Genomic DNA, 238,211 nt, shown 5'->3' on the forward strand with positions numbered 1-238,211 from the left:
TTTTTATTTAGGTCACTAACTTTATGGATGTGTAAACTCGGTTTATGTGTGGTTTGCTGCACCATTAGCGACAAGGCTTTAGGCAGTTTATTAGTTTGAGCAGCTTGTTTTTTCCACTTTGATGTGAGAACAGAATGTCCTCCTTAGGTCGGAAAGTTGCCTTTGAGAGTGAGAATAATACGTAACATTTAGACGTAGCATAGATGCAACTCTTGACAGCAGGTTAGTTAAGCTAACACAATATAGCTTAGCTTTGCTTTAATTTACTTTACAGTGTGTTTCTAAAATGTATTCGTTGGCAAAACACTGTCTTTTTCTTGTGAAAATAGAAAAAACGTTAAAAAAAAAGTGGTGAGGTCAGGACTGCAGACTCTGAATTTCTCCTCAGTTATGTTAAGGTAAGGTAAGGTAAGGTAAAACTTTATTGATCCCTCAGGATATTGCGTGGATGTGAATTTAAAGACGTCGTAGCCAAACGTGGCTAGCGTGGTAGTCAATAGAGTTGCCTTAAAGGATGGTTGCTGGTTCAAACCTAGCTTAAGTCATTTTCAATGTGTAGTTTCCAACTTCCCCCTTTACTAATTTGTTTCCTCTAAATTACATGAGTATACAAAGGTGTCCTCTGATGGATTAATGACCTATTCAGGGTGTCAGACCCCCCAAAAAGTGGTTAAAAGAATGAATGATTTAGCTAAATTCTAAGCGATATACCCTAAATGCTATTAGCTTAGTAGCATTCTCTTGTTTACGAAGTGCTAGCATTCTCACCAAGCTACTTTAAAACTTGTTTTGTCACGTGAAACTTGATTTTATTGTATTGTGTGTTCTTTTATAAAAAATCAGCTCTATCCGCGAAACCTTCAAAAGCTCCGTAGATCCAGGTGGCATCATTAAATTGCAGTTATTATGCAAACAAATACAACAATCACTTTACTTTATTGGCTAGCAAAATTGCTACATAAAGGGAAACTTAGTGTATACCTTAGGTGTGTCTTTAATCCTCTATTGTACTCAAAAGTGTGTGTATGTTTGTAAAAAAAACTCTGTTTTTTATTGAAATATTGAAAATTATCTTAAGCCCCGCCCACTGAAAACACTTTGCTGTGATTAGTCAAGCATTGATTGTCATCAATACTGACGGAAACCATCTCCAAGGGACTCGTTATATAAACAAAGCAGGACGTGATTACAGCACATTATTATGTTATGATGGACTCCGCCCGCGTAACCTCTTGTTCGCCCAGAACTTTATGAAGTAATAAGTTCAAATCATGGTCATGATGAGGGACTTACTGCGTCTAACGAGGAAGACTTTTGAAAAATGCTAGTCTGTCAGGAAATAAAATGGTTGCATGCTAATGTATGCTAGCTATCAAATCGTACGACATTCCATCGGGATTAAACTGAACTTTCCACTTTTCGGAGACAAATCTTTTGTGCACCAACTGATATGAGTAAATAATCCTGTTAACTCTCTTACAAGTAGAGCCTCCGATGCTGATGTTTTCCCTGAATGATAGCTTCCAGATATCTCCAGGACTTGAAGGAGTGATGCAAACATGTGCAAGACTCTCAGTTCTACGGCCTTATATAAACCCTTCTTGGCTCCTTCGCCGCGCGACGATGTTGTTATAATCCAGACGCAGGTACAGACGCTCGCTTTAACCCTGACTCTCTGTCCACCGTGGAAAACGAGCGCCGGACATAATCTTATCTCAGCAAACAATGGAGATGATAAAGGGGGTTGACGCGGGATAGACCCTTGCTCCCTTCCGTCAGCTCTCCAGCACTCGCACTATTCATTGTCAAATTAAGCGGGTGTGGGTCTGATGTCATGTTTTCCTCCCGTTGATTGAAAACACATCGTCCGATAAATCGCTCCTGAAAGCACCTTTTTAAAGTTTAAAGCAGGAGGCAAACATTTGCTCGACAAACATTTGCTGTCACATGTGGTATCAGCAACGCCGATCTGCTCGGAATGAGGTCATGAGAAGTGTATTTTGATCGAACGCCACCATTCCCACACCCAGAGTGATGTCATGTGGTCAGCCAAGAGGAGTTTTTTTTTTTTGTTATGATCTCAGCATGTGCAATAATGCCCGTAGGACGCCGCCGCTCTCCGGGGTCCGGCGAAGTCTGCGTGGTATTAATCATCGGATAAATGAAGGCCGGTTATTCCCACCAGTGCGATCACAACACAGGAGGTCAGGTTTAATCAAAACAAGATGTTTGATAAAAAAAAAAAAACACTGTGGGAGAAGTTTTTTTGTTCTTGGAATGATCAAGTAATATGTCAGATTTAAATGCTTGTGTTAGTGTTTAATGTGAATAATCAGGCTTGTCAATAGTGTCTGGAACACAAACTGAGTAAACTCATGTGAGCCATAAAAAATGTGCTTTGTATTTATCTATCTTGAATATGTTTGAATATTGAATAACAAACATGTAATTTTAAAACATTATCTAGATCTTTAAGCATTTCTATTACAACTTTTTATGATCATAGCAAAAAAGGTTTTTAATTTTAATGTATCTTGTATTATATTTTGAAGCTTTCATTTCACTTGAATAAAATACATAAAACATTATCATAATTATTATCTTGTCATTGAATATTTTACAAATGAACAAAGACAGCAACAACTGAAAAATGTTGTTTAAAAAATAAATGCTCTTTTCTCTTCATCCTTTAATTATATATTATCTCATATTATTACAGATAAACTGATGCTAATTTTACAATTATTTGTTTATTTATTCAGGAAGTGGAGTTACCATTTTTTATTTAGTGATATGTTTAAAAAATATAGATTTCTACTTACTTATTTCTATGTTATTGAAAAAATGAATCATTGAATAAATCTGATTGAATTGTTTTGCTAAAGTAAATAAAAATGAATTCATTCATTCATTTACTTGTTGATTATAATGCTTTATTTATTTAATTATCTCATTTGTTGTTGTTGTTGTCGCTTAGTGTCCTCTTCTACACATATAGTTGCCATTATAATTATTATTATGAACATTATAGAGTTAAAATATACAAATCATCTCATTATTTTTCCTTTTCCCTTGCATAGTATGAACTTTGAACCACATAAAACACATTTGTTGCATTGTTTTTCTCCTTGTTTCAATGAAAAGCGTCATAAACAAGTCGTCTTACCTTTTCATGCTACTTCGGTTTAATAGAAGGTTCAGACTGTGTTTGCAGCTGACTTGTCAGAAATCATTTCATCACGTGTCGGATCATAAATCCTGAGATTATTACAGTGTTCACGAGGAAGTAGTTTGTTTGAAAACGACCAATCACGCACTGTGACATCAACACCTTCTATGGACTTTCTAGATCAGCAAATCTTATTCAGACCTTCTTTGCGACCAAATCTAGTTTTAAATCCATGAAGACTTCATCTATTTAAGCTTCCTATTATATCATTCTTATCTTGTTTACTAAGTAAATCTTCGGGGGGGGGGGGAGGTTTCTCACTAAACAATTCCTTGTCCATTTTAGAATTCTAAGTTAAGCAAGTCACTTAAAAATCTACTAGTCTACTAAGTCTATTTTGTCTTCCCACTTCACCAAATCTTGACAAGGTCACCGAACCTTAGTCTATTTTAGAATTCTTAGGTAAGCAAGACCTTCAAGTCTACCAAGTCCATTTCGCCTTCCTATTTAACCAAGTCTTTGGAAGACATCGTAGATTACAAGGTCACCAAACCATTCCTAGTTTATTTTAGAATTTTAAGTTAAGGACGTCTCATACAGACCTCCTTATCTACCAGGTCTATTGACTTCTGTAGACCTAGCTCCTATATTAGCATTCATACTAATTCATACCTTTTTGCTCTGGAATTTGTGGCTTACCAAAGATTTTTCTGAATTGATGTTGAATTAGTTTGTTTTCGGGATAGTTTAAGGAGCCTATTTGTGACTTCCTTTTTTCTATTTGGACATAATTTTGTGCACCTTAAGCGTTTCAAGGCTGATTTTTACTTTAGCATCAGAATCAGAATCAGAAATCCTTTATTTGTCCCACGAGGGGAAATTCAGTTTAAACAACAGCAAGCGCAATACCTCAAATAAAAAATAAAAAAACACCCAGAAATAGAATAATAAAATGAAAAGAAAGATCTAAATAGAATAGAATAAAAATCTGCCCTATATTATATACACTATCATATTTACAAAAATAACAAGAAGAAAATAACAAGAAGAAAAGGTGCTGTTAAATATTTATCTTGCTGAGTTCTTATTGTGGAGTCTGATGGCAGCAGGGAGGAAGGACCTGCGATACCTCTCCCTCACACACCTGGGATGAAGCATCCTATCACTGATGGAGCTCCTCAATGCCCTCAGTGTGTGCTGAAAAGGGTGAGATAAGTTCTTCCTCATGGAGGCCAGCTTTCTCTGTATCCTCCTCCCAGACACTTCCTCCACAGGATCCAGGGGGCGCCCTAGGACGTAACCGGCCTCCTGGCCATGTGGTTGACTAGGGCGCTCTAACCTACAGTACTTGTTCGCAGTATTTTTTTACATACCTGTGTTTGATCTAGATATACAGCCGTGCGTCGGAAAACTCTTCTCGGATGAGCATTTCTGCTTCTGGTAGATGTTAATCGAAAAAACAAGCCCACGTTCATCACTGTTGCTGGGGCCACTCTTGAGACATATCATGTCGACGGGTATGTAAATCTGCTTTTGAGGTGTGTCCCAATTCTAAGATGCCAAATGACCCTCATTTCTTAGTTTTGAGGGCCAGAACGAGGAAGTATGTTAAGGAGATAAATGGGATCGGCCCTTTCGAAGTTCCCAAATAGATGTTCGACTTCCTCGGTTACTACATAAGTAAAAAAAAATCTTGTTGTGTCGAACTTTGATTCAAATCTAGTTTCCTAGAGCTCAAGACAACACAGTTCATTTTAAAGGCAAACAGAGTTCATTTAGAGGCAACGCAACGATTGTGCGGAAGAACCACAACACATGATTCACAGGAACGTCGTCTTGCACCGCAGGAATCTCGCCGCCACTTCTCCCGTGTGCTGCTGGACCGGATGTTTTGCTCAAGGTCCGGGCTAATTACGGCCTCCGCGTCCAAACACGGCCGTCGTTGAAAACCATAAATATACACCATCATCGCTGAGGAGAAATGTGTACGACATCATGTCATATTTTTCACTCCGAAAACTCGCGATTTCCTCGATCATTTACACATCAGACGACCACAGGCGTAAACTTTCAAGTTAATATGTCACTTAATTCGCGTCCAGTTGGACGTAAAGTGATTATTATCGATGTTTTGCGAAGCAATTTATTTAATTATACATCTGTTTTCACTTTTGGGCCGTTCGACTTCCTCACGAAGCCTTGATGCATCCCACGAAATACCACAAGATCCCGGAGACACTATTTATCAGAGCCTTATTGTCTAATATTCCTGGGACTATTTAGAGATCTCGAGCCAACTTCATACTCGGAGCATGAATCAACGATGAGAGATTGAAGCGTGATAATAAATTGCCAACACATTAGTGTCTGGAAGGACACCGCAAATGCTTTCAATTTTGTTTTTTTAAACCGCAGACGTATTGTAATTTATTTTTTATATATATTTTTGGCATTTCCGAAAATCTATTTTTTATAAAAAATAGTTTAAAAATATTGGAAAAAATATAATTTATAGAAAAAAACATTAATACATTTTGTACTCTTTTTTTAACAATCTTTTTCCAGGTTTTTTTATTTTAAAAAAAATAAGATTTTCAACATTTCTGGACACTTATGTTTGTAAACATGGTCTGTCTGAGCCTAAAATTTGGCTTTGTGGTATTTTTTTTTTGTAATTTCTTTATAAGATTCTAATATTTTAGAGAATAACATATTTCTGGACATTTCTTTTTCTTTTACATGGTCTGAACATGCCTGAATTTAGTTATGTTATGTTTTTGATGCATTTCTTTATTTGTTTTTCGTTATTAAATACATGTTTTATTTTTTTGAGTTTCATTTTTTTCAGAATTTGACATTTCAGAGAATCATATTTCAAACATTTGTTGGACATTTCTTCGTGTTTACATGGTCAGTCTGTCCCTGAACTTTGGCCGTGTGGCATTTTACAAATGTATTTATAGAATTTTCCTTTTAAAGACATTTAATTTAACAATTTTACAATTTAAAAGTAACATTTTATGTGTTGACTTCTAGGGGCTACATCAACCCTGATCGATTTTTTTTTTTTAAAAATAATGGAATTGTAAAATGCTGTTAGATTTAAATGAAATTGAATTACAACGACCTAGCATTATCATGGAAGTTAGCTCCATGATTTTACCGAGCTGCTTGGCAGAGGTATGCCTTGCCCCAGTGCTTTTCTAGTTCAAGTATAAAATCAACTACAGCTAGTTGAGATGTAAACATAACCTGTTAAGCAGGTTTCTTTAAAATAAGTCAATAGAGAAAAGTAAATGATTGAGTGTGACCTCAACTTTCTGGGAAAAGCTCAAATTTAATCAGCGATTTCTACAACCCTTTCAACCAAGAAACCTGCTCGCGAGTTCATCGCAGTTCACTGTGGACGAGCTCGCACTCATTCACTCTGTGGTCGAACCCACGACCTTCTCGCTCCGAGACGGCGACATTAATCACTCCGGTGTTGTTTTAAAGCATCGCTGAGCGAGCCAAACACTTTGTATCATCCAGCATCAGGCTGACTTAAACCGATGACATGATCGTAAAGTAACTTCCCAGTAGCACACCCTGAACACCACAAGATTTTTTTTTGTTTTTTTTTTCTACCAAGGTTGGCCACAGCAGGAGAGAAAATGCCACTGGTCTGTGCTAATCTTGTTTCCTTCCCGAGCTGCAACACCCTGTGACACATTGAGGGGGTCGAGGCTGGGGGAGACCACGAACACTAAACTCCTTTGTGTGTCAACAACACAATAAAACACAAAAGAAATCGTGAATAATAGTGTATGGGCTTTTAATCTATCAAAATGAAAAAATGAAAATCTTTTTTTAAATGGCTCATTCTAAATGTCGCCATCTCCTGGCCAGATGATGTAAAGCAGCTACAGTGGGAGCGTTTTTCTCAAGGGCACCACAAGTCCCGCCTACTTTCATCTTATTGGTTGAGCTGGACAATCTTGGAAGCTGATTGGGCTGGTGATGAGTGACGAACCCGGATACGAGAAGGAAGCAACAACACCGGGGAGAAACGTGTGAGCTACTATTGCACGCTTTTGCCCTTCAGTGGCTTAAAAAACATTCAATTTTTGGTGTGCACTCTTCTTTATCGCCATTTTCAAATGCCCATAAATAGTAAGTATTTTTCTGTTTAGTGTTTTCTTGTGTTAGTGTGGCATGCTAACCGAGTTAGCCTTAAAAGCTAATAATAGATCACAAATAACACCTCTGTCAACTGTTAATATATAAGTCATTTAAGGATCTTGCAGGAATACTATCTTTATTTTATCTCTGTATCTGTATTGTGGGTTTTGTTTTGTGGTTTTGATAGTGTAATAACGATTGTCAAGTTGTATGAGCTTAAAAGAACGTTGCATGTCTAAAACATGTTAAGTTAATTTAATTTTTTTTCACAACCATTTTCTTAACAATATTTTTTAAAAATAACATAAACAAAAAACATTTTTTTAGACGATAATTCACATATACTGTATACAAACATGTTTTGCAGTTGTTCAAAATATATATACATAGACGATAATTCACATGTATCCAAACATGTTTTGCAGTTGTTCAAAATATATATACATAGACGATAATTCACATGTATCCAAACATGTTTTGCAGTTGTTCAAAATATATATACATAGACGATAATTCACATATATACAAACATGTTTTGCAGTTGTTCAAAATATATATACTGTACATAGACGATAATTCACATGTATACAAACATGTTTTGCAGTTGTTCAAAATATACAGTATATACATAGATGATAATTCACATATATAAAAACATGTTTTGCAGTTGTTCAAAATATATATACATAGACGATAATTCACATGTATACAAACATGTTTTGCAGTTGTTCAAAATATATATACATAGACGATAATTCACATATATAAAAACATGTCTTGCAGTTGTTCAAAATATATATACATAGACGATAATTCACATGTATACAAACATGTTTTGCAGTTGTTCAAAATATATATACATAGACGATAATTCACATATATACAAACATGTTTTGCAGTTGTTCAAAATATACAGTATATACATAGACGATAATTCACATATATAAAAACATGATTTGCAGTTGTTCAAAATATATATACATAGACGATAATTCACATGTATACAAACATGATTTGCAGTTGTTCAAAATATATATACATAGACGATAATTCACATGTATACAAACATGTTTTGCAGTTGTTCAAAATATATATACATAGACGATAATTCACATGTATACAAACATGTTTTGCAGTTGTTCAAAATATATATACATAGACGATAATTCACATGTATACAAACATGTTTTGCAGTTGTTCAAAATATATATACATAGACGATAATTCACATGTATACAAACATGTTTTGCAGTTCAAAATATATTTACATAGACGATAATTCACATATATACAAACATGTTTTGCAGTTCAAAATAGATATACATAGACGATAATTCACATATATACAAACATGTTTTGCAGTTCAAAATAGATATACATAGACGATAATTCACATATATAAAAACATGATTTGCAGTTGTTCAAAATATATATACATAGACGATAATTCACATGTATACAAACATGATTTGCAGTTGTTCAAAATATATATACATAGACGATAATTCACATGTATACAAACATGTTTTGCAGTTGTTCAAAATATACAGTATATACATAGACGATAATTCACATATATACAAACATGTTTTGCAGTTGTTCAAAATATATATACATAGACGATAATTCACATGTATACAAACATGTTTTGCAGTTGTTCAAAATATATATACATAGACGATAATTCACATGTATACAAACATGTTTTGCAGTTGTTCAAAATATATATACATAGACAATAAGTCGAATATATACAAACATGTTTTGCAGTTGTTCAAAATATATATACATAGACGATAATTCACATATATACAAACATGTTTTGCAGTTCAAAATATATATACATAGACGATAATTCACATATTTAAAAACATGTTTTGCAGTTGTTCAAAATATATATACATAGACGATAATTTGCATGTATACAAACATGTTTTGCAGTTGTTCAAAATATATATACATAGACGATAATTCACATATATAAAAACATGTTTTGCAGTTGTTCAAAATATATATACTGTACATAGACGATAATTCGCATGTATACAAACATGTTTTGCAGTTGTTCCAAATATATATACATAGACAATAATTCACATATATACAAACATGTTTTGCAGTTGTTAATATACACATAGAAGATCATCCACATATATACAAACGTTTTATGCAGTTGTTAAAAAATATATACACGTAGAAGATAATCCTCATGTGTACAAAGATGTTTTAGAGTTGTTAAAATAAACAATTAAATAGTCAAACTATAATTTTTCCTAATAAAATAATGGTAAAACAAAGAATCAGAAGTAACCTGAGAAAATGCCTGGATTTAATTCAATCGTATTCAAAGAGTAATACGAAGTTATCTCAAGACATTTTATTTAAGACTATATTAGTGTATTATTTATGTACATACTTTTTTAAATGTGTGTTCTTTGGCTCACAGCAGTAGAGGGCACTGTCACCAATGCTGTATTATATATCAAGATCATGCTTTAAATTAGGATTTACATATTTTTAACTGAATCCCTTGTTAGAACTGTTACAAGCCTCGCTTTTGAGTTCTGGGAAAGTAAAAAAGAAACTGGTGTACTTTGTGTAAACCCACATGAGCACAAATAAGTCCACAAAGGGGGGCAAAAACGGCATTAAGCTTGGTGATCTTCTAACTAACCTTGACCTGTCCTTGATTTAGTATTATAATATTTATGTTTTAGTTACTGTTCATAATGTACATTACAACTGTCCAGGATTTGTTTTACACAGTGCAGCTGTGAATCTGTCAAAATAAAAGGCTTATTTCGTCTTGTTGTTTGGAGACATTATGATTATCTCTGGGAATTCTCTTAACATCAGACAGGTGGTCTTAATGTTATTGCCGATCTGTGACTGTTTGTTTGTGATCGTTAAAAAAAACAACTGCCATCTGAACGCTTTGCTAGACAGTTTTCTCAAAACACCACTAGGTGGCGACAGAGTTAATGATATCCAACCCCCGTGAAGTCGTTGAACTGTCTTTCACTCCATTAAAGTCTATTTAATTTGAAGCTGCTTCACCTACTGTATCAAAACAGGCGCAATAAAAACAGAAGCAACCTCACTGACAAAATGAAAAATAACATCGGCTGCCATTCACTTCGTTTCCAAAAGGTCAACGCTCACCTCTTGGGAATTTCTCCCAACGAACAACAACAAGCTTTTCCATTATGTTGCCCTTCTCATGACTTTCTCATGTTTGCCTTCATATTTCAGTTGGAAATCTGTAAGAAATTTAACACCTGGTGGTAAACGACTGAATTTCAAATGTCGAAACTTTATTCAGATTATTTATAAATTCAAAAAAGACTAATTACTATGTTTCCCATTGATCCCTTTTCCTTTCAATCTCATGCATGCCATCACATGTACACCATTATTGTTTACTAACGTATTTTTTATGCAATTTTAACTCCTACACAGAGTGAAGAGAGACTCGGCGTGACTGGAGTGCCGCTCTGACAGATTCTATTTACATTTTCTGACGGTGTACCATGGCGGCCCAAGGGAAAGTGGCAGCTTTCCGCCTACCTCCTTTGCCCACGATAAGCGAGCTGATAAAACTCTACAAACTAAGAGCCAAGAAGCAACTCTCGCAGAACTTCCTCCTGGACATGAGACTCACAGGTCAGTCCTTTTTTTTTCTTTTTTTCCCCCCCCCCACCATTTCCTCCTACATACATCTGCATTGCACCAACCTGCGATCTTACTTTGTCTCCACGAGGACACCATGGCGCGTTATTCCCTGTGCAGCCCATTGCACAGCTCCAAATAGTCGTGTCTCCAAGTATCGGAGCTGACAGGCTTTTTCTTCCGTGTGTGAGGTTGAGTGGATCTGCTAATGTGGATGGATCCCATTGATTGTTTGGAGTTCCATACCTTCATTTGATTATCAGCAAATCCAAGAGCCGGGGTTTATTTCGTCCTTGGACAAGGTGACTGTTTGTTTAATGCGCCTCGTCTCGATCACACAGGCCTGCCAGACAGACAGGTATTGCCGCATCACACGCCATTAATCTCCATTCGGATGCACAAGACTCCCGAATAGTCGTTCGGTTGGATAGTTACCGTCGAGTTCCATTATTCATGAGCGCCGCTAACCAAGTCTGTCTGATGACATAAAACCGGCGGATTCATTTTCCATCTAAATTCATGTAGAGCCAGCGGTCCATGACTGGGTTGTGTTGAGATACGAACTGTAAAGTCCATATGAAGTCATGGGCCAATATATTGCTTTATATCAATTGAAGAAGTTCTACCATATCTTCCGTCTTTGCTCGGTATGTCTTTTTTGAATAGAGTCTAAAAGAGCACATCAGGAACAGGTGAGCGTTATATCAGGTTTATTTGTTAGCCAACACCTTAAGATGGCGGTAATGCATGAATGCTCTTCACCAGATGCGACACTAATGGACTCAGGGACTCATTCATTCCTCGTGCTCTCAGGCTTTATTGGAGTGAGAGTATGATGCTATTCTACTCTGTGTTAATCTTTTTATCCTTTTTCTTTGAGTTATTACATTTTGATCTATATTCTTTATTTTGATCGATGTTCTTTATACTTGCACTTGGTTCTTTTGTTTGCACTCTTTTTTTCATGACAGGGATGTGTAGACTTTTTATATCCACTGTACTTCAGTCATTTAAAAATCCCAATTTATTTTTTTAAGTGTTTAATTTAGGAGTAATGGGTGAAAATAAATGTATATATTTATTTTGTAACCTGAATATGAACTACATCGTTTACCGATTTAAATTGGCTGTTTTCATAGATTAGGCTGGAACTTAATTAAAACATATCCCACTATTATCAGCAAACAAGATGATAATGGTTTTTTTACCGGATTGGCCTTTAACAGCGTCATTCTTGACCATATTTATGCCAACACTTGTGCGGTCATCAACTGAATGTCGTTTTTTCTGGTCTCTTGTGTTTTCGCCCAACAGTCTTGAGGCCTGCTCTGATGAAGGAGTTGTCAAGGGTACACACTTCATTGATCGCTGGAATTTTTTTTTATTTATAAGACACAAAAAGTCAATAGACGATTGAATACACAAATAAATTACAAGCAAGTAATAAAGAAAAAAAAAAACACAACAGGAAAATGGACTCATCATCCGTACAGATGTCGAAAAGCAGCTTAGTGGAAGACATGTGGTTTCCTGATTCACGCTTTTATTTGGTGGATTTCTAGACGACTGTAAGTGTAATGCCATCTGCTGGATGACACACCAAGAACAGATGCAGCTTAACTTTTTGATGACAGTTCAAGAGAGGAATTAATTCACTGGTAGTTTCATGTCCCACTTGGGTTGACTTGTGTGGAAGAAAGCACTAAAAGCACATCCCTTGTCTGTCCAGTTTTGGCACCAATACAGCGCAAATAAAGTTATTAAACTGCTTGGATCGGATGGAACGCAGCTTTTTCACCAATACCCGATCCGACTTAAAAGAGCCTTCTTTTTTTTCTTCTGCAATCTTGAAAATCGACACAATACAGATGGGTATTTCGAACACTGTGTTTTTGTGTAAAATAAAATAAATTACATTTTCAACAATTAAATTAATGCAAATATTCACACTGTTTGTTCATTTTTTTGTTGCATTTAAAGTTTCGACAACTAGACGGCAGTCACTTCATCAGGAAAATGAACACTGAAATCCTGCAGGACTGGATGACTGAGGACGAGAGGATACAGTCGACTCTAGCAGCTTTTAAAGCTGATGTTTAGACATGTTTTGGATTCAAAACAAATGAAAGCAGTTATGACTTCCCAAGAGTCATGCGGTCTGTAAATTCTGCAACACCAGAGTCAAGTACTCGACAATACTACACATATATTGTTGTTATTACAGTATCACGATATATCGTATTGTTACTCTGTAACGAAACACGTATCCTATCGCCAGATTCTTGCCAATACACACCCCTAGTATCAACTGGTTTAACTATTACACCGGCTGTGGGTCAGAAGTATTCTTGGAACAGATTAGACTACAAGAAATGCATCCAATAAAATGGATTCACTGGAACAGCTTCCATAACCCTACTGCACTCAAAGTAACTCTTTCAACAGTTCCTTGAATAACAGTGTATTTTTCTCTCACCCACACAGCACCAAGTTCACTTAATTTGAGTGCAGGTAAAGTGGTCTGACTCACCTTCAACTTCTTTCAGACAAAATAGTGCGACAAGCAGGAAATTTGACGGACGCCCACGTGTGCGAGGTGGGTCCAGGACCTGGAGGACTGACGCGCTCCATCCTCAACTCCGGGGTCAAAGATCTGCTGGTGGTCGAGAAAGATGCTCGCTTCATTCCGGGACTAAAGGTATCCAAAGAGTCGAATTAAACAATCAGTTTAACCAAACATCTGGTTTCACTTTTAAAGTTAATTAACCACCCAGAGAGTGACTGATGAGACTTTTCCTTTTAAATAAATCATTTTGTTTTCCATCAGCTGCTGTCTGAGGCAGCACCCGGGAAGATGAGGATCGTCCAAGGAGACATTCTCAGATATAGATTAGAAAGAAGATTCCCCGAAATGATCTCCAAGGTGTGGGAAGAAGGTGAGGTTTACTTGGAAAAACAATGATTTCAACCAGGACTATTCATCTATGTTTTTAAATAAAGTTAGAGGCTGATCTTTGTAGATTTCTCCTGCTGAATATTGCATTTTGGTTCTATGACATAGAATACATTCCATTGTTTTGGTCCAGGGAATAACTGTTGATGTTTTAAGAAGCCATCACATATTAAGTTAAGATTTCTTTCTGATAAAACATTTAGATGGCTGTTCCCATTTTGCTTTAGATGGCGGCATATTTAAAGTCTGCTCAATTATACAAAAGCGTTTTTTTTTTTCCCGCAAAGTACTGAAAATGTGTCCTCCCAGATCCACCCAATCTCCACATCATCGGGAACCTTCCCTTCAGCGTGTCGACCCCGCTCATCATCCAGTGGCTGGAGTGCATGGCCAACAGAACCGGGCCGTTCAGTTTTGGGCGCACTCAACTCACGCTCACTTTTCAGAGAGAGATCGCAGAGGTGCGTGAATTCTTGTCAGGATTCATTTTTGTTAACGCGGGTAGGATTTGGGAAGCTGCCCGTTTGCCTGTGACAATTGAAATTGATGGATCACCCAAAGTTCAAACTTCACTTATTTTCTACTCGCCCTCATGTCGACTGAAGTTTGGGATTATTTTCAGAGTGATCTGTTTTTTTTAGAGTTCTAAGCAAAAATGTATGTCAATTTTAATGTAGTGACCGGAGCTCAGTTGTCTTCATCTTGGTCCAAAAACATACTTAAAAACGTCCAAATTCCTCTATACTGCTCATCTATAACGTCCAGTTTGTATTGAAGCCTCATTATGTATTGTTCCGAAAAAAATTAAACAAGGCTTAATTTTAAGCTTGTTTTATCAGGAGATACTACGTTAAAATGATAGATTTTGCTTTAAAAAGTAGCATATTACTCTGAAAATAATCCCTAGCATTAGTCGGCATTAGTGTGAGTAGACTATCCTTTTATGGTGGATTTTTAAGGAATTTCTTCTCCCCAAAACTTTTAGGAAGTGGGAATTTTGTGATGTAGATCTTTGGACACAGACGTGAAAAAGATTTACCTCATGTGCAAAGGTGGGGTAGATGTTCTCCAGAACGTTGTGAGGATGCTCCTTTAATCTTTCAAGATCCAATGGAATTTCAATCAATATAATTCATCAAACCAAATCTACTACCTTACCTTTTAAGTGCATGTAGAGCTAGGTTACTAGGAACCAACTTGTCTGAACGAACTATATCCTGTAGCACAGATACAAGAAGAAACATGTCATGACCTTGATCTCCGTGGTATGCGCCGATAAATACTCATCTGTGTTTTGTTGTCGTTCCCATTTAAGCGGTTGACGGCGAGCACTGGAAGCAAACAAAGGAGCCGTCTGTCCATCATGTCGCAGTATCTCTGCACCGTCCGCAATCGTTTCATCATCCCAGGCCAGGCCTTCGTGCCCCAACCAAAGGTAGGACGAGTCCAGATGCAGGGAAGGCTGGCAATTATAAGTGGAAGGATAGAGAAGTGGGATCATGTTGGGATTGTCGCTCACCGTCTCTTCCTATTTGCTTTTCCTCTTGAAACGTTTGATGAAGTCATGAATAAGTAAGAGTTCAGGCCTTGGTTTTTTAGCTTTCAAAGTGCATCTGTTAGCTCAGCGCCAGCAGAGGGACACATGATTATTTCACCGTTTCCCTCCGATCCACCGGGGGTGGGGACCTCTTCACATCTTCTAATCCGGGTGTTCCTCATCTGCTCCCGTCCCGAGCCGCCCCTCGTCACGTCGCCATCACTCATGGCACCCTCGCGCTCGCTCTCTCGCTGCGAGGCTTCATTAGGGCCGAGTTGAATCAGTGTCGTCTTCGCTCCGTCTCTGGTCTGTAATGATGCCTGCGGGGTATTTGTGATGTGGCGCCGTCGCACTCGGCCTTGTAATGAGGGTCTGCTCTCTTTTTTCCTTTTTTTTTCAGGGGGCATAATGGACCGTGATCAAACTGAGTTTATCGACATGAGAAGACGAAAGATAATTATTCATTTTAAAATGGTGTTTTATTAACAAACGTTTGAATTGTGCATCAATATACCCCAGCAGCATCCACCGCTATGTCTGTGAAGGGTTTTGTTTCTGTTTAGAAACGGGGACATTTTGCAAGGAAGAACAAGTGTAGCTACATCTTTCTTAATTATGTTTAAGTTAAGTTTGCTGGTCATTTCATAATGGACTTCCTTTGTCTATTTCTTTGACTTTTGAAGTTGCATTTTTGGCTGTGGCTGTAGATGTTTGAGATAAACAGCTTGGTACACTTTGAAAATTTGGCTTTTGGCAAGTATCACGTTACAGGTGAAATGCTTCAAACTAGAACTGTGAACTTATCTTTTATTGGTGAATGTAATGGCACACATTTAGGTTATATGGTGAAATATCTTAAGGCAGAACAAGTTTAGCTTTTTTTTTTTAGTTTTAATTTTCCACCCTTGGCAGAATTTTGGACTTGATATCCTTAAAAAATCTGTTACATAAAGAGTATTGGTCTGACCGAAAGGACCAAAATAGAATTTATTGTTATGATAAAGAATTGAATTAAAACAATACATTTGTTTTGTAATCCCAAAAACGGGTGATTTTTAATGTATACTTCTGGCCGAAAAATGGTTCATGTGCATTTTCCAATAAGAAAGTTGTGCTTTTAAGAAAAGATAAGATGAGCTAGATTTTATTTACTATTTGGAAGCCCTGGAGTCTGTCCTAATGCAAGAAAGATGGTAGTAGCTAATACTTTTTATGACATGGATCACAAACCATTTTTAAATCTAATGGTCACACAATGGTGGTAGATTCTTCCATGAAGAGTCCAAGAGTGAACCAGGATCTTTTCTGGAGTCCTTCCTGTTTGAACTCTGGTTTCCTCCCACACACCAAAAAACATTCATAGTAATTTCTGATTCTAAATGGTCCTTATATTTGGTTGTATACATGAATGTTTCTTCATCTATACATGTCCTGAAGGGGGTTAGCAACTAGTTCAAGCTGTCCTGCGCCTCTCACCCTAAGTAACTGGGTTATTTTCGTTGTGTATTTGCAGGAATATGGCAATGATACAATATATTGTTATACTGTAGTTACAAGGATATATTTGTAGTATTGTTGAGTACTTGACTCTGGTGTTGCATAATTTACAGACCACATGACTCTCGATGAAGTCGTAACTGCTTTCATATGTTTTGGAACCAAAATATGTCCTAACATCAGCTTTAAAAGCTTCTGGAGCTGTCTGTATCCTCTTGTCCTCAGTCATTGGATTTTAATGTCGCTATAGCTGTGGAGGAGAAAGTGACTGCTGCCATCTAGTGGCCGGACATGTAATAGCAACCCAAAAATGAACAGTGTGAATATTTGCATGATATTTTATTCAAAAAATCAGAATTATTTTACTTTGCACATTTTATTGAGTTATAAACTAAGGTTATGGATAAAATATAATTTTCCAATCGTAATATATCGCCAAACAATACATCCACATTCTCTTTCTATTGTGAGCTAGTCTCAAGTTCCTTAGAGGGTATCGAGAATGTATCTCTATTTTGAGTGTTTTTGTTGTTAAATCAGACAAAAATAGTCATGTATAGACCATCAACATCTCTCAAAATGGCTGCGTTCTCAGGACGTTATCAATGCTGTCAGCTGAGCATAATATCGTGAGTCATTCCCATCCCTGGTTCGGTTTTATAACTTTCTTCGGGTGCATTAAAGTTTTAAAAGCGCTGTTAAAATTTTGAAAATGTCTGCGCGGACTAATGGACAGCCGAGCCGAGTGGTTTTTTTTTTTTTCTTCCCGACGTAACTCTGGAGCTCGCTTACATCCCAGGACAAATGAAACCATGTTCCTTTCGTTCCCAAATTAATGGATAGGTGCTACGACGACGTCAGATGGACTGTCGCCGCGTCGGAAGTGCCTCTTTAAGAGAGCCACGCTAGGTAAATATTTAATTGGCTGTGTGGTGTAAAACGCGGCAGAGTGAATGGGACCAGAGATGATTGTTCATTCTCTCAGAAGAGAGCTTCTCCCAATGATTATTTCATCACACTCAGCTGCCACTCGCCGCTTCTCCTTGTTGTATTTCTTCACGTCAAAACTGTTTCTTAATGGACCCGAGCGTGCCGAACGGCGCCGTAAATCGCAGACACATGCTTTCATGTGGATTTTGTATGTAGCTTGTGTACAAACACAGGGGCAGATGCGTCGATGTTCGTCCGCCTCTGGGTTGATATCGAAGTGATGACGGTTTGATGAGCAGACCTCCTGCAGCTGCTGTCCTACATAAATCAGACTTTATTAAGTCGCCACGTTCCGCTTTTATTGAGGTAACTTATTAAGCGCCCGCTCGCTCAGCATTGTTTGCTCGCGCGCGTCAATGTTATTAGGCAAAACGGCCGAGACAATAAAAACGTCCGCCCTGATTTACACGCCGACTTCAACGGTGAAATGGGATTGAGGTTGTGACATGCGAGGATGTGGACCTCGGACTCGAAGGAAAGGCCTTAAGAAAATAACTTAAAATTCAGTTAACAGTAGTACTACAGGTTGTATCCAATACTTTTGATGCTTACGGTTCCAAAAAACAATGCTTTAGGATTGAAATGTGATCGTAAAACTGAAGTAAAAGTCATTTTCTAGTACATTTGGTCAATTATAAGAGACTCAAAGTTGCCTTCCGTCAGTATAATGTCGGTGTTAAATTGCATCAGAGTTGCCAGTTGTCCATGGGCCTGCTCAAAAAAAACATTTAATAAAATAACCATCTTATTATGTTTGACTTTTTGTTTCCTTTCTTGTTGCATCATGTGTAATTATTGTAATAGTGTGATATCATTCATCTTTTATAATAATATAAACTGTATGTATAAGGGATAGTTCACTCAAAATTCACCCTCATGTCGACAACATTTTTCAATCAACAAAACTCTCTCGCAAAACATCTTACAATAAATCAAAATTGGAACCCCCATTATATTGTAAATTATATATTCATCTGTGAGACTGCCAAATATCTTTAAAATTGATCAATTTGCACATCGTATGTACATGTATACAGGTATATCAAGTACAAGTTGATTAAATATACAGTATAAATATTTAAACAACTTATGGTGTGTTTGTTCAAAAACTCTTGCTCTTTCTATGCATTATTTTTGAGCCATTTTTACTTGAATGTTAATTCATTGATTGAAAATGATTTGGAAAGCGTGCATGCTTTCCAATGATACCAATCTTTTTAAATTTGAGTAAATATTGAGCAAGTTATGACATTTTGAAAGTCAGGGTTACACAAAAAGGTCACACCTACAATATTGACCCCTCATTGACCTAGTATTGAGGTTGACCATAAATTAGTGCATTTTCACAGGTTATAATGGTTCATAACATAGTTAATATTTATCACAGTAAAATGATACTTGTATCACTGGAATCGTCTTTACGAAACCTAAAACCTAAAACTGAACAATTTTATATATTTAAGCTTGTTTGTAGTAGAAGCTAAAAGGCTAACATGCCACGCAAACCCTCGGGGTAAATCTTACAAGAACTTTTAAAAGAACGGCAAGTATTTTATATGAACAACACAAAAGAATGTCATTTCTTAATTAATATTTTATCGTACTTTTAACATACTTGCATGGATTTAAAAGGGTGCAACATTTTTCTACCGAATGCGATAGATTCCGAAAAATGAAGCGGAAGCTGCTAAGGCCTAAAAGTAGGTAAAAAACGCTAAGAGTTGTGACACTTGAAGGTCTTTAACTTACTTAATATTTGAGCTACAGACTTATCATTTGGTTTCAAACCGAGCCGACAATATTGAGCCTTTTTATTAAGACTATAGTAACTAAAATGAGACATTAGATCGGTTCGTGGCGTTCATTTTGAGCCCTTAGATTTAGATCCGGGTCTGTTTGTATGTTATTTAAAAGTTTCACTTAATATATTTAAACTGTAAGATTTCACAGTTGCATCATATGCAAATGTATAAGTGAAACAAAGAAAGCGGTTAATTAATATTATGAGTTTCCCAAATATATTTACTCACATTATTAGTTACTCGGCCACCCTGGCTGCAATCTGTTCTTCGCCTATCCTTGGAGCTCATTCAAGGTCAATCGTTGATCTAATGAATCAAAAACCATAATTGGCAATTACCATGCACGACTAAGTGTAAGCGCCACGATCCCAATAACCAATAAATCACTGCTTCGCTGTAATTGCTGGTATTGTCTCGCTCCCAGTGGCGCTCCCGGGATCACGCGTTAATTAAGAAGAATCGACAACTGTGACTCGGCGCTTTTTTGTGTCTTGTCACGTTTGGTCCCGAGGGGGTTGGGGGTCGGCTCCCCTCTTCTTCTTTTTTTCGACTCATCCACGGTCGAGGTCGGCTCGGGACCCATCGCATATTTCCCCCGATTCCCAACCATTCGTGAAGTTTATCTAAGAAGGATGAATAATGTGGTCGTCGACCGTTTCCTCGAGCACCTCCTAAAACCTTCTCACGTGTGAAGGCCTGAGAAGGTGGGGTTGACGCGAAGAACCCGCAGGTGATGGTCGGCGCCGGCTAATAACGAGAGGAAGTGTTGGATCCATTTTGCGTTAGCAGCCGTCGGGGGGGTGATATCGACGCGAAGGGTGGGCTTGATGGGCTGTTATCGGGCCCCGTTTTATCTGCCCGTCTTGTTCTCTCCTCGCCCCCCCCTGGATCGCACCGTCTCCGGTGTCACATTGAGTGACTGTGGATGTCCTTGAAGGAGCGAGGCTTTCATGATGCGTGTCCCCCCCCCCCCCATCCTTCCGGACCCCCAGGCTCCGCAAGCCCTCGCCATGTCCTGCTGCAGCTCACACCTGCTGCCTCCTTTTGGCTTATTGGTTCTGATGTTCACTACGACTCCGTCACTCATCTTTAGAAAAAAAAAGCAGCACGAGTAATTGTATGCATGGCTGATTTATATTCCGGTCATGGGCCGAGGAGGGACCACCTTCTTCTTCTTCAATGCATCCACTCATCGCACCCTTCTTCCTCTTTAACATAGCAACAAGCCAGTTCTCTCTTGAAGCATTATCTCTCTTTTCTTCAGCAAAAAATGTAATTACATCTAACATCTGTCCATCACCGGCAGCTCTTTAAGTCGTGCCGTCGATGCTCCATCACGGGCGACCTGCTCTTCTCGCACTCCTTCAGCTGGAGAGAGTGATTGGACGAGGACGAGGAGATAAGTACCAGGTGATGAAGTGGACGAGGAAAAAATCTCAATCAAAGTTAAGGATCTCATAACGTAGTCAGATTTGAGAGGCAAATATTTCATTTTTTTTGTATCTTGAAGTCCCCGTTTGCCCCCTTAATGTTCCCCTCAATTCAGTTATAATCTTATAATTCTCTCTACCTTGGATGTCAGAGGGTCAATCGGATTATTTCTAGATTTAAAAACCCTTTTAATTAATGAAACATAACTTAATTATGGAACTAATTGTTTAATTGAATGCTTATTATACATATTTAGTTAATATCATTTTTATTTTACAACACTGGGAATAAACGGAGTCTGAATCTGAATATTTCACTTTGAGTTTCTCACATTAAAACAAATCAATTAAAAAACTGTATAGTGTGTTTATTGGTCAAAATACTTGAACTGAAATATATCGCAAAAAAAAAAAGCGGAATAATTATGCTAGATGACTCATGATGGTTAAAAGTGAAACCAATCATTACAGGTAATTTAATAAAGGAAAACAATAATAATAATAAAAAAAAAGTTACATATTGTTGCTTTAACATGGTCAATTAACGTTTTTGGGGTTTTATTGATTTCTAATTTATCAATATGAGGATTTATTGTGTCCAAGAGGAGAGTCAACAGGTTGGACAGGTTGATCAGAAGGGCTGGCTCTGTGGTTGGAATGAAGCTGGACTCACTGGTGACAGTTGCTGAGAGAAGATCACTGAACAAACTACTGTCCATCATGGATGATGACAGTCATCCTCTGAACACTGTCATCAGTGAGCAGAGAAGCAGAATGAGTGCACGAATGCTCCTTCACAGGTGCAACACTAATAGACTCAGGGACTCATTCATTCCTCGGGCTATTAAATTGTACAATTCTGAGTTCGGGGGCAGGAGTGGAGTAAAAGTATCTGGATGTTCTGTTCTATGTTAGTCTTTGTATCCTTTGTCTTTGGTGTTTTTCTTTTATCTATGTTCTTTATCTTTTGACTTAGATTCTGTAATTGTGTTCTTTCTCTTTATTTCTCTTGTTCTTATTTTATTTTGATTTTTTTTTTTTTTTATATATATAAAAAAATTGCTGTATGTATTGGCTACTGGAAAAAAAAAATCCTGAGGGATCAATAAAGTTTTACCTTACCTTAGTTTTACTTTTTTACCTTATTACCTCTGCCAAGGAGGCAACGTGCTGATTAGTGTCTGTTATATAAATAAAATAAATCGGGTGAACAGATTAAAAGAAATTGAGATAATGTCACAATGTTGTTTCCTCCATGTCCATCACAATCTTTCTATGGAACTAACTATCTTTTCGTTTTACTGTGTTTTTTCTGTCCAATTGAGCTCATTTTAATTAGCCTTTTAATGATACCAATGGGTTTTCAAATGCTAAAAAAGGTGTTTATTTATCGTGACATATTGCTAGGGTTTTTTCTTGTTTAACATCTCACATCCGATTTAGAATCCCTTTTCCATCCACCTTGGCCCTGGAGCAACTCGCATCTCCTTTAAGCTCGACACGGCGCCCCCTGTAGATTTATCTTTTATTATGACCACGTGCAATTTGACAGATTGTAGGAGTAACATAACTATAGCCAAATAAAAAACAAGCCTGCCTGACATCAATACTTTTCTATTGGTTCTATAATTATACACCATATATATACATCACCAAATAAATGTTCTTTAATATTTCTTGATATTTATATATAACAAATATTGATGGGGTTAAGTAAAAGAAAAATACTTTATTTTGATTGGATAAAACCGATTCATATGTGGTGTAAGTCCGCGGCGTATTTATTTTTTTGCACCACTCCAACCACAGGCTGTGTGGGCACAATAAGACTGAGTCATGCCGCATTGTCTACCCAGACAAAAAAATGCTAATGAGGCAAATATGATTTCTCCGCCGGCATCTTGTGTTGCCGAGTGTATACAAATAAGTAGATTTGCTTTGGCAGCCCGCGAGAAGGGAAGGACAGAAATTAAGTGGTTCTTCAAAAAATGTTTATCAAACATTTATGCGCGCTTCGTTCCCTGCCCGCGATTGTTTGCATTACGACCACTCAGCTACCAATTTAAACACATTAAGGAATTAGAAAAGAAATCCTGACTGACTTCAAGACGCTTGTGTTTGGGGGTTTTTTTTGGACCACAATGAAGATCGCTCTACTAACATGTGAAGGAAAATGGGCTTTAATTACGACCCCCGAACACGCCAAAGCCACGCGAAACATGGAAAGTGTGCCACGATCTCCTGACAGAGACGGATCCGCGAGGAGACTGCGGCGAATTTCCAGCAGATGGTTGTCTGGCCCCGTTGGTCGGCGCTCTCTGAGTAATGGCAGCATCAGTCGAAAGCCGCCGCCGAACTGCCTCACAGGAGGAGAGCCCTACAGATGTTCCTCTTGTTGACAGCCAAGACCGCAGGCCAGCGGAGCAGCGTCTAAATTAAATTCCATTCTGCTGCATAGAACACCCATTAACGTCCAACAGAGTTTGGCACACGTTTAATAACCAATGTTTCACTTTTTAATTGCCTCAAAAAGGCTGTTTTCTGTAAATAATTTGACTCCCGTTTTTGGATTCATGGTGGTGTTTTCGGTGGCGAACGTGACCCCGGCCTCAGTCCAGTGACGAATAGCTCGGCTGTGACCCGAAGTGCTCTCGCATGAGCGGTAAGATTGAAAGCACCGACTGCAACTCTTTCTTCACCTCCGAGTCTGGGCGCACAATTCATCAGCGCCCCGCTACTCTCTTGTAAAACGGGGTCAAGCGTGGCATCAGGAGTATCGGGGAAAAGTTATTTCAACGACTCTCTCGCTGGCACAGCAAACGCCGGAGGGCTCGATCTCGATATATCACAGACCGGAGACAATGAAAATCCTTAAAATATTCTCCTCCCCAAACAAAATGCAGTGTTGGCTGGCGTACATCTCCAGAGACGTATGGCCCCGCCTCCGACACGCAACTCTGCCAGGGTTTGCTCGGAGTCAGCGCTCGTTGTTTCGCATATTCAGCTTTGTTTCGGGCTGGTGAGCAAGTGGTGCGAGCAGGTGAGAATAACAGCCTTCAGGTCATAAGAATATTTCAGTAAGCAATTTCTACGACTTGTTTACTCTCGCCGTGCGATAACACGGCGAGGATCAATACTGAAATGTTAGGTGCTGTTGGTATTTTCAAAAGAAAATGTTTGTCCTTTCCTTTCCAAGGTTGTCTGCAAGCAACTGACTCTTGTGCTGGAATGAAAGATAAAAAACATGTGAATATACTGTAGTTTTCTCTCGGGAGGTTGTTTGAATGAGGGGAAAAAAACAGCTTTTTCTTGGTCATTTTAGGTCGTGGGAAGTTTATCTGAAACACAATCTTTTCTTTTTGGTAAATCGTATTGCTTTTTATATCTGACTGGCAGATCATGGAGAGAAATGAAAGTCGCCAACAGTGGCACTAATGGCTACGGTGTAATCAGATTATAGTTTTCAATCATTTCATTAAAATTTCCTGGGGAAAAAAAAACAGTTGCCAAAAAAAAGGCAGATGGATTGACAACAGACCGGATCATAGACCGTTCTAATATGGATATAGTATCTGTGACTTCATCAGTCTTTTACTGAACCCTGGTTTTGAAGCCAATCTTGGAAATGCAATCTTCATAGTTAGTCTAACTCCAGTTAAGAGGCTAATAAACGTTTACTTGTCCAAGTTATCCACGCACCTTATTGTGCAAATTCAATAAAACTGATAAACTGATGCATGTATAAAAAGGAAAGCCAAAGGCTTTTTTTTTTTAACTAGCCTGTACAGTATATATGTAAAGTTTTTTGGATGGGTGTGTACGTGAATTCTAGTATTTCTGCAATGAACGGCGAGGGCCTTGATGTACTTCAACATTGGACATAACGGATGTCGCCCCTTGGTCCATGTCCTAATTTATTTAAGTTGATATCGGTTAGTTTTTACCAAGACAAATTATACATTACCATGAAACCACACTACACTGAACAAAAATGTACCAATATCATATCTCGTCATTAAGATAGTTTCATCTGTCGGATAAATGGACAATTTGGGGAGTCCTAGGTCAATGTCAAAGGATTCTTATAGACAAATAAGGACCACGTGTTTATCCGTTTATTGACAGTCCACTTTTTGAGCTTGTTTTTAGAGCAAATTCTAAGAAAAACTTTTCAACCTCCTCTAGCATTACTTCTGATAAATCTCCAATCCATCACTGGCTTGTGGCAATATTATTCCCAGCTTTGTAGTTTTCTAAGCTAAAGTACTTGTGATGTTCGCCGTCTTGACATGTGAAGCTGCTTTTTCAAAGGATGTTCTGTTTCAAGCCGTTATTAGAGCGAAAAGATACTAATTAATTAGAAGATTAGATCGAGTTTAATTATTGGACAACTCCATGTTGACCCCAAGAAATACATAAGCCTTAAGTCAATCCTGTACATTGTAATTAAAAAAAGTTTGATTGAATGCATACGATGAAGTAATCCAAGGAATCTTTACAGGGGTCTTTAAGATGCGGTCTGATTCCTATGAAGGGTTTACTGATGCAATCTGGATTAAGTGTTGATAGCTCGATCGTAATCCAAGCGGCGATTGAATTGGTCAATTTAATCCTCGTGGCTTACTCAACGCACACATCTCGCTCAAAGTCTGTGATGGCATAGAGAGTCGTAATGAGAGGGATTCAAGGGAAACCTGTTGATGTACGCTGGATAGTGCAGTGCTAGTTTGGTCTGTTGCTGTTCCTTCTAGGGCAGGGGTGGGCAATTAAATTTCCTCTGGGGCCACATCATATACTGTGACTGTTGTGAGGGGCCGTCAATCCAAAGGAGAGGAGCGAAGAGCTTAAATATGACAGAATAACTTTGAAGCAAGTAAGAATAGGAAAGAAAGAAGTATCAGCATAGAATAAACCTGGCTATATCAAAACACTTTTTTAATCCTTTCATGTAAAGGAAACTGATGGGAAAATAACTTTTTCCTCTAAATATGATGTCAATAGTTTCGATGGGCAAGAAATGTTAATAAAAGTAAAAAATAAATAATCAGAAACGAAAAATATATTTAGAGTTAATACAATAATAATCTCAAATATTCTGTCGGAAAGAATGTCTATGTTCTAATCTTGAGGGCCGCATGAATACAGTCAAAGGGCCAAATGTGGCCCCTGGGCCTCACTTCGCCTAGGTGTGTTCTAGGGGGTTTGTGACGATGTTGCCTCCTCAAGACCTTGCACTGGTTTACATGTGGATTAAAATGGGCCAAAGTTGTCGCAAAGATCGTCTTTGGTGAACCGTTCGTTTCAGAAGGCTTTCCATCTTTAAGCAGTGGGTCTGACTTTTAACTCCTGAATGGATACTGTCTTGTTTTATGTATTTAATCCATTCATTGCTGCTCATTCTGTCTTTACACCTTCATAAATCCAATTGACAAATTATTATTTTATTTATTCTTCTATTGCCCACTAAGCTTCCATTGAGTTGTGCCGTGTTTCTGTAATAATACATCCTCCACTGGTATTTAAATGATAATAACTATCCGTTTCAAAACGATGTATCTTCAACCACTTAGCCTCTCCTCACCTTTTCATTCTACCGAACTCCTCAGCGGCGACCGTCTTTCCTCCGTGCACAAATCTGAAATATTAAACGGCCTCCCTTTGAACTGTCAGCCTGTATTGTTTTCCCACAAGCTCCTCTCGCGCCATCACCATAGATTTTACTGCCGTTCTCAGCAGTTTACCGCCCCACCAAGGTTGTTGGCCATTATTCCCCGGCCCGAAGCCGAGCGGCTACAACAAAGGAAGGTCATTCTCGGCGTGGATTTTGACGAGCACATTACTGCTCCGGCATGATTCTTCATGAGCATAACTGCTGTCCAAAACAAAGAGCGGCACATTAGGCACCGTGACACATGAGGGCAATTTGGGCACCCGCTGTATTTGGAGCAAAGTGGGGCGAGAGTTAATGGAGATTCGGTGACCTGTTTCGTAATCCGTCTCACTCTTTTTTTTTCGCCTGCCAGGATGACAGGTGGGGAGAATTAATCCTTGTAGGCACGCGTCGCCTCATTGTCTCTTTCTTTTGGGCTTTGGGAAAAGGTTGTTTTCTGATCAGGAAGGTCATGCTGTGGTGGATGCTTGGTTAAACCTTACCTGGAATTGACCCATCCCTCGTACGTCCTGGCCAACAATCCCGATATGTCATCGTAGCAACTTGGGGTGAGAGTCTTTGATGGGGGGAAAATGTAGGTTAAACACACTGAAGAACAGATCTTATTAGCTTCCCCCCGAAGAGAAGGGTAGCTATTTGATCTGCTGTCCTGTTGCATAAGAGAGGGGAGCGGGGGAGAAATCCTTGAATAATCCATGTTTGTTTCAGGGAAGTACACCCTGAATCTTGGCTCCAATCAGCCGTAATGAGAAGCCATATTCTCTTAGAAAGTAGAAAGAAGCGGATTAATAAGATAAGGGGAAAAACCAACACGGGGGAGTACACGTACAGTACCAAAACTTTAGAGAAACGGTCCATGTTCAGGAGAGTCTGGGAACTTACTTGAACTAGTTTCTTCTTTTCCTCACATATATGACTTCAGTTGAGTTTTGTTGTATGGATAGCAGGTGGACTTTACTTCATTGGCTATGATGAAACACCCAAACATTTACATTGCTTATACTATTCGCAAATGATCGCTTGCTGTAGGCCTCGAAGTCTAAGAACATGGACCTGGGTAGGAAACCAAAGTAGCTTAGTTTTTGCGTCATAGATGATCCAAAGAAGAAGCAGTGATGAACAGTACCAGCATGGAATTAAGGGTATCTAAGTTGGCTGTGTACTATATACGTAATTACTTGATTTCTGGTGTACATTTGTGACTACTTTGAAAGACTAATGTTTCATACTTGCAGTTCCCCATGTGAACTTTAACTTGCTATAGCCTAGAAAATCTTCAGGGTCTACCTGTGAATGTTTAAAGGAGCATTTAGAAAAGCCTCGTTATCAATAAAAAGGGAACATTTTGACCACAAACTTGAGATCATTTTATTGTATTCATGTATTTTTACCGAGTCGACTTGAGGTTTCGTATCTTACCTACTCCTATCACTTGATATACCGTCTGTTTCCCTCTTAAGTTAAATTAAGGTTAATGTTTTGTTTCATAAAACTTCAAATGCCGACTTAGTAGTTTAGGCGAAGCAGTAGACAACAGTCTCGGCATCCTTTTAGGATCTGTTGACATTAGGATTAGGTATTTTATTGACTCTCCAACAAGTTTATGGTTAGAAATGAGGGGTTTGAGGACAAAGGTTGTCGATTTAAAAAAAAAAAAAAGAAAAAAAAAGTGAGTCATTCAAGAAAGACACAGCTGCAGTCAAAGAAGCTGTGAAATAGTTTTTGACAAGTATTTCTGCTGCTGTCTTTTTAAGGTGATACAGGGTGCAGTCAGAAAAGGTCACCCAAAAATCACAAACATTAGCTGTCCTATTCTTAAAAAGTGTGTAAGTGTTATTTACCTTCCAATATTTTAGAGCCACCATTAAAGCAATACTTTTGTACCCTCGTATTGCTTTTTACATTATCATCATTAATGTTTTAATAACGTCTCCATTACCCACTAAAAGAGTCATTAAATGAATACGCTTAACAGAAATAGTTAAGCGTATTATACCGGAACTAGGCTCCAATGAGATTAATTTCGGAGATGGCCTTTTACTCTTAAATCTTTCTACTTTATTTTCCATTTGGTTCAAGTTCTTTCCAACTTTCTGCGTATTTGCAAATTATTTCCCGATACATCCGTCAACAGAAGTACATCCTAGCGTGAACACAGTAGCCCATAAGCTATAAATCTAACTTGAGTCTCTCTTTGGCAATCCCATCCTCGCATCTGCAAGATTCCTGCATCTTCCAGATTTAGCTCAGTGTAATGAGTTCAGCACGCACACTGGTGTTTATGCTGCCGTGATTCTATGCACATGGACTTGAAAGCAGTGGCGCTATGTTGTTTTTCATTCCGATATGTCTTGGAAAACCTCCTGGGATTATGTGACTCAACTGGCGATTCGATTGAAATGACTTCTTATAAAGTTGTTTGGGTTTGTTTTTTTTTGAGAAGGAAGTCCAGACTCCTTGATTGACTGCCCTGGTCTATTGATGGGTTAAAGTGATAGTATACCTAAAAAAATCACTCATTTTCTACTCTCCCTTGTGTCGACTAAGGGTTAGGATTATTTTCAAAATAATTGTTTCCTTTTTAAGAGTTGTAGGTAAAAAATATGTTTATTTTAATGTAGTGAATGGAGCTCAGTTTTCTTCATCACCGTACAAAATTACTCACTTAAAAAAAATCTAAGTACCTTTGTGTTGCCAACATCCTGCACAGACAGGAAGTAGTCTGGGTAAATATCTTGAGCACTTTCAGTTCAATTCAATATTATTTAAAGTGTCCTATCATAATAAAGTTATCTCAGGACACTTAACAATTTAAGTAAGACTATATTGGAGAAAAGATAAACGGATCCCAGTGAATCGACAAATTGTGAATCTCAGTGTAGACAGTAGAATGAAAGCGCACAAGGTACTTCCTGTCTTTGTAGAATGTTGGCCTTAGCAGCGTTGAGGCTTTAATACAAGAACTTTACAGACGAACAGTATGGCGGTATTTGGATGTTTTTATGTGTCTTTTTGGACGAAGACGAAGACAACTGAGCATCAGTCGCTACATTAAAATGGACATACATTTTTGTCTAGGAACGGATTACTCTGAAAATAATCCCAACCCTTAGTCGACATTAGGTTAAGTGGAAAATGTGTGATGATCTAACCCATTAAGCGTCCGTAGATGTGATTGTAAGGGCATTTCTGGTCTACTGTATATGTCCTCTTGAGGACTTATCTTCTCTCACGGTTCTCCTCTGCCTCCCACCCAAAGTAGCTGGGACATTAATGTTTTCTTAGGCACCAGAAACATGTATTAAAAAAAGAGCATGACAGCAATCTTTGGACAGAGAAAGCAAAGTCTCATTCATCAGCTTGTACTGCAGTGTCAGCGACGGGACTTAGGGATCTTGTACTACAACAAAAAAATCCTCTTTTTAAAACCCATTTGCTCTCCTGTATGTTTTATTGATGCTTATTTTACTTGGATTGGTGGTGCTTTTGTCTCTGAGTGCTGCCTACTCGCATCAGAGCCCCCGCCATCCTGCAATCTGTAGCTTTGGCAAGAGGACCAATGCTATCTTGTTACTTAACACACACACACAAACACACACACAAGCATGGAGAGTCCAACCAGCAGGCATTTCACAAAATAGTTTTATTGGTAAAAAATAGAACTACTTGCACAAGCACATTGAGACAAATGTATCAGAACTTGTGAACATCATCAACATTATGCTCTCGCAACGTAAGAAGTGCTAAAGCATCCACAAAAATAAGCTGCTGTTATCAAAATTATAAATAAATCCATTTCTCAGTGCACTATAGTTACCCCCTCAGCAGCCGTTCGGCAATCCTTGACCCGTTCATTAGCTAATAAAATTGCATGTTAAGGCTGCACAACCACGAGAAAAAAAAAGGAGGAAGCTCTAGTCCCGTCTCCCTGCGGAGTCAAAAAAAAAAAAGCATTCCCTCTTTTCGAGTTTGTTTGTGTACCAGTCCTGGGAGCCTTAAAAAAAAGCTCAGCCACTTGAAAGGAACTGTTGTCAGCAAAGGTGCATTTGAGTCGTCTTCTTATAAAGAAGATATGATATGAACATGGTTTTGCGAGGTGTATCCAAACAACGCGGGGGATCCCCCCCCCCCCCCAACCCCCCTGTCCCACCCCAGTAGTACAAAACGTCTTTAAACACCCCCAGACGCTTGTGTGCAGCTCCGCGGCGAACCACCTCCGCTCATCCACATTCATGTTCTCAGTTAGACCGACGACTCCGCTCGTGGCCAGAGATGTCTTGCTGTGCTTTGGGAGATGAGGAATAAAGAGGATTTTAAGATAACCCTCGAAAGCTGAGCTGGACTGAACACAAGCGTCTAGTTGACTCGAGACTTAGTCTGGCAGAACAAATCACAAATCCATAAAACATTTTCGATGTATAATACATGTTTAAACAACACAAAATAAACACAGGGAGAGTATTAAAAAAATGTGTGAAGAGATATGGCACATTCTCTAAACATACACGTTTGATGACATGGCACATTCTTCGCTTGGTTTATTGCATTGCTTACGTCGAACCGGGGTTGAATGTCAAAGAGGGCCAGCGTGGAGACAGAAAGCTGCTCCCCGAGTGCTGCCAGGGTTTGCGGCGTCCACAGAGAACCCCGTGGTGTCCCAGCAGCAGCCTGCAGGTGGCGAGCTCAGCTTAGCCATCTGCTCTTCCCCAGGAAGCAGTGTTTACGAGAAAGAAGGGGGACATCATTGAAACAAACCCTCTTTTTTTTTTACACTGCACTCCCTCCTCCAAAAAAAACTTGGTTGAAAGCCATGCTCCAATATTGAGTACTATTGCTGGCTGTTTTTTTGGATTAGCCTCCAATTACTGCATTTAAACGACAACAAAACACGTTTAATTTCTAGTCGAATGCCTTTGAAACGGCTTTTTAAAAACCCCTTCCCAGAGAAGTGTAGAAACTAGTTGCACGACGGGTTCACACCAGCAACTAGCTTGTCTTCTTGACCGTTACACTTAGTCCTGAATATTTTTTGGTTTACATTTAGCTTCCATAACTACCTCGTTACACATGTTTATAAAACTACCAACACAATACTTCGGCTCCCACTATCCTTCTTGGACACACAGTCAGCACATAAAGCCTGTCAGTTTAAGTTGCTATTTTCTACTTTTTAAAAGATTAAATAGGCTTTTGACAACTTGGATAATATATTATATTACCATATTCTCTTAATCATAGGATTGTGTTTCTTATTTGATTGTGAGTTTTGTTTTTTTTGTGTTGAATTTGACCCATGGCTGAGGCTATCTTACTGCTTTTCTAGTTGTGTTTGAGTTTAGTTTCGACAACGTTTTTTTTTCCACCTACAGCTGTTGTTGTATTTCTTTGCACTGTAGCCAAAATTGTTATTAAGTCTTGAAGTTAAAAAGAATATTTTAGGGTTTGCTTACACTAGAAAGACAACAGAAAGAGTAACTACAAAATTATTGACTATCATTTCCTTTCAGAAATGCAAATCCCAATTATTTTGGGTTCTGACATCATTTTTGAACATTCTTCTAACCACCTTTAAGTAATATCTCGTACCCCACAACCCACTTCTGCCCTAGTTCCTCCTAAATGATCTTCAGACTTTTGAAAAATGTGTTTTTAATCCAAAGAAATCTTTGAATTATTCTTCAATTGCCATGAATTTCAAGGTTAATCTAAACAATAAACATCCTAATCATAATAAAAATTTGATCAATGCAGAAAAAACCCAGCTTGAAAGCTGACAATTTGAACCTTGTTTTGTTTGTTGTTGACTTAATTTGAACTAGCATTAAAAGGGATTTACCAATTGGGTTTCAGATTCCCTGTCTTGAAATATGTTGTCTCAATTTCAACAGTCCACGAAATCACTATTGTCTGATGGAGATGTTCCTTATCAAGATCCTACCCAACTAAGTCAGAGACCGATCTGCTATGAGCCACAAACTCGGGAAGCCATGGGGTGGCTTTTGAGGAAATCAAAAGTAATTGTCTGTGCTCTAGTGCCGCTGACGCATTCGCAAAAAAAAACAAGCAGCATATGGAGAATGACTCAATCGTCCTCAGAACTCAATCCCACCAAGCTTAACCAGTGAGCCGTGACTCAAAAAGCTTTCCGCTGTGTTTCCTGCTTTGTTTTCTGCCACAGCAACATCAACGCAGAAGTAGCATTCGGACACCAATCATTTCCTTAACCACGCAACACGGACGCCGCCCCCCACCTCCCGGCCGATAACGGAGGATTAGTCCATGTAATAAGCCGAGATTCTGATTAAAGCTTATAGAATCAGGAGATTGTGAGGGAAAAAGATGCAACTTCAAATCACCGACTGACACGGACCAATCAGAGACATTTGGATGCCGAATTCGGTTTCCATGGCAGTGTGGAGAAGGGTGGCGGGGAGTGAAGAGCTCGCACAAACAAAGCACGTCTGAGGGGTTGTTTTTGTGTGTGTGTGTGTGTGTGTGTGTACACAAACACATGTGTAAGCGTAGGGGTTTAATAGCATGCTGGTGTTCATTCAACAAACGCATCGATGGTCCCGGGCGGCCCCGGCTGCTGCTGCTTACAGACATGTAGCTTGTGTTTTGTTTTGGCGAGACAAACAAGACGGAGAAAAGTCCACTCTCTCTTATCCATTCCTCTTCATGCCCTCGCCGAGGAAGGAGCAGGCTTTTTCCGCCTCCTCTCCTCGACCACCTTCCTGACAGTCTACAGTTACAGCGGGATAATAATTCTACAGCTTTTTTTCAGGCACAGGCATATTGTGTGGCTATGTCTCGGATCGTCTACCGGCATTCCGCTGCAATAATAACACAGACAGGCTCCACACGGCATGCTTCAGAGGCAAATTAGAAACGTCATTCTTCTAGCTAACAAAAAGTATGGCCATCGGGAAAGAAGAGCCTCCCACCACGAGGTGAAAACCGCACCTGTTTTGGCCAATTTGAGATGATTGCTAGTAGCAGCTAGATGATTGCTTTCTTCTCCGATCAAACCTTTTTTGAAAAAAAAGAAAAAACTGCCGCGCAGCGTCCTTATTTGCGTAATCCGTTCCTCAGGGAATGATTTTCATGATTTACTGATGACAGTTTTTGGTAAGCGGGGGCAATCCACGGCTCCTCATCCAGGCTCAGGAAATACCTCCAGAGCTTGTGCTTGCAGAACACAAAAAAAATCCAAAGTTCAGTCTCCATCACCTCCTTCTGGATTCAAGCCTAATCCGTAGCATAAGCTCTGATGCCTCCACCACCCCCCCATCTTGACGCCCTCCTCAGGCTTTAAGGGTTTAGCAGTTCTGCTTTATTACACATAGTCCTGCAGGCTGTAGCCCGTTTTATTGTCCAGAGGGGAGAGGGAGCAGTACTGGTGCTGGAGCTCCTGCTGCTGGAGCAGCTGTTGCTGTTGCTGCTGCAGCAGCAGTTTGTCGGGGTGAGGCAGCAGGATCAGGTCCTGGGGTCCGTGCCTCTTCCCGGAGCACGACATGCAGAATATACACCCCCCCATCAGGAGGAATCCCGACGACACGAAGGCGACGTACACGGCGCCCCCCGGCTCAAACTTGTTGCTCTCGGGCACGTTGGAGTCCAGGAAGTTGGTGATGACCTCGTTGGTGAACCAGGACGCCGGCACCAGGCAGAGGAAGCCCGCCGCCACCAAACATCCACCGCTGGCGATGGAGGCGTGCTGCTTGGAGCGCCGGCCCCCTCCCCAGTGCGTGCACTTGAGCCCCAGGGACGCCAGGCAGAGGCCCATGGCGGCGAGCACGCAGCACAGCACCATGGTGGTGCGAGCCGTCTGCAGGTACGCCGGCAGGGACAGCACCGAGTACTTGAGGGTGCAGCTGAACATGCCGGTGCTGTACCACGTACAGTCCATCCACAGTCCCTGCATCTGCGAGATGGCGGTGATGATGTTGGAGCCCACGTCGGCGCTGACCTTCCAGTTGGGCAACAGGGTGGCCACCATGGCGCCCATGATGCCCAGAAGAGCCAACACGAATCCAAATATTTGCATGCCCGTGGAAGCCATGCTTTCCTTTCTTTTTAGACGAGCTCCTCCCTAGGGATCATTCACCCGGCTTCGGTCCCCCCCCCCGGCTGTCACTCAAATCCTCGCCGCCTCAGCCGCCGGACTAGAGAGGAGAGAGATGGAAGTGAACCACCGCACGACCGGGAAAACAGAGGGGAACAAAAAAGGGGGCAACGGCAACTCTAGATGACTCGAGGCAGTCAAACGTACAAGCATGTTTACTGGCTCCCGTGTCCACACGGTGCCCCACGGACTGTTACTGGAGATGCTGAGATGAGTTTGTGCTATTTGCAAATCCTTAGTATCAATGCACGCTTAAAGCCACAGCTCAGTTAGTTCTCAACGGCTTGTTTTTGTTAATCGAAAATACAACTTTGTGTGGGTTCAAACGAGAAATATCTTTACGAAATGTTTGGAGTTGGAATGTGGAGAATCTCACCGTGCTGGTGCAGAGCTGGCGCGTCACGTCGATTCCCGCTGAATCCAGAGAACACAGGCTCACAGGCGGACTCGAGGCTGGCGAGGAGGATCCGTCCCGCATCCCTGCATCGCTCCAGCGGTCCATGGTGTCGGGGACGGTGTGCGAGAGGACATCCCAGCTCCTCAAACACACACACACACACGGACGCACACTCACACACACTGACCCACGCACACCAGAGACGGAAGAACGGCAGCGCTCTCGCTCTCTTAGTCCGGAGTGTCTCTCGCTTTCTCCCTCGCTCTTAACACCCCCCCACCCACACACCTCTCCCTCTCTTTTTCGCTCTCTCTCTCTCTCTCTCTCGCTCTCTCTCTCTCTCTCTCTGAGTGTGTTTGTTACGACCAGCTCTGTCGTCACCCCCACTTCACATCAACAATACACGCTGATAAATTTCTGTTTTTCTTCGTCAGGTTTTCAGTTTTTACTGGTTGTTTATTCATTTATATAATGATTAGCCATTGTTTTCATAGCTTTTTATTGTTTTGGGTCTTCCATTATTTTTATTTACCTCACATTTGACTTCCTTTTATACTCATTCAATTCTAAAATTTAATTTATAACTTAATGGAAGGTTACGTTTGAGGTCATTCTGTTCATCTGCGTTTTATTAAAATGAATAAAAAATAGATTCATGTATTTCAATTACATTTTTCAGAAATATAAATAATGGGAAAAATGACTGATAATTACATTTTTGTTGCAATTCTGTTTTTAATGTTTTTCTGTGTTCCAAGATCTTTGATATCAAAATTCGTCATCCTTATTTCAAGCTTTATTTTTTGTGTTATTTTTTCTATAACGTTTTTTGGTAATGAATACATGCGTTAACATTATTTTTTTAACATTTATATTTTAAAATTATTACAATAAATAATTATTTATTTATTTTCATTTTTTATTAGATTTTTCCTGATATTTGTTATTGTTGGTTACATTTCCTTTTTCTCATTTTTTTGTTATGAAATGCTACAATAGATGAGAAAATATTGTTGTTAAGATGTATTTATTCATTTTGAAAGCCATCACTTTGGACTCTTGACATTTTGTCGCTTCACTGACCATTGATGAACTCAATGGTCCAGGTGACATCACAATTTTTCTTTCTCAATATTTGATTTAGTCTTTTTTTGGAAGAATGTCTGAGACGGCATTTCTACATCACCTTATCCGACCCGAGATGTTGTTGCTTAAGTAGTGCTAATCCTGCTTCTTAACTAAATGCATGTTTTTTCAAAGTGAAAGTAAAAATGTAATTATGAAAATGTGTAAATACCTATTCTTGCCTTTTGGTGCAAATGGGAAATTAATTTGGATAATCCAGGATTATCCAGTAAGACACATTGATGCCGTTTTTTGTATTAGCTGCAAATATTTCTCTTCTTTGTGGGGAAATATTAATATTCTTGTGATCATCCCGTCGATATGACAAGTTAATGATGATGTAAGCCAGCTTCTGGAGAGCAAACGCTAATAATAACGACGCTGCCTTTTAAAGATAAGACTCTGGAAAATACTGATAAGATTCCCAAACATAGCTGCAGGGAGGATATCCCAATCAGGGGTGAATAAGAATCAGCCTTGAGAAGGTGAAGCTAGCTTTGTTTTCAATCCACTCGAGCATCCTTATGTCCAGGATGAACCAAACCAAACGTTCCCCTCACCCCCCTCTGGTCGCCCTCTTCCTCTAGTCAGCAGGAAGCGACACCTCACAGCTGCCTCTGTGTATTTGTTTCATCCAACAGTACAATAAACGGTAGAATAATCATGAAGGACAAAGAGGAGACGATCAGTTGTACCTTTTGTGAACAGATGTTTTCGCTGTATGCATAAATAAACAAGGGTGGAAAATGTACCAGCCGTCCCCCGACTACAGTAAAGCTGCAGCAATATCGTAGATAGCCGGCGATTGATTCGTTCGTCCATCGATCCTCTTTGTTTATCAGGCCCGGAGGTCCTTCAAATCTCCTTCGCGACTCCCGTAAACATCCCCTCTGAGCCTTAAAAAAGAAGGAAAGTCTCCCCCCCGTTCGTTCTACCCGATGGCGTGTGTCACCTTGTTACAGTCGGGTTCCTAAGTGCTGGTGTAGAAGATGAATAAGTAAAAAGTCCAGAGACAGAAGGGGGTGAAAAAAAGGCAAATGTTCAAGGAGAGAAGAGCAAATCGTGGTTAACATTGGACGGGCGAGTGTGGCGCTGTGATGTGTGAAGATATTGCAGGCTATTATAAGCGTGATGCCCCTTCACTTTATCACCTCACAGCAGCAGCTCCACTCTTTTTTTTTTTTCCAGCAGTGCTCCGAGGCACCGCCGGACCTGCCACGCGTCCCTCCCTGCCCACACCAGACCCCACGCTTTTATCGTTCAATTTGCATTTTCCCCCCCTTCCTTTTATGTCCTAGCTTGTGTAATTTTGTTTTCATGCTCAACCTGGAGACGCGCGTTTGTTCATCGCAGCATTAAAGATGCGAAGGTGTCATGCGATAGCTGCCATGTCGCTGTCATCGCCCCTCTCGTTGTGTCACGCTGCCTGGTCCTGTTTTGCCCAAACATAATGTGCGAACCGTCGCCTTCATAAATGATTGAGCGATTTACGCTGATGTGCCGTCAATATTTAAGTCTTGCCATTTATTACCTCTCTCAGTTATTGAAAGAATACTTGCAACACTTATTTTTTTCTAGTCATTATTTTAGGGATTGTCTGCTGGGTTTTATGGGGTTTTTTTAAACTGCAAAAAACTGAAATACAACCAAGAGTTTACATCTTAACAAGAGATTTACCAGATCAGTCGGGAAACGTTCTTTTTCTAAGATATTAAAAAAGATTAAGACACGAGATTACTTTAATTTAATGAAAACTTCTTTCAAAGAAATAGGAAATATTTGGCAATAATAATGTCTTAATGTAAATAAACTAAACAAATATGTGTTTCAAAATATTTCAAACTGTGTTTTCTCTTTGAAATGCAAAAATGTCAGGAAATATTTTCATTCATTCATTCATTAATTTTCTACCGCTTTATCCCTTACTGGAGTTGCGGGGAGACTGAAGCCTATCCCAGTATCATAGGGCGAAAGGCAGGGGACACCCTGGACAGGACGCTAGTCTGTCACAGGGCACACAGACAGACAACCTATGGACAATTTCTCAAGGTTCTCAATCCACCTCTGTATGTTTTTTTTTCCCTAGAAAATGATTTTCTTGATCGTTTTTAAAGGTTTATTAAGAGGAGGAACCTTGATACTTTCCAGAGAGACTTAACTACAAGAAGGTCACTCACAACGTGGTACTTTTCTCCCATACACAAAGGAAATTGAAGCCCTATTCTTGCATAGATAAATATAACAATATCTATTGTCAATTTCTAATGTTTGAATTGAAAAAGGGGCCATGTTTTTGAATTCTTTTCTCCGATACAGGAACAGATCGTGGGAAAATGGAACGATCATAAATTAGATATTCTGGCATCGCTAGAAGTTTCCCCAATGTTTAGTTTCACTTGACGTTTGGGTCAAAAAATGCGGCCATGGTCACTCATTTATTTTTTAAGTCGGCAAAGAAAATCCATACAAGGGTTTGTCTGAGTCTCAAATTTTTTTGCGAGTGGTTGTTTGTCCTTGGGAAATGAACGAATGTCAAAGCTTACAAAAACCGTGTTCTCATTATGATTCAAATGAGGTCGATGGCCTAGAACGCCGGTGAACCATTTATCTCTCAGCCCTCTATCGTAGCATTTAACGTCTTTAAAGAAAAAAGTCCTGAAGACACTTTCCCATGCCATCTTAAATCTTAGCTCTGCCCTTCTGCAAAGTTCACATTTTGGTTAAGTCCCCTGTGACGAAAGCATCTCTCAGAGGGGCTGATCCTGTCAGAGACTTGAGTCACACTCCCGGTTCTTGTTTTTGAAACGCTTTTGGCAATTCCTCAGGAAGAACCGTGGACTTCCTAGGCAGGATGCTTTTTTTTTCTACCTAACCCTTGGAGCGGTATCAGCCCGGTGGATTCAGCAGTGAATTCCCCGTCTACTCAGAGATGCTGTGTCCCCACACTGATGTAATAGGGGTTGTCTTCTCAAGGTATTTTCATGATTAATGCAACTCCTCTCCCTTAGTTTCTGCAGCTTCCCGTGTTCGTCTTCCTTCCATACTCGATGCTTTTCTTAGAACCTGCCGTTATGTAAGTGCTGCTGGTTCAGGTAGTGGAGCGGCTGCTGCCCCGGGGCCACTGCCATCCCGTCTCTCTTACGGTTACAGGGACATGACAAATTACCACTCAAAAGGCTTCGGTGAAAAGAGACATCGACTGGAGCTACTGGGAGCACTGGGCTGTCTGTGTTTCCACTGGAAGGTCATGGTACGCTATCATGCAGTAGGACGTTAAAGGGGCTCGAGCATTGAGCTCATGTGGGTCAGGAAAGTTCTTCATAGTGGACGATATCAGGAGAGTGCCTTGTTGCTTCCAGCTATTTTACTCCCGACCCTTTCAAATCTTCTGCCAGTCAGGGAGAATACGTATTCTCACAATAATCCCCCCAAATCCATTTATCGATTCGGTTGGTGGAAACGAACCGATATCTTTGCCTTCAGGTACTTTGGTTTAATTACTCTTTTCCTTATGTCATTGATCACACCTTAGTTACTTGTGAATCCTGCATCATGATAGTCGCATGTATAAAACTTCACAAAAAACCCAATTGCCTCTATGAGTTTGTACTTTGTTACTCCAGGCACTCCAGTTTCCTCCCACATTCCAAAAGCATACAGATGTTGATTGGGAACTTTGGGAAAATTGAGTGTGTGTGTGTGCGAATGGTTGTATGTCTCTGTGTGCCCTGTGACAGACTGGCGTCCTTTCCAGGGTTTCCCAACTGCCAAAAGACACTGGGATTGACTTCAGCCCCCTATAGAAAATAGACAGATGGATGGATATTCCATTTCAAAGTATGTACTAGCTTGCTCTAAAATAGTCTTACAACATGGTCAGGTTATAAAGGGTGTTGCTGATGCCCGAGCTATTGACAAGTACCTCAGGCTGCTGCACCGATGTGGGTCATAAAAGGTGCGAAGAGGTAGCTCTTAGCGCCACATCCTTCTTGGTGGTGACCTTTCCAGATTTTTGGCCAGAAGTATTGCAGTGGCCAGAAAATTCAAGTTCAGATCTTGTCCTTACTTGGTGTCATTATATAGAAATGAAGTCAGTGGTCGTAACCATGAATAAAAATAGATTTACTCAAGCTGATTATATCCAAGGTCACATCAAGTCTTGTATGTTCGACCCCCCTGAAGAATTGAAGGAGGGGCTTGAGGGCGTCTGGCTCAGGCAAGGGAAAAATATGAAGGCTGTCAGAGTGGGTCAATATGTCGGTCTGCAGCGCAAACCGGACTCTCGCCCATCAAACACAAAAGCATTTTCCCCGGCGAGGGGGTGGGGGGGCCGAAGCATGCCGGGGAGCCTCTCAGCGGAGGGCCCAGGTGTCAGCACATGATTTAAAATGGAGTTTCCTTGCATGTTGAGGTTATCGGGGAAAGGATTAATGGCAGGAAGAGGGATATATTACAGCGCCGCCACCAAGTGAAGCTGTGTAGCAAGGCCATACATAAATCATGACAAAAACGTGATGTGGACAAGATGATGGCTGAAATGCCGCCGCCTGTATAGTCCCAATATCGACCCCCTTCCCCACGCCTCGCCAGCCCTCCCGGGCCTCTCTCCTAAATCATGAACTGCAGAATATAAATGGCCTAATTATTCCAGCAGAGAGTGAAATTAAAGTCTTCCCATTTTTTTTTTTACAGCATCTTCCTCACAGATTTCGCTATGATCTTGCGTCACCAAAGCGGCGCTCCAAGCACTCGGGAAATTCCAAACGTCGACGTGAGAGGTGGAGGTTTTTGATGCCTTTGTTTTCAGGCAAAACGGCAAGAGGAACCCGTTTGTGGTTCCGACTGCGTCGTCTGATCCAAGGCGGGTGATGATGATGATGATGATGATGATGATGACGATGAGCGCGTAACGCCGAGACGGACGCGACTCATGTTTAATGAGACGCAGTTAAAGATGACAAATGGTCGCATTAGAAAAAACACCCTTGACGGTTCTGATCATCGCCGCCGACCTTAGACGCCGTTGTTGTTCTTCAAGCACCGACGAGTCTTTTATTCTGGGTCACGCCTGGAAGTAAAGGAAATACTTTGAGCGTTCAAAAGAAAACGTTGTTCGTTATCAGGGACATTTTAAATTGACTAATGCATGGATCAACCTTCTTCTGAAAATAATGTACAGGTTTTTATCTTATGGTCCTGTGTCGTCTCACAAGTTGAAACTCTTTTTTTTTTTCTTCCAAATGTTCTTCCAAAGTAGCCCATTTCCAGCTTTACATGGCTTAAAAGGAAATCATCGTAAGAGGTTTGAACTACCTCTACTTTCTTACTTCACTTAGCACACAGCTGCCCCGGGGGCAAAATCTGGCCGAGCATTTCATTTTGTACGGCCGGAAATGTTTTTGGGACTAAAAAGAGGTTGTTTTTTTTCATCTTATGTATAACTTTTCTCTATAGTTTGTGTTCATACATCTATATTATTTCCATTTTAAATTTCTACAATTCGACCTCTAACTTCTTCCCTTTTGAAAATCTTCTGAATTATTTACTTCCTGAGATTTACTTATTAATTCAGACAACACTGATTGTCAAAGTTGTCTCTCTTTTCTGTCAGACTAACAAAATACTTTATAGATTATTTTCTTTTAAATTCGTAATTCTAACATTCAAACAAAACAAAGTTACTGACAAAGCTGCTATTATTGGCCATCTCTGCACTTATACTATACTATACTATAACTTGGCGAACAAAATTGTGTTTCTGTACACACCCTGTGAATACTTGAATGACTATAAAAGTATGACCAAGTCTTAGTATTAAGTATGACAACTAATTACCAGTATGAGTATTGTTTGCGTTACTGACAAAAGTGTACTTTTGAAAATGGTATCGGTAATTATAAGGTGCCCATAAAAGGTATTAAACTAATGGACATGTAGTACATCCAATTGGTTTTAGGGAAAATAAAAGCAATATTCTTTAGTGAAAAGTAGCAATATTTACTTCTTAATTTTTAAAGATCTTGCTTTTCCCAATGTTTCTATTGTTTTACATATTGTCTGACATTTTTAAAGGCTTCACTTTTCATTGAAACTTTGTCCATTTTACCAAGTATTGGTAGCAATTTGATGGCGTTCCTATGGTCTTGACTCAGAAGAAGAATCTGTGCAGTGGTATCTGTACTTTCCGAAAAGTCCTGAAAAACATCACTGTAACAGACTTATGACTCCAACGAGGAATGGAAGGGAGAAGTTTCTAGAAGTCGTTTAAGGAAGTTTAGAAGGAGCTTCGATTAGCCAGACCTCTGACGCCGCACGGCTACTCAGGTTTATCTACTGATCTGATAAGAGGGCGGAACTGCAGAGCAAGGAGTTCCTACACTCCTGCGAAAGTGGTCTAAACATCCAATTAGATGACCTCCCCCAGTCCTTGGACCACTTCTATTTTATCTGGCCTCATTATCAAGCGCAGCCCTCCAGGACGGGAATGCAAAAGGCAGCGTCGGTGAATGAGTCACACAATCCAGACTTCAAGGGTGCAGAGAAAACCTCCTCGGGGCTCGTGATTTTAACTGAAGCTGTCCTTTTATTTTACCTCCTGTGTGTGTTTGCGCAGCTGAAGGTGTGCTGCGTGAGTGTTTACCTTTTATCTTTTATTCTGCGAGGTGTAGCAGGTTCATCAAAGGATGTAGATTTAGGGTTTCGTCGTCGCTCTGAGGATTTAAGGAAGCAGCAACTTTCACTTCAGCGTTCATTCATCCATTATCTTCCGCTCGTTTACATTGTGGTGGCTGGGGTCTGTCCCAGCTGCCCGGGGTGGGAGACAGAGGACACACTGGACCCATCAGGTGTCTTACATTATTATTAAGAAAAGCCTGGATGAGCAGCTGCTCTCTCTGATTGTTTTTCAGCTTCTAATCTCCCACATTTATCGGCACATTCATATCTGAGAAACTATTTTCTTGCGCACAGATGGTGATGATTTTTTTCCCGTTTGTGTCGGCGGTTCAGACGACGAAGGAAGTTGAAAGAGCGAAAAATAAAACTAGACTGTGATTGAATGTAATCGTAGACTTTCTTTTTTATAGAAGGAAAAAAGGAACAAATAACTATTTCTACCGTCGATTCAGTGTTTCCACAACCAAAAAGATGATGTGGCTCGGGGGCTAAGTGTGGCCCTCTTACTATTATTACGCGGCCCTCACTCTGTCAGGGGAAACTATTAAACCGATTATGTGGAGATTTCAGATTTTATTGTTTTTTAATAGTCTTTCCTTGTTTAATCTATACAGTATGTACATGAACTCCAATTATTTTGTCTTTTTCTTGTTCTTTAAGACTAATTATTAATGACTTAAAACAAATAAAACTGTATATATAATTGAAAAATACACAGCAAAATAACAATTAAATGTTATTTTCATAATGAATAATTAAACATAATGTTACAATTTTCAAAATGTACTAAAGAAAAACCTTTTGTTTAAGGTCACATATTTGTTTTTCTGATCACAGGTCATTTTTGACCCACTCCTGGTACCAGAGTGCTTATGAAATTGAAGGTTGTCTTGATTCTTCATGATCTGTGACGTCCTTCCACCGCGAGATTGCAGTGTTTCAGCAATTCCTGAAACCTAACAATTGCTGTAAACAAACTTGATGAGAAGCGAACACTTGCTTAAGAAAAGATGGGAAAACAAATGTATGTTTGTTCTTGGAAAAAAGAAGTGGTTGTCTTTTGTCCCCTGAAGCAGTGTTGGCGATAAAAGTCGGAAAACTTTGCTCCAGACATGAAAATAAGCAGGAACGTTAAACTCTGGAACAACAGATTATTCTGTTTACTTTTAAATTTTATTACAGGCTGTTTCCCAGCACTTAAAATATGTGCCGTGTTGCAGCAGAAACATTCCTTATATCGAGCGACAAAGATCTCTTACTTCTGTCAAAAATACACAAGTTGTCAAGTTGTACAGAGCGATGACAAGTTCCATTACAACGTCACAAGAGCGTCCTCACAAACCAAGACGAGGACTTTCTTTTTCTTTTTTTTTTCAGGAGTGATGTGAAAACATTTTTCAGGTTTTTCGAAACTCGTGTCCTTCGTAAAATATTCATTAGGGTGGAAAAACACGTCCTTGGTTTTTTTGGTTTAAAAAGCATCTTCCAAACGTGGCACAGAGCATCAATAATGAGGACGGGCTTTGACCAGCATCTGGCCCTGGCCAGATGGGACAAGTGGCACAATGTGACAAGAGCTTTGAGCGACGACGAGCTGCGAAACTAGAGCGGAAGAAGGAAGTGGAAGCAACATTTGTTGGACTGACTGAAACGAGACTTTACTGCAGACAGAATGGCATGAAGGAAGAAAAAGAGTTTAAGTCAAATCTGGCTTTTTTATTACTCTTAAGCTCAATTCTTTTAATCCATATCCATCCATATGTCAACCCTTTAACTATGTGTAGATATGAAAGTCTTCTTAAAGTTCAACTAATGTGTTGATTTAAGTGTGTCTTAATCAGATGTTGGACTCTATTGTATCATCAGTGTCTGTTTGCACAAAATTCTCTTTTTCATTTAAATATTTACATTAGAAAATGATCTTAAGCCCCGCCCACTGAAAACCCTTTTTTGATTTTCTGGAGATGAAATCTTGTTTACCATAACCACACCCACCCTGCTGTGATAGTCAAGCATGCAGGTTGGTCACTGAGTGTCATGAATCCCATAAGTCTCCACCTCCAAGGGACTCATTGCATTAACAAAGCGGGGCGTGATTACGCTCCATTATTACGTTATAATGGCTCTTGTAACCTCTCGTTCGCCGAGATTTCAGACTGGGGAGAACTTTATAAAGTAATAAGTTCAAAACATGGTCATGATGAGGCACTTGCTTCATCTTGGAGACATTTGAAATATGTGATGAGTCCACCGAGTTTCACATTAGTTGACCTTTAACTTTACAAGGACTTCAGTTGGCTTTCAAAGAGATCCTACTTCTGATGCCCTACGAAGCAAAGACCTAGAGAACACCTGGCTCGCATCAACATGTGTGTCCACGTTTTCCAGCAAGTAAGCGTAGCGTCGCCTAATTTGGACAAGGGTCGTGAAGATGATGAATCGCTCTACAGAGGAAATATTCTATCTTTGGTCTCAATCTCTTCTTCGCGGGGATCTAAGTCGCCTCCCTTTCGGCCGTCACACCACCCCCCCCCCCCTGAGGCGAGGAGGGGGCCGATTTAAGATAATGAGGGGCCGTGTTGATGTCCAGCGATGCCGAATGGACACGACCTGGCTCTTAATGCGTTGCCGCTCCACTGGTTTGTAGGTGGTCATGATGTGCTGGTGCGTCCCAGGAAACTGCTGCGGAGAGAAAAGGGGAAAAAAAAAAAAAAAGACTCTCTGGTCCAGCGCACAGGTGTTACTGTGGCAACTGGAACCGTCTCGCCAGCCCAGCCGTTGCTGCGTCATCTCCTTCACCAGCCTCTCTTTTCTCGTCTATTATCCCACTGCGTCAGCCCTCCACCTCTTTCCCTCCCTCTCTCTTTTTTTTTTTTTTTTTTTATCCACCCTTGCATCTGTGTTGCCATTTGGCAGGCGGCGTCTCCCCCGCCAGCACCTGCCCGGGCTCTCGTCGTTGTGCAACGTCTAATCCCTGGCCTTGTGTGTGTGTGTTTGTGTGTGTGTGTGTGTGTGTGTGTGTGTGTGTGTTCTGCAGGTGGAGGTGGGCGTCGTTCACTTCACGCCGCTGGTTCAGCCCCAGATCGAGCAGCCCTTCAAGATGGTGGAGAAAGTGGTCAGGAACACTTTCCAGTTCCGCAGGAAGGCCTGCTACAGAGGACTCGAGTGAGTGTAACGCGCCCGTCCAGAACCGTCTAGTTTCCCAGAAAAACATGGCGTTTGAGGGGTTTTTTTTTTGAAGCGATAGAAGTCTGGAACATCCTCACAGCGGCGCCCACATGCATGTGCACGCCTCCACGCCTGTTAGGGGGACTGGATGTGGGCCGGGTTGACAAAAGAACGCAGGCAGCGAGAAAGAGAGCAGCAATTATGAGTCACGGAGGTGGCAGCCGAAAAGAGAAGAAGAAGAAGGGGAAGCAGATTTTTATGTAACAGTGGTGGGCTGGTGGAAGTGCGACCAAAACAGAGCGAAGTGCCAAAGATTCATAAGTCGGTGTGTGTTGTGCGGTAGAGAGAAGAGAATTGTGTTTGTTGGTCATGTGTTGATAATGTACGTCTGGAGGTACGTTTCGTTGATTGAGGTCAAGGAAAAGCTGCTTTTTTATTTATTTTTTTTACGTACGACTAATTCTGTTTCAAGTCCGACTTCAGTCGCGACACGGTGGCGAGCTGGACTAGTAACGTCACCGTTCCTGACTTTTTTATTTAGAAGAAAATAACATCACGGTCACAGACCCAGATTATTATCATATAAAGCTGTTTTTAAAAAAGAAAATCGATACTTTCCTTTAAGATATTTCAGGATAATATTTATGACGGTCTTGACGGCGATTTTAAGGCGCACCTTCAATGAATGGCCTATTTTAAAACTGTTTTCATAAATGGGGCGCACCCGATTATAAGGCGCATAGAATAAGAGACAGTCAAACATTTGACTGTGGTTATGCATCCACTAGATAAAGCTGAGCTAAAGGGAATGTCAACAAAAAAGTAAGATAAAGTCAAACTTTATTAAGCGTTCTGACAACTCTGTTCACTCCCATGGTAACGATGTTCAAATGATGTTTAAAAGGCTTCAAGCAGCAGCGTGTGAGACTGGTGTTGTGAGCAGACAAATGTTGAGCTAGCAGCAGTGAAGTTGAGCGCATGTATGACAGCTAGAGCACACATGTATGACATGTTGAACGCACGTGTATGACGTGTTGAACGCCAAGTATGACTGGTCGAGCGCAGTAGAGTGATTTTGAGTGTACAACAACCAAGACACACTCGCTCAAAATGATGGCAGTAATCTTACTCCATAGATGTCCGCCATGATGTGATGTGCGTCGTAAATCCCACCCTGTGATTTTTGAGAAATTTAAAGGCTTTTAAGTGTGCCTTATAGTTCGGAAAATACGGTTTATCTTTTTTACCGTATCGCAATGGCAGACAAAGATAAAAACAATAAAAATAATAGTATTTTAACGTAACCATTGAAAAGAATTGACACTCAATCTGTTGTTTCTGAAATTACTTCCTGTACAGGGGGAGAGTCCAAAGAAAGGGGGTTGGACTTGTGTATTCAAACCATCTAACCTACCTTTTAACACGTGCAAAGTAAAGAAAGGTGTTCCTCGCCGAACCTCGTCGTCTTCCTGAGGAACGTGCAACTGAAACCATTTAACGCCTCGTCAGCGCTTTTGTGTGCGATTTCAATTATCTTCCCTAGATTTGGAATTAATTGCCGACGGATGGTTTTCTCTAGCGTTTGAACCACGATGTTCTTTAAACTTTCATGATCATTAAGATATCAAAGCGCGCCGTAACGCCGCCGCCTCTCTTTCCCCCGCTAACCCAGAAAGCTGTTCCCGGAAGAGTGTCGCCCGGAGCTGACGGGGGAGTTGCTGGAAAGGGCCGACGTGGACCCCACCATGCGACCCGGAAACCTCACCATCGCGGACTTCAAGGCGCTGGTGGACGCGTACGCCGAACTGTGCCGACGCGACCCCGGGTTGAGGCGCTACGAGTTCAGAGAGGAGCTCCGACTGAAGGGTTTACACCAGCGAGGGGAGTCAGTGGAGCGAAGTCAGTCCGAGGAGGGAGAAGGAAGCCCGGAGACGACTCTTGACATTTCCACCTGATGCACACATGCATTTTTAACATCGCTCCCCCCCGAGCGAAGGAGAAGCTCCGCATAGACGACCCTTTCGGAGAGAACTTTCGATTTCGTCCTTTTGGACCCAAAAAAAACCAGTTGCTGATTCCAACCGAAGGATAAGCTTCCGTCACGGGTCGCAGTCTTTCGGGGAAACAAGGTGAGAATTAGCTTCTTATTTTTTTGTCTCTGGAGAGATTTAAGAAGACGACGCGTGCGAGTTGTTTTTGTGTGAATAAAGAAAAAACGCTTCAAATCCCGAATGTCATCTTTGGTGAAGAGAACAATAATAAAGTGTTTTCTGAAATGAAGTGTTTGTTGATCAGTTCATCTGGAGCGAGGGAATTGAGGTGGAAGACGAGCGAAGAGACTCACGTCTTAATTTGCCTTATTTAATGTTTAAATGTAACCATTAGCACCGTTATTAAGCTAATTATGGTGAGGGATGTCGATGTACTGCAGTTTTCTCACAAAAAAGATGACTTTTTGCGTTTTTGCTCTTGTATTGTAAGTTGTAGCTTTCCTTTATTACTACTAATCTTTTAATATTAAATAAGCAAGATGCCAAAAAAAGGTTCTTATCTTTTTGGTTTTGCATTAATTTATCATTTGTGTTTAAAAGATTAGAGCACATTGTTGACTAAAATAGACTAAAATAAAATATGATTTGCAGTTTCTGTATTTCAGCTACAACCAGATGCTAAAATGCTAATGAAGCATACTGTAGTTGCTAATCATTTGTCATGCAAAAACATGATATTTTATGTCATGCTATAGCATGATATTTTATGTCATGCTATGAAAAGGTATTTTATGTCATACTATAGCGTGATATTTTGTCATGCTATAACATATTATTTTATTTCATGCTATAAAAAGTTATTTTACGTCATACTATAGCATGATATTTTATGTCATGCTATAAAAAGGTATTTTATGTCATAGTATAGCGTGATATTTTATGTCATGCTATAAAAAGTTATTTTATGTCATACTATAGCATGATATTTTGTCATGCTATAAAAAGGTACTTTTGTCATGCTATAGCATATTATTTAATTTCATGCTATAAAAAGATATTTTATGTCATGCTATAGCATATTTTAATTTGATACTATAGCATGATATTTTATGTCATGCTATAGCATATTTTATGTCATACTATAGCATGATATTTTATGTCATGTTATAGCATGATATTTTATGTCATGTTATAGCATGATATTTTATCTCATGCCAAAGCAGGATATTTTATCTCATGCTATAGCATGATATTTTATGTCATGCTATAGCATATTTTATGTCATACTATAGCATGATATTTTATGTCATGTTATAGCATGATATTTTATGTCATGTTATAGCATGATATTTTATGTCATGCTATAGCATGATATTTTATGTCATGCTATAGCATGATATTTTATGTCATGCTATAGCATGATATTTTAGGTCATACTATAGCATGATATTTTATGTCATGCTAGAGCATATCTTATGTCATGCTATAGCATGATATGCTATGTCATACTATAGCATGATATTTTATGTCATGCTATAGCATATCTTATGTCATACTATAGCATGATATTTTATATCATACTATAGCATGATATTTTATGTCATGCTATAGCATGATATTTTATGTCATGCTATAGCATGATATTTTATGTCATGCTATAGCATGATATTTTATGTCATGCTATAGCATGATATTTTAGGTCATACTATAGCATGATATTTTAGGTCATACTATAGCATGATATTTTATGTCATGCTATAGCATGATATTTTATGTCATGCAAAACATAATATTTTTGTCATGCAAAAATTTTTTATTTTCTGTCATGTTATAGCATTATATTTTAGGTCATACTACAGCATGACATTTTATGTCGTGCTATAGCATGATATGTTATGTCATACTATAGCATAATATTTTTTGTCATGCTATAGCATGGTATTTTATGTCATGTTATAGCATGATAATTTATGTCATGCTATAGCATGATATTTTATGTCATGTTATAGCAAGATATTTTATGTCATGTTATAGCATATTTTAGGTCATACTATAGCATGATATTTTATGTCATGCTATAGCATGATATCTTATGTCATGCTAAAGCATGAGATTGTATATCATGCTATAAAAAGGTATTTTATTTCATACTATAGCGTGATATTTTTGTCATGCAAAAACATGATATTTTATGTCATGCTATAGCATTATATTTAATTTCATAATAAAGCGTGATATTTTATGTCATGCTATATAACATAATATTTTATGTCATGCTAAAGCATGATATTTGATGTCATGCTATAAAAGGGTATTTTATGTCATGCTATAAAAAGGTATTTTATTTCATACTATAGCGTGATATTTTATGTCATGCTATAGCATTATATTTTATGTCATGCAAAAACATGATATTTTATGTCATTTTATAGCATGATATTTTATGTCATGCTATTTAAAGTAGTTTATGTCATACTATAACATGATATTTTATGTCATGCTATAGCATGATATTTCTTGTCATACTATAGCGTGATATTTTTGTCATGCAAAAACATGATATTTTATGTCATGCTATAGCATTATATTTTATTGTCATGCTATAGCATGATATTTTATGTCATGCTATAGCATGATATTTTATGTCATGCTATAGCATGATATTTTATGTCATGCTATAGCATGATATTTTATGTCGTTTTATAGCAAGATATTTTATGTAATGTTATAGCATGATATCTTATGTCATGCTATAGCATGATATTTTATGTCATGTTGTAGCATGATATTTTATGTCATGTTATAGCATGATATTTTATGTCATGTTATAGCATGAGATCTTATGTCATGCTATAAAAGGGTATTTTAGGTCATACTATAGCATGATATTTTATGTCATGCTATAGCATGATATTTCTTGTCATACTATAGCGTGATATTTTTGTCATGCAAAAACATGATATTTTATGTCATGCTATAGCATTATATTTTATGTCATGTTATAGCATGATATCTTATGTCTTGCTATAGCATGATATTGTATGTCATGTTATAGCATGATATTTTATGTCATGTTATAGCATGATATTTTATGTCATGTTATAGCAAGATATTTTATGTCATGTTATAGCATATTTTATGTCATGTTATAGCATGATATTTTATGTCATGTTATAGCATGATATCTTATGTCATGTTATAGCATGATATCTTATGTCATGCTATAAAAGGGTATTTTAGGTCATACTATAGCATGATATGTTATGTCATGCTATAGCATGATATTTTTGTCATGCAAAAACATGATATTTTATGTCATGCTATAGCATTATATTTTATTTCATACTAAAGCGTGATATTTTATGTCATGCTATAACATGATATTTTATGTCATGCTATAGCATTATATTTTATTTCATACTAAAGCGTGATATTTTATGTCATGTTATAGCATGATATTTTATGTCATGCAAAAACATGATATTTTATGTCATATTATAGCATGATATTTTATATCATGCAAAAACATGATATTTATGTCATTTTATAGCATGATATTGTATGTCATGCTATTAAAAGTAGTTTATGTCATACTATTACATGATATTTTATGTCATACTATAGCGTGATATTTTTGTCATGCAAAAACATGATATTTTATGTCATGCTATAGCATGATATTGTATGTCATGCTATTAAAAGTAGTTTATGTCATACTATTACATGATATTTCTTGTCATACTATAGCGTGATATTTTTGTCATGCAAAAACATGATATTTTATGTCATGCTATAGCATTATATTTTATTTCATACTAAAGCGTGATATTTTATATCATGCTATTAAAAGTAGTTTATGTCATACTATAACATGATATTTTATGTCATGCTATAGCATGATATTTCTTGTCATACTATAGCCTGATATTTTTGTCATGCAAAAACATGATATTTTATGTCATGCTATAGCATTATATTTTATGTCATGTTATAGCATGATATTTTATGTCATGCTATAGCATTATATTTTATTTCATACTAAAGCGTGATATTTTATGTCATGTTATAGCATGATATTTTATGTCATGCAAAAACATGATATTTTATGTCATATTATAGCATGATATTTTATGTCATGCAAAAACATGATATTTATGTCATTTTATACCATGATATTTTATGTCATGCTATTAAAAGTAGTTTGTCATACTATATATATATATATGATATGACCTCATGATTTCATGTTATGATTTCATGTTATGATCTCATGAATTCATTTTATGATCTCATGAGATCATAACATGAAATCATGATATTTATTTTGAAATCATAACATGAATTCATGAGATCATAACATGAAATCATGAGATCATAACATGAAATCATAAGATCATAACATGAAATCATAACATGAATTCATGAAATCATAAGATCATAACATGAAATCATAACATGAATTCATGAAATCATGAGATCATAACATGAAATCATGAGATCATAACATGAAATCATGAGATCATAACATGAATTCATGAGATCATAACATGAAATCATAAGATCATAACATGAAATCATGATATTTATTTCGAAATCATAACATGAATTCATGAGATCATAACATGAATTCACGAGATCATAACATGAAATCATGAGATCATAACATGAAATCATGAGATCATAACATGAATTCATGAGATCATAACATGAAATCATAAGATCATAACATGAATTCATGAGATCATAACATGAAATCATAAGATCATAACATGAAATCATGATATTTATTTCGAAATCATAACATGAATTCATGAGATCATAACATGAATTCATGAGATCATAACATGAAATCATAAGATCATAACATGAAATCATGATATTTATTTCGAAATCATAACATGAATTCATGAGATCATAACATGAATTCATGAGATCATAACATGAAATCATAAGATCATAACATGAAATCATGATATTTATTTCGAAATCATAACATGAATTCACGAGATCATAACATGAAATCATAAGATCATAACATGAAATCATGAGGTCATAACATGTCATGCTATAGCATGATATTTCTTGTCATACTATAGCATGATATTTTCTGTCATGTTATAGCATGATATTTTATGTCATGTTATAGCATGATATTTTTGTCATGCAAAAACATGATATTTTATGTCATGCTATAGCATGATATTTCTTGTCATACTATAGCATGATATTTTTGTCATGCAAAAACATGATATTTTATGTCATGCTATAGCATGATATTGTATGTCATGCTATTAAAAGTAGTTTATGTCATACTATTACATGATATTTCTTGTCATACTATAGCGTGATATTTTTGTCATGCAAAAACATGATATTTTATGTCATGCTATAGCATTATATTTTATTTCATACTAAAGCGTGATATTTTATATCATGCTATTAAAAGTAGTTTATGTCATACTATAACATGATATTTTATGTCATGCTATAGCATGATATTTCTTGTCATACTATAGCCTGATATTTTTGTCATGCAAAAACATGATATTTTATGTCATGCTATAGCATTATATTTTATGTCATGTTATAGCATGATATTTTATGTCATGCTATAGCATTATATTTTATTTCATACTAAAGCGTGATATTTTATGTCATGTTATAGCATGATATTTTATGTCATGCAAAAACATGATATTTTATGTCATATTATAGCATGATATTTTATGTCATGCAAAAACATGATATTTATGTCATTTTATAGCATGATATTTTATGTCATGCTATTAAAAGTAGTTTATGTCATACTATATATATATATATGATATGACCTCATGATTTCATGTTATGATCTTATGATTTCATGAATTCATGTTATGATCTCATGAATTCATGTTATGAATTCATGTTATGATCTCATGAATTCATTTTATGATCTCATGAGATCATAACATGAAATCATGATATTTATTTTGAAATCATAACATGAATTCATGAGATCATAACATGAAATCATGAGATCATAACATGAAATCATGATATTTATTTTGAAATCATAACATGAATTCATGAGATCATAACATGAAATCATGAGATCATAACATGAAATCATAAGATCATAACATGAAATCATAACATGAAATCATGATATTTATTTTGAAATCATAACATGAATTCATGAGATCATAACATGAAATCATGAGATCATAACATGAAATCATAAGATCATAACATGAAATCATAACATGAATTCATGAAATCATAAGATCATAACATGAAATCATAACATGAATTCATGAAATCATAAGATCATAACATGAAATCATGAGATCATAACATGAAATCATGAGATCATAACATGAATTCATGAGATCATAACATGAATTCATGAGATCATAACATGAAATCATAAGATCATAACATGAAATCATGATATTTATTTCGAAATCATAACATGAATTCATGAGATCATAACATGAATTCACGAGATCATAACATGAAATCATGAGATCATAACATGAAATCATGAGATCATAACATGAATTCATGAGATCATAACATGAAATCATAAGATCATAACATGAATTCATGAGATCATAACATGAAATCATAAGATCATAACATGAAATCATGATATTTATTTCGAAATCATAACATGAATTCATGAGATCATAACATGAATTCATGAGATCATAACATGAAATCATAAGATCATAACATGAAATCATGATATTTATTTCGAAATCATAACATGAATTCACGAGATCATAACATGAAATCATAAGATCATAACATGAAATCATGAGGTCATAACATGTCATGCTATAGCATGATATTTCTTGTCATACTATAGCATGATATTTTCTGTCATGTTATAGCATGATATTTTATGTCATGTTATAGCATGATATTTTTGTCATGCAAAAACATGATATTTTATGTCATGCTATAGCATGATATTTCTTGTCATACTATAGCATGATATTTTTGTCATGCAAAAACATGATATTTTATGTCATGCTATAGCATGATATTGTATGTCATGCTATTAAAAGTAGTTTATGTTATACTATTACATGATATTTCTTGTCATACTATAGCGTGATATTTTTGTCATGCAAAAACATGATATTTTATGTCATGCTATAGCATTATATTTTATTTCATACTAAAGCGTGATATTTTATATCATGCTATTAAAAGTAGTTTATGTCATACTATAACATGATATTTTATGTCATGCTATAGCATGATATTTCTTGTCATACTATAGCCTGATATTTTTGTCATGCAAAAACATGATATTTTATGTCATGCTATAGCATTATATTTTATGTCATGTTATAGCATGATATTTTATGTTAAGCTATAGCATTATATTTTATTTCATACTAAAGCGTGATATTTTATGTCATGTTATAGCATGATATTTTATGTCATGCAAAAACATGATATTTTATGTCATATTATAGCATGATATTTTATGTCATGCAAAAACATGATATTTATGTCATTTTATAGCATGATATTTTATGTCATGCTATTAAAAGTAGTTTATGTCATACTATATATATATATATGATATGACCTCATGATTTCATGTTATGATCTTATGATTTCATGAATTCATGTTATGATCTCATGAATTCATGTTATGAATTCATGTTATGATCTCATGAATTCATTTTATGATCTCATGAGATCATAACATGAAATCATGATATTTATTTTGAAATCATAACATGAATTCATGAGATCATAACATGAAATCATGAGATCATAACATGAAATCATAAGATCATAACATGAAATCATAACATGAATTCATGAAATCATAAGATCATAACATGAAATCATAACATGAATTCATGAAATCATAAGATCATAACATGAATTCATGAGATCATAACATGAATTCATGAGATCATAACATGAAATCATAAGATCATAACATGAAATCATGATATTTATTTCGAAATCATAACATGAATTCATGAGATCATAACATGAATTCACGAGATCATAACATGAAATCATAAGATCATAACATGAAATCATGAGGTCATAACATGTCATGCTATAGCATGGTTTTTTTATGTCATGCTATAAAAAGGTATTTTATGTCATACTATAGCGTGATATTTTATGTCACGCAAAAACATGATATTTAATTCTCATGCTATAGCATTAATATTTTGTCATGCTATAGCTGCTTTAGATTATACCTGTATATTAAAACTCAAAGTATTTTTAATGCACTTAAACTTTAGTTAATAAATTCAATTAATACTGAAAATATACTTCCAAGTTCATCAAATGCATCACTTTAAACAAAAACACACTGAAATTGTTTCACTAAATATGTAAAGAATATTTGAAGTCTATTAAGATTGACATGAATTCATGTTGTGATTTCAAAATAAATCTCATGATTTCATGTTGCGATCATAACATAAAATCATGATATTTATTTTGAAATCACAACATGAATTCATGAGATCATAACATGAAATCATGATATTTATTTTGAAATCATAACATGAATTCATGAGATCATAACATGAAATCACGAGATCATAACATGACATGAAATCATGAGATCATAACATGAATTCATGAGATCATAACATGAAATCATAAGATCATAACATGAATTCATGAGAAAATAACGTGAAATCATAAGATCATAACATGAAATCATAAAATCATAACATGAATTCATGAGATCATAACATGAAATCATAAGATCATAACATGAAATCATGAGATTTATTTTGAAATCACAACATGAATTCATGAGATCATAACATGAAATCACGAGATCATAACATGAAATCATAAGATCATAACATGAAATCATGAGGTCATAACATGTCATGCTATAGCATGGTATTTTATGTCATGCTATAAAAAGGTATTTTATGTCATACTATAGCGTGATATTTTATGTCACGCAAAAACATGATATTTAATGTCATGCTATAGCATTAATATTTTGTCATGCTATAGCTGCTTTACATTATACCTGTATATTAAAACTCAAAGTATTTTTAATGCACTTAAACTTTAGTTAATAAATTCAATTAATGAAAATATACTTCAAGTTCACTAAATGACGCACTTTAAACGAAAACTCACTGAAATTGTTTCTCTAAATATGTAAAGAATATTTGAAGTGTATTAAGATTGTACATTAAATATACTGAAATATATTTACGATATACTCAAGGTAGGCAAACTTGATGCTAACCTAATTAAATGCTAATGAAACAGCTTGTACTGCTAATGCTAACGCTAATACAGTCTATTTCACTCAAAATGTAAATTTAGCAACGATGCTAATGGTCATAATGTTAATTTAAAACATACAGATGGAAAGTCCTCAAAATAGCTAATGCTAGCTACAACTGAAATGAACATTATTAGGCGTTTCCATGGCGATATTCATAATTTACCTTGAGAACAACTTGTTCTAAAATAACACCTACAACACCCGTGCCTTGCTCATGAGCCTCGTGATTGGAGATAAAAAGGATCCGATTCCCTGGTCGATATCAGAAAACATTATCGCCATCAGAAGCAGCCGGCGCCGCTTCCTGCCAGCGCGGCAGATGGCGAGCCAGGGTCGCCTCGCCAGCAGGAGAAGTCGCTCACTTTCCATGATTGGTGGGCGTTAATCTGCGACTACAACCAGATTTCGGCGCGAGTACACGGCAGATTAAGAAAAACTGGACTTCAAATTTGGCAGCGAGAAACAATCCAGTGTTTGTCAGCGAACGTGGAAAAAGAAGAAAAACATTTTTTTAATTTAAACTTAATCCTTTTTTTAGAGCCCGACAAGTTCCATTACTCAGTTAGCATCTTTAGCATGTTTTTACACGACGACAAGAGTAATATTCTCCCTTTTTGTATATTTGTCTCAGATTTATATTCATATTTAATATCCTAGATAAGTAATGGCGACTTAATTTTGCAGTAAAACTCTTCCATTTTTCATTTAAAAACTTTACTTGACTGAAGAAAAATGCTAATAAGCAAAGATGATAAAATGCTAACGGTGGTGGTGACAGTATAATTAAGAAATATATATATATATATGTGACCTTCAGGGAATTATGTTAAAATGTTTTGATTGTTACTAGCTAGCCGGCTAACTTTGTTATCACTGGTCACCCAGGTTACGACACCGCGTACACAATCAACGCCAACGGCTAACTCTAAATTCCTGCTATTACTTAATGAAAATAACTAAAGCAATGTTTTTGTTGGTACGTGACCATTTTTACTACAAAAAATTCAAGTCCGCAATACTTTTTCGGTCCAGGGCACTTCCTGCGGGATGATGTCACATCCTGCAAACGTAAATGTCTTTTTTAAAAGCTTTTTGAGAGAACGAAACTTTAGACGATTGAAGAGCAGTTTTTACATTAAAAGTTTATATCCACAAATAGATGCTTTTATATATTATTTTTAAGTTTTTAAAAGTTGCATGTGACAAGGTTTAGCCAATGAGCAGCGTCGTCACAATAGTCGGGCGAACAGAAATGTTACTTGCACCGTAATTGTTTTAAAAAATACAAACATAAAAATTAGCAACTTGAGTTATCAGTCTAAAATATAGATTTCGGCAAAGTTATCATGATTTGGGGGACAAAATAAGAGTTAAGCTAACTTGATAGCTAAAAATTTAGAAGCATGCTAACAATATTAGCATTTTGAATCTGAGCTACTTTTTCGAAGGTGCTTTAAGCTAGCTTAGATATTAGCATTTTTAGATAAAATAAAGTTTATCCATCTAAAAACGCTAATATCATAGCTAGCTAAAAGCACCTTAGATTCAAAATGCTAACGTTTTTAGCATACTTCTTAAGTAAAGTGCAGTAAAACACATTTATATATTAGTGCTAAGCTAGCTTTAAAGCTAGCAACACTAAAAACACTCATGTAGCTTTACAGCTAGTTTGGCTAACACGCATTAGCAGCACGTGTTCGGCTCGAGCCTCTCGTCACGACCACGACCCACTTCTGTCAAACCGGCGAATCCTCGGGAGACGTTTGCTCCCGGTAGCGTGACAGCTAATCAGGAAGTGGCGGGAATTCTTCGCCCGGGGAACGGCGGCGAAGATAAGACGCTTAGCTGCGCGACATGTCATCGTCGCACCTGCAGCTCAACCAAGACTTTGAAGCGTCACTTTCTTTCAGATTCACAGATACAAACTTTTTATTCATAAAAACGATTCCAGAAGAAAAGAAGCGTTTTCACATTCATTGGTTTTTCTAGCGTCCAGCGGGAAAAAAAAAATCTTTAAGAACCAACATTTACAAAAATATCAGTTTCTCCTGTCGTCAAGTATAAAGTTGTAAAAATGTACAAACAAGAGATAAAAAAAAAGAAAAGATTTTCATGATCGCGGCAGAAACGAATGAAGACTTGAACTGTTAAGACTTTTTAATACAATTTTTAGGGTTTTTTAAAGCTTTTATTTAATTCATTTGCTATTTAAGGCAATTTTATGTAATGTTTTAAAAAAAAAAGTACTATTTTTGAATAAAATAATATTATCTTATAATAAGAATTAAAAAGTCGGTAAAACATAGATTTATTCAGAAAAGTGCGTCATTTACCGTAATGGCTTGAATAGACCAGCAGCAATTTATCTTTTAATTTTAATAATAATGTCACTTGTAAAAGTTTAACCACTTGTCCCGTCTATTAAATGCAATACGGTAAATAAATGAAGTCAAGAAACTGCAAATCAACAATCCAGCTTTGTTTACCGTAATGCTCTGAATAGAGGAGAAACGAGTGTTGTTCAAATTTGGCAGCGAAATTAAACTCATTTTTAAAAATTAGTTTAAAACATTATTTTTAGCAGATCTTCGCTGATATATATTTATCCTTATAGTTTTGCAACATAAAAACTTTAACGACTTATAATTGAACAATTAATTTAGTTGTCCATATAAACCGAGGGTTACGGTAAATTTGACTTAATAAACTCAAGAGTTAAATTAATAAAAGAGTTAAATTTAATGTCTTTAAATCAACTTTAGTTCAAAAACAGTTGAAATCTTCGTCTCTGCAACAGTCACACCTGAAGGATCAGTCGCCGACAAAAGCGACTAAACTGATAAAAAAAAAAACGTAATTTTTTGTTGTTTTTTTTGCATCCGTCTTTTAAATGTGAAGCTTTTAATGTTTCAAGCATTAACCCGAAGAATATACACTATGAATAAATTAAAAACTGTACAAAAGGTTCAGGCAGACAGTGTTAGTGCAGGAGACCTCGCGTCAGGAAGGCACAGGAGTCACTTCATCACTGTCCGGTACTTGGCTGCGCTAAAAAGTTTTCATTGTAGCCGTCGCTACAGTGATGGGTTGCCAAATAGCTAGCTGGCTAGCTGGCTAGCTAAGACGCCGACCCGCCGGCCGCCGAGCTAGCTGGATGGCTAGCTAAGACGCCGGCCGCCGAGCTAGCTGGATGGCTAGCTAAGACGCCGGCCACCGAGCTAGCTGGCTGGCTGGCTAGCTAAGACGCCGACCCGCCGGCCGCCGAGCTAGCTGGCTGGCTAGCTAAGACTTCGACCCGCCAGCGGCGGCCGCCTGCTCGTAGAAACAGTCTTCGTTGACCACGGAGGTCAAACTCTGGACGCTGAACTCTCGCTCCAGCAGGTCGTTCAGGTCCACGGCGGCCTCCCCGGCCCGGCCGTCCAGGGACTTGCTGTGCTCCTTCATGTCCGACAGCGCCCCCTGGCTGCGCCTCTGGTTGCCGCCCTTCTTCCTGACGGTGCTGAAGTGACCTCGCCTCAGCCTGGGGGTGTCGTCGTCGTCGTCGTCGCCCTCGGGCTCCACTCGGGGCGCCACCGGGTCGTCCGAGAGCTTCAGCTGCAGCAGCTGCGCGTCAATGCTGCTGGTGGGGGAACCTTTGGTTCCGCCGCCGCCCGTCGCCGTCGTGGTCTCGCTGAAGCCGTCGTCGTCCTCGTCGCTCAGGATGTCCGACTCCTTCATGGACGGGGGGTGGGCGGCGCCGGCGTGGGACGGCGGAGGCGCCGCCCCGGACAGACTGAAGGTGCCGCTGCTGAGGCTGCTCTCGTCGGAATCCACCCCGGGTTTGGAACCAGAGACGGTAGGAGCGGGAAGATCCGCCAGAGGAGGCTTACTGAGCCAGGAGACCCTGGAGGAACCTGGAGAGGACGGAGAGTCAGTGAGACCGCAGTACCTTCACCCGAGGCCAGAGGGCAGTGTCGAGCACGGACAAAGAAGAAGTCCAGGTCCTTCATCTAAATAGTGTTTTTATGTTTTTGTGTGAAGGCCCCTAGTAGTGTGTGTGCGTCTAGTGTTGTGTAGTCGCGTAGACTCACCCAGTCTAGTCTTGTGTAGCGGGGCGAGTCTCTCTTTACACCCCAGAGTGCCGTCGCTCCTCGTGTTCCTCCGGGCGTTCTCGCGCAGGATGGAGCGAATGACCTTGATGACGGTGACCTTGCTCTCGGGGACGCTGGGGAAGGACACGCGGGGCTAACGTTAGCATACGAACCCGCAGCTACATGTAGACCCAACACACACACACACACACATACACACACACAACTGTGTGACTGTTCCGCTCTTTGTGTGCGTTTTTTGTCTCCTATACTTAACAAAATGTGCGTCTTTTGTTCCACGAAATGTGTGTTTTCATGAATGTGTTGAACTTGGAAATGTGTGCGCTTCTGTTCCATTTGTGTGCGTGTGAAAATATGAGTGCTATACTTTATGTGTGTTTCTGTGTACGACACTTGAAATAGTGTGCGTCTTGTGTATTGAGAATGTGTGCGTTTCTGTGTTTGTTTCTGTGTACTATACTTGAAATAGTGTGTGTCTTTTGTGCTTGAGAATGTGTGCGTTTGTGTTTGTTTCTGTGTACTATACTTGAAATAGTGTGCATCTTTTGCACTTGAGAATGTGTGCGTTTCTGTGTTTGTTTCTGTGTAGTATACTTGAAATAGTGTGCAACTTTTGTACTTGAGAATGTGTTCCTTTTTGTGTTTGTTTCTGTGTAATATACTTGAAATAGTGTGCACCTTTTGTACATGAGAATGTGTTCCTTTTTGTGTTTGTTTCTGTGTACTATACTTGAAATAGTGTGCATCTTTTGTACTTGAGAATGTGTGCGTTTCTGTGTACTATACTTGAAATAGTGTGCGTTTCTGTGTTTGTTTCTGTGTACTATACTTGAAATAGTGTGAGTTTCTGTGTTTGTTTCCGTGTACTATACTTGAAATAGTGTGCGTCTTTTGTACTTGAAAATGTGTGAGTTTCTGTGTTTGTTTCTGTGTACTATACTTGAAATAGTGTGCGTCTTGTGTATTGAGAATGTGTGCGTTTCTGTGTTTGTTTCTGTGTACTATACTTGAAATAGTGTGCATCTTTTGTACTTGAAAATATGTGCGTTTCCATGCATGTGTCGTTCCTGACAGTGAAAATGTGTGTGTTTTCTGTGCCATTCGTGTTAATGTGTCAAACATGAAAATGTTAGCGAACCCGTGTACTATACTTTAAATTGTGTGTGTCTTTTGTACTTGAAAATGTGTGTCTATTTGCATCCATTTGTCATACCTGAAAATGTTTGTTATTTTTTGTTCGTTTTTGTGCACTTACATTTAAAAAGTGTGATTTTTTTTCTTTGTACCTGAAAATGTGTGCATTTCTGTACTGTTTGTGTCCATGTGTCGTACCAGAAGAGGAGTTTGTGTTACATTGTGTGCGTTTCTTGGTACTTAACTTGAAATATTTGTGTATCTCCATTTATGCGTTGCACCGGAAAACGTTTGTGTGAATGTGTTGCAAATGAAAATGTGTTGTACTTTCTTCTATGTACTAAACTTAAAAATAGAGTGCGTCTTCTTTCTTGGAAATCCATTTTTTATTCTTGAAACTGCTTTTGTGTTAATGTGTCGTACCTGAAAATACGAGTGTCGTTTTATGTGTGTGTTTGTGTGTACTAACCTTTTGTAGCGTGCGTCTTTTTTTCTTTAGAATGTGTTTGTGTGCATGTGTCACACTTGTGTGTGTGTGTGTGTGTCATGTTTGAAAATATGAGCTTCATCCTACATATGTTTCCATGTACTTAACTTACTTTAGTGTGTGTCTTTTGTTCTTGAAAATGTGTTTGTGTCGTGCCTGAAGACGTGCGTGTACTTTGTGTGCTTTTATGTGTAATTATAAGAAACATTGTGAGTGTTTTGTACCTGGTAATGTGTGTTTGTTTTTTGTACAATAATAAAAGTAAAGTGTGTCTTTTGTTTTTAAAGATCAGTGTTTTTTTTTGTATGAGTTTGTGCCCGACAAATATCTGTGTGTATAGTGTGTGTGTGGGTGTGTTTGTATGTGTGCTGTACTTGAAAATATGTGTGTCGTTTCACACACAACAGTGAACACAGTAGTGGAACAGACGCAAAAATATTCAAGTAAAGCACTCACTGTGTGTGGGAGGATCAGCTCAAAACAAACAAACAAACATTTTATCTACACAACGTTGTGAGTCTGACCTGCTGCACAGCTGGAACACGGTCTCGGGTCGACCTTCGACCTCGGAGCGAGAGTGAACCAGTTCCCAGACGCAGCTGCTCTCCGTCCCTGAGAACAAACGCCCGTCAAATCGCTGCACTCTGACCAACATCCAGGGGGCGCTGGAGTCCAACTCACCTGTGGTGTTCCCCAGGCGCACCTGGAGGGCGGAGAGCGGGACGAGCCAGCGGAACTTGACGGGGTCCGAGGGGTCTCCGTGCGAGAGGGTCGCCCGAGGGTTGGTCTGCACACGGGAGCGAGCGTTAGAAACGAGCCCGGAGGCTGACCTCTGACCTCTGAACTCTGAACTCACCATCTTCTTCTTCAGCTTGTTGGCGTCCCGGTAAACCAGGATCACGGCGCGCTTGAAAACTGACAAAAACAACAGTCGTCACTTTATTGCTGCAGGTTTCCATGACGACGACATTCAGAGGAAACACAACAGGATTTTTGATTCAATCAAAACCTTCAGAGTAAGACGTGAGAAAATATAAAATAAGTAAATTATTACTGTGATGAAGAAGAAACGAATGATAAAAAATAAATTATTATGTACAAATATGACAAATACGAGACAAAAAGTAAAATAATATGATAAAATATTTAAATTTTTTCACTAAAACAAAAAAATTATGATGATTTCATTTAAAGGTAAATACAAGAAAAAGATTTAAACTATGATTTAAATATATATATATATATATTTCGTCAACAGATTAGAAACAAAGCATGAAAAAAATCGAACTATGAAACAAAAACTATATTTTAAATTTTAATTCTAAAGTCTAAAAATTAGGGGGAAAATTGGAGAAAAAAAAAAGGTTAAATATTTCAAAAACTATGACACCTGAAATTAAAAAACATTTATTCACTGAAACGTTGAATTAAATTACGAAAAAGAAAAGAACAGAACATTAAAAAAAGATAAAATTAAAAAACAGAAAGAAATTTTACGAAATACTAGAAAAATAATTGGTCCAACTCAAGCCTAATGATTACATTCAAAAATAAATAACGCCGAAAATATCTCAGGCAAAAAAACTTTGGGTTGTAAAACCAAAAAAAAACATGTTGGAAAAGTTTGACTTTTTCAAAAGAATAATCAAATTCTAGAATAAAAAAAATAATGTATTTTATGAAAAACCCTTTAGATATTAATTAAACTTTCTTTCCTTTTTATTCATTTAATTAAAAAAATAATGTAAACCAAATTTTTTAACAAAATAAAATCTGCCACTAAACGGTGAAAAAGATTAAAAAAATAAACTTCAAAGTATCAAAATCTGTTAAGTTTTCTTTCACAGCACGAACATTTGTGTGTACTGAGAATAAATTTAGTGTATTTTTTCTGTATTATATTGAGTTCACGTCCATCACCGGCGTCAAAAAACGCGGAGACAGATTTACTGAGACTCGCCACAGTTTGAAAAAATCTCCAGCAGAGAAAATCGCAGCAAAAAATCTCTTGCAAGAGAAACTGGATTGGTGACCTCTCGACACAAAGACGGTCGACTCACCAAAAACGGTGACTTCGGGGTCTTTTCTCATGCGGCCCAGCGAGGGGTGAGGGTTGATCCAGATCACGGACGAGTGCAGCAGGAACTCCCCCATGGAGAGTTCCGTGACCTGAGTGACAGGAAGGGAGAGGTTGAGGAGGATTGACACGAGGAGCGATGCTGGAGCTGCATTATTCAGACGTCGCTGGGAATAAATGGATGTCGTTTTACGAGCTACATATTCTTTTAGTGTATTATAGTAAGTATTCTTCCCTTAAGCGGACCATGAGCTTAAATTGCACTTTCATTTCCGAACATTCTTGTTGGTTTGTTTGTCGCGCGATCGAACAACACGAACAAATCCGTAGTAATCAAACAAATACTTCCGTGTCGTCATTATGAAAACATCGCGTTAAAGCGCTACTTCGTAAGGCTGGCATCAGTTTCTTTTCAAATAGTCTACGATCATTTTATATTTTCTAAATTCCTTCATGTAAATTCATCGTCAAATTTGGTTTTACTCTGTAGTCGATATCGTGATTTAAGTAGCAAAATATTTTCTAAGTTTACTATTCGTGATTTAATACACATGTTGGAAATGCTAACTTTGTGACAACAGCGTAAAATATCGTTCGTGGACAAGTTGGTAAATTATCCTTCATTTGTTCAAGGACGTTATGAACTTTTCATTCTTAAAATGTAAAAGAAAACCTAATGGCTACGACTTAAACCATAATGTTGGTTACAGCCATTTCTCGCATGCTAGCTACTAAGAATTTTCGGAATATTTTGAATTTTAACTTTTTTAAAAACAAAAATCGCAAATGTATTCACTTTTATATTTAAATAGAAAAAGGTTGAAATTTGCCAACTCTGATTTACTATAAAGATGAAATAAACTACGGTTTTAGGACATTATTATTATACATACATTATTTCCCGATTTGGGAGACGTTGATTTTTGACCATTTTATCAACTTTCGAACGAAAATATGTAGAATTTTCCCACTTTTTTGGAGGCTTCAGAAAACAACATTTTCAACATATGGTCAACATTCATTCGTGTTTACACAATCCTCCAAAAATAAACCATGGTTTTAAGACATTATTACCAGTTTTTTTTTATGATCGACATCATTTTGCTTTTGTTCTTCTTAAACCCAAAATCGTGAACCAAATTTTCAATTTTCAAACAATTTAACATTTTTAGGGCAATCGCTGATTTGAGCTGAAGCCATAAAACGTTCTGGTCATGTGACCTTAACTTCCTGTCCATCATCCTGATTTGAGGTAACGAAATGTCACAATTTTTAATTTTTTTTTAATTGACAAATTCAAGACTAAAAGGCTCATCATAGTATGGTCGTCTGCTGCATCTACAACAAGCTGAAGGCTACTTCACAGGTGTCCAATCACGTGACCATTTTTGACGTTGCACAAAAAGCTTACCTCTCTATTATGACCGGTCTGCTCGGCCACCAGCTGATCGAAGACGGCGCCGTAATCCTCGTAGATCTTCTGCATCTCGTTGATGTGACTCGCCACCTTCTCCATGGCCTTCAGCGCCTCTGCGGGAGCGACGAGTGCGGATTAGGTCTTTGTTACGTTATGCGTGACACGCACGACACCGTGACAAGGAGGCAAAAAAGAAGCCGTTCATGTTGTTTAAGCTCTCACCGGTGAGGTGGTAGTGCTCCTCGCTGTCGGCGTCCGTCAAGGAGACCAGCTCCCTGAGCAGCAGGGGGTACTTGAGCACTCGCTGCACCGGCTTGATCAGGTACGACTCCAGGGTGGACGAGTGCTGCTTGGTGGGGTTACGAGCGTCCAGGAACTCCTTAAAGGCCCGATCGGTCTTCGCTGCAGAGACAACGAAAGAAGTGGTTGTTGATTTTGTTTTCCGTTCCAGTTGGTTCGTCAGGTGAAGTGAAGCCTAAAAATGTGGTACTGTTTTGCGTTGGAAACCGTTTTTCAGAAAACCCAAACGCAATTTTTTTAGGGTAAATTTGTGTGACATTACCGATGATTTGGTTCATGCCGGAACCGGGTGCCCTTAAGGTACCTGTCCCATCTTGTGGTGTCAAACTCTGGTAGATAGTCATTAACTGGTAATACCAATCCTCCTATTATCCTAAGATCTATGACCCCCTAACACAACCCTATTGACCGCCAGGTTAAAACTAACCAGCAGTTGGGAAGGACTTCCTGACCTACTTCCGGGGTACACCTTGTCGTATTGGATTCCACCTAGCAGATTTCGGAAAAAACGTATCATGATCTCGGTCGGCAAACAAACACAAACACCCTCTTACTTGACAATTTCCCCGGGTGTAAAAACATGATAAGGTCATTTTTTTTCGATAATGCCAAAATTCCCACAGCGAGGCGTGAAATAAGAGGCAGAAAAAAGAAGCCAGTCTTCTGGAAAGGTGGTGACATTTTCCCACAGCAGTATGCATCCACGCTGGGTACCGAGGGGAGGAAATTAAAGTATTAATTATAGCGCTCGCATCTGCAGACAAGACTGCCGCATCGACGCCTCGCGCGCAGTAATTGGCAGGCAATTAACAAGTCGACAAATAAACAGAGCGTCTACGGCGGCCCCGGTGGCGGGAGAGGGTGAGGAGGGCGATTTTGGAGATGGCGGAGAATAATGACTTGAAGGCTTGACAGGTTTTTCCTCTGCCTGTCCTTGGATCAGCTGGTTCGTGACCTCGGCTGTGATGGGTGTTCTGCATCACAGCGAGACAGCTGTTTACTCAGACAGCCCTCCGGTGCGACCATTATGTCTATTTAGACCCGTACAATGCAATTACGGGGTTACCTCGGGCTCTAATTTTGATCAGGAGAAAACAGCACATCAGTGGACTGCTCACAGCCACAGGGGTTTCAGTTAGGACTCGCTTGTCTGATCTGGATCCTAAAGTGCCAGGTCTCATTGACACTTTTTGACTAAAAACACAACCCTTGTGACATTGCCAGACCTTGCCAAAGAACAAATACTACAGTGGGTTTTGTCTAACCAAGTTTTTGACTTTTTACAGCTACCGATATCTTGACAGGGGTTGCCCATGTGCCGTCTGGACGTCTCCCAAAGAATGGCCTTAGGTAGGTTGGCATTAAGGTTAGGCTAGTTGGCTTTACTGAGGATTCATCCCGGGGCGTCAGGTTGCCTAAATACCAGATACCTTTAACTCAACACCCAATGCTTTTAGTCCTACCTAACTATCTTTTGCCCAAAAGTTCTTTCTTAAGTGGCAGTTTTTGTAACCCAAGTAGTGGCTTGTCCGAGTGGCTTTGTGTCTGTCGCTACAAAATTGTCAGTTGCCCTCACTAAAGGCCACTTGTGTCGTCGCCAGGTTATCACCGGACCTTACTAACGTACCAAGCTGTCTTTAAAGCACAGGGATTTTGACGCCAGAGGTGCCCAACAGGTGAACTGCTAAATCAGGTAAGTTGCTCTTTGTGAGATAAGCAACAGGCCCAAGGTCAGGGAGTAGGTAGTTTTGCATTTAAAATAAGTCAGTGAGTCCATCCATCCCTACTATAACATTTGTCACTGGGGCAAAAATAAGCTTCAAGTCAAAGGCGCCTCAAAGGAACCGTCACACGTACACAACACCTTACAACTCAGAAGGACATCATGTAAACTGCACTTATGTGGGGTTATCAGTTATTTTTATGAACCCTAAAAACCCAGGGACCTCAGAGTATTTAAGATTGGACAATTGTTTACAGAGGTAACTACCTTCCACATCAACCAGCGCCACCTTGGAGAAGCTCAAAGCACCTCGCCGTATCCTCCGCCATATCTGCACACCTGTACATGCCCAGCGATTTAAGGAATGATGGTTCTAAGAAGGGGGAGCTCGATCTGTTGCTGCACTGCAGATGCTGCCGCCACAGTACATACAGCGTGTTAAGCTCCTCTCGCTCTGTCGAGGGTTCGTCTAAGTGTCTTCCTCCTGTCAAATCCCATTAAATATCCATCCTGCTGCGTACGTCCGTGAATATCCCACGCAATCCTGGTAATGGGGCAGATTTACTACGGAGCACAGCCACCTTCGCCTTACATTCTGGGCGGCAATCCAGAGACGTGCCAAGAAAAAGTCTTGAGAGGCACAAATCAAGTTAAAAATTTCTACTCCATCACACGCGGGAGGGAGATTTAATGCCTCTGTTGGTGGACATTAGCGTTTGGTAATCGCCTCTTTGTGCCTTTTGTGTGATTCAACATGAATGCGGAGAAATCCCTTTTTAAGTGTGTAGACGATCTTAGCAATTACTAGCTCGTTTGCTGGAATTCATGTTAGCCTAAATGTTGCTCTGGGACTAAATAGTTAGCGAGCAATATTTAGAGAGCACTTTTGTAGACCAGGGTCACAAAGCGCTTAAACAATCAAAACAATATTCAATAAAATATATACTTAAAAGGTCAAGATAATACTGAGACAAGCACAGGAGTCTCAGAGAATCAAGGGAAAGCCTGAACAAATACAAGTGTCTTAAGATGTTTCTTGAAGGAGTCAGTAGATCATCAAACACAGAGGGAGAGGAAGATCGTTCCAAATCTTAGGAGCAAAAGCCTGGAAGGATTTCTCTCCTCTGGTCCTGAACCGTGTTCAGGAACCATCAGTAGATTCTGATCCACAGACCTCAGAGCCCCAGCTGGGGTGTAAGGCTGGATCAGATCACTGATGGAAGGAGGAGCCTGACCATGAATAGATCTGAAAGTAAAAACCCGAATTTAAAAATGATCCTGAAAGAAACTGGCAGCCAGTAAAGAGATTTAAGGATCGGAGAAATGTGAGTTCTTCTACTAGAGCGGGTCAATAAAGGTTGTTCATTTAGCCTGTTATTTTTTTCCCTGAGGAATTCATTAATACTTGCAAATACTTCCACACACACCACGAAGCGTGTGCGGACATTTCGGATCAGCATTCGTCTCGATCGTACCTCTTTCCAGAACCTTCTGGACCTTGATGTGATTGGCACAGAAGCCGCTGTAGAGCTTGAAGTGGTCGGCGTAGTAGAGGAAGGAGCCTCCGAGGGAGAACAGCAGCTTCTGCCAACAGATCAGTGACGAGTCAGAGAACCAGCAACCGCACACAATACCGACAAAGTGTGTGAACATGCGAAGGCTTCGTGCGACCCCTCAGGAGAGTAGACCACCCCCCCCAACACCCCCCACACACACTTCAACCCCCTCCTCTTCTTCTACGCCTCACCTCAGGAGTACTCTCGCTTTTAGCAGCTAACGCTCCCACCAGTGACCTGACAGGTGGATCGATGCATCTCGCGCCTTGTTATGTCGGACAGAGATGTCGACGGCTGATGCCGCCGCCACGACATCTCACTTATTTACCCTTCAAGTCTAACTGGTTTCTCAAAGCTGGTGAAAAACTCAAGTCAAACTAGACGTGAACGAGCTTAGAAATGATCAAAGGATTTATTTTTTAATACTTTAACTTTTGTTTTCTTTTTTACAAATATATTATGATCAATACATTCAATTAAATGTAATATAATATTATTATTTCAGTTTATATTATCCTTACCAACCTTACAAAGCACTGAAAATAATAACTTTAAAGTATGTTTTTTTGTATTTATAAAAAACCGACGGAAATAAAACAACGTAGTAAAGTAAAAGTAAAAATACACAAATATATGAACATATTAAGCTACTTTTATGAATTCATGACATGAATAAATATGTTATTTATAACATTCAAAATATAAGTATGTTCTTTTAAGGTTAAAAATAAAACACGACGAAGTAAAAAAATAAATAAAATCATGTTTAGGAAAACAAAAATCAAATAAAAGTAAAGATATAAACATGTTTAAATTTGTCGTGAATTAATAAAAATAAAAGAAAATTGTTTTTTATAACTTACTTACGTTTTTTCTAAGTTAAAAATGAAACACGGGGAAATAAAATAAAAAGAGAAAATAAAATATAAATATATATAGGAAAACAAAAATCGAATAAAAGTAAAGATATAAACCTGTTTAATTATGTTGTGAATTAAATTAATATAAATTACTCACTTTCTTAGTTATAAGTATGTTTTTTTTTCAAGTTAAAAATGAAACACGAGGAAATTAAATTAAAATAGAAAATTAAAGAATATATAAATATATATAGTGGAAAACATGATTAAGAAAAAACTAGCTTAACTTGTTGTTTAATTGTAAATGTCGTCCACAATAACCTAGTCTATTATTTTCTCTATTGTCTCTAGTCAGATTCCCATAATGCATTGCAACAGTTCTAAAGCCCTCATCACGTGTCGCTAACCTTGAACTGTGACGGCGTCTCCAGGGTGCTGAGATCGGGCGAGGAGGCGATCCTCTCCTCCAGGGTCTGCAGGAAGACCCTCTGGAAGTCCAGCATCTCGGGCAGGCTGCCAAACAGACTCTCCATCTGAAAGAGAAAAAAAACACAAACGAGTGAAAACCTGCAGGAATGCGACACACGTCCACGTCAACACTGGGCTTCATTAAAAGCCGCTCGAGAGCCAAACACGCCTCATCGTCCTGATGTCCCGTAATGGCCTTTTAATTCGCCCAGAGCTCAGCAGACTATCGACTGGTGCGTCTTCAGAGAGACGTCCGTGTTCAGGGTCACGTCTGGCCACGGAGCTGCAGCAGACGATTAGCATGCTAGCTGTGTGTGTGTGTGTGTGTGTGTGTGTGTGTGTGTGTGTGTGTGTGTGTGTGTGTGTGTGTGTGTGTGTGTGTGATGGGAAAATTCTGCTAGATTTTAAGATTCACTGGAGCAAATAAAAGAACATCTTTATCAAAACATAACGACATCTTTACACCTTTTTGTATTTAAAATTTTAAAAAATATTCATAAACTTTATTATATATGGTACCATTTTAATGCAAATATTTATTTCTGTGCACCATTGTTTTTTTCCATGTGTATATTGTTGTTTATTAGTTATTAGTATTTATAGTGATATTAATATTTGCCAAAGAAAATGAATAGCATGAAATATTAATAGAACAAAAATACTATTATTTATTATTAAACAATTCACAGGAAAAAGTTAATGTTTGAAGAAAGAATTTGTACAAATATTATTAAAATTAAACATAAAGATGTTAAAGGTTTGGCAAAAAACTATAATGCATAAAAAAAAGAAGTTATATTTTAGATAAGGTCGTATTTTTAAGTCAAAACATTGTTTAAAAAAAGGAATACTTGTTAAATCAATAAACTAATATAAAACTTTTTCTTATCTTTTTAATTTGATGCAACAAAACTGGAGGGAGGAATAAAATAATGAAATAATAATATTATATTACATTTAACTGCATTAATTCTGGGGAAAAAGGTGTTTATTTGGTCATAAATTAACACAGATATAAATAACTTACTTACTAACTTACAGATACAAATTTCTTGTGTAAGCAAACATATGAAATAAACTTTTATTAAATATTTTACCATTTTATCAAAAGTCAAAAGGGTCGTATTTTTGCTTTTAAATTCTTATTTTAAACATCCTGTTATCTTTTACGAACATTAAGGGGAGTGCGGGGAGAGTCACTCAGAGAGTTGACCGGGTTTGACAGGAAGCAGTTGATTTTAAAGTACGGTAGCTTGAAGCTAACTTGAAGCTAACACTTGAAGCTAACACTTGAAGCTAATTCAAGCTAGCAAACACACGTCATTATCAAGCGTGGAACTGTGCAGCAGGTTTCATCTCTGAGCTTTTATTAGCGCCTCCCAGTGGGGCTGGAAGGTCACTGAAGGGGAACTCTAATGTGTCCTCGGTGATGAGCGGGTCAGCGCCGGATAATAACGACGCCACACACACACCAACACACACTCACCTCGTCCAGAGTCAGGAAGGTCTCGGTCTGCAGCGGCTGCAGGTAGATGTCGAACAGACCCGTCAGGTCCTGAAGATGGAACAGAACCGTCAGTCAGACTCTACTTTCATCAACTCTCATTTCCTTTTTTTCTCCCCCCCTCCCCCTCTCCCGTCACGTGGGTCCACCAGGTCTCAGGTCCGTTCTCATTACGTTGATTTACGAGCGACACTTGGCTTCATCGCAGATCTGCGCTTCAGCGATGATCTGCTGTGTCAATTAAAAACTGGCTCCCGGAGGCGATGGAGGGAAATTATGACGATGGACACCAGCGTCGTGACGGCGGCGGCGAGAAGGTCAACGACGGACGACGAATGAAAATGAATCTGCCGTGATTTATATTAACTATCAATTAACTTTTGTAATCGGTTTGTTAATTCAGATAATTTATTGCACATTTATTTCTATCTATTCGGACGTCGATACCTTTTTGTACACATTTTTAGTATCAACATAAAATGTTTTTTTAAATTAATTAAAGAAGAATTAACTTCTCTGACAATTATATTTCCACCCAAAGTGATAAATTCTACTACTGAGAAAAAAAAATGCTTAAACATACGTTTATATTTCAATAGCAACATGTCTGTTAATATAAAAATATATACATTAAAAATAAATAAAATGGATTTAATGTTCAACTTTCAAACTTTTCTTTGTTTATTTTGGGTTAGAATTAATAAAAGAAAATTAATAAATAATTGTCCACAGTATTTACTTATTATTATTTATGTTTTTCTTTTCTTTTCTTTATTTTCTTTTTAAGTTAATAATTTTGTATTATTTTAAAGTTATATAGTCTTGAATTTATAAATTCTGCGTTATCCAATTAAAATATGAAAAACAACAAATATATAGTTCAATTTCTACATGTCTTTTAATATAAAAAAAATAATAATTTAAAACGAATTAATGAGTTAATTTAACATATTTTTAATAAAAAATGTATCTATCAATCTTTTCTGTAACTTTTTGTCATGGATGTCTTTTTACGTTACATTTTAAGTGTAAAAAAGAATGAGTCACCGTGCACCATATCCATTTACTTCAGGTAAGTTGTATTAATATTTATTAACTACATAAGTTGAAGGACTAATGTATATATATTTAAATTTCACATTATCCAATGAAGAAATTATATTCATATATATATATATACATTTATTTTATATTATTTTATTTTTACATTAAAAAGAAAAATCAAAATGTATTTATTCTTGAATAGTAGCTGTGTCGGTTTACATCTATATATATCTATATATATAGATATATATATCTATATATATATATCTATATATATATAGATATATATATCTATATATATATCTATATATATATCTATATCTATATATAGATATAGATATATATAGATATATATATCTATATATATAGATTAATTAAAATTATATATATAGATTAATTAAAATTAATTAAAACTCTGTTTTTAATTTTTAACTTTCAGGACTTTTTTTTTTTAATGTTTGTCTTGGACGTGTTAACTTTTAATTACTCATCCTTTTATTTTCTTAATCATAACATTTTTAACTCAAATTAACAAGAGAAAAAAAAAACTTTTTCTTGAATAAAAAAAAAAAATCAAATACTCATCTTTCTTGTTGATTCTTTACTTTAACAGTAAAGTCTCTTGAGACAACTGTGTTATTATTTGACCCTTGTGTTATCTCAGGGTCAATGTGACCCTTGTGTCGTCTCTGGGTCAAACCGAACGACCTCCACCCCTGTATACGTGCTACTGGAAGCCAGGGGAGGTCATTCACCCAGAGGCCACACAAGGGATACCACAAACCCATTTGTTTTTGACCTTGAGATAACACAATTATTCAGTCAATTTTACTCCTTCAAACACTTCATTTATATTTAAATGAATTCACGCGGGTGTAAGAACCGCGCCGGTCTTCAGCGGCTTATTAAATATTAACACATGTAATCCGTCCTCACCTTCACGTAGGACTTCTCCGTGTCCACCAGCTCCTGGATCACCTTACATAATCGCTCCGTCCCGCTCATGTGCCGGTGACACCCTCGGGCCCCCGACGCCCTCAGCGCCGGCTCCTTGCCCTCGTCCATCGGGCCCCCCGAGGACGGCGGCGCCCCCTCCTGGTAGGACTGGTAGAGGGTGCAGACGGTGTCGACGCTCTGGGGAGAAGATGGAGGAGAAGAATGAAGTATAAGAGGAGCTCACGAGGTATCGGGTTCCTCTGCGCCACCGTCGCTTAATTAGCCCGGATCGACATAGTTCTATTTTTCCAGGATGGAAATAAACCGTGAAGGGAAATCTCTCGCTTCCTCGCCCGCATTTACGCTGCATCAGGCTCGGGGAATATATGCTAAAACCATAAACGTGGTAGATTTACGACCACAACACGCCGCTCAAGAGCGACACTTTGTCAACGACGCCGGGATTTACTGCCGTCGGTCATGCGGGGGATTTCTGCTCCGATGTCGACCCTGATACGAGCCCTCGTCGTTTGACGAGTCGGTAGAGAGACTAGAGGCGTCTTTATCCGAACTGCTGCCATCTAGTGGCTCAAACAAGCTGCTAGAAGTTTGGCAGAAACCTCAAGAGAACCTGAAAGATTACATGGAGTGAACTATGTCAACATTTCATTTATTTTGCTTATTTTATTTTTGTTTTTCACTCATTTTACTCATTGTATTGAAGGCAGAATGTCAAATAGAACCAGACAGATTCTTTGAAATATCCTTAATTTAAAATATTTCATACAAGAAAAATATGTTTATTCTTTTATTTGTATTTCACTCCTGTTATTTTTGGAAGAAACCTCAGTAGAACCAGACTTATAACTCATTCAACCCTTTAAATTCAAGAAGAAAAAAACCCAAATTTAACTAAACATGTCATTATTATTTTTTTCTTTCTATTTTACTCCTGTTTATAAAAAAGTATACATATATGTGTTGATTTATGGAAGAAGCCTTAATAGAACCAGACCTATTCAGTCGACTGAAAACGACATCATTATAATCACAATTTATATAAGCAATTTTTACATTAATATTAAGTTATTCTTTTATGTCTATTTTAGGTATGAATTCATCATTATTTATAGCAGAAACCTCATAGGAACCAGACTCATTCAACCGATTAAATACAAGAGAAGAAAAAAAACACATCTTTAACTTGACATGTCGTTCATTTTTCCTCTTTTTCTATTTTACATATGAACTCCTTTGTCTTTATGGCAGAAACCTCAGTAGAACCAGACAGATTTAGTCGACTCAAAACAAAATCCTTCAAATCTTATTTTATATTAGCAAATTTTATGATAATTTGTATTTAGTTTTCTTTCCATTTAACGCATGAACTCATCTTTATTTATAGCAGAAACCTCATAGGAACCAGACTCATTCAACCGATTAAATACAAGAGAAAAAAAAAACAAATCTTTAACTTGACATGTTGTTCATTTTTCCTCTTTTTCCATTTTACGTATGAACTCCTGTGTCTTTATGGCAGAAACCTCAGTAGAACCAGACAGATTTAGTCGACTAAAAACAAAATCCTTCAAATCTTATTTTATATTAGCAAATTTAATGATTATTTGTATTTAGTTTTCTTTCCATTTAACGCATGAACTCATCTTTATTTATGGAAACCTCTCTAGAACCAGACTTAGGACTCATTCAACCCACAAAATACAAGAGAAAAAAGATCTTTAACTTTACTTTCAACTCATTCTTTTTTTGCCATTTTACATAATAACGCATTCTTATTCATATTTTGGGATTTTCACCGATACTAATTCTGACATAAACGGTCGTTTTCAAACCGAAACGTGTCCAAAGTACAATTTTAGTTGACATTCAATCACTATTAACGTCTCAAAACTACTAGTTTGTCACCGTTATCTAGTGAAGCCAAACTAAACCAGACCACTGTCTGATCAAAACATTCAACCATTCTCCCTGCACGAGTATCCACCAGTGACCTCCACCAAGGTCATTCCTGCCGTCCATCCATCATCTCTTCCCCCCCCTCCGTTCCTCCCTTCTTCCGCCCACAAACTATATTAAGATGGACTTTCCACGCCGACATCGCTGGTTAAAACGATTCTCCCTGATATCACTTCAACGCTCTGCAGCGAAACCGTCCAGCCTGGGGATCGATAAACGCCTTTGCACTCCAGCGACACACACTTGTCTCGGATCAGATCCCGATGTCAGCACTCGGCGTCCGTCAATAAACCGGCGACACGGTTGAACAGCAGCGATGTCACGTTTTAGCGAGTATTCCCACGAATGGCGACACAAGTGGTGATGGGATCTACCGATATGATAACATGGGTGCTAGAGGAACACGCTGATGCTAGCTCCTCAGAATGCTAACGTGCTAAGCTACTTTTTTTAACTGATGCTGATGCCATACTTCTTAGTGCACTCGCGGTTAGTATGCATCAGGATAGCGTACGTACTAACTAGTAGGCAAATTCTCGACAGATAGTATGTCTCAAATCAAACTCTGCTGCTACGCACTAACTGGAAATGACAGCTTCTTCTTCTACTACTTTTTAACGATGATTTCAACCAGCTGTTGGAACAATATCGACACCTGCTGGCAGCACGTTTTGTTTGGATCAAGAAATATGAAAAACAAAATATTTGTGAAATATTCACGCCGGCATCAGTACTGAAGACTGCTGGCTGAAAATACACCTGAAAATGCACTAAATTTGAGTGGTAGAGACGTAACTTCAGTTTACAACGTTAACGTCACTAAGATGGCGGCCGTTTAGGGTAGAAAGTGTCCATCCATCCATACTCAGTTTTGTGTGCGTTTTAGTACGACAATTTAGTGTGCATGGCGCACTACATTTCGCATACTAAGAATTGATTCTGACCTGCTCCACTAGAAGAACTCACATTTCTCCAATCCTTAAAACTCTTTACTGGCTTCCAGTTTCTTTCAGGATCAACTTCTGGTTCTTACTTTCAGATCTATTCATGGTCAGACCTTCCATCACTGATCTGATCCAGACTTACACCCCAGCTCGGGCTCTGAGGTCTGTGGATCAGAATCTACTGATGGTTCCTGAACACGGTTCAGGACCAGAGGAGAGAAATCCTTCCAGACTGTTGCTCCTAAGCTTTGGAACGATCTTCCTCTGTGTTTGATGATCTACTGACTCTTTTAAGAAACATCTTAAGAAGTTTTTATTTGTTCAGGCTTTTCCTTGATTTTCTGGAACTCCTGTTGTGTTATCAGTTTTATCTTGACCTTTAAAGTATATACTTTATTGAATATTGTTTTGATTGTTTAAGCACTTTGTGACCCGGGTCTTGAAAAGCGCTATATAAATAAAAATTACTTACTTACTTATGCACTAAAAATACGCAAGTTTGCGATTCAAGACACATCTCAACGATCGCTAAAGTTAAGGGTAAAGCTTGACTTTGCTGAGGGAAGTCTGAGCCAAAAGTATATCACAGAGACAAATTCCTCCCATTGCCCGAAGGACGCCTTCCCGACAGCAGCGGGTGAAAGATAGCGCTCGTATCATTTGTTTGTTGCCACGGAGAGGAACCCTCATTTGTGCGTCGCTTACACGCCAACTTAACTCCCATCATAATGAAACGGTGCCTCCAAAACACCGGCGGAGCCAGGGGAAATTAGCCAAGTGTCGGAACAAGGTAGCTCGCGCCGCCTTCCTAAACTGGTCGCCTGAGACCAGGAGGTAAGGGGGTAGGAGGGGGACGGGTAAGGAGGAAGTAGGGAGGCGGTGGCGGTGGGGTAGAGTCTGCGCCGCGACCAAGGCGCCGTAACTGCCTCACAACGATCCCACCGACAGCTCGCTCAGAAAGCCAATTAAAAGTCGGAGACAGAAGCCTGCTGAGGCGGAGGGGAAAAACCCTGCCGCGCTCAAAATAGTCCTGAGGAACTTTTCAGGAGGTAGGACTGTCGTTTCCACTCAAACTCTCGCACTTGAGTTTCTCCACAGATTGGTCGACTCAACGAAGAGAAGGGCGGCTCGTAAAGAAACTGGCAGCAAAACACGAGAAGCTAACGCAAAAACTTTGGACATTTAAAGGATAAATAGTCCACACATTCAACCATTCATTCCACCCATAGGCTCAAAAATGACAGCAGGAAGTAGCGGAAAACAACCACCCGGATCAAGTTTTTACAGAGCGTCAGACGGTGTGTTTAACAAGTGGCATCGCTTAGATAGATTCAACCCTTGGTTGGGTCACGGGGGCAGCGTTTGCAGTAAAGAGACCAAGACGTCCAAAGAAACTTCCCACGAATACTGATCGACTGAACCACACGGATACAACATGGAAGGCAAATGGCTAAAAGATACTTCCGTCATGAACAATATATTATGATACAGGACAGCAGGGGGAGCTCTAGCCAAATTATCAAATTTAATACCTTAACCAACGTAATACATATTTTTTCGAGGTAACTTTTTTTTTTAAATGGCTTAAAAGTAGTAGATACTGTGGACAATTGATAATTGAAAAAAAAACATGTACATAAATAGAATTAATTAACAATAAAATGTTACAAAAAAAATTACATATAGCTTCTTAAAGATAAACATGTGATAATGTTAAAAAGATTGTTTGGTCAAATTATCAGAAAATATTTTCCTAAGAGGCCAAAAATACCAATCAGGGAAATTAAAATAGATGTTAAAAATTATCTTAAAGTACATAAATGTAACAAAAAAATAAAGAAAACTCCTTCACCAAGGCAGCCATCTTGGATTTCCAGGTGTTTCCTGGTCTACAGGAAGTTAAGCCTCATTTATTTACCACACAAGTGGTGTAATTTCTTTAAAGGCATCACAGGAAGTCAATCGTAAAACCGTCTACTAAGCTCACAAACTAGCAAAAGTGTACCATGAACACGAGTCGGTACAGAACCCTCCACGCCGCCGTGGCTCGCCTCCGCGTCCGTCTGGCCAGAGAGCTTCCTTTCCTGCGCAGCCGTCCTCCTCCTGAAGTGGGCATGAGGGCGACGTAGCGAGGGGGTCTCAGGAGGATCCGAGCTGGACTTTCATCCCAGGGTCACTCTTTTTTTGATTGATGCCGCCAGTGGAGAGAACTCCCACGCCGCCCGATCAGCTTTGACGGGGATTGATCCTTCACCTCGCCGGTGTGGGGAGAGGAGACGAGCGACTCCCTGGTTTTTACATTCAGAGCAGAGGTGCTATCCTCTCTCTGGTCACGTGACCCCCATGTTTCCAGAGAAGAATAGAGGGAGTCACGGTCAATGGCAGCCGCACAATGAAGACTGTTCTGGTTTGTTACCTCCACTCACCGGGAAATGACTCGAACACAGCAGTGACCAGAGGAGACACGCTATTAGAGAGACTGTCACGACAAATACTTATTTATTCCTATTTTTATATCTATTAACTGTCATGAAGCTCATCTTAAAAACATACCCCAGAAAAAAGGATATCCTAGGAAGAAAAGTAAAGCTATAATATATTAAATATAAGTCTATACTTTGAAAAATGTGTTTATTTAAATTTCTATTTTTGAAGAAAGAAAATGGCAGGTTGGAAATATTAACTCGAGGCGGTCTGACAACAACAAGTTTACTTGTACAAGGAGAGTTTAATACAGAACCTTCTCTATAGAATCTGCAATTTCATTCATTCTGAAGTGCGAACTGTTTCAGTCGCATATTTTATGTTCCAGTTTCGTAACTAACTGGTTATGCGAGAGAGGGGAAACAAAGTTTAAAAATAATTCTGCTGGGTTAAATACATTATATGAAATATACATGTTAAATAAAGGAAAATCTTGAAGATGCAGAAAAATATATATAAAAATATATATATATATATATATATTTAATTATTTGTTATTCAGATAATCTTATAAAACATACCCCTAAAAAGTATATTTCCTAGAAAAGAAATTCAAAGGATTTACCTCTAAAAATGCTTATATATATATATATATAATATATATTATTTTAACCAGCGATATATATATATATTATATATATATACACACAAGTGGTATATATAATATAGTAAAAAATACAATACAATTACAAAAAAATACACGACACATTTTAAATATGAGTTTTTGCTCTAAAAATAGACGAAACAATTCACATTGATCTAAAGTGTTAACTAAATATTTATTTTGTATTACAAGTTATATGGTATTTCATTCATATTCCCAAACCCCATTATTTCTTAAAAAATAATTTTTAAATTCGTTTTTCTGTGTTAAAAAAATTGCAAGGGTTAAGCCATAATTAAATATGGAATAAATGTTGATTTTTAATATATATATATATAGTAGAGGTGGTTCGTGACTTTTTTTTCTGTCGTGATGTTTTTTATTTATGTGCAAATAAAAAGTAGGACAGTAAAAAGATGTAATCGACATTTTGGATCGACGTTGAAGGGATTGACCTAAAAAATAAATATTTTAATAATTAAAACTTAAGTTTATAAAAGTTAAATTACCGAGAATAATATATTTTTTCAAAACATGACAAATTTAGAAATGATTATAAGGAGATATTTAAGTAAGTAATGGTAATTTGTAAAGCACCTTTGTAATATAAATCTTTAAAAAGCCAAACTAAATTCTTCTTTGAATAAGTTACTTTATCGTCAAAACTATATCAACGTAAACACGAGCATTAAATCAAAGTATGTTTTTGAAGTCGCTTAAAATGACGACCAACGTCTACACTTCCTGAAGGAGTGGATGTTTCTTTAAACGTCGAGCAGAAACGCTTTGAGACGACATGAAACACGAGGACGGGAAAGTTTCCAGATCGACACCAAACACTTTCGAGCGGAGCTTGGAATCAAAGCAGCTCCAGTAAACAAACGAGAGGAAGAGACTCTCTGGACCAGAACCATCTTCCCAACCTTCAATAAAAACACTCGGAAAAGCTCCACTTCCCCGCGAGCTCCACTACAGCCCATTTACGCCTTTTATTATTCATCCTAAACAAATATTATTCCGCCGAGTCTCCGAGGACTTTGGGGAGAAGAGTGTGTTTTAATAATGGAACCGGCTTCCGAATTAAGAAGCCGTTTCCCCGAGAGTCCCGCGGCTCTTCACGGCCGACACAAGAGCAGAACCAGAGGAGACGTTCTTTAACGGGGAACACTGAAGGAAGAGGTCCGAGGATTCACTTCCTGTCTGTCCACCGTTCACAGGAAGTGAAAGATACGAAGATCGCAGTCGAATTCACGTCGTTTTTTTTATAGCATCTAAGTCGAGAGAATCAAAGAGACTCTGTTTATGTCGTGATAAACTGTAAAAAACGCAATGATGATTTTTGACGACGCTAACCTCGAAATTAAAAAAGTTTTTGGGCTTTTTTTTTGTTTTTCTTCACAAGATGAGTAAACAAGAATCGACAACAAACTAAGCAATAGTTCATGCTAGTTGATCAAGAATTGTTATGTTAATGGCTACATTCAAGAATCAAAAAAGTACTAGTAAAAGAAAAGGTTTTTAAGTTATAAACAAACATCAAGAGATTGACATCGTATCCGACTAAGGAAAAATCTCCAAAAATATTTAATATATTAGATTTGTACTGAAACTAAGAGCTCAGAATCTAGACTTATTTATTTCAAGAGATTTGGGAAGAAACTAGCAAAATAAATACAAAAATGTTCTTTCATCTTTCTTTTTTACGCAACACAAACGTTTTTTAGTTATGATTTTCTTTTTTTACAGTATTTAATGAGTAATTTTAATGAATATTATTAAACACTCAAAATAAATCTATATTTTTTTCCCTTTAAGTATTTCATGAACAAAAACTGTATTTAATGGTTTAATTTTAAATTATAAAAAGGTTGTAAATTTTAAGCATTGAATTGAAGTTCTTTTTCTACGTCGAAAGGTTGAATTTGTGTTTATTTAATGATTTAATTGAATTAAATTTAACCAATTCAAACTTTCTAGATATATTATTATTATAATAATAATATATATATATATATATATATATAAAATTGTATTCTTTATTTATTTTCTAAATATTAATAATATATAAATAATACAACGTTATAGAAAGAAAATCCGTTTCTTTTTTTTATTTATTAACAAATCAAAAGAAATGCATTTCATCAATATATATACAAAAACATATATATATGTATATATAAAAATTAATTCATTTAAAAAATTGTAAATTGTAATTACCGTAAAATAAATAAATATATAAAAGCTAATACAATAGTAAATAAAATAAAAGTAATAATGTTTAAAATAAAATAAATAAGTTAAAAAAAATGTTGTTGTTGTTTTCTAATATAAGCGATAGAAAAGTAATATCAATGTAAAATTAAATTAAAACTACCACAGGTATTTCTTTACCTTGTCTCCTTTAGCATCTCTCTGGCAGGACATGCAGTCGGCCATGTTCTGAGCCACGCAGGCCAGCTTCTCCCTAAAGAGACGCCCCAAACCCAGCAGCACCGAACCCAGCAACAGGTCCTCGGCCTCGGACCTCGGCGGCCAGAACCAGTACATGGTGACCAAGGAGCAGAGGACCTGGGCCGGCGACTGGTCCTGCAGCAGCAGCTGCACTAACGTGGCCAGGTAGCGTCTGGAGTCCTGGTCCTCCTGGCTGGAAACCGGCGCCACGACCGGCGCCGCGACGGCCACGGTCGCGTCAGATACGCCCGGTGTGTCCGTGTGGTCGGGGTCATGCCGGATCCTAACCCTTCGCTCCGTCGTTTCTCCGGTAAAGTTTCCGATCCGAGCGTCTTTTGCTTTCCTCGCCGGCGGCCAGACAGGAGATGCATTAGCAGCAGCGACGGCGCTAAAGCCAGATTATTAGCCGCCTCCGGGCCAGATGGCGGCTGATGAGCTTAGTCATGAACACAGCACTCTGAGCTGCACCCCTCACCCTCCAGACAGACGCAGGGGTTCACAGCTTTCTTTGGGTTCTGGGCGCAAACGTGACTATGAGGAAGATCACAAGTCTTATTATAGAAGATATTTGAGCGTCTAAATTATCCTTCCCGTGTTTCAGACACACAGGAAAATATTTAAAGCCAGATTTCTTCAACAAAAATGTTAGATTTGGAACCGACAACTGCGTCCATCATCGCTAAATGCAATTGGACTTCATTCCCATCCAGACAAAGAAGCTTATTTTATCCGTTTCTTCTCATTTTAAAGCAACAGGTGCTACTTTTAGCATCTTTTTTTGTTGGTTTTCCTTAATGTCATAATTACCTCGGCCAAGGACGTCACGAAATCTCTGTCTCAAAAAAATAGAATTGGAAAAACAATGAACGAAAGGAAGGATATTTAGCTAGAAAAAAAGTGATCTGGTTTACCATCTGGATACAGGACTATTTTGAAGAATTTGTAGAAAAAAATGCAGCCGAACTATTGCCTATAGTTTGAACAAACAAATGATATATTATATAGATAAAATAATTGCTGGACAAAAATATATATATTTTTTTTTTTATGGAAGTCAAACGTCTGCACTCTGTGCTTTTCTAGTACTAAAAAAAGTTTTTACGAACGTCAAAATCTATGCCAAAAATTCATGAAAAAACATCAGAAAACAAAGTTTTTTTAAATTATTATTTTGTGAGTATTTCTTCACCATCCGAGGAAATTGAAAACTATTTTTGAAGATCTTGTATATCATTTAAAAATGTACAAAATAAACATTTTAGCATAATTAGCTTCATTTTATAATAAGACAACTACTCTTTTTTTCTTCTTATGTTTTTCTTTTTAAGAATTCACATCAATTTAACACCGGTTTCTTTATAAAGTGTTACTTTGTGCTGTACCCTCAAACTCAAGTCAAACTCAAAATATAATAAATTGATTCGACCCCGAGTAGCTGGGAAGGGCCCCAGGTGTGTGACTTCCCAACAGGAATGACAATTATTTAAAAAAAACTGTTTTGTTTAGACTAAATGTGTGTTTTTTCCTCCGTTTCCATCAACATCTACGCCGATGACGCCCTCATATATCTTGGGACAGAGTTAGCAAGATGTCAAAAGCGAGTTTCTTCCAGATCACTCCCATCTGTCGGTTCGCATCTTCGGCGACGCCACCAGCCGTCGGCAAAATCCGAGTTTCCTCGCTAGCCGGCGGGCGAGTTAGCCTCCGCGATGACACGGCGGATCAATGAGTTCGCGCGGCGGCGGCAATTACTCGCCCGAGACTAATTCTCTCGACTGCTACAATCAATTGTTCAGGCCGGTAAATGGCCGCGACGTCGCACTAAAGCATCGGCGCCGACGCTCTACGGTCGCCGTGTGTCACTCGTACTCCTGGATCACAAACACACGCCTCCTGTGTAATCACCACAAATTGGAAAACGCCGCCCAATTAATCAAAAGGCGGCCGATCTACCGCGGCGGCGATTACGAGGCGTGACAAGACGCTTGAAAATCGCTCCTTCCTTCTCCAACCCGCTGGTGTGTGTGCACGTGTGCACGTGTGCACGTACATGATGATGATACAAGTTTTTTTCCACCCGGCGACTCAATTTCGTCTCCGGAACGAGGCGACGGCGGCGGGTATTAGAAGAAAAAAAAAAAGAAAATGGCCGCATATCAATATCGCCGCACGCGGGTTATTTCGTCACCTTCACGGCGGTTGATTCCCGCTGACAGGAAGGAGATCAGTTTCTCTCGTGGCTTAAATGTGCAGCGACAGACGAACGAAAGGCGTCCGCGGCGTTCTCCGTCATCACGGGAGTCGGGAGGCGGCGAGGAGGCGGCGAGGCGAGGCGAGGCGGCGGCGGTTGCTGCAGTGCAGAGGCGTAGAAGCTCGACTGCGGCTCAAACTTCACACTCAACCAGTTGAATAAACGAGGGACGAGAGACGAGTCACATTCATGAGGTTCGAGTTGAGGATTACAAGAGGAAAAGTCAACATCATTTTGAGTAGAAACTCTCGTTTTTTTGGTTTGTTGTTTTTATTTATTTATTTATTTATGTTTTCCGTATTCTTTTATTCATTTTATTTGTTTTTCTTTCGTTTGATTTGCCTTTGTATTACTGTGTTTCTTGTATCTACCTGATGGGTGACTTGAATAGGAGTACCTTGTTGTATGTTTACTACATATTATGGATATGTCATCTATGATTGATGTGAATTGACAATAAACAAGTTAAAAAAAACAAAAAAACTCTCGACTAATGGATGAAGACACTTCACAATGTATGGATTGAGAAGGAAGGTTATTTTAAAAATAATTTAAAAAAAGATTTATTTTCATTTAGTCCATTTAAAAAAAAAGAAGGAGGATTTAATTATAATAATAATTCACTTTTGTTCTATTTTTCTTTTTCAACAATGACAGATTTTATTTTTATTTATTATATTTATTTATTTTGATTTATATATTTATTCCCTTTATTTTAACTCTTATTTAATGTCTATTATGTTATCAGTTTTATCTTGATCTTTAAAGTATATACTTTATTGAATATTGTTTTGATTGTTTAAGCGCTTTGTGACCCTGGTCTCGAAAAGCGCTATACAAATAAAAATGACTTACTTACTAACTATTAATATGTAAAAAAAATTAAAAAAAATCTAATAAGATGAATAATTCAATCACTTCTGTTCCTAAAAAAAAAAAAGGAAAAAAGATTTGCAAGAAAAAAAAGTTGAGAAATTGTTGAATCATGATGTCATTTTATAATGAATAAAGATTATAGAAATTAAACTTTAATTATTCAAAAGAAAAAAATATTCTATGCTTACAAAAAATACCAAAAAGAAATCTGATCACGGATCTAATTCCATAAGAAGCTTGTTTCTCTTTTTTTTTTATAAACAAACAAACAAAAAAAAGGCTATTTTAAAGAATATATATGAATAAATTAATTTTAAAAATGTTCATCTATGAGAAATAAACTAAACATAGTTTTATTTGAACATTTTCAAACGTTAAAATAAATAATAGCATCAAATTTGTTATTTTGAAGAATGATTTCACAGTATTATTGTTATTATCATTATCATTATTAATTATACTCAACATAGTCTGAATTTTCTCAGGTAATTGTGGGATTCAAATAAAAGATAAAAGACGAATTAAAAATTACTGAAATTGTCAAATTCATGCCTTAATTGTTGGATTCAAATGTTTGATTTTTTGGTTTTGAATCATAAGATTGAAGGTGAATTATCAAAGTTTCCGTTCTGAAAATATGTGATGAAGATTTATATAGTTTTCGTGCAAATAAATCGGAATTTTTCAGACAGAAGTTTGTTTTTTGAGATTTAAAAAGCCAAAAAAGTATTCAATATAAAGTTATTGACTTATTGGGAAAAATGTGATGCGATTATGTAATTGCGAGTTTTATCAGAAACACTAAGGTAAAATGTTTTGGTTTTATTATTTTGATCAAAAATCATAATTCTGAGGATAAAAGTCATCATTTTGTGAATAAAAATCATTCTTATCAGATTGAAATTAAAAATACAGTAAGAGTCAAACATCATAATAAAGTGAAAAAGAGCGAAAATCATGACATAAAAGTAAAAAATGGTTCACAGTAATAATAATTAGAAAAAATAATAATAATTAAATGGTTAAAATCTTCACATAAATGTCTTAATTATAAGTAAATAGGGGTTAAAACATTATAAAAAGGCTTGAGTTAGGGATCAGATATACTACGTTTAGAGGTGATATAAAGATGTATTGGTCAGAGACGAAGATTTATCAATTTTTCACTAATAAATCTTCCTTTGATGACGAGATAAAAGGAGCAAATTGAGAAAATAACAACAAACGAGATCAACTCTTAAAACAATATCAACAATATGATCCTACACTCGACAATAAAGGTCACGTTCTTGAGATAACAAACCAAAAACCTGCTTCGAAAGTCAAAATAATTCAGCAGAAATTGACTCGGAAGGAAAGAAAATCTAATTCCGAGACGATTTCGCTAAAAACTCCCCAAGAGTTCGCTTTCCAATTAAAAGCATGAGTCGGCGCTTTCCAAAAGCATCCCTGCACGTTGTCAGATAAGACACTTCCAAATATTGCTCCAGATGATATCTACCACGAGTGACGCAGAGGACGAACACACACACACACACACACACACACACACACACACACACACACATTACCACCAGCTTCTGTCCTGCTTCATTACGACTCGGAGGATGAATCCCACCAGGACTGACTCACATCGAGCTTAATGGCTTCATTAAAGTTGCTTAACATGTTGGCCGCAGAAATAGAAACACACTTCGTCGCCAGAGACACACAATCATCACACGAGTCTGCAGAGATGACCTTTTTCCAAGTGGCTGCTTATGAGACTCAATCGACTGCAGTGATGCTCATTTCCTCTGCAGTATCACGAGTCAGTGGATTAAAAATAAACAGACAAGAAAAATATGATTACAAATAATAACCAAAATGTAATAGTTTTATTTATTTATTTATTTACATTGTCATGTTTTCAGGTAGTTTAATTACATTATTGTACTAAATGATCCTATTTAATAATGGTCATTTTAGTTTATTATCGTTGGGGTTTTTTGCTATTTTTTAGATTAAAATTCTACTGAACAGTTTTTGTTTGTTTCTCATTCGCTTTTTTGTGTATTTTATAACACGATTTTAATTATTATTATCTATTAAAGTAAAGGTGTTAAAAAATATCATTACAGCAATACATTGAGATACTTTGACCGAGGATAAAATATTGATATTAAATGTTTTTTAAAGTATACTTTATAAAGTATAGATATTTTTTTAATATCGCAATATTTTAGGAAACTGCTGTATCATGTTGTGTAGTTGTTGTCAATGCTCGCGCTCCATACTGTACTACTACTGATTTATTTTATCAGATACTTTAGTGTTTAATGAATTATAATTCAAGACAAAAATAAAATAAAAAAACCTTTGTCCTTTATTTATATATTTATTATATTTATATTATTTCTACATTTTGTTGTCGCTATCTATTGTGTGTCTTTTCCTACTCTACTTCCTAGTATACCCTACTTTTTTTGGGGGGGGGGGTTAAAACATTTTTTTTAAATTGTTTCTAAAGGAAAAATGTTTCTGCTAACAAAAAAAATGGATTTATATATATATATATATATATATATATATATATATATATAATATCAATATATTTTTTTAGACGAAAGAAATACTCAAGAAAGGGCTGAGCAGAAAAAAAACTCCAAATTGATTCAGAAAAAGAGTTTGAAAACCATCCATCTGCGGTGTCAGCTTGGAATTATTATGATTATTTTAAAGTGTGATTACACAGGCGGTTACCATGGCGACCGTACCGACACTCAAGTTAAACATGACCAGCATTTTTGAATTCCTCTGGTGAGACTCGGGAACACAGCGAGTCATTACCTGCTCGTTCAGCCACGTGTGTGTCTGTGTGTGTGTGTGTGTGTGTGTGTGTGTGTGTGTGTGTGTGTGTGTGTGTGTTTGTTTGTGTGTGTGTTTGTGTGTGTGTGTGTGTGTGTGGGGGGGTGTGTTGGTGTGTGTGTGTGTGTGTGCGTGTGTTTGTGTGCGTGTGTTTGTATGTGTGTGTTTGTGTGTGTGTGTGTGTTTGTGTGTGTGTGTGTTTGTGTGTGTGTTTGTGTGTGTGTTTGTGTTTGTGTGTGTGTGTGTGTTTGTGTGTGTGTTTGTGTGTGTGTTTGTGTGTGTGTGTTTGTGTGTGTGTGTTTGTGTGTGTGTGTGTGTTTGTGTGTGTGTGTTTGTTTGTGTGTGTGTGTGTGTGTGGGGGGGTGTGTTGGTGTGTGTGTGTGTGCGTGTGTTTGTGTGCGTGTGTTTGTATGTGTGTGTTTGTGTGTGTGTTTGTGTGTGTTTGTGTGTGTGTTTGTGTGTGTTTGTGTGTGTGTGTGTTTGTGTTTGTGTGTGTGTGTGTGTGTGTTTGTGTGTGTTTGTGTGTGTTTGTGTGTGTGTTTGTGTGTGTTTGTGTGTGTTTGTGTGTGTGTGTTTGTATGTGTGTGTTTGTGTGTGTCTGTGTGTGTGTGTGTGTGCGATAAGTTGTGTTTACAGCGGCGGTGATGATGGAGTGGATCCTTATCATTATAACGACGTCAAGATGACGCCTCTGATAAAGAAAGCATCGAGGCTCCGCCTACCTTGCTGTGCTGGACGGGTCTGTGTGCGCAGTGGGCGTGAGCGTGCTCCAGGGCGCCACCATCGGCTGCAGTACACACATCTGTTGGGAAGACACAGGGTTTTTGTTTTTTTTCCGCTGATCACCAGAGACAACGGCGTCTATTTAAAGTCCTGATCCATCACGGGAGCCAGACGTGGAGACAACAATGGCGGAGACACAATGGTTGTTGGGGAAGAAAACACTTGGCAGCTCCGATTAAAAGCTTCTTATTGTCCTCAAGCAGCAAAATATTCAACGTCTGTCGCGGTGAACGATGGATCCAGAGATAGAATCAAACCATGCTGAGAACTACTGGCTCTACTCCATGTGTCCGCTGGACGATGCAGCTCAAACATACTTTAGTTTTAGCCAAATATTTATTTACTTATTACTATTATTATTTATTTTTTTTATGGTGGTTAAACACCTTTTTAATCTGTTCATCCTTTCTGAAAGAAAAATGTTTTAATGCCACAAAACAGGATAAAAATATTAAAAACAAATAACCCAATTTATTTAAACTTATTTTAGGCTTTTTTCAATCCTAGTCATGGATATCTCAGTTTTGTGTAGTTTTAGTCAAAGAAGATTTTAGTAAAATAAAATAAGGATTGGTTTATATAGTAGAATATTGGTTACATATTTATATACTTTAATTATATATTACCATACTTACCGATAAACACAGACAAAAGTATTTTCAATAATATTTAAAGCAGCAGAATGTAAGGCGTTAGCGATGCTACAGAAAAGAAGCTAACGACTCACATGACTTTTACAAAAACCCAATAAAATAATAATAACTTTGATGACTCAAGAATGCTTTTTACCTCTTGCAAAAAACATTACTTAGATTTACTGTATAGTATAAACACTAACAAAAGTATTTTCAATTATATTAAAATCAGCAAAATTTAAGCCGTTACCGATGCTAAAGAAAAGAAGCTAATGACTCACATGACCTTCACAAAAACACATTAAAATAACAATACATTTGATGACTTCAAGAATTGTTTTTACCTTTTGCAAAAATAGGTATAAAGTATAAACAGTAACAAGGTAAACACTTACAAAAGTATTTTAATTTTTTTTTTTAAAAGCAAAATTTAAGTAGTTAGCTATGCTAAAGAAAAAAAAGCTAACAAGTCACATGACTTTATAAAAACACATATTGCTTATTTCAAAAACTATTACTTGTATTCATCATAGTATTATAGTATTTTAAATTCTATTTTTAGCAACATTATATTAGCAGTTGCTGATAAAACACTAAAACCATCACAAAAAACTATTAATTGGATCTATAAAAGTCCAACAGTACAGACAATAAAAATAGTTTCAATCCATTTCTATGTAGTTTTAGTGAAAGAAAATTGTATTTTAGTTACATTTGTTTAAAGCAAATCCAATTGAATAGTGAAAACAAAACCCAAGATAATAAAAGATTGTTGACACCGACAGTGTGTTTCTGTGGATTCTCATTATTTCAAGGTTCTGAGGACGAACAGTTGGCACATGAAAGACTGACGCCCGGGAGGAAGGCCAGCGTCACCGTCATCATCATCATCATCATCATCATCATCCGTTCACTAACCAACACTCAACACTCCGATTAAAATGACATTAAAGTGAGATTCAGACCATCGGACGCCAAACTGCCTTGGATCACACGCCCTCTAGAGGCGGAGCAGCAGACTGCAGCACTTACAGTAATTAGAGCCCTCCAGTCGTTCATCCTTCTGTCGTTCATTACCGCCGGCGCCGGTGAGAAACGAGTCTAATGACTCGCCGGCATCACGGCTGACATGTCAAATTTACTCATAATTATTTCTTAAATGAAGAGCAGAAGAAGACATGGCGGTATCTTCTGGTGGTCGATCGATCACGCCACAGCCCAGTCACGGTGACGTGTCACTTCCTGAAGACTGAACGCTCCTTCATCTCGCCTCGCAATTATATTTTCATCAGTTTCATTTACGGATATTATCTCGAGATGATTTAGGGATTTTGAAACACAGGTTTATGTTGTTGCTCGGAGTACTTAGTATAGAAGAAGACGGGAGCGTCATACTAGCATTGGTGGCTAACAGCTATGTTGAAGTAGAAATAATAGTATCAAAACTGATTATTAGCAATATCAGAGGTAGTCATTTATATAGTAGTATATTACTATAAATAGTAACAGTAGTAGTAGTACTAGCAGCCGTAGCAGTAGTAGTAAGTAAGTAAGTTTATGTACAGCGCCTTTCAAAGTCAAGCGTCATAAGGTGCTCAGTAGTAGCAGCAGTAGTACTAGTAGTTGTAGCAGTAGAAGTAGCAGTCGTAGCAGTAGTACTAGTAGCAGTAGTACTAGTAGCAGTAGTAGTAGTAGTAGTAGTAGAAGCAGAAGTAGTAGTAGTAGTAGTAGCAGTAGTACTAGTAGCAGTAGTTGTAGCAGTAGAAGTAGCAGTCGTAGTAGCAGTAGTAGAAGTAGCAGTTGTACTAGTATTAGTCGTAGCAGCAGCAGAAGTAAGTGTAGCAGTAGTACTAGTAGCAGTAGTAGTAGTAGTAGTAGTAGAAGCAGAAGTAGTAGTAGTAGTTGGACTAGTAGCAGTAGTTGTAGCAGTAGAAGTAGCAGTCGTAGTAGTAGTAGTAGTAGCAGCAGTTGTACTAGTATTAGTCGTAGCAGTAGCAGAAGTAAGTGTAGTAGTAGTAGTTGTAGTAGTAGTAGTAGTAGAAATAGCAGCAGTAGTAGCAGTAGTATTAGTAGCATGTTAGTAGCAGTATTAGTAGTCGTAGCAGTGCAGGAGTAGTAGTGTTAGAACTTGTACGAGTAGCAGTAGTACTTGTAGCAGTAGTAGTAGTAGCAGTAGTCGTAGTAGTAGCAGTAGTAGAAGCAGTATTATTAGCAGTAATAGTAGCAGTAGTACTAGTAGCAGTAGCAGTACCAGTAGCAGAAGTAGTAGTAGTAGCAGAAGTAGTCGTACGATGTTGCAGCAGAAAGACACTGATTTTAAACAATAAAAACAATTTAAAGAATCTTAGAAAGTATCTTTCTAGAAAGTTACTGCAATACTTAATTTAACTAATGTTACTAATTTAACTCTGAACTACTGACCAGAGACTCACCAGTCGATCAACGAAGCTTCTCTTGCTGGAGACTCTTTACTCTGTGAAACTTTTACACGGAAATGTTGATTCTAAGATAAAATAAAGTGACGTTAATCTGTCGACCACTTCCTTTATTCAAAGGCGTGTGAAAGCCACGCCTGTGAGGAACCATCTGTCCTTTGCTAACATGACACGTGTAACATACGTGTAACATACGTGTAACGACCAGTAAGACCGGTTACCTGAGGAGGACTTGGCTCTGTGCTGCTTGAGCGGCGCCGCAGGAGGTCTGGACGTCGGGTCGTGAGGCGCTCGTCCTTCTCGCCTCACCCTCATGTCCAGGGTCTGCTCGGAGAACAGCGACTGGATCAGGTCGAGGTCCAGGCTGGACACGGGGCGACCGTTCAGGACCAGGATCTCGTCTCCCGGACGCAGACCTGCAGAGGAACAACGATGGGGTTAAGATACGGGGTCGTCGTTAGACGTGGATCGGTTTTAGACCTTGTTTGACGGCGAGACCGCCGGGGAGGACCTCGCTGACCAGGATCTGGCTGTTGTTCTGAGCGTTGGTTTGACCCGACACGGCAAATCCTGACCAAAACAAAGGGGTTAGAGTTGTAGGACTGGAGGAGGATCTGAACCAGGACTCACCGAAGTCTTTGCTGGAGCTCGGCCTGAACATGTGCAACGCAAACGTGTGCAGAGCGACCACTTCGAACCGATCACTGGCCTGAAAATCCAGAATAAAATCAGAAACATAGAACTTTTTTTTAAGATTCATGGTCCTCACCAGGTCGCTCAGGAGCTCCCCCGAAGCCACGCGCCGGACCTCCGGCCCGGGAAGCCGGAGCCGGTGCTGCTCCGGGTCCAGATGCTTCACCTGTTCACGGACAAGACGACTTAAAACTCGTTTTTTATAGTAAAATTTTTTAACAAAAAACATCTTTAAATGATGGGTTTCAGGGCAATCGTGAGGTAGACCACGGACCTTGCAGGCCACGGAGAGAAGGTGGGCCGCCGTCTGCTCGCCTCGGACCGGGACCTGGACCGTGAGTCCGTCCGGCATGTGGACGCACGTCATGGTGCTGCTGACGCCGTCCCACGCACCGCCTTCAGGGGGCGACATGGAGTAGATGTTGCCAAGCACCTCCATTCTCTGGAGACGGAGAGAGAGGTTGAGAAAGTGTGGACTGAGGAGGGAGAACAGTGACTCCAAACTAAATATTAATAATACGTGACGTAAAAAGTTACTAACAAACAAATAAAGTGGGGGTTTAAAGTGTCTTTTTAGTACAGAAATTGTGCGAAAGACCGAAAAATAACTTGAAAAATCGGTCTGAAAAAAACAACAAATATTTTTTCTAGTGGAAATTCCAAGTGTATCCATTCTCCAATAATAACTTCAATAAATAGGATTTAAAAAATGGCAAAAAAAGGAAAAAAATTATCTGAGATAACAGAAGTATACTCCATAATAATTAACCCAAAAAATATTAATAAGAGACCAAGATCTGGATTAATTACTACAAAAAAAGAGAGTTTATAGTGTCAGGAAATGAATATTACTACAAAGATTGTACTAAAGGCCGAAAAATAATTTAAAAAAAAAAAATTACCAAACAATATATTTTTCTTGTGGGAATTTGAATTGTATTCTTCATTTACAATACATTTTACACCAATAAATGTGTTTGTGAAAAACATAATTTAAGATTATATTTGAAGATATATATGCTTTAAGGTTGTGTATAACATCCAATTGCAATACTACAACTTTTTGCAGCAACCATAAAACAGTGTTTAATGAAAAACAACTACACATGGATATTCATTTTAATAAAGATATGAAGATATTAAATTCGCTGCAGGAATATAAAGCATGTCCATACTTGAGAAAAAAATATTACTCCGATAAACAGTATGTAAAATTGCCCAAATAACAGAAAAATACTTGAAAAAATATTAAATAAATTCTCGTGGGAATTTGAAGTATCTCTAAATAGGGTTAAAAAATTGCCAGAAAAACAGTAAAAGTAAATAAATAAAAAAGATCAGATTAACGGAAAAATACTTAAAAATATTAAATTACTTGGAACAGAAAGAATTAGAACAAATTAAACAATAGTAATAATATTCTCACAGGGATTTTGAAGTATCTCTAATACAAAGGATTTAATAAATTGCAGGGGGGAAGAAAAATCAACCCAAATGACATGAAACGCAACAAATTATGTATAAAAACATAGGATACATTACTACATCACAGAAATAATTACCACAATTTATTTATTTATTCAATTTGAGGTCAACAAATAAGCAGTTATTCCAATTAAAAAGTATTTTACAATGTGAAAAATAAGTATTAATAAAACTTTAACTGCATGAATTTTAATTTTCTTGTCGTAAAAGCGGGTCTCAGTAGCAAAAACTTGAGAAAAACATGTTGTACTTAATGGGGTTTGTTATAGTGCGATCTACAGTGAAAATATGACTGGTCCCATTAGCGGGCGCAGCCGATATCAGGGTTGTGGGTTCGAAAGCCACTCGACACTGCGGGTTTTAGTTTCTACTGGAGACGGCGAGTCTCTGGAGGAGAAAGCGGGCCCAGCGTTGTGGTGGGTCTCAGGGACACCATAATTGTCAGACTTTTACATCTAGAGGAAAAACAAACACGAATGCACCCCCAAAACCTCAGGGGCCGAAGTGGTTTCGTGAATCAGCGTTTTTTTTTTTTTTTTTTGGAGACAAACTCGGGACCCTGTAGGATAAGCGACTGCCTCGGTCCGGCCACGTCGTCTCAGAGTGCTGTGTCGGCTTTCAGCAGCCGCGCCCGTGAGCATCAGGCCGAGAGGAAAAAAAAAAAGACCTTTCCCCTGCCAGAGGAAAAAAGCCCGAGGGACGCTCTCGGCTCTCCAACCACTTACCGCCGAACACACACTCCTGGACGAACGCAGGCAAACATTACCTTCCGAATAAACATCCCCGGAATCATCCATTACCCACCTGACGTACCTCACAAACTTGGTGACGCCGGCTCAACATTAGGGGGGGGGTCACGCTAAACCGGAGTCCAACGTCGCCGTGGCAACTAATTGACCAACGACCATCGACCGGAAAAACAACGGTTTCCTCCGCTGACCTTTCGAGTGCGACTTTGAACCCATTTATGGTCGGCAACGGGGTTCCGACGGTTGCCGGGTCAACCCCCTCACACGAACGCAAGACTGTGGTTTAAAGGCAAGAGCCACACAGGAATGTTCTTGTGTTTTCCTTTTTTTAGAGACACTTCAGTCTTTCCTCCGCCGGCCTGGAAAAAACTTGCCTCCGCCACCGTTCAGACGGAATAACGGACGCTCGGCGGTCGCCCCGAAAATGTCCGTTCCGCTTAGCAACTGACAGACACAAATATTAGAAAACAGAGCCTCCGTAGATAGTCCAGTCTAATTTCCAAACCAATTTTCCTCCATTACGCTTATTTTAGGAGCATTACGCAGAGTTTTCTTTAACCACCGCCCCAAAAATGTCCAACCCGTAGAAGGCCAATGTGTGTTTGAAAAGTAAAAAACGTTAAGACATAAGTAATAACCCAGAAAATTGTATATAATGAAAGGAAAAGCCACTTAAAATGTTGTTTTTCGCCCAGAAAAGAGAGGTTAGCTTAGTGCTAGCACGGATAAATCGTTTCGGTTTATCCAGTTTGTTGGGTTTTTTTTCTTTGGACTTTTCAAATATGGTGAGATGATCCTGCATATTGAAGAATAAAAGTTTTCTTGTCATAATATATAGATTTTCTGGGAGGCGAAGATGATTTTTGTTACTTAAAATGTTGTTTTTCGCCCAGAAAAGAGAGGTTAGCTAAGGGCTAGCATGGATTAATCTCTTGGGTTTATAGTGTTTTGTTGTTTTTTTTTTCTTTGGACTATTCAAATATGGTGAGATGATCCTGAATATTGAAGAATAAAAGCTTTCTTGTTATAATATATATATTTTCTGGGAGGCGAAGAAGATTTTTGTTACTTAAAATGTTGTTTTTCGCCCATAAAAGAGTGCTAGCATGGATAAATCTCTTGGGTTTATAGCGTTTTGTTGGGTTTTTTTCTTTCGACTTTTCAAATATGGTGAGATGATCCTGCATATTGAAGAATAAAAGCTTTCTCGTCATAATATATATATTTTCTGGGAGGCGTAGATGATTTTTGGTACTTCATTAAAAAAAATTTGCCCATATTTTCTTTATAATCAAATTAAACTCTAAAGTAAAAAAGTTTGAAACTTTTATAACACGCTATCACAGCAAAAGCCACTATTAGGAAGTATTTTATAATATGTATTGGTTTCTAATACGGTTGTCAAACAGAATACTATAAACTATATTTATCTTATATTTTGTTGAAACTGAAAAAACTATATAAAAAAAATAATTTAGTAGCGTTGTGTATTGTCAAGATTCTGGCAATAAATACCTATCAAAATATAGGAATAGGATATTTATTGATACTGTAGTAACAAGGATATATTTGTAGTATTGTCGAGTACTTGACTCTGGTGTTTACAGACCACATGACTCTTGACAAAGTCGTAACTGCTTTCATTTGTTTTGAAACCAAAATGATGTCCAAACATCAGCTTGAAAAGCTGCTGGAGTCGACTGTATCCTCTTGTCCTCAGTCATCGCTGGGATCTATCAAAATTATTTACAAATTATGGCCCCAAACCTAGCGTACCAAACCACGTGTTTAATAGTCAGCAAGTCTCTACATTCACTTATCATGTTCACCACATCATGAACGCTGATAAAAATGCGAGCCTCTTCAACTATGACTCTTCAAGGAGTGGAGTGGAGTGAAAAGATGATGGATTCTATGTTAATCCATCTATCCATCTAGTTTGGACAAAAATAAATACAAAATCTGACTTAAATGAACGAATTTCAAGCGAAAACTGTGGAAAACGTAGACTTCCAAATAGACCCTTACTCGCTCCACAGGATTAGACTGTTTAATAGAGTCATCCCTGGGATTTGTGAATGTAATAATAGGTTGGGATCAAAGTCATCAGGAGAAAAAACGTACATGTCAGCAAAAATCAATACATATTTTCTCTCCTTCGGCCGGACTGGTCTTAATCCTCGCTTCAAAGATGGATCGAAACGCTGCAGATTATTAAACTAGACGAAGGTCAATAAAAGCCTCTTCCTCCTCTTGATGAAACCCTCGAAAACACAAACTTAACACCAATTTTTAATGTATGTTTTTATGTAAAAAAAAACATGTCATCAAATAAAAGAGAAGGGGTTTTATGTAATCGCTGGCCAGGGAGCTCTCTCTGAAGCTTCCTCCCGGAGAGATTATTTTTGGCTCGACGAGCAGGAAAAAAACAACAGGTAAAACTCTGAATTAATAATAGCTGTATTCCATTCAGGTCAGCTGCTTCCAAGCTTCCTCCTTCAAGTTGTATCGCTTCCAATTAATGGTCCGTTTACTACGAGGAGCATTTAAATAAACGTATTATCAGGGAGGGGAAGAAAAAGCCCTTAAGCTGTAAAAGAAATAACAAAGCTAGACTTAAATCCCCAGTGCAGTAAAGATAAAGGTATATTTGAAACGTGTGAAGAGGAAGAATATGGGAAACCAAGGACTGGCTTTAGTGGACTTTCCTCCCTTGAGGAAGTTGAAACTTAAGGTTTTAATAAGATAAATATAAAATTTGGGAGTTCAAAAGAAAAAAGGCCCAAACATTGAGCCTTGGGGGACACCTTCAACTAATTAACTAACTAACCTACTTGCATATTACACTTCAAGAAAACCGTATTACTAATATATTTTTCAACAATTTGAGATTACAAATAAATAATATTGTTTTTCGCTTATTCATCCACGACAAATTCATTAGCTTGATTATTCAACCAATAATAATTAACAGTATTAATACATTTAAATATTTAATTATTTTAAGTACATAATAACATCATTGTATAATTCGAAATTAATCTTTGCATTAAAAGTAATTTAATAATGGATAGAAAAATTGTTGTTTTTTTTGGCACATTCTTTTTGGAAGAAAATATTGACAAATACTAACGGATAAAAGCTTATTTCTACATTAATGTTTTAACATTTTCACCTTTTCAACATATAAAATAATACTTTTAATACAGTAAAATACAATGAATCCATTATATAATACACTGCTATTATTGTTTAATTACTACATGTATTATCATATTTCCTTATTAATAATATAAAAATAATACAAATTAAATTAGAAAAATCTATAATAATCTTGAAATATAATTCCTATTAAATATTTTATAATAATTGTAAATGTTTGTTATTATAATACAGTGATATGCTAATTGCTGATGTAAGCGATTTTATTATAGGTAGTTTAATGAAATAGTGGAAGACAATTTGATATCCTCTGCTACGAAATTGTTTTATCGGACCCTTTTTTTTTTAATCATTATTAATTTGCAGACATTATTAGGGTAATACATCTTGTCATATTAAACTGAATAAATTTAATTAACATGATAAAACCGGAGCTAAAACGTGTTAACAAGGGATTTGGACACACTTTATGGTAGCGGCTAACGCTACATTACAGCTGAAGGCGTCTTTTTATATCGAGTATTAATGAAAATAATGTTTTAATTGGACGACATGCGAGTAAAAGATTGTATCATGAAGTGAATATTTAACAAGCTTACAGTCAAAAATATTCTAAACATGTAAATAATCTCACACTTGCAACCACAACACTTGGTCACCACAACTCGACACCCTCCGTAATGGGAGTGTGAAGTGGCCCCCAGTGTGTGGCCCACTTCGGCACCAGCGCCGAGATAGATGTGTTGAATACGAAGCCAGTGTTTTCTTCAGAGAGAGAAGAAAAAAAAAAGAAAAGCATCTCCGCTTTGATGGATGGCGGCAGCTCGCTCGCACGTCATGTGTCAGAACGGCCGATCAAAGCCGAGACGGACAACAAACGACTTGTTCCCGGCACTTCCAGGACCACAGGAAGGTGGGCCACAGATGGTGGATTTTTTTTTTTTTTTTTTAAACCTGTATCAAAGATCCAGAAAAGCGAGTGACTCACCTCGGCGCTCCTCGGCGGGAGGGCGAGCGTTTGACCTCCGGCGTTGCCCTCGAAGATCTGAAAACGGAGAGACGGGTCAGGTTAGCGCTCAGACAGACGGGCTCCGGTCAGATTGACTCACGATTATTATCACGATATCAAACACACATGTGCTCGAATAAAAAGCGGTTCTGGGTGATGAGAGCCGAGACTATGAAGTGATGAAAGCGTTGAGTAAGCGAGAGCAGAGGTGCACCTACACCATGAAGATGAAAGGGTCAGGAACAGATGAAAACAATCTTTCTGATCCACACTGACATGGTTCAGGATCGGGTGTTTTGTGTTGTCTTGTTTGTGTTGTTGTCGACTAGGACGGAATCTATTCCTGGACTTGCTAATGTTTCGTCGATAATGTTGTTCAGTCCCTTCTATAAATAAGCTAGTTAGCTTGGTTAGCCATTCCAATCTTTTTGACCAAAAAATATTGTGTTACGGTATTTCATCTAAAAGCCTGTGTTGTTGTCAAAGTTAATTATTCACAGTTTTCTTAACTCAAACATTTTCTTCCAGTTTTTGAAATTTTAGAACAAGTCAACGATTTGTAATTTGCGCCAGTCTACTCTTGATAGCATTTTTTTGGTAGGGGTGTTAGAAAATATCGATACTGCAATACCACAATACTGTATAGAAGTCATTGTTTATGTGTAACCATAGTTATTTTTATGGTTGATATTTTTTAAATTAACAATTTAACATTTAAATACTCACACCGTGTTCATTTTTGTGTAGCAATTAAACTACTGGACGCTAGATGGCCCTAATTACATCCTCCGCAGTTAAAGGAACATTGAATTCCAGCGAGATCTCAGCAATGACTGAGGACAAGAGGATACAGTCGACTCCAGCAGCTTTTAAAGCTGATGTTTGGACATATTTTGGTTTCAAAACAAATTAAAACAGTTACGACTGAGTCATGAGGTCTGTAAATCCTGCAACACCACGGTCAAGTACTCGAAAATACTACCAATATATCCTTGTAACTACAGTAAAATATATCGTATCGTTTCCCCTGTATCGCCAGATTCTTGAAATTACACACCCGTTCATTTTGTGAACTTTCTGTTTTTAACCACTTTTTTAACCTTTGCAGGTTGAATTTTAAATATTAGCCATTTTTGTTGTTAGCCACAAAGACAAGAAAGGGGGCAACTATTTTAAGCTCAGTAAAGTTTGTTTTTTTCATGTTTCACACGTTTTTGTTTTTTTTACCGAAAATATTTTTGACTACACATGAGCCATTTTATCTTTTGACATTGATCTGTTAGCTAGTAAAACATTTGTTGATATCATGCTAGTCTGATTGTTACTTTTACATCGTTTATTAGCAAAAAAAAAGGGTTTCCCACGGATACTGACCATTTTGTTACTTTAAATACATAAGACATCAAATATTAAGCATGTTTGTCGTTAGCCGGTGTATTTATTTGTACTTTTTTAGAGTACTACTTTTGATCCATCGAACTACCTACCTTTGCTTGTTAATTTTTAAACCTTATTTTTTGCTTAATTTCGATTATTTTATCCTGCAAGTATAACTTTTTTGGCTGTAAATGTAAAAATAAATATATACAATTTATTTAGCATTAGCTTCTTGTTCGTTTCCATATCTTAGTGTTTGGGTTGATTTGAGTGTAACTGGTGTAAGAGACAGATTTGTCGTCAATACATTTGTTGAATACAATGCAATTATCTACATTTAAACAAATTTGTGCGTCTGATTACTAGCAGGAGACTCACAAAAAACCTACTGAAGCTCAGTTAACGCAGTGAGTTGATGCAGCAAAAGGGTTAGATTAAAGTTAGGTTAAAGTTGGGCAGGAGGTCGACCACACATTAGCAGCTTTTATCAACTCTTGTCAGAGAGAGAGAGAGTCTCTCCTGCGACTCCCAGACACGACTACGTTTCCAAAGTGGCTGTAAACACTCGTGCTTTCACTGTAAACCCCCGGCTAATTTTAGAAAGCTTTACCGAGCTCTCCCACACAAATCCTCAGACCTTTCCTGGCCCATTTCCCACAGTCCACGGTCGGGCCAGAGAGACTTCGCCGCCGCAACAACAGCTGCTCTTAAGACGGATCACAAGCAGGGAAGACGCCGGAGAAGAGAGCATGACTTTGGGCGACGACTGGATTAGTCGACGAGGATGAGTCAGTTGCGGAAAAACAGAGGGTTTAAGGGACGACGAGAGGGAGAAATGAGAGAGAGTTGGATCAATAATGGAAGACGAAAGGGTTCATTAGCGGATAAAGAGTAGAAGCGACTTGTTTTTAGGGTTTGTTAGTGACTCATGAGTCAACGTGGGATGACATCATCCTTGTTTTCGGGCTGGACGGGAGCTGCTACGTTTCACATTTCACCGTCAGGAGTTTTTCCTTTCGTTCAAAATAGAAAGAGCTGCGTGTTTTGAAAACACGTGATAAATAAAAACTTGCATTTTAAGTGTTTGAAGTGGAATTCATGCGTGTAATGGAGAATAATACATTAAAAACAAATCCTAGTATCCCTAGTGTCATGTTTTTATCTTATTATTCTTATTCTTTGTTTTTCTGTGTCTTTATTGATACTTTCGTCTGCTTTAATGAGAAAAGAAAAATCAATAAAAGCTTAAAAGAGAAAAACAATAGTCGGCAAAGTCACCCAAAAAACAAAAGGTTGCGTTTATGAAAAAAGTAGTATTTCTACATATTTATATGATAAACTTGATACATTTTTATGGACTAGACCAGAAATTGTGGCCAGAAAACGAGATCAATGATTGAGAATCACCTTCAAAGTTATTTTGTCTAAATGGGGAATGTGTTTATTTTAAACTCTCCTTGTGTTTTTACTTTTAATAATAACAAAACAATATATTTGTAATGCATTTTCATCAGCAAGATCTCAGAGTTAAATAGTCAAAAACACGATGCAGGAGACAAAACGTACTCAATAGAAAAAAAAAAACAAGGTTTAAAAAAAATCCTATTCGCAATCATATGTCTTTTATAATAATAATGTTATATTACTAATAATTAAGTAGCTGCTAAAGGAACGATTTTTTTTGACCTACTGTTTATATTTTATCTTCAATGTGTTCATTCATTTACATCAATTGCTGACTGTTACATCCATCGTCTTTTGGGCTTCAATGATTTTACTACAGATTTCAAGATTGTAAAGGTATCATTTGTGCATTTATATTTAAAAGTATGGTTGGTCAATAAGCAATTTTTGGCAAAAATTAAGAAGAAAAATCCTACTGAGAAAAGTTTAAAAGTTGCAGGGAAGGGTAATAAAATGTCCTCTAGGGCCACATTGTATACGGATTCTGTTGTTAGGAGCCCAAAATAGAGAATCATAGAGCTAAAATATGATAGAAAACTTTAAAAAACATAGTATACATGTATATATATATGTGAATAGTATGGGAAGAAATATCAACATAAAATAAACCTTACATATTTATAAACCTTTTGTGTGAAAGAAACTGATATATGATGTCAATATTTTGACAAAAAAAATTCAAAAAAGGTACAAAAAAAATTCGGAACCAAAAAATGACTATTTTATACTGTTTTTATTATTGTATTAACTCTAAATAAAATATTCTTAACTGTAGGTGAAAATAAATATCCGTCTAATGTTCTACTCCTTTAGGGCCGAATTAATACAGTCAAATGGCCGCATCTGGCACCCGGGCCGCATTTTGCCAAGGTGTGCTATTTAATCAAAAATATATACAAATGTGTTGTAAAGTATACATTTTTTAGTTATTTTAACAAACAGTTTTCTACAATAAAAACGGACCATAACTTAACATTTTTTGCGTCTTCAACAATTTATTTTTAATTAAATAATCAAAAATAATTCTTGCACAAATCCATCATACATTAAATAAACTATTGATCGATCTCCATCTACCTCTGAAGCGACACATTTTCCAAAAAAATGATTTGTAGCATTGATTAAAACTTACAATAAACTAGCAAAACTTCCCAAAAGAAAGTTTCCACAAGTGACAAAAGCGATGTCGGGGGGAGATCCCCGGAAACTTGTGAACTCATCGTCACCATCCTGGACGTGAAAACAAGAAGGGGATTCTGGGAGAGAATGAAACCGGATGGGAAGACATTTAATATTTAGCATCCTTACAGCAGCCATCTGCTGGTGTCTGCGGGCGGAGGGAAGTGCGGAGAGAATACCTTCCAACACACGCCGTTAATAATTCATGTTCCTGCTGCAACGTCGTCCTTCACATATCAACGCCTCATTAGAGCAGGTGGTCGTGAACGAGGCGCTAAAATACAACCTGGATCTCCTCCGTACTTTATTAAGGGTGTGAAGAAAGACTCAATTATCTTTGATTATCTACAAATACTTTCTTCTTTGGACATTTTGTCTCTCGGATTATGACTTGAGGTGTTGGAAAATATCGATACAGTCAAGATTGTTTATTAATTACAATAGTTATTTTATGGTTAACAGTCAATAATGTATTTTTTTTATTTACAATTGACATGCAGATTTTACCAGCGTTTGTTCATTTTCGTGTTGCAATTGAACTTCTAGACACTAGATGGCAGCAGTCACTACATCCGCCGCAGATAAGGGAACACTGAAATCTAGCGAAACTCCCGTGATGACTGAGGACAAGAGGATACAGTCGTCTTCAGCAGATTTTAAAGCTGATCTTTGGACATATTGTGGTTTAAAAAAATTAAAGCATATCGACTTCGTCAAGAGTCATGTGGTCTGTAAATTCTGCAACACCAGAGTCAAGTACTCGACAATACTACAAATATATCCTTGTTACTACAATGTTGCAATATATCCTATTGTTGGTACTGTATCGTGACACATCGATACAGTATCTTGCAATTCCAAGATACTTTATCGATACAGACTCACACTATATCTATTCGTTTTTTCATTTTTGCCTTGTAAATCATATTTTATTTGTAACCATATTTCTTTTATGGTTTGTAGTTCACTATAGTGTGTGTTTAATAAAAAAAAGTTAAATTTTTTACTTAAAAGTATCCTGAAAATATTTACGCCGCGTTCATTTTTGTGTGGCAATTGAAATTCGGGCCGCTAGATGGCAGCAGTTCTTACATCCTAAGCAGCCAGAGGAACATTGAAATCCTGTGATGACTGAGGACGAGAGGATACGGTCGATTCCAGCAGCTTTTAAAGCTGAGGTTTGGACTTATTTTGGTTTCAAAAAAAATGAAAGCAGTTACGACTTCGTCAAGAGTCATGTGGTCTGTAAATTCTGCAACACCAGAGTCAAGTACTCGACAATACTACACATATATCCTTATTACTACAGTGTTGCAATATATCCTATTGTTGGTACTGTATCATGATACATCTATACAGTATCTTGCAATTCCAAGATACTCGATACAGACTCACACTATATCTATTCGTTTTTGTTTTTTAATTTTTGCCTTGTAAATCATATTTTATTTGTTACCATAGTTATTTTATGATTTGTACTTCATTATAGTGTGTGTTAAATTAAAAATAGTTACATTTTTTACTTACAATTATCCTGAAAATATTTACGCCGCGTTCATTTTTGTGTGGCAATTGAAATTCCGTACGCTAGACGGCAGCAGTTATTACATCCTCAGCAGCCAGAGGAACATTGAAATCCTGTGATGACTGAGGATGAGAGGATACGGTCGATTCTAGCAGCTTTTAAAGCTGATGTTTGGACATATTTTGGTTTCAAAACAAATGAAAGCAGTTACGACTTCGTCAAGAGTCATGTGTCTGTAAATTCTGCAACACTAGAGTCAAGTACTCGACAATACTACAAATATATACTTGTTACTACAGTATCACAATATATTGTATAGTTGTGACCCTGTATCGTGTACACACTCCTAATGGGAACGCCTCAGAAGAACACGAGGATGAAACCTAAAGCACAGCCAGATTAATTTGGAAAGCTATATTGAAATAAATAATATATTTATGATTTATTACATTTCTTAATTCCCAGGATAAGGAATCTCTGCAGTTTCAGCAGATTTGGATCCAAATCAAGTCACACGATGTTAAGTTTCACCTCAATTTATTGCCTTTTTCAAACACGTGTTAAAGAACGAGTGAGTCATTCCGTTACACTCATTAAAAAAAAACCTCTCGTTCATCCTGGTTTCCCATACGTTCCATCTCGGCCCAGACCCAGGTGAAGCCTCCTACAGACATGTTATTAATTCATCTACAAATCTGCCCCCCGGAGGGTCGTCGTTGTGGTCTTGGGTAACAGGAAATCATCATTTGCGGGAGACTTTATAGACCTCTTCTTTTTATGAGCTGAGCGCAAAAGCTAGAGCGGGAGCTGTGGTTTTCATTAACTCGGGGTTCTTTAATAGGAATGTGGATGGGAAACATGGAGATGATGCTGGTAAGAATGACGATCCACCACAATTAGCTTCATACCCCCTGACCCGACCCCCGACCCCCCCGCTGTGGTCAGGTTTAGCGTGGCTAGCTTAACTGCTAACAAGTGTTTTTCTTTCTTGAAGATTGCGGAGAAAAACATTGAATTTAATCGCTTACTTTTTGGTTTATTTTACGTGACATCAGAAAAAAGACAGATCTATATACCTGGGGCCAAAGTGTTTGGCAGGCAAGTTCCCATCTACGTGAAATAGTACTCTGTCTCTGTGTGATTTCAAAGTAGTACTCTGGACTCACATCAAAAAGTAGTCCGGTGTGTGTGACCCCTGAGGAAATGTATTTGTCCACCCCTGGATAAGAGCAATATAATACCAAAGACAATATTTTGGGTTAAATTGTTTTTCAAAGTTATTTTCTTTGTGCTCATGACAACGCCAGGTATTTTAGGTAGTACATTATACAAGAGTTGATCATCACACTCCAGTGGAAATAGGAAGTAAATATTGAGAAGGACTGAAAGTAAAATTAAAGTAGGATCGAATCAGAAATTTGCACAAGATTGACCCGGAGTGTTTCCTGTCTGTGTAGCATGTTAGCCTTTAGCTTCTGCTACAAACAAGCTTAAAATAAAATATTCATTTTTTTGCTCAACAATTCCTCATGTCGAGGCTTCAATACAAGATGGACGTTACAGACGAGCAGTATGGAGGTATTTGGATGTTTTTTTAAGAGTCTTTTTGGACCAGGAAGTCGAAGAAAAGTCGGCGACGGTCATCCGGACATACACTCCACAAAAGGTATCTGATATCTAGCGAGATGCCCGTGATGACTGAGGACAAGAGGATACAGTCAACCGTAGCAGCTTTTAAAGCTGATGTTTGGACATATTGTGGTTTAAAAAAATGAAAGCATATCGACTTCGTCAAGAGTCTTGTGGTCTGTAAATTCTGCAACACCAGAGTCAAGTACTCGACAATACTACAAATATATACTTGTGTTGCAATATATCCTATTGTTGGTACTGTATCGTGACGCATCAATACAGTATCTTGCAATTCCAAGATAATAAGATAATTATCGATACAGACTCACACTATATCTATTCGTTTTTGTTTTTTCATTTTTGCAAGTGTTGCAAGTGTTGTTTGCAAGTGTTTTTTCAAGTTTTTTTTTGGACCAGGAAGTCGAAGAAAAGTCGGCGACCGTCATACGGACATACACTTCAAAAAAGGAAAGGGTTTCTCCTATGTCTTCAGCCATAAAACAAATGGAAATAAAGGTTTTGTGGGGAATTATTTTTGCTTCCACCTACGATGATCTTTCCGATCAACCAATTTGCTAACAAAGGGTCGGTTAGTTTTTATTTATTACAATAGTTATTTTATGCTTAACAGCCAATAATGTATTTTTTTATTTACAATTAACAGCAATTATTTCCAGCGTTTGTTCATTTCCGTATTGCAATTAAACTTCTAGCCACTAGATGGCAATAGCCACTACGTCCACCGCAGATAAGGGAACACTGAAATCTAGCAAGATGCCCGTGATGACTGAGGACAAGAGGATACAGTCAACCTTAGCAGCTTTTAAAGCTGATGTTTGGACATATTGTGGTTTAAAAAAATGAAAGCATATCGACTTCAAGTGTTGCAAGTGTTGTTTGCAAGTGTTTTTTTGGACCAGGAAGTCGAAGAAAAGTCATACGGACATAAACTCCACAAAAGAAAAGGGTTTCTCCGATGTCTTCAGCCGTAAAATAAATGGAAATAACGGTTTTGTGGGGAATTATTTTTGCTTCCACCTACGATGATCTCTCCGATCAACCACTTTGCTAACTAACCTCCGTTAGTGTCGGATTACCTGATTAAGAGGCGTCTTAAAACTGACTTCTATTAACCTTTAAATCGCTCGTGAAAAACATGAGCTCAGGTCGAGCAGCATGCTAACTCCGACTGGCATCAATTAAAGCTCCATATTCCCTGGAGGGTAAGATCATACCTGTGCTGCAGAAGGTCTCTTGCTCCTCTTGGTCAGGTTGTCCAGACCCTTGAGCGACGAAAACAGGCCCCTCTTGCGTTTGCGGTCGTTGAGAGACACCGAGCGCCTCCTCAGAGTGGCCTCGTCTCTGGAGCAGATCTGGACGGAGACACGTTATCAGAGACTCCCATCGTCCGGCGAAAGAAGGTTTAATCGGGCGGATCTTAATGAGCTCAGCTCTCCAGATGAATAAAGAGGCCGTTTGAAGACGACGCTCAAGGTCTTTCACACAGATTTTCATCGGAGTGAGTCGGCACTTCTAAATATTGCACTACAGATACACACTTTGGAAGTAAATATGGATTAGAAACCCCAAATATATAAAGTTTCTCCGGACGAATCTCCCAATATAATCTAGTGACAATGAAAACAGAGAAAATACCTTTTCATTAAAACTACTATTCGATTATTTGTATACATTGTGTGCAGTAGTTATTGGATAACAATATGTTTTATACGTGCAAGAGTAACTCAAAACAAACATATTTAGTCACTTGAAAAAAAGCAAAAAACAAGAATTAGTTTTTTATTATTAGCATTTATTATTTATTTACCAAGACAAATATATTTGCTTGGTTTCCAACATTAAATAGAAAGTGTTTGTAACCAAAAAAATTAACTCCTAATGTATTTTTTTCCTAAAAATATATTTAAATATTTAAATTAAAAAATATATATCTTAATATTAAGTGGAATAAAAAAGTTGTGTTGTAATTTTTAAAATAACTTAATTTAGCCTAAACTAAACTTATCTTGCAAGGAATTTTAGCAACGTAGCTAAATCTTGACCTAAATCTGATTTAAAATGTCTTTTTTTTGACAGTATAAAAAAGAAGCTAATAGCATATGTGCTAACTTGGCATTGTTAGGCAAATACAATGGTAATAATAAGTTTTTGCTACATACACCAAATTATTTTTATTCTTATCAGAATAAACAATGTCGGACAAAAATTCTGTATTAGTTTTTATTAACTTTCGGATATCATTTTAACCCTAATGTTATCTCTGGGTCACCCTGACCCTGAAATACAATTGCTAAAAGTCAAGCTGATCATTTTTGGTTATCAAAAAAAAAAAACGACCTCATTTTTATTTTATTTATTTATACTTTTTATATACAAGGGATATGTATGTTTATTTTGTCTTTTTAACTGTTTTATAATTTGTATGGCGTTCTTGTTTGTCATGCAAGGTATTAAATTATTATTTTTATTTATTTTTTAAATAGCAAATGATTTATCTGCAGATATTCATGTATTTTTTTAAATTACACATATTTTTGCCATTAATATTATTTTCTAAACTGTAATACACACATGTTTGGTTAAGTCTGACTATTTTCTAGATACAAACAGCAAGAAATCACATAAGTGCGACCACTTCTCCTCACCAGTGCGTGAAAGGAAGACACCGAGAAGATCCCGAGTCGTCCCAGGGTGGTCTTGGTGGGGCGGCTGGCGATGGCCAGCAGACTCTTGGGGTTCGGCAGCTCCCCCCCCTGCAGACTGGCCAGGTAGCAGCGCATCCTGAAGAGGTCCATGTTGAAGCGCTCCAGGTTCTGCTCCCACTGCTGGATCTGGACACAAAAGGGAACATTGATGAGGGTTTGTTTGGGCGCCGGCGCGAGCAGGGGGGACGTCGAGGATAAAAGGGGATTGAAGGGGAAAGGCAGGATCAGGGGTCAAAGAGTGCGTTCCGTCAGGCTGGGATTGCTCACAGATGTCGGAGCAGAAATGGTGGGTTTGAGACGCAGCAGAGCGGAGAGTAGTAAATTCAAATGCCCATATTTTTATTGAGGAATAGTGATACTCAACAGACCACCCGTTAATCCCCCCGAACTCTACCATACCACCCCAAATTTACCGTCGCTTCCCCCCCCCCCCATCACTGTTATTCCTGTATAAACTTTGAGAACTTGTTTTGCCAGCTGGAGTCGAGCTTTAATGAGAACACGCTAGTCAACAACCCACTTTTAATACGTCTGCAGAAAGGAGTTGTTTTACTATAAGAGCGGCTCAGGTCACTGCGAGGGTCAAGTCAGGCAACCTGTGAACAACTATAGACGCAACGAAACAGTATGTGAATTATAAAATACTTAGATTTAGCTTCCATGATCGTTTTGCCGCGGGGGATGTTAGCGGGTAAGCTAACATGTACCATGTTAATATAAAAACATGCTGCCATCAAGTTACCCATGGTTTAAATCTCAATTAAAACATACATAAAACATGTAGTTTAAGAAATATGAGCTAACATTGTTCTGGCTTCCAAAAAAAAAATGCTACTTCCAAATGCTAATGCTAATGTTGAAGTAGTTGGTACATAAAAAAATATAACTGCTGTTAAAATGAATGAGAAATCAAATTTTGATTGATATTAAAGTGATGCACTACAGTTAAGTACAATATTTATATTTAAAACTAGACTTTGCTATTTTAAACAAACACTACAAAAATACATTCAGAGACTGTTACTTCTTAGCGGAAATGCTAACCCAGGACTTAAAGTGCTAGCTTCTTAATTCAGGATTCTCAATGCTATTTGTACTATTAAACATTGTACTACATCTAAATGAAATATTCTTGTATTTTAGGTTTTTATGTACGATACTAAAAAAAGGAGGTCACTTATAGCGAACTAAATATATATAAAATATAATTAATTGAATATGAATTGGTGAACAGCTTATTAGCTTAGGCTTTAGCTTATCATGAGCAAACAAAGCATGAATTAATGTTATTAGTTTTATTTTGATGTGAATGAAACTTTTATAAATACATTTGTATTACAAACCAGAATAAAATGCAGTTTAACTTGTTTGTTCTGAAGATTGTATCTTCTTACACGTTGTTTTGCGTAGCTACAACGCTAACGCTAACACATAAACAAAAACTTGTCACAAAGATATTGTTATACAGATATATTTTTTTAATTATTTTCAACTTTTAGGCTTAAGCCTACATTTAGCAAAGGAGCTAAAAGATTAACATTGGCCTTAATGAACTTTCCAAACCAAAATGTGACCTTCCTAACAGTTTTAAAGGACGTGAGACACAAACATCTCAGGAATCTTCAGAATCCAAAGACATTAGCATGACACTGAAGGGCCGGATGATAAAAATCTGGCAGTACAGGTTCCCTGCGCTTACAAGTCGTGGGTAAATGTCTTCTTGTAGAATGCTGACATTCCTACGGAGTGACCTTGACGTTGGCATTCTACCCACCACCAAGTAATCCCTGAGAGTACCTTAAAAAAAGAGGGGGTTTAATGACGAGGAAGGTATTACTGGGTAAATCAGATAAGCTGCTTCTTTAAAAGCCAGATTTTAATAGAATTGCTGGTTTGGGGAAAAAAAAAACACTGTCCAGTTTACTTCAGGTTTTTTTTTAATGTTACCGACCACTTAAGGCGCTTTATGAAGATTAAAACTTTTTGTTGCCGTTATTTAATGAACATTTGCGATGATCTGTCATTTCTGTGGAACCGGAACCAACGCCTCCGCGAGGATTCTTCAAGAGACACATATTGGTATCATGGGAAAGGTTGAGTAAACGACTGCAACTCGTAAACATCTGTTCACATTTTAGGAATTATCCACCACCCCCCCCCCCGTCCCGCCTCTGGCTCACCTTAAAAAGCCCACCTTCACGATGACAGTGAAACTCAGGATGCGTGTTTGAAAGAGACTTCAAAAGAAGAACTGATTTCTCGAGACATGGGTCGGGTCGGGGGGGGTATTTACATCAAAGTCGTCGCCCCGAAATCTTAAATCTATCGACGTCCCGAGGGGGGGGAACATGCTCACGACCCGATAGGAGACTTTCAGCCGGTGGTGTTTCACGGAACACGTTGGTGTGTGTGACCTCATGGTTAAGTGGAAACATGACCGAACACTCACAAGTCAAGTCAGGTAGTTCAGCGGAACGTGGGCTGCAGACTTCAATCGTAGTCTAGGATCGAGTAAACGATTGAGGGAGTTTGGGAATGATATCTTTTTTATGGACATTCGACTTCAAAGCCAGTATTTTTTGAAAAAAAGTTGAACTATTTTGATTATCTATTAACACAAATTAACTGTAATATTATGACAACAAGCCCTAGAAAAACTAATTTGAAACCACTTTTGTTTAATATAGGAAAATATTTTAATTAAAAAAAACATTTGTATGAGTTGTATATAATTCGTTTTAGATCTTTTTACTCAATTGTATTTAAATTATTTTGTACAAAAAATCTAAAGAACGGGAAGAGATATTGAAAAAGTAATTGTACTACTAATGACTTATTGAAAACCATTTCTTTGTCGTGGTTTGCAAAATCTATATAGTTCATGGACCACTTAAAGGAAATGAAAGCATTACATGGGGTCACCTTGGGTCAAGGTGACTCAGAGTCCCGAAAACAAATATGTTTGTGGTATCCCTTGTGTTAGGGTCAAAGTGAACGACCTCCCTGGCTTCCATAGATACATATGCAGTGGCTGAGGTCAGACAAGGGTTAATACTGTCTGAATTATCTTTTATTTTGAAAAAGTACCAGATTTTCTTAACAACAACATTAGCCCTGTGTCTGTCGACGAATCAAGACACTTGTTTTCGCCGAAAACACTCAAATAATAACCTAAAAACCAGCGAAAATGAGTAAGAAACAAACTCTACCATCTTGTTGTCGAGACCCCACGCCAGAGCGACTCGCTGATTCAGCGTTTTTGCTGAAGCGATTTTTCATGCACTTAATGTTCTTTTTTATCCGAGGGTTGGTTTATGAAAGTAAGACCAACATTAAACCGGGTGGTAAATAGAAATAGGACTATAAAACACCAATAAAAAGATTGAAAAATAACAAGCCCAGTACTAGCTTGCTTTAGCGCATAGTTGTGAAGTCCTACTAGATTCTGAATAACGCATGAAGAATCCGACACATTACTGACTCACACAACGGTGTTGCACGGTGTTCATGCCACAGCTATGATGTGTCGTAATAGGAAACATTGCGTCGCCTTCTTCCTGCCCTCGGGCAGCCGAGAAGCTAATGTATGTTGAGAGACAAGGAAACATCTGGAATCTCCATCCAGGCGTCCACCCCGGGCGCCTCATGACGTCGAGGGGATTCATTGCATTCGGGCCATTTCTCTCGTCGACAGATAAAAATAACGCCTCGGATTGTCACTGTAGTCAGCGAAAGTAAGTAGGCCACGACGGTGGTCTTTGTACGCAGCCGAGCAAAACGACATCCATCCAATAATAACCAGCCGCTCACCTGGTTTTCGATGGCCTTGCGGTTTTTGGGCTCGTTGACGATGGTGAGCTGCAGCTCGGCCATCTTTTTCATCTTCCCGTCCATGTCCGTCTTCTGGAGGAGGCCGCGGACCTGGCTGCGCAGGAGGCGCACCGTGTCCTCCTTCCCCTGACGCTTGGCCAGCAGGGAGGCGCTGGCCGAGTGGATGGCGGTCACCCAGTTCTCCAGGTCGGTCTGGTTGCTGGCCTGGGGGGGCGACAGAAGTTTGGTTGATGCAACGATGAGGCGGAGGTGAAACATTTTTTTTGCTTGATTATATTGGTATTTAATTGTTGAAAAGATGTTTGGTTTTTCACTCTTTTGAAGAAAATGTATATTTTAGTTATTGTTTTATAGTTAATAGAAAAAAGAAACAAAAAAACTAAACTTTATAACATGGTAACAACGAAAATTTGCAAAGAACCAAACAAAGATGAAAAACTGAAACTACTTTTTGCATTTTTACACTTTCACCATCGTTGTTTACTTATTCATATTTTTCTCCTGAATATAAGAGCAATGTCCAGGTGTTTCAGCTGGTGAGTGAGGATTAAGCAAAAAAAAAAAGTATATATATTCTGACTCATCTTCTAACTCTTGCTACAAAGGCTCTCTCTCCGTCTCACCCCCACTCAGTAAACTCATCACTGCAGCTGCAAGTTTTTCAACAAATCATCTTCAACTTTTCTGTCTTTAGAAACCGTTTGAATTTTGTTTATAGGGTTCATCGTTTAGGAGTTATTGTACAGTGTAGCCTGCCTAGCACTTGAAGCAGGTGAATCCCGAGTTCTCTCCAGCACCTCCATGGACTCTCCTACACTCTCCTCTTTTTTTTCTCACTATAATTTCCCTTACTCCTCTCCTTATCCATCCGTCTACCCCCCCATCCTTCCTCCCAGCTGGTCAAAGCGGCAGGCCGTCAACAATGAGTCTGGTTCCGCTCAAGGTTTCTGCCTTCTAAAAGGAAGCTTTTCCTCGCCATAGCTCACTGTACGGTGTTTTGCTTCTTGCTCTTTGTTGAATTGCTGGGATCTATTTTTCCTTAATCAACTATAGTCTTATTTCAACTGTATAGTGTCTTGAGATAACTGTGTTATGATAAGACACTTTAAATAAAATTGAATTGAATTGAATCTGCTCTGGGTTAGAACAGTCCTCATGGCAGCTAGACAGGAGTTTTTGCTTCACCAAAACTTGTTTGTAAGGAATCCCTTAGTTGGACAAGTAGCTGTGATTGTAGAAAGAGTTCCTCATCTTTACCTGGAAGAGGTAGACGTCTCCGAACGAGTTGCTGAGGCAGAACACGTTCTCCTTCTTGGGGTGCTCAGGAACAGACTGGACGATACTGTCCTCAGCCAGGAGAGCGTAGCGAGGCGATAGCTCCTGCTCCGGAGGGCCTTTACCGTAAGTCTCGTAAAAGAGCAATGTGCAACCTTGAAAAAAAAGAAAAAAAGGGAAAACTCAATAAAGATAATTAGCAAAAGTGAAAGGTTGTCACGGTTACACCTCTGATAAAAAACACATTATTAAATGTATTTTAAATAAGGAATATCTTCAATGTTGTCATGAAATATTGTGTGGTTAAAAATAGTGGAAACAATCTTATAGATAATGTCATCATTTCAAAGAATTCCCTTCAGAGACATCCAGACAGGATTATCTGTCAAAGTGAGTTTAGGCGGAGAGAAGTGAGGAAAGGCTCGAACGTGAATGTCAAAACTGAATTATAAAGCCATGATCAGATAATGTATTCCGGTTTTCCTGGGGAGTCAGCAGAGTCTTTGTCTCAAGGTGAACACGCAGGGAAAACTTCTGACTCGTACCTTTCAGCGTTATCCAGAACTGCTTCCACTTGCGTCGGGTCACCAGCTCCAGCTTTCTGTCCTTGTGCAAAGTGACCAGGGGTTTGAACGACAACCACCCGGCTCGCCGCACCACCCCCTGCTCCTTCTCGAACAGGAGGTCCAGCTCCTCCAGGGAGCCCTCGGTGGACTCGCTGCTGCTCTCGCCTTCCTCGGTGCCGGTCGACGTGTCCGGTCTCTCGCTGCCCATCTCCAGCTCCCTCATGAAGTTCTCGTAGATGTTCTGGCGGAGGGCGTCGTTGGTGCTTTGGTGGATGGCGCCCGACGACTGAGTCCGGGGGGCACCCGGTAGCCAGGCGTGGCTGGAGACCTGAGAGGGGGAGCTGGTGTCCGTGGCGAGGCCGTCAAAGCCGCTGTCGAAGGCGTCGGACACGTCCTTGAACTTCGTCTCCTGATGGAATAAAGATGTGAGAATTTTAGATTCTGATTAAAGGGTATTTTTGAGACGTTGCAGTTGTTGCTCAGCCCTTCAAAATAAAGGCCTGTAAATCAAATCAAGGTTGAGATTTAGTAATGCTAAACTACTTCAAAGTGTTCCTCACAGCGTCTGGATGTTTTCAAGGCTGAGAAGAAATTGGGGCAAATTCTCCTTGATGGCACCTGGAAGGTTTGGGACCCTAAAGGCTCGGTCGATTTTTGTGTCATTTTAGGTTTTGCTGCAGCTTCTCAATTCCCCAAACTAACAGTTGATGGAACCGCGCTCCTCTGAGCCCGGCGGCGGTTTAAACCTACACTTGACTAGATTGCAGCGTCGACTGCGCCGCCGGCAGATGAGTCAAGTGCACTCAACACCCACAGAGGCGTCAAGAGCAGATTCTCCAACTTAAGTTTTCTTTTGTTTTTATTGCGCTTCTGTTTGTCACCGTCGAGTAAAGTTTTCAATCCCAGGTGATTCATGCAGCCGTTGGTGGTTACCTGCAGGTTCCCAGACTGGCATTAAGGCCATGGTCTGACCTTCTAAAGCCACGACAGACCTCTTAAGCAAACAGTAACAGGAATTAAAGCGGGTGATTGTTGCCGACATGCAATGTAAGCATTAATCTGATTGGCTATGAGAGCAACCAGGAGGAACTGGGGTAAGTTGGTAGCATGATTTGAAATAAAAACACATAATTTGAGGATAATAATTCAAATGCTATGACAGGAAGGGAGGCTTTGTAAAGTAGAAGTATGCATGGTTAGAATAATAACATTGTTCTAGTCAAAAGTTTGCTTTATTAAATATATTTCAGTATACTTAATTTATATTTTGGAACGTTCCTCTTGGTTTTTTAAGGATAAATAGTATATATTAATGTATAATTACAACACAATTTAGTATTAATAATTGTAATACTTCCAAATACCCATCGTTTTTAGTAATTTAGAAAAAAGGGTAGTGAGAATTATTGCCAGATCAGAAAAGCACTGCAACAGCGCAAACCTCCACAATAAGCTTATTTTAAATGATTTTATAAAATGCAACTGTTTCATATAATAATAATAACTTAATAATAAACAGTAAAGAATCCTTCTAAACCTTCCTGGATCCAGATGGAACTCAACAGAATCACCAACAAAATGTAATAATCTGTTCTATATCCAGCAATTCATATATATATTCATATCAACAATTCATACAACAATTTGAATTACACTATATTAAAAACGTTTGCAATGATTAGGCTAACAAACTTTAACCTCATAATCTCCTATGGCAGGAAGGAAACCCTACATGCTCTTGTTAACTAAGTGGAAGGCAATAAAAAACGTTAAACTCAACTGTAGTGCATATGGTATCCGGTAAGGACCAGACTTCGCTTTTGGCGAAAGCCTGTGGTGATCTTTCTAAATCATGCACAGTGTCGTCCTTCAGTCGACCATCAAATGACTGAACACGATCTCTATACACAGAGTTGAGGAGCATGGCGGGGAAAAGCTGCACCCACACAAAAGCGAGAAGAACCACAACTCACTCATTAACATTAGAGAAGGGGAGTGGTTCGCTGTTTAGCCGGGGGTTTAGTTTCACTCCGACAGAGCGTCTCAGAGGCTTACAGCATTTCTCTGAGTGCTTAAAACTTTTACAAGGCGGAGCAAACGACGGGGTAAAGCAGAAACAATTGTTCTGAAGCTCTAAAGACATCAGGACATGAGTTCACGATGAGTTCGAACAAATGTTTTTTTCCCCTGGAATTTAGGTTAATAGGATGCGATGTTGTATTTAAAAAAACAAGTGTAGTGCGACTCCACTGCTCACCTGAGATCTCCTTTTCTTTCGGCTCAGGCTCCCGGTCCAGTCGCTTAAGCGCCGCATCCGACTCTTGATGGAGTCTTTCTTCGTGCCTCCGGCCGGTTCGTACTGCTGGTCCGGGTCCGGATGGCGGTCCAGGCCGTGGCTCACAGTGTAAGCTTTGGGCCTTCGACAGGGCAACGTATAAGACGAGTAATGCCGAGGCCCGAGACAATCTTCTTCCATGGGAACATCCAGTGCTGATGCTATAGAGGTGCTACTATGCAGCTGGTCAGGTGCTTCCTCCTGTAGGTGGGAGGACAACGCTTTGGTCGTGGGGAAGGTAGAAGCGATCAAGGGGTTCTTGTAAAGGTCAGCGGCCGACAAAGGTGGAGACTGCTCCAGGAAAGAGTCCCGTTGGTGAATGGGGGAGGGTACAAGTGTCTGACTGGTATTGCAGGGTTGGTCTTGCTCAGAAAGTTCTGCACCGGTTCCCCAGGGGGAGTCATACCAGGAGCCGTCTGAGCTCAAGGAGCTACCTTTACTGGTCCGGGCGGTAGAGGAGGTAGAGGCGGGAAGGGGTCCTCCGCCTAGTGGGTCAGGTCTGCTGCTGGTACTAGAATCAGGCAGACTTGTTGTCGAGGCAGACCCCAGGTTAGGGGAGAACTTAAGAAGGTGGACTGGGCCGGTCGGCTCATCCAGAGGATTCCCCGCCGTGTTGGTGAACTCCACACGGAGGCTGCCATCTTTTTTGATCACGACACGGGGGCTGCTGGGCTTCTCCGAAACCTCCCGGTCTTCACCGTGACCGTTGATCTCGCCACCGTACGGGTTATCGTCGTAGTCGTCCAGTACGTTCCGTCGTTGCGCGACGCATCCGGCGGAGCGAAACCGGCGCTGCTCGCTCTGGTTGCCCTTGACCTTAGAGACGTAATCGTAGCGAGGCGAGTAGGGCTGCCGACTTCGGGGAGGAGAAAGGCATCCATGGCTGATACACTTGGCCTTGTACCCTGAGCCTACGGGGGCATTTTTCCACCACGTGTGAGGAGACAGGACTTCGCTTTTGGACGAACGCAACTTAAGCGGATACGGTTTCTGCGTTCCTGGCAGGACGAAGCCGTTGCCTTTGGGTCCCTGGATGCTGTACTGGCTCTCGGAATTCCCCATAACTGCCTGAAACAAAGGAAGAGGGACATGATGTCACATATTTCCATTGATAAATATAATAAATAAACGACATACGCATTGATGTCCAAAACACAACAAACTATTTATACTCAAGCAATTGAAACAGAACCAAGCCATCATAAAAGACGGATTCTCCTCTCAGAGCACAACAACAACAGCGTGTCTAACATATTCCACAAGCCTTTGAAAGAAAATAACTATGGAAAATATCTTTATCCCCCCCACTCCTTTCTCCTCGCCAACTGTCCTCCATTGTTCTGTTCACAAAAAAGGCGAGCGCTTTGAGGCGGCCACGGCTGTTAAGTGTGACCGAACCCAAGACAAGTGAGGAAAATCGAGGCCAGACTCCGGGACCCGCTTAAACGTCCAAAAGTCGCGATCAAACATTTCATTACGAGGCTAATATGTCACGGCACGCCAGAGACACCGGAGCGTCTTCGCGACACGACTGTCAGTAATATGATTACGCAACACAAGACTTAAGCTCGTTTGCTAGACCGGACGAATTTAGCACTTCTGAGAAGAACTGAAAAGAAGTAGCTGTGCTTTTTTAATGAAACTCACCTGATGGTCAAGCTTTACGTAGATGCCTCATTCCACCTCATTTCACACAAAACATGTTGTTGTTGTAGTTGGGCTGGATCATCTGAAACACAGAGGAGACGCCATTTAAAACTTGTTGTAATTCAACATGTGATGGTCATAATGTATAACACTTCAGAAGATACCTAGAAGAAGATGAGTTTGGTAAATAAAGTGCAGTAGTAGAGAAAGAACACACAGAACATTAGCATTTAGGACACCTGCGCGCATGGCAACAACAAACTTTCGCTATTTGTTAGCTTAAATAAACACCAATAAAAACAACTAGAATAAACAAGCAAATGAAGGCTAGCTATTGGTGTTAGCCTTGCCTACTCAGTACGTCGATCGGTGCTAGCATTGATTCGCTTTGTGAAATTATCAATAAACATCTGTGGTACATGTTAGCATCGCGCTTCGGAAAATGCAACCATTTATATATCTGTAATAATATATCTCTAAAATGTAGTAAGCCAAAATGCTAGTTTTAACTAGCCCTCCATATTAATATTGGCAGCTATTAAAGTGATATTTTTGTCCAATTGGGAATTTAAAAAAATAATGTAGTTAGCTTTGAAACGTAGCACGTTAGCGGTACACAGTATAGTAGCTCTATGCTAAGGGTAGCTATCAGAATTAGTAAAAATGGGGGCAATCTCTGTGCTACAATTTCATTTGTATTTTTCCTGTACAAGAGTTCTTACCCAACATAATTCTCTAATTTAATTCACATTTCTTTGTATTTTCATCAAGGAAAGGACCACAAGTACTCATTAATGATAATTAATGCTGCTCAGCTTCCGACCAAACCCTTTTGTTCGGGTTATAATTGCCCTCCATTGTTTTTCAGACTTCTTTTGTATACGTGGGTGCAGTCATTTACCCACAAGCATTCAAATCAATCTAATGTTTTGACACTTGATGACGACACGGTTTTATTTCTGGCCTTTCAATACTTGTACGAGTGGCTTTTCAGGCTCGACACAAAAGCTGTGCTAGCTTCGTGTTGCTTTACCCATTGACTTCAAGTTCACTCTTTATATCTTTATAAGATCTCTCGAGACTCCTGAGCAAGTCCGAGACTCTATAAAAAGGTTCTTGAGGTGCCATCCCGCCCCACCCGTGCATCCAATCCTCCCTCCTGTCCAAACCGAACATTTTTCCACCTCCTTTTTCAAGACCATGACGTCGCCTTTTCGCTCGGAAAAGGATTTTCTAAACCCGGCGCACTTCTGTTTATTTATAAATCTCGGAACGCGAGACTCGCTTCTAACCCGCCGCGGTACGAGTCCGAGGCAGGAAAAGTGAAGTCGTCGTCAGAGTGTCTTTGGTGGGCGAAGCGACACCCTTGTATGTGTAATGTAACCCGCTTACATGCGTGTAAGATCACACTCCAGGAAGCCTTTCAAACGCCGCTTACTCAACTAAGCCCCGGAGCAGCACGTACTGCATGTGGAAGGCGGCCAGCTGCCGAAAAGTCTTCACATTTGGGATTAAGAGTTTACTTTGGACGCTTCTTAGATGACGAGAGGTGATCAAGGACGGGAGAAGGTGAAGGAGATTCTTACGGTTTTAGCTGGAATTTCAAGGATCTCCCCCTCCCACCCCCAAATAATCCACCACCCAAATTATTAATCACATTTGTAAACGCGTGAGAAAACAGAGATTTTGGCCGCCGATACGTCAAAACCTGGCGATGAACCGCCAGGACTTAGCCGATCACAGGCGCTGAGTCATGAGAAACACGGTGTGTATTTAGAGTCCAGTAATCTTTTCAGCCCTGAAAACACACACCCGGAATACTGAGGTTTTTTTTGTGGAAACACCAGAGGAACGCTGCTTAAAATCTTACAAAAGCGGCTCACGGAGAGAGAGTGTAATTTGCAGAGTCATCATGTATCAACAAAGCCAAGGCCGGGGACGCCAAATATAGAGCAACGAAAACCTGCTTTTATTTTAAAGCTAAAGTTTGATTTACCTTGAAGTACAAGGTGTTGTAGGCGAGTGAGCGCCAGCTGTGTACAACTGAGCGAGTCAGCAAGAAAAAAAAAAAGCTGTCAGAGTTTGTCACAATGACTCCTTTCATCCGACTCCTCCGACGACACTTCCCCTCGGAAAAAAAGTTTTTTCAGGCCCGCCACTATGAAAAGCCTGGAGTCGCACACAAAACAAGAAACCCAAAGACACACACGTCCGCCTTCTGCTGCGACTTGAACTAGAGTATTGTGCGGCAGAGAACAACAAGACAAGTCTTCCTTGTCCGGTTTCAAGTCGGGCCCCCACCCAACTTCTTCTCGTCAATAGGTTTTCCTACATGCCATCTGCTCGGGGGCCAGGAGACCAACGTCACCCCAGCGACTCCTCGACACACCCGGTGACCTGGCATTCTTCTCCCGCTGCCCCTGAATGACTCCCACCTAAGCTCCGTGTTTAGTCTGTCTTGGGTCTGGTGCTGGGGGGGTTGGAACCGGGGGGGCCACGCCTCGTCCCCGAACTAAACACAGCAGGTAAGGAAGTTGATCGTTTTTTTTGTTCCTTGACGGAGAGCGGTGGAACCGGAGCTACACCCAAACCCTCTCATCACAAACAGTCTGGAGATGAAATTCTGAGCTTTTTTTTCCGAGCAAGGAAAACTGTCGACTCAGCATTGTGGAGCACAAGATTCCCCCCCCGAGTGACGAAGAATGTTGCTTCCACGGATCGGAATTTCTACAAGAGCCCTTATCCCCATTGTATTTTTTTTTTTATAATATTGGACAAGCCAATTTAAGAAATAATGTAAGACACATTCAAAACATATTTTCCCACAAAAGCCTTAAATAAGAGTGTTTTTATTAAGTAAGTAAGAAGGAAGTAATATTTATTTATATAGCGCTTTTCGAGACCAGGGTCACAAAGCGCTTAGACAATCAAAACAATACTCAAAAAAGTACATACTTTAAAGATCAAGATAATACTGAGAACAACACAGGAGTTCGAGAAATTCAAGGAAAAGCCTGAACAAATAGAAACGTCTTAAGGTGTTTCTTAAAGGAGTCAGTAGATCCATCAAGCGCAAAGAGAGAGGAAGATCGTTCCAAAGCTTAGGAGCAACAGCCTGAAAAGATTTCTCTCCTCTGGTCCTGAACCGTGTGCATGGAACCATAAGTAGATTCTGATCCACAGACCTCAGAGCACGAGTAGCTAAATTCGTCCTGATCACCCCTTAACTGACATGACACATTCCATTTTAGATAAATAATGGCATCAATATGAAATGTGATTTTTTTTTTAATTTAAGATTAACAAAATCTATATTATAATCTTCCTGTATCAATGACAGAATGACTGCTAGCACTTTTGTTGACTAGGAAAGCTAGTATAGCAAGTATAGCATTCACTTTTAAATGTATTTACTTTAATCATTATCTACAAATACTGCTTAACCTTAACCGTGACTATTTGACGTTACAGGGTTCATTTATATGGAGGTTAATGTGTGCCATCAGTCTTTAAATATTAATTAATATTAATAACACTGCATCAAAATCAGACTTTGAAAAAACATCAAATCAAAAGTGCTGTTGTTTTTTTTGCGGTAGTTTTTAATTCATTAATAAATCAAATCAAATTCATGAAACCATTGAATGTGAGAAAAATCAAGTCAATAACTGTCAAAAATAACCTTAAAAATATGTAAATAAATTCAGTGTTAAAAAAAAAGAAATCAGTGTTAATATCCAGGCAACCAAGGAAAAGCAATCGATCCCAGATAGTAGAAGTGAGCCATGGCAACCACACCTGTGACCTTATTTTTACCTAATTTCTTACACAGGATTTTACTCTTTTTTTCCCCGTTGAATCGTTTACAGAAAGTTTTTTTTTTAACATTTAATTACTTTTCACATGAATTTCACACTGAATTTATTCATGCATTAAAATAAATTTGATGGTTTTTCAAATTCCAAGTCATATTTCGATGCTGTTAGAAATTAACATCTAAAGTCCAGTTTCATGCACTTACTTCCATAAAGTTAAGCTCACTTGAGCGCTATCTAACTGCAACCAGAACCAATGAGGTCATTTGTTTTTGCTCAGCGCGCAACACCATTGTGCAGCTTCCCTCCTGTCGAATCAGGACCCACGGGACCGGTTCTTATCACTTCCCCTGGTGCCGCGACAACACCTAAAAGGAAAGTTGTGAAACTTTGAAGTGTGAATATTCCGAATTAAACGGGCAGGTAAGTTCGACATCGCATGGTTCCGGCAAGTGTACTGTAGATGTTTTGTCCATGAATCACTGGCCGAGAGCTGGTTCTGCTGCGACCACGAGAGCCGGAGCCTCCGAACATCCATCAAACTGCTTGTTAAGTGTCATTTGGACTTTTTTTTCCCAGTCTCCATTATGAAGTCCTGTGTTTGGCTTCTGACCAGAAATGTCATAGCAGCACTTGGGCTGGATTTATACCAGCGTACCCGAGGTATTCCAGAGCGAAGCCAAGAAAATACTTTTCTCAAATATCCACAGCCAGCGACAAAAAAGCCGCGGTCACCACTGTGGTGGCCGGAGGAAGTCGGTGGAGAGGACACTTTAAAAATAGCCAGACGACAAAGAAAATAACTTTGACATATTCAAATAGATATAGTACAGTAAATATAGTTGAATATATAGTAGCATATAATTCATATTTAGATCATTTTTTATATGAAAAGTATGAGACAAATCTCATGAGAGAAAGTATATATATATATATATATGAATAAAAAGGTAAGTTAAGAGAAATATAAAATAAAAATGAATTAGAGCTACAATTTTTTAAAAGCTCCTAATCGGAGACAATATTTAATAGACAATAATATATGTATATATATTAAGAATAAATACTGAGGATAATAATTTAAAAATAGCCTGATAAAAAGTCAATCTAATACAGCAAAATACTACTCAAAATTAAGATACATAAAAGAAGAATTATAATTATTAAACACAAAAGATAATTCAATACAAAAAGGAGTTTAAGAGAAAAAAAGACAATATTGGGTCCCTCACTTATATACTTATTATTATAGTTATTTTTTTAAAAGGCACTGCAATGTTATTGCATGATATTTATATTGTAGTACCGTTCATGAATGCTAGCATTAGCATGCATGCTAACTTTGACAGCTACATCGACTAAAAACATGTCAAACTTTTAGTTTATTTGTAAATAAACAATCAAAGCCAAACACAATGACAACAACAGAAACGACACAAAACAAATCTCACTTAACTTGACTTGAATATGAATAGAAGAACATACAGAAACTATATATATATATATAGTTTCTTTGAAACTGCATCATTGGAACTGACTGATTTTTAAATTTGACATTTGGTATGACCCTTAAAAGGACCCTTTCTTCCCCGGTGATCCGTCACCATTAGAACAACAACAGGTTGTTAGTCAAATCTGGGAAAACTACTCTCATTTAATCCACAAACATCTAAGCAGTTTGACTTCAAACGGAGATGAAATGATAACCAGGATAAAAAGCTTGCTAGTACCAACAAGAAAACTTCTACAAAGACTCCACTATACGAGTTTAGAGCTGCTCGACGGTCGCACAAAAGTCCCTAATGGCAGGAGTGAGCAGCACCTGTGCATCACAATAGGACACACACACACACACACACACACACCCCACCTCTACAACCTGCAACAAAGCCGAACAGGAAGATAAAACACACAGACCCCGTAACATCCCTTACCTCGGCGTCCCGGGCTTTAATCTAAAAAGCTCTTTGAAGGAAGGAATCAAGCCCGAGTTGTGTGATCTCTGAGTGTCGCGTCTTAAAGCAACACACACACACACAAACACACTGCCAGACACTCCCCTGCACAGCCGATGACACGTGGAAACTCCCTCAACGCGGAAGGCGGCGAATCACAGTCCAGCAAAGGGGGTAACCCTTGGTAACACGAGTGGGAAAAGTGAGCCACGAGGAGGGAAAACTTTAATGTTCTCTGAAGGATGTTTTACAGCTCGCATCAACGACCACGGCTGGAGAGGGTGGTTTTCAGAAAAAGGCGCTTGGGCGAGACATGCTGGCGTAGAGCTGCTGCAAACACACCACGGAGGGCGCAATGAGTGGAGCCCTTGTCTGACCCCAAATACCACAATGACCCCACACGGAGCCCGGAGTGGCAGCCAGGCTCCTGACTAGACAGAGTGTGCGACTGTGTGCGACTGTGTGCGACTGTGAAGAAAAAAGTCCTGGGAGGAAATTAGAGAGGAAGAAAACAGAGAGGCAGTTTCAATCCTCGTTTTTTTTTTTTAGGATTTGTGGAATTTCTGAGATGTCTTTGTGACGGTTCCATATTTTCCCCCGATCGGTCTTGAAAAGCATGCAAAGTTTCAGTAAACATAGCTGTGGTTTCAAAAACTGGACCTGGACCGAGCCAGAACTGGACACAGTGTGCTCACCAAAAAAACCTTTAGCTGTACTAGACACGTGTCTCCATGTAACAGCAGACTATGTTAGAAGGACTTCTGAAGGCATTCTTCGTGTACGTTTGGCTTGGTCTTGTCAGGTTATGATTTTGGTCTCCGTCTCGACACTTTCTTGGGTTGACATAGAGGCTCTAAACAAAACAGTACTCATGCTACCAGCTATTATTAAACAAGCTAATTACACGTTGAGAGAAAAGGAAACATTTTAACTCGCATTGTATTCTTTATGTCACATACCAGTGTGTCGATGGAAGTTGTCATTTTTTCCCCCCAGTCTAGGAATAGTTCTGAGTCAGGGATGTCGAACTCAATCACACAATGTATATTTACCAAGCTGTCCATAACAACAAGGAGGCGTGTGATTGTGATATCATTTTTTATTCTTGGGTGCTTAGTATGACTTCCTTATCCCATTTTTCCTTTTCCTCAACATCATTTTTACCGTTATTGGTCGCCTCTGTATAACTGTTGACATCGATACACTATTTGAATACACTATATTGACATGAACATTATTGTACTTGACCCTCAGTTTGACACATGTGGTCAAAGGTCTCGTCTTTTTTTAGTGTCTTGTCACGCTCTGTATCTTCTAGACTTCCTTCTACTTTTTTAACAATTTTTTTCTAGACTTTTTTAAACAATTTCCCGAAGGAGGGATCGATAAAGTTCTACCTAACCTAACCTAAAATCAAGCCCATCTTAGCAGAGACCAAGAAACCACCAATTTCAGTGTCGATTGCAAGTTCTTACGATGAGAATTCCTTTCTTACGATATGTTAAAGTTCGCTAGTATGGTCAAGATATTGTCATGCTCATTTTATTGTGTATTTTATGAGTAGATTGAGTTAAGAATGAGAGCTTCTACAGAACCACACCAGGAGAAGGAGGAAGTGACATCAGCAATAGGAACAACAACAACAATAAAAAGTATTTGTCAACAGAAGAACAACGTTCCTAACTGATGGAATGGACTGAGAACCTGAGTTGGAAAATTCAGAGTTGGAGATACTAAGGTTCTTATTGGGACTTGAGTGAACCAGATCAGAAATTAGCTTATTGGGGAATTTGGAAGACAGTCAGACCAAATGGTTTGGACAAATTGTAGAGGGAAAAAAGGGAACGTTTGGAGATGGAGGTACCAGGAACAATGGGTTCATGGATGAGGACTTAAAGAGGCACGAGAGTGAAGACGATGAAGGTTGAGGTGGGGAAAGAAAGATAAAAAAGAAATTCCCAATTTCAGATCCAGTCCACTGCTCTTGTACCGTTTCCCTGCCACGCTCAAACGGTTCTGTCCGCCCCCCCACTCGAAAACATCAGCCCAGAGACACAATTTCACAACATTGTCAGCCGCACAAAGGGCCGCGTGGACTCGTCTGAGGCGCACTAGAAGCCCTTTGTCTGCGAGGCTAAAAGCTCGGTCAACAACGCACTCCGAGCCGAGATGCTGATGCATATTCATACGCAGCAGGTGCTGAGCCCGGTTCACGAACACGCCGGCCACATGTCCAGGGACTTTGATTAAGACCAATTAAGGGGCTGAGAAAGTTTCACAAATTGGATTAAATCCGTTTGTGTCACAACAATTGGCGAGTACACGACTTAGACAACAAGTCCAAGTTTAAGATCTTTCGAGTCAAAGAGGATTGCACGTCTAGAGCGAAGCTTCCCAGGATGCTTAAATCCATATTTAAAGTTGAACCATGATGACCTTTAATGCCCCCGAATGTCAACAAAACCACATTTAATACACAAAAGAAAATCCTATCAACGATCACAATATTAGGTCTCAAAAGCCGATTGTCAGGAGCTTAAGCTGGTTTTATAGGTCTTTGCATATTTGACCTGGTTTTGAAACATTTAATATCCTTAAACCTTTAATTTCCTTTAACACATGAGAACATTGTTAGGGATTACTGGGCAGCACGTAGATCGGGTTGGTCTGAGGTGAATTTGGGCGACAGTTGACACTTTTAGAAATATTAATCCCAAACTGGGGGTATACATTTCAAAATAAAACTACATAAACCCCAAGAAGTTTAGCGCCCGCACACATCATACTGGGCGTGCAATAGACACTCTGATGGAATTCACTTCGGATTGGGAGGCTTTCAGCCGTGGGGTCAAGGGTCAAGTCTTTTGTTTGCCTGGCTTCCTCGCGCAGACTAGGCCTGACATTTTTCAAAACCGTGGCAGAGAGAAAGATCTTTTTCTTCCCGAGGAACCAAATCCAGCTGCTAGTCAGAGCGCGGACCAGACTTCGAATTAATTAGCATTAGTTGGCTACAGAAGACCGGGTGTGTACGAGGGGGCGGGTTGTTGTTGTAACCGCAACACCAGAGGTTTGTGGTGGTGTTGTGTGAACAACTCTGACTCACTTCCCTCGATAAAAAAAAAAGGAGTTTGGGGCGAACAGCTGGAAGTTGAGGATGCAAATGAGCCTTCCTGTTGGCCAAGAGGTGAAGGTCACTTTGAGGGCGAGAGCCATGAAAGGCCATGTGCCTGCTGCCGGACCTCAGGATGCCGCCAAATCTCTGCCGGCATGATACGTCTTGACATCTGCACAGGTATAGTCAGGCCAGAAAGAAAAGCAGCTGTTCTTTAAGAGCCAATTTGACTTTGATCCATTTGGGCAAAACAGTATTTTTATCATCTCATTTAATCTCGAACATCAAAGGACGGGTCCTGGAACAGCTATGAAGGAAAGTCATATATTCTACATGTTAACTTGAATCTTTTAGCCCATGGTTCTCAGTCAGAAAAGAAGGGAATAATGCAAGTTGGCTGCAAGGAAAAGGAGAATTTCAAAAATCAAGGGGCCAAATACAGCTCCTTGATTTACATGGTGAGTAGAACTATCTAGTTTTAACTAATATTTTTACGAATTCACGCCAATTCATTTTATGTGGCCCGTCGGATGGCTGGTTAGAAATCAAAGTAGATACAAAGATGCCAGTGTTTCAGTAAAGATGAAGCTTATGAGTGAGTGAATTATGAACGTCTATAATTAAACTAAAAGAGTATAAGAGTAAGTGCTAAGTGAAAGAAAACAAACAAGATAAATTGAGCTTCCAAGAATGAAAGAACAATAATATAGTCACATATATAGGCAGTTTAAATATATAGGCAAATACACCATTTGTTAGGCCCTCAACCTCGTTTGGCCCCTTGTAGAAGTGAGTCTGAGTCCCCTGACCTAAAGTGTCAAGAAACAGGAAAATAACTTGATTTAAACAGAGCTAGCCGGCTAGCAAGGGTTCCACTATTAGCTTAGTTTAAAGCTTCAACATTTGTGTTGTTGAAGACAATACAGTGATGCATTGGAAGCAAACCTTGTTGTGACTTGTGTTGATGGATATTTGGGACAGCGGGTCCCACAACAACTAGTTGAAGCTAATGCTTCAAAAGAAGTGACAGACGGCACAAGTGACAGGACGCGAGTTTGAAAAATGTGACAAAGCAGCCAGAAGGGAGAAATTCAAAAGCTCCACAACATATCAATGATGTGTTTTTAGTTTTCGAAGTAAAGTGAAAATGATGGAAATGGAGAATTTATAGTCAAAAAAAGAGACAAGAGAGTTTATCGCCTTAAGGAAAACAGTGTTGATCATCATCCGGGCAATAAAAATCCTCCATGTTTTGCTCTGCACCACCTCAACCCACATCATCTCCTGCAGCATTGACTGCTGCTGTCGCCAGCGAGCTCTCGGATCATCCGTCACTCTCTGCTGCGAGCTCAGGTGATTAATAAGATCAGTCCACGACTCGCTCATTACCATCGCCAGAGCCGCCGCAGTGCACCGCGGCGCGGCAACGCACTCCCGACTCCCCGAGGTGATCCATCAGAGATCATTGACCACGGCGGCGCCGTCGAGAGTCGTGGCGGCGGCGAGACAGCTGCCAGAGGTCAAACGGCGCCGTAGGTTTCGGCGCAACAAGGACAAAGCTAGAACCCGGGAGTAGCGAGGAACACACCTGTATATTCTTATTTTCATTTCGGCTGCTCCCTACAGGGGTCGCCACCGCAAGGGCAGGGGCGACACCCCACTCACATGGTGGAATCAGGATAATGAAGTTCAGGGAACCAGGTTGTTGTGAGACCCCTGTGCAATTATGAACTTTGCTTTAGCAAAGGGCGGTTGAAAGAGACGACTGACTGAGTAGCTCAGAAGTTAGTCTTACTTCCGTGTATATACTGAGCCGTTGCTAAATCAGGGCCGCTGGCAATTCGCGTCGCCATAGCAACCGAGCCTAGCAAGCCGCGCCACACAGCTCACAGACGGACGGAGACGCAAACGACAACAAGACATAGAAGTACAAATCGAAAACTGTACAGAACGTGACACCGATTGGTCGAAGTGCACATTTAAGAAATGCAACGGAAATTAAAATATTGCGGATATTTTCAATATGCATATGGCATAGGCCAATATAGCGACATCGATATTTTTACGATATATCGTGCAGTCCTAATTACAGCTGTTGAGCTAGCGCTAACTAGAAATGGGGAGCTAGCAATGTCCCAAATAAATTACAGGAAGTAGAAAACAAAAAGCAGGATATCACTGCAAGTGAGCGCCAACAGTGTCTGAGATAGTCCAGTTAATCTTCCGCATGTCGTTCTAAAACCTGCAGATCAAGCAGCAGGGAGGACCAAACAGTGTATCCAAACACTTATTGAGAGGGTTTCTGGACTGGACTCATCCATCACTGCCAGAGCATTAATCCCTCCTCTGCATTCTCTAGGAGCTCGGACGCCAAAGAGAGTGTGCCCTTCTGGCCTGCCCCCAACCCCCCAAAAGCTCCGGGTCTCCCAGGCGCTGCTCAAGTTCTTGTCCAATAGTGCATTCATGGATATTTTGGCGCGGCGTGAGCTCACGGTTGACCGAACTATTAGGAAATCAATGAACAGTTTGACGCTAATTGATATGGTAATTCAGATGTAGGGCTGCAGATGCCAGGCCCGGCCCATATGCTCGTGGCAAAGCGGCGCTCCAACTGGCACCGGCTCCCCTTCATGGGTGATTAAGGCCCAAAATGAGGATCAGAGTGGGGCCAAACTTTACAGGATCCCGATCACCAATCGACACTCTTGCTCTTGAGAAAAGCTCAGTAGGATGAAAATGATAATGGGATTCAAATCTGGGTAATGGGTGGAGCAGAATCAGCACTTTCAAGAGACTTTACACATCAATCACCTTCGCTGAAGTGCTAAAGATGACGGTGGAAAAAGCCGGAGGGTTGACTCAAACCCTGTCAGAGTTGGTTTTGCCAGTCTAGACCTGCCCGATGGGTTAGATTTACACGGTCAAGGTTAAGATAGACAACAAAAGCCCTGCCATTAAAAGCCATTACCGGAGTCAATTACAGTCCTTGTAATGACTCCATGTTAACCACTATAGTCGGAATGAACGACAGCCTCTCCTAGGTACTCATGCAGTCTTCTAAACACGAGTCATAGTGATGGGAGGAAGTGAAATCTACATGCAGTTTTGTTTTAATAGTAAAACTATATAGTAAATAACTACATAACTAGGTTCAGTTTTGAACATTAATAACACTTTTTGTCTGAAAATGACTTTTGATTTGGTCTAATATGGGTAAACGATTTTATCAGGGATGCTGGTTTAAACATCAACTATGGCCTTTAAAGGACAATGCACTTTTAAGGTAAGCTTTACTGCCCTAAAAAGTAGCAGTATTTCTGTTTTGCCACCAAGGTCACGTAAATTCCCTATGGAATAATAGGAAGACTACGCCGGTGTGTTTTTTACAAGGCTGTTATTTTTTCCCTTTCAAATGTTGATCATATATTTGGGATCTGACTGGACAACGTAGCAAGGTTTTTCCCCAAAGTAGAGATTTGTGATTTGCCTTAAATGTGTGTTACAAGTACATATATCTATGTTGTGTCTTGAGTATTCAGCAATTAATGCCCCCATGGTTAAGCTCAAAATCATTAATTTATTCATTAATTTGCTGCCGCCTATTCCCTTAATCGGAGTCACGGGGGCTGGAGCTTATCCCAGCTTCTCAGGGCTAGAGGCGGAAGACCCCCTGAACAGGACACCAGTCTTTAGAATATTATTGCAGTGTTGATGACATCAGGTTCATGCCAAAGGTTCGAGGTCAAATAGAAGCTTCTTAAGGGCTTTAAACTGCATCGTTAAATTACAGTATTATTCAATGTCTCTTTAACAAGCAAAAACCAATTAAAATACCACTTTTCGTACGTAGTTGGAATAGGTCATCATCAAGGCATTTCAAAGTTTGCAAACCCCAAGAGAGTAATTACGACATAGTGAAACAGTTCAGTAGAAAAAGAGGGAGAAGTCCCCAAGATTATTGCCAAATATCTACAAATGCTATAATGTCATCACAATTAAGCTGGTAACAATAAAAACGTCTAAATAATAACCTCTAAATCTCCAGGAGTTTAAAGGCATGAGGGTGAAGCTCTGGATTCAGATGACAAAAACACAACTATTCACCACATATTTCATTTGTTGGTATCAAACTTGTGACCTTCCAACAGGTTCAACACCAACAATCCAGCGTCGCCAACACAGGGTCAACTCCGCCATCAAGGTCCTGCCAATCCTCACGTTAACTCCATATCTCAATCTTATCTTCCATGAATCCATCATCACACTTCGCGACAGAAGCTCTACAGATAGTTGGAAATTAGAAACATTTGAACCAAAACAAGACTGTGTGGGGGCCACGAGCCCGAACGTTATTTATCTAAAAGGGCTCAAGTTCAACACTATCACAACTAAACATTTAGTTTTTATTAGTCCGGGGCTCAGCCTCTGCTATCAGGTAAGTCCTTCTTTCGGGGCAGATAAGGAGAAATTCGAGCTCGAGTGTCTGCTCAGCATCTTGAGGCAGGAATGACGGCCGAGACAGCTGGTGATGAGCCAGCCAGACGCACATAAATTTTACTCATCGCCTCGGCCAGTTTCAGATGTCTGCTCGCAGGATGTCTGGACGGTGAAATATTGTGGAAAAGAGCTGCGCCGTTATTTTCCAACGTAGCGTGACAGTGTTTGTATTAGACGTCCACAGGTGCCGCACGGATTTCCTCACAGTTTTAAGTTGGAAAAAAAAGAATGTTTTTTTAAAAGAAAGTTTGAAATGTTTGCTCTTAAAAGCCGGTTTAGCTAACATTGACAACTTTGATTTATTTTTTCAAATATTTCAATGGTAAAAAAGGAAACTTGAATAGATTTTTTTGCTATTTTTCCCAATGAGAAATCTAACCTTTATTATTGAGAGCGCCACACACTGGCAACTCTATGTGGATATGGTGCAGCAAGAAGGTTGTGGGTTCAACACTAGCCTAACCTAGGCCCTTTTCGGTTTGCTCATTCTCTGACGCGTATTTTGTATTCCTTTCCAGGAACTCCGGTTTCCTCCCGCGATCCAATGTCGATAGGTGAACCTTTTCACTTTAGCTTAGTTAACTATTCATTCATTTAATTCATTATTTTTACTTTATATTACACCACAGAAATAGTTTTACATAAATAAACATTTTTTCCGATTCGGTTTCTGATTCAAAATTGTCCGTATTAGTTAGTGTGTCAGTGGTACGTCCTGTCCAGTCACATGTCCCAGGTATCTTTTGCGTCTCACCCCAAGTAGCTGGGATCAGCTCCAGATCTCGGTAGCCTCTTAAAACAGCAAAAAAAAAAGCATTTTATGTTGTTATTAATTATTAAATTTAAGTTAATTAAATCAATATTTTTAATTGGGTCCAAGTTTCAGCCTCTGGGTAAACTGGTGAAGAAACTAATTTGATAATTATCTGTACTTTTGTGTTAGAAGTTTGTGTTTAACAGAAAATAATTTGGGAATTTGAGTTTATTCAGAATAAACCTGCATTGAAACACTTATTGTATCATTATTTGTTTGTGTTTAACCAAACTCTTGACTCTAAGTAGATAGAAATTGAGTCGACAACAAGCCCGGAAGTGTAAAAGCTTCCCGAAGACGGTCTCACTCAACAGGTTCCGACACACAAGGTGAACTCGTGAGGGCGTGATGTGCTCATTTTCTTTCCGCATCTTCTGGTCCTGCCTGACACATTGACCCATTTCCACCGCCGAGAACTGTGCCAGAGTTCAACACACCTCCAGCACACAGAAGGATTTGCTCACAAACAAAACTATTGAATTATAAAACTAGCCTATAATCCAAAGCAGGTGCGTGAGAAAACAAACAAAGACCGAGCCTGTGTCGGGTTCTCACCTAAAAAACAGTTTCTCCGGGTCATGCGGACGCGGCGGCACGTTAGCCGGGACCTCGCGGAACAACAACCCCCCCAAGAAGGTCTCGCGGTAGAGGAATGTGGCCTGATAACACAGGATTTATCCAACATTGGCACCAAATTGCAACAACTGGGAGCGTCGGCTGAGCGCTAGCAGCTGCCCCACATCTGCACCTCTTTAATCGACACGATTAAATTAAGGCCTCTGCCAAACTCATTACCGTCTATACCGGGAGACGTCCACCAGCAAAACGCTCCCCATTATCGAGGCCACCACAATAAGAAATACATAAAATTATGGATCAGAATAGACACCGTTCATTCCCAGGTCTCATTAATAGTCTCAATAGAATTCCAGGAGGGGTTTGAATTACGGTTCTCTGGCAGATGTGACGGCGGGGCGACGTCCCATAGGACGGATCGACAGGCAGATGCTCGACCGGCGAAAGGTCGCGGAGGGTCAAGCTCTTCCATTATGAGGAGACAAGGGGTGGTATTTATTCACAGCCTTCTCTTCTCAAAAAAAGGGGGTGGGGCTAGAAGGAATGGAGACGGGTACTTAACCCTTGAGGCAAATGTCCGCCTTCAAGAAGAAGCTGCTTCTTTGTGGAGACCAGGATATTTTTACTCGTTTTTTAACTGACGGTTTAAGTCCGGAGTCCATCATTTGAAGTAAAGAAAGTTACCGCTGTGGTTAGCTAGAAAGAACAGTCGAACTAATGGATTTATTTAAAAGAACGAGACTAGAATCAATAAAAAGTTTTCCATTTCAAATAAACATTTCCAAACCACCATAAACTGCAACCGAGTTACAAAGTACGAGTTGTTTAAACAACATGTATTATACCTTTAACCACCTCTTAGAGGGAATACAATTGAGCAAAAATGAGTGCAAGTAAAAAACAAATACATTTTTACAAAATGGAACTAATAGAAAAAAAGACTAGATGGGGAAAGAGGTGTAAGAGCAGAGAAGATGAAAAGGAAAATACAGATGAGCAGAAAAGAGAGTGAAAGAAGTTTAAAAGACAGGGAAGATGTATTGAAGGAGAAAAAAAGATGAGAATAACAAGTATGGTGAAAGGGGGAGGAGAAAATAAGGGGGAACAACATCATCAACCAAGATAAGTATTGGGGGAAGAAAGAAAAGAAAAGAAAAAAGCAGAAGATGAAAAAAAGAGCACAGGAAGCAAGAGAAAGTGGATGGAGAACAAATAAAGAGAAGATAAGCAGAATAAGTTGAAGAAAGAAGAGGGATAAAGAAAGAAGGGAAGTAAAAATATGAAGAGGACAGTGAGCAAAGGGAAATATATAAAAGAAAGGAGAAAGGGATGATAAAACAGGGAGAAAAAAGAAGAAAAGTCTATAAAAAGAAAAGAATGACATCAACATCATGCAAAAAACACATACAAATAAATCCTCATTTAGGGGATGGAGTAACAGAGAAGAAAGCAGTGAAAAATGATGAAAGATGAAGAACATTTAATGAAAATTACAGGGTAAAATAATAGAAAATGAAAGAAAAACCACCAATCAAGACAAAAAAGAGGGAAAAAAAGAGTAGTGGAAAATGGGAGGGAGAAGTAAAGCTATTCAACAGAAAAGGGATCAACACTAAAAGGAAAAATAAATCACTTAAGGGAGCCAATAAAAATAGTAGTTTAGGCACCAAAGTTATAAAAAACAAACAAACGAAAAAAGTTAATATTGAGAGAAACTCTTGACACTGATTGAAATGAAGCAGTTTTTTTTATCCATTTGAGGATCATCGACGATGTCAAGCCTCTGCTTCGTATCAATAACCAACTGACGGGATGTGACGGCGAGTTTTCTCGAAGACGGGCCGCTGTCAATCACCGGACCGACTCGAGATATTGCTTGTGAAATAAACAAGTCAACAACGAGTCAGGAGGAGTTAAAGTCATCGACGACTTGAGGGAAAACAGTCCTTGTTTTAGTCGCTGGCGGTTTTTTATCCTGCATACATAAATATAATCATTTGTCAGGACGAGTATTGATGTTCCGTAGCAGCGAAGCTCTGTGGTTAACCAAAGTATTCAGCCGGAGAGACGGTTATGGAGGGAATATATATCGGAAAAAGAATGGACGGAGGTCTCCCGGCGTATGATAGGGTTAGGAAAGAAAGCAACGGGGAAAACAACGGAGGAGGATTCTGACGCCACAACAAGACTATCGGCTTACACCCGAGTCCTGAACTTTCCCCTCGCCGTGTTTTTTATCCTCCGCCTGACCGAGTCCCGAGGCGGGCGAACGGCCGCTCTGCAAAATATCCCCCCATTAGTTTCGAAACGAGCCAAAACCACAAGGTTTTCGTCCACGCGAGCGGACCACAGGGTTCGCCGCTGGCGACCGAGCGGCTCACGCTAACACGGCTAACGACTATGGCAGAGGATTTTCGAGAAGGCAAGCGGTTGCCGAAAATTGTATCAACAAAAGAATGTTTTTCCATGGATCCGGTACTTGTCATGGAGCGGCGTTATGTCACCGACAGACTGAAACAACATCCACCGAGGAGACGATTTATTAGACTAAACAGTCCAATAAAAGCGTTCAGGGATTTTCCTTTATTTTACTAGGGATGGATAGAAACTAAAAAGGAGGCTCGAAGTTGTTCAGCGCCACGAGCTGCAACGTGGACAGAACATTTTTCTCCGGCGCACAGTCGTGTTACACACAGGACACTCACATCCCTTCTGGTTGTGAGTCAGTTATTCCACTTTTACCGCTCGTCTAAACTGTTGACATCATCCAAGGCGGCACCATCTGGAAAAGTTCTCGGAGGGAGATTTGAATTCGGGTGGTTGAGAGAAGACGAGTCGTGTTCAGAGCGAGGATACCTCTTTGTTCACGTTTGGGGGAAACCGCAAAACCAGGCCAATGCCTGGGGGGGCATTACTAGACCGCCATGTGACTTTTAGGCGGCCTTTCGAGAGCCTCGCGTTGATATGGTTGACTCAAAATGATCTAATACTGATTTTAAGGATGACAATTTATGTTGATACCATCACTCTATTAAAGTAGCAATAACTGTATCAATATTCAACAGCACTATATAGATTTTTGTTTTTTTAAATATATATTTTTTTGGCTTGAAAATAATATTAATGTGTAACCATAGTTTATGGTTCAATAACTATTTTTTTTTTACAATTATATGCAAATATAAACAACATTTGTTCATTTTTCTTGTGCAACTAAACTTCGGTCGCTAGATGGCAAGATCCGGGCGACGACTAAGGATGAGAGGATACAGTGGACAGTTGATGTTTGGACATATATAGTTTTTTTAAACAAATTAAATCAGTTACGAATCCATCTAAAAATACTGCAACACTACAGTCAAGTACTCGTTCCGACAGCATCATAATAGATTGTATCTTTGCCCCTGTATCGTGATACGTATTGAATCGCCAGATTCTGTTTTAGAGACGGTGAATGCATTCATTTCCATCATGGCTAAAAAGTCAACAATACAGTTGAAAGCTTCTTAGAATAGATAATAGGAATGAAACTTGACAAGACAACTTTTGGTTGTTTATCAATCCAACGTAGTGGTGGGCGCGCCTGGACACCCTTCAGTTTTCACAACATTTTGTTAATTGCAATGTTTCTAAAAGTGAGTGAAAGTATTTCAAGGGGTGTTTGTGAGCCCAGGAGAATGGAAAAAAACGGTATGAAGTTTAGTATCAAGAGTATATTTTATGAGTAAGATTTGGTCCGAAGAAGCGCAAGATGTGACAACCTTGCATGATACTACCTTGGAATCGAAAAGTAATAGAAACATTAAAGCTACCCAGCTGGACCAAAACATTTCCAGTTCAAAAACATTTATTTGGCATTTATCAAAGAGTAGTAGCAACATTTGAGCTTCTAAAAACAGATTTAAGCACCTGGTGGTCGCTGAGAAACTCCTGGATTAAGTAGTTAGTCCACTCGGAGGAATAAGCTCTCGGAATACGGCAGGATTGCCCCAAATTCCAACAAAGTGAGCTGTAATGTGCTTGACCTGGCGTGACGCCTCCTTAGAAAACATGACCCATTTGATTAAAAAACCTGTTTCAGTTTTGGGTAGATTTGTTTGATTTCCAAACATCTTGCACGTAAATGAAGAAAGAAAAACAACTGCCAAGCAGAGGGAAGCGTAAAGAAAGGGACAGAATCGCTCAGACAGAATCGAACCTCGAGATGAAAATGCTCCGAAACAACTGCCAGGCAGGGATCATGTCTTATGGGATGCTAAGGAGAAAATAATGAGAACGGAATTCCAGAGCGTGATGTGAAATTGAAGAGGACCATATTGAGAAGGCAATGAAATCAAGCCCACACACATGCTTCCCCGCATCAGGCCACTTGGCTCTTCAGCTCGGGACCTTTTTCTTTTTTTCTCTTCTGAAACATCCCATAAAATCATCAACAACACAGATCCCTTGCTTTAATCTTGACAAGCCATACAACGAGCCCCTTCACTTACAGATCTGAAAACAAGCCGACATTACCATGTCGCTTCAGGAAATAAGGAGCAACTTGGATACGTTTACCTTTTTTTTTTTCATAGAGAAGACGGTTCATGACGGCTGTATAATTGAGAGCGAAAGACCAGGATTTGCCCGTGACCCCCGAAGCAATCACGACGAAGTCTCCGTTTACACTGGCCAGACGCCAGATGACTGAACAAACATGACAAAGCCCGAAGACTTGAAAGTGGAAGGGAAAGAGCTTATCGCGTTGACAGATCAAACCTCGGACTGCTAAAAGTTGGGGAAGGGGTACGGAAGAGGAGTGTTAATGAGCCCCCCAAAAAAAAAAAATTATCTTAGACCCTTGCAGGCACTTGGAATCCGCCAAAACAATTTGGTCATGGCTGCGAATCTACTGCATTACATCATACTGTGAGAAAGATTCAAGCGCGGCAGCTGTCGCCGTCTTACACGGTATGCAGTGGGTATAGTACGATGTCAAATAAAAGATAAAGAAACGCAAATAGTGAACTACGACAAACATGGTTGTAGTATTTTTGAGAGATTGGACCAAGTACACTTGGCCGAAGATCTGGACGTTCCAGAAGACAAACCTAGCTTGAATGGGACTCTGTGAGGATGTATCATGAGTATTAAGTAAGTAAGTAATTTGTATTTATATAGCAATTTTCGAGACCAGGGTCACAAAGCGCTTAAACAATCAAAACAATACTCAATAAAATATATACTCTAAAGGTCAAGATAATACCGAGACAAACACAGGAGTCCCAGAAAATCAAGGAAAAGCCTGAACAAATAAAAATGTCTTAAGGTGTTTCTTGAAGGAGCGCCCACTACTTGGTAGTCGCTTCTTAGTACGACTGTAGCACGGAGTGTGTTCTTGTTGTAGCAGGAACCCTCCAAAAAGAAAAATGAGACACATATCTATGCACACTTGCTGGCAGTGGTAATAAAGAGAGCGGGAAGAGAATGCCGGCAGAAGAAACTCAAGCCCGGCTGGCTGAAGGACAGAAGGAGATCCTCCTGGATAGCGTGAGAGTGCCAGGAAACAAGTAACGGCCCGATGCCTAAAGCTTTTGAAAAAGTCCTTGGAAATGTGGAAGGCTTTGTGTGTGTAAAATATTTGCTGTTGCAATGTTCTTGTAACCCTTAAAATGAGCCATAGTCTGGTATCACAATAAATTGTGGGTCTTTTAGTTGTTTTCCAATTTGTATAATATGCTTTTAAAAAGATCTATGCTTCCATGACTAAGCAGATTTCCCCAGAGGAAAAAAAATAATTTATAGTTACAACTAACTACACAACAACCTTATGATTAATCTTAACGCTGGCAACCCGTTTGTCTTTAATTGCCAGATTGTATTGACCTGAAAACCCTCGCTTAGCATTCCGGTCCCGTTGAGCATTGGTGCTGCCAATAATAATCCATCCGAGACGTGACGAAGTTAGGTTGTAAGAATTGGAGATACAGTATTTTTACAATGTCTAACAAGCCTGCCAAGAGGTTTGTGATGAATGGGGTGACAGCGTTGGCAGTGTGTGTTCCTTCAGATGGACTTTGTGAGCAGCGAAAACACATCATCTTGATCTTTTTCCAAGTAGCCCGAACGAAAGCCCATCAATACTGCAAATGTACGAAACAATCGATGAATGTACCTTGGAAAGGTTGAACCAGAAGACTACCCCCCATCTACTAATGAGCAGGTGGGTCAGGCTTAAGTAAACGTGTAGCATTATTTACTCTATCCATCCATCATGGGACGGACAAAGGAAGACACATGGCGCCAAGTGAAAAACCCCTTGCAACCGGCAAACCCCAGCTGTGTTTGCCCTTCCAATTGGACGCTGATATCAAGTGAGACCTTCTGGCTACTGGAGCGAGGTGGCACGGATCAATCACAATTCACTTTGTTGTCAGGAGGAACGAAAGAGCGGGATTAAATCTAATCTGTTGGGGAGTGTAGAGTATTTCCATATGAAAACAGAGCACCGGTTGCCTGAGGAATTCTTCGAAGTGGGCCATGGCTTTAGACACAATAACGTCATCTGGTTTTAAAGTAAACACCAAAGATACTTATTTCTTTATCAAGGTTGGAATTTGGATTAAACACCAATCAATCATGGTCACGAGAATATTTTCTTACCCTCTCAGGCATTCAAAACACTGGAGGAGTCTGCGATATAAAAGTTAAATTTCCATGGAATAACATTCTTAGCTCTTCTCTTACGATGAGGTACAAAATATATCAGCCACAGGTAAGTTAATTAAAGATGGATATCTCGATCAACACTTAAAATGATTTAATCCATTCCTTTAAGTAAGTAAGTTTGATTCGTAAAGCACCTCAGAAACATTTCCTGAAATACATTGATCCGATTAAAAGTCATTTTAAAAGTCCATGACCACTTGGGTTGTAAGGAAAAAAGATATATTGATATTTCAAAATCTTTTTTTTTCAAGATACTGTATCAATAGCTTTTATTTTTGGGTGGGGGGGTTCAAATCATATTGCGTTATAAACATAGCTATATTATGGTTTACATTTTAATAAAGTGTGTATAAAATTAAATAATTCAATGTTTTTATTTTATTTACAAGTTACAAGCATTTGTAAGGTTCATTTTTGTGTTGTGGTACAATTAAACTTCCACTCGATGGCAGCAGTTATTACTTCTCTGCAGTTATAGGAACAATACATTTCCTGCGAGATGACTGAGGACAGGAGGATACAGTCGACTCCAGCAGCTTTTAAAGCTACCGTTTGGACATATTTTGGTTTTAAAACAAATTACAGCAGTTATGACTTCCTTAAGATTTATGCGGTCTGTGTATTCTGCAAGGTCACTGCAAGTGAAGAAATACTGCAAATATATCCTTGTTCCTACAGTATCACAACATATCTTTGCCCCTGTATCGTGATACGTATCGTATAACCAGATTCTTGCAAATACACACTCCTAATGACCACATAACCTACTTGGCCAACCTATGTTTTATTTATATATTTAAAACCCACTATAAAGAGTACACACTATTTAAGCCCTCTAAAATGCTGACGTAGCATTTCCCCACTTGTTATTTACTGCCTGACTTGGACACAAAGCCAGTCTTATGGTGTCATGGGGGCCATTTGCTTCACGCACCCCAATCCTGCCGTGATTTATATGAACACCAATAAAAGAACGGTACTCCCCGTTATTACCTTGGGGTTAATGAAAGTCTAGTTCACTTGGGGAAGTCACGTGACGCCAGTAAAAAAAAAATTCACTCCACCCCAGTCAGCCGGCGGGTTTAATTTGACAAATGGCTCAACTCGCAGTCACCTTTTAATCTTCATTTTCTGTGCAAATCCCACAGACTGTTCCTTAAAACAAGGGGACCCTGGAGGGGGGACAATTCAATTTAGACCTGAGTGTTAATCTCCTCAAAGGCCGGGGAGAGAAGAAGACGAGAACGGTCAAAGAATGTAGCGCTTCGTTAGATCCTTGTTATGTGGACGGACAACATGTGCGGCCAAATAAATAAACAGTTTATTTTCAGGGTAATTGTGTAATGTTTTTTTCCGAGCTATATTGAGCCATCACTATGACATCTCACTGAGGGAAGTGATGGGTCATGTGTCGTTTCCCTGGCATCACCGACGAGACGCTTCAGCCAAAGCGCTGTCATCTGCTGCTTTTAGAGAACCTGCTTTTTATAGCCACCTCTTCAGATGCTGCTGACCCGGCAACGCTAGAGGCAACACGCCGACTGCGATCCGAGGACAGAACCATCGACCGCCCGCCTGCCATCTTTGTCGAAAGAAAGTTCAGTCAGAATTCCATTTTTTTGACAAGTTGTAGCACGTGAGACGAATTAAACGCCTTCAACGTCAGGGGCGACAATAAACACAGACCGAGCCGGTTCTGTCACATGCATCCCCGCCTTATATGGAGAAAAAAAGACTGCAGGAGCAAAGACGTGAAACACTCGTGTTTTCTCAACCGGGGCGAGCCAACAATTACAGGTTCTCCCCTTGACACACATTGTTTATAAAAACAGCAAAACTAGAATTATTGCAATGACTTGCTATCTTTCCAACCTCACAACACGCTGCTTTAGGAATCAAGTTACTTCTTCTTAACATAAGCTTTTTCGTCGCCACTAAAAAGTGTCTGTAAATCGTCAAAAACACAGCTCAATTCTGCAAACATTAGCATGTTTATACCTGATTATAAAATGTATTAACTCCATCAAACAGGGGCCAAACTTTTAAACTCAAAACCAAATCAGGGGCAAAACAGTATTTATATTTTTAAAGGCTAATGTTAAAGGCTAATTTTATCTTATCACTTTTGTTGGTAAACTACTGATAAGTAATAAGTAACACAATTATACCCTTTCACCAATGACTTTAGACAAAACAACTTCTATTTTAGCAGAAAACTAGTGTAGTAGTTGTTTAAAGCTCTAGCGGGCCACACAAAATGACTTTTAAAGGTCAGATTTGGCCCCCAGACCTGTGGTTGACAACTGCTTTATAAAGAATATATAAGTTTTGAAAATGCATTTTTGTTTTCACGCTAGATCAGCGCGACAAATACGCCAATGTCTTTGTTTAAATGTGTCAAAAGGGAAATTAGGCTATCTAAGCTAGCTTGTTTATTTAGCAATAATAGCTAATATTGTTATTATTAAACAAGAGCAGATAAGATTTGTGATACTAAACGTTTCCCATCTCGTTAAGGGAAATGACTTGCTCTATAGCGCCACCAATTTACTTTAAAATAAAGTTGTAGTTTTTTCTTAATAATAACCACAAAGTAATCTCCTACTGCAAATGTTATTAAATAAAAATCGGCAGACGCAACCTCGCAATAGGGACTTCATCACCGTCAAAACAAAGAGACAGCCGCACTAATGGCTACGTACTAAAAAACAGGGCATGTTTATCATCTCAATGTCATTCCGTGTAGTCAGGCGCAGACAGTGTGGACCTTAAGTCTTGTTTACTTTTTAAAAGGAATGTCATGTGTCCATATTTACCGTCTTCCAGCAGGTGTTTAACCAGAAATAATCAGATCAAAATGTCTAAAAATTCAGAGATTCATCAGAGCACAACGTTTTTTTCTATCTGTTGATAAAAATCCAGACAGGGAAGGAAAAATCTGATATATTTGGTAACGTCAAGCCATTTTAGCCTTCAAATACATCAATTAAATCCAACACAAAGTGTCCTGCTGCTTCTCTAGTCAACCATTAGTCTGCGTTATTCATGCAATAACCTGCTCAGCAGGGGGTCCAAAGATGTGGGGGGGGCAGTACTGACACCTTTGCATCTGTGTTTCCATGACAGCGACAGCAACCATGCCAGGAGACAGTGCCAGAAACCTTCCTCCTCGTGTTTACACTGGACAGACCCCTCACCCCGGGGAGTCCCCCTGGCCCTTTTGTTGCCTTTCAGCGCCAGCTGAAGGACCCAATCCCGACCAACACGAGACCCATTAAAATACATCTGTAAATCTCAACCTTAAGTGAGTGACAAATATAAGTCGTCATAAATCTGAGGGGACACAAAAAAAAGGCAACTAAAGGGTTACATGTTGAACATCTCAGCACCCTTTAGACACCCTCACTGAGCTTTTGTGTGAGGAGAAATGCAATTGAAAGTACAGTTGCTGAGCACTTTTAGGAACCTTTTCAGGGGCCAACAGAGGCTCTTCAATTGAATGCTTGTCATAAGAGGCACAACAGGCTTCTTTTTTTTTAAATTAATCACGTCATAAATAATGTTGGTTATTAACACTAGGAGGTCGTAAAGTAAAAATGGGATTTTAAAAGTAAATATTTAGCTCTAATGATAAAAAAGTTTTCGAGCAGAGCGTGAGCCCGGACTAGTCCGCGAAAGGCTCGCTCGAAAGCGGCGTGAGTGGAAACCGAAGTTCCGCTGAAAACTTACCGGTTTCTGCTTCTTCTCGCTCCGCGCACGATTTAAGACGTTTCCTTCCTCGGGGATTTTTAAGTCACAGCTCGGAGCGGGGGTTTGCAAGCGATCGGGGTTCGATTCTGAAAGATTCCCCTCAAGGTTTTCCGACCAGGGACGACTGAACATCGGACGGGTCTCCGGGAGAGTTGCTGCGGGGCTCCTCCCAGACACTGTGGGGTTAAAACTCCTCCTTCCCCCGGCGAGACGAGAGGAGGGACAGACGGTGCTCGGCTCAGGAGCACCAGAAGATGAACGTAGTAGAGGAACTTTTAGAATAAAATAGCGCCGACATTTTCTAGTACAAAAAAAAAATAAAAAAATCACAAGTAATGCTAATTATTAGCATGTTGCTAACGTCAACAATACCCCGGATGTACATTAGAATTAGATTATTTTACCTTTAAATTATGCGAAGAATAAATATGACATAAAAAGATAAACCCATCAACAGCAATAACCCCTATTGAATAATCAACAAAAAAATAATTTGCACCTAACAATAACTTTCCGCTAAAATACTATATCATCAAAAAACATCATCATTCATGACCTCATCTGCCAGTCAAGAAGAAAACTTTACAAACACCGTAGCTGCCGCATTTATAAATAAAGCCACAAACATGGATTAATTTGCAAATCTGGATTAATTTTTTCGCTATTTAATTTAACATTTATACCATACTGTGATGGTATAAATACTATTTACTGTAAATACTATACTATACTTTTGTTTGTATGTAACGCAAAGTTGCTTCTAAATTGAACACCACGTACATTTTTATTCGTTTTACAACGTTAACGAAGCATCCGTCAACCTTCCTTCATTCAACTTCCTGTCCAGAGGTTTCCACTTCCTGTTACCACAACGTAAAAATAATTTGCATGACTTTCAGGTGAGCTAACGCGCTGATAGAAAACAGGTTCAACTCCCTCAGACAGTCGCACAAAAACCAGTTGTTTCGCTTTCTACGATCAGCCTCAGTCGTACCTGATAATGCGATCTAACTCGCGACCAACATGAACCCTGCGTTGTATTATTATTATACCAGGCTAGTAGTAGCTAGAGTGGGGACCCGGCTAATACGTTAGCATAGCTAAACTAAATAATTCAAACTTTTTATTCAATCAAGGTCTACGATACAGTTTTTGTGTTAAGAAAGAAAGGACACCTTATAACCAAACCTTCTGCGGGCTATACAAATAAAAATTACTTACTTACTTACTTACTTACTGAGGACGAGATGATACAGTCAACTAAAGATTTTATCCGCTTATCTGGATGTAAAATAATAATGTATCGATATTCTCACTTATAAGCACTGTATACCTTTTTTAAAATGTGTGTATATACACACACACATACACATATTTATATATATATTGTCTACATACAGACACACAAATAAACGCGGACACTAGATGGCACTAGCCATGATGTCCTTCGCAGCTGAAAGAACAAATGAAATCCCGCGAGATCCCGGTTATTACAGGGGACAAGAGGATACGGTCAACCGGTTTCAAAATAAATTAAAGCAGTCATTACGTCCTACGCAGCTAAGTAACATTGAAGTCCTGTGATGACTGAGGACGAGAGGATACAGTTAACTACCAGCGGGAACTAAAGCTGAGGTTTGGACATATTCTTAGTTTCAAATCAAATGAAAATGGTCATGTGGTCTGTAAATACTTAGTACTCGACAATACTACAAATATATCCTGGTTCCTACAGTATCACAATATATACAAAATATTGTATCGTTGCTCCAGTATCCTGATATTTATCATATCAATTTTATTGCTAACACACACCCCTAGTAAATAAGCTACAGCTAACAATGCATTTTAGCTCGCAAGCATTATTGTTCTAATGGCCACATTTAAAAATGTGAAGCCAGGTGTAAATATTTGACAAAAGAGAAAACAACATGTGTTTGCTTTGACTGAGAACTCGACCAGTTCAAAAGTGACAAACACACAACTTTAACTACCTATTAAATCTCTGACTCAGAGTCACAGATGGAAGGAGAGTCATCATCACTCTGTGATCACATGACCTCATTTCTCAAGTAGATGAACTGGAATCACACCCTTGAAGTTACGACTCATCTGTGGTCATTAGCACGAGGACACTTCCACATATTAGCCGGACTCACCCCCTCCTGAAGACCCCCCTGAAGACCCCCCTGAAGACCCCCTTCATCCTCCACTACAGAGATCTTTACTCTTGAATCTTTTTTTTTATTCTGTCATGTGACTCTTGTTATAGCCAACAACTGGACTCTTGAACTGCACTTCAGTTAACCAGGAAAACACTTCACAGTCCACACTTTTCTGTTGGAACAAGAAAATAAGTAGTAAAAAATAGTAAAAAAGGAAAATATTGAACAAAAAAGGATGAAAAAAATTGGAAAAATAAAATATTAAACAAAAAAGGATGAACAAAAACGTAAAGTAAGATAATATGAAACAAAAAAAGAATGGAAAAAATGTAAAATATTAAATATTTAACAAAAAAGGATGAAAAAAACGTTAAATAAGAATATATTAAACAATAAGGATGAAAAAAACCTTAAAATAAGAAAATACAGAGCAAAAAAATATGTTAAATTATAAAATACTAAACAAAAAAGGATGAAAAAAACATAAAATAAGAAAATCTTTTTTAAAAAAGGATGGAAAAAACGTAAAATAATACAATATTAAACAAAAAAAGAATGAAAAAAGACTTTAAATAGGAAAATAATGAAAAATGTCTGATATAGTTTTTTTAATCACACAAAAAGTGCTATATGAGTATAATGTATTATTATTATTAAAAACAAAGATAAAAAAGGATAAAAAACATTTACACATCATCTTCCACTCATTTGATCGTGGGGGCAGCAGCTGATTTCAAGAGGTTCAGAATTTATTTACTGAAAGATATTCCCAGTGGATCTGCCCCATGGCTTCCCCCCTAGAACTAGCCAGTGAGGTTTTAGATTCGAGTTATTTTTCTTCCCTCACTCGTGAGCAAGAGCCAAATAAACCCAGTAATTTCACATTCCCATTAGAAAATACTTATATAATTTGACGTTTTATTTTTGTTTGTTTTGTAAAATCATTCTGCTTTATTCTTAAAAAAAAGGATGAAGAATATTTTTGTTGTATTTAATGAGATTTAATATGACTATAGGTGATATAAAAAAAAACATTCTGGAGTGACACGTTTTCTTCTTCTCTCGAGGCCACTCAAGCAAGAATGAAATCATCGGTGTCTCTCTGAACTCTGACCTCTCACCACGCTTGAGCCGTCACCTCCATGTTCTTTCATTACCACCAGTAATGGCGTCTCCTCGGCGAGGGAGGAGTTTTTGAAGTGATTTTTATCACCCCGGGACTGTCGCACAATCGCTTTAAAGCCGTTATTACAAGTGTACGAGCCGCACACGACTGCGGTGCTAAGAAGGTGATCTGAGTTTTTTTTGGGGTCTGAGAAGAAGAACTATAATAAAACTCCCGCCACACCCCGGAGCCTAAAAACAAACCGACTCCACCACGAGCAGCCGCCATAATACAAGGGCATCTCTTCAGCCTCAGCGACGAAAGAACAAACGCTTGTATTCTGGCCACGCTTTAATGGAACACGACAGGGACGATCCATGTGATTTAGCCTCCGAGAGACAAGCTAACGTGAAATCAATGACGACCGCCAACCCTTCAACGCCAACGACAGGCTTTTTATGCACTTTACACATACAAAGAGGAGAAAAATCTATTTAAAAATTACAAGAAAATATACGTTCTATCAATCTATGTCTTTGTCAAAGTCAGTTGGAAGGTGATTGTGAAAGAATTAGGCTTCGGTAAGAATTAAGTTATTATTTTTATGATTTTAAAAAGGTGGAAAAACTGCTTGATAGCATCTAGTTATAAATACGATAAATTGCAGAACTGTTATAGCATATTTGCCCGCTAGCATTTAAGCTAACATGTAAAAAAATAATCACAATTGTACCTTAAAATTATTTATTATTTATCAATAACGTAATAACTACAAAGTGATCACTTGAGACTAGTAAGGTTAGCAAACAACATCTACAGTAGTTATAAGGTAACTTACTTCACGTTAGCCGGCTAACATTTAAGCTAGTGTTTCAGAAAGAAATCACAGTTTTACTTTGTATTACTGTGATATTTATCAATAAACTAATAACTTTTAATAAATACAAACATCATCTATCATCGATCATTTAAAACTAGTAAGGTTACCGAAAAAACATATTGTTATAATTTAGATAAATTGCTGAGCCGTTATAGCATGTTAGCCCGCTAGCATTTAAGCTAACAGCATTTTCTTTTTTTTTTTCCAATTGCAGTTCGATCAAAAATAAAATTTGGGTAGAATAAGAAAATATTTTGCTAATGTCAGATTTTCATCTTGTAATAACAGAAATGGAAGAAAAAAAGTGGGTAAAAAAAATTAAACTGTCGTGCAGTTCGATTATAAAAATGAAAAGTTGGGAAAATAAAGAAGGTTTGTTGATATTAGATTTTTATTTTTTGGGAAAGATAGAATAAAGAATAAAAATGAAATTAAATCTTCTTATTTTCATAATTGAAAACATTTAAGAGAAGAATATGATACAACCTTTGAAAGAAATTGAGAGATTTACTGTTGTTCAGTTTGATTCAAATTAAAAAAAGTAGGGAAGAATTAAGTGAAAATTTGGTTGATTTGATTAAAAGTGCTTTTTAATTATGTACTGGAACAAAAAGTGCAGACCTAGTATATAATTATAAAAAATATATAATTATCAGAATAAATCAGGAAAAAAAGAACATGTACTGCCAGGAGTTCTCCGCAGTGAGATTAAATATTAAAATAATAAATAATGATAATAAATAAACAATATAAAATAAAGCACTATTTTTGCAAAGGTAGAGAGAGAATCAATGCAACATATGTGTTGAGTGAAAAACGAGAGATTTATTTATTTTCTTGTGTTGAAAAATGTGAGTATTTACAAATGTTTCAAAAAACTATATATTAGGTTGTTAAAATATATAAAAATGTGAAAAAATGAAAATATTGGTGGTCTAGGACAAAAAACTGGAAATTAAAAAAAGAAATATAAACAAAATGAATTTACAAATTAAAAAAAAGGTTTAATAAAAATGTAAGTCCATATTATAATATATTATACAATTCTAAGTTCTTAACTGACCCTTATCTTGACAAATATTCTGATGCGGCAGATGAAAAAAAAACTCTAGTCTCTGTATGAATAAAATATGTTTGGATGTTTAAATTACACTGGGGCTGGAAAGAAGTGTTGAAAACGAAGAGGTTTAAAAGAGTGGTGATGAAGAGTTCAAGGGTCAAGCCTGAGCAGTCGGGGGGGAGGAACATGTCAGATGTTGATGACTTGAGCTGGAGGTGAAGAAAGTACCACCGCGGTGCGACCGACCCGAGCGCCATTGTTGTCAGCGCCGGTGTGGAACCGACTCAGACGGATGACTGGCAGGATTGGAAATATATAAAGCAATCTCTATATGGCTCAAAGCTGCTAACACGCTAGCGTGTTGTAGCCGCTAAAATGCTAACATGTAAACAATATATCCCAAAACGTACCTTTCAATGTTTGACTATTTATCATCATAACATTTCATTAGTATAAACACTTGAGAAAGACTAGCAAGGTTAGCATCTAGTTATAAATACGATAAATTGCAGAACGGTTATGGCATATTAGCCTGCTAGCATTTAAGCTAACAGGTAAAAAATAAATCACAATTGTACCTTTAATTCCTTTATTATTTATCAATAACTTAATCACTACAAAGTGATCACTTGAGACTAGCCAGGTTAGCAAACAACATCTACAGTAGTTATAAGATAATTTACTTTGTGTTAGCCAGCTAGCATTTAAGCTAGTATTTAAAAAATGTATCACAATTACACTTTTTATTACTTGATTATTTATCAATAACTAAATAGCTTTTTAGAACTGCAAGGTGATCACTTGAGACTAGCAAGGTTAGCAAACAACATCTACAGTAGTTATAAGACAACTTACTTCATGTTAGCCCGCTAAGATTTAAGCTAGTATTTAAAATAAATCACAATTGTACGTTTTATTTCTATATTATTTATCAATAGCTTAATAACTTAATAACTACAAAGTGATCACTTGAGACTAGCAAGGTTAGCAAACAACATCTACAGTAGTTATAAGATAACTTACTTCATGTTAGCCGACTAGCATTTAAAAATAAATCACAATTGTACTTTTTATTACTTTAATATTTATCATCAACTTAATAACTTTTAATAACTAAAAAGTGATCACTTGAGACTAGCCAGGTTATCAAAAAACATATACAGTAGTTATAAGATAAGATTTGTGTTAGCCAGCTAGCATTTAAGCTAGTATTTAAATAATGTATCACAATTACACTTTTTATTACATATATATTTTCAATAAACTAATAACTTAATAAATACAAACTGATAATTTCAGACTAGCAAGGTTAGCAAAAAGAAATATGTAGTTATTAAGAAGATAAGTAACAGCTAGCATTTACGCTATAATTTAAGATAGTATTTAAAAATAAATTACAATTTTTCTTTATATTACTTTAATATTAATCATCAACTTAATCACTTCTAATAACTACAAACTGATCATTTGAGTCTAGTGAAGTTTCAACAACATCTACAGTAGTTATAAGATAAGTAACTTCCGAGCTAACTAAAGGAGGTTAATGAGGTTTAGCTTAAAAACATATCGGAAGACAAATATAAATTTAAATGTTATCTTAAAATCACTAGAGTTTCTTTTTTTCATGAATCCTATATTATTTGATATAATGTGATATTTGAAAAAATATTCAGTTATTTTTTAGCTATTAAACTTATATTACACTAATATTTTAGTGATTTATTTTCATTATTTCTGTCTTTTTCTACCCGTCAACTTAACAAAAACTTATTTTTCAAATGAGACTCAGTTATTAGGAAGTTCTATCTCCAGAGATATGTTTCACACTCTGTTACAAACGCTTCTCGACTCGGAGAAAACTGTGAAAATCTCTTCTTGTGTTTCTTTAAATCCCTGTTGGTCGGAGCCTGTGTTTGTTAAATCTCTTCAAATCTTCTACATTTCATCTACTTTCTTTTAACCGGTTGCTATCAAGCGTGAGTCAGTCAAGGGAGGATTTTTTTTTTCTCAGACCACATCTGACGGAGGGAGGGTTGGGGGGGGTAGCTCCTGATGTAAATCACATCTGACACCGGGGGCTCGGAGCACAAGTGATGATGGAGAGCCCGGTCAGAACGACATCAAGCCACTCAAACTCTACCGAACACCTTGATTGTTTAAGGAGTTCTACGAAAGCCACACAAGGGCTTATTCATTTATTCATTCCCGACTGGTTTGAGTCCCAGCTACATAGGGCGAGAGGTCAAAAAATCCATACCATATAGAGAAACACTCGTTCCTGCCTACCTCGTTCAAGTCAACAATTAACCAATCCGACAATTTCCTTGGGCGGGTCAAAGGTCATGTTTTCCCTCTATCCGTCCAACCCCTACGAGCTCTTCTGGGGTAAAAAACCAAGGTCAACCGGGGGTTCGTCCCAGTCACCCAAACGACGGTACTTCACTAGGGAGGGGCGTCTAGGATGGCGGAAGATTTAACATATTATTTCTGTCTCCCCCTACTGTCAAAACAGTGTAATGACATCAGTACATCCTTCCTCACGGTCACCCAGAGAACGTCACTAGGGAAGGCGCTCAATAGGTACCACTTCAATTGCGATGTAAGAACTACTCTTAGTCACGACAAACAATTTAACATGTATTTTTTCTTCGTTTGGGACGTCCTCGGTCTGTCCCGGGGCTTCCTCCCAGCCGCCCAGAGAACGTCGCTATGTAAGGCTCAGTAGGTACCATTTCAATCGTCTTAACGGAAAGTAATACATACTTTTAGTGACGACGGAGAATTTGACATGTTTGTTTCCGTCTCCCCCTACTGTCAGAACACTGTAGTTACAGCATGATATCCTTGGTCTGCCCCGGGGCTTCCTCCAGGTCGCCTAGAGAACTTCACTATGAAAGGCTCAGTAGGTACCATTTCAACCATCTTATCTGAAAGTAAAAACTACTTTTGACAATTTGTCCTATTTGTTTCTGTCTCCCCCTACTGTCAGAGCACTGTAGTTACAACACAATGTCCTTGGTCTGTCCCGGGGCTTCCTCCCAGGAGCCCAGAGAACTTCACTAGCAAAGTCGCCCAGTATTTACCACTTCAACTGCCTTCCCGCGATATAAGAACTACTCAAGATTCCGGATAGACAATTTGACAAACTTTTTCTCTCCCTCCGCTGTCAGAAAAGTGTAATTACAATAGTCTATTGTTGGTCTGCCCTTGGCTTCCACCAAGTCGCACATAGAACTTCACCAGGGAAAGCATCGAAAGAGGTTCTATTTCAACTGTCTATTCTAGATAGAAGATTTCCGAGATCCAGATGGAAGATTTCACACATTTCTTTCAGTCTCTCTCCACTGTCTGATCAGTAACTCGGTGGTCTGCCCCGAGGCTTCCTCCCGGTCCCCCAGAGATCTTCACTAGCGAGGGGGCGTCCAGGATGTAATGCCTAAACTATCTTCTCTCATTGTAAAAACTACTTTGAGTCTGGATAGACGATTTGGAATATTTGTTTCTGCCCCCCTTTCCACATTCAGAACACTGTAATTACAACAAGATGTTCTTGGTCTGCACCGGGGCTTCCTCCCAGGCACCCAGAGAATCCCACTTGGAAGGGCGTCCGGATGGTTCCACCACAACTGATTAATGTAAGATCGAAATTTGAGTAATTACAACAGTATAAACTGTCTTGAAAACTGAAGAGTCTGAACTCCTGTGTTGTTCTCGGTGTTATCTTGACCTTTTAAGTATATATTTTGAGTATTGTTTCGATTGTTAAGCGCTTTGTGACCCTGGTCTGGAAAAGCTCTATAAATATTACTTACATACTTAAAGCGCCACGGTTTGTTATTGCAAGGAAAGGAAATTTGAGTCAAAAAGTATTTCCCGACTTCATCTTTGATAGAAATAAATGCAACTGCCATCCCCGACCTGCTGACGCTGAAGCAGTTTAGTGGTCACTGTGCCTGGTGGCGTCGCTAAAATGTCGTTGAAATAAGTTTAATTTTAAATCTGTTTTGTGGTTTTAAACCAAACCAGATGAAACGTTTCGAGACCACCCTGTGACCAGCGCCCGACAGGGACAGTTCCGTGCCGTGACAGCTTTAATCCCTCGACAAATCTCTCCACTCCTGGGCAAACAACTCGAATCCAAACATCTCCAGCCAAAGGCCAGACACGAGGAGCTCTGGAGTAAACACGGTGGCGCTTAATTGAGTCGAGCCCCGAGTGAAGATGACGCATCACGAGCTCACAAACAAACCCCCGACCAATGAGCCGGAATCCGATTGGTCACCGCGAATTGGTTCCGGACTCGATAAACAGGCCAGTATTAACGTCCTTGAACAATTGCTAAATTAGCCTTTTTCGACGGTTAATGAGAGCGTGATTTGTTGACGTTACTGGCTTCATTAAAGGTGTCGGACCTCCCGCCTCCCTGCTGAGAAACACTTTGTGGAGGAAGCTGAACCAACAGCTGGTAAAACGTCCTCGTTGAAAAACATCCGACCGGTTCTCACAGGGAGACAGAACCCGTCCAAACAAAGCGGTCCGTCCGTTGGATTTTAAGGAAACCGTTTGAGTCGGTAATGGAAGCTGATACTTCCCTCCTGAAGCTGTCTGGACTGCTTTGTTTACAAGTGGAGGTGTGTGTGTGTGTGTGTGTGTGTGGACACAAAAAGCTCTTTATGTTGCGTCTTATTGGTCTCAGCAGAACATGATTTATTCTCCGTGATATAAAAAACAATAGTAGGGAGGCGTGTGAGCTCATAATAGATCCTTAAATCACGTGAAGATCCACTTATCGATGCTTTAAGAGCGTGGGATGTGGTCGCCGGAGAACGATGAGTCGGCGAGATTTGAGTCGAGGTCGCGGTGCGGTGAAGACGTTGATTAGGATAAAAAATAAAAAAAAACCTCAACGTGACGTCGATTCTGTTTTCGTTTCCGATTGTTCTGTAAGAAGGCGTGCGGCGATATGACGCCGGTGACGTCATCGCCCCGAGCGATACGGCTAATCGTGCTAGCGGCGTTAAGCTAGTAGATTGGAAATCAGTCGCTAATCAAAAGGTAGCTTTTCGTACTGATTAAAACCGACTTAACTTTTGTTTTTCTTGGTTCAAACTTGAAATTATTTGGCAAAAACAGCTTTTTGCAACATTTTTGACTACATTGTTTTTTTTAGGGGGTAGTATCTTCCTTACTTTGATTACGCCTTACAACAGTTTTTTCGCTACAAAGTCGGGTTTTAATAAAGTTTTATCCATCTATCTATTATAAAATAAAAATAGATTTCTCACGCCATGAACAATTTTGTGTTTCAATTTAACTTCGGGCCTCTAAATGTTGTCATTACGTCCTACACAGCTAAGGTAACATTGAAATCCTGTGATGACTGAGGACCAGAGGATACAGTCAACTACCAGCTTGTTTTTCTTGGTTCATTTAACTGCTTTTGATCTTTAATATAATGCAAAGATTTTTACCAGATACATTTAAAAAAAATGCTGTAATACAAATTTCTTTGTTGGTGCAAAAATATAATTATTTACTTCACATACAATGTTGTCAATGTGGCAAAAAAAGCTCATGCGCGGTACACAAACCACAGAAGGAACAAAAACATAGTGAGCAAAATCAAGATTTCGCGTTAATATTTTTAGGACGCTGGGGAAACTTTCAGGGTGAAAGTACGGTGAAAGGCTATGACATCATCTTTTTTTCAAAATTTTACAGTTTGGTCGCACAAAACTCAATACAGGTAACAAAATCCAAATGTCGTATCCAGAACGAAGTAGCGAATACATGTTTGCTGGCAGAGAATAGAGACAAAACTAACAACAACTTTAGCTACATAGCATCTTCTTGCTAATGACTACATTCAAAACTTGAAAATACTTGGCAAAAACAGCTCATTGCAACTTTTTTGACTACATTGTCAAAAATCCCTCCGGATTGTGTTGTTTTAAGCAAGTCCAAAACTTTTTTTTTTCTACTTAAGTCCGGTTTAATGTTGACATTATATTCATGGTCCGACCTTCAGATAAAAAAGTAATAAATAAATAACATGAACACTTTTTTTTCCATTTAAAATATTGAATATTTGATTGTATGCTGACGATGGTGTTTTCTATGTGTGTGTCTGCTTGACTTTAGAGATCTTTTACTAATGTGTGAGTACTCTGAAACTACTTTTTTTCTAAAGAATGAGTTTTAAAAAAAAACAACTGCTATTTAGACATTAATAATCAATACAGGCAGAATTTTATAATTTATTTTTTTCTTTCTTTAAGGCACGGTAATAAAGGCCTCACGGACCACTACCGGTGTTCTGGCCAGGGGTTGGGGAACATTGATGTAAAGTAACATCATTATATCTTTGTTTAGTTTATTTGTCATTTGCAGTTGATGTTTTTAACAAAATAAATCCCTATTTCTTAGAGACTGGATGAGAAGCTTAGTCATCAGGGAGAGACTCAAAGTCGTTTAAATAGCAGCGAGTTGAGATGACGTCCCCCTAGTGGGCGAAAAACGTAGCAGTTTATCCAAAACCAGCGCGACTCCCAAGTGACCGTAAAGATGGAGCACTAGAGGACGAATAAAAAAGGATTTTATTTTTCCATTAAATCTTCTTAATCATGGAATCGGCCCCGGGGAGAGTTTTTTCGACTTCCTCTTTCATTTCTGGCGAACATGCGGCGCCACCGTAGACGTCCCGTGCGAAAGCATTTTCGTGATTCATCTGTGATTTAATTACATCTTTGTGGATTCACGAAGACGGAGAAAGAAAAAAAAAAAAACCAAAACATCAGTCTTCATGATTTAGGCGACGCTGCGGATTCTTTTGTTCTCAGCACAATTTATGCAAACAAGACAGAAAGCTGCTTCCACACGGTAAACACAATATCGCCGGCATCTGCTCATTATGCGGCGCTGAGACGGAACATACCTGCGAATTAAACCATTATATTATACGTCTGCCGCCGCGACCCGAGCACTTTGATCTCGCTTAGATACGCCGAGGACTATTGAAGCCAACCTTAATAATTGAGACGAGACTCAGATGTTTGACCTTCTGTTGAAGACATTTCTCTGCCTGCTTTCAAAAATACTCTTTGGTTTATCGTACATTTTTATCGTTGTCTTTTTTCTACTGATCTTCAAACTTATTTTCTGACGTTTTGATTTTTAAAAAGTCCAGATTTTTCTCTTCCATCATGTCTGCACTTTCTTCCTCGACTCATTTTGTCAACCTTTACTTTGATTACGTCATAAAAAAGTTTTTTCGCAACCAAGGTGGGGTTTATTTAGGCGAAACAATTACGATACGTCGCGATTCTGTATCGATATTTGACGGCACTGGTATCGATTAAAATGTAATCAAATGGCTTTAAATCTCATTTTATTTTTCACCATCGTTCCTTAATGGTTAACAATTAAACAAAGTTTTTATATTATATATTATATTATAAAAAATTAGATTTCTCACACCTTGAACATTTTTGTGTTTCAATTTAACTTCCGGCCACTAGATGGCAGATATCATTACATCCTACGCGGCTAAGTAAACGTTGAAATTCTGTGATGACTGAGGACGAGAGGATACAGTCAACTACCAGCGGCAATTAAAAGCTGATGTTTGGACATATTTCGGTTTCAAAACAAATGAAAAGTGTCTTCTGGTCTGTAAATTCTGCAACACCAGAGTCAAGTACCTGACAATACTACAAATATATTCTTGTTAGTACAGTATCGCAATATATTGTATCGTGATACCGTATCGTATCGCCAGATTCTTGCCAAAACACACCACCCTACCCTCCGGATTGTGAACGTATCTTGAGAACTTTGTAGTTTCTGAGACAGTGATTTGTTTGTCTTCTACTTGTATCATAGAGACTAGTAAAGTTTAGGAGATTTTAGAGATTTAACTGGAGAAAGCTCAGGTCGAAGTTTCACCGAAGTTTGCGTAAAAGCTACATATTTCAAGAGTGTCATGGAACACCTTTAAATAAATGCAGTATTAGAAGCAATTGTTGACTAAAGTGTAAAACAACAGAGCTAAAGGAAAAACACAAGGCGACAGACATACAGTGGTCGGGATCAAATAGACAATCCATTACAAACAAAAGAGATACAAGTATTTCTTCACGACTAGGGCACCGTTTAACAACTAGAGTCGAGTGAGAAAGTATGAAATAAATCCCCACTTATCCACTCAACACATCTGGCGGCTCACAACGGTGTGTCATCCTTGACTGACGGAATGTTTGGCTCACGGTGACAGAAGCAGGAAGAGCGAAAAAACATACAGAGCATTTCCTGTGATTTCTCATGAAGGGTTGTTGACTTTTTAATCCAAACACACACTCCCGGGTTAACGTCGGCGGACAGGCCACCAGCAGAACCTCGGGGTGGGTGGGGGGGTCACAGATGTTCTGAAGTCCAGACTCCAGAGAGTTCTACCGACAGGAAGTCTGTCAGCTTTTCTATTACGCGGTGATCCACGTGGACGTCCCTGGTGTGAGCCGGTCATGAATAAACATGGTCATGAATGTTTAATGGCGGCGGTCAGGGGGGGGGGGGAACCCTCGTGGGCGATATTGACAAGGTGGCAGATTGAAGGACCGGCAGGAGGGAGTCCCTGAACACGGGTCAACAGTTCTTAAGGAGGGCGCCTGACTCTCCTCTTCGCCCTTCAGCCCGACAACCGTCGTCTGTTTATGCAAATGGTCGCCCAATATAATGAGTCGATTCATAAACACTTATTTACTGTCACGGTGAGTCACCGGGTGTTTTTTTTTATACAGGACACAAGGGCTTATTTATCAACCAGACCCGGAGGAAAGTAGTAAATCAATTTTTTCTTTTACGTCAGCTTTGATTTCCTCAGGAAAGAGAATCGTACATCATGGAAAAAACAAAAAGTCACATGAGCGAGAGGTTGTAATGGAAGCAAATGAAAAATACTGAGGTAAAATAGTAGTAACGGTTCCACCTGCTAATATTTGAGTAAAACAGTTAGTATAGAAGTTGACGCAGACGTTCGAAACCCAACATAAATTAAAAAAAACCTTTGAAAAGTATAAAAATATGTATTCAAAAGTTTAGTAGCGAGATGAGGAGTTAGCATTAGGTTGACACTATCTTAACTGCTAACACTAAACTTAAGAGTTAGACTTATTTGAGCTTATTTTGAAACAAATTGGCAAAAACAGGTTTAATATATATTGCGAATAGTACAAGTTTTTCAACTAAGACTCAGATGTTTGACCTTCTGTTGAAAACATTTCTCTGCCTGCATTCAAAAATACTCTTTGGTTTATCGTACATTTTTATCGTGGTCTATTTTCTACTGATCTTCAAACTTATTTTCTGACGTTTTGATTTTTAAAAAGTCCAGATTTTTCTCTTCCATCATGTCTGCACTTTCTTCCTCGACTCCTTTTATCAACCTTTACTTTGATTTCGTCAAAAAACTTTTTTTTTCGCAACAAAGTCTGATTTTATTACGCCTTCCGGTAAGGGTTTTGAAAAAATAACGATACATGCTAATGTAGCATGAAGTGTTTTATCATCGACTCGAGCAAAAGTGCTCAAGCAGTATTTTCTTTATTCGACAACACCATTTAAACTCATTTATTGAAACAAAAATGTAATGTTTAAGGTCCATAACCTAGAAACAAAACATGAGTATTTAAAAATTAAATAACCCCTGTGTTGTCTCTGGGTCAAAGGATACCACAAACACATTTGTGTCCGGGCCATCGGGTCACGTTAACCCTGAGATAACACAAGGGTTAATGTGGCCCAAGTATTTTGTTAAATTTTTTAATAAATTATTCATATTAATATAATAATTCATCTTAATTTACAAAATAAATCAATCATAAAAATGGAGGGAAAATGTAAGAAAATGGCCGACTAGTCGAGATGATTAATTCACATAAATATTTATGATGAAAATTGTATATCATTCTATTCCAATCAAAGTAATACTACTTTAAAGCAATTAAAACTTAAACGATGATCAAAGACTGTTAATATTTGGGAATACAATAATAATAATAATAATAATAATCTAAAATTTATATAGCGCCTTTCTAGACCAGGGTCACAAGGAGGGAAAATGAAAGAAAATGGCCGACTACATCGATTTAGATGTTCTTCTTACAACATTTGAAATAACTAAGTAATATAATAATAAAATATCCTTTAACAGAATAAATTCATATGTTTTATGTAAAAGAAAATGGAGGGGAAATTATAGAAAATGTCTGACTATATCAAAGGTCCTTAAAACATTTAAAATAACTTACTTTGTAAAATGACCTTTAAGAGATTTAATTAAGGGAAAACGAAAGAAAATGGCCGACTATATCAATTCGGATGTGCTTCTTACAACATTTGAAATAACTTTGTTGATAAAAATGACCTTTAAGAGAATAATTCAGTTCATCTTTCATTTTAAAAAAAATGGATGGAAAAATGAAAGACTACATCGATTAAGATGTTCCTCTTAAATCATAATAACAAACTTTACAAAACGACCTTTAAGAGATTAAACTTCATGTTGAAAAATGGAGGGAAAATAAGAGAAAATGGCCGACTGGAAAAATAAGGATGAGCCATCTTTTCACTGAGCCGTTTGTGTTTTACGATGTTTTTCTTTTCTCTACACAGGTGAGACGGTTTGATTCCAGAACTATATAAAACCATCTTCTCTCTCTCAGACAGATCCCTGTGACTCAGGTATTCCCCGCTTTTTTTCCCCCATTTTAGTTCCTTCTTTCACACACTTCAGTGTGACGCGTCTCCGGGGAGATCCCGTCGCTTACACCCGTAAGTAAACCCCGCAGACAACGGAGATGCCTTCAGGGCTAATTACCAGCGGTCGCGCTAGCAAACAGTCGTGCCGCGAACAGGGAAAACCAGGGGTGAACAAATAGCTTCTCGCACGTGAGGCGCAGACGCACACACAGGGGGCGCCGTGCAGCGTTTGATGGGAAACCGTGAGGTTGTTTTGATGAAGCAGGTGTCGCGTCTGCGGAAAGGAGGTGAGTCAGCGTTAATAAGCGCCCGTCAAAGAGGTCGTCGCGATGACAGAGTCGCGAGGCTTCGTGGGGGAAAAGATGGAGTGTCTGCTGGCGTGTAGCGGCGCCCTCGAGTGGAAAAAAACATCCGTGATTTAAGCGTGATGTAAGAACCCGTTTCTACTGAGTCATATGTTTAGAATTTTAAAAAAAAAGGGATGCAAAGGATACTGGGTAATGTGGAGTTATCTGAACCTTTGTCTAGATCAGTATAACATCTGCATTTCTTCTCACATTACGGTATTTTTTCAGTTTTTTCTCCACACCAATAGGGGGCAGTAAAGGATTGTATCAACCTAGCAGAAGTAGCTTAGTGTTACCCCAGTCGCTTTTAGTGCCCTTGTGCAAGACGTCTTACGAACGTGGCTTCGTATAAATGAAGGAACAATGGTTCCTCTAAAGCGAATACATCTTGAATTCGTAAATACCAAAAATCGGAAAGAAGTTTCCGATTTTTCTTAAAACTGGTTAAATAAATAGATTTTGTTTTTTATTTGAAATTACTGAATTCGCCTCGCTTGTTTGGTGGACAACCCTGACTTAAAGTATCCCGAAAAAAACATAGGTGTTAGCCATTAGCCTTAGCATTACTGGCTAAAAAAGCTAAGACATACCTTTTTCCATGTAGCGTAGCTCGTCTGTTACTTTTCAACTTTAGAGGCTTTAAATCAAACAGTATTTTACTTGACAAAAAAGTAAATGTTACCAATAAATATCTGAAGTTTAATACCATATACATTCGGGGAGAAGTATCTAGGAACTGCAATCTCCTCGTCGGCCACTAGAGTTATACCAGAATTACAAGGTAGCAACTGTCGTCGTACCTCATGTTTGCACTACACACTTTCATCCGAGCCTCTGTGTGACACTCGTCACACACTGTAAACACACACCCGACGTTACAATCGCTGATAACACACACACTCCCCTCCGTGTGTAAACACACACACTTGGCAAACAGCGGTTCGACAATGCGACAATAGCTTCTCCTGGCAGACGGAACAGTCGACAGTGCAGCTTAACTTATCTTTCCGAGCGAGAACGCGATGTGAAAATTTTAAGGGTTGAAGAAGAATGAGATCGTGACGATCGTAAGGGCAGGAGTGGATGAACCGCAGACATCTGCAGTGCAGAAGTGAACGGAATACAAATACTAAAGACAACAGAGGACAAACAAAAAAGGCTGCTGCAGGTGTCAAGACCACTCCTCGGTTCTCCAAAAGTGCTTTAAACCACATGGTTAACCAACGAAAGAACTGACCTATTCTGATCTAGACCACGACCCCCCTCAAACATGTTCCACATCCATGAACCTGAAAGGTTGGATTTCTCTCCATATTCCTGCTTTCACTCTTTGTCTATCAAAAGCTACTTAAGTATTTTTAATCCTTTTTTTTTTCTTACAAAACCAAAAGCAGACATTATGTCCTCCGCAGCTAAATGAACATTCAGCGTGATGACTGAGGACAAGAGGATACAGTCGACTCCAGAAGCTTTTAAAAGCTGATGTTTGGACATATTTTGGTTTGAAAACAAATGAAAGCAGTTACGACTTCGTCAAGAGTCATGTGGTCTGTAAATTCTGCAACACCAGAGTCAAGTACTCGACAATACTACAAATACTATATAAGAATGTATCTACAGGAACGCAATATACTGTATGAGGTTACATATTGTATCGCCAGATTCTTGCTAAAACACAGCCCTAGGCATCACTTGGACAATTATGCAAATTAGTTAGTTGTCATGATCCAAAGAAAAGTCTCTACATTGGGTTAGGGTTCTTCCTAGCCGGACCCCATTGTTCTTCAGGGTTGTCTCGACTAGATTCACTTGATTATGAAAGGACTGGCATTCAAAGGTACCGTGGTTTTTTTTGTTTTTTTTTTGTTTTGTTTTTTGTTTAAAGGTGAAGGGATTACGTTTCCTTTTTATGGATCAACTTCCTGTCTGAAGGTTTTCGTCCCCACTAGATTGACATGGTTTTCCAAAGAAAAATGGACCTGCTGTGGATCGGCAGGCCTCTTGTTATTGATTAGAGTTAGGGGCCAAGATATTTTGGTAGTCATGGTCACAGGCTGAATAAAAAGTATAGTTACCAAACGTTATTGGAAATCTCTCTCTAATTGTTGACATCAACGAAATCTTTGTTCCGTATCTTAAACACGGACATATTTATAAGTAACAACATAAACTTTTGATTTGAGACGATTCGGCCGACCAAATAAAAAAAACTTGTCGGACCAGATTTGGCCCCCGGGCCTCAAAGGATCTGAGTAACACCATTGATATCTCCTGAAAAGCCTTCCGTTGGGAAGTGTATCAAGCAGGGAGGAGACCAAGGGGCAGACCCAGGGATTACATCTGCACTCAAGAAGTCTGAATCACAGACCATAATGTTCCCAGTGTGGCGAGTGAATGACAGACTTGGGCAGGACTCTGGTTTATTCTTCCGAGACTCAGAAGCCCTTCTTTTGGAGGGTGACTTAGACTTGCTCCGCCACTGGGGACAGAAGGATCACTAGACGCTAATCCCCACCACTAGCTTGCTTCAGGGGGCGCTGACTCACGGGCGCCTCCCGGGCTTGATCCCGGACGCACCCTTTAAGAGTCCCGGGTGTGAAGAGCACCTTGAAGCTTGAAGCCACCTGAAGAACCCCCTAAGAAGCCGCATAAGTTAACAGCAGCGGAATCGATTTCTTTTTTTCTTTTTTTTATCCGACTTGCTTTCCCAGCATTCTCTCCGTCTTCACTTGGCAATGGTTTCCGTTTGTTCCTCACAAAAGGTTTAGGGTTAATCAATGGCTGGAATCAATTAAGCCACGAGGCTGCAGTCTTGTGTGGAAAGAAGCGTATATTTATCAAATGAAGCCTCAATCCATCCCAAAACAAACTTCTTTTTTTATTTCTGCCTGACAACAGTTTTCTACTCCCGAGTCCAAAAGATGTGTTTTTTTTCCAAATTCCAGCAGATAAACATCTTAACAGAACTAGGGGCATTTTTATTTGTTTGTTTGCAGCACTGCAGAGCTTTCCTTTGGAACTGCAGTGCAACAGCGACCCCACTCGGTCAGAGGTGGTACTCGCCTCTCGAAAGTGCTGAACGGAAAAAGGAATAATGGAAAAATCGTTTTTTTTTGTTGCTACATCTAACGAGCCTTTCCAAAAAGTCTTTTTTACCCCACAAATGTCACAGGATATAGAGAAAGCTTTGAGGTTATGGTTCGTCAGATATTTCAATCTGAAACTTTTCTCTTTAAAAGGTTTTAGTGTGGCCTGTAGTCTTTGTCGTCACATACTCTTTTGGCATCGTCAAGGACGTTAGGATGACCTTCACAGTTTAAAGGGCCATATCTATTAAGGAGACTGTTTCGGTCTTTAGATTTTAAGACCGTAAAAGGTGGACCTCGTTCATTGTTCCGCTGGATTAGTGAGGTGATCAAGGCTTGCTAGAAGTCTTTCAGCAACTTGTTGCGTTTGTTAAACTTTAATTGGTTTCAATGTTGGTTGGTATTATGAGGCTGTAGCCAACACTTCAACTGGTCCCTTAGGACAAGTACCAAAGGTACCTCAACTGTCTTCTCCGAATCTTGTCTGGATGACCAAGTATATCTCAAAGAGTCCAGATACTTTGGTATTTTTCTTATAGTAACTTGCGTTCTCAGAGATGAGTAGGACTAGGATCTTGTCTCTGGACTGTACTACTACTCGCCTACTCTACAGAATACACCTATGAACAAGCCAACTAGATGGAAGGAATGAATGAAAGTTTAGGATTCTGGGCCAAAAGGGCATTACCCAACCTAAGTATTGGCTGTACGTTAGCGCAAACCTTTTAATTTGGATGTCGAGGTGCCATCAATGTCCTTTAGCGAAACTTTTAAATATCAATTACACTCTCTTTCTGCTTGCTAGTCTGGTTTAAGCCTGAAACTGTCATCTAACGAGGTTTATTTCGCCCATTTTATTTTATGAATTTGTCCTTCTTGTACCAGCTGTTGAACAGGTGATACAAACATGACATCATACTGTTTTTTCCACGTAAATCCTGAACAAAACGGCCATAAATCTCAATTGTATTCAAGCCAAAGCTCTTTAAACAAGGATGAGTCAAAGCTTTATAGGTTTTCCGTAATTTAATCCGTCCCTTCCCCTATAAGGTGCCTCGGATAAACCCGGCAGACGGATGTGGGACCTCGCTGGTCGAGGATTTACGTTTATGGTTCGCCTGTTTCTGGGCTGATAGAAGTGGACTCGTCGTCCTGGAGGTGATAAATCTTCTTTAAAGAAAAAAAAGCTGCAAAACGGGTCTCGGATCGAAAAGGCTGAAGTTATTATTTGATTTATTTATTTTTTTACGTCACTATGACAACCTATCATTATTGCTGAGTTTTCATGTGTGTGAGCAACAATGAAATCTTGAAATGGATCTGAATCTACGATAGCAAAATATAGTTTTCATGAAAAGATTATTTTTTTGTCAATACTAATCCAGATTTTTTTGGAGCATCCGATTTAAAATCTACCAACCTCGCTCAACTTCCACAAAACTAAGATAAATACATTAAAGATTAATTAATTCATTAAGATTCCCTTCTCTCCTTATCCATCTGTCTACCCCCCATCCTTCCTCCCAGCTGGTCAAAGCGGCAGGCCGTCAACAATGAGTCTGGTTCCGCTCGAGGTTTCTGCCTTCTAAAAGGAAGTTTTTCCTCGCCATAGCTCACTGTACAGTGTTTTGCTTCTTGCTCTTTATTGAATTGCTGGGATCTAATTTTCCTTAATCAACTATAGTCTTATTTCAACCGTATAGTGTCTTGAGATAACTTTGTTATGATAAGACACTTTAAATAAAATTGAATTGAATTGAATTAACACAAACAATAATGTCTAGAGCTACTTCCTCTATGCTAAAAAAAAACAACATTTTTTATGATAAAAATGAGATTTTGTTGAGTGAAAATTTTCTAACTGGAAATTAGGAAATCTCAAGATATTGATCAGATTTGGAAGCGACTTTTTTTGGCAAAATTACCAGGAAAATCTGTCATATTGTCTTCAATATTATAGCGAGTCGTTCTTACTGTATGTGTGAATATGCTTCAAGAAAAAAATAAATGGTTGGACATTAGTAAAAGTGAGTTAAAGTTGTAGGATTCCTGACAATAACAAGGGGAGTGGGGATTATGGATGCACCTTTTATTGGACATGACAGCTCCTGCAGTGGTCTGAGAGAACAGTGCTCTATCTAGCCAGTGGTACGTCAACAGAAACATCACTACAAGCCTGAAATGAAGAGGAGACAAGAGGGTTTTTTTGATCTACAGGCCTGCATGCACTCAACAATGAGATTACACACTTGTCGTGCTGTACACACCGTCCCGCTACCAACTTCGGCGCGAGGTGTGAAGCGTCACACACAGTCCGCGGTAGACTTGGGGGGCAGCATCGTGAATGTCAAATCCATTTTTTTATGAAAAAAAAAAGGCACAATCCAATCCGCAAACAGCAAAAGCTCCAGGGAAACAAAAAAAAAAAAAGAAATCCGACAAAAGTGCTCTGCGGTTGGATGTTCACGCAGCAATTTGAGAATCGGCCTGAAGCGAGAGTGTAACGTAACGTTTTCCGCCTGGTCCGGGGGTCAGAAAGCAGTCCTAAAGCATGTGTTTAAAAAAGACAAAAGCATGTTTATTTCACACTAAAACATCCAGGTATTCCCTCGTCCTCTACGTCTGTCAGTGTTCAGGGAATAAGTAGAAGCAAATTACAGACATTTATTTTTGGGATACAACATTTTTATGATGGCTCCAATTATATAAGCGGCCAGCGTCGGACTACGGGTTCTGTCGTGCGACAGAAAGCGTTGCTGGGGGGGGGGGTGGGGTGGGGGGGCACCGTGATTCTTTAAACAGCAGCGTTTAAAAAAAGAAGAGACAACAATTGAACCAGCAACATTTTTCAAGTACAAACTTCAATCCATAGTTGAATAGCCGGGATCTCTTCGTCTCTTCCATAGGAAGGTCAAAACAAGAGTTCCCACTCGCACAATTGAAACATTTTTGGGAGGTTAAATTTGATAGAAATGTTGGTAAAATGGCCATTAAAATCAAAGACAAACAGATCTATCAGTGGGTTCTGTGTACACGAGTGTTGTTGAGGTTAAAATCAGTGAGTCACTATGTCCCATGTGGTGCTGATGGTTGCTGACATGAGCACAGAGAAGAAGAGACAACTTTACAAAATGATCTTTTACCTACTGAGTGATGATTATGTCCCCTCAGTGTCGGGGACAGTGTCCACTACTGGCTGACTCGCAGCGTCCTCCACCGGCTCACTGTCTACGTCCTGGGGAGAGACCACCTGTTGCTCCTGCTCCGCTTCGCTTTTGGCGAGCAGAGGATTAGGGGAGGGGGCCGGAGCGGACTCCGGTGACGCTTCAGGGGTGGGCTCGGCCACAGAGTCCGTCTCGGGTCCATTAGCACACTGCGGTTGAGGGGAAGCGGGTTTCACTTGGGTTGGTTTCTCGTCCCGTCGTGGACTTTCTTGCGCCTCCTGTCGGTAGGGGGTCTCTTCAATGGCGGGGGACGCTTGCCGCAAGGCCACAGGTGAGTCCCTTGTCGAGGCCTGTTTAGGGGACTCTTCTCCTAGAGAAGTCGGGGTCACGGACAGGGATGGTGATTCTACCGGGGTGGGGGTCTCGGGTTCCTGGGGTGACGGTTGCCCCACAGCAGGTGTCACCTCCTTGTCTTCAGGGGGTGGCGAGACAGAAGCAGGCGACGGCACCTGAGGCGTCACAGACTTGTTTGGGGACTCGTGCAGAGCCTCGGTGTGAGGGTCCTGGCTGTGTGAAGGAGGGGTGGACTTGGTTGGGGCCTGAAGCGGTGGCTGACCCAGCAGAGAAGGTTTGGATGGAGGTTCAGGCAGAAGAGGGGACTGGAATCGTGACTGATTCTGAGGGTTAGCTTTCAATGGAGTCAAGGGCTTCCCCTGGTTGGCGCTCAGGTTGGGATTGAGCGGTGGGGTTGGGAGGAGTGGAGTGGGTAGGGGGAGGAGGGGAGTCCACCCCCCTCGGTCTCGGTCTCGCTCTCTCTCTCGCTCTTTATCCCTCTCGCTCTCTCGGGGTCGGTCTCTGCTTCGTTCTCGGTCTCGTTCTCTGTCGCGGTCGCGACTGTGGCGGTTCCCGTTCATCTCCCTCCTGAAGTCGAACTCTCTCTCGTCTCGGTCTCGCTGTCTGTCCCAGGGACGCCGGCGCTCGTCCAGGTCTTGATGTACTTCGCTGGGGGCACCGCCGCCGCCGCCACCACCACCGCCGCCTCGGTTCCACCCTTGTTGTGGCAGACCAGGATTTCCTGCAGACGGACCACCAGCGGGGCGGCTGTCGAAGCGGTTGGGGAAGGTCGGCCCAGGTTGTTGGCGCTCTTCCTGGAAGCCCTTCTGCGGTCCAGAAGCTGCTTGCGGACCCCCATGCATGCCGTCACGCTCGTCAAAGTCCCCTCTTGTCTGGTTCCAGCGGTTATCAGGGGTGAAGCCTGCCAGGGCCTGAAGGCGCCCCAGCAAACTGGGTCTTTGAGTCGGAGTCCCTGGAGTCTGAAGCAAGGGTGGTCTACCTCCTCCAACACCACCTCCTCCTCCTCCGCCCCCACCATGATTCTCCCGGTGATCGGGCGGGGGGGTCCTCAGCAGACCCGTGCTTTGCTTCTCCATTGGCGGGAAGCGGTAGTCCTGGTCTTTGCCCTCGTCGGCAGCGGAGGACGACTCCTCCGCCTTGGGTGCGTTGTCGTTGAAAGCGGGCGGTCTGTTGAAGGGGTCGAGCTGAGGGAAGGGGGCTCTCACCCGGGCGTGAAGGGAAGCTTCCAGAAGGTTGGGGGGCTGCTGGCCGTGGCCCTGCTGCAGCAGGAGAGGGAAGCGGGCGGCGGCGCCAGCCTGGAGTAGGTTCGGAGGCAACATCCCGGGAAGTCTCTGAGCCGCCAGGCCGGCTTGGTGAAGAGGGTGAGGGAGGGAGGCCGTGGGGTGCATGCCGAGAAGACCCATCCCACTTCGGACGGCGTTCTGCATGCCTGTGGAAGAGATGAGATGATGCGAGACTTAAATACGACGTTCGATAGAATAGGTCGTTCAAGGTTCATGAAACAGTCATTTTCACAGATCAATAGGTGGCGCTCTTAGTTTGAAAATCACTTGGTGAATTAGTGGTTCAGAGGCCAAGATTACAGAGACAGTGCCATCTAGTGGATTGTGAAAATGAGGTTTGTGTAAAATCATCACTGATGTTTTGATACCTTGCAGCGTTAGCTCCGCAGCGTCCAGACCCTCGGACTGTTGCGTTTTGTCGCCGACGGCCTGTTGGGCCTGCAGCCCCACCGGGTTGAACACGCCGGCCCCGGGGATGGCGGAGGCCATGAAGCCGGCGGGGATGCCGCTATTCGTCTGGATCATGGCGGCGAACGGCGAGTCTTTCACGCTCTCCTGGCTGTTCGCCACTGAAGTCTGCACCAGGGCTGCAAGTCGAGAGTCGGCGAAACGTTAGCCCAAATGGCATCATCACCTCAGAGGTTTATAAATATAGTCATAAAAACTCACAAGCTGGAGCTGAAGCCAGCGCCGCAGACTGGGCCGCCTGAAGGAAACCTGAACGGGTGGAAATGACAAGAGCGTCAGACACTTGTTCTGTTTCCAAGTTTCACGTTCGTTGCCGTTTACCTGGAGGAGGCTGCGAGGCGTTGAAGGTCGGCCTCATGAACGGTGGAGGTGGGCCGAAGCCAGGAGGGGGGATTCCCATGTTGACCGGGAACGTGGGAGGGACCAGACCCACCGCGTTCTGGACGGCCTGTGCCACCGGCAGCTGAATAGAAGATTGATACAAAGAATTAAAGATTGGAATTCTGGCAGAATGTCACTGAAGCTTCTAGTTGAGGGATAAAAGCAGGAAGAAATCGGAGCTAAAAGGCAGTATTCCTCACCTGCACAGGCATCATGGTGACCTGCTGGTTGAATGTTTCCGCCTGTGTGTTCACGGGAGCCGCGGTCTCGGTGTTGGGCGGCTGGCTGACGGCCTCTTTGGCGGACTCTGTGTTTTTAACCGCTTCCCATTCTGCAAACACAAACCATTTAACGTCTCTAATCGAAGACAAAAGAGATGCAACGTCACGACGAACACTCACCGTCGTTCACCGTCTCCTGGTCAATGATTCCTCCCTCGGCAAAGTCGTCCAAGTCGTCCAGCTTGACCTTCTCCCAGGGGATGTAGGTGACGCCCATGTCCACGTCCCAGAACTGCTTGTACTCCTGCTTCACGCCTTTGTTCAAGGCCCAGGCGATCTGAGCGGGACAGTAATCCGGTTAGAAACACAAGGAGACGTCGAAGCCGCTCTGACATGAGTAGAAACCTGTACCTTGATGACCTTTGAGCCGATTTTGACCGAGCCGGTACTCAGCTTCTGGCGGGCTCGATAGGCGTCCTGACGGTGGACCATACAGATGTAGGCGCAGCCGCGAGGAGGGATCATCTGAGGAGACGGGGATTAAGATGTAGTTCTGATAAATGGAACCCTAAATGGTATGTCAATCTAAAAAGTTTTCTCAGAAACTCACATTTATGGACTCGATCTGACCGTATTCTTCAAACAGGTTGGTCAGATCTTGCTGTGTAGCCTTTTTGTCCACCTGACCCACCCAGAGAGTTGTGCTGCACACTGCGTGGAACCAAAGTCAAACGGTTAACACCACGAAGATGTCACACTGTGAGAGTCCAGACTGACCACTCAAGGTCTTCGATCGAATCGGGGGAAGTCCCTTCTTCTGCCGCTCCTTCTCCCGCTCCCGGGCCCGTCTTTCGCTCGAGTACGACCGGGACGACTTCCTTTTGCGGTCCCTGGAACGTGAGCGCGACCTTTTGCGGTGCTTCCGTTTTCGGGAGCTGGAGCGAGAGCGGGACCTTCTTCTTTTAGGAGACCTGAAAATAAAATAAGAATCGCACTTAGCACTCTAGGGATGTGTATTGGCAAGAATCTGGCAATACGATACTCATCACGATACAGGGACAACAATATGATATATAGTGATACTGTAGGAAGTAGTGTCGAGTACTTGACAGACCCTTGAAGAAGTCGTAACTACTTTCTTTTTTTTTTTTTACCAAAAAATGTATCCTCTCGTCCTCAGTCATTTTAATGTTTAATTAGCTGCGGAGGGACGTAATGACTGCTGCCATCTATGGGCTGGAAGTTGCAACAAATAATTAACGTTAATCTGTTGAATTAATGGTAAAAAAAATTAAGAATATATATAAAAACCTAGTAACACACATATCACATAAAATATGAAAAAAAACATTTATATATACATATTTTTCTATGACACATTGCTGTCAAATATCAATGAAGTACCGTGGTAAAAAAAACATCGCTTTATATCGCCATATCGATATTTTCTAACAGCCCTAGCATCCCTTACTATAAACATTTTAACAGTACATCGTGAAGTAAACTCACCTTGATCGTGACCTAGAGCGCGTTCTGGAGCGAGTCTTCTTATCGTCCGGCTCAAAGATCTCTCCTTCCATGCCATCAGGGCCATCATCCAGGTCCATGTCCTATAAAGTACAAGTAAACAATTGGATGAAATGTGTATCTTCAAAATCATTTTCAGGTCGTCTGTCTATTATTATACTATCTAACATCACGACTGTATGAAGAGCTACCGACATACCTGCTGCTGGTTGTCCATGGAATCATCCATCTTGTTGTCTTGCTCAGGGAGCTGTGGTTGACCACTGCTCTGACCAGTTGCGACAGAATTCTCCTTTCCAAAGATGGAGTCCTGAGTGTCCATGCCCATAGCCTGTAAAACAGGCGATGTCAAACTCTATCAGACAAGGGACCAACATTGTTGAGGAAACCATCCGTTGGGCCACATAAAATGACTTGGTTGACAGCGTTGGCCCGCGGGCCATGAGTTTACACGTGTGCAGCTTCAACATCAACCAATCGTTGTCAGCTGCTGGTCCGAGAAACATCCCAAAGTACAAACGTTCTCATCTAACAAACACTATTACGTTTCATGTTGATTTGAAAGAAGCACCTTCTGTTGATGCTCCAAGAGCTGCTTTTGAAACTGCTCCAGGTTCTGCTGCTGGAGCTGCTCGGCGAGCTGGTGGAAGAGAGAGCTGTTGATGGGCTCCGACACCATCGGCCTGCGGGCGGCAGACAAACAGATTAGATTCCCCGGCACTGAGGCGGCGGCGACTGATGTCGAAGACGCACGAGTTTGACAGCAAAACAAAAACCGACTCACAGTTGAGACGAAGACCCATCTTTCTTGGACTCCTCGCCGCGGCTGGAGTCGTTTCCGAAGTCGAACTGACCCAAAAGTTTCTGCAGCGAGAAAGGACGACAAGTCGGACCCGGGCTTCTGCAGCCATGAATGAGTGTTTGTTACCTTGTTGAAGGAGGCGACCCTCTGCTCCAGCGGGTTCATGCTGTTGGCGGTCGCGGCGGCGGTGAGCTGCGCCGTCAAGGCTTGCAACTGCACGACCAGGCCGGCGTCCAGGGCCTGAAGAAGAGACGGCTGCGGCTTCTGCTGCTGCATCTGCAGACTCTGGACGAGCTGCTGAAGCTGGTGCCAGGAGAAGAAAGTGTGTGAGGCGAGTTTATGTTTGGCCGGAGATCAAGTGAGGCTCCTCACCTGCTGCCCTTGAGGACTTTGTAGGATTTGTGCGACGGCTGCAACAGTGTCCGTGTTGGTGATCTGGGAGGCCCAGTCGGGCAGACCTTGGACGATGTTTGCTGGCGTGGCCGGGGTCGCTGGAGTACCTGGAGTTGAACAACAGGGGTCAACATTTAAACTCTTTTTTTTTGGCTTTCAAACTATATTTTTATATACCGTAAATTCCGGACTACAGCGCACCCGATTAAAAGCCGCATGCTCAAATTTTAGAAAGAAAATCAATTTTGTAATTATACAAGCCGCACCTGATTTTAAGCCGCAGGTTTAAACAGCCAAAAAAATGAACTACCGGTAATTCACGTCCATTTCTTACACTTGAATAAATAAAGCACTGTGTTATTCTTCTTAAGCATTGTTCAGATATTTACAGTCCGAGGAACCAGCGACAAAAGCACGAGGCAGGTGGACAAACTGTCCGTGTCCTTCAACCGGGGAATTATTTCTTCATCACGCCGGCAACACGGATGAGTAGTTTGGTTTTTTCCACCTGATCGTAACGCAGTGATTGCGCGGATAAACGCGACTTCACGGCGGGCCGTCCTGCGTCTCTGCGCCTCACCTAGGATTCACTTAACGCAGCCTTTTTTTTGGACAATAATGGACTTGAACATTGGACACTGATCGCGGGGATTTGACTGTGGGGTGTCGTGGGTGTTCGTTGTTTTGTTCATGTTTCATTGATCCTCCTTTAAGGAGCGCTTTTTGTTAAATGTTATTAAGTAAATATATTTTGATGAAATTCTATAACGGCTTCATGTGTGGTCAGTGTTGTTATAATTAATGCCGTCACTCTGGAGCGTCACCAAGTCCGCACCAGAGCTCCGCCCCATGAAGAATGTGTGTGTGACGATCTCTCGAGGAGTTATGTGAGAAGGTCCGTTACAAAACGTCAGAGGTACTTCATCCATATTTATGATTTCATCTGGCCCGATGGAATTCTCCGCTATCTTTGTTTGAGTGAATGTGCGGAATGAAGTAAGTTTCTCCTCGTAGTCGGGAGGGAGCTGCTGACACAAAGTTACTCATTCATTCTATTGGTCTACTGTTGCTGAGCAAAATATTTTTCCCGCCACGAAAAAAAAATGAATAAGCCGCACCGTAGTAGTCCGGAATTTACGGTAATCAAAATGTGTATAAAATAAAAATATTTAGACTGTTTAATTAATAATTGACAGGCAAATATTAGCAGCAGTAGAGGACAGCATTAATAACGTCTCTGCACTACTGACGATTAATTCCCACAGGATTCCAGAAATGACTGAGGACAAGAGGATACAGTTGACTCCAGCTGCTTTTCGAGCTGTTTGTACATATTTTCGGTTCAAAATAAATGAAAGCAGTTACGACTTCGTCAAGAGTCATGCGGTCTGTAAATTCTGCAGCACCAGAGACAAGTGCTCGACAATACTAAACATACAACCGTGTTACTACAGTATTGTAGTATCTTGGTCCCGTATCGTTATCTTCTATCCCTTCTATTATTGCCACCACACACCCCTAGAGACTCACCAGGTGTAGTGTTGTTGACTTGGGCGGAGCTGCTGGACATGATGGGGGTGATACTCGGAGGAGCAATCCCAGCAGCCATATCCAGCAGTGGCTGGATGATGTCGCTCTTGAACACGGCATTTTTCTGCCACAGATTCAGAACTCGCACTATCTTACTCTGGAAACGAATCACAAGGTTAACACAACAGCAAAGTAAACTTGCACTAAAGACTGTTGGAGGTTTTTGAGACCTTATCGTCCGATGGGCAGCGGTAGAGTTGCTGGAACGTAAGGATAATGTTCTTGCTGAACCGCGGCGCAAATACGTCCTTCTCGGTGCCAAACTGGTGTCGCGACTGCCTGACGATGGAGTCGATGACGTACAGGCCTGGGACCTTGTATTCCGGTTTGCACTGGAAATGCAAACACGATTAAAAGTGTATCACATTTTTCTTATACTTCAGTTTTGCTACAAAATCGAATAAGCGAGACGAGGCAGTGATCTGTCAAGCTTGAGGAGTAGATTATCTTTTGCCCCCTGATAGAGTCAATGTTTGCAGAGCTGTGTGATGCTAGACGTGTGAAAGTCTGTTTACCTTCAGTATGAACTTCTCCACACTCTGAACCACGTGCTTGTAGAACTGAAACAAATGACAAGGAGGAACATTTTGAGATTAATGTGTAAAAAAAAAACATCATCGCAGCAGAAGCTTCGATCGAATTTCTTACCACACAAGTGCAAATACAAAATCTGCTCACGACACTCACATTTTAATTTTTCAACAAAACAAGAAGCTACAAGCATGTAGAAATTTATTTAAAAATGACCTTCTGTATTTCGGCATTATATATATTAGAGATAGACACGCATGAATCCTACTGAATTAAAATAAACAATGTAATTATATGATTAGTTTAATAACTAGATGGGTTGTTTTTTTAAATAAGAATAAGCATTTATGTAAAAAAAAAAAGTAGAATAAAAGTCAAGAAGACCGGTTAAGGTCTACAGTACATTGCAAATCTTGATTTGCTTATTTTGTTTGTTATATTGTTTCATTATCTGTAATGCCACCACAAAGATCCTATGTTGTGTTTACAACCCTGGCAATAAAAGTTTCTGATTCTGATATTCAAAGACCAACCTTTAGATATACAAGTTCTTCACTCAGTTTATGAGTTTGTTTTATGATTAAACTTGACTCAACCGAAGGTCCTGAGGTTTCAAGAGTCACAGGCTAATGTTACTTTAGAACAAATACAATCTTTTTTTCAAAACAAAACATATTTTCAATCGAACCTACATTATAAAATGTATTGTTTATTTATGTAAAACCCAACAATAAATGCCTCATGGACTGGTACCCGTCCCATGACTAAAAACCATGGTTCAAATTTTAAATCATTGGTTATTTTGAAAATGGTATTTCATGCATGTCAAGGTAAAGAAAAGCAGCAGCAGGAAGTTGACATGTAAAGTGTATTTTATTTAAGCAAGCTTTATTTAAACCAGGGGTCTCCAAACCGGTCCTCAAAGTGTCCTGAAGGTTTTTGTTCCAACCAATCCATAGCATCCCTTTAAACCCAATCAGGAGTCTTCAGAGTGTCAGTTGCTTGTCAGTCTGGTGTTGCTTGTTTAAGGTGAAACCTCATTGGTTAAACATGTTGTACATGCTTATACGGTTGGAACAAAAACCTGCACCACCCTGGCCCTTTGAAGACTGGTTTTGAGACCCCTGGTTTAAACTGTCCCACATTCCTCCAGTAACATGTAGCTTTTGTTTTCTTTTATCGATGTGCAAATATTAGTTTTGTCACGTGTCACTAATGCTAGGACATTTAACCGCCAAAAGATTGAAAAAGAGGTATTATCACTTTATTGTTTTTGTTTATGGTGTTAAGACAGGGGCCTCCATTAAACAAGGGGCCAAAATTATCCAGCCCTCCAAGTCACTGGTCGAACAAACTGTGTATTTGACAGAAATATTAGTTTGATGTGATTATTGTCTTCAATCTTTTTTGTTGTTCATCTCCAAATTGCATGTATTAGAAGATCTACTTTAATTTGAGACCACCATCCTACGGACCATAAATCTATTTTTATCTGTAATTGTGTGTTAAACAGTCCCTATTGATGTTACCGACATACATTTTGTGCCTCATGAGGAATCCATCACTCTGAAGGAGCTGTTAAAGTATTTGACAACCACAAGTGATGCAAGTCCGGCTTTGGTAATGTAAAGGAAATCTGGTCCAATCAGAAAACACTATTTCTGGGCTTAACAGGGAGTTCCATCCATACATTTTAAACTTGTATTTTTTGTGGTTTGTTTTCTATAATGCAACTGAAATAATGTCAATGTAAGGGTGTTTTTGAAAGATTTGAATTCTATTTATTAAATGTATATTTTGAATGGTAAAGTCGGAGGTTACTGAGCTTTTTCATAAAAGTTTGAATTCAGTTTTATCCATCTGGTGTCGCAGCAGAAAGTTAAGTTAAGAATCATCAAGTCCATACAACCAATGCCATGGAAAGGACAGGTGAATAAAAATAAGTTTTACCAGGTCTTGAATTGACACGGCTGAAATAATGAAGCATTTTCATTCAGGTTCATTTCATTTATGATGCCGTGAACTATCACGTCAGAACACAGATGATATGCAAGATTAGAATCAAGAAGAACAAATGTAACATCAATGTATGGAAGCATCAAAATAAAAACACTATCACACTATCTTCCCTCTAAAAAATAAATTTTGATTTTAAATAGTTTTAAGTATTGCAATTTTGCTATAATAGATACCATGAAATTGTTATGTCACATACTTGTAAATTTAATTTTATTCCCATTCGTTTTGATGTAATTCTAATAATTAAATTAATACATTTTTCCAGTACAATTCTACCACGTAAAAGCTCTTTAATGATAATTGCAAATACAATTTTGTTCACAGGGAACAACTATGAGTTACTTAAAGTCCAGCCACCATTTTAATATACTTAACATGATGGTGTGTGTCTTAGAGTGAGACTTAAGAGTGTTTCCCTGAAGGACACAACGTTCATGTGAAAAATAAATCAAACATCTGAACATAAACATTTTGGTAGCTTTTGGTCATCTTTGACAAATTAAATACCAATTCAGCAGCAGGTAAACACAACCAGACAAACAGAAATATGTTGAACTTAGAACCACTTTTAGTTTTCTGATAACTTTGATTCAGAACGTTTCATCTGTCAAATCTCTCTAATAGGTCAAAGCATCACTGCAAGACAACACGTGAGAGGACTTCCATAAAATGATTAATTATTCTAACCGGTTTCATTCGACTCAAAAAGACCATTTCAAAAGCAATAAAAACCACAACATGAAGCATTATGGTCTTACTTGACTGTAAAAAAAATTAATACTCTCTGGAAAACATAGATATGGATGAAGTAAAAATGACAATATACATTAATAAGTACGAAGTAATATAAAGAGAATGATGTATCTGCCTATATGTAGGTATATGTTTGCCTCTGAACCAACATATGAATTGTGAGTCAGCATTAGGAGCTCAACATTGTAACCTCTCACAAACCTAAGGGTCAACAACTCAAGGGTAAAAGAGTAGACTGATCAAAGTTAATCTAATGGACCGGCATATTCATAACAGATGACATTTTCTGTATAAATAGGGCTGGGTATCCATCAGAAATCTTTGCTGGTGGTTCTGATACAGATACCTTCACTTCAATACCAGTTTCTGAACAAGACTTTTTTTACTTTTTTAAAAGTTGTATTGTAAAAAAAGAAAATTATTAACATAAAACAAGGGCAAACATAAGAGTAAAATGTTTCAGCTTTTGTCAATTTCCTCTACAAGTCATTTTCCTGAAAAATTCATAGTAAATACTTTCCAGTGCAAAATAACATTTGCTAACATGTGAAACTGAATCTAATGTTCACCCACTTTGTCGCCTGTGAGTATTTTTTCAGAAAAATACGCACGTTATCAAGTTGTTGTTTTTTTAAATGGAAAGAAGAAGCATGTTTCAATGCCCGATATCAACAGAAGAATTTTGGCCACTGCCACAGAAGAACTGAAGTTTATATTTATTATTTATAACCAGCCCTACATATAAACGAGGAGAACCTGACTTGTCTTGTCTGGAAGAATATTACTTTTTCTTGACGTGAATGATAGAAGTATCTTGTCGTTTGTAGACAATTTTTACATTGCAGTCTCTTCCTAAGAAAGTAAACTACACAAGATTGAACTTTTTAGTTACAATACTATTCAGTATTAGAAGTATTAAAGGCTACAAGTGTAGTTCAGTCAAATAACGCTTGAAAACAAGATAGACGTTAAAAAACGTGAATTTTCTTTCTTGGTCTACTTTACATTCAGCACATTATCTCACCAGAATGTATTATGTTAAAAGCAAAGTACTGAGGTACATAGTTCATTTGTGCCAACATCCCAATAATATGCTATTATGAAGAACAGAAAAATGACCAAAAACACCTTAACAAATAGCTTTTTCCTTCTAATTATGATTATCTTCTGGTTACACTTCCGAGAAAGAAGGAGGAAGAAGACACAGGAAGAATACGGTGCAGATGGATATACCAGGTAAAAGTAGAAAAACAACCAGGGAGGTTCATGAATAGGGCTGTGTATTGGCAAGCAAATAGTGACACGATACATATCACAACACATGTGTGTATTATGGGATATATTGCGATATTGTAGAAACAACAATATATCGTTTCTCCAACACTTTTTCTGGCTTTTACAACAAAGAAATGAGCAAATACTTTTTCCTAATCAAATGTGAAAGTGCTTGTAGTTAAGTGCTTCTCAAAATATTAACAAAAAATGTAAAAATAATATTAACAATGAAGTGCGTTAACAAACAGTCTCAAACAACCTGGAACAACATGCAATATCCAGCATCTGTAAGTGTTTAATTGTTTTTACTTTAAACTCTATTTTAAAGTCAAAATGAGCCCAATATATACAACCTTTTATATACATTTTTATTTTAATTCAAAGTTATTTTATTTATCATTTTTTTTAAGAAAAAAACCCAAAACATTTGATCTGTGATTAACATGATTTAAAAGTAAGTGAGTAAAGCGTTAAACTGTGTTATGATTAAACTAAACCTAAGTTATTTTTGTGTCATCATTGATGGTCCTGAAGTTTGTGAAGGTTAAATATAGTGGAGCATCTGCTGACGTCAAACACGGATCAGCCTTTATTCAACCAGTATTAAAGACAAACACTATTTATTGGATCGAGGGAGATTCTAATGATAAAGTCAACGTTAACACTAACAAGACGTTTGTTATTGTTGACTTTCATGCTTCGACTGAAAGTTTCTCTCGTCTCTACGGATCAAAGAAGCAAAGTTAACTGCCTTGTTTTGTTTCGTCTTTCTTGTTTCTTGGATCTGCTCTTCTTTTTAATCTTGTGATTCTTCTTTAGATGCTCAATAAAGTTAGTGGTGTTGTATCTTCTAGCATGATTTCTCCTCCAAACACCGCTCACATCTTCACTATCGTTACAGTGCTATTATATATCGATTATAAGGAATACAAATATTGTGATATATCGTAATATTAATATTTCCTTACACCAATATTCATGAATATGGAAGATGAGGATATGAAGGAAAAAATGGGTTATATTAAGTTTACATGGAGGAATTTCACGTCATGATATTGTGTTGATCCACTGTTGATATAATTAAAAAAAAAAAGTGAAGTATTAAGTCAAATAAATAGAGATAAGACTTGGATCATTTGGCCGCTCTACTTTAAATATGGTGAAGGATGTTGAAAGTGGAGATGCGCTTAAGAACTAGAGAGATAAACTGAGGAGGTTCTGGACATAAGAAGGATAGGCATGACTAGATAGAATGACTAAGATAGCTTAAGGAGAACTACGAATATGAAAAAGTGGTAGTAAGTGGAGGGTAACTCATGAACCATTTTAATGAATTAGATGCTTTAAGTTGTAATGTACAATCAGTTTGCGGTGTTATGATAGTGTCCGTCTTTTTTAATAGCGAGGAACAGCACATGAAACTTAAAATCTTTTTAAAGCATCAAAGTAAATAACCTGGTTCTAGAAAACACATTTCAAGAGGGTTACAGCTCCAGCTAAATCTAATAATAGTGATTAAAGATTTCAATGGCAATAGAAATTTGTATCCTTTGTCTCCGTTATTGGTCTTTGATCAATTGTATCATCTTGTTCTTTCTCTTGATATCTCTCTGTTCTTGTTCTTATTTTTCTTTTTATGAATAATTGCTGTATCTAATTGAAAAAAAACAATTTCCCGAAGGAGACGTCCTTAGGGATCAATAAAGTTCTACCGAACCTAAAACACAGACGAACACTAAAACATTAAAAAGCTGACGCACCAATGGGCCTGTTTATCTTTATAAAAACAGGTTTAATTTGGGTTTAATTGCTGCATAAATACTTTGTTGGTGGAAGATCAACTTCAGGGATACTTTAAACTGATGAATGATGGGAACATAACAAGCTACAAGACAACATTTGACAACAAAAATGCACCACTGTCATGTAACCATCTCATGTGCGTGGGAAGTTAGTGCTAGGTTTTGCAGCTACCAAAGCGAAAAGATATCAACAATAAATGTGCTCATCCACATGAGCGGTTGGTTTTCTTTCTTCTTCAAAGAGACTTACTTTTATGACCGTTACTAGGTTTTCTTTGCCATGGAAGTCATCAATATATAAAACTCAACTATAACAAATGCACAAAGATGTTTTGAAGATCTGTCACTATTGAAATATATTGCAAAAGCGCAATGAAACGACTTATTTCACATGCATGTCTCTTGATGTAACTAGACACGTCGAATCAATTCACTCAAATAAAAAGACAAGCGATACATGTGGAGAAGAGGCCAAGCTTCTTCTTTTTTTAGCATTAGAAAATCTTCCTTATTGAACTGCAAAAAAAAGGTTTAAATATCCATTTTTTCATTGAAATCTCCAATTAACTGTTAAAAACGGGTTTAAAATTGGGACAAATTTAGGTTCAACAGGATTGCGTTGATAGTCTAAATATGTAGTTGTCTCACCATTAAGATGGTTAAAAGTTTTTACTTTTTAATGTATAGTCGTTTTTAAATAAAGGTTAGTATATAGTCAAATTTTTACCAATAATGTACTCATCATTCCACCGCTTTTGTTTGTGTTTCGTATACCATTTTCAGGCTTTAACAATATCCTTACGGTGAATTCTAAGTGGTACATAATGTCAATATAGACAATGAATTAAAGCTTGGCCTTAAATGTAACTATTTTTTTCATTTATTATGCTTTTGTGTTCAGAGATTACTACTGCTGAATAAATCATCGTTTTTTAAGCAGAAGTTCAATTGCAGACAGGTACAGGAGCACAGAAAGAAGCTATTCAGAATTCCACCAGAACACATTGAATATGCAACGACCAAATAAAAGTCAAATGAAGTTGGAAATAAGACCGATCGAATGAGGGGAAACTAACAGCACCCGTTTTGCTAGTTCTGATTCAGAGCTGGGGTTTTAAGTCAATGAAGCCAAATTGCTATTTTTTCTTCAGTGTAACAGCTTGTGACCTACTTACATTTTTACATGCATGTTAAAAAGGGGAAAAAAGCATGTTTTATGTTGAAAGTACTCTCATAATGAGCAAGCTTCAAATATGATTTTTAATCCATCCATTCATCCATCCATCTATCTAACATGTGTGTTGCACACATGAACCTCACATTTGAATGAAGAACAGACTACAATCAGACAATCTTTATCACAATCACTACGCAGTGATTTAAGTTACTTTTTCAGTTTTTCTCTTGTAAAATTTCATCTTAAGAGGTTTCAAATGAGCCCATGAATGTTTATTTAAATAAAGTATTTGTTTCAATAAACCTGTATGTAAAATATAAACATATTCACCGGGAGCTCGTCTGCACTCATTTACAACTGTGTGTGATTCATGTCAACTAATCCCGTTCAAAACCATGTTTTGATTGTTTTTTTTCCTAATCGAGGACAAGAGAATGACTGGTTCTGGTTCATTTAAATATCCTTGACATATTTAAGGCGACCAATCAGCTTTCACTATTGGGCAGGGATGCATCATGGGAGGTGGCACCATTAGTAAGTTAGGTTGGATAATTATTTCCTCCGAGTTCTGTTGACAATTTTAAGTGGGAACTGCTGATCAGACTCCAGGGACGACAGCTCGCTACAGCATCATTGAGGTATTGCTTCTAGTACAGTTAAGGCGGATTAATTCTCTTTTGTTTGATTATAAAGGCAACGACCGGTCCGTTGAGTAACGTCTGACATTAAAACCGGTTCTTGGTGCAAAGACGGTTTAAAGGGCATATCACCAGCCCTGGTTTACTTTTAGAAACTTATGATATTGCCAGCATAAAAACTTGAGAGAAAATATCAGGCAAAGTCCCACTAGTGACAAATGATCTTTCTGAGAGATGTCTCTCAAAGTGTCAAAGATCAAAAGCTAACATGTGTCAACGGAACAAAGGTCGTCAGAACCCACATTCAAGTCCAAGACAATGATGGCTTGAAACGTATTTGCCATACAACGCGCCACATACGTTGTTGAGCTATTAAACACAGGCACCGAAATTGCAGTGAAATCAAGCATCACAATGTTGCAGTAAATAACGAATAACAGAATAATTTTGTGCCAAACTCTCAAGAGAAAAACTCGTCTGCATTGTGGGAATGTTTAAGCCGTGAAGGTGTTTACGAACAGAGACTCCTTCTTGGATGAGGAAAGAGGACTAATGATGTGTCTGTTCAGAGAAAAACCTCAGAGGAGGTTGTGTCACGTGTGACTAGAATACATGTGAGTGGACGTCCATTTCCAGTTAAAAAGGAGCAGGTAACCAGTCTCTTTGCCCGACAAATCCAGCCAAACTTCGTTGATACAAATACAAACTTCAATCCTCATGAAAGAGCAATAGAAACTCTATGATATTGACTATTAAAATGTAAACCAATAATCAACTTTAAACATAACTGAAGTTATGTTCCCAAATCCAACAACACATCCCTGGAAATTCTTTGTCAATGTATACAAGCTACAAATCCAAACAGGTCACAACATGACCTTGAGAGATGTCTAAACATCAGGTTACAACCCGTCAACCAAATGACTACCAACCACCGTAGAGAGCCAAAAAGCACAAGCATCATCACTTTTGTCAAGAAAAACAAAACAAGAGAGATGGGTCTCTGTGCAAAGTTTAAGTAATTTGACTCGGCTTCCAACGTCCTTGTGAAACAACCCATACTCCTACCTAAGCTGGTATAGGATTCTCTTATCTTTGTGTAACTCTCTCCACCCCATCCTCCTGCTTCACATTCAGTGCTTTGGGGGAGCTGGGAGAGCTGCTGAGGGAAGGGAAACATGTGTTATTCAACAGGAACATCAAACAGTTCAAACACGACAGGGAAATACATTGTTCGAAAATGGAATTTTTGGGGGGGGATTCGTGGCTCAAGGCTGCAACCATTTCAAACTCAATTATGAGGAAATTTAAGACCACAACTGAACTCCCGGAATACATTTAGGATTAATCTTGTGGGGAAAAGTTGGATTGAAACCGTGTCACAAAGCATCAATTCGGACTTTCAGTGCAGGACAGAACTTCACCACTATGACGTAACATCTCTCATTTTTTAAAGAAAAATAGCCATTTGACCCGTTTAAAGTAACAAACTTTAGTTACTCCATAAAAAAATATGTGAAACCTTGTAGTTTCGAGATATACCAAACCGTAGCATCACACAAATCCTAAACATGTCTTCTTTTCAGGGATCCCAGTTACAAAAAAAATCAATTAGGGGAATTGTATAACACTTTAATAAGTGTACAAGTAATAATACCTTTTTGGTTGAAAACAAGGTGAAAAATAATACACATTGTATTTTTTTTTCTTGGTCTCACGTTTGAAAATACTTGATGCATGTTAGTCATGCATGACATTCATCGATCGTAACTTGCGATACTTATACATATCATTGTCAAAGGTTTAAAAATGCTAAGTCACAGCTCAAATATTAAATTCTAAATTCAAATGTTATTAAATTCTGTTCTATCAAATATTAAACCTGCCACCATTTTTTGTGTAAAGCAGTATAGAGAATGACCATGACAAAGGAATCCAAGAATGATAGAAAGTTGTCTTAATTTGAGATCCAGAAGTTTATTTCTTCCTTCTGGATGGCATTTGGAAATGTACTGTTAAGTTAAGCGATCACTTTCCAGATTTGAGTGTGGCTCATGACAGGAGAAACCCGAACAACTGATAGCTGGACAGCAGTTTGAAGTTGATGTTAAGTTACGATGAAAAATAATTATATAGAGTATTAAATTGGTCAATATAAGTACGAGAAATGTCCAATGGGACGCATGGTGTGAGACTGGCTTTCAAACCAAACGTTTTAGCGGTTTAATGTGGAAATTCAAAGTAAAAAAATAATAATAATTTAGCTTAAAAGCGAAATTCCGCTAAATAGCAGATATCTGGGATCCCTTTTATCACCAGAATGAACTTTTCCCATCTCTCAGATCACTCATTGTTATATTTTTAGAAACAGGATGACTGCACCAAACAACAGAACTAACAGACTTGTATCTCAAAAGAAAAAGGAAATACTGTAAAGCTTCTTGTCGAAGACCTCTTCAAGTTCTACCATCTATACTATAACGCAGTATTTTGGGGTCGCAACTATGTTAAAACCAGATACATAAGATATCACAGGCTTGGCATGTCAAAAATGACTGGTTTGCTTTTCTTCAGCTTCATATTTCGCTTAAAAACCAAAAGCTTATTCAAAGTACTTTAAAACTCAATTATTTCTTTGATGCCTTTATCTGATTTTATATAATAAACTGCCTACTGACACAGAGGATCAAACAACTCCACTAACAACAAAGGTCAGTCTTGTGTTTCAAACAAAAGCAAAGAAAACAAATTCATGATATTGAAAAAAATCAAGAACTAGCAAAGGACGCATCAGAAAAATCAATAATTATTACCACTCACTCACTCACTGACTCACTGTTTACAAGCATGTGAAATAATATTTCCTACTCAATGACAACATACAGAATTACAAAATGTACCGGCTTCAATACAACAAAAGCTAAAAAGTGACGTTGACACGTCGTGAATCAATATTGTTGTATAAACTACAAGACAATAAGTGGAGAGCGCAAGAGGTGAGTCCTTAGAACAAAAGGGACTACAACAACAGAGAGGACTAACACTGTCGGCCTTTACATGATGATCACTTTATTAATCAAAAATATTGAAATATTTGACTACAACAAAAACAAATTACCCATCGTTGCGATATGTATTATATTTGAATGATTTGATCAGAGTAAAAATACAGCTTAATATAATATACATCTCCTATATTGGTAACTCCAGACGCACACGACTCAAACATTCATGCATGTCCAATATTAAGCTTTCTGTCCATAGTTGTGCTACAGAGAAGCTCACAGAACGCACAAGTATCTGCTGCTTAATATGTGCACAAAGCAGAGTGAACTGGATTTTATTTTCCTACATATCTTATATTCTTATTTATAATCTTATTGATCTTTGTACACGTTGTTATTCTGCCGGCTGCTTTCGAGTGACTGGAATTTTAATTTCCCTAAAGAATCAATAAAGTATCTATTTGCTTGCTTTCCAATAGTTTTTAACCTCGAGCTATTATCAGATAAACGTGTATAACTTTCAATGGAAATACTGTTATTGAAACGATCTGTGAAAAATCAGTTCTTTGCCAGGAAACAAAAACGAGGGTTGAACTGAGATCCAAAAGTTATTGCGTTCATTAAAATGATCCTTGAAGGCATTAAATAATATTTTATTAGTGAACTGTCACTGAAATACACCACTTGTGGTTGAGGCATCTTAGCGAAGGGTTGAAATACTGCTTCAATTTTCTTACTACCATGTTTTCTTTATCCACTTTATTAAGATGTTAGGCTTTACGATATTTTGTAAGTGGCATTTCCATGGGATGAAACTGTCTCTTAAGTTTTTTTATTCTTTAAGTCGTTTCCCTCTGACACCATACTTACTTTAATAGCTTTGATTCCAGTCTTGGTGATTTGGGTCATCTTGGCCTTGGAGATGGGCGGCTTGTACTCATTGAGCGAGTACAGCTGGGGGGGGGGGAGAAAAGAAAACAACATTTTGTCAGATACATCAATTAAGTTATTGTGTTGTTCAACTGCTACACAAGTGGCCAAAGATTAGTCAATAAATGTGGGACGAAAAAATGCCTTTGCAGGTTTGTGTGTAGATTATTCGCAATGCTCAGCTACAGACTATTCTATTTGTTCAGGCTTTTCCTTGATTTTCTGGAACTCCTGTGTTGTTCTCAGTATTATCTTGATCTTTAAAGTATATACTTTTTTGAGTATTGTTTTGATTGTTTAAGCGCTTTGTGACCCTGGTCTCGAAAAGCGCTATATAAATAAATATTACTTACTTATTTAATATAATTTACAAATATTGATGAAAGGTTCAATTAGAAAAACTATTTTAAAAAAAAAGAAGCCACACCTGGGCATCCTTGATCTTCTATAATAACTGATATTTAGATTGTTCCTGTCTGTAGCTGATATATATTTGTGTATAAGTGTTTTTAAAAAGGTTACATTTACAAGTGGATCTTCTCTGCAGCAGGTCGTGTGATGCTCGAATGTAGCGGTAATGCTAACACCATTAGCTGTAATAACCACCTTCTAAATGCATCGAAATGCAACTCGATTTCTTCGATCTGGTGAAACTGTGTGTGTCAAAGATGAGATCCCTCAGTCGTTTGTGTTTATTTGAAGACCGCAATAGTCGCAGCGGATGTTGTCGTGTTTGTGTTATTACCACATTAATAAGGCGGCTTCGCTAACTAGCACTGTTAGCATCAGATTGCATGACACCGGTAAGCTAATCGCCATTATCGTTAGCTGTTAAAAATATCCCCAGGTGTGAGTTGTGGTTATTAAATAACAACCAAGTTTAAATTCCACCTGATTTTTTAGACTAGAATCCGCGATTTTAAATATTCTGCAACGCGAGGCCTTTTTTATAGAAACACCTTATTCGTTGCTAGCTAATGCTAACATGCTAGCGCAACCGTGGGAGAGAAAAAAAAGAGGGGTTTTTCTCCATAATTACAAAGGTTTTGGGGAACGAACCTCATTGTTGAAGGATTTTACTGCCTCCATGGTGCGGTGTTTGCGGTTCGCAGGCGGCTAGAATTTAAAAGAGTATCTCCTTGGTGAGAGGTTTGGGACGTGCATGCTCGACGTCTGGCGAGATGGAGGAGACTGGCAATATGGCGCAGGCACTCGGTGGCGCCATCTGCGCCCCCGGGCGGCCGCTCAGAGAACTACACCCGAAAGTTCCACAACACTTAAATGATTCTAATGTAAGTAAGTAAGTAAGTAAGTAATTTTTATTTGTATAGCGCTTTTCCAGACCAGGGTCACAAAGCGCTTAAACAATCAAAACAATATTCAATAAAGTATATACTTTAAAGATCAAGATAAAACTGATAACACAACAGGAGTTCTAGAAAATCAAGGAAAAGCCTGAACAAATAGAAACGTCTTAAGATGTTTCTTAAAGGAGTCAGTAGATCCATCAAGCGCAAAGAGAGAGGAAGATCGTTCCAAAGCTTAGGAGCAACAGCCTGAAAAGATTTCTCTCCTCTGGTCCTGAACCGTGTTCAGGAACCATAAGTAGATTCTGATCCACAGACCTCAGAGCCTGAGCTGGGGTGTAAGGCTGGATCAGATCAGTGATGCAAGGAGGAGTCTGACCATGAATAGATCTGAAAGTAAGAACCAGAATTTTAAAGTTGATCCTGAAAGAAACTGGAAGCCAGTGAAGAGTTTTAAGGACCGGAGAAATGTGAGTTCTTCTACTAGAGCGGGTCAGAATTCTCGCTGCAGAGTTCTGAATCAACTGCAGGCGAGACAGATCCTTCTTGTTAAGACATGAAAACAAACTGTTACAATAGTCCAGACGAGAAGAAACAAATGCATGAATGTAGTTTTGTGTAGTTATCATTGAATTCTACCCTCTTGACTTCATTTAAACTCCTTCATTAAATACTGACAACCCTCATGTATATTACAGTGCTTTTATTTACTCACAAACTGTACAAAAAAATGCACCAAAAGTAACAGAAAAAATTCACATTTCACTGTAAAACTATTAACACTGACTTGTGATGCATGGAAATAGAAAAAGTGGTCAAGAAGTAACTCCAGAGCTTGGCTTTTGGGCTCCAAATGTTATCTGGTCGAACAACCTCGGAAAGCTGTGATATGTACTCTAGAATGATCGGCTCGAACTTTATCGCTACTAATAAACTTCCAGGTTTTTTAGTAGCAAAAGCTAAAGGTGTGCGACAATCACATGACAATAGGCACGGTTTGTTTACTCTCTACGGCAATAAAAAAAGAAATCTCCACAGTGCACTGTATGAAATGAAAAAAACAAACAGCAGTTAAAATGTTGGATAAAAAATAGCTTAATAATGTTATTAAAATGACTCACAAATAACCATAACAAATAAAAAAAAGTATTCACAGCAGTAAAACATGAAACATATCGAGTTGAAAAACAAATAATTATCTTATTTCACATTGTAACGTTTAAAATAATCAGTAGAAAAAACAACAGTGTTTGAGTCCAATCTGGAGTGTTTTTTTTTTTGTTTTTTTTCTATAAACTCGTCTCCACCAGTGACGCAGCAACGATGGGTTCTGAAACTGGTGGTTCTTCTGACGCCCCCTGCTGGCCGCTTTTCTCACAGATGTCCTGCAGGAGAGGAACGTTGGCTTCCTTCCACTCTCGGAATCTAGTCGAGGTCAGATCTACGTCCGACAAAACCTGCTCGATCGCGTGCAGTTCTGACTCTTTAGCCTGAGAGAAGAAATACAAATCAATACGTTTATACAAGGATGGCTGTGAACTACTTTAAAAACAATTAACATTTTAATTGTATTGTTTCTATAATGAAAGGTTGAATTTTTTTTTACTAAATAATATACTAAATTTTTTTTTTTTATATGGAAAGGGTCATTTTTTTGTTTTTTATTCATTCATTTTTTCCCACACATAAAGTTTGATATTCTTATTCCAAAAATTCAAAAATGCATTCCCTAAAATTAAAACAAAATTCACCTTTGACATGATTGAATTAAATAACCCAACCTTTCAATAGACAAATGATTGAATTCAATTATTAAAAAAAAAATGTGTTCAATGCTTCAACAACAAAAACTAAATTTTATTAAAAACAATTCAAAGCTTCAACATTTAAAAAAGGCAAATTCAAAAATACAAAATACAATATTAGTTATAGCTAACATACTTCTACAATAATCACTCTAGATTTTTTTAAGCCTAAAAATGTGAGTTTATTAGGTAACGTCTCTTTAAAAACGTCTCTTAAAGACACATTTCTGAGAGAAAAATAAGAAATATTATCGTTATTTTTTGTACTATCGACACCTAAAAAACACCTAAAACCCCCCGAATATATTTACCTTTAAAGTGCTGTTGAGCGTCCTGATCAGGTGCAGTTTGTTGTTCACCGTCTGGTCTTTACAGCGCTTTACGAACGAGGCCCGGAATTCCCGTTTGGTGGAGGGTTTCCGATCCCCGATGGGCGAGAGGCTGGCCTGTTTCAAGCGGATGTAGAGCTTCTCCATCTCATCCGTGCTGTTGATCGGAGGTCCTGAGGAGAACACACGTTTGAAGAATTCAATTAGAGAGCGACAATATATGTGTATACATGTATTTTTTTAACGTCGGTTTATGTTGTTGCAATTACACTGTTCTAACACTGGGGGGAGCCAGAAACAATGATGTGGATTTTATGCTATTAACGGGGGAAATTAGTCCGATTTTTATCTTAATATCTGTAATTTATCGACGACAATAATATTTTAAATTCCGAAAATCTCACCTTCATCTCCGGCTCCTACAACGCTCCTCCGTTCCTGCCCCTCCGCGGCAGAACTCGCCACGCTGGTCCTGCCGGAACTATCCGACAGCTGGGAGGCGCTGTCCTCGTCCTCCTCCTCCGGCGGCGCCGGCCGCGGCGAGTGAACCTGGACGGAACACACCATCTCCCCGGCGGCGGCGGGGGGCGGCGGCGCCGCCTGCGAGACCAGGTCCAGCCAGGACTGCCGGTTCTTGGTGAGGGAGGAGGCGGAGCTCTGCGAGGTCATGGTGCTCACGGGGGACGACAGGGAGCCGTTGGCGTCGCCGGGGGGCGCCGCCGAGTACGGCGGGGGAAGGGTCCCTTGGTTGGTGCTCCCGGGTGGACCGGGCGCGTCCACCGAGTCGCCCAGGGTCTGCTCGGAGTACGGCGGCGGCGGGATCTCCGTGCTCTCCGACTCTTCGTGGTCGCTGGCTTCGCTGTAACACTCTTACATAAAAGAAATCACAGAAGAAGTTAAGTTAAGTCACAGCGTTGCTACGGTAACCAAGAGCTCACCTGCTGCCGTGTTGCTCTCGATGGGCTCGTACTTGATGGAGGCGAGTCCCAGTTTGTTCAACCACCTGAGGAAGATGAAGAGAGAAAACACTCGTGACACACATGCGCGACACAAAAGGAAGATCCGAGGGACTTACAGGTTCATGTCCTCGTGGCTCTCGGCGGCGAAGAAGAACATCATGACATGAGGGTGGCAGGCTTTGAAGGCACTGGGGGTTCGAAACAGATAAACAGATTAAATCTCCCTTCATGGAAACATCACTGCACAGGGTGACATTTAACTTCCTCCTTTTCACCCACTGATTGGAAATAAATAACTTTAAAGCCGGTGTCGTGAGCGAGAAATGAGAGTAGAAGTGAGACATTACAGGTAAAATCATGTAGAAACGAGAGTTGGAGAAAAAAGAATAATATGTTGATGCACTGATATATATTTTCATTTATTTTACCAAAATATATCCATATTTAACTGTACTTCTTTTAGAATAGTTATTTTAATCATGAATCTATCTATATTCAGTTAAGTCTGTGTAAAATACAATCATTTGTTCTTTTTATTTACAATTAAAATACAAATCAAATCAAATTTTCACCTTTTGAAAGTGTACTGAAATATATCGTATAGAGAGCTGAATACATCGTATCGAATTGTATCGTGAGCTGAATATATCGTATCGAATTGTATTGTGTGCTGGATAAATCGAATCATATCGTGAAGTGATTATATTGAATCGTATCATGAGCTGAATATTTTGTATTGAATCGTATGGTTTCGTGAGCTGAATATATCGTATCGTGAATTGAACAAATTGCATCAAATCGTATCATGAGATTAGCGTATCTCTCCAGCCTGAGTAGAATTTTAATTTGTATTTATTTCTATTGTACATTAGTCTCTTAAGATGACAATACAGTTTTTGTTTTAGGGCTTTTGTCATTTAAAATAGAAAAATGCCCTATTATATCAAATTTTTATTTTTTTTATTTTTTATTTTATATATATATGCATATTTGATATTTTTCATCTGATTTTATACTTTTTGCTAATTTATTTTAGCTTGACGGCCCCTCACAGCAGCCCCTCTAGAACATGAGGCCCCTGAGGAAATGTTAGCGGCTGTGTCGCTATTAAACGTTTCAGACGAACGAAGAATGAGCCCAAGTTTCAAGTAGATTCTTACAAAAAATCCACACAAATGAGGTTGAAATGCTTTTAAACTTGTGGTTTGCAGTTTCATTATTCTCTCACTAAACTGACCTGGAAGCTAAAACGAAACTCATTCCCCACTAAGTTGTTCCATCGACTTGTTTGTCAATCACAAGTCACACAATTTGTTGATGAAGCAACACGAAGAGGAACCACCGCTCGGCAGTTTCCTTTTTAAAAAAGCGGACTTTGGTTGCATAAGCTGGCTGATGGTTCACGGTCGGGGTGTCGGTGTGTCGGGGTGTCGGTGTGTTTCTCTTACTGTTTCTTCTTGCACTCGATGGCTCTGTCGATCATGAAGTTGGTGAGGTCGATGTAACCCTCGGCCTTCTCCGCCTGCACCGCAAACATTGAGCAACAGTGTGAAAGTTTAGTTTGAGATTTGATGAAACCACTTCCTGGCACTGTGGCCGTTTTTTAAAAAATATAGAACTTCAACCCAAACGATCACCCGAAATAATTTATTATATACATTTAGAAAGAAAAAGATACACTATGCAACAAGTAAGCTGAACTGTATGAGGTCAAGACATATAAGAATATCATGCTTTTCTTGTTAAATAAAATGTGACTTTAAACCGGAAAAGACATGAATAAATATATAGTTGAAATATCATTTATCTGAGATATTTAATAAAATAAATAGCTATTATTTTAAATTTAAATCTAAGTATTTTCGCCCCCTGTATAAGTATTTTTCCTTAACATCACACTTGTAATGAAAAATATTTGATTTTGTTTAAAAAATGTTTTTAAATAAAATGTGATTTTAAACTGGAAAAGAAATATAAATTAATATACAGTTAAATTAGAATTTCTCTGAGCATTTAATTTTAATAAAATGAAAAAAATAGCTTTTATTCTAAATATAAATAAATGTATTATTTATTTATTTAACTCTTTTACATGCATATTCTTGATTAAAAGACTTTTTAACATATACATTTATTTAAAAAATGCATTAATTAAATCAGCAGTTATATATGTATATTTACTTTTCCTAAACATCAGACTCATTACAAAATGATTAGATTGTGTTGCAATAAATTACCCTTAATTTGCATCACAATTTAAATTAAAAAGTTAGATGAAATCTTCCAAAAACTATGATTCATTTACTTAATTTGAATTCTTGCCATGTTTTAATATAAATCATCCGTTCCAACCATTTTAATTCCATTTCATATTCCACTTATTATCAGAAATAACAATTTTAAATACTGAAACATAGACACGACAAGTTTCTATAGTTTCTAAATGTTTAAAATTCCTAGAAGAAAGCTGTTATAACTACAGTTCTATGACTTGTTACACAGTAAAGCGACGCCGTCTCATGCGGTAAAATTCCGTCACTGCTTCTGCTTGTGGTGCAACAAAAGTTCACATTAAAAAAAAAAAAGATCTATCTGGAACTTACCAGCTGGTTGTTGTACCAGTACAGCGACGTCCTTTTCAGGACAAACCAGTACTTCTTCCACTTCATCCCCAGGAAGGTTTTACTCTCCTTCTTTCGGTAGAGCCAGCCCTGGTGGTCCGGGTGACCCAGCTCCTTCACGGAGATCCGCCTTCTGCTCATTGTTCCATTTCCTTGTGGACGGAGAACGAAAGAAGAAGAAATGAAGAAACTCAATCTGGATTCGTCAAACGAATCGGACGAGGAAGAGGTCGACTCACCTCCACGACTCTTCTTCTTGGACTTGTGCCGAAGTGAAACCTGAGAGAAGAAAGTGTTGGTCAGAGAATGGATGGAAGGAGACAAAGGAGGTCTGAGGGGTGGGAGTGTGAGAAGCAGCAGCAGCAGCAGCAGCAGCAGCAGCAGCAGCAGCAGCAGCAGCAGTCGTGAACATCCTGTTTCTGAGAGCAAATGTCACATGCATTTTCTACCCTGCCTCTCACTGTCAATTTACACACACACATATACACACAACACACACACGTATACACACAACACACACTCCGAAAGCTGCTCCTCTTGCTGTGTTTGTGTTTCTCCTGATCATCGGTCGAAGAAACTTAAAAAAAACTACTTTTCGTTGCCGATATAAGAACCTGGTGTGACTGTATAAACGTTATCAATGCCATCTTTAGTCGGACAAAAATGTACATATGTATGTTTACTTTTTACAAAACAACACGTGATTATATTAATGTAAAGTCAAACCTGTGAGGTCATGTGAATGACAATTAATTAAATATATAGTCCTCGGTTTAATTTAACATTTTACTCAGCTTTAATTGTTTGATAATGTAAGTAAGTAAGTAATTTGTATTTATATAGCGCTTTTCCAGACCAGGGTCACAAAGCAACAATACATATTTAAAAAATATATATTCATGAATTTATGAAGCAATGAATACTTTACTATATATATTTTTAATATATAAACTGGGGTATATTTTTATTAATATTATTAATGACATTTTTTATAATTTTAAAGAAATACATTTAAAAAAAATATAACAACGACAAAAATAACAGTTTGTAATTATTATTATTATTATTATTTTTATGAAAGCACTCAGAGAGGGCAGACCTCCGTCAAGAAGGGAGATCGCTAGTCTTTCACAGGGAATAAACAAGGACCACCGGACTTCTGGATCCAGAACAGCACCAACAAATACTCATCTATACTTGATACAGTCTGTTTAATTGGAATAGAGTCTAACATTTTCAAGTTATTACAGAAAGAATAGACGTAGCTTAGTTTACTTTCAAATTAAAGCAGCAATTTGTAAGGTGGAACATGTCGTTTTTTGGCTCCCCCTAGTGTCAGAATCAGACAACTGCAACATACCACTGTTTGTCTACTTAGTAGTTTCAAAAATGATCTGAGTACTATTGAAAAATTAAAAGAAATTCTTGCAGAAAAGCAAAACAATAAGGTTAAAATCTCACCTTACTGCTTTAACATGTTTTTAAAAGATAATTGTATCTAAAAAACTAAACATTCATGGACAACTCTAGAGGTTTTGGACATTGCTCAACAGTAGCTGATCTAAAAAGGATGTATTCCACTTTATTTTCTCCCTCTAGTATATCTCAAAACTTCCCATAAGAAGACTATGATTTAATTTACAATCACTAGCATGACTTTTTTCTTTGTTGTAAGAATATCTGAGGTAATATAAACACCCGCAGTTAGTTCCCCTTTAAAACTTTCCTTCGGAGAAACTGAGAACCACAAAATAAATCTTCCGCGAAAGCCACCACTAGACTCTCCATCTTAAATTCTTGTATCAAGTGAAAGAGAAACTCACGGGGTTGTAATCATCGGCAGCCATGGACGCAGACACTGAGATGGGGAAGGCAGCCTGTCGGGCAGAGGAAACGTAGTTAACAACCTACACAGAAATTAGGCAGAAATTGTGTTTTGCATCCGTTTCGAAAGAGGAAGTGACGCCGCGGGCAGATGGTTCCGACCAATAAGGTCGGAGAGGTGATAAAATGAGTAAAGGCGTACATGAGTGATGAGGGTCAGTTGTCTTGAAACAGTCGTGACGAAGATTCAGTCGTATATTGGGTGTAGTTTCTCTAACAATCCTATTTTTTCTGATATTGAGAAATCCAAAATGACGTATTTGCCAACTTCCTCCGAAACACTGGAGTTCCTCATTTTGTAAAAGACTGCATCACATGACAAACACTGACTGTTTGTTCTATTTTCAAACCCTATTAAACAAAATAGGGTGATAAAATAGCAAGAATGCTGCTTCAGATTCAACTTAATAATCCTGCAGTTGTTTTTTTTATAATTTTCCATTAACATTGATGGAATGTAACATGTAAAAAATAGTTTTTTTTACGTCATGGCATAAAAACTTTTCTTTACCATCATTATGTTTGAGTGATATCTTTTTTTTAACCTCTTCTTCCTTTTAAAAGGCATCTATTCTTTATTCCACCGTCTTGATGGCCCCTCAAAACGTTCAAAGTAAACAAAAGGGCCATTTGTTGTGGGTAAACTTATAATTAAGTCGATGGAATTTGTGTTTTCTGGGAGCTTGAAAATCTATAAAAGGTAAAACAACACAAAATTCTATCTCTATTATTATTATTTTATTATTTTAACGGAAAAAAAGGCATCTTTTTTGGTCTCTAACCCTTGACAAAGAGGCCCTGACAACAAATATCTTTGTGGTATCCCTTGTGTTGCCTTCGTTTTCGACCTCTCCGGGTCACATTGACCCCTGAGATAACACAAAGGTTAAAAACCTGCTACACATATTGAAAATATTCGTTTAGAACTAGGGATACAGGTCTAATAAAAGTGAATTCATTGTTAAATTTTGACAACCATTAACAGTAGTTATGAAGTTGATGTGAAAGTGTTTCGTTTCCTCCTGGTTTTATAACTTTTTCATCCATAATTCAAAGGAAAATTCTCGTTTATTCAGGTCAAAACCACGTGACTTGTGTCAGCTGTGCGTCATCACAAACCGACAAGATCCAACGCTTCCTACTAACAGTTTTGGAGGAAATAAAAAGTACAAATTCCTAATTTAATTTAACTTTATTAATTAATAATCTTACTAAAAATTAATAAATATAGTTTATATTTGTATCAAATATTTGCTAAACGTCTTGCATTTTACAGCAGGTGAACACAAACAGGATGCTAGCCGCACTAGCCAAACAAGCTAACTTAACGGCTAACTTTTAAAATGGTTATTTAAATTTAAAATTTAAAATAAACTTTACCTTCCACCACGAATTGATCGAAGTCATTTTAGTCCTGATGCTGCGACCGAAGTCTGACCAGACCTGGTCGAACATGTCGGGGCTACAGCGAGGGGAGACGGTCTCGGGAAGCATCGTGAGGGAGTGAGAAGGAAAGACCCTCGAACGTTCCTCAGGTGGGAGACGCGTGACGTCACGACTTTCATCGTATCAAAGGCACGCGTGACGTCACGAAACCAAAGCGAAAATACGATCTCTACCGAGTAAATGTCAAGGTAATACTATTCCGAACCAATTTAGATATAATGTAGTAATACTTTTATGCGCATCAACATTCGTTTTATTCTCTATTAAATATTACATTATTTGTATTATTATTTCAATAAATTTTGTTTAGATATCACAACTGGTTTCTATCAGTAAATACTCTTAATTCATGTTTAATAATTAAAAAAAAATAATAATAAATCATGCCATAGGTTACGAATTTATTTTCAAAACACACTTTCTTCTTCTAATAAATCATCGTTTATTATTTGACCAGATATTGTATTTTATATAAAGTATACACCTTTGTAAGTTTTCAAATTGCTTTTCTTTTTTCTTTTTCTTTTTTATTTACAATAAAATAATTTGCTATTTTATTCTTTTAGAATTCAAATAATACGAAATAAACAACTGGTTCACTAGGAGGAACATTTAACTTATTTTCTCAGTCCACTCGCAAAGAATCCTTTAAAAACTTTCCAGATCCGGATCTAGAGTTAATTTTTTTTTTACATTTAATAATATGACGGATGACGATCCCACTGATGTAATAATACATTAAAATGTCGATTAAAAAAAAAACAAAAAGTATCTGAATCCAATGTGACTGAAATTAAAACATATAATTATTAAAAGTCTTATTGTTCATGGAAGAAATAGTTCTGAGTTTCTTCAGTGCCAAATCGTAATTATTTAACCTTAAAAAAAAATGTATTTCAATTTTTCAGTTACCCCAACTGGCCGGTAGAGGCTGCTCAACATCTCTTTTTTTCCCCCCACTTGTTGGTTGACGTAATACAACTAGTTTTCTGCGTAAAAGTAAAACAAAATAGTCATAGAAGTAAGATATTTCATGTGTAACTCATATATTTTCCCTTCTTTGTAAAAGTACTAAACGTCCAAAATAGTAATAGATGGTTAATATCTCTTTGCTTTACACAAAGTTTACATACAACTAGGACTCCACTCAAGGTTGACAGCAGCAGAAGGAGAAGGTAAATAAGAGTCATGTTACAGTCGAGGCTTCATTGACTCTGAGGGAGTCGTGTTTACAGCTAAAACACACCCTGCACGACACTAATGGCGTCACACAAATCTTCACTTATTACAATCGTCCGCAGTTAAGCAGAGACAGAGATCCCATTCACCAAATAACAGACAGATTTTCAAGTGGCCATGAACCACCCCCCAACCCCCAACCACAACACCCCTTTTTTGTATATCTTCTATTCTGCAGCCTCCTCTTCGCTGCTCCTCCCATTTGTCGCCCCACTTTTCTCATCCATATCAAGTGACTCTGTTACCCCAGCGTGGGTCACACTCTCCATAATGAGGGACAAGTTGTGTTTGGGTGGAAGCGACTCATGTCGGGGGTCCAGGAGGATCCACAGGAATGTAAATTGGTCACACCAATGCCCCCCCTCCCTCATCATGATCCACACTGAGAATTGCCACGGTACTTATCAAACCCCCCACCCCAATACCGAGTGCAAGAGAAGGGGAGGAAAACAGTGCAGCTATTATTTAGTGGGAGACTCCCTCAAAGGGGGGGTGATATCAGATTTTACTGGCTGGTGACATCTCAGCTGGTGTCTTCACGCTCAGTTTAGCCCGAGACAAAAACCTTTATTGAGTTGGTTGAGTCATTTCTAGGAGGAACTTGGCAGGTACGTCTGACGCTCGGTACTGTACTGGAGCCGTCTACACTTTTATGGTCTGTTTCACAGGGAACAACAAATTAGATTTTGTTCGCTAGTCTCTTTAGAAAACTTTCCTCCAGAATCAAAAGTGGGACGTCAGTGTTTTCATTGAATACAGAAAGAGATCTCAATTAGGAATTCATGTCCCGAAAGCAATAACACAGATTCTACAGCTTAAGGAAAGTTGAATTCAATTTAAATTTAATACCAACTAGATAATCGCAAAATGGAGAAACAACACATTTATTATATAAGTTTAGAGACGACTGTAGCCAAGTGGTTATTTGATAAAACAATGTTTTTAGTCGAGTGAAAAACTCACAAAGTACTGCTATCAGCCAGGAAAAACATTTTTATTAGCTCCGGTATTGCGATAAAAAAAAAAAAAGGTTACTAAATAGGGTTAAGAAACTTCACATTGAAATTTGATTTAATCTCAATATAAGCCTTATTTGAGAGCCAGAATAAGAACGATGATGCGTCCTTATGGCCACGTCATAGGGCATTAGTTCCCAAAAACCTTTGGCCACGCACCGGATGCCACGCAAAAATGTATTTAAGTCAAACACATCTATGTATTTCAAATTAAATGATTAACTATTTGTTTTACTGATAAATGATGTGTGTTAAAACCGAGAGTGAAACAACGGCGCCTGGTAAAAAGGGAACAGGTCACATGCTAAATTCAAAGATAATCCCGTATTTCAAGGGATAAAAATACTTTTAGCTACATTAAGCATAGCCAGTAAATCCTGAAGGAAACATGTTTAGCCAGCTATGCTAAATGAAGCAACGTATTTCGAGTATTTATTGTATCCCCCACAACTTTTTGGGAATCTATGCCACAGTAGGAGCCGACATTATGTCTACCATCGGGTTAGTAAACTGTTGTTATTTCAGTTTATTTAAATGTTTAGAGTAGGAGTTGGGTATCTTGAAGGCTGCAGTTCAACTCCAAATTATACATTTCGTACCTTAATGGAAATAATGTTAATAACTATAGTAAACAGTGCCGTCTTGCAACACAAACATACCTTAAGATATGCTGACAAAGTTCTGCCTCGATAAGAAACCGTATTCAGCTGATATAGTGTAGTCCATGTTCGTGCCCACCCTTGTGCCCCCTCCTGACCCAGAAGGTACTCACCGCCTGAGAAAAGGACCAGGACCGTATCTGCGGTTGATTATACCTGCGAGAGAAAGAAGGTTGAAATCAAGAGTCTCTTCATCCGTTAGATATCACCTCAATCGATTTCCCGGCTGTTCCCTCCCACCTGAGGGAGTCTAATTGAAGTGCTGAACGCCTTCACGCTTCAAGGCGTCAATAAGTATTCAGGACGACACTCGATTTAAAACGGCGTCATTCAATTTTTCTGCGAACGCCACATGGTCACCACCGCCCCCTGTTGACGATGAGTCAACCGCTTATCAACCCGAGTGACTTTGGCTTCTCGTGAGTAATGTGGTTAAGTGCTGGTGTGACGCTCGTGGACGGCTCTGAGAATAGAAGGCCGGCAGAAGGAGGAACCAGGAATCTGGTGTTAAGTCATCAACTAGGTTGAGACAGAAGCTAGCCGACCATTATTAGCCGAGGTCAAGACATGCTTTAGATCGGACCTGGGCAAAGTGCGGCCCTTTAACTGTATTTATGTAATGTATCGTAATGTCAAAGTATGATCATGTATAAAAGGTTCTAATGCATTTACAAATGTATTTTGTATTTATTATTAATTTACACTTTCACATAATACATCCCTCCTTTTTATGTGTAGTTTTTCGACTTTATTTTAATCCCTCAAAACATTTTTTTCAAGTTAATTGAAGAAATGTTTTGAAAAAAACTCATCTATACAAGAATAAAATTGCAGCTTATTTAGCTTATAAATGTCACAGCCTAATGACGAATGTCTCTTGTTTTTTAGGGATTTTATCGTCTTACTTTTTGCTTGACGGCCCCTAACAACATTCACAGAATTTAATGTGGCCCTTGAAGAATTTTAATGGCCCACCCCTGCTTAAGATTGACATTTGGCTTTGGAATGGTTAATCCTTGTTCGCCATCCAAGGGTTTCGACTTAAAAGCCACTCACAGCTGTCTCTGAACCAGCATCTAAAGACTTTTCCACGGTCTCAAGCTTGTGAAAAGTCAAAATGGTCGGACCAGTAGCTCTTTACTCGTGTGGATGTTGGGCAAGAAAAACATATTTTGGTGCCGCCATCTCCGGGTTCATCGGATCCTTTAAGTGAAGGCGTCTTTTAAAGAAACGTTTTACTCCAGAGCTCCGCCCACTTGCCTTTATGACCCATAGCTTGTATCCCGGTGTGATTGTTTATTGTTTGCCCTTCAAATAAACGCAGCCCACCCAGTAACCTAACGTTTAACTTTAAAACAAGCTGTGTATCTTTGGGAAGAAGCGGTTTCTGGAATGGCCGAAACGGTGAATGCAGGTCCTGTAGTATCTTCTTGGTAGTTCATAAGAAGAACGACCCATAGAACAGAAACGTCAATGACCATGTTCCCCAAACTTACATTCGAACCCGTCCTTTCCTGTTGAGATTTTTAATAGTTTTCACATAAAGGCAGCCCACCCACTGACCCATCTTTAAGAGATTCCAAGTCCCCCCCTAAAGATGAGACCCACCCCGTTTGTTCTCACCTGACCTTTGAACTGAACATAAGGTAGGAGAGGAGACTCACCGGTTGAGGAAGTCGCTGCTGGCGTGCCAGTCCGGTCCCTGTGGTGGATAGAGATTGCGGAGATGGGGTCAACCACTTCATCTGGTCATTGGTCACATACATTGCCAGCTCATCAAGAACTTCATTATCCATTTAAAAGGTTGTATTTCATATTGAAGTGCAGTTTTAGGATTATTGTAGACGTCCAAGCAGAGATCCAGATCTGTGGAACCATCATGCAGATGTTCTGGGGCCAAGATAAGTCTTGAGTACTTGGTGTTAAAGGAAAGTTCTGAGCATTGTTGTAGTATTTTGTCATTATTTTTCTGTAGTGATGATGTTTAAGATGTAGTTCGGATCTTTGAAACGACGAGGACCGTAATCTCATTATGTTTGAATTGTTTTCGAATATTTTCGCACTAAAAAGTAGAAATTGTGTATTTAAGTCATATGTTGTTTAACGCCTAAAAACACCCTTTAGGAAGAAGCAGATTCTCGAGTGGTGAAAAAGTGAAATGTTGAGCCCGTCCAAAAGGTCACTGTGTATCTTGCTTGTAGTTCATAGAAAAGAAAGTAGTTATCCATAACATTATGACCACCTGTTTCATTTTGCGTAGCTTAGGCCTTCTAGCTGAAGACAAAACTTTTCAAAATAAAATTTGAACCAGTCCTAATCATGTTCGACAGACTATAGGAATCTATCACTTGATACTGATTCATAAATGTCGTCTTTATGTGTTCTTAACTTGTCCAATTATATTGTGGCGTCTTTTATTTTGTCCTTTTATTGCTAACTTTACAAAAGACTGTGCAATGTGGCCCTTTTGGAAATTTAACTGCCGACCTATGAATACCGTTCATCGTGCGGCACACCCTGGTATAAGTTCTCTACAGTGTTCTTTTTAGACATTATAACACAATAGTACGATGGATACATTGCATTGTACTATTGTGTACATTTTTGGTTCTTTCAAGAGGTTAGCAACTCCGCAACGACTGCACCTATGTATAAACACAAAAATATATATTTTTGTACATCAGGACCGTCAGCCATGACTTTGTTTTAATTTTTTGATGAAGGTCTACATTTAGCTGGTGAATGCAACCATTAGCCAAACTGTTTCAACATGAAAGGTGGCCAAAGGTGGTCATAATGTTATGGGTAGTATTATTTCAACATCTATCATTCCAAGCAAATGTACAGTTAAAAACTTTGTTTTGTTGTGAGCGTAGCACATGTGGCGAGTGAGTCCATTAGAGCCGTCAACACGGTATTTAACGCACGTTTTTCCGAAATCGTAAAACTGTATTTCTGGAAGATAAATGTCGTTAAGGCATGTTTAAAAGGTGTGCAGGCAACTTGTATGTTAGTGGAAGAGAGTTAAAAAGGAGTGCAGGCCATATTTAGGGAAAACCTCAGGCTTCCAGAAAGTGCTAATTAGCAAAGGACCGCAGGCGACTAGCGCGACAAGTATGGACAGAACAAAAGAAGGTGCGATGGAGATAAGAAACAGGCTAGTTCCATCAGTCATGCAGGAGACGGGTCGGGGAAGGAAGGTGTTGATTCGATGCCGATCCCCAGAAGGTTTGCCACAATCAATAAAAGCGTGTAATCCTAAACCCTCACCTTTAAATGTTTAAAAAGACAACATATGTGCAGAAATAGGATCTGCTGGAAAAAAAAAGCTGCTCTGACCATCTGGACCTCCAGCTGGAGCCAGAAGTTGAGAATAACCATCAGCTGCAGATGAATATAATGTTTCAGAACGGGCGGAAGGTTAGAACACAAGGTGAGTTTAGGGGGGTGGGGGGTTAGCAGAAGGTGTTCCCGTTCATCCCACATGCCAATGTTTGACCAGAGAACTCGAAATGAAGACAAACACAAACGAGCCATGAATTCAACTGCAATTTTAATCACACTATTCAAAGAAGGTACAAAAAAGGCAGATGAAGCGACACGACACATCTTCTCTGCGGATCTCTTTGAGTAACACTGAAGTCAGATCCTCCTGGTAGAACTGCACCATATTTACAAAACTTATTTTTGCCAAATTACGTCTTTAAAAAAAAGGCCTTTTTTGTTTAAACCATCACTTTGCTTGATATTGCCCTTTATTTTAATATACATTAGACTTTTAAAAGATGTAAGAATAATAAGAACAAAAGAGGGCCACACCGGAGATTGGTTTTTGGTCCCAATCTCAGGGCAACCGATTGGCCTGAGACCAAGTCCACATTGAGACCAAGTCCATTTGGCTAAAGAAATGTCTGTAGAGGCCAGTAAATGTTGATACATTTACAAATAAAATCAGTCCTTGCAACGAGGCTGATCAATATCCAAGCCTAGCGTGGAACCTTACGGCAGAACCCATGGTTTGCTAGTTGAACTCCGTGCTAGAGGTCGCAACGAGTACTTGCACCCGGACTAAAGATTGCGTTTGACTTCCTGGCGTTGCTCATTTCCTGAGCTAACACCTTGTTATAGACAATCAGGAAGTGGCTTCTTACGGTATTGCTCCATTTATTATATTGTTTTTTGAGGCTAAATGAAACCGAAAACTGACTTGGTCTGACCTAAAGCACGGGTTTCAAAACTGGTCCAGAAAAGTGTTGAGATGGAATGCTTGGAACAACACCATGCAGCATCTCGACCCCTTTTCTAGACCAGTTTGACACCCCTAACCTGAAGTCATTTTCCTGATCCCAGAACTGGAGGCTAACGACTCCTCGAGTCCTATCGAGGATACTTTAATGCCACTGCTAGAAATGTTCTCGCTAAAGTTCCAAAATTGGTAAAGCTATTTTATGTGCTAGCGTGTTCACTGTCCAACGCTGCCATGGCATTTGTTTATTCCAACACTGGATCGAGGCTACTCGTGTGGTACCTTACGGAATAGCTCCTTACTACTTCCACCACTTGTAGTCTGGTTAAATGTGTAACCCTCATCTGGAACATAGATTCCCAGTCAAAACCAATGAACTTGATACTTGTTTAGACCCAGTACTAAGACATGGGGATTAGGTCAACTCAATAAGATACTCTATACTTTGGTACCGCTTTAGTAAGTAAGTAAGTAAGTCATTTTTATTTGTATAGCGCTTTTCCAGACCAGGGTCACAAAGCGCTTAAACAATCAAAACAATATTAAGAGTCTCTAAGGGTTAGGGTGCCAGGACACTAACCAGGGCTAAAATAGCAGGTGCTACCCTTAGATAGGACATAAAAAGCCTTTCTTCGACTTTTTTGTTTATATAGTGCAGACCTCTCGGAGGAACTAGCTTGTCCTTGCTAACAACCTGGTCCCCAATGGCTTCTTACAACAGACCACCTATGATTGTCGACCAGCAGGTAGAGGCCACTCGGGTGTAAAGTAAACTTAACCAGCGACCTTAAAGCAGAGCCTAAGAGCGGAAATGTATAGCGCGTCGTTTCATTTCCAGCACCGACATTCGCCCCCACAAGCTCAGCAAGTGGCAGTAAAAGTTTTCTGAAATGCATAGATCACAGAAGGCAACCGTGGCAGAGTCAAAATAAAACTTAACATTAAATTTACACCGTCTATAGTTGCAAACCGACATTCAGGATCAGATAACGCTTCGGGGTATTAAATACAGGGGGTGGGGGTCGAGGGTTGGGGGGTAACACTGTGGGGTCGGGACTCTCACATGGAAGTTAGAGGGTGGATGAGGTAATGTCGTCAGTAAAACTACGAAAAGCAGGTTTTTGCTGGAGGAGTAGTAGTTGGTAGTGACACCAGGAGGTTGGCGAGAGAGGAGTGTGAAAAAGCCAGAAGCTGCCCGAAGAAAAAAAAAACAACACCCCGCTCGACGTGGAGGAGAGAAGGCACTGAGGAAGGACACAAAGACAAGCCCGGAACAGGAAGCGCATCATCATTGAGTCAATAGCTTAAGCCGCGTGATCCAACTGACCAGTAGTGAACGTTCAGCCGAGGCGCGCTTGGAGGCTACCGGGGCCTTTTTAATATCGTCCTGATAAGGGATGGTGGCACTGTTGTGCAGGTCAGAGTTGGAGTAGTAGCGGCTGCCCCGGATGTGGTCCACGCGGATGAGGTGCCGTTCCCCCGCCGGCCTGTAGGGGGTGGACACCATGGGGGCCTCCTCGGCGATGGTGGGGATGCGCTCGTTGCTCAGGTACCTGTAGAGGAGGTCGTCGCCTGCAACCCAAGGATTCACAGATGAAGACTTTGGGGGGGAAAAAAAACATTCGAGGCTTGAGGAGCAAAACTATCTCCACCTTTTCTGTTCTGCATCCAGGGTTTGGCGTAAGGATCCGTTATTCCATAGCTGGTGTCGACGGGCATCGACAGTGGGCGGGGCTTACCTGGAATAGGCAAGTGTTTTTGTTAACATTCACAAAGAAACTACGAACGACGCCACATAAAAACAAATTAATAATAAATGTAACATTAACAAACTCCAATTATAATCCCCTTAAATTAAATTGAAACATCTACATTTTAATCTAGATTCAATCTTATAAAATACAAGTAAATCTAACATGAAATTAGAGGATTTTATTTGTTAAAAATGGTTTATTCTAGAAATATAATATGTATTTTTAAAATTAAAATAGGAATTATAAACAATTTTTCCTATAAAAGTATTTTTAAACATGGAAAATAATTCTATAAATAAAATAAAACAAGTTTGTATATTCTTTTGAAAAACTATTTCCAATCCAAAAAAAGAAAGTACAAAATTCTATTTATTAATTATTATAATATATTTTTAAAAAAGTCAAATTAAGTGATATTATTTAAAAAGTCAGCAACAAAACAGAATAATATAGAAAAAAACAAGTTTAAATATAGCATTATAAAACAAAAAGCCATGAAAGTTAATTAATAAATCTAGACATCGGGACAATATAATATACTTTTTAATAAAATAATATCATGATATATTATATTATATATAATATAGTAAAGTATAATGATGAATTATTTTTACATTTATTTTAATACTGCTACAAATTAATATGCAAGGATTTAAAAAACTCAGTTGAAAATAAATTCAATTATACTCGATAAAGTATTATAAAATAAGAAAAAAGAAATATAAGAATACAATAAAAAGAGTAAGAAATCTCTAATTTTGCCTAAAGTAAAATAATGAATAATGAATTTTACCTTAAATAAATAAATTTAAAAAACTACAAACTATTGTCATCAGGTGGTCAAAAAAGGAAGGATTCATTAAAGGTTCTGACCCCGTGACGCCCGGTGTTCCCTCATCCTGGGCTGGATCACGTTGGCCTCCACGTGACACCCGACACTGGGCTTGTCGCAGCGCCGGCGGCTCTCGTGGTCCAGGTAAGAGTTGGGCGACTCGGAGCCTTTGGGTCGTTTGCTGTAGCTGGACAGCGGGTCGGTCCTCTCCTCTCTGGTGAGACAAGGCAGGAAGTGAGATCCGTTCATCGGGCGTTTCATCTGGTGACGCCGGCGTCTCACCGCGGCGTGTACGGCATGGAGGGCGGCGGCGGGATGTAGAAATCCAAGATGGCCGATTTCTCCTTCTTGGCGGAGCCGTTGGCGGAGCCGCACGGCGACTGGGTTCGGATCAGAGACGAGTTGTTCTGAAAAAAAAAAAGAAGAAAAACAACAGGTCAGCATCTTCCAGGAAACGGCTGCGGGTTCGATATGTCGGAACATGATGTTTGTCGGGAGGAGTTCAGCCGCTGCGGCGAGACGCTTCGGAAAAATGACTTTTAAATAGACGGAGAAACACGATGATCACCGCAGCTATGTTTCCAAACACTTTCTGAAGTTCACGAGACGGGAAAATTGACGTCTCCGTTTAATCTGTCGCGCCAATTAACCTCCGTGACGACCAGCGGTTTCCGATATCAACGCGTAGGAACCTGCAGGTCGGTCACCTGCGCCTCAAGAGCCTCTTTGTTGCTCTGAAGGAAAACCACTCGTGTGATAATCATCTTATCTTGACTCGACATTAAACACATCAGACGAGGACGCCAGAGGTGAAACCTCGGCGTCAGAGGATCGACTTTCAGGCCGTCTGACGGTGACGGTGCTGTGCAGGTGAGTCAGGCTGTACCTGAGGCACGGGAGGCTTCCAGCGCATGTTCTTGAGAGGCGCCGGGGTGAAGCCGGAGGTGCCGGTCGGTCTCTTCTTCAGCAGCAGCAACACGCCTTTAGGGTCTTCTCTCAACTTGGAGACCAGGTTCTTCAGCTGCCAGCCCACCTGGTGAGTGACGCCACATATGTTAATTATTATTATTAAACATGTGACATTACCAATACATTTGTATGATATAAAACATGCTTAATATACCCAAAGGAGAAATTAAATGGCTTTTTTTTGCACCTTAATTTTCTTTTTTAATTGCATAAAACCGAAAAAAAATGTAGCTGTTCACTAGATTACATTTTTTATGTTGTTTTTGAAAATTATTTGTTTGCACGTGATTTCAGAAAATATTTTATTTTAAGTTGTTATTGACCTAGTTTTTTAATTTTTAATGTTTATTCTGTCACATGTTAAACTTTCTTTGATACAGAAAATGCTCTTTGATCAGGTCCATCACGTCTCGCACCTTGCTAATGGGGGACCGGATCGCAATTTAAACCGTAATCTTCAAATAAAATGTGTAATCTTTATTTTATTTTCATCGGAAATCTAAAGCAGGGAAGGGGATTTTTAATTTCCTCAGGAGCCACATTATATGCTATTGTTGTAAGGGACCGTCAGCCAATTAAAAGAAGGACCAAAACCCTTTAATGAATAAAATAGCTTAACAAGCTATAATATATATATTATATATATATATATTATATGATATAATTAAATTATAAATGCAAAATTTCTTCAATTTCATTAAAATAAATACTCACAAAAAGGACAAATAAAAAAGGGGAAAAGGCCTAAAAAACAACATATTATAGTATTTTTATAGGCTGAAGGGATCATAAACCTTTAACAATTGATCATTTAATTTTTCTATTTTGTTAACTTCAATGTACAAATCAATTATTTAACTTTATTATATTTAATTAATTATTGATTTGATTATTGTATTCATTGTATTTTATATATTATCAACACTAAAAAATAAATCCTTGAATGCTGTACAATACTGGTAATAAACACTTTCTGATTCTGGCATGTTTAAATGAATAAAAATAAAAAATAAAAACATTTAAATGTTAGCTATTAGCTATTGCTAATGCCAAAGGTGATGACCAGGATGTTGGATGCAGGATGTTGTAGACACTCCTATTTAGCACGTACAACATTTTCAAAGACAATATTTGACTGAATGATGGTGAGATGTGTGAAGATAAGAAGATAAGAAGATAAGTGTCAGGAAGCGAGAAGAGACGCTCACCACGGTCTGTTGGTTGACTTGGATCACTTCATCGCCAGCGTGGATCTTCCTGGAGAGGTCGGCCGGAGACTGAAGGACACGAAGACGTCAAAATCAAGTATTTAAAAAGTACTTTCTAGTTACACAACAACTGTGTAATGTATTCAACATGGCAGACGGTGGAATTTTAAGGCTGGTAAACATTTCTATAATTAAGATTTCGATGTTGCGCAAGAGTTCTGGCAAGAGTGAAACATGGAATATAATCTACTTTAAAGACTCTCACGCAAGCTTCAGCAGACGTCGTAAACCACAGCAGCTGTCAATCAAACTGGAACAACTAGTTACTAATCGAATGATTCACTTATGATTCACAACGAGAAAGTGGAGACGCACGGAACGGCTCACTTAGTCATGAAAACAGGCAAGAAAAAAAAAATTCCTATCACAAGTGACCTCAGTGACCCCGACTAGCTGGGATCAAACATGGAAAATAAACATTTGTGATTATTTACAAATGAATAGAAGTTGAGAGTGAGTAAGAAACATTGATTTAAAAGAAAATAAATTATAATAATTAAAAGTATAATTTAGATATATGTAAATGTAAATAAATAAATAATTTATAAAAATCATATTATTAATATAAATTCAGAGATGGGTTTATATAATATAAGACATACAAATGAACAAATGTGAACAAGCTGAAAAGAAATCAAAGCGACTTAACAAAGAAAAATATACATTTATTTTTCATTTAATTGATTAATAAAAAATAAAGTTTTTTTTTTAATGAAAATACAGAATTTTGACTAATTAAATATTTATTTCAGATCAAAAACATGTATTTAAATAAGAATAAACATCTTTTTTAACAATTAAAAGAGTGAATAATCCATTAAAAAATAAACCTTTTGAAAACTATGCGTTTGTAATACTGTGTAATACTGCGAGTGTGTGTCACGTACATGTTCTGTCGTCCCAGTGATGACGTGCAGCCCGTCGTAGGTCGACTTGATGTACATTCCCTGGAGAGAAACGAACCAAACACACCATCAGAACTTGAATTTTGTTTTCATTTTACAATAATAAAAAACAACATCAAGAGAGGAAATTACACAACGATCCCGTTTAGATTGCAGACATTCCTGCTGCGTCGTAGCCGGAAGACAGAGGCACGTTTTTTTGTTTTTCTTTTTCCAGGCTCAATAACAGGATGATGTCTCTCAGAAGCTCTTACCAGACCCTCTCCTGGTTTGATGTTGCTCAGCTGGACTTCCTCCAGGCAGGCGGACTGGCTCATCAGGGGGTCGGAGGTCGTTCTCACTGTCTGGTCGCAAATGCTGTTCAGGATTTTCGACTGTAAAAGGTAAAGAAAAAAAGGTCAGGAAAAGAATGAAGCCTGAATTAAGTCATCGCAACATGGACCCAAAAAACAATATTATAACTACGGTGATCCATCCTACTACTGACGCCAATCCCAGGGTAAAAAAAAAGCAGTCTAGAAACTTTCAAACAAACCTAAATATCACACAAACTATTTTGATAATATTTTTTGGAGGCAAAACTGTAAGCAGTTACGGGACGTTACTACAGGAAGTTTTTCTATTGATATCATCCTACTACTGACACCATTTGAATCTTAGATTGTTTAATGGTGTGAGACGAAAGATTGAGCCTTAAGGAAGAATCCGGGAAACACAAAATGGCCAACTATAGGACTCAGTTAAGGACCTTTTACACCGTGAGCTATCCCACTACCGACGCCATTACATTGCCATATTTACCGCTCAAAGCAGCCATTTTGTTTTTTAATTTTTAATTCCGCTAATTGGGTTACATTCATTTTCGTACTTAAAGGAATAACCTACACGTGATCTTGGCGCACTAGTAATCCACGCCAAAATAAGAGTTAGCTAAACCGCTAACTCTACCCGAAAAATGGTGTCAGTAGTAGGATGTCTTACTGTTTTAACATTAAAAAACACCAAACTCTTTGGAGGCGAAAGCAAAGTCAGTGAAAAAGTGGGGGAAAAAAAGATGAGCAGAGAAAGAAAGAGAGGAAACGGGAGGAAACTCCTGGGAGCCTGGAGATTGTCAGCGACAGGAAGCATTGATTGATGTCCGGGGGGTCGGGGGGGCGTCGAAGCTCCGCCCCCTCCATCGACTGACCCCCAGAAAAAAAGTGCCGACGCAGCGATTCGTTGACTCACCACGTCCAGGATCTTCTCTTCCATCTCGTAGACGCTGCAGTCCTGTGGACACAAGAAGAGAAGCCATGATGAGAAAACAGGATGCACGGGGTTGTTTTTTTTAACAAAAAAAAAGTAAATGCACGATAATCAAGTAAATATACGACGACAAACAAACTGCAAATTACCGCTGGGTGGACATCCCATAATTGCACGATGCCTCGAGTGGTCGGAAAGAGTAAAATACAGAGTCTGACGACGGATGATGTCACTAAACATGTGTTTGCCGAGAGAGTGGACACAGCTGAGGAAGCGGCAACTGTGCGCCGACATTAAGGGGGGGGGGGTCAGCACTAGCTTCTGAAGAAGAACCCCCCCAACCCTCACCCCTATTCCCTGATCCCTCTCGCCCCCCCCTGGAGAAACCACGACAACAACAAACCTGTTTTTAGAATCTGTACGTTCAGGGACTTGCAGAGACTTGAGTCTTAATCTATTGTGCAGACGGCGACGGGGGGGAACGTTCATTTTTCTATAGTGTGCACATTCCAGACAGATGTTGGGGGGGGGGGGGGGGGCGATTCCGGGCTCACAGTTTGACACCGTTCGGCTCGCACATATTTTTTTAACTCTTCGTAACAGTGTTCAAGATGTTTTCTGGACGCGTTTTTGTTCAGAGTTTGTGTCGACTCAGCACAATCATGGGCTCGTCTGGCGATGACGGAGGCGTCTGTACATAAAGATGTTTGATCAAGTGAGTCTAAAAGTAGATACAAATGTTTGCGAAAGAACACGTAAAAAGAAAAGGCAGCCGCCCTTTTATTTGCGTTGTCGGGAGGTAGGCCCATCTGCCTGGGCGGGGTCTAATGTTAATAGAAAGTCAAAATGGAGGATAGAGAAGGAGTAAATGTATTTTTGTATTTTTTACCTCATCGAAAAGTTTGATAGGTCTCTCAAGTATGTGTCGCTAGAAAAGCTAACTAGCTAGCGGCGATAGTTTGTCGCACACATTAGCGTGTCTAAATTGATTGCACTCATCGATGAACCCCAATAGTGATAAGCTCCGCCCCCCATGTTTAAGCTAACGTAACGATTGAAAAACCTCAGAGCTATGGGCTAATTTGACTGGCTAGTCCAAGAGGCTAACGCTGCTAACTGTTAGCCGTTGCTAAAACCGTTGACAAATATGAAAAATAAGCTCAATACAGTTCATGATATATTTCTTAGTTTAAATATTAATAAAACACTCTAAATCATGAATGTGTAAGTAAGTAATTTTTATTTATATAGCGCTTTTCCAGACCAGGGTCACAAAGCGCTTAAACAAACAAAACAAAAATCAATAGCTTATTTTTAAGGGTTGGAAATCTGAGTACCACAAAAAAAGATTATTTTTCAATGTATTTTGAGGTTTTTTAGTTCAAATAGTAATTGATCCATAAAGAAAATGTACAAAAGTAAGATCTAATGAGAGAAGATGAAGGTCCATAAATCTAGAATACGGTAGCAGATGTCGCGTTAGCATCAGTAACTAACACACACTTCATGTTTATCTTGTTTCTCAGCATGTTTTACAAAGACCATAAAAAAAAAGAAAAAAAAGCGGTTTATCGGCTGCTCTTGTGCAAACACACAACTGCATGTTTGGAGGAGTTCCGACGAGGCCGAAGGGGATTCTCCAGAACCATCCGTCAGACCGTGTCAACCAACTCTTGTTGCAGATATTGCAAAAAACGGCGACCCGGACGAATGGATTAGCGGCATTTTTTCTCGAGAAAAGATTAAGAATCGACGCAGATTTTCATTCCTCCGGCCGTGATCTCGGGCTCTGATCCCACGGCTGGCGTGGATCAGATGACCTGCAGGCTCTTTGATCGGCGACCGGAGCGGATCTGCTCACCAAAGCACTCGTGGAGCATGTGTGGACTGAAAATAACAAGAGATGCAACACGTCCATTGTATCTCTCGTCACCCCCCCGAACCTCTCCCTCGCTCGTAACTCAGTCCGGGACGAGCGAGCTGTCGAGTTTTAGGGCGTCACATTGTGTGCGACACAAACATAAATAAGATCTGAATAAGACCTGGATCTTGGCTGGAGTTCATAAACCGACGTCATTAAACTAATCTTCCGTCGACTCGACCACCACTTGTTGCTTCTACAAGCCGGTGTGGGAACAGAGGACCCCCAAACTACCATGACGAAGACCCCCCGACTGTAAATCAGCCGAGGTGCCGAAATACCAGACGCAGGCGAGGAAATGGGCACTGTGGGAACAAGAACCCCCTTTTTTTTTTGATGCAATAACCCCGGAGGAAAATGACACCTGTAGTCCCGACAGTTTTCGCAGCTGGTTCTTTCAAGCGCCTGTATTTTAAAGTCGAGAGCGTTTTATTTCCGAACACGTCTTTAAGGTGAACCACTAATTGACTGGTTGAAAGACGCGAGTTGACCTCGAAGAGGTGACGAAATGCTAAAGATATTTTGGACGGTAATTGTGAAATAACAGCAACCCTGTTACCCCGACACGAAACTTAAAGTTACTTTTTTTCCCTTTTATTTTGATGTAAAATTGAATATTGAATTACAATTGTTTGTCAGATATAAGAAATAAATCTAAATTCAATCATAAGTTGATTTTATTTCAAAATATATATTATTTTCAATAAACGTAAATGAAAAACAATTAAAATAAATATCAGTAAAAATGAATAAACACACAAATGACAAGTTATAAATAATATATACACAGAGCCATTTACTGTCTTCAAAAGACGTGAAGCGATTCATTTACTATTATCTATCACAATAATATGGATAATATATATTTTTATTTATGTATTACATCATTTGATTATTTTATTATTTACAGTAACTGCATCAACAATAACCTATTAAGTTGGGTGTGACTCAGCTGCTAGCTAAAGCTAATTTAGCAACATTAGCAACACACTTAATTCTGGTTTTATTTATGCATTATTTCATCCTTATTCTTTCTTTGTAATCTTTAATATGATCTTATATTTTGTATATATAACTATACTGTATATATAAAGATGTAAACCGGAATTAGGTACGTTGCTAATATGGCTAAATTAGCTCTTTGGCTAGCAGCTGAGTCACAAATAACTCAATACGTTATAGTTAATGCATTACAACAATTAAATAATGACATCTATATTAACCCACATTATTAAGATTAAAATGGTACTATTTTGGGATGAATAATAATTAGCTTTACGTCTATTGAAGGCGCTAAATGCCTCCATTATTCTGACACATTAATTTCAAAATAAATCTCTAAAGAAATGTATAGACAGAATAATTTGAAGCTCTTAATATGATCAATATTTTAAACTGACAATACAAGTTTAATTCCAGGAAGTAAACAAATGGTTTCATACATAAATTTTGACTCAATATTGTTATAGCTTGACTAGCTTAGCATTAGCATGCCAATATTTGAAAAGAAGTTTAATATGATATATTTCTTACAAAATAACTGTAAAAAGTTATCACTAGTGTGTCTGTGGTTAACCGACCCGTGCTCGGACGCCAACGGTTTCCAAAGCAGTTTAAGAAACTACTGTGTATTTTCATAAACCGTTTCAAGACAAACAATCTGCATTAATATGTTGTGACTGTTGGCTTCAGGCTGGCGTCATGCCTGCCAAACCACATTTCCCAGAACCCCCCTGTAGTCCCGAGGCAGCTCTGGGGGAAAACAAAGCTATTGTGTGCGAGTGTGTTTCCCAGGGGTGTGTGTGTGTGTGTGTGTGTGTGTGGCGACAAGTAGCATGCAGACCTGCTGGACTGTGGTGGTGAGCTCCAGGCACAGCTGGATGATCTTGTTCTTGGTGGCCGTGAAGTCGCTGATCCCCGTCAGAGGCGTCCTGTCACCAGACGAACAAGAAGATGACGTTACAAGTTAGTCATCGTCGACTAATGTCACGATAAACAAACCACATGAGGACAAACACAACATTGTTTTACATCTTTGAAGTGTGTCGCTCACTTCAAAAACAGACAGGAAAGCAGTTTATTGTTCAAATACATAATATAATAGTATTTTGGTCATTTAAAAAATAAAGAATTAAGGAAAATAAAATGATATTGGAGGCTCATTATTTAAGCTTAAAGGTTGTATATAGTTGAATCATGTTTATAAAAAAGAAAAATCGAATTACAAAGTTGCATTAAAATATAAAAAATCACAGTAAAATTATTTTTTGTACAATTACTGACGTTAATATTGGACACAAAATTAAAGGGAATATAAATATTTAGAACTATAAAGGAGAATATTAATTATATCAACAATAATAATTAATATAGTTAGATTATCCATTTAAACATATTTAAAGCTATGCCAAACATATTTTACACATGTATAAACTATATTTATTCTTCACATGTGGCAGCAGCAAAATTTGCAGGTATTTTTATATATTATATGTAGTTATGAATCTAAACAATGTTGGAGCATGAAAAACATCTGTATTGAGGATACTAAACATAAATTCTTTACCTAAATACTGTATTTAAAAACATGAACCAGCATATTAAAGGATAGGATATGAATTAGATTAAACCTTAGCTTTATATTTGTGTAAATTTGAATTACAATTTGAATTTTGATGAAGTTTTATATGCCAAGTAAATCCTTGTTTTATCTCAGGGTCAAGTTGACCCAAAGGTCAGAAAACAAATATGTTTGTCACCCTTTGGACAAAAAACTCTGGTACTACTATTGACATGAATTCAAAAATAAATATTGGACACAAACTTACAATAACTAAATAATGTCACATTGTCTTTACAGTGAATAGTTAAAAGGAAAAAAGGAAAATATTGATTGATTGTTTAAAGCTCCAATATTTTTTACGTGTAAATGACATTACAACAAAAGAATTATACATGTAGTTTTTATACTTTGGTAAGAGTCAAGTGCTGCTTCAACCTGCAGGTGTGTTTGTAATGATGTATTATTCAATAGAAATAAATTTAATTATTAAATAATCTTATTTCTCAACCAAAAACCAGCCTAATTTTAAGAATTAACTAAAACGGTAAAAGCTTAATATGTTGCATTGTAAATAAAATCGAACATTATCTTCATCTTCTCATCATAACATTTGGGTCAAACATTCTAAACTCAAAACTTGTATACACTCGGTACATAAAGCGGTTTGATTGCAGCTTTTATTGCTTTTTACTGCATCTCTGGAACCGTGTGCGGTTCATACGGAGCCTTTGAAACGTGACCCGACTCATCGTAAAGCTGTAGTTACCTGTCGAGCCAGGCCAGCAGGCTCTTGGCCGCCCCGATCAGCTCCACCACCGACGTGAGGAAGTCGTTGGGGGGCTTCCGGGACACGCTGCTGTCCGACACCGGGCTCTTCCTGCGGTCCGACGTGGTGGCGTGGAGGCCGTTGGTGGCGGTCCGCATCCTCAGCACCAGAATCTTCAGGTTGTCCGTCTCGACGCCGTAGTTCTGGGGGGACGGGAGAGAATAATTGGGTTTATTGCCGACCGAACACGCGACCGTTCCTCACGCACTCGTCACGAGAAGCTTCATTTCCTGCCACGGTTTTCCTGCCAATCATTTATTCCACTTTAATGGAATCAACTCCTGCCTCCGTCACCTGACTTCCATCAGAGCAAAGCTTTCCCCGCATTCCTGCGACTTAAGGCTCATTAAAAACAGCCGAGTAAACAACACACAGTCGGCGGGATCCGCACCGAATGAAAGCGTCCGGGGACTAATTGTTGCTTCAAGTCGAGTGGAATGCCTGGCGCTCGCTGCTCGTATCGCTTTACAAGACGTGGCCGTCGCTGCCAGAAACGGGAGTTAAATCTGATTTGCAGGGAGTAACGCCGCAGATTTGGCAGGAGGAGGCAAAGTGGATCTGTTTGGTGTTTGATTCCAGGCTATTTAAAAACATTTACAACATCGCGGCCATTCGGGCAGGAGATGAAATAGTAGCAAAACATATTCGACTCACAGATTCAAGGAGCCATTAGTGAACTCGAAGCGAAGGGGCCACGATTTTAAACTCACACAAACATAAACAGTTTTTAAGAGCAAGAGTTTAAACATTAGCCATTAGTCTCCATTTGTTAAATGCTAACTGTAGCATAGAGATTCAAACTGCCCGCGGCAGTCACCGTCTGTGGTCTAGTTACCTAGTATTGAATAGTAATATCTGTAGAAATACTAGAGTACCATACATTGGGGGTCGCCAACTTCTTTTTTTTTTAATTCTGACTGGTTAAATGTTGGGATTGTTATCACAGACTGACCTTCAGATAAGAGTTAAAAAAAAACAAACATACAGTTTGTGTTTCACAAGTTTACAGGTTTATTTTTGGAGTAAATTGGGAAAAAAATAGTGTTTTGATGCGTCAAGGGTCACAGGCTAGAGTTACTTCCGAGAAAGTAACATGATTTTTGGAAAAACAAAACACGTTTCGGACGGTAAAAATCCCAAAAAATTATATTAATGCTTTTGTGCCCGGTAACAAAATGTGTCTCGGAACCAGTACTGGTCCCAGGACCGGGGGTCGGGAACCGCTGTTGTAAAGGTTTTATCCACTATGGGCGGTACCACAAAATTGGTTCTAAAAACATATAAAAGTACATTTTTAGAAACGTCAAATGAAGTTTAATAACTTGGGTTTAGATTGTATAAAACTGTAGTTTTCCAAGTTATATACTGTTGAATGTTTGTATTTATGACCAAATATTTGAGCGGAAAGAATGGCACCAAAACAATAATCTATTCAAATCCATGTTGCTTTTTGATCGGGTTACTACCGTGTTATTATGGTATTAAGTGTATTATTGAGTCTTTAAAGCAATGGCAGGCCACAGAAAAATGACCAGACGAGCCAAATGTGATTTATTAGGAGCTAATTATACAGATATAAAGCAATACGTCTGCAGCTGTATTCGAGCACGTATGTTTCAAAACAAAACCTTCTGTTTTCTCTCCAGCTCACAGAGGGCGGGCGAGTATTTCCAGATCAAACGCCGCTCCTGGCTTCTGCATTAGCAGGCGGCTCACAGTGGCAGCAGCTCCCACTGACCTGCAGATGTCTGCTTCCTCCAGCTCCGCCATGCTCGGAATTTCAAAACCGAAAACGTCTCCTGCGAGAGCATCTTCACAATCCCAGAAGTGGAAAACACTTCAGAGGCGATTTTTAAGTAATACCACGACTTCTAGACTCGTCATCTGGCAGTGTGTTTAGATGGGTGGAGCGAATTCTTGTACGGGATCCGTCCGGATTTAGAAGCGGTTTCTGCTTTGGCTTCTGCAGAAGACATTGAGGAGTCCAGTAAAATTAATTGAAATACTTTTGGAGTCCCTCGAGAGCGGTTGGCGTTTGATGGGAACAGAAGAAGAAGTGTTTCCTTTTGGGCTGAAGGCCAGTTTGTTAAGCCAGCTGTCATTGTGATCTTAGCGGCATATTTGGAGCGAGACTGAAGGGAAAATAATTGAGCGATGGTTGCTAAACATCCTTTCTTCAGTGCTCAGACAAGGTCGGGACATCCGGGGCATCGAGGTCCGGACTTTCCTACCCCAGAAACCTCTTCAAGTTGAGGCCGACCACGGTCATGGATCTGCTCCAAGTACCCAAAACGTCTCTCCAAGGATGTGTCCTAGAAGCCATCCTGAAAACTGCCTCTTTTTTGAGAAGCAGTGGTTCTACTTTGAGTCTCTGCTGAATGACTTATCTCCATTTATTACGACCACTCGCGATCAGTCGTCATCAAAGGTACGAATAGGAACAGATTACTTTTGGCTTCGCTCTTTCCTTCAAAATACACCTTCATGACGACGATCCATCCGCCATCTTTTGTCTCACTTGTAAAGAAGACCTCCTCATGTCCCAGTAAGTAAGAGCTTCTTTTCTTTTTTTTAATCCAGCTGGTCCTAAAAATCTAAACACAGTTTTCACACGGCAATAACAGGAATGACAAACATGAGAAAATTCCAGCAGAAGGACAAGGAGGCAGATCCAGGAAGTGTTGAAGCGGACAGTAAACAAATGGGAGTGAAAGTCGTGGGGACGGGCGGGGGGGGCAAAATTGCGTGAGAAAGTTGGGGGTGTTTGGTCGCCGGTGGCCGGCGTTTCTGCTGGTAGCTGTGACGTTGAGGCAAGTTACAGCCAATTTGAAAGGGGCCTCACTTCCTCCCATGGGGCCTGTGGCGAAGGAGCCTTCAGTCTCAATAAGGGAAGCTGAAAACTGACAGAAAAATATTTCTCCATGGCGTTTTAATCGGGGGTGAGAGGTGACGGGGAGTGCATGTTGTCGCGGAGCTTTCAGAGGAAGGTTTACATTTCAACACAAATAGTGGTTCTTCTTTGAAGGCGTCTCCATTAAAGGTGTAGCAGGTGACGGTCAAAACAATGCAAGTCTTTCTTCAGTTATGTATTTTTCCTAAGGGTACTTCTAAGGACGCTTTGATGTACCAACAATTCTCATTGCTTTTTTCACAGACCAGCTCTATGTTCCATAATGTGGTGAGAAAAAGTTCTGCAAAAAGAACCCTCCTTTTGGCAGGATAGGGCTGGGTACCAAACTTTGGTTCGGTACTACCCAGTATCAAAACATGCTTCGTCTTTTCGGTTTTCATGCGACTCACTTTTTAGAAAGTGTTCTTTGTCATTTGTTCTATTCTGTAACTAAATAAAAGCTTGGACTTAATTTTTACCCAAAAAATTAAATTTTTTCTATTTGTTATGTATTTTTACTGCCATGTTGTTTTTGTTAGAATTTATCTAATCAAATTTGGTAAAAAGGTGTCGTTCAGGAACCGGTATCGGCCCTAGGGCAGGAGAATCTTCTGTGGTGGTTGCGTTGACAGTTCGGACCAGAATTTAGAGAATCGAACGGATGATAGTTGAGAGGCTAAGGTTGTGTAAGTAGAGAACAAATCACATTTCCAAGGCTAATGAGTCAATGGAATCATTGGGAACTTGAGGGCAGGCAACGTGACCCTTAACACTCCAGAGTTCTCAAGATATTTAACATGCGTTTAAGGACTAAAACAAGCTTGGATACCTTCTTAAAAAAAAGTTACCTTCATCTTGAAGACTGTCCAGACTTCAACACCTTGCCTCACCTCTGCCTTGGCAGAAGAACTATTGCAAATATTTGCCCCAACAGCGGTAAACGTTTGTCCTCCTAATGCTTCAGACCCGCACCTACCAAACCGGCTTAAACACAAACTGCAGTCATGGAACCCGTGGAACTCTGGGGGTCACGCCACAAGCGACGACTGTAAAGACGGCATGAAAGAGCAAGAACGCTGACACAGCCAAGAAAAAAAGATGCAAGGACCACGATCTGAGACTTTTATAGCAGAGGAAGTGATAAAACTTCAAAATCAATCCCATCTGCTGGAAAACTTCTTCTCTTCCCTACAGAGCACCGACCGCCGAGGACATTTTGAAAGAGAAGAGTTAACAGTAATCGAATAAGAATCATTGAAAGTATATTTCAGTTCTGAATATGCTTGTAAATATGCGTCTAGTTCTGAGAAGCGGGTCACTGAGTCTGATGTACAGATCTAGGTCAGCCAGTGAAAACTCAGCTGTGCTTTACATTAAACTTGTCTGTACACGAGAGTTACCTAAGTGAACGTCACAGCTTTAAACTGACAAAACAAGCCCGAGGGCCTCTCAGGCATTATCTGTTGCCTGTTGCCCTTGAGCAACTTCACGTGTCGTGGTGCCTGCACACCCTGCTGAGCCAGAATCATGAGCTCTTCTGCATCGCCGGCTCCCAGACCGAGGGTCTGATCTGCCGCACGTGCTCACTTGAGGCCGCGAGTACGATTCCAAGCATCCGTCATGTTGCACCCACCAGAGCGCACAGCAGGTCCACGGCTTCCAGCACCAGCTCCTGGTGACCGATCCTGGCCACGCCCAGTTCCTCCAGGTCCTGATGGCTGATCTTCAGGAGCTGTTCTCCGCTGATCTTCTCCCGCTCAAAGTTGGTCACGTACTGTTGGAGACCGTCGTCCAGACCTGAAGGGGTCAAACAGAACACATCAGACTTTTAGTAAAGGTTTTTTTTTTATTGACAGGTTTGACAGGGTTTCAAATGACCATAACTCTTCCATAAATCCCATTTTTAAGGAAAACCAACATTTGTATAGCGCTCAAACACACAGCAGAGTCACCTGAACCAAAACTGTTCAAAACTCCTGCAGTTATTGGTTTATTAGGGATTAAACAACTATTTTAATAACAAGAAAAACAGGGTCTCAGCATTTCTTTGGTAAACAACTGCGGCAATAAGTTCATTGAGAGAGCGTCAGGGGTGTGTATTAGCAAGAATCTGGAAATACTATACATCACGTTAGAATATATCGGGACACTGTAGGAATAAGGATATATTTGTAGTATTGTCCAAGTACTTGACTCTAGTGTTGCAGAATTTACAGACCACATGACTCTTGACGAAGTCGTAACTGATTTCATTTGTTTTTTTAAAACCAAAGTATGTCCAAACATCAGCTTTAAAAGCTGCTGGACTCGCCTGTATCCTCTCGTCCCCAGTCATCGGAGCGGGATAGCTCAGGATTTTATTGTACCTTTAACCTTAGAGGACTTAATGACTACTAGAACTATGATAAATCTATACAGTGCTGTTGAACATTGATATCGTATCACAAAAATAAAAATAAACAACAACATTCAAGTGTAACAATGTTTTTTTTACACCCCTAGTAGGCGCAAGAGAGTGTTTATTGAGCTTGAAAATGAGTCAGTGCAGCACTGACATGACACTCAACAAGATGAAGACCACTAGACTGCTCAGTCCCACCACACCAGCTCAAACGCCACACTTAAGAACGGGCATAAAACCCGGAACGACCAAAGACCAGGTGAGAAAGCGTTTGTTACCATTTTTACAGTTATTACCCAGTAAAGATTGACGGTGATTAGTCATGACCAAGAAAAGTTGTTCAACTCAGAAAAAGTCATTTCTACAGCCATGAACTCAAAACAAACCTGGGATGAATTCTCGTCATAAATGGGTTTATAAGCTGTGGTCACGGCGCTGCTGGGGTCAACGGCGTCACCTGATCTTATCTCGACGAACCACTGGACTACTTTTTCCTGACTGTATTTTTAAAGCCAAGCGTTTGTTTGGATGTGTGTGTGTGTTGCAGATAAGGAACAGGTGGGACTGCGATCTTTGTGGATAAACACACAAGTTAACGGCTGGGACGTCAGTTGGCTGGTTAAACAATCGCCCGCTATACTCGGGGTGTGTGCGATTCCTGAAGCGTCCTTAAGAGATTTCGATCGGATTCAAATGATACCGAGGCGAGCGTCAACACACTAAAATAAACAGCCAAACACGCCCTTCCTAGTCATGCAACAGGGTCCCTCGGAGGGGCCACCGGTGCCTGCATGTCAAACGGTGGGCGTAGAGAGCGAATCTTTTCCTTCTATGAAAGGACGCACTGAGAGGAGGCAGCTGCAGACGCGTGGCCCGGTGCCCTGATATCCGAAGAAGCTGTCAGCTGCAGGACACCCCGACACCCCGAAGCCACAGAAGTCACTCTGTTCCGGGAGTCGCTAACCTCCCTGGTTAGTAAATATCATTGCTGAAGTGTCGCGCCGCACCGGGCGTGTTCTGCGGTCGGTTTATGTGTCACATGATACCATTTGCATGGTATGGTCGTCAGTTGGCGACGAACCACAGGTACCTCACTCGGAATTAGCAGATGCGGAAGGAGGCCGGTTCAAATCCCACTTCATTTTGAGCTACTTAAAAGTAAATTACAGCGAATTCTTGTTAGAAAATGTACTTTTAAATGTCGTTCTTTATCCTTTAAAAGCAATCGTTCGCACGTTAATCCTTCCGCTGAGGCAGCAGCTTAAGCAAAGAGGCGCGGACGTATCAGGAGGATTCAAGGTATTCCAAGGACGAACTGGAACTATTCAAAGATTCCTTATCTATCGGTGCGTAGACCTAACTGGTCGTCCTTGCCTTACACGTGAACAAGACCCCAACATACTTCAACTCTAACACAGAAAAAATAGAATGCAGCACTTTCTTATCAAGCATTTAGTCTCATGTCTTTTGTTTAGGAACAAAAATTCAGACAACTATTTTGATGGATGGCACTAAACGTTTGGAACTTATTGAAGAAGTAACTAGAAAGACACTAAAAAATTGCATAACTGTGCCAAGGGTCCGATTTCACAAACCTTTCTAAAATACTTTAAACACTATGATAAATAAAACTACTAACGTCCCCAAGTCCATAGTTGTGTTGCTTCAGGGCCAAAGTCACTTGAGCAGGAATTGAACTTGAACAACTTTCGTTGTAGCTTAAATTGCTAATGCATTTATTTATTTAATTCAGAACTTTAAAATAAATAAGAAAATAAAAGCCTCTTTTATGTTCATCCAGTTCAAAAGAACATTGATAACGTATTTAAGGACAGGGGGAAAAAACATCTTAAAAAAGCTTTTAAAAATGCTATATTTTCTCTCTCTAGGTGAATAATAAGGGCTACAAATGGTCCCCGGGGCCTCACTGTTGACATACCTATACCTCTGCTTGTTTATTATCAAAATTCCCAGATGCTTTTTAAATTGCTTGTGCGTTTTTGACTCATCCTGTTTACTACCAAACAAGCCGATGACGGCGGAAACATAATCTTCTTGGTGTCGGCAATAAAACAAGTTGTTTGTCTACGAGAACAAAGATTATCGTGTTTACTACTCGTACATAAAATCTTGACCTTGTTTTACAGATTCGTCATTAAAATTCAGAGAAAACTAAAAAGTCAATTCTTATCAACGTTCATTGACTGTTTTAATCCCCAATTCTTTTAATTGAAGGACCCGAACACTGAGGGTCCAGCAGCGGAGCTCAAGAGAAGAATCAAAGGGAAAATCCATCGTGACTTGTTAACCATTAGTCACCACACCTGTCAGAAGCAGTTAGCAGCGAGTCATTGGTTGGATTCCTACCAGAGGAATTTCTGCTTTAACCCATTGATTCCTGAAAAAAAAAAGACCGTGGTATTTACAGCTTAAGTCAAAGCCCCAGCAGTGATCAAACCAACAACCTTTACAAGACCAACTTGTGCGTGAAAACGGTGAACAAGAAACTTCAAACCACATATTCATGCCAGTCCACATTCAATCGCTTCAAAACCTTGTGATTCCGAAAAGCTGGGACAGCTAATTCATTAGGAATCTTATTCTAAAAGGTCCCAAAAAAAAGACGGGGTGAACAGCTGAGAAAGCGAGAAACCAAAATAATCTGAGATGATGTTAGAGGTCAAAGAGCCGCTGGACACAGACGACATTATTGCAACAGAGCGCTTCCTCTCGGAACTATTTTTGTCTCCGATCCTCAGACTTGAAAGATATTTTCGAGGATATTTTCAGGTTCCTTTGATTCTCAGGGTTTTGATTACACTTTTAGAAACCTTTTTTTTTCTCTCCTCTCCCATGCCTCCACCCCTCCCAGTGGGAGCAGCACTAACAAACACTAAATATCCCCACCGGGGGGTGGGGGGGGTGGATGGGTGCCGGTGGGAAAGCTACCGGGTGTAGAATGGCAGTGGGACACTGTAACTCTGCTGTCTTTATTCGCGAGTCCAGCCTCTGAACCTGCAGGGAACGGCCAGGAATTTCAGTCATTGTTCTCCATTGAGAAGCTCCATTGTGGGAGTTCACATCGCTCCGGCACAATGGTCTGCGGCGGGACCAGGCAGTGCTGTAATTAGAAAAGGAAAAGCTCGTCTCGGCAACCGCGGCGCATGACTTCACAAAGCTTGTACACACAGACACACTGGGCAGAGCTCTTCCCGAACTGGGAACGGCCGTGACACAAATGTCAATTTTCTATGTGACGTCAGAGGATGCTTTGTTATTGACGGTTGTGTGTCGCTTTCTTGAAATGATCTGGGTATTTACCAGCATAGTTTGGAAGCAGGAGACTCTAAACATTTCTATTTCCTGTTCAGCGCTGACCAAGAACATCCCACTTTCATCCCTGGCAGGAAAGGTGGTTTCCTGCCCATGTAGCCTAGCAACACTTCCTAGCTATGTCTTCAAACCTCTGGACAATCCTGGATAAACACTCAAAAATGTTCCCTACATACTCCTCTTAATACTTCAGACCAGCAGCTCTTCCAAATCAAAGAGTCTTTCTCCAACAAATTACACATTTTCCACAAAGTTTTCAGACATACTTTAACTATATATTCCTTATTTCCCACTTTTTTGCAGTTTTTTGCAGTTTTAGAAATATATACGACTTCATCCATGAACTGGACATGCTGGTGTCGGGATCGTTTATTTATTAATGTCTATATATAAGGGCTTTTTCTTTCGTCTTAATGTTGAAAAAGCGTAAAAATCTCTTTAAATACAAATAAAACAAAGAGTGATGGAACGATCCACCTAATGAATGAATAAATTGGTCTATTTCGTACATAAAATACAATTAAAAACATAAATAAATCTAAATAATAGACAAAAGCAGTGTCCAAAAAATAGTATAGAAACGTATAGAAACCTTTATCTATGAATTATTCTTTAATCTTACCACCAGTTTCCCCAGTATTATTAAATCTTCATTCTCCTAATCCGTCGCTCACCAACCAAAAACAACGGTAGTACAAGGTAGTGCCTTATTTTGTGACTTCAGCCAAATCCTGTCTTGTAAAGCAAAAGGTACCCCTTAAAAAGCTGCTGGTTGGAAGCCATCTGTGGGAGAAAAACCAAATGGTCCAAATAAACATGGCGTCAAACAACCAAAACACTTTTTTGGGGGGGTTACGAAGATTTTATATATAACAAAAACTAGTCCAAACCATTTTAGATGTAGCCCAAAGTCTTTAGCAACTTAATAAAATAATCAACACACACTTAATCGGTATTTCCTGGTGACCAGTGAGTGCTCAGCTGACCTCCCGTGACCCCCCCGGTATAATCTTATCGCCGCTTCCTGCGGCCGACAAGGAGTGTTTCACTTCTGCTAATCTAGGACGACTGCAAAATGTCCAGAGTTCCCCCGTGAGAGGCAGCAGCTGAGAAAAGCTCTACTACAGGCGGACAAACGCGACTCTGTCTCTTGACGGGCGATGACTGATGGGAGAAGAAGGGGTTAAAGTTCACAGCCTGTCGAGGGGTGAAGTATATCAGTCGGCGGGAGCTCGCTTGGTTAACACACTGACGGGGCTTTAGATCGGAAGGTGACGCTCAGTAGGGGAGCGTTGGTCACGTCGAGGTGGAGCCGACTGTGTACAGTTTAGAAGCTCCTGGTTCGTAACATTGTGTTTTCAGGTACTATTGTAGTAGTGGTGCAAGTTAAAGTAGATTATGTAGTTTTGTATTTGTGGTTGAAGCTTTCCTGTTGTGTTATCAGTTTTATCTTGATCTTTAAAATATATACTTTATTGAATATTGTTTTGATTGTTTAAGCGCTTTGTGACCCTGGTCTAGAAAAGCGCTATACAAATAAAAATGACTTACTTACTTACTTATACAGTTCATGCTAACTTAGCTAAAACAATCATAAACATACAGTATCTTCAAATATGTTGAATATTTAAGTCGAATATTTTTGTGTACTGCACTGTATCAATTTCATTTTTTAATCACAGTTCTTTAATGGTTTTTATTTCAATAACTTGTGTATAAAATGAAATATTAAAAAAAGTATTTACAATTCAATACAACAAACTAGCAAATACTCGTGGCTATTTTGTGTAGCATTTAACTAGACGGCAGCAGTCATTGTGTCCTCCACAGCTAGATAAACATTTAAATCCTGACGATGACTGAGGACGAGAGGATACAGTTGACTCCAGCAGCGTTTAAAGCTGATGTTCAAAACAAACTGAAAGCAGTTACGACTTCGTCAAGAGGTCTGTAAATTCTGCAACACCAGAGTCAAGTACTCGGACAATACTACAAATATATCGTTGTTACTACAGTATCACAATATATCATAGTATATTTCGTGATATGTATCGCCAGACTCTTGCCAACTATACATGTTTAGCTTGCTAGAGTACGACTCATGTGGTACAAAGAAACCAGTTTCTGGTGGAGAAACACTTCACTACAGGCCACAGAACAATGCAACATAAATCCCTAAAAAAAAAAAAAAGACGGAAGGAAAACTAAAAATGGCTCCCCGCCCCTCCTTTTATTCCAAGTCCTGTTTCTGCCACTCCACCCTGCGTATCCCTTCATCTCCACGTCACATTGTTGTGGTGGCGTCGACTCCCCAGAGGTCTCCGGCTGAAAGAGCACTTGTCACTTTTAACACAAAAAACTAAACAAAACACACCTTAACCAGCCAAATAACCAAAAAGCATATTGAGCTGAAATGTGTGGCCTGAGATTACCTCGTGCACACAAGACTCTGTTTGTGAGTCTAAAACACTCATTTCGCGACAACCTGCAAATCACCGCCTCGACACGAAAGCTATAATTACGCTCTTGTTCTCCGAGAGGAGCGAAGACAAAGAAATTATACGCTTTTAAAGACCCCGCGGATCTGATGCGAGTTCGACATCACAGTCATGGAGACGCAAACACATCACAGGACCGACTGGGCTCGCCGGCTCCATCCTGTCATGGAGAGATGAAGTATGAGCCGGGTGGCCCAGAGAACTGATTACAGACCCTCCAACCAGAACCATAATAGCTGGCTATGGTAACCACAATAAAGATGGGGGGGGGGGGTGGCCCACTTAGCTTCATGAGAAAAGTGTTGAATATTTTGACGCTCGTGTTCTGCTCGACGCACAAGACACTATTTTTTTGTCCATTTTTGAGAGTTTTTTAGTCTGTAGGAAACTATTCTGAGCCACATTACTGCCCTAGATATCTTTTTAATCTGGATCATTTGATCCTTTATTTGCCTTTGAATAGTTTTTTAAGCAGCATTAAGTGAGATTACAAAAAATAAAACCTATAATGATGAGCTTTATTTTGACCAGTCATGACTCTCACGCTGTTATTTTTAACTATTTATATACTAGGTATTCTTGCCTAGTCAACCCTCCCATAAAGCCTATGGGTGTCCAGCAGCTAGATACACTTAACCCTTGTGTTGTCTCTGGGTCAGGGTTGTGTTATCGAAGGCCCTGAGATAACACACTGGATAAATATCACAATATATTTTTTCCTTTTTATTTACAATACAGATTGATATTCAACAGCACTATTTACATTTATTTGGTTATTTTTTAATAAATCAATTTTTATTTTAATTATCTTTTATGATTTATATTTTTTTAAAAGTGTATTACTGAGGACGAGAGGATACAGTCGACTACGGCTGCTTTTATAGCTGATGTTTTTAACATTTTTGGTTTAAAAAACAAATGAAAGCAGTTACGACTTCGTCAAGAGTCATGTGGTCTGTAGATTCTGCGACACCAGAGTCAAGTACTCGACAAATACTACACATATATCCTTGTTACTACGGTATCAACAAGTAAACGTGGGATTGAAAAGGCTTTAGCTGACGAATCAAACCATACCAGATAAACTGCCTTAGCTTATTAGCGCTAATGATTTCCGCGTCCAAATAATAATCTGTTTTTTGCGTAACTCTGTTGACTGACAAACAAAAGCAGGTCATCAGGCAGGTATTCACCTTCCCTGAAAACTCTCAGTGACTCAGTGTCAAAACACAGATGCGTCCTGGTGAGTCAGCGGTGACAAAACACGCCCGAGAGCCGGCGCTATCTCCAGTTCATCAACCTCCATCGCAGCCTCATCGACACACATATTGGTGCTTTTGTCTTCACTTAAAAAAAACAACCTTTACCAGGTGAGGCTTGTTTGTTTTCCTGCCACCACCTGTCTCCATAAACCCCTGCAGCAATGATTGACTGGCGAAGCTTATAAAAAAAATAATAAAGAGAGCAGTCGCTGAGCATCACGGAATTAAAGGACAGGGAGGGAGGTTTTTTTTTTTTTTTTTCCAGGTGCCACCCATGGAAACACAACAGAAAAGGTGGTTCCAGAAAGTTCCAGTCCTACTATACGAGCCATATCAATATATATATATATATGTGTTGCTGTTTACTGGCGTCGACTCGCACATTCACACGGTCTGAGGTAACGCTTGTAGAAACGACCGCAGGCTCCAGCGAGGCCATTAATTTTCTGTCCAAAAAAGGTGTTTTTCAAGAAGGTTTTGTTTTTTAAGGTTTGAAGCACAAAATAAAAAAACTATAGCAATAAACTATAGCAATAAACAATAGCGTGACTAAGTTACTTTCGTGAAGTAAAAAACAATAGTGCAAAATCTAAAAAGTGTAACAAAAAGTTATGAATGTAAAATGCAAGTGTTTTTTGGTCCATTTATATACCATGTAAAAGCTGCAAAACATGGAAAGTGGACGGATCTGGATTGGTTTTTTTCAAATAAATATGTGAGAAAAAACTAGGTTTTGATCTTCCTTTTTTTCAGTTAGGGTCCTTCCCAAGTCAACCTTCAATGGAAACAGCGCCGTTTAAAAACAACCTCTTATTTTATGTAAATTCAGCTTCAAACTGAACAGTATCATAATCTGGCCAAGTGACGCAGGATTAGGATTATTATGTTAGCGGATTAGTTTCGTATTTAAAGGTTTAGTCAAACCTAGTTTGGAACCAACATTTGTCACGAGTAACCATTCACTCTTTCTTCCTGAAAGCTACATTTTCTTTTTATTCTTTAAGTACAACTGCAGAAACTATATTCTAAAGAAATGTGTTAATTTTTCAGGGCTAAAGGAATACATTTGAGGCATAGTTTTGGGACTATGGGATGTAACCTGAGCGCTCGGAGGAAACTTTTATTTGGTCATTATTGACATTATGAAAGAACAACAAAAGAAAGACCATCAATTAAACCCCAGGAGTCCCGTTTCATCTCCCAGGTGTTTTCTAGCATCCTAGCTAAAGAGTAAACACTTCCATCCGTCCTACACGCCGACTGTCGGCCCATCGGGGGGCTTCACAGCTGCCGACCACGTCCATCGACGCTCAAAGACGTTCAAACGCAGACAAGAGCAAACACGATCGGAAACACCTACAAACATACGCCGGGAAAAACAGGATATTGAAGCCATATTCTCAGCCGTATTCTCACGCCCGTCGATGGAGCTAGAAAAGGTTGTACGGCGGCGACAGCGGTCGGACGAGCCCGAACACGTTCAAAGCGCCACTTCAGAACCACGGTGACGTCCCGCTTCACTGTGAGCCGAGACAAGAGGATTTTCTGGAGTGAAAGGAGGGGGGGGGACAGTCGACCGCACTCTTGTCGTTTTTTAAATCCCTTAAAATCAACTTATGGCCCCCCAAACACAACATGGGACATGTGTGACCCGCGACGGCGGCTCATTCTCAGAGCTTTTCCAGTTTGGCTTGGCAGGAGAAACTGACCAAACAGTGGCCGCATTCCATTCGTGTTCAGTGACCGCTGGAGCGTCACCGCATTAGTTTGATAGCACGCTGGAAGCAAAACTTTCCCTACTGTGTGAGGACACCCTCGTGCAAACACCTGTGGTGCCCGACAATCCGGACCGGCGAGCAGGGGGGGCGGGGCTTCCCTCGCACGAGAGGTCATTATGGTCGCCGTGGCTTTTTATTCACGAAGCTTAAGCGCCGCACTTCACAGATCAATGCGCTTACACCAGGCTGAGGCCAAACAGCTCGCAGAGATCATGAGGTGATTTGCACATTTGACATTTGAATAAAGAGCAAACAGAGCTCGCTGTGCGCTGGAAAGAGAAGACGTGCACAGTAGGAAGAAGTTCTGCTGATCTGTAGAAATTAGAGGGGTCTACTAGGGGTGTTGAAAGGGCCAACATTTTTAAAAAAACCTTCCCTGATCTACTAATGGCTAATCTTAGCAGACAACTCTTTAGTCCAAAAGTCAAAATATTTTCGCAAAGGGTCAACAACGAAAAAATAAATACCAGAAATCCATCTTTTACTGCTAAGACGGAGCTTGTTGACTGTATTCATGCGGCCCTCAAGAGGTCGGAGTAGAACATAGACATTCTTTCCGACAGCTTACAATTTAATATCGCGTTTATTATTCTATTAAATTTATATATATATATTTTTTTTTCTGATTTATGGGTTTATACTTATATGCAAATTTATTGACGTCATATTTAGAGGATAAAGTTATTTTCCCATCGGTTTCTTTTACATGAAAGATTTATAAAAAGTGTTTTGACATAGTCAGGTGTAGTTGAGGGTAAAACTACGATTCAAAAGTTCTTAAAAGCACATGCAGACCAACATAAAATGACTTGATGATCCGAGATATGATGAATATCAACCTGGTGTTTCCAGCTTCTGTTATTATTGTTATTACTTCTGTGTTTGTCTCATGTGTCTTTGTACTTTTTATAGTATATAGTTTTAACTGTGTATCGTTTTTGATTGTTCAAGCGCTTTGTGACCCTGGTCTAGAAAGGCGTTGAACAAATAACTATTAGTTACTTACTTACTTATATAAGAATACACCTAAAACACATACATTAATATTCCCGGAAAACTACCATCTGACTCCTGATCTTTTGTCATCAATGCATGAAGGTCCAGGTGATGGGGGGGAACAGTCTCTGCAAAGGTAGCCCAGAATCCTACCAATATACTGCAGTAAATGTACTGGTATATGTTGGGTCAACAAGGTACATCTGGTACGACACTAGAAGTCTTTCTTTTAACTTTCTCTAAACGTCTATGACCACATTATTCAGGGCTCAAGTCTTACCGCTTTAATCCTTTGTATCCGTTTCTATTTTCATTACTCAGCCTCAGACCGGTTGAAAAGGTGTTAAAACCCATAACTTAATTACTAGATTAACGGTATTAACTATTGATGGCTTGTCTCGAAAGTCACCCATATGTCGGAGCTCCCGGGGGTCGAACAGACCTGAACACCAGTGAGAAACAGGCCACGGGGGGATCCGAGACCAGGATGGTTCCATTCAGCCTCGTCTCCCCGGGGGGGGGGGAATCCTCTTTCAACACTTCCTCGGCACTTTTAAGACCATTTCTATGGAGAAGCAACAACGCTATCTGCCCATCGCTGGGACACAATGGTGTGATTATCAACGAGTGAATGGACGGATGAGGAGAAGATGACAATTTCATGTGAGCCTGGCCTTGTTACCTTGTTGTGCGATCGAGTGAAAACACACAGGCCTTGTTACACATCGACACAGTTTAAGAAGATCCGTCTTAAGATAAAGATCTGGATCCATCAAATCCACCGGTGAAACAGCCTCCGTTTACTCAAGTCACTCAGGCGATGGCGAGTCAAGTCAGTGAGGTTTCCGTGAACACGACCTTAAGAGCTGGTTTTGACACGTCCTCGTCAAACTAATTACCTTTTTGTCACAACGGTGCCACTTGGAAGTCGGGATACGACGTCACAACGCCTTCTGGCTGTTCTGTCAGTGCCTTCCGTCTACTTGATGCAAAGAGGTCAACACATGCTCCCCTGACAGGAGACCTCGAGTCCAAACACATATTTACCAGTCAGATCGGCCTGAGGGCCAAATCCGGGGCCGCCCGCTTTATTAAAAGTACTGTAATTTGTACTAGGTAGCAAAGCATCTTTTAATAGTCTGTTTAAATGGCAAAAATGTCGAGGTCAAATTGAGGTGTAATAAGGGGCGGCTAGTTTAAGGGTCATCACAGGTGAACCCTAAGATAGACTACCCAAAAAAAAGTGACTATGATATGAAAACAAGATGTCACTTGATGGTTAAAAGCATTTCAATATAAAGTCTAAAAAACAGACTTAAAGCAACCACAGTACTCGTTTAACGCTACATTGTTTTCGCTTGAAACGCAGCGATGACACGGAAATAACTGCCCTGCGAGAACAACAACTCTGGAAAAACAATCCAGGGTCTCCTGATCCTTCCATCGGAAACAGTTTCGACTTGTTCGCACTGGTGTAAAAGAAACCACACGCGTCAGACGGGGATGGTTCGACGCTGCGTGTCTGGGATGTTTGGGTGAAACCTGCTCGTTTAAACTCAAGTAGACGGTGTAGTAAACGATATCCAGACAATACTTTTGTTTTGATTGAGCCGAGAGTTGGCTCAGGACTATTATTAGGGAACAACATGCAGCGTAGATTTATAGAAAACCTTTATTCGTATTTGACTTGTTCCCTGAACCCTTTAAGATTTTGGACTGCAAAAGAGCAAAGGAAGGTTGGGGTTTATCCCAGCTACTTTGGGAAAGAGGTATTCTTGTAAGGGTCACACACAGGGCCCCAAAGAAACCAACATAAAAAGAAAGATTAGCTCATTGCGAAGATTCCTTTAAGTTAAATGCTTGAACATTGTTTGGATATTTCGCTACACTTTGGGTACCATGAAAACTGAAAATGCCATCTCAACGACGAGATCACTTTAGCAATAAAAAGACAAGATAGTTCAAGGTTTTACGACTGAAAAACGGTTCCGTACCAAACTATATCAAGAGCTAAGTCTAAAAAACGACCACATAAATGAGACGCCTCTGATAATACTAGTCTAAAAGTTGCCGAGATGATCGAGTTAAAGGGTGACCGACTAGCTAACAACCGAGTCGTCGATTGGCAGAACAGCTTTTTAAGTCCGAGACAAAGAGATCCTTTTAAGTATTAGCAGGATCAGTTTGTGATTTATGCCTCTAAATGGATTATTTCAGCCACTGTGTTGAAGAACACATGAGGGGGCGCCGATGATGAAGCATGGGCGGATTGTAAAATTGATATTACAGAGAAGAGTGGCTGCAGGTCAGGAGTCCCACATGTGACATGACATCAGCAAAACAAGGGTGAAGTCAAAGCCCCCCCAGGGAGTCTCCAAATCCCCCCCGAACAAAAGGCCTTATTTTTATTTAAATGTCCTTTCACTGTTAATAAACAACCACCGGTTTGATCTCCGGGAACAATGCAGGTGATTAACAAGTATCCACAACAACATCCCCTTGTCCTTCGCCGGAGAAATTCCCCCCGAAGCGAACGCAGGAAACGGACCCGAGAGAGAGAGATGTTATTAGGTCAACATCGGGTCATGGTCGCTTTGGTCAGGAGGTGCTTCCAGCAATTAGAGGTATGTTGGGTCCAAAAACAGAGCCGGATTACGTTTCGCTCGTAGATAAACAAACAAGCTATCGACGGGAAGCAGATACGCCGACGACGCGCAACAATGCGCTTGAACTCATCGTCGCTGTTTGTTTGTGGGTTTTTGGTGGATCGACGGCGGATCCGGTTACTTATGGGGAAACTGCAGTCCAGGCCGAGTGGACAGAAGAACCTCCGCAGAACTTAATTATGGTGCGTCACGAGAGAGCCGGGGATTTAAAAACAACATTAGAGGTTCAAATGTGGCTTTTTTTTTTTTTTTTTTTGGATTGATGTGCACTTTAGGGAACCGTCGAACGAGCCTTTCAACTTTTCGGTGACATGTTAAAACACTGTCCTCAGCTGAAGTTTCAAGATGACAGACATTTATCTCCTCGTGTAACATGTGTATGGAAGCTACAATTACAAGACAAGGAGAGAACTTAAGAGAACAATCATCTTTCCATCTTTGAGCCTTTTGTTAATATCTTTAAGTCGGGGTTTCACTGCCAACTTTGCTATGGTTGAAGTTTCAAAAATGTCAATTTAAGTCTGGAGAATTGGATTTCGTCCTTGACTTCTCATAGCAGGGGTGGGATATTTTGCCCCAGACAACTTGGCACACGATACAGGACGTTACGTCACTGGTTAAGATAGGTTGTGGAAAGTAAATAAGCAACAAATACCGGTGATGTTTTCTGCTACATCAGCAATACATTGACGGAGTACAGTTTTCAGCCAACAATAAAGCTGGTTATCACCAAAAAGAATCTTCTTTGCAATCGATCTCTAGCGATAGGTATCTATGCGTGCCGCCTCCAACTGGCCGGAGTCAGTACTGCAAAAGTTTATTATAGCTGGTCCTTTAAATATGGACTAAAGAAAATAATTTAACCCAATAAAGATGAGTCAGCTAAGCTAGCTAGAGACAAAACTCTGCTAACTTTTAGCTTTAACTTTTTTTCCCAGCTATACTTACAGCGTTAAATTAAAAGGTGGTTTATCTGAAGTGACGCTACATTTGACAAGGCCTTGAGTTTCTTTCGAAAGGCTAAAGCGACGCTCGACTCAGCTTTTTGTTTCAAGAACTCGTCGAAGTCACATCTGGGCTAAAGGGCAGAGTTTACGCTCGTCCGAATCCCTGCTGTCGTTTCAGTTTGTTCATCCACTCTGTTGGGCAGCGCTAATCCACTGGTCAGGTCCCATAAAGACAAGCGCTGAGTCTGATTTTCAGGAGAGTGACAGCAGTGTGTGGACAACTAATCCTTCGTCCATGCTCGTCCCTGGCCTGGACACACGGGGGGGGGGGGGGTATGCCGACCAACCAACGGCGGTTGACGGTCCAAAGATGCGTGTTCAGTTTTGGGGTTTTTGTCCAGAGACGGTTGTTTCTTCTGGATATGAAGGAATCCACAACAACAGCCAAACAAACACTAAAATCTGAACGTTTCACAGCTTGGAACCGAAGTCATTGTGTTTCCACTCGTGCTTCACATACCAGTCCGTGTTCACACATGGCATACCAGAGCCGTGACGCCCCGGAATATAGAGCGAATATGATTCATGGGATTCTTCTGTGGCAGTTTCAGACGAAACTTACAAATCGACAACGACGCCGACGATGCGAGTTATTTGTCGTTTTTCGCCTTTCAAACCGGAGACAAAAGTGTCAAAATGATTGACAAGGGAAAAAAAACAAGTGATGTGGTGAAGGTTTTGTTTTCAAACGTGAACTTTCTACTTTGGTGAAGCTTTGTTTACTTTAAATATAAGTGTTTATAAAGAGCAAACAATGGTTTGTGACAGACAGTTGGAAAGAAGCAACAGGACGAGTTTGTGCGAATAAACTGTCTTACTTTGGTTTAAGTCTGTAGACACCAGAGTCAACACCAGTGAAAACATCATGTTTACGTCAAACGCAAATTTGTATATTTTTGTTTATTTTGAAGCAAAATAAATAATTAACATATAGTTGTTTTTTTTACATTCACTCGTGTGCAGATAAATCCTGTCATTTTATGTGGCCAACAAAAAAAAAGGGATTTAATAATTCATCTTGACTCCCAAAAACATTCTTGCAGAAGAAACACATGTTATAAAGTACATGTCGAGAACTAACCACACATCTTATAGACACAACTTTCACCAAATGCCATGAAAGATTAAGTTTAAACCATTATAAAAATGACGGGAAATAAACAACTGTTGACCTAGAATAAAAATATAAACATGTCTTTTGATGTTTTGACTGGTTCAGCGACAAAAGTTCAAGGATTTACACGTGAAGTTATTCAGTAAAACACAAATATAGGTCAAGTTAAAAGTAAAGCTGTGTTGCAATTGAAAGAAAGGGAAGTTTAGGAAGTTTAATTGTGAATATTTCAGTAGATATCACGAGGTTTAAAACACGTTTATCGAGGTAAACGAGGTACTTTCACAGACTTGTTATCATCTGGAGAAACTATTGTTAAACTGCGGTATGTTGTCGCACGAGAGCAGTTTCTACGAAACCGGCGGAAGATAACAGCGAATATAAGTCCGAACTTAAACGTAAACAAAACGTTGCGGATATTCAAAAGTATACATTTATCGCAGTTTATTGGAACAAATACCTGTAAAAGTTGAGTTTGAACGTACCTTTCATCCAGTCCACCACTTGCTTCGGCGACCACTTGGTTATCGGCTCCATGTTCGAGTCGCAAATACGCGGGAAAAAATGGGAATAAAAGATGGAATTTGTCATGAAAATGTTCCGAAAGTTTGGTTTTGTGTCACATTATTGTGCGCGTGTGTCTGTGGAGCAGCTCGCGCGTGACTGACTCCGCGCAACACACGGCGCAGCCTTGTGGACGCGCGCCGCGTTCACGGGCCGCAGGAGAAAACCGGCGATCGTTTGTGTAAATAGTGTTTTATAAACTATATTATTTTTATTAAGTCTATATCCAATAACACGGACATATAGTCTGGTTATAACGTTTATTTGGAATTAAAAAGGATTTATTTTCCTATTTCGTTTCTGGCTTTTGTGAACCGATACGAAACGTTGTTGAGTTCATGAACGCAGCATATCTCGCCGGTAGCTTTGTTTATAATCCATTAATTACACTTTGTTTGCTTTTATAATACATTAAACAGCTTTTATACGTCATCTAAACGTCAGTTTCATGTTGTACGTGACGATTAGAAAATAAACATTTACTCTTTTTTTTTACAGGCGGAATCATTTTCTATACAATTGAACCACGAGAGGAATTATTTATTTATTTTGAATTAAATGTTTCGTCACTTTTTTTTATAGCGAAATCTGAATATTAAACTCTAATACAGACATTAATGTTGTATTAAATATCATTTTACATGTTGTTAAATCAGTTTAACATCTTTAGCCTCGAGAGCTTTGCTATAAACTACTCTCTGCTGGCCTCTAGTGGAGGAAATGGTGTTACAGCTATTCATGGAACGTGTGTTGCAGTGGTCAGTACCTGGGAAAATGTT

General features: G+C 39.1%; 5 protein-coding genes across 12 annotated transcripts; 1 reads left to right on the forward strand and 4 right to left on the reverse strand.

Annotated features, from left to right (window-relative positions):
- Window positions 1–7,188: 7,188 nt before the first annotated feature.
- On the forward strand, window positions 7,189–48,773 carry tfb1m (transcription factor B1, mitochondrial). Of its 3 annotated transcripts, none has more exons than XM_087779680.1 (8): window positions 7,189–7,321; window positions 10,790–10,993; window positions 13,546–13,697; window positions 13,827–13,935; window positions 14,262–14,413; window positions 15,268–15,387; window positions 46,239–46,366; window positions 48,042–48,773. In XM_087779680.1, exons 2-8 carry the CDS (start codon window positions 10,861–10,863, stop codon window positions 48,322–48,324), a joined length of 1,077 nt encoding a protein of 358 aa, XP_087635806.1. In that variant the 5' UTR covers window positions 7,189–7,321; window positions 10,790–10,860; the 3' UTR covers window positions 48,325–48,773. The 3 variants fall into 3 exon arrangements, with proteins under 3 accessions (XP_087635806.1, XP_087635807.1, XP_087635808.1); XM_087779681.1 differs by lacking the exon at window positions 48,042–48,773 and adding an exon at window positions 46,443–48,000; XM_087779682.1 differs by lacking the exon at window positions 48,042–48,773 and adding an exon at window positions 46,449–48,000.
- Window positions 32,512–35,610, reverse strand: LOC148060379 (claudin-20). The gene is made up of 2 exons (XM_087780165.1): window positions 35,381–35,610; window positions 32,512–35,044 (listed from the first exon to the last, which is right to left on the reverse strand). Exon 2 carries the CDS (start codon window positions 34,939–34,941, stop codon window positions 34,216–34,218), a length of 726 nt encoding a protein of 241 aa, XP_087636291.1. The 5' UTR covers window positions 34,942–35,044; window positions 35,381–35,610; the 3' UTR covers window positions 32,512–34,215.
- Window positions 48,774–59,563: 10,790 nt separating the features above from the next.
- On the reverse strand, window positions 59,564–145,454 carry tiam2a (TIAM Rac1 associated GEF 2a). 3 transcript variants are annotated; one of them, XR_015709300.1, is made up of 27 exons: window positions 145,398–145,454; window positions 120,192–120,273; window positions 118,467–119,612; window positions 116,189–116,618; window positions 115,626–115,798; window positions 114,348–114,572; window positions 110,478–110,663; window positions 109,047–109,184; window positions 100,614–100,670; window positions 94,504–94,671; window positions 94,306–94,395; window positions 94,167–94,245; window positions 94,017–94,106; window positions 93,758–93,952; window positions 90,406–90,485; window positions 75,250–75,447; window positions 73,252–73,320; window positions 71,705–71,830; window positions 70,357–70,465; window positions 67,081–67,260; window positions 66,853–66,971; window positions 65,425–65,533; window positions 64,221–64,279; window positions 63,889–64,151; window positions 61,723–61,856; window positions 60,867–61,545; window positions 59,564–60,834 (listed from the first exon to the last, which is right to left on the reverse strand). XR_015709300.1 is itself a non-coding variant. In XM_087780346.1 (27 exons), the coding sequence occupies exons 3-27, from the start codon at window positions 119,604–119,606 to the stop codon at window positions 60,935–60,937; spliced, it is 4,959 nt and encodes a 1,652-aa protein (XP_087636472.1). In that variant the 5' UTR covers window positions 119,607–119,612; window positions 120,192–120,273; window positions 145,398–145,454; the 3' UTR covers window positions 59,564–60,934. The 3 variants fall into 3 exon arrangements, 2 of the variants coding, with proteins under 2 accessions (XP_087636472.1, XP_087636471.1); XM_087780346.1 differs by having other exon boundaries at window positions 59,564–61,545; window positions 63,889–63,976; window positions 64,046–64,151; XM_087780345.1 differs by having other exon boundaries at window positions 59,564–61,545.
- On the reverse strand, window positions 119,584–188,356 carry scaf8 (SR-related CTD-associated factor 8). Of its 4 annotated transcripts, XR_015709301.1 has the most exons (22): window positions 188,189–188,356; window positions 187,070–187,153; window positions 175,515–175,559; window positions 175,170–175,331; window positions 174,940–175,096; window positions 173,389–173,516; window positions 173,143–173,319; window positions 172,999–173,078; window positions 172,786–172,897; window positions 172,414–172,545; window positions 172,197–172,297; window positions 171,465–171,658; window positions 171,298–171,398; window positions 171,099–171,212; window positions 170,868–171,024; window positions 170,667–170,797; window positions 170,407–170,548; window positions 170,287–170,334; window positions 169,986–170,204; window positions 167,960–169,763; window positions 120,192–120,273; window positions 119,584–119,612 (listed from the first exon to the last, which is right to left on the reverse strand). XR_015709301.1 is itself a non-coding variant. In XM_087780348.1 (21 exons), the coding sequence occupies exons 1-20, from the start codon at window positions 188,216–188,218 to the stop codon at window positions 167,974–167,976; spliced, it is 4,104 nt and encodes a 1,367-aa protein (XP_087636474.1). In that variant the 5' UTR covers window positions 188,219–188,356; the 3' UTR covers window positions 166,891–167,360; window positions 167,960–167,973. The 4 variants fall into 4 exon arrangements, 3 of the variants coding, with proteins under 3 accessions (XP_087636474.1, XP_087636473.1, XP_087636475.1); XM_087780348.1 differs by lacking the exons at window positions 119,584–119,612; window positions 120,192–120,273 and adding an exon at window positions 166,891–167,360; XM_087780347.1 differs by lacking the exons at window positions 119,584–119,612; window positions 120,192–120,273 and having other exon boundaries at window positions 166,891–169,763; window positions 188,189–188,355.
- Window positions 188,357–189,124: 768 nt separating this feature from the next.
- Window positions 189,125–237,533, reverse strand: cnksr3 (cnksr family member 3). Its single transcript, XM_087779365.1, has 24 exons — window positions 237,354–237,533; window positions 221,447–221,610; window positions 216,864–217,066; window positions 215,378–215,465; window positions 211,596–211,637; window positions 210,623–210,742; window positions 210,351–210,410; window positions 209,404–209,472; window positions 208,113–208,259; window positions 207,509–207,633; window positions 207,268–207,440; window positions 206,293–206,379; window positions 205,968–206,212; window positions 202,059–202,096; window positions 200,508–200,550; window positions 195,974–196,027; window positions 194,390–194,429; window positions 194,133–194,302; window positions 192,978–193,051; window positions 191,646–191,717; window positions 191,509–191,573; window positions 190,975–191,439; window positions 190,553–190,743; window positions 189,125–189,926 (listed from the first exon to the last, which is right to left on the reverse strand). Exons 1-24 carry the CDS (start codon window positions 237,457–237,459, stop codon window positions 189,726–189,728), a joined length of 3,042 nt encoding a protein of 1,013 aa, XP_087635491.1. The 5' UTR covers window positions 237,460–237,533; the 3' UTR covers window positions 189,125–189,725.
- Window positions 237,534–238,211: the final 678 nt, after the last annotated feature.

The sequence above is a fragment of the Callionymus lyra genome, chromosome 18 (assembly GCF_982586985.1).
Source record: "Callionymus lyra chromosome 18, fCalLyr1.hap1.1, whole genome shotgun sequence".
NCBI classification, from domain to species: Eukaryota; Metazoa; Chordata; class Actinopteri; order Syngnathiformes; family Callionymidae; genus Callionymus; species Callionymus lyra.

Coding starts and splice junctions, on each gene's coding strand:
- tfb1m (XM_087779680.1), top strand. CDS start 10,861: ATGGCGGCCCAAGGGAAAGTGGCAGCTTTCCGCCTACCTCCTTTGCCC. Junction 10,994..13,545: donor CCTGGACATGAGACTCACAG/GTCAGTCCTTTT, acceptor AACTTCTTTCAG/ACAAAATAGTGCGACAAGCA. Junction 13,936..14,261: donor CTCCAAGGTGTGGGAAGAAG/GTGAGGTTTACT, acceptor GTGTCCTCCCAG/ATCCACCCAATCTCCACATC.
- LOC148060379 (XM_087780165.1), bottom strand. CDS start 34,941: ATGGCTTCCACGGGCATGCAAATATTTGGATTCGTGTTGGCTCTTCTG.
- tiam2a (XM_087780345.1), bottom strand. CDS start 119,606: ATGGGGAATTCCGAGAGCCAGTACAGCATCCAGGGACCCAAAGGCAAC. Junction 115,799..116,188: donor GTTCTGGATAACGCTGAAAG/GTACGAGTCAGA, acceptor TTTTTTTTCAAG/GTTGCACATTGCTCTTTTAC. Junction 64,280..65,424: donor CCCCGAAGTCACCGTTTTTG/GTGAGTCGACCG, acceptor TGTTTTTGTCAG/TTTTCAAGCGCGCCGTGATC.
- scaf8 (XM_087780348.1), bottom strand. CDS start 188,218: ATGGAGGCAGTAAAATCCTTCAACAATGAG. Junction 175,332..175,514: donor TGGAGAAGTTCATACTGAAG/GTAAACAGACTT, acceptor TTGCATTTCCAG/TGCAAACCGGAATACAAGGT. Junction 173,079..173,142: donor GGGTCGCCTCCTTCAACAAG/GTAACAAACACT, acceptor TTCTCGCTGCAG/AAACTTTTGGGTCAGTTCGA.
- cnksr3 (XM_087779365.1), bottom strand. CDS start 237,459: ATGACAAATTCCATCTTTTATTCCCATTTTTTCCCGCGTATTTGCGAC. Junction 200,551..202,058: donor AGCAGCGACTTCCTCAACCG/GTGAGTCTCCTC, acceptor TTTCTCTCGCAG/GTATAATCAACCGCAGATAC. Junction 190,744..190,974: donor TGTAGGAGCCGGAGATGAAG/GTGAGATTTTCG, acceptor TGTTCTCCTCAG/GACCTCCGATCAACAGCACG.